The 243,793-nt window shown below is 45.8% G+C and overlaps 1 protein-coding gene across 1 annotated transcript; it reads right to left on the bottom strand.

The window, feature by feature from the left end:
* Positions 1 to 6,162: 6,162 nt before the first annotated feature.
* Positions 6,163 to 177,944, bottom strand: LOC142312211 (ovochymase-2-like). The gene is made up of 25 exons (XM_075351118.1): positions 177,771 to 177,944; positions 131,193 to 131,320; positions 130,923 to 131,016; positions 116,343 to 116,483; positions 97,206 to 97,297; positions 92,006 to 92,141; positions 89,486 to 89,647; positions 87,502 to 87,723; positions 87,051 to 87,191; positions 84,855 to 85,091; positions 79,748 to 79,933; positions 73,547 to 73,656; positions 70,241 to 70,341; positions 68,418 to 68,695; positions 68,095 to 68,258; positions 53,410 to 53,596; positions 45,380 to 45,598; positions 42,311 to 42,451; positions 38,573 to 38,806; positions 30,249 to 30,431; positions 23,832 to 23,914; positions 13,985 to 14,070; positions 12,737 to 12,987; positions 7,363 to 7,514; positions 6,163 to 6,419 (listed from the first exon to the last, which is right to left on the bottom strand). The coding sequence occupies exons 1-25, from the start codon at positions 177,886 to 177,888 to the stop codon at positions 6,228 to 6,230; spliced, it is 4,038 nt and encodes a 1,345-aa protein (XP_075207233.1). The 5' UTR covers positions 177,889 to 177,944; the 3' UTR covers positions 6,163 to 6,227.
* Between the last annotated feature and the right edge of the window lie 65,849 nt (positions 177,945 to 243,793).

The following is a 243,793-nucleotide window of genomic DNA, read 5'->3' as shown; positions in this document are numbered from 1 at the left end:
TGACTGTAAATAACAGATTCCATTATTAACTGCAATAAATAAGAGGCTACAAGAAATCCTGCGCTATCTGCAGGCACAGGACTGGGCTCTACTGCGCTATCTGCAGGCACAGGACTGGGCTCTACTGCGCTATCTGCAGGCACAGGACTGGGCTCTACTGCGCTATCTGCAGGCACAGGACTGGGCTCTACTGCGCTATCTGCAGGCACAGGACTGGGCTCTACTGCGCTATCTGCAGGCACAGGACTGGGCTCTACTGCGCTATCTGCAGGCACAGGACTGGGCTCTACTGCGCTATCTGCAGGCACAGGACTGGGCTCTACTGCGCTATCTGCAGGCACAGGACTGGGCTCTACTGCGCTATCTGCAGGCACAGGACTGGGCTCTACTGCGCTATCTGCAGGCACAGGACTGGGCTCTACTGCGCTATCTGCAGGCACAGGACTGGGCTCTACTGCGCTATCTGCAGGCACAGGATAGGGCTCTATGCGCACTGTAGAGTTTGCTAAAAGGCGCACGTTATACTGAGAGAAGCCGAAAATGATCAAGTAATAAAAACGTTTATGGTAGCCATAGTGCGGGCCCCTAGAGGCAATTTCCCTGGTAGGCCCCTCACACCCCAGTCCGACCCTGCCTGGAATGTATAAAATACCTCTGTAATTAAAATAGGCTTGATTGATGTACATAAAGATTTTTAAGCATGCTTTACAAGTAAGAGATGCCTTATGGCAATATGCACTATACAGCGTATCACATAGATTGTAATATTGCGAACAGCCCCCTCACTCCTCCTGTAACTGTTGAACTATGTGTTACTTTGCTTTGTTTTTATTGTCTGTACATGTCCTAAATATAAAGTTCTGCAGAATATGATGCGCTAGAGTTGAGCGAGGCCTAACTATTCATACTCACTATACTCATAACAAGTACTGTATAATACTCGCATATTCGTTCCGAATAGCTTGTGCAATGTAAGTCAATGGGGAAAACTCGCAAAGTAACAAATAACCCGAATGCCGTACTATTATCTACTCGCATGAATAGTACGGCATTCGGGTTACTCGTTGCTTTGTGCGTTTTTCACCATTGACTTGCATTGCACAAGCTATTTGGAACGAATATGCGAGTGTTAGACAGTACTCGTTATGAGTTAGGTACTCGCTCAACTCTAGTTGGCGCTATATAAATAATTTATTATTATTATTATTGTTATTATTATAGGAGCTGCTCCCATTAATATTTCCCCTGTCACTATGAGGTGCATCAGAACTACAAGCTATTAAACAAGCTAATAAAGCATCTTTTCCCTGTAACCAAAGTTGCTGTGGCAGTTCCAATAATGGACAGAATACATGTTTCCACAAAAACTCGACCTATCCCGAAAATAAGCCCTAGCAGGATTTTTCAGCCTTTTTGGAGCAGGCCTATAACATAAGACCTTCTCTAAAATATAAGCCCTAGTTGCTTACCATACTTCAATAGTATCAGGATATGTAACTTTTATTGGTGTATGTTGCCCCATTTTATTGCTGTTAAGCCCACTTTACACGTTGCAATTAGTTGTACAATCGCATTTGCGATGTGACACGCCCAGGTTGCATACGGGATCTTATGAGATTGCACGTTGGTCGTTCATTTGCTGTCACACGTGCGTTAGTAGTCTATGTTAAATTGGTCAATTTTGTGTGCGATCCTTTAGATCATGTGTTCTGTGACGTTGGCATTGGGCACCTTTTTTTTTTTTTTTTTCATTTATTGACTTGCCAAGCGTGTGTAATGTGTAGGGATGCGTTTTTACTATGTCATCTGCCATTCAGCTCTGCTACATGGCCGCTAACAGCAGACACAGACAGCCATGTAGCAGAGCTGAATGGCAGATGACAGCAGACACAGACAGAGCCGCACTGTCAGAATGAACTCGGGTGAACTTCACCCGACTTCACGGTCATGCTGCGGCTCTGTCTGTGTCGCGCCCTGATTAGCGGTCACCTGTGAAGGACTCACCGGTGACCGCTAATCTCCTAAGTTACTAAAGTTAGCAGCCCTCTCTCATACTCACCAATCCCCGATCCCCGGCGCTGCACGGCGTTCACACTGCTCCGGCGGCTTTTACTGTTTTGAAAAAGCCGGCCGCCCATTAAACAATCTCGTATTCCCTGCTTTCCCCGCCCACCGGCGCCTATGATTGGTTACAGTAAGACACGCCCCCACTCTGAGTGACAGGTGTCACACTGCACCCAATCACAGCAGCCGGTGGGCGTGTCTATACTGTGTAGTGAAATAAATAATTAAATAATGAAAAAAAACGGCGTGCGGTTCCCCCCAATTTTAAAACCAGCCAGATAAAGCCATACGGCTGAAGGCTGGTATTCTCAGGATGGGGAGCTCCACGTTATGGGGAGCCCCCCAGCCTAACAATATCAGCCAACAGCCGCCCAGAATTGCCGCATACAGTTGTGGGACTGTACCCGGCTCTTCCCGATTTGCCCTGGTGCGTTGGCAAATCGGGGTAATAAGGAGTTATTGGCAGCCCATAGCTGCCAATAAGTCCTAGATTAATCATGTCAGGCGTCTATGAGACACCCTCCATGATTAATCTGTAAATTACAGTAAATAAACACACACCCGAAAAATCCTTTATTAGAAATAAAAAACACAAACATATACCCTGGTTCACCACTTTAATCAGCCCCAAAAAGCCCTCCATGTCCGGCGTACTCCAGGATGCTCCAGCGTCGCTTCCAGCGCTGCTGCATGGAGGTGACCGGAGCTGCAGCACACACCGCCGCTCCGGTCACCTCCACACAGCTAATGAACACAGCCGCGCAATCAGCTGAGCTGTCACTGAGGTTACCCGCTGTCACTGGATCCAGCGGTGGCCGCGGGTAACCTCAGTGACAGCTCAGCTGATCGCGCTACTCACCGCCGCTCCTATCACCTCCACGCAGCAACTGAGGTGAGCTGTCACTGAGGTTACCCGCGGCCACCGCTGGATCCAGTGACAGCGGGTAACCTCAGTGACAGCAGCTGATCGCGCGGCTGTCTTCATTACCTGCGTGGAGGTGACCGGAGAGGCGGTGTATTCTGCAGCTCCGGTCACCTCCATGCAGCAGCGCTGGAAGCGACGCTGGAGCATCCTGGATTCCGCCGGACATGGAGGGCTTTTTGGGGCTGATTAAAGTGGTTAACCAGGGTATATGTTTGTGTTTTTTATTTCTAATAAAGGATTTTTTTCGGGTGTGTGTGTGTTTATTTACTGTAATTTACAGATTAATCATGGAGGGTGTCTCATAGACGCCTGACATGATTAATCTAGGACTTATTGGCAGCTATGGGCTGCCAATAACTCCTTATTACCCCGATTTGCCAACGCACCAGGGCAAATCGGGAAGAGCCGGGTACAGTCCCAGAACTGTCGCATATAATGTATGCGGCAATTCTGGGCGGCTGTTGGCTGATATTGTTAGGCTGGGGGGCTCCCCATAACGTGGAGCTCCCCATCCTGAGAATACCAGCCTTCAGCCGTATGGCTTTATCTGGCTGGTTTTAAAATTGGGGGGAACCGCACGCCGTTTTTTTTCATTATTTAATTATTTATTTCACTACACAGTATAGACACGCCCACCGGCAGCTGTGATTGGGTGCAGTGTGACACCTGTCACTCAGAGTGGGGGCGTGTCTCACTGTAACCAATCATAAGCGCCGGTGGGCGGGGGAAAGCAGGGAATACGAGATTGTTTAATGGGCGGCTGGCTTTTTCAAAACAGTAAAAGCCGCCGGAGCAGTGTGAACGCCGTGCAGCGCCGGGGAACGGGGATCGGTGAGTATGAGAGAGGGGGTAAGAGGGATAGACTGACATGGACAGAGAGTGAGGGACAGAGATAGTGACCGACTGACAGAGATTAGTGAATGACAGACATTGTGAGGCGCTTCAGAACGCAGCTTTTCAGCTGCGCTCTGAAGCGGACCTTTTTTAAGCTGCGGTGCAGAGCGCACACCTGCGCACATAGCATCAGACACCAAAATCGTATGAGGGATGTCACACGTTACAATTCACTAGGTTCGTGCAACAAAACGCTCAATTCTAGAGAATGATACGATGTGTTTGCGATCAACGGTTTTGCGTTCAATCCTGATCGCACGTAGCTGTCACACGCAGATACCTCACAAACGATGCCGGATGTGCGTCACTTACAACTTGACCCCAACGACGGATTGTGAGATATATTGAAGCGTGTGTAGCGGGCTTTAGCCTCAGAAGTTGGCTAGTTAGTGGAAAATGAATATTCACTCTCTTCCCTGACCACTCCTCTTCACCCGTGTCAGTGATTGGAACGTTTGTTAATGTCAAATGAATATTCACCCCCTTCCACGTCCATATTCCCGCCCACCCCTCTGAAGGGGTGAGTATTAATTGTCCATTAACAGGCGACCCAATCACTGACGCTGAAAAAAATACAAGACCTCTCCTAAAAATAAGCGCTAGCGCAGCTTTTGAAGACAAAAGTGATATAAGGCTTTGTCTTATTTTCAGGGAAATACAGATCAGCAGATTTTTGCTATGTAATCTGAGAGCACAATAACGTAGGTGCACATACTCTGATGCCAGCAATATGTCACTTACTAGGCTGTGTTTTCCTGTTTAAATACAATCAGCATTTTTTCAGCAGGAAATTATCACTACAGGACAACTGGCCTTGTGTCTCCTAGTCCAACCATGCCCTACACTGATTATACAGCTTTCTGTCAATATACATTGTACACAGAAAGCTGCCAATTAGTGGTGTGGGCGAGGATATACAGGGTTCAACATAGCAAGCTCTGCTACATCTGCAACAGAGAAAACTGTGATTCTGTCATGTGCTCAAAACAGCTTGGGACCAATTCACCTAGACTGGCATAGCACACACTCGCATTCTGCAACTCTTGCCACATTATAAGGTACTGAATTCATTAGGAGGCACACGCTGCTTTAAAGCACCACAGCAATGTTTGTTTTTATTGCACCACTGGAGTTGATCTAGGGGATATGTGACCTGCCGGCAGCTCCATAGCTTCATGGAGTGTGCTTGAGGTCACAACTCAGTACAACTCTATGAGAGCCTTGTTCTGGCATTCATAGATTTGCATTGGGGGCTTTTGATATGACTTATGACTTCTGGTCAGTCAGAAGCTATGGGCACAAGATGGTGCTGCGGAATCAGAGCAGTGCCGAAAAATTACAAAGGGTAAATATAACGCTAGGGGCAGGGAACTTACATTTATATAAAGCGCCACTTCAGTGCTGAAAACTCCCCACCTACTGGATTGTTGCTTTAATGATATTGGTGTACCCTCTGAATGGCGTGTGCCTTAATGCGCAGCTGCAAAAATACGGTTCCAGCCAGTAACTGGAGTAGTATTTCTACAGTACAAAACTGCAGCACCTTTGATGAAATAGCCAAGTGGTTGTGTGCCACATCCCATACTACCCCGGCTCCAACATTTTACCGGAGCTGATTCAAACTGATGTGAAATTGTCAAAAGTTGAACAATTTTTGCATAACTCCATCTTCTGCAATTATTTTGTGACATTTAAAAGGTTTTTCCACAATTTTTCTGTCTTAAAAGCTTTGATAAATTAGCCCCATAATAGTGTAATATCTCAATATGTTTACACTTAACCTCTGCACTAGATGTTACCTTCCTAACGGGTAATGTAAGTTTATTAGCTCTGCTGAAGATGGTGTGAAGAAATAAATGTGCTGCTGTTGCACTCCCCTCCTTAATCTGTACCAGTTATCCCCTGTAAAAGCATGATTTAGCTGTTTAAAGTTTGCGGTACCCAAATATGATCTGAAGATAAACTGCAAACATTATTACTTAGATCTTTTAGACCTGATGACACTGCTGTATTTACATTAAAAAATATATTACACAGCAGTTATGATATAAAGTGTCCCTACCTGACATTTCAAGGAGCATTTTATGTGTCAAGCTCCAGCTGGACTCAAAATGCTCATCTTAGTATCAAGATTATACAACCATGATCATGTGTACTTACTCAGAAAGTCCACCAGCCTCATCAAGCCCAAGATATCGCTTTATAAATGTATACAAATTGTAATATGAAATCTAGTGACCTATCCACTTTAAAGGTGTTATTAGCCACATACACAGAGATAATTGTGTTCTTTTATTGACCATTTAGATCTTATTCATCAGTTATCGGCGTCCAAGTAATATGTTCACGCTGTGTTCTTCTCGTAACTGTACTTTTTGATCTTGTCCTCCACCCATTCTCTGTAGGCTGACACTTTGGTGAAGACCTGGGGTTTCCTTTCAACAAGACAGTTGTTAGGTCCAAAACTAGTGATTCCTTGAATTTCCCAGACGGAGTTGGAAGTAGATTGGCACATCAGTGCTCCTTCAGCCTCGCTCTAGAAATACATGGAATAAAACTTGTTATATGAACAAAATTACCATATGAGCAGAAAGTTACCACATTCCCAGGACATCTGGAAGGCTTCCTGTTAAAGGGAACCTGTCAGCAGAATTTTCACAATTAAACTAAAAGAATCCCCTTCTGCAGCGCTTTTCTCTCTGCCTCCACCGTTAATGCGCTAGCGCTGGCCATATCATCCACGTTACCGGTTACCGCGGGCACGAGAGTATGGGCGGGTACTTGGATGACGCTGGTGATGACATTCACAGCGCCGCCCATAATCTCGCGCCTGCGCAATAACCTCACCAGTGCTCATGCTTTGCACAGTGCTCAGTCCCGCGAGAGTGCCACTGGGCATGCGCGAGACCTCTGGAGCATTGCTTTACATGAGGGCGGCGGCCTCATGTTTGTAAATGAGCAATGGGGGACGGCGAACAGCGCCAGGAGGGTGAATAACGGACGCAATACAGCCCGCCCTCGTGACCATAAAACCACATTAGCATACCAAAAGGTAAGAGTTTATAAAGTGTTTATTTAGGTCTGAAAGGTAACCTTTCTAGAATGCAGTCCAGGAGCTGCAGAAGGGGAATCTTTTATTTTTATTGTGAAAATTCTGCTGACAGGTTCCCTTTAAAAGGGAAGACTTCTGGGACTCTTAGAAAGGCTAGGAAATATCCAGGGTGCCATGGAAGTCTCTAAAGATGTAGCTACAGGAAAAAATTCAACAGTGTGCTTTGTGTGACACATTAGAGCTGGCAAGTGTCCCCTTTGGCTATGGGGATTGCCAGTCCATACTTCAGCAATATTTTTGTTATCCTTTCGTTTTTTTCAAGTTAAGTCCAATAAATTGAAATCTATATTAACTGAACCCAATACCATGTTCATGGTGGAGAATAGCTCCCTGAAGCCTTTAGCCAGCTATAAAGATTTTGACTTACCTTACAAGCCGATTTTAATTTTTCTGGAGAATCAAAGCCAGCACAAACCATGGATGGAGTAATCTGGTCCTGCCAGAAGCTGGACTGACTGCATGTTTCATAGGACATTATGGGTATCGGCACCTGAAACTCTGCTTTGGTTTTTATTCCACCTACAACAAGATATATTATATATTACCATCTGATCCATTCCTAAATCTTTTCTCCTTTTAAGACATGTGTATTTCTAAACCTACATTGGTTTAAATGCCCTAATGAAGAGCAGCCTGTCGTCTTGCAGAAATCAGTACATTTGTTTTGAGTGGCAATATCCTTTTAAATAAATGGACATCTGTTCTCCTAATTTTTTCTTAATCATAATCCACTTAAGATCCAATCATGCCACCCTGATCTTCACCAATTGCATATCTGTGACTCCATCTAATTACTGCGTTGCAGGAAACATTCGCTAAATTCTCCAATCTTATAATCTGAGAACACACATGCTGCAAAAGTGTGGCTCTGGGTTGTGGAGTCAGAGTACGCACAGTAAGATTTTTCATTTTATCTACTCTGTTTCTTACAGGGGAAGAATAGCTGGGTCTTAGTAATAATACATGCTGAAATTTGTGAAAATCCAATGTCCCCCTGTCACAATGACACAACTCTACGGAATAAGCAGTGTTTCTTCTTCTAAAACAAGAATACTAATATCCAGTATCACACACCCACTCAAATGGTTATATTCTCTAATTAACGTGCATGTATTATTTTACAAGAATCTAGCATTACACTCAGTGGCATAACAATCGTGGTCACATGGACAGGGGATGCAGGGGGCCCACTGACCCCAGCCCCTGCTTCAGCTAAATGTACGTTCGAGGTTGCACATATAGCTGAAATGCATCACTGTGCAGAGTCCCATTAGCTACCTGTTCTACGATCAGGTTCGCCATCAGGACATGACAACTATGACTGGTGTATGGGGCCCGGTGAAGAGGGAAGCCCAGCCAGGCCCAATGTAATTACTTAGCTTTATAAAGCCCTGGTCCCCCTTCTTCACCGGGCCGCAGTCACAACAGCAGCAGAGAGACTTTTCTCCTTTTTGCGGCAGACAAATATACAAGGAGAGGCCCAGGAAGTGGACATATGTACAACAAGGAGGACATATATGAAAGGGACAAAAACTAGGATAGGGACATATATACCAGAATGTGCCCAGGAGGGAGATATACATACACTTGGAGCGACCTAGGATGGGTATATATATATCAGAATGTGCCCAGGAGGGGGATGGATATATATATATATACACACACCAGGAGGGGCCCAGAAAGTGGGCATATATACCGGGATGGAGACAAATAAACCAGGATGGGGACATATATACCAAAATATGCCCAGGAGAGGGATATATATATATATAATATATATATATATATATATATATATATATATATATATATATATATATATATATAATACACCAGGAGGGGCCAAGGATGATGATATATATACCAGGAAGAGGACATATATGCTTGGAAGGCGACAAATAAACCAGAATGAAGACATATATACCAGGAGGAGGACATATAAATTAGGAAGGGACAAAAACCAGGATGAGGACAAATATACCAGAATGTGCCCAGGAGTTGGATAGATATACCAGAATAAGTGACATTTTTACCAGGATGGGGTTATATATACACCAGGACATGGGTTAGAATGGGGAACATATATACCAGGATGGGGGACATATATATCAGGATGGGAGACATATTTACCAGGAAGGAGCCCAGGATAGGGGACATTAGAACAGGATGGGGGACATTACTACATAATGGATGGGGGGACACGTATGTCTTTGTGGGATTTAGAACGCTAAATGTATACATACCACATATACATACATCCGACCAACATGAGGGCGGGGCCCAGGTCCAAATTTTGCACCAGGACTCCTCAAACTCTAGTTACGCCACTGATTATACTGTATATTGTTTGAAGTGTTTTCTTTCTCTACTCAATCTGTTTACAACTTTCCATTTATCGTTATTTTCGGTTGTATGGATTTTATTAAATAGAATATATTATACTAAAATAATGGGGTTTTGTTACATTTTATAGTAATATGAACTTACCACTTTCAATTTTCTGTTAACAATATGTTAATATGAAATTAATAACCGTTCCTTGTACACTGTTGTGTTCATAATTGGTCACAACATCGATGGGGTTTACTGGCACAATTGGAGATTTCCCCTAAGTCTTTGTGTGTGCCCACGATGAGTTTTTGTTGAGTGTTTAATGTCACAGAATTTTTGCCCCTCTTGGTTACTTGCATTCTTTTTACTTGCTTTTTAATCACTTTTTTGCCTGTGTTGGTATGTCATGTTTTTAACAAAGCTGCTTTATTTTTGATAATTCCTTGTATTTGGCTTTGACATAACATTATTCATATACTTATGTACAGAAATACTATAAAAACGCATATGCATATTTTACCTGTGATTTTTCCCATATCTAATGCAAGTCTATGGCAAAAAATCTGTACAGAAAACTCAACAACGCAAGAGAAACAGATATGTTGCAGGTTTGAAACATGCAGCGCAGGTCAGCTTACACTGAGTAAACACGAAGCCCGGTGGACACGAGTTTTCTGTAAATCCCATCCATTTTGCTGGAGCTGTATTTTTGACACAACGTAAATTCGCAACTCCAACAACTCACAAAAAAACAACCGTGGGCACACAGACCAAGACACCAATTTTGGTAAGTAGGGATGCATATTCCTTTCTAGTGTTCCCACCACAACCCATCATGACGTAAAGGCACGTCACAGTGCATCAACTGCCAGCCTTCTGGTTACATGGTAGGAACAGTGTATCAGAGACCTGAATGTGTAAAATCAATTACTTTAGCCTTATAACTCAAGCTTGGTGTTAAGGGTGCTTTACACGCTGCGACATCGCTAACGATATATCGTCGGGGGTCACGGTGTTTGTGACGCACATCCGTCGTCGTTAGCGACATCGCAGCGTGTGACAGCTTGGAACGATGATAAATGATCGCAAAAATCGTTGATCGTTGACACGTCGCTTCGAATCATAATGTTGTTGGTGTATAATTCTGCAGGTTGTTCGTCATTCCTGCGGCACCACACATCGCTGTGTGTGACACCACAGGAACGACGAACATCAGCCTACATGTGTCAATCAGAAAGGAGGAAGGAAGGAGGTGGGCGACATGTTCCCGCCGCTCATCTCCTCCCCTCCTCTTCTATTGGGCAGCCGTTTTGTGATGCCGCTGTGACGCCGAACGCACCTCCCCCTTGAAGGAGAGATTGTTCGGCAGCAAGAGCGACGTCGCTTAACAGGTATGTGCGTGTGACACTGCCGTAGCGATATTGTTCGCTACGGAAGCGATCACCACATGTCGCACACACTACGGGGGCGGGTGCTATCGCTCGCGACATCGCTAGCAATCGCTAGCGATGTCGCAGCATGTAAAGTACCCTTTAGGGTCAGAAGAAATTGGGTGGGTCAGCTTACAGCTATCCAATATGTATAGGCACCTCCGCAATAGTATTTTTTTTTTTTAAACATTGTTTTTACTAGTTTTCCAAAACAAACAAACAAACATACAGATTATACTTGAAGTATATATATATAAATGAGAGATAGCAGTAGACCTTGCCACACACAGAAAATCTTCACATGGACGGTTATATGATAAGACATATGTTCCTCAACAATAGTACAGTATATACAGAATATTGGTATTAGGGTACGATTCCACTTGCGCATAGCTTCCAACAACCAGAGCCTCGGAAGCGATATGCTAATGACCCTCTGCAGAGGGTGTCAGCCGAGAATTATGCGACTGTGATCCGATCTTGCAATCATATCACAGCTGTGGAGAAGAGGGAGGGAACACTTTCTCCCCATTTCCTCTGCTGTCTGTCTCTGCACACATCGCACTGCAGCCACATAACATGCGAGTGCAGTGTGATGTTTCACATGCTCCCATAGACTTTTATGGGGGTGTGTGAGCCGAGAATGGCTGCCAAACACAGCATGTTGCGATTCATTTCTCAGACCGATATAGCATGAGAAATCAATCGCAGATGGACACTGCCCCATAGTTTTGCACTGGTGCGAGTGCAGTGCGATGTTTTATCGGATTACACTTATCCTTGCAAAACGCAAGTCGAACCGAGGTCTGAGCTGCATAGTCACCTGCCATGTATTTTACATCACATACACTTATATTGGAGTTACACTAAAGGGGGCTTTACACGCTACGACATCGCTAATGTGAACTCGTTGGGGTCATGGAATTGGTGACGCACATCCGGCCGCATTAGCGATGCCGTTGCGTGTGACACCGATGAGCAATTTTGCATCGTTGCAAAAATGTGCAAAATCGCTCATCGGTGACATGGGGGTCCATTCTCAAAAATCGTTACTGCAGCACTAACGAGGTTGTTCCTCGTTCCTGCGGCAGCACACATCGCTCCGTGTGACACCGCAGGAACGAGGAAGCTCTCCTTATCTGCCTCCCGGCCGCTATGCGGAAGGAAGGAGGTGGGCGGGATGTTACGTCCCGCTCAGCTCCGCCCCTCCGCTGCTATTGGGCGGCCGCTTAGTGACGTCGCTGTGACACCGCACGGACCGCCCCCTTAGAAAAGAGGCGGTTTGCCGGTCACAGCGATGTCGCCACGCAGGTAAGTATGTGTGACGGGTCTGGGCAATGTTATGGGGCACGGGCAGCGATTTGACCGTGTCGCACAACAGATGGGGGCGGGTACCCACGCTGGCGATATCAGGACCGATATCGCAGCGTGTAAAGCCCGCTTAACACTTGTCCATATCTTACTGCTGTGAATGTCCTAGTTGTATTGGGGAGAAGTGAGAGATTTTCCTTTGTCGCCCCTATAAATTGCCCTTGATCATACCTTGCAGTCAGCTAATGGGCTTTCATCTAGATGTTTTCTATTATTCTTTATTAATTCAGGCTTTTTAAAATTTGCAATTCAGAAAGAAAACTTCAGGCAGAATGGATACACTAGGGCAGGGAGACATATATAAAGCAGTGAGATTCTGAGGGCCATGCTCTTTCCCATCGGACCTTACCGGAGACATAATACTGTATATGTTTTGCCCGGAATAATTGACTCTTTGAATTTTACCCAGACAATATTAATTGCATTTTCCTAGACACCAACTTCTAGAAACAAGAATTGACCATGTTACATTTTAAGCCAGTCTCCCCCTATAGGAGTAAACATGGACGCTCTGCCAGGGCAAGCATGCATTTCGTGAATGGTAACATCTATAAAGGTAGTCTTATTGAAGGTGTTTTTATATGGCTGGAAGCAATGAAAATACTTTACCTGTATTAGTATCTGCCCGGCCTGCCCAATAGCAGACCTGTCCAGGTAAAACGGGCTCTTCAGCATGAGGCAAGCAGACGGGCTGTATGTTAGACACCTTTTGTGACAGGTGCAGTAGAGCTATATCATGGAGGTAGACATTGCTCTTGGAATATTCAAAGTCCTCATGTCTGAAAATAGCGTCAGTTGCAATACAAGTCTCAGTAGAATCAGATGCAAAGCAAACCGTCCATGAACTATGCGTCCAGTCTCTGCAAAGACAACAGACATGACATTTAGACTCTGATACTGCATAGAATTACATTGGATCTGTTGGGAGACGTAGTGGGCGGTATATTTAGGGGGGCACTGTGGATGGATCGTCTATATGAGAACTGTGAATAGCTTGTTTATGGAGGTGTCGGGGCTTCACTATTCTAAAAGTAATTTAGCAGTTACTATTAATGGGGTATCATGACATATTTTAACCATGCTTTGGGATGCTGCATATACTAGATACACATTACCTCTATGTCCAAACATTGGGAATATACAGTATATAGACCTCTACCTTACTGCTTATACAATTATTCACCCACCACTAGTCTCTGGGTGCTATCTGTAGTTAGTAAGTGTCCTCTATAGGTGTTATAATATCGTGTCCCTGTAGCTACGCCATTTGTAAAAATTCCATTCGATAAGATGAGTCTAAGGAACCAGGCAATATGGGCATATCCTGAGATATAATCCTGTACGTAGTGTAAGGCTGGGGCCACACAGGGATTACTGCGATCCCCTCGTATGACACTCAGCTCATGCTGGCAGTACAGCAAAGCCAAGTGTCATGCGAGTGTCCCTTCGACTGAGGTCTGTTGGTGCGAGTGGACCTCAGCTGCGGGGGGCGGGCCGGCACTGAGGAGGGGCGTGCCAGCTCTGAGGATGGTAGGGAAGGAGTTATCTCCCTCTCTCTTCCATAGCTGGCTATTGCCATTCTCGCACTGCACTCGCGGTACACTGGTGTACCACGAGTGCAGTGTGATTTTTTCTCTCGCCCCATTGTCTTGAATGGGTGCGAGAGAAACAATGATCGCATTACAATAGCAGCATGCTACGATTGTTTTCTCGGTCCGATCAGGGCTGAGAAAATAATCGGTCATGTGCGCTGACACACAGGCTAATATTGGTCCGAGTGGAATGAGATTTTTTTATCGCACTCCACTCGCACTGTTTTTCTCGCCGTGTGGCTTAGGCCTAATTTTGATTACTCACATGTGAAGACAATGAGCAGGTAGGAGCATCCACTGTGAATGTATCAGTGTCCCTGTACATGTAGGAAGGAATGGTAGATGTGGTGCCTGCAACCAAACACAAACATGTAGGTGACTTAGTAGAAACCCCTCATAATCTAATTATTTTATATCTGCTAGTTCTTACTATATTAAAAAAAAAACACAAAATGAGGATTTAGACTTAGTTATATGACACTAATTACAAAATAAGTCCAAGAAAACATAGGGTGCCTGACACTTCACCAAATTGTTATACAACAACTCCATTTAAACCAATGAGGCAATGGACACAAGAGATTCATGCAAATATATATTTTTTTTACTACATAAATCTTGTAAAACAAAAAATTTAAAACAGAGAAATTCCTATGAGGAACATGAACATGCTGAGTATAGATATAGGAAATAGAACTAATGAGTACAAAAAATTATCCTGTTATAAGTATATAACACGCCGCCTGGAAGTAGCTAGGTGCGAAACGGTCGCTGGGGTGGTGGGGACACATATGCTGGCAGCTCCTACAATAATCTTCACAACTGAGGTATAAACTCTTTCTTTTGATTAATGAAGGCTTAAATTAGGTATTTATATATAACACTAGAAGGTGGCCCGATTCTACGCATCGGGTATTAGAATTTACGTATTGTGTAGTTAATGTATGATTTTTGTTATATATATATATATATATATATATATATATAGATGTTGTTGTGTGTAGTTACCAAGTGTTTGTGTAGGGCGCTGTACATGTTCTGGGTGTTGTCTGGGTGTGGCGGGGGGTGAGAGCGGTGTTGTATGTGTGTTGCGTGTGTTGCGTTGTTTGTGGAGCGCTGTGTGTCTGTCGCGTTGTGTGTGTGTTGCGCGGTTTGTGTGGGTGTGGTGTGTTTTGGGGGGAGGTATGTTTTGTGCAATGTGTGTGTTGTGCGGTATGTGCGTATATTTATGCCGCGGTGTTCGTGTGTTGGGTGTTGTGTGTGTGCAGCGTTGTCTGTGTGTGTGGGTGTCTGTGTATGGCGGTGTTTGTGGTTCCCAGTGTGTGTGTGGTGTGTTGTGTGTGTGTGTGTTGGGGGGAGGTGTGCACCTCCCATCATGCTCCATCCCTCATGGGGCGCACCCCCCATCGTGCCCCATCCCCCATGCTGCGCACCCCCCATCGTGCCCCATCCCCCATGCTGCGCACTCCCCATCATGCTCCATCCCCCATGCTGCGCACTCCCCATCGTGGTACATCCCCCATGCTGCGCACTCCCCATCGGGCTACATCCCCCATGCTGCGCACTCCCCATCGTGCTACATCCCCCATGCTGCGCACTCCCCATCGTGCTACATCCCCCATGCTGCGCACTCCCCATCGTGCTACATCCCCCATCGTGCTACATCCCCCATGCTATAATAGTTCTCCTATTATACTCAGAGAGGAGTATAATAGGAGGACTGTAACAGGAGTAGTCCTGGGGGGAGAGGAGTATAATACCGGCTCCCTGGACATGTGTACCGGGAGCCGGTGCACGCTGGTAACTATGATACACATCGGGTAACCAAGGGACCTTAGTTACCCGATGTGTATAATGGTTACCAGAGTTCATGGGCTCCTTCAAGATCCCAGCATCGCAAGGTTATGTCTGGCGCTGCTGGGATCGTGATGGAGCCGGTGTATACTGGTAACTATGATACACATCGGGTAACCAAGGGACCTTAGTTACCTGATGTGTATAATGGTTACCAGCGTTCACGGGCTCCTTCAAGATCCCAGCATCGCAAGGTTATGTCTGGCGCTGCTGGGATCGTGACGGAGCCGGTGTATACTGGTAACTATGATACACATCGGGTAACCAAGGGACCTTAGTTACCTGATGTGTATAATGGTTACCAGCGTTCACGGGCTCCGTCAAGATCCCAGCATCGCAAGGTTATGTCTAGCGCTGCTGGGATCGTGACGGAGCCGGTGTACACTGGTAACTATGATACACATCGGGTAACCAAGGGACCTTAGTTACCTGATGTGTATAATGGTTACCAGCGTTCACCGGCTCCGTCACGATCCCAGCATCGCAAGTTTATGTCTGGTGAGGCGTGCGGAGGGCCGGGGCGAGCAGCCAATCCATGCGGAGGGCGGGGCCAGGCCGAGGCGAGCGACCAATCCGTGGGGGGGCGGAGCCGAGGCGAGGCGAGCAGCCAATCCGTGCGGGGGGGGCGGGGCCATGGTGAGCCCAGCGGCCAATCAGCTTTGTGTCACCGTAAGGACACAATTTTGGAGCAAGACAGACAGACAGACAGACAGAATAAGGCAATTATATATATAGATGAGTATTGTTCCCCTATTACCTACATTACAATTTTGCATTGATGCATGTATTCTTATCTTGATTACCCGCATGGACTCTTTATGACCTTTAAGACCTGAGAATTCTACCTGTTTGTATTTAATACAGTGCCATTTATATACTAAACCATTTGCTGCTAATTATAAGCTAAATAGCCATAAAGTAAAAAGCCTTTTTATATCAATACTGCAATATATATTATTTATTATGACTTATTTTTTCAATTGTTTGCATAAAGAGTGCAATATATATATATATATATATATATATATATATATATATATATATATATATATATATATATATATATATATATATATATATATATATATATATATATATATATATAACAGACCAAAAGTTTGGACACACCTTCTCATTCAAAGAGTTTTCTTGAACCAGCATGACTACCACAGCATCTTGCAGCGGTGTGCTATTCCATCCGGTTTGCGTTTAGTTGGACCATCATTTATTTTTAAACAGGACAATGACCCCAAACACACCTCCAGGCTGTCTAAGGGCTATTTGACTAAGAAGGAGAGTGATGGGATGCTACGCTAGATGACCTGGCCTCCACAGTCACCAGACCTGAACCCAATCGAGATGGTTTGGGGTCAGCTGGACCACAGAGTGAAGGCAAAAGGGACAAGAATTGCTAAGCATCTCTGGGAACTCCTTCAAGACTGTTGGAAGACCATTTCCGGTGACTACCTCTTGAAGCTCATCAAGAGAATGCCAAGAGTGTGCAAAGCAGTAATCAAAGCAAAAGGTGGCTACTTTGAAGAACCTAGAATATAAGACATATTATCAGTTGTTTCACACTTTTTTGTGAAGCATTTCATTCCACATGTTATAATTCATAGTTTTGATGCCTTCAATGAGAATCTATAAAATTCAGAGTCATAAAAAAAACCTCATTGAATGAGGTGTGTCCAAACCTTTGGTCTGTACTGTAATATATATATATATATATATTTTATTCTTTTTGTGACTCTTGTTAATTATATAAAAAATATACATATTCAAATTTGTAATTATTTTTTAACATCCAATCATTATTTGCACTTTATATTTATGATTAATGGCCTGTATTTGATACTATCAGTTGTATACATTTTGATATTGTCAATTTTGTAACCATGTTATGAGATGAGATTTTGCCTTATTTATAGTGTTTTTTATATTACATCATCAGATGACATATTGTCAATTTTTATATAATATGCAAATATACTTGTAACAGGAGGATTTTTTGTACTCATTAGTTCTATTACTTATATCTATAGTCAGCATGTTCATGTTCCTCATAGGAATTTCTCGGTTTTAATTTTTTTGTTTTATGACATTTATGTAATAAAAAAATATATATTTGCGTTAATTATATGACAGTAACAACTAAATAGATCTCTTCTTTTTAGTTTTTTTTTATAGATGTTCTTTTATATATAATATTGCGTAATTGTTCTTTTATACTGTATTTTATGACTGTCAAGCTACATTAAGACTGGCTGGAGGACCGTACAGAGTAGAGAGGCTAATGTGGCGCAATCTAGTGGACATTTTGTATCATTGCAATATGTAATAAAAATTCACTGACTAAATTATGTTTTAATATAAATATATTATATATAATTCTTTATTTAACAGCCAACATAGGAACAATCCAAAATAGTAGATACAAATTTGGCCTTGACTGGCCCAGTAAACATCTTTCAGAAATATCATCACAATAGTCTTTCCATATTAGCCGAATTTTCAATATTTTAGGGGAGAGAAATAAAATTACAAGAGGAGGAAAGAGAGAAAACAGTGAACAGGGAGAGAGGGACAAAGAAAGCTGGGAAGGAGATGAGGTGTAGGAAAAATAGGAGGGGAAGGGAGGGGACACACAAGAGGGGACGTTGAACGAAGAACAACAGAGAGCAGACAACCTACAGGTCCTCCATATATATCAAGTCGTTCACACTGCCTGCCCATGTAGATAGACTTGTGGGGACTGAGGACCTCCAACCCAATGGGACACATGCCTTGGCCTCCATCACCAGAAAACTCAGGATACAGCTTTTGTAGGATCTCAAAAGGAGGACTCAGGGAGTTGGTGCAAAAACAGCTCCGGGCCCAAGGTCTGCATTGTTCCGGTCACCAGTCTGAAAACCTCCTTCACTCCCTCCCAGAACTGTTGTAAGGCTAGGCATGTCCAAAAAATATGTAGGAAGTCTCCCTTACCCACTCCACATCTCCAACATTTATGCTCTGCAGCAGGGTATATCCTATTGAGTTTAGTTGGAACCCTGTACCAACGAGATAGACACTTAAAATTCGCTTCCTGCAGTTTCGAGCTGATAGATGTCTTGTGGGCAAGGGAGAGGACATTATCCCTCTGGTCAGTAAAAAGTGAGAGGCCAAGATCTCTTTCCCAGTGCAAGATGTATCTGGGAGGGGGGGAAGTCAGTAGAGTTGACTAAAATGGAGTGCGAGATGGCCAGAGAATGCCTAAAGCTGGGTTCACACTAAGCGACAACGACGTCGCTGTTACGTCACCATTTTCGGTGACGTAACAGCGACCTTGTAAGTCGCTGTTATGATCGCTGCTTAGCTGTCAAACACAGCAGAAGCAGCGATCATAACGTCGCTGTGCTACATGTGCAGAGAGCAGGGAGCCGCGCTTAGCGCTGGCTCCTTGCTCTCCTAGGTACAGTACACATCGGGTTAATTAACCCGATGTGTGCTGCAGCTACATGTCACAGTGCAGAGAGCAGGGAGCCGCGCACACTGCTTAGCGCTGGCTCCTTGCTCTCCTTGCTACAGTATACATCGGGTTAATTACCCGATGCATACTGCAGCCACATGTCACAGTGCAGGAGCCGGCGCTGGCAGCAAGGGCGGAGGCTGGTAACGAAGGTAAATATCGGGTAACCAGGGAAAGGTCTTCCCTTGGTTACCCGATGTTTACGCTGGTTACAGCTTTCCGCAGCTGCCAGACGCCGGCTCCTGCTCCCTCTGCTCGCTTCATTTCGTCGCTCTCTTGCTGTCACACACAGCGATGTGTGTGTCACAGCGGGAGAGTGACGACCAAAAAATGAAGCTGGACATTCAGCAACGACCGGCGACCTCACAGCAGGGGCCAGGTCGTTGCTGGATGTCACACACAGCGACGGGACGTCGCTGCAACGTCACAGAAAATGGTGACGTAGCAGCGACGTCGTTGTCGTTGTCGCTGTGTGTGACACCAGCTTAAGAGTTCCCTCTTCTACGCATAGCTTCTCGAATTCAGTGAGGGGTTTAGAGAACTTACTGTAGTCGGGTAGGGTGTGGAGGAAGTGTCGCAGTTGCATAGAGCACCACAGGCCCAAAGGACATCGGACTGAACAGTTCTGGAGGTATTTCGTCGTAGGCCAGTCACCTCTAACTCCAATCTGGTGTACGCGGAATCTACCCCAAGATATCCACAGGTGGAAGACCGGTTCAGATAAGCCCATGTGGAAATCCGGAGATCTGATAATTGGGGAGATGGCGGAGGGTATGGGAATAAGGAATTTGCGTATCTCCAAGCTTGAGGGCAGGGTTAAAAGGGAGGAGTACCCAGGGGAGATCAGCCAGTGGAATATCCGAAAAGCTTAATATATCCGACACCCACGGTTTAACAGAGGAGTGCCGACACCAGTCAAACTTGAGCCATATAGGCAGCCACATAGTATGATTTGAGGTCTGGAAGGCCCAAACCCCCTCGAGCCTTGGGCCTACATAGAAGCAACAGTGTCAATCTTGCCGGCTTGTTTGACCACAAAAAACGAATTTGCATGGAGGAAACCTCCCTAATAAAGTACATGGTGAGTTTAATGGGCAACGTTGGAAGGAGGAACATCAGCTGACAAAAAACATCCATTTTAAGAATTTCACTCTTCCCAAATCACGTTAAGGTATTTTTTGACCAGGTTTTGCCATCTTCTTTTAGTTTCTAGAAGAGGGGGCATAGTTTAACTTGAATAAGGAGTTGGCATCAACGGTCAATTTGAGACCCAGGTATTGCAAAGACTGAATGGCCCGATGAAAATCAAATGAGCTTTGCAATAGTAAGATTAATCCCGGGGGGAGATTGACGCTCAACGCCTCCAACTTGGTCAAGTTGATCTTAAAGTTGGCCAAGGAGGAATATCTTTTGAATTCCAACATTAGGCATGGGAGAGAGACAAGCGGGTTGTTAATAAAAAATAATAAGTCATTCGTGTAGGCTGCTATTTTATGGGTCATATTACCGACTTTGAGACCTCTGATGTCAGGGTTCATCCAGATATGTCTCATCAGGGGTTCCAATGTGAGGATGAAAATTAATGGTGATTGTGGACAGCCCTGTCGCGTACCATTTATAATAGGGAATCTTTCCGATAACACCCCATACCCGTACACACGCGAAAAGGAGCTATAAAGAGAGACTATCCATTTTAGCATATTGCTTCCCAGACCCAGAGAGGCCAAGACCTACAAAAGAGCCAACTGACTCTATCAAATGTCTTCTCAGCATCTGTAGACAAAAGCATTAAAGGCATGCCATCTGTCTTGGCCCTATGGATGAGATTTAGAGTCTTTGTGGTGTTGTTCTGTGCCTCCCTGCCCATCATGAAACTAGCCTGGTCCGGATGCATAATCTGTTGATCGGCCAGGATCTTGGAAAACAAGTTTAGATCTACATTGAGCAGGGAGATTGGACGATAGCTGGCACAACAAGAGAGGTTCTTGCCCTCCATGTGAATGACCATTATATTGGCCGTTAGAGAATCCATAGGTATTTGAGAGGATATGCTTGATCTGATGTTGTTAAAAGCCGCAAGGAAGTGTGGAGACAAAAGGGAGCCCAGTTTTTGGTAGTAGAGTTGTGGAAAGCTGTCAGGGCCCAGAGTTTTGCCAGTGGGGGAGTTTTTAATGGCAGTGGAGAGTTCCAGCTCTGATATAGGCACCTCAAGGATCTCTATGTCTTCAGCCCTGAGTCTCAGTAATGCCAAAGTCCTGATGTATTCCTGAATCTGATCCCTAATAGTCCTCCCAGCGTCCACAGTCAGGGCACCATCAATGGAGTACAGAGCAGAATAAAAGTCTCAGAAGGCAGAGGCAATTTCACCCGGAAGAGCAGCCCTTTAAGCATTCAGCCGTAGAGCCCTGGCCATAGTCCTGCCACTTTTGTTACCAAATTCGTCATCTCCAATGAGGCCTTGGCCTTGTTGGACATGAGGGATTTTAGATTCTCTCTCTTTTGAAGGAGGAAGATGTCTCTTCCTCCTCTCAGAGCTGCAGAGGATCCTCTCCCTCTGTTCTCCCTCTGTGATGAGGGGCCCATGGATTCCCAAGAGAGCCAGTCTGGCAGGGAAAGATCAGGAGTCCCTAGTAAAGTGAACAGTCCCGGCAAGTCCGCAGGTCTTCCCAGCACAAAGTTAGATTACCCCTTCCACACTATGAGATGAAAAGGATGCCCCCAGCGGTACGAAGCATTGACCTCTTTAATCTTGACCAGGAGTGGATGGAGATGACGTCTCATATAGAGGGTGCGGCTGGAGACATGTGGGAACAGTTTCACAATGGCTCCGTCTAGCTCCACTGGCCCATGTGTCCATGCTCCCTGCAGGATCCGCTACTTGTCCCCAAAGTAGTGTAAATTGAATAAAATATCTCTTGTGGAGGTGGGGAACCTTGGGTTGGCCCTGGCAACTCTGTGTACTCTGTCAAAGAGATATGTGGCTTCCAATGGTCTGTCGTTAACAGTGTTAAATGTAGCTTGCACTTTGGAGCGAAGAAACTCTAGGGGCCAGTCTTCTGGGATACCTTTCAGCCTTACATTATTTCTTCTGTCCCTATTCTCTTGGTCATCCAAGAGTAGGACCAGGTCCTTAAGGTGTGCGTTGGACGACTCACATTCTTTTTCCAGACAAGCCACTCTGCTTTCCAAGGACACATGTGCCTGTTCAGAGGCCATGACCCTGTCATCCAGTGCACCAATCTCCTCCAGGAAAGTGGAAATAACTTGTTGGTGAGACTGCTCAATTCTTGCTACCACAGTATCCAGGTCTATCTTGCTAGGGAGGGCTAGGATAAGCTCTCTCAAGACCTGGAAATCGTGCATGTTGTATGAGGATTATACAGGAGTTGGGGAGGGAGTAGTGTTACTGAGAGTGGAGGCTGCCATAGGGAGACAGATTGCAGGTATGCCCACGTCAGGGAATCCCCCATGAGTGAAACTAATGTCCATGCTCCATGCTGGGCTGCGACTGCACTGGGACCGAGTATTCCAGCCCAGCCCACCCGCTGGATCCTGGGTCCTCGAATGTCTGGCTTGTCAGTGCTGCTGCCAGAGAGGTCTCCACGACTGCCTCTTGGGGCCCCTAACCCCTTTCCACCGACTGCGGCAGTTGTGACCCGACTGGGGCCTCGTCTGAAGGAAAACGCTGCCCACTCGTCGGCGCCATCTTGCCGCCCACCTCCAGAGCTGGACCTGTCAGTGCTGCAACCAGAGAGGACCCCGCCACCTCCCAAATCTTCTCACCTCTCGTCTCAGACTGCAGCGGTCACGGGGTATCCGGGTCTCCCCCCTCCGGAAGGTGCAGCTTGTTCGTCGATGCCATCTTGCCGCTCTCCCCAATCAGTGATCTCGAGGACAGCCCAGAGAGGAAATGTTCCAGACCTCCTGAACACCTCTGAGCCGCTGGTCTGGCGCAGGGGTGAGGGCTGCGGGTGTGTTTTTCTTGGGAAGCATTTCAGTGAGGCGAGGCCAGGTGAAATTGCTGTAATAGGCAGAGGACGAGGGAGCTCACTGGAAAAGCTTCCTCATGCCGCCATGTCCAGGACATGCCCCCCACGTTTTAATATTTTATCTATTTCTTCTGAAGAGAACAAGAGACCTAAAAGTGGCTTTATAGACTTATGTAAATATGTTATGTAACTTTCTAAAAGACTTTGGGGGGAATTTATCTGTGCCTATATGAGCAAAAATTAGCAAATTGTATAACTTTAACAACATCTTGGCCACTTTAAAAATAATAGGTATCTAGTGGGACGTACAGTATGTGACTAACAGGGGCTGATATAACTGCTATTATTTATGCCAGAATTTGACATCAATTACAGCAGATATCCATACCAACTCGTAACTGGGTAGTTTGTAATGATGAGTGAGCACTACCATGCCGGGTGCTCTGTACTCGAAATAAGCAGCTGGATGTTTGGATAGGCGATATATGAGTACCCTGAGCATAATGGAAGATAATGGGGAACTTGAGCATTTTTCCTGGAAATCTTATGGAAAAATGCTTACGTTCCCCATTGACTGCCATTATACTCGAATTGCGCCCATCCAAGCATCCAACTGCTCGTTTTGGGTACCGGGCACCCAAGCATGTTTGGATATTTATGTAGATAAACAGTCAAAAATTCTATATATTCTCTTCTATTGTATATTTTATAGTGAAACAATATCAAATCAAAATGTATTAGCCAGAACATTACTTGATGCTCACCTTTACAGAGGCCTGCCAGTACAGGTATGAGGAATCACTGGGTACTGCCGATAAGAGCTGCTGATCACAGTGTACGGGCCAGTCTAACACAATATAATAGATCAGTAAACTACAGTGTTACATTATACTTTCCAAAACTTCATAGAAAATGTGAAACTTTATGTTTAGATTAATAATGATAATATAAAAATATTTATTCTCTTATATAGCACTATTAATTCCACAGCGCATTACATACATCAGCAACAATGTTCCCATTGGGTCTTACAATCTAAATTCCCTATCAGTATGCCTTTGGAGTGTGGGAGGAACCACAGGAAACCCATGCAAACACTGGAAGAACATACAAACTCCTTGCAGATATTGTCCTTGGTCAGATTTGAACCCAGGATCCAAGAGCTGCAAGACTACAGTGCTAACCACTGAGCCACTGTGCTGCCCTATCATGACCTATCATTGTGGATCCAGTGCTCCCATATCATTACCTATCATTGTGGATCCAGTGCTGCCCCATCATTACCTATCATTGTGGATCCAGTGCTGCCCTATCATTACCTATCATTGTGGATCCAGTGCTTCCCCATCATTACCTATCATTGTGGATCCAGTGCTGCCCATCATTACCTATCATTGTGGATCCAGTGCTGCCCCATCATTACCTATCATTGTTGATCCAGTGCTGCCCCATCATTACCTATTATTGTGTATCCAGTGCTGCCCTATCATTACCTATCATTGTGGATCCAGTGCTGCCCTATCATTACCTATCATTGTGGATCCAGTGCTGCCCTATCATTACCTATCATTGTGGATCCAGTGCTGCCCTGTCATTACCTATCATTGCGGATCCAGTGCTGCCCTATCATTACCTATCATTGTGGATCCAGTGCTGCCCTATCATTACCTATCATTGTGGATCCAGTGCTGCCCTATCATTACCTATCATTGTGGATCCAGTGCTGCCCTATCATTACCTATCATTGTGGATCCAGTGCTGCCCTATCATTACCTATCATTGTGGATCCAGTGCTGCCCTATCACTACCTATCATTGTGGATCCAGTGCTGAACCCATCATTAACTATCATTGTGGATCCAGTGCTGCCCCATCATTACCTATCATTGTGGATCCAGTGCTGCCCTATCATTACCTATCATTGTGGATCCAGTGCTGCCCCATCATTACCTATCATTGTGGATCCAGTGCTGCCCCATCATTACCTATCATTGTGGATCCAGTGCTGCCCTATTATTACCTATCATTGGGGATCCAGTGCTGCCCCATCATTACCTATCATTGGGGATCCAGTGCTGCCCATCATTACCTATCATTGTGGATCCAGTGCTGCCCTATCATTACCTATCATTGTGGATCCAGTGCTACCCCATCATTACCTATCATTGTGTATCCAGTGCTGCCCTATCATTACCTATCATTGTGGATCCAGTGCTGCCCCTTCATTACCTATCATTGTGGATCCAGTGCTGCCCCATCATTACCTATCATTGTGTATCCAGTGCTGCCCTATCATTACCTATCATTGTGGATCCAGTGCTGCCCTATCATTACCTATCATTGTGGATCCAGTGCTGCCCTATCATTACCCATCATTGTGGAGCCAGTGCTGCCCTATCATTACCTATCATTGTGGATCCAGTGCTGCCCCATCGTTACCTATCATTGTGGATCCAGTGCTACCCCATCATTACCTATCATTGTGGATCCAGTGCTGCCCTATCATTACCTATCATTGTGGATCCAGTGCTGCCCCATCATTACCTATCATTGTGGATCCAGTGCTGCCCCATCATTACCTATCATTGTGGATCCAGTGGTGCCCTATCATTACCTATCATTGTGGATCCAGTGCTGCCCTATCATTACCTATCATTGTGGATCCAGTGCTGCCCTATTATTACCTATCATTGGGGATCCAGTGCTGCCCCATCATTACCTATCATTGGGGATCCAGTGCTGCCCTATCATTACCTATCATTGTGGATCCAGTGCTGCCCTATCATTACCTATCATTGTGGATCCAGTGCTGCCCCATCATTACCTATCATTGTGGATCCAGTGCTGCCCCATCATTACCTATCATTGTGGATCCAGTGCTGCCCATCATTACCTATCATTGTGGATCCAGTGCTGCCCTATCATTACCTATCATTGTGGATCCAGTGCTACCCCATCATTACCTATCATTGTGGATCCAGTGCTGCCCTATCATTACCTATCATTGTGGATCCAGTGCTGCCCTATCATTACCTATCATTGTGGATCCAGTGCTGCCCTATCATTACCTATCATTGTGGATCCAGTGCTGCCCTATCATTACCTATCATTGTGGATCCAGTGCTGCCCTATCATTACCTATCATTGTGGATCCAGTGCTGCCCTATCATTACCTTTCATTGTGGATCCAGTGCTGCCCTATCATTACCCATCATTGTGGAGCCAGTGCTGCCCTATCATTACCTATCATTGTGGATCCAGTGCTGCCCCATCGTTACCTATCATTGTGGATCCAGTGCTGCCCCATCGTTACCTATCATTGTGGATCCAGTGCTGCCCTATCATTACCTATCATTGTGGATCCAGTGCTGCCCCATCATTACCTATCATTGTGGATCCAGTGCTGCCCCATCATTACCTATCATTGTGGATCCAGTGGTGCCCTATCATTACCTATCATTGTGGATCCAGTGCTGCCCTATCATTACCTATCATTGTGGATCCAGTGCTGCCCCATCATTACCTATCATTGTGGATCCAGTGCTGCCCTATCATTACCTATCATTGTGGATCCAGTGCTGCCCCATCGTTACCTATCATTGTGGATCCAGTGCTGCCCCATCGTTACCTATCATTGTGGATCCAGTGCTGCCCTATTATTACCTATCATTGGGGATCCAGTGCTGCCCCATCATTACCTATCATTGGGGATCCAGTGCTGCCCTATCATTACCTATCATTGTGGATCCAGTGCTGCCCTATCATTACCTATCATTGTGGATCCAGTGCTGCCCCATCATTACCTATCATTGTGGATCCAGTGCTGCCCATCATTACCTATCATTGTGGATCCAGTGCTGCCCTATCATTACCTATCATTGTGGATCCAGTGCTACCCCATCATTACCTATCATTGTGGATCCAGTGCTGCCCTATCATTACCTATCATTGTGGATCCAGTGCTGCCCTATCATTACCTATCATTGTGGATCCAGTGCTGCCCTATCATTACCTATCATTGTGGATCCAGTGCTGCCCTATCATTACCTATCATTGTGGATCCAGTGCTGCCCTATCATTACCTATCATTGTGGATCCAGTGCTGCCCTATCATTACCTATCATTGTGGATCCAGTGCTGCCCTATCATTACCTATCATTGTGGATCCAGTGCTGCCCTATCATTACCTATCATTGTGGATCCAGTGCTGCCCTATCATTACCTATCATTGTGGATCCAGTGCTGCCCTATCATTGTGGATCCAGTGCTGCCCTATCATTACCTATCATTGTGGATCCAGTGCTGCCCTATCATTACCTATCATTGTGGATCCAGTGCTGCCCTATCATTACCTATCATTGTGGATCCAGTGCTGCCCTATCATTACCTATCATTGTGGATCCTGTGCTCCCATATCATTACCTATCATTGTGGATCCAGTGCTGCCCTATCATTGTGGATCCAGTGCTCCCATATCATTACCTATCATTGTGGATCCAGTGCTGCCCTATCATTGTGGATCCAGTGCTCCCATATCATTACCTATCATTGTGGATCCAGTGATGATACTGAAAGAAAACTACAAAAGTAAAAGTGAAGAGACAATTCTTCAAAGTGTTTATGTCAGAAATTCAGCATTAAACACTCTGAATATATGAAACATTTTTCTGTAATTTGAGCTTGTGCAAAAATGTTGGGTCTTCTGCCATTTTCATGCCTGTTTCTGCTATATCTGCTATGTGAGCTGGGGTAAGAAGGGGTCTGGATGTGGTGTGGGAGCCCGGCCATCTACTATATGACGGGCTGTGGTATACCTTACGTCCCAAACCTTACTTCCATCTCTGACTAGGGTAAGATTTACGGCGAGGCGCATGGAGGAGCGAACCACAAACATCAGGCACCTCTGACTCCACCACACCCTGCATCAAGACTGGTGTGAACATCGTCAGTCAGTCTTTATGGATCAGAGCCATGGTCACTAGTATGTAGCCATATTGAATTATTACTTAAGCAGATGAATAAAATATGTCATGTCGTGAGAACATCGCAACTACCAGATATTAGAGAACTGGCTACACAGCATTATTCTAATATGCATTTGGGTTCCCCCCCCCCCCCCTGAGATCCATAAATACTTTTATCATGCTTAAGACGATAAAAAATTATGTCAAATACCTGAGTAATGCTGCGTTGTTCTAGTACTTACAATCTCTTCGCCATTTATCAGCTGTATGTGATTTGACCTTATCGACTGGAACATCATGTCACATACTTGCATCAACTCGTATGTAAAGAGTTTCTGACATTAGCTGTTTGCTACTGCTTCTGAGATCAGCATGATGTAGGGGCAGAGAGCCTGATTTCAGTGATGAGTCACATACTGGGCTGCTCGCTCTAGTTTTGATAAAACCACTGATTTATTTGCAACAGATCTACCAGTTCTCTGAATGCAAAGGTCTGTGTAGCCCCACCCACATCACTGATTGACAGCTTTCTGTGTACACTGTGTATAGGCAGAAAACTACCAATTAGGATAGGGGGCAGGATTATACAGAGCTATGGAGAACTATGAATATGGAGGACTACATGGCAGCAGGTTGTTTATTAGTCATCTAATGATAATCTTTTGCTGATAAAACAGTGATTTTATAAAAAGTAAGGCAGTAAGTGACACATCACTGGAATTAGGGTCTCTGCCCCTACATTATGCTGTATGTAAATATGGTAGCAAATACATGGTGACTGTTTCCCTTTAAGCATATTACAATTTGGTTTGTTTTACATTTTTAGATGTTAACCGGGTTGCCTCAGCATGATAGATGATTAAATTTGCAAGTGCATGTAAAAACAAGCAACTGTGCAATTCACTTGTTATTAAAAATCCTCTTTGTTCCCAAGAATGAAGGGATTTTCAATTCTATAGTTTAGTGCTTGATGCCTAGCTTTCTGGTCAATGTTGAAGTCTCAGACGTGTCAAGTTCTTTAGGCAAGGAAAGCAGCAAGTTTAAAGTGAATTTGTCACCAGGTTTTTGCTACCTTATCTGAGAACAGCATAATGCAGAGACAGAGACCCTGATTGCAGCGATGTGTCACTTTCTGAGCTATTTGCTGTCATTTTGATAAAATCAATGTTTTCTCGGCTGCAGATCTACCAGTTATACAGAGCTCATGCATATGCTGGACTACCTGGCAGCACACCATGTAGTCTTCTAATGATAATCTACAGCTGATTAGTCAGTGATTTCATGACAACTTCACTAAGCAGCCCAGTAAGTGACACACCACTGGAATCAGGATATATGCCCCTACATTATGCTGCTTTCAGATTAGATGGCAAAAACCTAGTGACATATTCCATTTAAGTTGTTTCTATAGAGCTTGTAAGCTCTGTGCTGAACTTACCTGAATCACTAGATCTGTCCCGCTTCAGTTCTCCTACGATTCTCCAAGCTGTCTCAGCTTGCCGCACTGGAGACTACCCAATTTGAGCTAGCAGCTCAATCATGCTGTCAGTCTGAACTGTCAATCAAAAGTAGCACGTCCCCCCCCCCCACCCGACAGCAGGAAGTCTGGAGGCTGGGGAACAATGGGTTCCTGAAGAAACACTACATTTTTTTTTAAAATGCCCTTAGGCACAGTGGGATACTGCCAATGGAGACAGACCATATGGCCGCTTTGGGGCCCGTCACTCAGGGGAAGGGGGCATCACAGCAATCACTGGGCCTCCTTGCCTGGCATTTATGCTGTGCTCACATGTGCAGCGCTTCAGGCTATATGATGGCTAGACTTTAATCAAAAAAGGGTGTCCCTAAAAATAACAAAAGGGTGCGTGACATATTAACCAATCAAAGCTACAAAGAAAACCATATATAAGGTCATTTCTATGGGTAAATAAGAGATTCATACAAAAAGTAACTAAAATAAATATTTTATTAAATACAATTTAAAATTTGCAGTAAAACCAGGGAGAATGGTAGGGACTTTTTAATTGAAGTATATTAGAAAATAGTTTAGATTATGGCATTAAATAGATAGGGATTTAAGATGATTTTTTTCGTGTGTTTTGGATGACCCCTTTAAGTCATGCAACCCCTTCAGTAGTTTATTATAGACTAATTGGGAAAGGCATAAAAGGCTCCAAAATGTCATTACAATATATATCTAAATCATTTGTCAACTCACCTATGCTAATATCATCCCATGGTTTGGGGGGTATCAGTGCGGCAGTTGGAATATCAGTTAGATCAGTTGTCCAATATCCATTGAAACCTCTAGCATTCAGCAAGTGATTGCTGACAAATTTAATAACAGCAATATTCCCTGTTGTGGTCAGGTTGTTCGGTAAGGCGTTTCCACAGAACTGACCTACAATACAAATTAAAATAAAGATATGAATCTATTCTCTGTCATACATTTCATTAAGGCCCCTTCACACGTCGGTGTTTCCAGTACATGTGGTGTTTATATACGTACTAGAGACACGATCACACACATACTCATTAAAATCGGTGTTGATTTTCATACCTCCGTGTTTTCACACAAACCGTATATCCGTGTTAACCATACGAGCCCATGTGATCTACTCAGAGACATGTCCATTTTTTAACATCAGCACGGATGATAAGGGTCAATAGAAGTCTATGGGTCCATGAAAAACACGCACAGCACACAGATGACATCCATGTGACGTCCGTGTGAAATACATTCAAGAAATTGTAGATTTTTATGTGTTAAGCGGGCTTTACACGCTACAACAAATCTAACGATGTGTCGGTGGGGTCACGTCGTAAGTGACGCACTTCCGGCATCGTTAGTGTTGTTGTAGCGTGTGACAGCTACGGGCGATTGCAATTGAACGTAAAACCGTTCATCGCATACAAGTCGTTCATTTCCTTAAAATTGCTTGTCGGGTTGTTCAATGTTCCCGAGGTACCACACATCGCTGTGTGTGACACCCCGGGAACGAGGAATAGATCTTACCTGAGTCCCGCAGCTCCCACCGGCAATGTGGAAGGAAGGAGGTGGGCGGGAAGTTTACATCCCGCTCATCTCTGCTCCTCCACTTCTATTGGCCGGCTGCCGCATAATGTCCCTGTGACGCCGAACGTCCCTCCCACTCCAGGAAGTGGATGTTCGCCGCCCACATCGTGGTCGTATGGAATGGTAAGTACGTGTGACGGGAAATAATCGTTTGTGCGACACGGTCAACAAATTGAACGTGCTGCACATACGATGGGGGCGTGTCATATCGCATACGATATCGTATGTCATATCGTAAGGTCTAAAGCAGGCTTTAAGTATGTGCAAAGATGATAGAGAGAGATATATTTGGATAGAGAGAATGATTTTACAGCCATTAGCCAAATAATTAATTAATTAATAAAAAAAAACCAATGTGAGGTTTTGGCACTGCGCCTCGCCTGTTGCGATTGCCCCAGATGCGGTAACAATTGGGGTAATGGTTTATGGGGTTGATGTCAGCTTTGTAGTGTCAGCTGGCATCAAGCCCTAGTGTTAATAATGGAGAGTCATCTATCAGACACCCTCATTACGAACCCAGTAAAAAAAACCAAAAAAAAAAACCACACACATACAAAAATAATTTATTTTCATAAACACTCCCCAAAACTTCCCTTCATTTACCATTTTATTAAAAAAAAAAATGCCGCTTGGCCATAATCAGGTAATCCAACATATTCTGCTGAATCTGAAAAATAAAGACAAACATACAAACACAGAGAAATAAATCAATACACTTACCCACTTTACTACTTTATTGAAAAGAGAAAAAAAAATTCCCTGCTGGTCCAACGTAGTCCATGGATTTTGACTAATAAATCCTATGGAGCATCATTCCGACACGCCATACATTTGCTTACAGGCAATTCCAGGTCACGCTGTGCTGTGTGAGACCGGTGACTCACTTGAGCAGTAACGTTAATAATGTCGTGGCTCTTCAGAGTGCGCCGGGTATCACATAGCGTGTGTGACCCAGAGTGACCTAGTGACCCGGCAACCCTGATCTGTTAACATTACTAATGTCCCTACACAGTGTGACCTGGAGCTGCCTGTAAGTAAAGTCTATGGAGTGTCAGAACGATGCTCCATAGACTTTGTTAATAAAAATCCCTAGACTTTGTTGACCCAACTCTGATTTTTTTATTCTTTTTAATAAAATGGTTAATGAGAATAGGTGTCTTGTTTTATTTCTCTGTGTATATATGTGTGTTTTTTTCAGATCCTTTTTTGGACTATGGATTACGGTGGATTCCCTGGACTACAGCAGAGCTGCATGGTTTTCTGTAATTAAAATGGTAAATAAGTGAAAGTTTCGGGGAGTGTTTATTGAAATAAATAATTTTTTTGTGTATGTCTTTTTTTTGCACTACTGGGTTAGTAATGGGGTGTCTGATAGACGCCTCTCCATTACTAACACCAGGAAATCAGGAAAAGCCAAGATCTTTAATGTGATGTGCCCCTTGTGGGGTGGCTGCAGGCTGGTATTTGTAGGCCAGGAAGGGCCCAATAACCATGGACCTTCCCAGCCCGCAGCTGCCTGCTTTACCTTTGCTAATTATCAAAAATTATCATTTTTTCTTCTTTTCATTATTTATTTATTTGGTTAATAGCCGGAAAATAAATCTATCCAGCTGTGCACATCTTTAACACATAAAAATAATTTCAGTGTCATGCGTTTTCTTCCAGTACGAGTCACACAAATGACGCAAATAACCCAAGCATGACACATACGTAGGCACGGATGGCCACACGGACTATGAAAATGGAACGTACCACATGTGCTTTTTTAAACGGACATGTGAAGTGGGGCAAATGAGCAAAACATAAAGTGTTCACACGTAGAATACTTGCCGCAGATTTTACATTACACCACATTGAAAAGAAGCCGCATTTATGTACTCAGTCAGGCTTGTAAAGCAAATATTTCTATTTTGTTCACAATTCACAATTAATTCTAGAATTACTTGTAAACAAGAGACAGCTACTACCAAATTCTTACTTTTAATATCCTTTGTTGGTACACAAAATAATACAATAAAATGCATTCAAATGAAAGTGAATAATACATGAAACTTATGCCAGATGGTAATAAAAATGTTCTCTTCATCATCACCGTAGTCATTTTAGTTATACACCAGCAGCATTATTGAGCTTGTCACAAACATATTGCATAATAAACTGGATATTGCAATATCCTCAAGCACCATATGATGGCTTGATATACACACATAATAGAAAGAACCTAACCTTACAGCCGGAATCGGGTCTATAAGGGGATACTATCATTTCAAACATTGGCGACCACAGATATACTTGTGAAATAGACTGAATAATGCCATATTCAGAGATGTGGTTTACCGAACGCTGGGTTTCACATTGCTTGTTTAACATTTTTTATCTTTGTCACACCCTCTGAAAAAGCGGTGTGAAACATGTGTTCTTACCCTGTGGTCAGTAAACTATTTTTACAACCTTCTGGTGTGATTTTCATGTGCTACATTTTTTTTATTGGAATGCATTTTATTGTATTATTATTATTTATTGTATTATTATTAGTTAGTGTTCTTTGGCTTTTGTTGGTTCTACATAGTATAGTGGTTTACAAAGCCTTATTCACACATGGAAGGAATTAGCAGCGCTAATATTTGGAAATGAATCTGATTGTCAGATAAAAGTGGCAACAGGAAATATTCACTATCTGAACATAGCCAAATTGGAGGTGTTTTCTGCTTTAGTGTTTACTAACTGTAGTATCCGGCATTGCCCGAGATAGTCACTATCTCTCTGTATCTCTCCCAGTCTCTGTCTGTCTCTCTGTCTGTCTTTCTTTCTCTTTCTCTTTGTCTCTTTCCCTGTCTGTCTCTTTCCCTATCTCTTTTTCTGTCTCTTTCCCTGTCTGTCTCTTTCCCTGTCTGTCTCTTTCCCTGTTTGTCTCTTTCCCTGTCTGTCTGTGTCTGTCTGTCTCTTTCCCTGGCTGTATTGTGACATGCCGACATTCCATTCAAGGGCGTGGCTGCGCATTCTTCTGAAGTTCTGGCGGCATTGAGGCTCCCAACTCCATTTACTTTTTTGGTGAATAACTGTAAAGTGCGGGGTTAAAATTTCCCCTCAAAACATAGTTTATGATGTTCCATGAGTCAAATGGGGTGTCTGTGCAAAATTTCATGATTGTACATGCGACGGTGCGGATTCATTTAACGGACACACACACACAGACACACCTTTATATAATAGACTAGCTGTACTACCCAGCTTCGCCCGGGTTAATAAATGTTGTTAACAAAATAGAATGTATTAACATTCCCAGGATAGAATGTATAAATAGAATGTATTAATGCCCGGGATAGTAACTATCTCTCTGTTTCTCTCCCATTCTCTATCTGTCTCCCCCTCTGTATATATCTCTCTGTCTCTCTCTCTATCTCTTTGTCTGTCTGTCTCTTTCCCTGTCTGTCTCTGACTGTCTCTGTCTCTTTCTCCGTCTGTCTCAATCTCTTTCCCTGTCTGTCTATCACTTTCCCTGTCTGTCTCTTTCCCTGTCTGTCTCTTTCCCTCTCTTTCCCTGTCTGTCTCTTTCCCTCTATCTCTTTCCCTGTGTCTGTCTCTTTGTCTGTCTCTTTACCTGTCTTTGTCTGTCTCTTACCCTGTCTGTCTCTTTCCCTTGTTTCCCTGTGTCTGTCTCTGTCTCTTTGTCTGTGTCTGTCTCTTTCCCTGTCAGTCTGTCTCTTTTGTCTGTCTCTTTTTGTCTGTCTCTTACCCTGTCTATGTCTATTTTTTACCCTGTCTGTGTCTGCCTCTTTCCCTGTCTGTGTCTGTCTCTTTCCCTGGCTGCATTGTGACACACCAATATTCCATATAAGGGCGTGGCTGCGCATTTTTCTGAAGTTCTGGCTGCACTGTGGCTCCCAGCTCCATTAGCTTTAATGGAGGCAGGTTTTTTGGCGAATAACTGTAAAGCTCGGGGTTAAAATTTCCCCTCAAAACATAGCCTATGACGCTCTCGGGGTCCAGACGTGTGAGTGTGCAAAATTTTGTGGCTGAAGCTGCGACGGTGCAGATGCCAATCCCGCACATACACACACACACACACACACACACACACACACACACACACACATTCAGCTTTATATATTAGATAATATGAGCCAAACCATGGGAAGCATGTATCGGCCACTGGCTGTGTGATCACAGCCAGGTATGTTTCAGAGAAAAATATACTTTTAATAGCCGCCGTGTCCTGAGCCGCGTTGTGCACTAGTCATACAGGCGGGTTCCCGGTGGCTTCTCCCCGCTCACTGAAAGGGACTGACGGGTCTCTGCCTATACACGCATGTTGGCAAAAACCTGTCAGTCACTTTCAGTGGTCAGGGAGAAGCTGATGGGGACCCTCTTGTACGACTAGTGCACAACGCGGCTCAGTCCCCGGGGGCTATTAAAAATATGTTTTTCTCTGAAATGCCAAAGCATTTCAAACATTCCCAACTCTGATCATATAGCCAGTGGCTATAGGTTGAAAGAGAAATTAACATATTTGGCACGGTAAAATTTAGAAGGCAGTATCTCCGCAACGTAAAGGAGAAATAAAAACAAACTAGGTTTTATTCAGCTCTCCAGTCTTGTTATCATGGAGTGGTCAGTTTACCATGCCAACATTGGTGAAAGGTTCTCTTTAAATAGTTATAAAAACTATAGAAGTTTGGCATCGCCATAATTGTACTGACCTGGAAAATCAAAATGGCAGAAAAAAACAATTACGGAATTGTGTTTTACATAATTTCACCAAACTTAATATACCAAACAGAATATATTTCCGTTTTGTGGTATATTATATAGTAAAAGGAATGGTGTCATTCAAAACTCAAATCATCTAAAAACAAAACAAACTCTCATATGGCTATGTTCACAGAAAAAAACCCTTATGTTTCTTGAAAGAAGGTAAGGAATAAACAAATGAGTAAAAAAAGAAAATTGGCCTTGGCGGGAAGCTGTCAGACTTTCCTTAAGGGTGCTTTACACACTGCAACATCACTAACGATATATCGTTGGGGTGACGTCGCTAGTGACGGACATCCGGCGCCGTTAGCGACATTGCAGCGTGTGACACCAAGGAACGACGTGCAACGATCGCAAAAACGTCTAAAATCGTTGATTGTTGACACGTTGCTCCTTTTCCAAATATCGTTGGTGGTGCACGCCGCTGGTTATTCGTCGTTCCTGCGGCGTCACACATCGCTATGTGTGACGCCGCAGGAACGACGAACATCTCCTTACCTGCGTTCACCGGCAATGAGGAGGGAAGGAGGTGGGCGGCATGTTCCGGCTGCTCATCTCCTCCCCTCCTCTGCTATTGAGCGGCCGCTTAGTGACGCCGCAGTGACATCGCTATGACGCCGAACGCACCTCCCCCTTGAAGGAGGGATTGTTCGGTGGTCACAGCGACGTCGCTGATAAGGTATGTGCATGTGACGCTGCCGCAGCGATAATGTTCGCTACAGCAGCGATCACCAAATGTCGCACGAATGACGGGGGCGGGTGCTATCGCTCGCGACATCGCTATCAAACTCTAGCGATGTCGCAGCGTGTAAAGCAGCCTTTAGTGTTGTCAAAATTTCACCATTGGTTATTCAGGGGTATCGGAGATCTGCTATTAAGGAAAAAAATTAAAGAATTTGTCCCACAACAAAGTTCCTTTTAATCAATAGATCTTGAAATAATAATGTTCCACAATTGGATGTGTTTAAAAAAAATGTTCCTGTACTGAGATAATCTTATATACAGTATGTGTCTCAGATATGTATTGTATGATTGTTTTTTCTGACCGTAGAGGGACATGGTCTTTCATACCACAGCTCCTGGGTAGTGAAGGATGGAAAAAAGTGTACAAACATTGCAGCATGGGATCACAAATAATTCTGTGAGGTAAAACTTGTTTTTTTTTTTAAAAAAAAAGACAGAAAAATGTTTTACCTCACAAAAAGAATCAGCTGTAATCCCGTGCTGTAATGTCATTATACACTTTTGCATCTTCCACAGCCCAGGAGATGTAATATGATCAGACCAAGTGCCTCTATGGTCAGAAACAGTCATTACACAGTACATAGCAGGTGCACATATACGTATAAGAACATTTATTTTAAAGAAATCCAATTGTTGAACTTATTATGCTAAGACTTATTGATTAAAATTAACTTTAAAACTATCTTTGTTCTTGAGAAAACCCCTTTAGGCCACTTTCACCAGGCGGTGATTCTGGTACGTATGTGCTAGATTTTATACGTACCAGAATCATGGATATATCCAGACCCATTATAATCAATGGGTCTGCATACACATCAGTGATTTTTCACTGACTGTGTCTCTGTGCGGCGTACACGCTTGTCCGTGATTACCACATGGAGACATTTCCGTTTTTTTCTGGCATCACTGATCTCCCACGGACCACACTATGGTGTGATCCATGAAACACGTACCAGAAAACACGTACATTTAAAATAAAATGATTGTTATACTCACACGTCTCCAGCGATGCTGTCTTCAGCCTCTACTGCCTCCTCCTTTCAGCCCGGCTGTTTATTCTCATGCATATTAATTTATGCATGGAGCAGCCAACCGGGAAGTAACTGCAGCGGGCGTCAGTGGAGGCCGGATACACATCAGAGCCAAAGAGTTCAGCACCACGGACAGCAGGGACAGGTGAGTATATGTCTATGTGCTATCACGAATTATGGACTCGGATCACGGATAGCACATGTATAACCCATGTATGCTGTGAATAGCGGCACACGGAGAGACATGCGTTTTTTACACGTTAGTGAAAAACGTCTGTGTTTTTCACTGACGTGTGAAACAGGCCTTAGGCACAGAATTTTGATATTGTTTTGTTCATTGGAGAACTTCCAGTTTAAAGGGAAACAGTGATGTAAAAAATGTTATTACCTGCTGATGTGGGGTTAATCTGAAGGTTTATAGCATTCTGAAGCTGCCGAGATGAAATGAGTGAGTCAGTGTCAGGGGCGTGTTATAGCTGCCGCTGATTATGCGGAGAGCAGTGACTGAAGTTGCGCCGACACTACCCCCATAACTGAAAACTTGATGCTGCTGGGAGGAATACATTTCATTTCCTCCTGGCAGCAGTGCTCTCAGAACAGATGTTGGGCAGTTTATAATGCTTTTAACCTACATATTAAGCCCACATCTGCAGGTTAATAGCATTTTTTTACACGACAGGTTTCCTTTAAGCCAATTTCCTTGCTTTGACTTTTTAGAAGGAAGAGCAGTGGTTTGAAAAGTCATTTGTGAGGATCTAAAAGGATGAAAGTTCTAAGTAGGACAATCAATGACAATGAGCCATAAACACGATCATTATCATTGATCTTTCACACTGGCCAATTTTTTTTTTTTTTTAAAGAAAAGAACAAGCAATTGACCACTGTGAATTACCTTTTGTTCCACAGGGATCTTCTGGTTTCTGATAACTCTGTACTTACCCAGTCTGTTTGATTCAGGTTTATCCCCATCAAAAACTTCCACAAAATCCAGGCAACCGCCTATGATGACTGCAGCTTGTAGGGTAAAGTTTGTAAAGACGATGTGAATATTCTTGCTGGGTTGAACTGTTATTTTCCACGTGCAAGCTTTGCTGCTTGGATAATTGATAGGCCAGTTGGGTGACATAAACTTTCCTTTGTCGGTATTGAAATGACCGCCACAATTTGCAATGTCTAAAAAATAAAAACACAGCCATATTGTAAAGAATTCATTGCAGGAAACGATTATAGACTCACTCTGAACTTTGAGCTTAAACAAAATGCATCACCTCCACAAAATGCTATTTTCTTGCATATATGGTGGTAATCTGAAGGAAAGTCGATTTGAATAATGTTTGGATGATTTAATAAATCAGTGGTTCCAGGGAGAATACAAAGTTATATTCTCCCTGCAGCTGTTCTCTTCCAAGCACCAGGACAATGCAGGAAGATATGACAGTCATTGTTCACTACGCAGTGAGCTGTCCACAGCATGTTGGTTGACAGCCTGCTCTGCACTCACACACACACACACACACACACACACACACGCACACACGCACACATACACACACGCACACGCACACACGCACACATACACGCACACATACACACACACGCACACACGCACACATACACACACACACGCTGAACACATATGCTGCAGAACAGGCTGTCAATCAATGTGTTGGCGACTAATCACAGCCACTCTCACTGTTTAGTGATCCTTTACTGTAATAGCTCTCTACACCTAACCTAACTGGAAGTGAGTGGATGCAGGGAGAATATCACAACATTTTCTCCCTGTATACTGCTACAGTAAGGCAGCCATGCAGGATTTAAACGCTATTTGCCTGCAGGTTACCACTGTATCTGTAGGTAAATAGCATTTCTGGCAGTAACATGTTCCCTTTAGAAGGGTTTTTTGCTTTCATAATCTATGGCCCAAATGCTTGTAAAGATATAAAATAACAAACACTGTATGTACTCAGCTTCCACAGGTCCAGCTCCGATTTCTTGCACTTCTCTGGTCTATTTCTTTTGGCTGCAGTGGTGACATCACAACTATAGTGCACATCAACACTGCAGCTAATCACTGTTCAAAGCATCTACCTCAGAACAGCCACTGAGCTCAGTGATTGTCTGCAGTGGTGATGTGCACTAAACAGAAATAAGACTAGTGCAAGAGAGTCAGTGCTAGACCAGGGGGAAGCTAAGTATCTGCTGTGTTTTTTTATTTTATATGTAATTGAGCCATGATTTTTAAAGATGGAAACCCATTTACACCTTGTCTCTGAGCGCTTAACAAATCAGTCAATGGTCACACTAGTGCTCTGACAGTTATCATTGCAGTAGATCACCTGAGATAATATAGGATAGGGTTTATCTCATGCTGGTATTCTTTGTCCTTTAGGCTGCTTTCATACATCCGTTTTTTGCCGTCAGGCACAATCTGGCAAAAATCGGATAAAACGGATCTGTTGCTGGATCCGTTTTTTTTCCTCATTGAATTGTATTAGCTCCGGGTTGTGCCTGATGCCTTTGCGTTGCATCCATCATGTGCAAATTTCTGTGTCCAGCTGCTGGAAAGGACGCAGCATTCAACGTTTTTTGGCTGCGGCAAAAAAACGGACTGCGCCGGATCCGTCGAAATCCAGCGTGCATGAAAGCCCAAGGGCACCGGATCCATCGTAATGCAGCAAAAAATGCATTACAGCGACAAATTGGGTTTTTTTCTACTGAGCATGCTCAGTAGCACAACGGACCCGTCCAAAAACTGAAGGAACTGATGGAAAAAACTGGTGCAACGGATCGCATCAGTTTTTTCGCCAGATTGTGCCTGATGGCAAAAAACGGATGTGTGAAAATAGCCTTAGTTCACACTGAGCTGAATGAGTAAGTTCTCCAGAATGTCATCCAAGCAATAACGCTATTTGCTCCCTTTGACACTAGATGGCAGCAGACCCTCAATATCCTATTTTAGTGATAACAGAATTGTCTCTATAAGTAGTATCCACAGTGATAATGGAGGAAACCATTAAAAGGAACTTATCACCTCCAGAAAATTCATAATTTTGTACTTATGAGACCTCGTGCACACCTTGTGAATATTTGGTGAGTTTTTTTACCTCAGTATTTGTAGATAAAACCAGGAGTGGAACAATCAGAGGACAAGTATAATAGAAACACAAGCACCACTTCTGCATCTCTAGATGGTTTTTCTTTTACCAATGGTAATTTCCAGCTTTTGTGCACACTCATGATCCCTCGGACACTTGTGCATCTATTTTCTAATAGTGCTGTTCTTCATACTGTGAAGACCGCTAGTGTTTCCACTGTCCTCCTTGTCATATGCCTCATGCTACAATATGTGTATGAGGTCACTACTAATACGTGAAAATGTAGAAAATAATGTCCTTGGAGAATGACTTCATTTTCTGGAACAATTTCATGGGTACCAACACTTTTGGCCATGACTGTAAGGCGGGCTTTGCACGTTGCGACATCGCAAGCCGATGCTGCGATGTCGCACGCGATAGTCCCCGCCCCCGTCGCAGGTACGATATCGTGTGATAGCTGGCGTAGCGAAAATTATCGCTACGCCAGCTTCACATGCACTCACCTGCCCTGCGACCGTCGCTCTAGCCGGCGACCCGCCTCCTTCCTAAGGGGGCGGGTCATGCGGCGTCATAGCGACGTCACACGGCAGGCGGCCAATAGCGGCGGAGGGGCGGAGATGAGCAGGATGTAAACATCCCGTCCACCTCCTTCCTTCCGCATAGCCGCCGGCGGCAGGTAGGAGATGTTCCTCGCTCCTGCGGCTTCATACACAGCGATGTGTGCTGCCGCAGGAACGAGGAACAACATCGTACCTGTCGCGGCACCGGCATTATGGAAATGTCGGTGAATGCAACGATGATACAATAACGACGTTTTTGCGCTCGTTCATCATATCATCTAGCATTTACGCAGTACGATGTCGAAAGTGACGCCGGATGTGCGTCACTTTCGATTTGACCCCACCGACATCGCACGTGCGATGTCACAACGTGCAAAGCCGCCCTTAAGGCCTAAGACACACGGCATGAAAATCGGTGCGAGTGGAGTGTGATAAAAAAAATCGCATTCCACTCGGACCAATATTAGCCTGTGTGTCAGCGCACATGAGCTATTATTTTCTCAGCCCTAATCGGACCGAGAAAACAATCGCAGCATGCTGCAGGTGCAATGCGAGACTCTTTCTCTCGCACCCATTCAAGTCTATGGGGCGAGAGAAAAATCGCACTGCATTCGCGGTACACCAGTGTACCGGGAGTGCAGGGTGAGAATCACAATAGCAGGCTACGGAGGAGAGAGGGAGAGAAATCCCTCCCTCCCCTTCTCAGTGCCGGCCCGCCCCCCGAAGCTGAGGTCCGCTCGCACGGTCGGACCTCAGTTGCAGGGACACTCGCATGACACCCGGCTCTGCTGTACTGCCAGCGTGAGCCGAGTGTTATGAGAGGGGATCGCAGTAATCCCCATGTGGCCCCAGCCTAATTTGATTACTCTTTTCCAGCAGATTACCCTTTTAGCTATCTCTAGGTAAATAGTGGTTCTGGAGGTGTCAGGTTCTCTTCTTTTCATTTATAGTTTCTGATATTTAACAGAGATTCAGCTTGCTTCCTTATATTTTTCAATCAATCCTTTTCAAAAACTTACTTTCTATTGAAGATGGATCTACAAATCCCCAGGTCGCATAAAATCCATCATCCACCAACCTGCTGTTGGATCGGAATTGCACAGACAACTTGTTGCTGAAGCTAACTAGATCGGCTGGTACAAAGTTTCCACAGTGGGCCCCTGAAAAGGAAACATGACACTGTCAGAAGGGACACAAACTAATGATGTCAGCATATGTGTAGGGTGGATTCACAGTTTTCTTTACAGCAAAGGATAGAAATAAATATAAGACCTCCCTATTTTTTCTTAGGTTAATGACACACAGAGCTGCAGTGTTGAGTAGTTGTTGCTGTGGTTTTCAAATTGTTTCGCAAACATTTGATTTTGCAATGGGATGGTTGAATCCCCCGCAAAACCGCATGACTGCCCCTTATTTATTTTTCTTTTCTTCAAAACACCTATTCCACACAAAATCAAGTGATTGCTTGTTAAGCAATCCCATAAATGCAGCAGTTTCATGCCGTGCGGCTGATTCGTGGCTGTACCAATCGAATTCTGATCTGAGTCAACTTATCAGAGTCAACTTAGTGTGATCCGATTCTCTGTCAAGAGAAGATGGAGAACAACATTTCTCCATCTTCTCCATTCTGTGAGTTGGATGACATCCGAGTGCAGTCTGGTGATTTCCAGACACCCATAGACTTGAATGGATGAATGGCACAGCTTGAGGTGAAGTCACTGAGTTTAATGAAGACCCCTGAGGTCAGGTTACCTGCGGCATAGGCAGAGGACTGTGGAAACCTCCAGCTGTGGTCGCAACTAACCTGAGTGATGTCACTGCTCATTGCTGCTCTGTCTCAGCTTGAAGTCCACAGCGGGCCACCATGTTACATGATCGTGAGCTGTGACTTCAGATGTAGCAGAGCTGGAATCATCATGGCACCTTGTGTGGATTACGCCGGACCTGCAAGGTTGTTTTGGGGATTAATAACCTGGTGACAGAGGGTGTGTTTTTTGTATTTTAATTTCAAATTAAGGATTTTTTGGGTGTTTGTGTTTACTTCTTTTCACTTACAGATCAATAATGGAGGTTGTCTCATCGATGCCTCCCATTACTAATCTAGGGCATAGCGGCAGCTGTGAACTGCGATTAATCCCTTATTACCCCGATTGTCAATGCACCAGAGCAATCAGGAAGAGTCGTGTAAAGTTTTGGGATTTTTGCGTATAATGAATGCAGCAATCCCGGGTGGCTGCAAGCTGCAAATTTTTTTGCTGAGGGGACCCAATTAGCATGGGCCTCCCCAGCCTGAGAATACCAGCCCCTAGCTGTTGGGCTTTATCTTGGCTGGGTATCAAAATTGGTGGGAACGCACACCATTTTTTTAATTATTTATTTCAATAATAATAATAATAATAATAATAATACATTTTATTTAAAAACCAACATGCGATTCCTCTTATTGTGGTACACAGCCAAGAAAAGCAAATGGCTGGGGACTGCAGCCTTTAGCTGTATATCTTAACTTTGATGGGTTTCATAATATGGGGGGACCCTATGCAAATTTTTTTTTATTTATTTATTTTTACTGTATGATATAGACACACAGACAGGGTCTGTAATTAGAAGTGTTAAGCGGGCTTTACACGCTACAATATATCTTAAGATGTGTCGGCGGGGTCACGTCGTAAGTGACGCACATCCAGTATCGTAAGTTATATTGCAACGTGTGACAGCTACGTGCGATTGCGATTGAACGTTCAAAGTTCATCGCACGCACGTCGTTCAATTCCTAGAAATTGAACGTCGGATTGTTCAATGTCCCCAAGGCAGTACACATCGCAATATGTGACACCCCGGGAACGATGAACAGATCTTACCTGTGTCCCGCGGCTCCCGGCGGCAATGAGGAAGGAAGGAGGTGGGCAGGATGTTTACGTCCCACTCATCTCTGCTCCTCTGCTTCTATTAGCCGGCTGCCGCGTGACGTTGATGTGACGCCGAACGTCCCTCCCACTCCAGGAAGTGGATGTTTGCCGCCCACATCGAGGTCGTATGGAAGGGTAAGTATGTGTGACAGCAAATAATCGTTTGTGAAACAAGTTCAACAAATTGAACGTGCTGCACATACTATGAGGGCGGTTACGATCGCATATGATATCGTATACTTCATCGTAACGTGTAAAGCAGGCTTTAGACACGCTGTCACTCAGCATGCGGGTTTCTCTGACTGCAACCAATCACAGACGTCGGTGGGCTGAGAAGCAGTGCATATGCATGAAGGATAATGCGTGACCTCGGAACTAGAATGAGCAGACCTGGAAGCAGTTACAGCTGTACTTGAGACTCGATAAGTATAGCGCGCTTGCTTTTTTTTTTTCTTTATTTTTTCTTTTTTTATTACCTCAGTGCTGGATCTGGATCAATACCCGGAATTTCCTGAGAAGCCTGGGCCCAGGCCTGGCATTTGGATACCTTTCAACCCGTGTGGATGCGGACTTTTACAATCCAGGTCCGCCCTTCACTATTCATGTCATTTGTACCTTGTAACATCTTTTTTTCCAACATGCAAAGAACTGATGGAGGTTTTCTAAGCTACTGCTAGTGGTCAGTGAAAAACGGATAAGTTCACTCAAGACAAACTCATAAATGAATGAAGCTTTAGTTGTATTTTCAAAATAGATTAGATCTGCAACCATTTTAATAACCAGCAGCGCCATAGAAGGATGAATTGCTGGTTCCTAGCAAAATTTGACAACAGTCCGTAAATTTACAAACAGCAATGTGCTTATACAGGAGCAGACAGCTATAAGGTGTACACTAAGAGGTGGGCCCCGCTGCTGGGGAATGGGGATACACTGACAGGATGTAAATTGTCCCTTTCATCTTATGTACTGCCTGGCGGTGAAGGAGGACAATGTATCTGGGTCATTTATTGGGAGCGCAGCACACAATGGGGTCTTTTACACAAGGAAGCCCATGACCCTCCGGGGGGTTCACTGACTCCCTGATGGGCCTGTTCAAGCCTGCACAAAGTTACAGTAAGTGAACACAATCATAAAGAATGTACAATATATAAACAAAACTGTAATGACAGAAATACTCACCAACACTGCCAAGTTCATCAGATATCACAACCCTGTCATTGCCGCAGAGACTACTTTCCTCAAGAATGAAGTTATTAAAATGCAGATGAATGACTTTATCAGCTGGGGCGACAATATTCCAAATACAGTCTGCATCATTGCTATATGTGGAAGGATATCGCATAGACGTAAACATCCCATTTGTCTCACTCAGGTCCTTGGCACTGCCACAGCCAGATGCTGGAGAATGAAAGAATAAAATCAATAGATGCATGTAGTAACAGGTGTATTTTACTTTTATACTGTTCATTTAGTTTTTCTATATAACAGTTTATGAATGATACATTGCTTAAATCAGTATTTTGCTTATTAGATTATCAGCATTTGCAACAACTATTATATTCTATGTTTATATGGAGACTTTAGCACCCCATGACGTATCTATCCATTATGGAGCGGGCTAGGTTGTGTAAAGCAGGCTCAGGCATTGTGTCTAATGCGGGCGTCACACGATGCGATCTATCGTGCGATCGCATGTGCAATCATACCCACCCTCGTCGTTTGTGCGTCACGGGCAAATCGCTGCACGTGTCGCACAAAGTCGTTAAACCCCCGTCACACGTACTTACGTGCTGAGCGACGTCGCTGTGGGCAGCGAACATCCTCTTCCTGAAGGGGGTGGAACGTTCGGCGTCACAGCGACGTCACACAGCGGCCGCCCAATAGAAGCGGAGGGGCGGAGATGAGCGGGACGTAAACATCCCGCCTACCTTCCTACCTTCTTCCTTCAGCATTGGTGGCAGCCGCAGGTAAGCTGCAGTTCATCGTCTCCGGGGTGTCACACGGAGCGATGTGTGCTACCCCGGGTACGATGAACAACCGGCGCAAAGTAAAATAAACTATTTTTAAAAAATAAACGACGAGTACACGATACACGATTTGTCACCGATTTGCGATCGCTCGTAGGTGTCACACGGGACGACGTAGCCAACGAAGCCCGATGCGCGTCACGAAAACCGTGACCCTGACTACCTATCGCACGATAGAGCGCCTCGTGTGACGCCCACATTAGAGTTGCGGCCAGAGTTGAGCTCCATGCGCTTCTGTTAAACCTTTCAACTTTGTTGTCAATCAGAAAAATGAAACGCGTTGGAAACTCATTTGCATCGGCTTCCATCAACTCCTCGCAATACTATCATGGGATAACTGATGGCTTACTATCACAGCCTGGTCATACTGAAGACCCCTATGCTGCCATCTTGGTACTCCTATGTAGCTCAGCCATAAACTAAGGGGTACTTTGCACACTGCGACATCGCTAGCGATCTCGTTAGTGATGTGAAATGCTAGATCGCAAGTGCAATCTTTCGAGATCGCACATAGGTCATTTTACGCATGTGCGATCTCGAAAGATTGCAATTGCGATCTAGCATTTCACATCGCTAACGAGATCGCTAGCGATGTCACAGTGTGCAAAGTACCCCTAAGCCTTGAGATGAGATCAAAATAATCATTATATATTAGAATACTATAGTTTTTGAATAATGTTTACAAATATAAAAACTTGAAAACCCTACTTTTTCCACCAATAAAAAAAAGAAATTGTAAAAATAAAACATCTTTAGTATTGTTGCATCAGTAAAAGTGTGAGCTATCAAAATGTAAAATTAATAAACTTATGTATTAAACACAGAGTAGAGAAAAAACCCTCAAAATGATAGAATTTTGTTTTTTTGGGTATTAGACTTCCTAATGCAATAAAAATGAATAAAATGTTGAGTGTACCTCCAAATATTAGAATACAACCATTAGCTCACTTACACAAAATAGGCCCAAAATAGGTCAATTGATGAAAAAATAAAAATGTTACAGAAAATGATGACAGAGCTTTTATATTTTACAAACTTCTGAATTTTCACAACTTAAATAAATAAAATGCATGGAATTTTGGTATTTCTGTAACAGTGATCTGGACAATCACATTTTCAAGTCATTTTTACTGCACAATAATCACTGTAAACACAAACCTAAAAAAAAACTTTGGCAGAATTGCATTTTTTCACCATTTTATATTCCACTTAGAATTTTTTTTCATGTTTTTTTCCTGTTTTTCAATACATTATATGGTAAAATGAACGATATAATTTAAAACTCATCGTTGTATGGCTATGTGGACTATGCCTCTTGGAAGAAGGGGAGGAAAATAACGAAATTGCAAAAAATTAAAAAATCACACCAATGTTAAGGGGTTAAATCAACCTCTACTATCAGAAAGGGATATTTTGCATTATTTACCTGCTTGATTTTTATGTTATGCCTCCACGTAAATTCAGTAAAAAATAATACATATGTGCTAACATCTATAGGCCAGGCACAGTGAAACTGTATTATTCCATCTTATTATAACCTGAAGTGGGGCTTTACTGACATAAATAAAAATATACTGCATTGCCTATCCAAGATAAGCAGCTTTCACACTCAGAAAAGAAAAATGTAGAGACAGGAATAGCGGTTATATCTTGTGATGTAAAAACTCTGATCTGAAAAAAGATTTCCAAAACATTAAACATCCCAAAGAGCACTGTGCAAGCGATCATATTGAAATGGAAGGAGAATCATACCACTGCAAATCTACCAAGACCCGGCCGTCTCAAACCCATTTCATCTCAAACAAGAAGACTGATCAGAGATGCAGCCTAGAGGCCCATGATCACTCTGGATGAACTGCAGAGATCTACAGCTAGGGTTGGAGAGTCTGTCCATAGAACAACAATCAGTTGTACACTGCACAAATCTGGCCTTTATGGAAGAGTGGCAAGAAGAAAAAGTGTCATTTAAAGTTTGCCACCAGCCACCTGGGAGACACACCAAACATGTGGAAGAAGGTGCTCTGGTCAGATGAAACCAAATATCGAGCTTTTTGGGCACAATGCCAAACGATATGTTTGGTGTAAAAGCAACACATCTTATCACCCTGAACACACCATCCCCACTGTCAAACATGGTGGTGGCAGCGGAGAAGGTGGTTATAATTGATGGGAAGATGTATGGAGCCAAATACAGGACCATTCTTGAAGAAAACCTGTTGGAGTCTGCAAAAGACCTGAGACTGGGGCGGAGATTTGTCTTTCAACAAGACAATGATCCCAAACATAAAGAAAAATCTACAATGGAATGGTTCACAAATAAACATCCAGGGATGAGTATGGCGATTCAAAGTACAGACCTGAATCCAATCGAGAATCTGTGGAAAGTGCTGAAAACTGCTGTTCACAAACGCTCTCCATCCAACCTAATTTTTCCATTTTTTTTTTGGTGCACACTACTTTCGATCACACTGTTTTTACCCCCAGTGAGAGCCAATCAAACACTGCAAGTGGCTCGCACAGGGCTGAGCACCGAGCGTACCCGAGCACAGCGATGCCCATACGAGTGCTTTGCATACATAAAGCAACCGAACTCTGCACTCAAGCTCTTTTTTTGTAAAGTCTTTCAGTACGAACACTGAACCTCAGGTTCACTCATTTCTATCTATCTACTGTATGAACTGTAGCATGGTGACGGGTTAGTGTCCTAATCGCAGCCCTAGGCTCTATTTTCCTGTACATCATGTTTTCAGTGGAACCTTGATAACTATGCTCAATCTTTTTTTTTTGTTAATAAAAAATGAAAAAATCCAAAAGAACCTCATTTACTTTAATGGATTCAATCAGGGTTCTGGCATTTTTGACTTTCAATGTACCCAGAAAGGACAATGAAAACCCTGCTAGGGTCTCAGAGCGCTATTGTAAACTGAACGGCATTAATCTTTGCACATAATGCACATATTGTATTAGGTTTGTCATTTTTTTAGAAGGTGAAGTTGTTTTTCTTTCTCAGAATGTGAATTGTAGCAGGAATTCCCAGGAGGTAGTTCTCCAATGGAGCTCCTGCAGGTGAGGACAAACAGTGCTACATTCTCTCTAGAGAAAACCTTATGTTGCAAACTATGTAAAAAGCAGTAATCCTAAAAATATGTTTATTAAGCATGTTCAACGGCTGAGCAAATATAAGGACTAAAAAAACCCATTCATATACAATTGAGAAATAAAGGCATTTTAGCAAAGAACACTGACTCAACTCTTCTAATTTGATGTCAGGCTAGTGCTATTTATATCATATGTGTGAACTGGGGAAGACGTCTCCCATAGGAATCACTCAGCAAACACCCAAAGCAATGTTTCATTCGCAAAGTTAAGATTTTCTGGTTAAAACTCCCAAATGGGATATTGACCTTTACAAAACACAATACCAAACCTTTCCCAAGAAAACAAGATTTACGTGAAACTTAGAAGGTAAAATAAATTCAGATGAAAGGAGCGTTCAAAAAAATGAGTAAACATATAAATACTATACTAAAATTAGGATAAGGGTAAAACTACCAAATCTATCACAATGGCACATCTCTGGAATAAATTTGGTTAGCTCCTCCCACCAAAGTGTCTTTGTACATTGCATGTTGTATTCACTTATGCCCATTTTACTTCTGATTATTGTTCTAGGATAGTGTTGAGCGAGTAGTTAACTTTTCCTACTCACTATGCTGTTAGCGAGTACTGTCTGTAACTCACATATTTGTTTTGAGTAGCGGGCGCAAGGTAAGGCAATGGGAAATACTCGCTAAGTAGCGAGTAACCTGAAAGCCATACTTTTTGTGCGAGTAGCGAATAGTACGGCTTTTGGGTTAGTCGCTACTTAGCGAGTATTTCCTATTGAATTACATTGCACCCACTACTCGTAACGAATATGCGAGTAGCGGACAGTACTCGCTAACAGCATAGTGAGTACAAATAGTTAACTACTCGCTCCACACTATTTTAGGTTTTTGGATATTTCCTTTTAGGCCTCATGCACACCTCCATGTTTGTTCACATATGCAAAAAAAATGGTAAGAGTGTTTGGTCAGTGTGTCAGGTTTTACCATCAGTGTTTTTCATGCATGGATAAAAAAATGTTGAAGCGTCTCCTATCCTTTACAATATTAATCATGGTCAGCACATGGATTGTACACTGATGTCACTCTTGTGCTGTATGTGAGTTTCACAGACCCATTGTGATTCCAATGAAAAATGGACACAGTATGCAAAAAAAAAACCACGGACGTGTGAGCAGCTCCTAGACTATAATGGGTATGTGTTTTTACAGATAGAACATGTTAGGGAAATATGGACGTTTAAATAAGGCCTATAAAAAAGAAAAATTTAGTAACATATACCATAATATTTATATAAAGTTCTATAAAATAAGTTTATGTAAAAAAGGGTGCATGATGCTGTGTCTCAGACAGAGGATTTCCCAGCTATAGGTAAAAAGAATAAAAAAAATAAACATTACATTATAAAATCCCTCATTTTTGTGAATATATAGTTTATCTAAAAAGGAATATATAAGTAGGAATAACAACTAAAAAGTAATTATTGTCTAAAACTATCTTAGGCTGAAATCACATGTCCTGTAATCATCCATTAGAATGGATTCTGTAGAGATCCGTTGGCAAAATGATTTATGCCGGATCCGTTTTTTTTTTTTTTAACATTGGAGTCTGTGGAGGACACATCCGTTAATGAATTGCTATTTAGTTTTCATTTGTAATGGATCCAGTAAGAAAAAAACAGATCCGTTACAAATGCAAAAATAATGGATGGCTAAATAGCAATCAGTTAACGGATACATTCTCATAGCCTCCAATGTTAAAAAAACAGATCCGGTAGAAATCAGTTAATAGAAAATGGACAAAAAGTTGTGTTTGCAGAACTTTTTTCCCAACAAATCTCTACAGGATCCGTTCTAAGGCATGATTAGAGGACTTGTGAACTCAGCCTTAAAGAGTAACTAATCTTTTATTTTTTTCTAATAATTTTGTCCCGCCTGTAAAGTAATAAAACTTTGCAAACCACCTTATTAGGAGACTTGTCTTCACTCCTATACTTGTATTCTATATACAGTGGGGTAAAAAAGTATTTAGTCACCCACCAATTGTGCAAGTTCTCCCACTTAAAAATATGAGAGAGGCCTGTAATTGACATCATAGGTAGACCACAACTATGAGAGACAAAATGAGAAAACAAATCCAGAAAATCACATTGTCTGATTTGCAAGATTTGTTTTTGCAAATTATGGTGGAAAATAAGTATAAAAACATGCAGGATTTCTGGCTCTCACAGACCTGTAACTTCTTCTTTAAGAGGCTCCTCTGTCCTCCACTCATTACCTGTAGTAAAGGAACCTGTTTGAACTTGTTATCAGTATCAAAGACACCTGTCCACAACCTCAAACAGTCACACTCCAAACTCCACTATGGTGAAGACCAAAGAGCAGTCGAAGGACACCAGAAACAAAATTGTATCCCTGCACCAGGCTGGAAAGACTGAATCTGGAATAGGCAAGCATCTTGGTGTGATGAAATCAACTGTGGGAGCAATAATAAGAAAATGGAAGACATACAAGACCATGATAATCTCCCTCGATTTGGGGCTCCACGCAAGATCTCACCCCGTGGGGTCAAAATGATCACAAGAACGGTGAGCAAAAATCCCAGAACCACACGGGGTTACCTAGTGAATGACCTGCATAGAGATGGGACCACCGTAACAAAGGCTACAATCAGTAACAAAATACAGCACCAGGGACTCAGATCTTGCAGTGCCAGACGTGTTCTCCTGCTTAAGCCAGGCCCATCTGAAGTTTGCTAGAGAGCATTTGGATTATCCAGAAGAGTATTGGGAAAATGTCAAATGGTCTGATGAAACCAAAGCAGAACTGTTTGATAAAACACAACTCGTTGTGTTTGGAGGAGACAGAATGCCAAGTTGCATCCAAAGAACACCATACCTACTGTGAAGCATGGGGTGGCAACATCATGCTTTGGGGCTGTTTCTCTGCAAAGGGACCTGGACGACTGATCCGTGAAATCCGTGAATACATGAAAGAATGAATGGGGCCATGTATCGTGAGATTTTGAGTTCAAACTTCCTTCCATCAGCAAGGGCATTGAAGATGAAACATGGCTGGCTCTTCCTGCATGATAATGATCCCAAGCACACCGTCAGGGCAACGAAGGAGTGGCTTCGTAAGAAGCATATGAAAGTCCTGGAATGGCCTAGCCAGTCTCCAGATCTCAAACCCATTGAAAACCTTGGGAGGGAGTTGAAAGCCCGTCTTGCTCAGCGACAAACCCAAAACATCACTGCTCTAGAGAAGATCTGCATGGAGGAATGGGCCACTACGCCACCAACAGTGTGTGCCAACCTTATGAAGACTTACAGAAAACATTTGACCTCTGTCATTGCCAACAAAGGATATATAACAAAATACTGAGATGAACTTTTGTTATTGACGAAATACTTATTTTCCACTATAATTTGCAAAAAAAATCTTGCCAAATCAGACAAGGTGATTTTCTGGATTTGTTTTCTCCTTTTCACTCTCATAGTTGTGGTCTACCTATGATGTCAATTACGGGAGTCTCTCATCTTTTTAAGTGGGAGAACTTGCACAATTGGTGGCTGACTAAATACTTTTTTTCCCCACTGTAAGTGGCTTCCAAACCCCTGCTTTTCCCTAGGCCACTTGCCTTTAAGCTTTTAGCTGCATTGATTTCACAATGAACTCATTTGGAGTGCAGATGATGGCAGTAAAATGGTTAACAACTATGTGAGAGGAGGAGACAGATACTGATCCACTCACTGCCAGCATCAGTACTCCAGGTAAGTACCTTCTAATATCAAATCAGATGAAGGCAGGCAAATAGACTGGGAAAAAGGAAGGGTTTGGAAGCCACTTACATGCAATTGTTTCTTACAGAAATTAAGACAAATTCCTTAATGAACTGATGTGCAAAGGTCAGTACTTTTTTATGCCAAACAAAAATACAGAAAAAAAAACGTTTAGATACTCTTCAAATGTTTTAAGACTGTTTCTGCCATCATATAAAATAGCAGACTGCAAATATCATATAATTAAGAGGATTTTTAAGTTTGAATCATATGAAAATAATCTAACTGTACACCTACAGTAAGTATCGTAAATATCCTTTTTCATAATGCCAGCTATCCAATCAAGGTGAGCAGATGCACGGGTAAAGACACTGGGTTTTTTATCCATAATACAGCCAATAGGTCCAAAACTGGTGATTCCATGAACTTCCCAGATTGTGCTGTTTTTGGTAGAGGGGCAAACCAGTGGTCCTCCTGAATCTCCCTGGAGCATTAAAAGAGAGCGAGAAACATTCAATATTTTATTATTTTCTGATTTAGAAATGAACAAGGCAGAATTTAAAAATTATCTATTACAGTTTAATCAGAAGTGTATTAAAATGTGATTATTAATTTTGTCAGTACAGTTATTTTTTAGTAACATTCAGTAAAAAAAATATCAGGTTGTTACTTTACAGCTTTGTTTTATCCATAATGTGAGATGTACTGGTATATAGAGATACATTAGAGGTACAGTATCTCTATGTTCCAGTACAATATTCCTACAATAACAAACAAATAAAACAGGTAACAGTTAAATCTGTAGGTAAAGAAAATACTCTTATGTATAACAGTGCAACCTGTGGCTCACTATTAAAGAAGCACCCCCACCCATTAGCATTTTTTTAGTTAATGTGAGAATTTTTTTAATCTTTCTGCTTTGGTAAGACATGAGCGAGACCAGCTTGAATAAAAATCGATTGATTAATTAAAACATATAGAGGCAACTATTGAGCACACAGGGCCCCTGTCACGCTCCCCGGGTCCTCGGCTCCCCTCCCCGGGTCCTCAGCCCCGCTCCCCGACTCACCTGCCACGCTCCCCGCTCCCCAGCCTCCGGTGCCCGTCCTTCCCAGGTTCCCTGGCCTCCGATCCCGGCGTCTGACGGCTTCCCAGGCCCTGGCCGGCTCCCCTGCGTCCTCCCCTCAGCTTCCTTCCCTGGCTTCTGGCACCCGGGCGGCGCGCATGCGCATTAGGGCGCGCGCGCGGTCACTGACCCTTTCTTAAAGGGCCAGCGTCCATTAACAGGAAATGAAGCTAAACAGGTACAGGGTATATAAGGGTTTATTGTCCAAGGGGGCGGGGCCTGATCTTCGTGTTTTCCAAGCTAGGAGTCAGGTCTCCTTGTGTCTCCTTGCCATACTCACGTATCTCTCTTCTAGAGCTGATCCTGCCTCGGCATCCGATCCTGCTGAATCCCGAACCCCGCACGCTGTCCGTCTGCCATCTGACAGTCCGTACCATCTCGGATCCCTGCGGTGACCCGTCATCTCGCTCCAAAGGTTCCGGACCCCGCCTGACCTCATCTCGGCTTCCGAACCTGAGCTACGTCACCCGGGACTACCATCTGTGACTCCGTGGTCCCAGGGACTTCTCCGTTACACACTTGCACGGACTGTTCTGCTGCCCATAGTGCTTCAGCTACCGGACTCCTTACCACCATCTTAGAGTTCGGACCAGTGGATCCACCTCCTGGGTCTGCCCGACCGCCTGGCCCTGACAGTAAGATCAGGCCATGGATCCCGCTGCAGCACTAGCGGCCTTGCAAGAGGAACTCCAACGCCAGCGTGAAGTCCAGACCCGCATGTTGGACTTTATGACTTCCGTGGACACCCGCCTGTACACGTTACAAGCGGCAGTTACGCCTTCAACATTCCGGGCCTCCACTAGTCAATCCACGGCTCCCGCACCCGTGGCAGCCTCTTCGGATGCTTCCCGACTCCGTTTGGCTTCACCACCTCGTTATGCCGGAGATCCCAAGACCTGCAGGGGCTTCATAAATCAATGCTCCCTTCATTTCACGCAGCTGCCACATTTGTTTGCCTCCGACCAAGCCAAGGTCGCCTTCATCATGTCTCACCTAGAGGGCGAGGCACTGGCGTGGATGAATCCCTTGTGGGAGAAGGAGGACCCTATGACCAAGGACCTTCAAGAGTTCCTGCAGGCCTTTCGCAGCACCTTCGACGAGCCGGGACGCGCCTCTGCGTCTGCTTCATCCCTTCTCCGCCTGCGTCAAGGAACACTGACGGTAGGCCAATATGCCATCCGTTTCCGCACTTTGGCTTCAGAACTCGGGTGGAATAATGAGGCCCTAACAGCCGCCTTCTGGGAAGGACTCTCGAGTCGCATCAAAGACGAGTTGGCGGGTCGTGACGTGCCCTCCACCCTAGATGCCCTGATTGCCCTAGCAACTCGAGTGGACATTCGTTTTCAGGAACGCTCCAAAGAGCTATCTCGTGAGAGACGTCCGGTACGGCATTCCTCTCCTCCACGGAAGTCCTCCGTACCTCAGTCATCAACAGCGGGGATTCCCGTCCACGAGCCCATGCAGATTGACCGAGTACGGCGGTCTGAACAACGTCGAGCAGAGCGGCTCGCCAAGGGTCTCTGCTTTTACTGCGGAGAGGGCACACACCTGCTACGCTCCTGTCCAGAGAGGCCGGGAAACTCCAAAGCCTAGGGTTGGTAGGAGAGGCCACCCTAGGTGCTGGGACTCTCTCAGACCCGGTTATGTGGACCGTGCAAGTGTCAGCGGGAGAGACGCGCTTCACGGCTGAGGCATACCTCGACTCTGGAGCAGCAGGCAATTTCATCCAGCAGGCCACGGTGGACAAGTACCAGTTGCCTGTTACTCTACTCGATAAGCCCCTAGCGATTGCCTCTGTGGATGGGAGACCCCTCGCTGATACCATCTCCTGGGTCACCAGGCCGGTCGAACTGCGTATCGGTGCCCTGCACACCGAGAACATCGCTCTCTACGTCCTTCCACACATGTCCCATCAAATCCTGCTGGGACTTCCCTGGTTGCGGACACACGAACCATCAGTCAGCTGGGGTACTGGCGAAATCACCCGATGGGGCTCCGCCTGTCATGAGAGGTGCCTGAAGTCTATACAACCCATCCGACGACCTCCGGTTCCAGAGAACCTACCGGAACTGCCCTCGGCCTATTGGTCCTTCGCAGACGTTTTTGACAAGAAGGAGTCTGAGGTACTTCCGCCACACCGTCCCTACGATTGCGCCATCGACCTGCTCCCAGGAACAACACCACCTCGAGGACGGATATATCCGTTGTCTCCAGCCGAAACCAGGGCCATGTCTACCTACATCACAGAAAGCCTGGCAAAGGGATTCATCCGGAGATCCTCCTCTCCTGCGGGAGCAGGCTTCTTCTTCGTTAAGAAGAAAGAGGGTGACCTACGCCCATGCATTGACTACCGGGGTTTGAATCAGATCACCATAAAAAACAAGTACCCCCTGCCGCTCATCCCCGAATTGTTCGACCGGCTCAGAGGAGCCCGTGTGTTCACCAAACTGGATCTTCGGGGTGCCTACAACCTAGTTCGTATCCGCTCTGGGGACGAATGGAAGACCGCGTTTAATACTCGCGATGGGCACTATGAATACTGCGTAATGCCCTTCGGTCTGTGTAACGCTCCTGCCGTATTCCAAGAATTGGTGAACGACATTTTCCGGGACCTCCTCTACATCTGTGTAGTAGTTTATCTGGATGACATCCTTGTCTTCTCTCCGGACCTCCAGACCCACAGAGAGAACGTACGGCTGGTTCTACAGAGACTGAGAGAGAATCGTCTCTACGCCAAATATGAGAAGTGTGTCTTTGAGCAGTCTTCTCTCCCTTTCCTGGGATACATCATCTCGGGTACAGGGCTGCAGATGGATCCACAGAAGGTCTCCTCCATTCTCAACTGGCCTCCCCCTTCTGGACTGAAGGCAATCCAACGGTTCCTGGGATTCGCCAACTACTACCGCCAGTTTGTCCCTCACTTCTCTGCCCTGACTGCTCCTCTCTCCGCCTTGACCAAGAAGGAGGCTAATCCAAAGGACTGGTCACCTGCGGCCGATGCCGCGTTTTGCTCTCTGAAGCGAGCATTTGCCTCCTCTCCTGTACTCCACCGACCGGAGTTAAACCGCCAGTTCACCTTGGAGGTGGATGCCTCCTCCTCAGGAGCCGGAGCAGTGCTCATGCAGAAGTCCTCCTCCGGGAAGATGGTGACTTGCGGTTTCTTCTCCAAGAGCTTCTCAGCGCCTGAACGTAATTACACCATCGGTGACCGAGAACTATTGGCGGTCAAACTGGCTCTGGAGGAGTGGCGCTACCTCCTGGAAGGAGCAGTGTACCCCGTGATTATCTACACGGACCACAAGAACCTGGAATACCTTCGGTCCGCTCAGCGACTGAACCCACGGCAAGCCAGGTGGTCCTTATTCTTTGCCAGGTTTGATTTCCAGCTCCATTTCCGACCCGCGGACAAGAATGTACGCGCTGATGCCCTGTCTAGGTCTCTCATGCCCAAGGAGCAGGAGGAAGAGAGTACCCAACCTATCATCTCTCCTAGCAAGATTATTCCGGTAGCTCCTGTCACCCTGGCCCAGATACCGCCCGGGAAGACCTATGTCTCTGAGACAGACAGGCAAAAAGTGTTACACTGGGGTCATGCCTCGAAAACAGCCGGTCATGCAGGTCAGAAGAGAACATGGGGTGCGATTGTACGCCATTACTGGTGGCCATCCCTTCGCACGGACGTCGCTGCTTTTGTCTCTGCCTGCTCCTCTTGTGCCAGGAACAAGACGCCCAAGCACCTGCCATATGGCCGTCTTCTGCCTCTGCCTATACCCTCAGTTCCATGGCAACACATAGCGATGGACTTTATTACGGACTTGTCATTATCCTCCGGGCACACAGTCATATGGGTCGTGGTGGATCGGTTCTCCAAAATGGCTCACTTCGTCCCTATGGCCGGACTGCCCTCTGCTCAGGAACTCGCGGAAGCCTATATACAACACATCTTCCGCTTGCATGGCTTTCCATCCCACATCGTGTCCGACAGGGGAACTCAGTTCACCTCCCGCTTCTGGAGGGCGCTCTGCAAACATCTGGGAGTGACTCTGGACTTTTCTTCTGCTTACCATCCTCAGTCTAATGGCCAAGTGGAGAGGGTCAATCAGATCTTGACCTCCTTCTTACGTCACTATGTCAACGCCCATCACGACGACTGGTCCACGCTTCTGCCTTGGGCTGAATTCTCCCATAACCACCACATCAGTGAGTCGTCCTCCAAGTCTCCCTTCCATGTCGTTTACGGACTTCAGCCCTCCGTCCCGTTGCCTATATCCCCTTCTTCGGATGTCCCTGCTGCTGATACTGTAGCCCGTGACTTCGCTACCATTTGGGACTCTGTCAAGGCGTCCCTTGGGCGCGCTTCCCAGCGGATGAAGAAACACGCCGACAAGAGGCGCCTGGACCCTCCGTGTTTCTCTCCTGGTGACCTGGTCTGGCTTGCTTCCCAGTACATCCGATTGAAGATACCTTCCTACAAGCTGGGTCCTCGCTACATCGGGCCGTTTAAGGTCCTCAGCAAGATCAATGAGGTCTCCTACAAACTGAGGCTTCCGGCCACGATGCGGATTCCCAACTCCTTCCACGTCTCTCTGCTCAAGCCGGTTTTCCTTGGTCCCTTCTCCTCTGCTGCCAGTCCGGCTCCTCCTCCTATTGCCGAGGACGACATCTATGCGGTAAGGGATATTGTGGCCATGAAGACTGTTCGAGGCCGACAGTTCTTCCTGGTGGACTGGGAGGGGTATGGTCCTGAGGATAGGTCCTGGGAGCCCAGGGAGAACGTGGGCACTCCTCTGATCCGTGCCTTCATGTCCCGGTTGCGGGGAGGGGGGCGTGGGGGGGGGGGGGTACTGTCACGCTCCCCGGGTCCTCGGCTCCCCTCCCCGGGTCCTCAGCCCCGCTCCCCGACTCACCTGCCACGCTCCCCGCTCCCCAGCCTCCGGTGCCCGTCCTTCCCAGGTTCCCTGGCCTCCGATCCCGGCGTCTGACGGCTTCCCAGGCCCTGGCCGGCTCCCCTGCGTCCTCCCCTCAGCTTCCTTCCCTGGCTTCTGGCACCCGGGCGGCGCGCATGCGCATTAGGGCGCGCGCGCGGTCACTGACCCTTTCTTAAAGGGCCAGCGTCCATTAACAGGAAATGAAGCTAAACAGGTACAGGGTATATAAGGGTTTATTGTCCAAGGGGGCGGGGCCTGATCTTCGTGTTTTCCAAGCTAGGAGTCAGGTCTCCTTGTGTCTCCTTGCCATACTCACGTATCTCTCTTCTAGAGCTGATCCTGCCTCGGCATCCGGTCCTGCTGAATCCCGAACCCCGCACGCTGTCCGTCTGCCATCTGACAGTCCGTACCATCTCGGATCCCTGCGGTGACCCGTCATCTCGCTCCAAAGGTTCCGGACCCCGCCTGACCTCATCTCGGCTTCCGAACCTGAGCTACGTCACCCGGACTACCATCTGTGACTCCGTGGTCCCAGGGACTTCTCCGTTACACACTTGCACGGACTGTTCTGCTGCCCATAGTGCTTCAGCTACCGGACTCCTTACCACCATCTTAGAGTTCGGACCAGTGGATCCACCTCCTGGGTCTGCCCGACCGCCTGGCCCTGACAGCCCCTCATTATCCTGCATACTTTTGGGAGAAAGACGACACACTGCCCCCCCATGGATACTTTGTAATTGTATGGGCCGCACCCCTACAACTCACCTATAAGGATTACTTTATCAACAGACCTATGAGCTTATGAGGAGGGGGTATACACAAAAACACATAGGCTGCCCTAACAGTGCCAAGATCTTGGGAAGCAGGTTCCAAATCGGTGTACATTACAATCTTATAGGACATCAGGACTGTTCCCATTTAATAAAGTATAATATTTTTTAAGATACATCATGGAATACATGACGGGTCAGGTTATGTTCCACCCTATCCACCTTTATTCCATCTATATTAGCCTTGCCATTACTACTTAAGTGAGGTTATGTAGGGTTTTTTTATGTGGGTTTTCTATATCTTTGTGCTACCTAGGATTGTATAAGTGTTATTAGCATATACTGTATTGGTATACACAATAATACATTATATTTATTTGCCTTTATAACCTCTGCTTACCTTTTACTGGCTACGTCTTATACACTGCATGCAGACTTATTAGGCAAATGAGGATTTTGATCACATGATAATTTTTATACACATTGTCCTACTCCAAGCTGTATAGGCTTGAGAGCCAACTACCAATTAAGTAAATCAGGTGATGTGCATCTCTGTAATGAGGAGGGGTGTGGTGTAATGACATCAACACCCTATATAAGGTGGGCATACTTATTAGCCAACTTCCTTTCCTTTGGCAAAATGGGTCAGAAGAGAGATTTGACAGGCTCTGAAAAGTCCAAAATTGTGAGATGTCTTGCAGAGGGATGCGGCAGTCTTGAAATTGCCAAAACTTTTGAAGCGTGATCACCGAACAATCAAGCGTTTCATGGCAAATAGCCAACAGGGTCGCAAGAAACGTGTTGGGCAAACAAGGTGCAAAATAACTGCCCATGAATTGAGGAAAATCAAGCGTGAAGCTGCCAAGATGCCATTTGCCACAAGTTTGGCCATATTTCAGAGCTGCAACGTTACTGGAGTATCAAAAAGCAGAAGGTGTGCCATACTCAGAGACATGGCCAAGGTAAGGAAGGCTGAAAAACGACCACCTTTGAACAAGAAACATAAGATCAAACGTCCAGATTGGGCCAAGAAATATCTTAAGAATTATTTTTCAAAGGTTTTATGGACTGTTGAAATGAGAGTGACTTTTGATTGGCCAGATGGATGGGCCAGAGGCTGATCATTAAAGGGCAGAGAGCTCCACTCCGACTCAGACGCCAGCAAGGGGGAGGTGGGGTACTGGTAGGGGCTGGTATCATCAAAGATGAACTTGTGGGACCTTTTCGGGTTGAGGATGGAGTGAAGCTCAACTCCCAGACCTACTACCAGTTTCTGGAAGACACCTTCTTCAAGCAGTGGTACAGGAAGAAGTTGGTATCGCTAAAAAACCCCATGATTTTCATGCAGGACAATGCTCCATCACATGCATCCAACTACTCCACAGCGTGGCTGGCCAGTAAAGATCTAAAAGATGAAAAAAATGACATGGCCCTCTTGTTCACCTGATCTGAACCCCATAGAGAACCTGTGGTCCCTCATAAAATGTAAGATCTACAGGGAGGGAAAACAGTACACCTCTCGGAACAGTGTCTGGGAGGCTGTGGTGGCTGCTGCACACAAAGTTGATTGTAAACAGATCAAGCAACTGACAGAATCTATGGATGGTAGGCTGTTGCGTGTCCTCATAAAGAAAGGTGGCTATATTGGTCACTAATTTTTTGGGGTTTTGTTTTTGCATGTCAAAAATGTTTATTTATAAATGTTGTGCAGTTATATTGGTTTACCTGGTGAAAATAAACAAGTGAGATGGGAATATATTTGGTTTTAAGTTGCCTAATAATTCTGCACAGTAATAGTTACCTGCACAAACAGATATCCTCCTAAGATAGCCAAATCTAAAAAAAAAAAACCACTCCAACTTCCAAAAATATTAAGCTTTGATATTTATGAGCCTTTTGGGTTGAGAACATAGTTGTTGATCAATAATAAAAAATATCCGCTAAAATACAACTTGCCTAATAATTCTGCACATGGTCTATAAGGGTTGGGCATGGTGTTGTTTTTTAATTGCACTGGAGATGTGCCCTTTTACGGGTTGTTTTTAAGGCATTTATAATAAAATTGTATAATTTTATCTTAGTCTTGAGTGAGTGCTATTATTTATACCAAGTGTTTTCTTCTTTTGGCTCTAAGAAATGAATGGGGCTTTTAAGTCATACCTTTATTTTTAAATTTCTGTACAACACTTATCTGATCAAAAAAGTGGAGAAAAAGTAAAATCTGGTGTGACACTTCCTAATTATATAAAAAACTATAAGGCACATTATGTTTTCCTAGTACTACATGATTTGGAGAAGAACAGTGAACAGTTTATGTATTGAAACATACGTTTTCTTGTAGTGTATAAAGCAAGAAAGGAATATTTACCTTCACTCTTTCCAGCATTGTAATATTTAGGATCATACAGATGGAAACTGTCAAAAACAGTGGCATAACTTAAAGGGGTGGTTCACCCATTTTTTTTATTTTCTGTATGAGCTCTACTTACCTTTCTAGGCGTCTTCTCCATTGGCTTCTGTTTCCAGTTCTGGCACTGAGCAGCGCTATCCTGCACGCTCAGTGCCGGTCACATGACCCCCTGGAGCTGTGGCCGCCGGCATCCTCTGACGTCCCGGCATTTCCGGGCTCTCAAACAAGACGGGTACGTCACAGGATGCCGGCGCCACTCAGATTGAGTGACAGGGCTGTGGGCGGTGACTACCGCACGTCACAGCCCAGCATCAAGGGGAGGATCCGGAGGACGTTTGTGTGGAGCCGCGTCCTGCAGATGGTGAGACACGGGGCGCCAGTGTGCAGTACAGGGGGGGGGGGGTCTTCAGCTGAATCCCCCCCTGCACGTAAGTATGTGATCACACTGTCCACCCGCCCGCTCTGCTGCGATGTCAGGAGAGCGGCCGGTGTCGGGCAATGTGATCATCTGCTCCTCCCAGCAGCAAGACACTGACAGGCATGTCACCGCTGTGCTCTGCCATCTGTCCTGCTGCATGGGACCAACTGTCTGCACTCTGTCACCTGCACCACAAGTCACAGAGTGGAGACAGTTGGTGACAGAGCACCTCTGCCCCCCCCTCTTCTGTCCCCACTCTCTTCTCTCCCCCCACTCTTCTCCCCCTCCCCTCTTCCCCCTCTTCTCTGCCCCCCTCTTATCCCTCTCTCCTCTCCCCTCTCTTTTCCCTCGCTCTCTTCCCCCCTCGCTCTCTTTTCCTCCCCCCGCGCTCTCTTTTCCTCCCCCCTGCGCTCTCTTTTCCTCCCCCCTGCGCTCTCTTTTCCTCCCCCCTGCGCTCTCTTTTCCTCCCCCCTGCGCTCTCTTTTCCTCCCCCCTGCGCTCTCTTTTCCTCCCCCCTCGCTCTCTTTTCCTCCCCCCCTCGCTTTCTTTTCCTCCCCCCTAGCTCTCTTTTCCTCCCCCCCTCGCTTTCTTTCCCCCCCCCCTCGCTCTCTTTTCCTCCCCCCTCGCTCTCTTTTCCTCCCCCCTCGCTCTCTTTTCCTCCCCCCTCGCTCTCTTTTCCTCCCCCCCTCGCTTTCTTTTCCTCCCCCCTCGCTCTCTTTTCCTTCCCCCTCGCTCTCTTTTCCTCCCCCCTCGCTCTCTTTTCCTCCCCCCTCGCTCTCTTCTCCCCCCCTCGCTCTCTTTTCCTCCCCCCTCGCTCTCTTTTCCTCCCCCCTCGCTCTCTTTTCCTCCCCCCTCGCTCTCTTTTTCCTCCCCCCTCGCTTTCTTTTCCTCCCCCCTCGCTCTCTTTTCCTTCCCCCTCGCTCTCTTTTCCTCCCCCCTCGCTCTCTTTTCCTCCCCCCTCGCTCTCTTTTCCTCCCCCCTCGCTCTCTTCTCCCCCCCTCGCTCTCTTCTCCCCCCCTCGCTCTCTTCTCCCCCCCCGCTCGCTCTCTTTCCCCCCCGCTCGCTCTCTTTTCCTCCCCCCTCGCTCTCTTTTCCTCCCCCCCTCGCTTTCTTCTCCTCCCCCCTCGCTCTCTTCTCCCCCCCTCGCTCTGTTCTCTCCCCCGCTCGCTCTGTTCTCCCCCCCGCTCGCTCTCTTTCCCCCCCCGCTCGCTCTCTTTTCCTCCCCCCCTCGCTCTCTCTCTTTTCCCTCGCTCTCTCCTGGCATGGTCAGTACAGAAATCTCTCCATCGTGGAGGGGTGAGAGGGAGTAATAAACATGGAGTCCCTACCGTGTCTGTGTATTTATTTCTAATAAAGTATTTTTCTCTGTGTGGTCTTTTTTTTTTAAACCCTTTATTGGAGATTCTTAATGGCCAGGTCAACCTTGGCCTGACATTAAGAATCTCGGGCTTTATACCAGCGGGTAAAACATAGCTGGTATTAACCCCTTATTACCCAGCGTGCCACCTGCCACCAGGGCCACTGGAAGAGTTGGATACAGCGCCAGAAGATGGCGCTTCTATGAAAGCGCCATTTTCTGGGGCGGCTGTGGACTGCAATTCGCAGCGGGGGGCCCAGAAAGTTTGGGCACCCTTCACTGCGGATTCCAATCCCCAGCTGCCTAGTTGTACCTGGCTGGACTCAAAAATTCGGCGAAGCCCATGTCATTTTTTTTTTTTTAATTATTTCATGAAATTCATGAAATAAAAAAAAAAAAAAGGGCTTCTCTATATTTTTGGTTCCCAGCCGGGTACAACTAGGCAGCTGGGGGTTGGGGGCAGCCCGTAGCTGCCTGCTGTACCTGGCTAGCATACAAAAATATGGCGAAGCCCACGGCATTTTCTTAAAAACGTTTTCAGGGAAAAACCTTTATAAAAAAAAAAATGCTTCCCTGCATTTCTATTGCCAGTGAAAGTAACACCAAGCAGCGGGGGCTAGCAGCCAGTAGCTGCTTTGGTTACCCTTAGCAACAGAAAATGCAGCGGGAGCCCACAAACAATGTGATTTTTTTGGTTTTTTATTTTTAATGAATTTTTTTTAAAAAAAAATCGGCATGGGCTTCGCCCATCGAGCACCAGAGCATTTTACTGCTCAATTCATCCCAAGTAATCAGATGACTCCAGTGTCGGCCGATTACTTGTTCTGTGTCCCCCTGCATCCATCGCAGCGTGTACGGGCTGTGAGGTCAGCGGAGTGGAGACAGTGACATGCTCTGCTCTGACACATAGTGTGCTGCATGTCACTATCTTTCTCCACTCTGGCACTTGTAGTGCAGGTGACCGGATGCAACATGTCACTAACTGTCTCCACTATGGGACTTGTTGTGCAGGTGAGAGTGTATACAGTTGGTACTATGCAGCAGAAATCACAGAGTGGGGCAGTTAGTGACATGTATCATCCAGTCACCTGCACAACAAGTCCCAGAGTGGATACAGTGACATGCAGCACACTATGTGTCAGAGCAGAGCATGTCACCAACTTGCTCTGCTCTGTCACCTGCGGTGCTGCATGTCACGTTTTTGCCGCGATTTGGTGCCTTTTTTGCTGCGTTTTTGCTCACTGCGTTTTTAATCAGTGCACAATGCCATTAAAGATTGTTGATGAAAAAAATAAAAAAGGTCTGATGTCATTTCTTTATTCAAAATGTTCATTGTATGCAGGAGAGCAGACAGCAGCTGCAGAACTACAAGGCTCAGCATCCTCCATCCAGGACTGTATGCAGTTTTTTACCCAAAAAGAAAAAAAAATGACGTGGGCTTCGCCATATTTTTGTATGCTAGCCGGGTACAGCAGGCAGGTACGGGCTTCCCCCAACCCCCAGCTGCCTAGTTGTACCCGGTTGGGAACCAAAAATATAGAGAAGCCCTTTTTTTTTTTTAATTATTTCATGAATTTCATGAAATAATTTAAAAAAAAAAATGACGTGAGCTTCGCCTAATTTTGGTGTCCAGCCGGATACAACTAGGCAGCTGGGGATTGGAATCCACAGTGAAGGGTGCCCAAGCTTTCTGGGCACCCCCACTGCGAATTGCAGTCCGCAGCCACCCCAGAAAATGGCGTTTTCATAGAAGCGCCATCTTCTGGTGCTGTATCCAACTCCTCCAGCTGCCCTGATGCCGGGTGGCTAACCGGGTAATAATGGAGTTAGGACTAGCTGTATATTATCAGCTAGCCCTAAGCCCGAAATTCATGGTGTCACGCCAATATTAGACATGGCCACCATGAATTTCTAGTAATGATAAAAAAAAACAAAAAAACACAACACACAGAAAAATATTTTTATTAGAAATAAAACACAACACAATTAGTGACTCCATCTTTATTGAAATAAACCCCCCTCCGCAGTAATCCTGGGTCAGGGTCCCGCGCCGTCCAATCCGGATCCAATATCATCTGATCGGTTTGCTGGAAGGCAAAGCGATCAGATGATGTGTCAGGATCAAGTGCCTGAATCACATAACACATCGGCTGATTGTATAAAAGCCGATTATACAATCAGCTGATGCATCAGTAGAAAAAAAAAAAATAATACTCACTTATGTGCTGTGCTGATTACCGGCAGCTCCAGGAGCGATCGATTGGACAGGAGTCTGATCCCGTCCGATCGCTGCAGGAGCTGCCGGTAATCAGCTGATGAAGTCCCCTGACGACAGGATCAGCTGATAACCGGCCGGGCAAGAAAAAGCCGGCGAGACTACGATCAGCTGATGCGTCAAGTGACTGCATCAGGTGATCCACGGCCAGGTCCTGCAAGCTTCGTGCATGCACCGGGGAGACTGCACACAGCCGAAGCGGCGGTACCGGGAGGAGGTGGGAGCGGGCATGGCACCGGGACCCTGCAGACAGGTGAGTATGACATACACACACACATACACACTCACTCACACACTGTATATACGCGCACACACTGTATATACGCGCACACACACTGTATATACGCGCACACACACTGTATATACGCGCACACACACTGTATATATGCGCACACACACTTTCTTCCCCTGGCTGTGCAGAGCTGCTGTCTCTGTATGATTGATCTCAGTGCACATCCACTGGGAAGAGGCAGGGAGGAGGGTTTGGGTGGGAGCAGAGTGGGTGTATTAGACACAATGGGTGTGTTAGATAAGCCAGACACCGCCCTAGAGCCACAAAGAATTCTGGGACTTGTAGGAACTGAACACAGGAAGTCAGAGGAGAGATTAACCCCATCAGAGCTGGAGCCAGCAATGAGCATGTGCTGCTAGTGCACAATGAAAGGTAATTTTGCTGAAAAAACATAATAGATGTGTTGAGGGGCACATATTAGCAAGATTTATCAGAAAAAAAATCAGTTTTGGTAACTGGATAACTTCTTTAAGGCTACAAACTATCAATGACGTCATTGGCTACAACTTCTCCATCTAACAGTGCCCTCTTTAACCCCTTCGTGACCGGCCAATTTTCTGCTTTCGTTTTTTCTCTCCCTTCTTCAAAGAGCCATAACTTTATTATTTTTCAGCTATATATCCACATGGGAGCTTGGTTTTTTTTTGCAGTACAAGTTGTACTTCTGAATGACTTTATACATTCTACCACATAGTGTACTGGAAAACGGTAAAAAAAATTCCAAGTGCGAAATTTTGTTTTTTTTTATCTACCATTTTTACTATATGGCTACATTGATCAGACAATATGATTCCCCAGGTCAGTATGATTATGCAAATACCAAACATGGACTGGCGTTTACAGGAGAATCATTTTGACAGGCATGATGGTGATCAGTAAACCCCCGGCAGTCATGAGAACACATCGGCATCCCTTAATCATGTCACAGTAGTGCCGATGGCCACGTGGAATGACGCACCCCCTGCTGGTGCATATTAAATGCCGCTGCCCACCCGCGACTGTTAAAAGCACATGATGGCTGATTAAATCAATTGTCATGTGTGGGGAAAGGTAAGGGCTCAGTATGCAAAGTTGCATCAAAGGCAGGGACAGGACATATGACATACATGTATGTCATATGTCATGAAGGGGTAAATTAGTTTTGGTCCTCTCATATAGGCCAAAAGGAACATTAAGGCTACCTAGACCTAGACTACCTGGTCCAGGTGCACTCATAGTTATGCCCCTGGTCATAATGGTATACAATAACAATCACTCCTATTACTAGTGTTCATGGTAAATGCAGCACATCTATTTCCATTTCTGATGAAGAGTAAGTTCAGATTTCCCGGGAACCAATACCAGTACCAGGTCCTCAAAGAGGTACGTACACCCAGCTGTACAGATAATACATGAAATATACTAACCTGACACACTGACTTTAACTCATCTGGAAGAACATAGCCAGCACAGATCATTGAGTCCTTTATTTGGAACCACCAATATAGGGGTGTTTTGCAGACATCGTATGGAATAACAGGGAGTGCCACCTGATTTAACCCTTCAGCAGCTTTTGGTGCAGTTGAGTTTCCTGCATGAATTGATATTACAGAATTTTTACACATATGCTGTATATCTTTATCTACCGTACATTTTATTAGATTTATTTGATGTACTTTAGAACACACTGAATAACATGTATAATACTGACATGATTTACTCTGTATTTTTAATGCTGTGTTAATATTACCTGTCTCGTCTCCCCATCCGGTTGCATGACAGCGATAGCTATCGGGTAAAACCTGATTGTCCGGTGGCAGACAAGCAAAATCGATGACATCATTGGCTACAACTTCTTCATCTAGCTTTACCAAAGCAATGTCAAACTCTAACGCTGGTATTTCTGGATAGACAAATCCTTCATGACGGTATATACCAAGAATTTTGTAGCACTTTTCTTTAGGTTCCACCAATGTTAAGTTGTGTTTTCCAAGACACATTTGCCAGCGATGCAATTCATCTGCGTAACTTGAAATATACAATTAATAGATTAAAAAGATTTAAACTAAGTGAGAAGGAGGATCAAAATGTAATCAAAATGTCAGATTGCCTCACATCAGAGCTTCACTAATTATGTAAAGTATTACACATCGACAGACCAGCTTCCTAAAGGGAACATGACGTTCTGAAAATGGTATCGGATCTGAAGGCTGAATAATACAGAGCAGGAGGAGCTGAACAGGCTGAAATTCATTTTTATGGGAAAAGTTTCAGCAAAACTCAAATTATACTCACTGAAATCTATGGTGTTTTTATGCAGATAGTATTAGTCCAGTGGGTGGGCCTATTTAGTAACTGAGAGTCTTCCCTATATGACTGTTTATGTAAGAATGGCTGTCAATGACTGAGTAGGACCACCCACTGGACTCAGAGCAGAAACACCAGGGATTCAATGAATGAAATGCAAGTTATACTGAATTTTGGACTAGATGTTGAATGACATATTAGTATAGTCTGCTCTACTTTCATGATAGACACAGTAAGGACTGCCAGAGAATACAACAGTGGTTCAGCAGCATATTATTCATCACCAGGCCTTACAGTACTTACTATCAAGCCAAAACAAAGTATGAGGATCAGCAAGTTCATGGAGACTATGAGAGCTAGAGAGCTTTTCATGGGAATTTGGGCAGAGTAGAGGCTTGAGGAAGGAGAGAGCAGTTTAGAAAAATTTGGGTTAGCAGTGGCTCATTGCTACTTCATGGGTGCTGTAGAAAGGAGTGAGTGTTTCACTAAGGCTTGGAATAGATATACATCCATTTTGCATTCGTGACAGCAGAGAAGAGCTTTTCAGGTGGCCTAGGATAGGAGCAACGGCCTATGTGAGGGTTGAAAGATAAGGAAATCCCTAACACCTGTCTATATTTTTATTAGTATAGAGTATAATGTGCTGTTATGTACATAAATGTTAGTAAATTACAATACAAAAACTTGAAGACTGTATTTTTTTTACGATCCATGGACGTTATAATAATAGCCAAAGTGTTAATTTTGGCTACATCAAATTATGTTCCAAAATTGCCTTTTTATGCCTTACAATCATAGAATAAAATACCATCAGAGCTAATGGCATTATATCCTTTCTGCTACCGTGGGAAATTCTAATTATTATAAAATACGCATTTTTTATTTTCTATTACCTAATCTTATAGTCAGGCTCATCTTCTAGTCCAAAAATACCAAAATTCTCTTTATCTTGCCCATTGAAATAAAAAAGTCTTCCAGATCTGAGAACTCTAATTTATGTAGCTGGGATGATTTAAGAAAACATGCTTTCGCGAGGAGTTGGACCTGATGGCCTTTGAGGTCCCTTCCAACTCTACCATTCTATGATTCTATGATGTGGTTATTTCATCTAGACAATGGAGTATTTCCTGATCAATGTGGCTCCCACTGGCTCCAAAAATTGAGCTTGTCCTTTAGGCAACAAGTAATATAGAAGTGTATAAAAGTGAAAGTATCATTTATGCAATTTATGCAGGGTTAACAGTGTGAAATGAAAGATAGACTTACTTAATAAAGCAGTGGGCTGCAGTGAGGACCCATCTCTTGTGGATTAGAGTGCCTCCACATGTGTGGAAGAAAATGGTTTCATTACGAGAACTTGGCCACACCTGAAAATACAAGGTATAGGTATTGGGAAAATCCATGGCATTTCTGTCCTGTCTTAGTGTGGCATAAGTAACTTGATTGGTTATAGGGGGCACAATTTCACTAAGACATGAGTGATACATATTTCATAAAATAGCAGTTTATAGTGACTGGTCTGGCTGTTTTTCTATCAAACCTAAGTCCAGTTTGACCAAAAGTACAATGCTTTGAAGCTGGATTTTTGGTGTAGCAGGTATAGATTCAGATGGTTATAATACGACTTACACCACGGTCATTGTTATGTCCAACTGTAGGTTGACTAAAATCGGATTACTTTCTATTTCTTAGGTTCTATGGGCCCTCATGTCTGAATCTAAACAGTGACAAAACTGGAGTTGTTACCCTGTTATGAAAAGCAGTCCAACAACACCATAGCTTTTTGTGAAAACCCCTTTTCTATTCTGCACTCCTTGCCTAATTCATTATTGCATTTGCACCTTTGATTGTCTACTTTTTGGTATTTTTCGCCTATTTTTCATTTTCACTTCTTTTAATTTGCACCTTTTTACAGTCTATTTAATGTCTAGTTGTTTTTTTTATGTCCGTCACCTTTGGTGGAATTTGGGGTTCCTAGATATTTTTAGTTTTTGGCTGATTCATCAATTACGATGTTTTAAGAAGCCACAAGATTTTTGTCCAAATGTACTCCAATTCTTACCGCTGAAGCAATTTTATGTAATTCTTATGTTTTTCTGCAAATTTTGTGACATTTTACGAGAATATGTGACTCTTTGCTCTCAAAAAGTCAAAATAAAAGATTAAAGACAAAAATACAGAGCATATTTGATTTTGCACAAAATTCATGAAAGATGTGCTCCATTCTGAATAACTTGGTGCAAAAACGTCAATGAATATCACCAGACAAAAAATTGACTTAAAATATTGCAATAAATAAGTCAGACCCACAATCTTAAAATATACTGAAAGACCACCTTATAACACTTATGACACTTGCTGTAATTTGTTCATCTGCCATTTTTAATGCAAAAAAGACATTGTGGACAGTTGTCAGATAATAGCCAATAGTGAAATATAAACAATCTACAATTGTGTGGTTTCTTTATGCCAAATTTTCAGTTTCAAGTCCAGGGTGTTTTTCTTTTAATGTGGTATGGTCTAGTTCTGGCTTTTTTCTGGTATTTTCCCAAGAACTTCTGTATTTTACATAAAACAAAGGCATGTGACAAATTATGGATTTTAATTGCATAAAACAAGTGGAATTTGTGGTGTTTTTAAGAAAACAAAAAGCATAAAAAATAATTACTATATTTTTTGGATTATATGAAGCACATTTCCTCCCAAAAATTTGGGGGGAAAATGAGGGGTGCATCTTATAATGCGAATGTAGCTTACCAAGAGGTGGAGAATGGGTGCTGTGCTGGCTGAAAGGATGATGTGCTGGCTGCGGTGAGGGCTATGCTAGCTGTGGGGGGGATTGTGTGGCGCAGGGAGGTGTGGTGGGTGAGATGCTCTGTCAGCAGTGTGGGCTTCAAATAATGGTGCCCGAAGTCGGCGCATGAGCAGATGGAGCTCTCGGCTCAATATCTTATCTGCGCATGCACCACCTCTGGCCCATTGATCTCCCATCAGCGGACTTAAGGAAAATGGCACCCAGAGGCGGCACGTGTGCAGATGCGATCTCGGCTTGTAATTGAGCCAAGAGCTCAATCTGCGCATGCACTAACTCCGGGCGCCATTTCTTTGAAGCCTGGATTGCCAACAGAGCATCTGTGACACCGACTACACTGCCCTGCTCCACACAGCCAGCACGGTGCCCACAGCCAGCATAGCCCCACCGCAGGCAGCACAACCCCCACTGCAGCACTTGCAGCATTGCTCTACTCCAGCACTGCCTCTGCCTCCTGTAACCCCGCTCCACCACCGTTGCCGCCCCACCTTGGGTAAGACACCACTGGAATATAAGACATTTTTTTTTACTTTTTTTATTTCTTAATTTAGGGTGCGTCTTATAATCTGGTGCATTTTCTAAAACAAAAAATACTGTAATTTTACTGGAGTAATACTTCAGTAATTGAGTAATGGAGTCATGGAGTAATGTTCAGTACTTATATTTTTTTATATTGGACTTTACAGTTTTGTACGCATATTACCTTAACTACGGTACTTTATCATTTGGCTGTGTCTGTTTTCTATTATGTACGACAGTAGCTTTACTTCCTGGTATTTGGAATGCATTTGCGTTCCACATGTGCATTTGATGTGTGCCTCGATTGGATTGGCATTTCCGCTGGATGGAACATATATATGCACATGCGCTATATCCCTTTTTGTTATTCCGGTTTTGGAATCAGTGCATCCATCTATTTTGTTATTTCCACTATGTTGAATAAAGATGCATATGCGGGGAAGACCTTCTCCATTGCTTTACACATGTACCACATGTCTTTTTTTACTTCCGGTTTCCGGACGGCATGTGATTAAGTGCAGAAGTTATTTCTATTTGCGGTAAGCTCAGTAATTATGCTAATGCGGTTGCATTTTTTGAAACCACCAATGTTGTCACAATGTTTGCATTTATCTCTGGTATGTCTATTGGCTAAATTTTAATAGTATAATTTGTTTGGTTAATGAGTCTGCATACTGGTATTATAAAAACCCACCTATGCTTATTAGCACAGAGAAAGCCACGGTGAAACGCGTTAGGATTTCACATTGGTAAGGCTTTGCTAATATGTAGCAATGTGGCAAAATTTATTTATTGGCACTTGTTAGCTTAATTTTAATTTCACTATCAGGTTAATATACCTTGGGATTGCTAAGTGTCCCCCAGAGGTCGGATCTCAATAATCAGCAAGTTACCTTCTCTCCTATAGATGGGAAATAATCTACAAGATTGGTAGACCCCTTTAAGATTTTTAAAAGTTGATGTACTAATTTTGTTAACCCATGAAATAATGATACCTTAAATTTTTCTTGACTACGCCAACATTTTAGCTCTTTATGAATGTATAGATTTATGACGGTTTATTAGACGCTGCAGAATATAATAGATTGGAACAAGCTGAATGTTTATGCTGCCTATCATAATGTCTGAAAGTATCTTTATCTCCATAAACAAGCTTAAAGTCATTATATTTTGGTTTAGAATCCACTTTCTGCCATTAAAATGATTTTTAATCACGTGCCAATCTTGAGTTATATTTTTACCTGCATGGACACTTGCCAAGGCCAGGTGTGAGGCGCAGCGGGTTCTCCATTCACAATCCTAGACAGAATTTGGGGAGGTTTTGTCGGCTGTCCACACTTATTTGGCCAATCTGAAAACAACAATAAAATGAACACATCATTTTGCAGATTGAAGAAAAATCACTTGTCTCGTTTTATAGTTTCTTAGAGTGAAGCACATGCATACGATTTTTTTGCCGAAATTTCTGCAACTGTTTCATTCATCTGTTTAGGATTTACAGAAATCCATACACATACTTCAGAAATGGACCCAGCCAGATGTATGTTATCTCCTTTTCTGTCATAGAACCATGAAGGAAACATACATCTGGGTCACATTTTTTGTTTGCTACCATAATCATGCCTTTGTAGGTCATAAGGGCAATTTATGTGTTTTTAGTATATTATTGTAAAATATTGCTACTCGGAGTCCTCTAGTAATAATCTTGTTAAAAATGTAACTTTATAGTAACTACAGCAAGCAGCCCAGTAAGTGACACATTGCTGGAATCAGGGTCTCTGTCTCTACATTATCTTTCTCTCAGATTAAGGCTGGGGCCACACGGGGATCTACTGTGATCGTCGCATGACACTCGGCTCATGCTGGCAGCACAGCAGGAGCCGAGTGTCATGCGAGTGTTACTGTGACTGATGTCCAATCATGCGATCAGACCTCAGCTGTGGGGGGCGGGCCGGCACTGAGGAGGGGCAGGCCAGCACGAAGAAGGGGCAGGCCGGCACTGCAGAGGGGAGGGATTTATCTCTCTCTCTCCTCCGTTACCGGCTATTGCCATTCTTGCTCTGCTCTCTTGGTACACCGGTGTACTGTGAGTGCAGTGCGATTTTTCTCTCGCCCCATAGACTTCAATGGGTGTGAGAGAAACAAGACTCGCATTACAATCGCAGCATGCTGAGATTGTTTTCTCGGTTCCATTAGGATTGAGAAAATAATCGCTCATGGGTGCTGGGACATAGGCTAATATTGGTCTGAGTGGAATGCGATAAAACATTGCATTCCACTCGCTCCGATTTTCAAGCCGTGTGGCTTAGGCCTAAGAAGCAAAAACATAGTGAGCGAATTTAAAGGTTTGGTAATTATTCTATTTAATATATGTGACGCCCTGGGCAAGCCAGGGGTCACAGGTCACAACAACACACACACCCCACATTCCCTGCAGGAACACCGAAGTCAAAACACAAACCCTTGTTGCCTTCCTCCAGGGGCTGATGATCACACCAGGGGGTGGAGCCAGGTGGTTGGTCTCCACCCACCAAGGAGTTCACAGTCCTGGAGGCGGGAAAAGGAGACAGTTTTAGTTTGGAGAGTAGAAAGAGTGGAAGTGAAGTGAAGTGGTAGTGGAGGAACAAGTGGAAAACTGACTGAGAGCGTCCGGGTGTGTGCCCCGGACAGAGACAGCAAGGTTGGCAGACGGCGGTGACCGTCTGCAGGAGTGGTCAATTGGAGTTACCGAAAGGATCATGGACGGGTGGTGGCCCGGCGGTACCGGACCGGTACACGAAGAGAGACCAGCACCAGTGGTAGGGGCCTTTCGAATCCCGGCAAGGCTTGGAGTCGCTGTACATTTGCCAAATCCGTTAGTGAGGGGGACCTCCTGGGTCTCTAAACAGCAAAGTCCCGATAGAAGGCAAAGGTCCAACCGTGGGAGGGACACCGCCACCGCCAAGGCACCAGTACCTCAGGGCCAGCGCCTGCGGGCAAAGTGGGGCTCCTCCGGCCCATATCCAAGCCGGGTAGCGGGTTACCGGTGGGAACCCATCGATACCAACAACCGTACATAGGTGCAGGGAAAAGACCGTCACCGTTAACTGCAGGGAACATCAGCACCGCAGCCGTCCGAGGGACCCGTCCAACCAGCCGCTTGTTTACCGTGAACTGTGTCATCATCTGTGGGCTGAGTGAGTACCTCCATGCCGTGCGACACAGCACTGCCCCTGCGTCCCTGCACCTCCACAGGCCCCATAACCCGCCTGTCCAGCATCCCCAACCCCATCACGGGGCCCCGGGACAACCAACCCCCTGCCCACGGAGGGGAGAATCACCAACTCAGCTGCTCCCTGTCACCGCTCCCGGGATCCCCGTACAGAGCAGCGGTGGTGCTACTAAAAATCACCACAACCGTGGGTGGCGTCACGGACATTAACCAAATCCCCCACCAACAATCAACCCCCTTTCACTCACGGGCGAGGAGTGCCGCTCGAGTCCCCGGGACCCGGCCCATCGCTCGAGCCACCGAGCAGCAGCAGCCGCAGAGCAGCGGCGGCCAGGCCCGAGCTGTGGGAGAGCGCAGCGTTGCCACCCTCCTCCCCGCCCGCGACAACTTGGCGTCACGAACAGGATCCTACCGCTCTGCCGTTTGGTAGAGGTGCGCCTTGTTACCGCCGGAGGTGTCCGGCCGGAAAATTTGAAAAGCCGCCATCTTGGGCGCGAAAAAGTCCCGCTCGAGCGTCTTCTCGAGTAGTGGAGGCGCGAAGGCCAAAACCCCGCCCCGATAGAGGAAGAGCCGTAAAGAGGCTAAGGGGGACGAAATGGCGACTGCTCTCATGTAGCTGCGGCTATAAAAGCGGGGACGCCAGGACTCTGCAGCGATACTGTGTTCCTGGAAGACTTTACTACCAAAATGCACAGCCCGATCACCAACGAGGACGCCCTCACACCCGGCACGGCGACGTGGCTGAGGGACCGAACCGTCCCGCTGAGTAACCGTCTGCAGGCCCACATGCAGCTCCTCCTAGAGGAGTGGGAGACCGACATGGCGGACGTGGTAGCTGCTATGCGGAGGCGCGAGATGGTAGAGGATTCGGAGGAGCGGGTAAGGGACCCACGCCCCTGTATTCCCGAGGGATCGGCTGCTGCGGCTGAGGAGCCCGGCTTGCGACCGCTCACTCTACCTCCCTCCCCGCTACCCGCGTTAGCTGCTGCCGCCCCGCCACTAGGCCCGCTACCTGTCCAACCGGTAGTGATACCCTGCCAACCCGCCCCGGTGGATCAGCCGGCTGCAGACGCTCAGGAACCCCCTGAATCGCTCCCGTGGGAGCCGCTGGAACTGTGGCCCCTTTCGGAGGACATGCCAGAAGTCCCAGCGGTGATTGCGCCGGATCCCGAGCTCGGGACCGTAGCATGGCTGAAGGCCCGAGTAATGGAATTCCACCGACGCCAGCAAGGTCAGATCTTCCTTATGATGGAGCAGTGGACTAATGAAGTGGAAGCGCTGGTTGCAACCGCCCCGATGTATGGGAAGGGAGAAGATATGGTGGAGCCAAGGAGTAGCTCACGTCCCCATGTCCTACCAGGACCGGTCCCTGCGACTGGGGGGCCCGGCCCTGTCACGGCCCTCATATCCTCCCTACCATTGTTCTTGGAGTGCCTCAGCGTTGATCAGCCTGATTTACTACCCCACGCTACTGCAGAGGAATCTGATGTGCTGGATGCTGGAGGCCAGGAGGCTGCGGCAGCTGGCGGCCACCTACCTGACACGGAGCCAAGTGAAAGCGACTCCAGCTCTGATGCTGAACCTATCCCTGGAAGTGAGGCAACAAGTGAGTGTCTCCGCTACGTGGGAGAACCGGTGGTGTACTCCACTGCGCGAAATGGTGGAAATGGCTATCGGGCACCCCTGTCACAGTCAGCATGTCACTGCATGTTTGATATGCTGGTGACGGAGGAAGGGGCAGCCTTACCAAAGGAATCAGAGTAAGGCCAGCGGAGCACCATTGTCTCAGTCCCCATTGGGACCAGCATTGTTGTAAAGTTTGAAAAGTTTGAAAAGTTGATGAGAAAATGAAAATGATTACCGAACAGTAATCTGATTTGCCTTTTGATTGCAACTGGCCGTTGCCGGCACCGTTGTCCCCGTGGGGACCTTTTGAAAAAGTTGTTTTGCATAAGGGACTCCTTATGGACCAGCCCGAGAACTGGCAGGGCAACCACAAACGTTAGTGGCTTGTAAATAATATGTTTTGTTGCAACTGCCACCGTACCGCCTCCGGAGAGGCAGATTGGAGGGAGGGCCCGCAGCAGAGCAGGCTGGGGCCCAGCCACCACCGGAACCGGTGGCTACCCTCTGGAGGGGAAGGACAGATCCCGCTCGGGTAACTTGGTTCAGGACTGGGGTCAAGGGGTGCTGCCTGTTTCTTAGGGGCAGCATCAGGGCCAGGTTACTTGGGTGGGAGAGAGCGGCAGCAGCAACCGTTTAAAATCTTACCGTAACGTTTAAGAAAAGTGCCTCCCGTTGTGGGATGATGTTAATATATTTGTATGTCTGTCACCGTTTTTTATCTTTTCAGAAAAAAAAAAAAAAGGAAAATAAAACCGGTGTTGGACGGGCAGCCCGAGGACGGTCTGCATTTTGCTAAGGGGGAATGTGACGCCCTGGGCAAGCCAGGGGTCACAGGTCACAACAACACACACACCCCACATTCCCTGCAGGAACACCGAAGTCAAAACACAAACCCTTGTTGCCTTCCTCCAGGGGCTGATGATCACACCAGGGGGTGGAGCCAGGTGGTTGGTCTCCACCCACCAAGGAGTTCACAGTCCTGGAGGCGGGAAAAGGAGACAGTTTTAGTTTGGAGAGTAGAAAGAGTGGAAGTGAAGTGAAGTGGTAGTGGAGGAACAAGTGGAAAACTGACTGAGAGCGTCCGGGTGTGTGCCCCGGACAGAGACAGCAAGGTTGGCAGACGGCGGTGACCGTCTGCAGGAGTGGTCAATTGGAGTTACCGAAAGGACCGTGGACGGGTGGTGGCCCGGCGGTATCGGACCGGTACACGAAGAGAGACCAGCACCAGTGGCAGGGACCTTTCGAATCCCGGCAAGGCTTGGAGTCGCCGTACATTTGCCAAATCCGTTAGTGAGGGGGACCTCCTGGGTCTCTAAACAGCAAAGTCCCGATAGAAGGCAAAAGTCCAACCGTGGGAGGGACACCGCCACCGCCAAGGCACCAGTACCTCAGGGCCAGCGCCTGCGGGCAAAGTGGGGCTCCTCCGGCCAATATCCAAGCCGGGGATCGGGTTACCGGTGGGAACCCATCGATACCAACAACCGTACATAGGTGCAGGGAAAAGACCATTACCGTTAACTGCAGGGAACATCAGCACCGCAGCCGTCCGAGGGACCCGTCCAACCAGCCGCTTGTTTACCGTGAACTGTGTCATCATCTGTGGGCTGAGTGAGTACCTCCGTGCCGTGCGGCACAGCGCTGCCCCTGCGTCCCTGCACCTCCACAGGCCCCATAACCCGCCATCCCCAACCCCATCACCGGGGCCCCGGGACAACCAACCCCCTGCCCACGGAGGGGAGAATCACCAACTCAGCTGCTCCCTGTCACCGCTCCCGGGATCCCCGTACAGAGCAGCGGTGGTGCTACTAAAAATCACCACAACCGTGGGTGGCGTCACGGACATTAACCAAATCCCCCACCAACAATCAACCCCCTTTCACTCACGGGCGAGGAGTGCCGCTCGAGTCCCCGGGACCCGGCCCATCGCTCGAGCCACAGAGCAGCAGCAGCCGCAGAGCAGCGGCGGCCGGGCCCGAGCTGTGGGAGAGCGCAGCGTTGCCACCCTCCTCCCCGCCCGCGACATATACATATTTACTTAGGGGGAATTTCGGTTACAACAAGTTATCACCAATCTGACTGCTGGGACTCCTACTGATCATGAGAACAAGAGTCTTGAGTCCTCCATTTCAATGGTGCATCGAAAAAGCAGGCATACGACCACTCATTTGAAAATCTTTGTAAGTGAAAGATATAGCCAAGGACAGCTCTACTATCACCATTAATTACATAGACAATGAATGGAGTGACTGTCCCTACTTGCACCCACTCGATTCAGAGGAACTGGGGCCCCTGTTCTTATGATCAGTGGGATCCTTTCCTTGTAGTGTGATTTCCAGTAATAAGCCTCTTTTCACTTATTCTGTGGAAGGAGATAACTTTTTCTAAGCAGAATACCCCTTTTATGATATTTTTATAATAATAATTAAATTGGAATGTATACATAGACTGTATGATTGTCAAAGTTGTATAACATATTTTACGTAATTCACAATGAAATCTGCCATATACTGGTCTCGCTAATGCTCTTTTAAGTATCTGTCTGAAAAAGCAATACCAATTTCAGTCAGAAAAATTACATAATTTCACATTGAACCATATATCATACCTATTTGTATAGTGTCCCATGGTTCGGGGGCTGGAGGGGCTTCTGTTGGTGGTGCCTGCAGTAGACTAGTGGCCCAGTAGGCTCTAAAGCCTTTTGACTCTGTGAAAACGTCACTGTAGAATCGTATTGTGAGAATGTTACTGTTACTAATGATTCTATCTGGTAATTTTGTTCCACAGAAAGGACCTACAAAAGTGAAGACAGCAATAATAAGATATAAAGGATCATACAACAGATATTATGTTACACGTAGCAGTAAAAGAGATGCATAGCAGTCTTAAAGATTAACTAAACTTCCAGCAGTTTCAGCAGATCCCCGTAACCATTGAAAAAGACCCCCAAAAGTGCATAACTCAGGAGTGCACAGCTCCTGCCTGAGCTCATACACAGAGCCAAGTATGGATTCAATAGAGAGCATATGATACAAAGCTGCAAAGCTTAAAGGGGTATTTCCATTTCCAAGAGCCTGTCCTAATATATGATAGGTATAATAATAATAACAATTAATAATAATATTAGCAAATTCATCCACTTAGAAATGTAGTATAGTCCCTCTGATTCTCTGTCGCTTAACTCATGTTCAGAGCATTGCAGGACCTTAGGTATCCATGGTTACAACCACGCACATTTCCTAAAGAAATCAGGATGGATGAACAAAAAATTACATCACCTGCTTAAAAAGAAAAAGGAAACATACAACAAGTAGAAGATGGGGGTTACACCTAGGGAAGAATACATGGCAGTTTGCAGACTCTGCAAGACAAGCGTCAAAGTAACTAAGGCCGAACACGAATTGAGATTTGCAAAAGAGCACAAGAGTATGGTAAAAGGATTTTTTGGGGGTATGTTAAAAGCAAAATAAAAGTGAAGGAGACCATAGGAGTCCTGCAGAATCAAAAAGGTGAAACAGTCAACAAGGTGGAACAGCAGGTGGAGCTACTAAATTTGTATTTTGTATCTGTCTTCTCTCAAAAAACTAATGCAAGCATCAACAGTAATCATGATAGAAGTGATGGTCAGGAGGAGTCCAAGTTGACAATAAGCAAAGGATTGATGTTAGAACACTTAGCCAAGTTAAAGGAAACCAAGTCCCCTTGGCCAGACGATTTACACCCTAGAGTCCTAAAAGAGATAGCTGAGCAAATAATAGTAGCGCTTTCCATTATCTTCAATAAGTCATGGGAAACAGGAGAGGACCCTCTTGATTGGAAAAGGGAAAATGTGGTTCCTATTTACAAAAAGGGGAAGAAGGAGGATCCAGGGAATTACAGGTCAGTAAGCCTGACCTCAATTGCAGGAAAAATCTTCGAGCAAATTGTCAAAGAACATTTACTTAGGTACCAGGATGGGACGACATTAATCAACCAAAGCCAGCACAGCATTATGACCAATAAATCTTGTCAGACCAACCTTATTTCCTTCTACAACAAAGTCACTGAATGGTTGGACCAAGGGAATGCTGTGGATATAGTATACCTTGACTTCAGTAAGGCATTTGATAAAGTATCACATAACATCCTCACAGAAAAAATGATCAAGTACGGAATTGACAAAAAATCAGTTAGATGCATTCACAACTGGCTTAATGATCGTGCGCAACAAGTAATTCTAAATGGATACATATCAACCTGGAGGAAAGTCAAAAGTGGGGTGCCACAAGGCTCTTTCCTGGGGCCAGTGCTGTTTAATATCTTTATCAATGATCTGGACAACGGAATTACATGGAAACTCATAAAATTTGCAGATGATACTAAGATAGGAGGAGTAGCCAACACTAGAGAGGCAACAGAGCGTATTCAAAAGGATCTAGACACACTCGAACAATGGGCCGAGGTGAACATAATGGTTTTTAATAGGGACACATGCAAAGTCCTACATCTGAGTAAAAGAAATGTAAAAAGTGCATATATAGTATGGGAGGAATAGAACTGGGTGATAGCTCCGGGGAAAAGGACTTAGGCGGGCTTTGCACACTACGACATCGCAGGTGCAATGTCGGTGGGGTCAAATTGAAAGTGACGCACATCCGGCATCGCATGCGACATCGTAGTGTGTAAAGCCTAGATGATACGATTAACGAGCGCAAAATCGTCATAATCGTATCATCGGTGCAGCGTCGGCATAATCCATAATTACGCTGACGCGACGGTCCGATGTTGTTCCTCGCTCCTGTGGCAGCACACAGCGCTGTGTGTGAAGTTGCAGGAGCGAGGAACATCTCATACCGGCGTCACCGCGGCTTCCGTAGGATATGCGGAAGGAAGGAGGTGGGCGGGATGTTTACATCCTGCTCATCTCCGCCCCTCCGCCGCTATTGGCCGCCTGCCGTGTGACGTCGCTATGACGTCGCACGACCCGCCCTCTTAGGAAGGAGGCGGGTCGCCGGCCAGAGCGACGGTCGCAGGGCAGGTGAGTGCATGTGAAGCTGGCGTAGCGATAATGTTCGCTACGCCAGCTATCACACGATATCGTACCTGCGACGGGGGCGGGGACTATCGCGTGCGACATCGCAGCATTGGCTTGCGATGTCGCAACGTGCAAAGCCGCCCTTAGGCATAAAAGTGGATGCCAGATTCAATATGAGCCAACAATGCGGAGCTGCAGCTCAAAAGGCCAAGAAAATTCTGGGATATATCTAGACAAGCATTGAATCTAGATCAAGAGAGGTAATTATTTCCCTATACTCTGCCCTGGTCATACCCCACCTGGAATACTGTGTACGGTTCTGGGCACCCCAATTCAAGAAAGACATCAATATATTGAAGCAAGTCCAGAGAAGTGCAACCAAGATGGTAGAAGGTCTGCAAACCATCTCATATAAAGAACGGCTAAAAGAACTAGGGATGTTTAGTTTGAAAAAGAGAAGGCTGAGAGGAGACTTAATAGTAGTCCACAAATATCTGAAAGGTAGTCACAGTGCAGAGGGAACTACCCTATTCTCATTAGCACAAGGAAGTACAAGAAGCAGTGGGATGAAATGACACGTCCACGGTGTCTGGGGGGTTACTCGTCACCGAGCCAGTGTAGATTTGGATGTCACAGCGGCCTGGCCCAGTTCAGTGACCCCGGTGGCGTCAATAATAGGGGGGATAGGGTGTATTTACAGGGGAGAGAGTTTGTATTTGTGACGCCACCTGTGGTATGTGGCTAATATAGGAACCGCCGCTGTGGGAGGTATTCTCTGGGGCGGATGATAACGCAGCTCGGATGGTACAGCTCTCCACAGGCAGAGCTCAGACCCCAGGGAGGATTTTGGGAGTAGTAGGCTGGGTGGTTTAACGTTGGGGTGCAGGACTGAGGACACCGGTAATAACTGGACAACAGAGGGGCTGTAGTTTTCTTTACCTTTACTTAGCAGTTGTTATTACAGACCCGGGAGTCTGGTCCAGAAGATAATGAGTGTCTGGTCAGCCTGAAAGCAATTCGTGGATTCACCTTGCTAGGTCGGTTGGAGGCCTTCTTTGTTGCGCTGTGTGAGTTTCTGTGGCCTGGAGCTGCACAGTGACTCTCTTCCTAGTTGTTGTTGGTCCTTTCCCTTATGGCGGGCAGAGCGAGCCAATCACGGGTACCTCCTGTGTAGCTGCGGCCCCGGGCTCTATCTTGCTGCTTCACCTTTGGGTGTTCTTGTGGGCCCGGGGACTTTAAATCTCCTGCCCTCTGTGCTTCACTGATGGGGCTTTAGCACCCTACAGTCTAGGACCCCGGTGTCCTGCTTGCTGCGCCTGGTCCTGGGAGAGCCAGGTGAGACAGCTCTCTTTCTGCAACCGTCTGTCTGCTCGCCTCAGATCGTCTGAAGTGTTTCACTTTCTGTTCCTGTGTGTGTGTAAGTAACCCCTCCTCCAGGCCAGTATGCTTAGAGAAGCTTTCCTCAAAATGGGTCCTTGAGCTCCCCCTGGCCGAGAGTTAGGAAATGTTGAATGTTGGTATACCTAACATAAGAGACCCCCCTCCTTGCTTTCAGGCATAGCATCACCCACGGTAAAGAGGGCAACACTACTGTGGCTCCCGGACACTTGTGTGCCACAGAAATGTAAAGGAAAGAGATTCAGATTAGACATTGGGAAAAACTGTGAGGGGCAGTCAGGGCAGTCAGGGAGTGGAACAGGCTACCACGGGAGGTGGTGAGCTCTCCATCAATGGAAAATCTCGAGTGGAAACTGGATAAACATATAGCTCGGATGATTTAGGAAAGCCTGCACTTGCAGGTGGTTGGACCCAATGGCCATTGAGGTTCATTCCAACCCTACCATTCTATGTATTTCTATGTATATAATCACAGTTAGTTGCTAGTTGACATAATCATGGATACCTAAGGTCCTGAAATGCCCTGAACATGAGGTAAGCGACATAGTGAATCAGATACACTAAACTACATTTCTAAGTGGAGATATTTGCTAATATTATTATTAATACACCTGCTTGCTACATATTGGGATAGAATCTTTGAGATGGCAATACCCCTTTAAGCCTTCTGTTGAATCCATGCTTCGCTCTGTGTGCGTACTCAGGCAGGAGATGTGCACTACTATATCTTTCAGGTCATTTGACTGATTAGTGGCTGTCTTTAGGACCCGAATCTCCACCATATGTGCCTTCAGAACATACAAAAAAAACTACTGAAATGTAGTTATTCTTTATGTCTTAAGGTAAAAAATGAGGATCATCATAATTCCTTGTGAAAATAAAGGAAATATTTCTTGAAATGTTTGAATCCCAATATAAAGCTCCTAATACCTGCAAAGCCATGGTTCACTTTACAGGATTTTCTGAATCTGAAGTACATTGAACTCTCTCCATCTCTTTGAGAAGACCACCCTAGATTTCAGTCTGGCCATCTTTTTGAGAGGACCACCCACTAGATGGCCAATATCCAATACAATTTTCAGTGATCATCTCAAAGAGGTGGTTTGACTGTATAATAAAAAAATCTATATATCAAAGCAGGAATCCTTTACTTGATTGTACTGATTCTTGTTACACTGTAAATTAAAATTTGCAATATGCAGATAACTTCTCAAAATGAAAATGTGCCATAAAATGCTGCTAATGGATGATCAGTACAATCTTTACAAATGCACCATTAAAATCTATAACCATAACAACATACCATGTTTAGTGGCTTCTCCAGAGCTCTCTTCATATACTGCCACATAGTCATAGCACTGCCTACTTACTAGGTCCACATCTTCTAGGTCAAAATGGGTGAAATTGACAATCAGCTTTTTTCCTTCTGGCACTTGAAGATGCCATACACACAAACTGTTAGGGGCATAATTATTAGGCCAATTTGGGGACTTGATCACTCCATTCTCCTCAGTAGAGCCACCACCACATGACTGGATCTCTGTGAAACAAAACATATTAATTACTACTAGTAATTCATAAAAACAATTAAAATGGATGAGTGAAGAGTCAAGTAAGTAGTCACGTAATGTTATATTTACAAATGTACAATGGCAAATTAATAGATAAACATCTTCATAAAGATATCTAGGCTTCTTGGGTGTAATCCAGTTTCCTTTCACATTTTCAAACATACTAGCAGGTTTAATGGGTTCCTATGGGTTTGGCTCAAGTGTGAGAGATGAACATCCAATCATGGGCCTCATTGGGAAGGATTGTATAATGCTACTGAATATGATGTCTTTCTTGGTTGGACAGGACTTCAAATATTGTTGCAGAACTATACCATTTTTTTGTCTGTTATGTAAAAAAAATCACAGAATGACACAAGCCTAAGCACAATGATTTCAGTTATACATTGCTTCTTTTGAATCAGTTTGAGATTTGGCACAAATAGTAGACCGATACCTTCAGAATACGTTTTGTGGCTTTCTGTGCATATGGTATTGTATCAAATTTTGTGTGGCTCTACAATATTGGTGACCTATCATTAGGATAGATGATCAATATCAGATTAGTGGGTGATTGACACATTCACTGTTCAGTTGCTAACAGCTCCGGTAGTGGATGGATATAAACATTGAATAGAGCTGCACTGCTCTGCTCCAAGTGTAGAAGCTGCTGACGAGTGCTGAAGAGCAGCTTCTACAGTACTTAAGGGAAAAGAGCTGATATACAGTTCCTGGCAGGGACCACTATACACTGAATGATTTATCTGTAGGATAGATGATCAATATCAGATTAGTGGGCATTCGGCACCTTCACTGATCAGCTGCTATCAGCTCCTGCAGTGTATGGATGTAAACATTGAATAGAGCTGCACTGCTCTGCTCAATGTGTAGCAGCTAATGCCGAGTGCTGAAGATCAGCTTCTACGTTTATGGAAAAGGAGCTGATGTACAATTCCTGGCAGGGACTACTGCACACTGAATGACCTATCTTTAGGATAGATGATTAATATCAGATTAGTGGGCATTCAGAACCTTCATTGATCAGCTGCTATCAGCTCTGGCAGTGGATGGATGTAAATACTGAATAGAGCTGCTCTACTCAATATGTAGCAGCTGCTGCCAAATGCTGAAGATCAGCTTCTACTTTTAGGGAAAAGGATCTGATATACAGTACCTGGCAGGGGCCACAACACACTGAATATAACTGGTTTTAATGAGATAGGGGTATATATTAATAATATTAGATAGTTATGGTAATCTGATGTTCAAATATAAGAATAGATACAAAAATAAAAATCAATAGATAAGAAAATTAAAATTTATACACTTGCACTTTTACCTATATGAATGTTTCTCATTTGGTTATGGCTATTTAATGATCCACATGGTCTATCAATCCTTGGAATTTATTTATATACATTATGATTTACAATGTGCATTTTTAAGCTATTTAATAAATGATATTTTTTTATTTTTATCCAAATGTTGTGTTTTTTCTTGTACAATCTCGACAAAAATGTCTCATTTTGAACGACACTAAAAAGTGATTTTAGATCTCTAAATTCTGAGCTTGCAGGTGTAAACTGTCAGTAAGCTGTTGTGGATGCTAAAAAGGGCAGACATCCATCCAAAATATTTGGTGCAATTTTTTTTAGATCATCATGTGAGAAACATTCCACGTTCTTGTTAAAGTTGATTGATGAGAGCCTTATTGTAAAGTACGTGTCTGTGAAGTGTATCTCTCATAATTGCATTTTTCATGTGAAATGTAGCGGCTTACATGTGTTTGGGTGTGGGAAGAAATGTGAAAATACATACAATCTATATACAGATATTACCCAAAGAAAATAGAACATTTTAACATTCAGCCATGTAGCCATCATGCCATGAAACAAGCACAGAATATTAGAGAACTAAGTGTTGTATGTTCATCCTTCATCAATAATTACCTTCTATATCATCAGGCAGGACCTCTTCCCATTTTACCTCAAAGCCACGATCAGTTTTGAGTTTGTCAGTTGAGAATTTCAGGAAAAGCTTGTTGCTAGAGCTGATGATCACTGGAGGCATGACAAATCCACAGTAACTGCCTGGAATGACAAAACGGATTAAAGTGACAACCTGGATGCTCCATTATTAGCTCAATAAATAAAGACAAGTAACTGGTCAGACTAGGCAGGATGACAGTGGCCAACGATCCTGACGATGTGTCTAAAAATGTCTCAAAAACACCTAAGATAGGAAAACCCCTTAAAAGGTTATATATACCTATCCCAATCTGTCCCGTTCAGTACTGTAGAGCTAAATTGGTGGAGAAAAGCAAACCCAGTCTGACACTGCAATATTTAGGCAAGTAAGAGATTTTTTTTGAGAGATGTAACTCTCATGGTTATTTTTTACCTATTGAATCAAAGCTGTCAGATATTTCCAGCACGTCTCCAGTACATTGTCCTATTTCTCCATCCATAGCAAGATCGTTGAATGTCAGTTTTATAAGCCATCCTGGAGTCACTGAGATATTCCAGCTGCAATGGAGATCACTTGGATAGGTATCAGGGTAATTCAATGAGTAAATAAAACCCTTGCGACCTTCTTGTAGAGCATTACTACCACAGCCGGAATCTGCAGAAAACGAAATAGAGAAAACCCCCCATAATATATAGTTGATTAATCAGGCTAATATCAAGCTTGTTAAACTCTATTTGAAATGTGGTTATATTGCATTACATGTAAAGGTATGTATATTTTAATAATGACCATGTTTCCACAAAAATAAGACCGTGTATTATATTATTTTTGGCTCAAAAAACTGTGCTAGAGCTTATTTTCGGGGGATGTCATATATTTTGTATTGGTGTAAGTAATTGGGTCCCTCAATAATGAAAAATGAATATTCACCCTTTTCCCCATCCATAATATTCACCCCTCTTCCCACCCACCCCTCTGCCAACATCATTAATTGGAACTTATGTTAATGAAATAATGAATTTTCACCCCGTTCCCCACCCACCATTATGTGACAGGTGTCAGTGATTCACTCAGACTGTCATCACAGGATTGCAGCACGATGCTCGCACTGGCTGGCAGCTCTTCTGACCCAACTGTGTCATCATGTATTTCTATGCAGCTGACACGCTTAGGTGAGAAGACCAGTACCACTGACCAGTGCAATTATTGCGATGAGAACCTGTGATGACCTTAAATCACTGACACCCGGTACAGAGGGGTGATATTCATTATTTCATTAGCATATGTTCCAATCACTGACTCTGTTGGAAGAGGGGTGATAACTATCCATTTCATTAACTAGCCAGAATGTGACTATAAACTTCCAGGGCTTACAGCAACATACACCAATATAAGTTACATATACTGAAAGAACTGCCCAAACATTATTTCAGTATACTATAGCTATGATGATCCACAACTAGGGCTTATTTTTGCAGTAGGGCTTATATTATATGCATATTCCAAAAAGGGAGAAAAATCCTGCTAGAGCTTATTTTCTGGGTAGGTCTTAAGGGGACTTTACATGCAGCGATATCGCTAGCGATATCGCTAGTGAGCGTATCCGCCTCTGTCGTTTGTGCGTCAAGGGCAAATCGCTGCCGTAGCGCACAATATCGTTAGGAGCCATCACACGGACTTACCTGCCTAGCAACGTCGCTGTGGCGGGCGAACCTCCTCCTTTCTAAGGGGCGGTTCGTGCAGCATCACAGCGGCGTCACTAAGCGGCCGCCCAATAGAAGCGGAGGATTGGTGATGAGCGGCCGTAACATCCCCCCCCCCCACCTCTTTCCTTCCTCATTGCCAGCGGCTGCAGGTAAGCTGTAGTTTGTCGTTCTCTAGGTGTCACATGTAGCAATGTGTGCTGCCTCGGGAACGACGAACAAACTGCGTCCTCAACAATCAACAATTTTTTGAAAATGAACGACGTGTCAACATTGGACGATTTGGTATTTTCCATCGTTAACGGACGCTCGTTGGTGTCACATGCAACAGTTCTAACGATGCCGGATGTGCGTCACGGAATCTGTGACCCTGGCGATATATCGTTAGATACGTCGTTGCGTATAACAGGGCCTTTATTTTTGGGGAAACAGAGTACTTTAGACATTATCGTTTTGTGTCTAAAGTTCTAAACTGACTTATGTATCGTCATGGTAACAGACTAAAAACATATTCCATGTAGCTTCATTCAGTAGTGATATTTCCTTCCATCAGTTCTTATTATCCTCATGTCCCTTACTCACTATTATTATTTTTCCCTTTGCACATTATTGCTCTCCATTTGATTAATTATGGAATTTTATTTAAACTTCTGTATTATATTATTACTGTAAACATTTAATAAAAAATAATATTGAAATAAATAGATAATTACCAATGTAAGAAGGGCTTTCTGTTGGAATAACACCTCCTTCAAATGCTATGTACTTAGCATGAAATGATCCTCGTCCACCCTGCTCATTTGCTTTGAAACGAACCAACAGTGAATTTGATGTAGCAAGCACTGGATCGGGGATTTCTTTTCCACAAAAATGTCCTGTAACAAAAATGAAATCATTGTACAGAGAGAAGAATTAACGTCAGGGTGTTTTGGGGATGGTTTCTCGGCTGTATTGTTTTACTATATTGGCCAAATGTTGGTGCAGCTTCTAGAGTACCGCTCATATATTGGGACATACCAATACTAGCACACTGCTGATCGCGCACAGAGAATACCTACTGAAATGTTGTATAGTATCTTTATATTTGCCCCCTGCAATATTTCAGTGGGGCTTTGTGACTTGCCCTTTTATAACCACTCACAAAAAATTGATAGCCTCTGAAAAATATTTAGAATTTTGATAAACATGATGTTCAGCCATACAACTCCTAACCAAATTGTCCTATTACTGAAGAGCTGGAAAAAGACATATAGAAGCATAGAGATGCCACATCGGGGTCTCCTGCTTGGGCTACCCTCCAAGAGACTAAGAGGTACTCTTTACCTGGTGGACCTAGATTTCTATTGTTGGTTATAAATAATTGGACTCTCTACATTTAACTCCTCACACCAGAACTGGTACAGGTTTAAATGAAGACAATATAAGTTATACTGAATCTTTAAAAAAAAAAAAAAAAATAATAAAAATAATAATAAAAAAAAAAAATATATAAATTTTATATATAATATAAAATTCTGCTCAGCTAATGTGTCTATCTGGTCCCTACTGTAGATTGTACTGCCCATTTATTGTAAATTGATTACTTTAATTGAATCAATTCAGAAATTAAAAAAATCTATAGCAGAGGCTATATTCATATCCTATGGTTAGCATATCCTCCAAGAAAAACTCCTGATTAGAGATGAGTGAGTCTGAGGTTTGGTGTTCAGTGTTTATACCAATCACAGACTTTAAACAAAAAACAGAGTTCGGGTTTGGAGTTTCGGAGCTTTACGTATGAACACCACTCACACGAGCGTCGCAGGGCTCGGGTACGCTCGGTGCTCAGCCTAGTGTGAGCCGCCTGCAATGTTTAAACGGCTCGCACTGCGGGGTAACAACAGCAAGATCAGATGTAGTGTGCACCCAAAAAAGAATAAAAATGGATAAACCCAGCCCACTCGACCTCGGGAGTGATCTGTTTATGGCTGGCTGCATGTGAGACCCGAACTGCCCAATTAGTGATTTCTATTGGGGTTTAGGTCAAGTTTGTGTCCCAAACCAATCTTAATTTAAAATTCAGATGACTCTGCTAAACCGAACCTCCACGGGTCCATTCATCTCTACTCCTGATGAATATGACAATGAAATAGGTTGAGCTCCCTCCACATGATGAAAAACTGAGAATGTCTTTTTATTTAACTATATGAAAAACATAATCGAATTGGAATAAGTGAATTCTACTGGAAATATACTGTACTCTGCGAGATCCTCAGATGTTTGCCTCCGACAAAAGGGAAACAGTGTGAACAGAGCCTAAACAGGTCAATGTAACTGATCCATAAACAGTCTTCTGTTGCATTAAGGGAGGATTAAATTCAGTGCCTTGCAGGGCAGTGTTCCTTAAGTTCAGTCCTCAAGGCCAACAGTACGTGTTTTGAGGATTCCCTTAGCACTGCACAGGTGTTGAAATCATCACCTATGCAAGTGATTCTATTATGACCTGTGCAATGCTAAGGAAATCCAGAAAACATGCACTGTTGGTGGGCCTTGAGGACTGGAGTTTGCAGAACACTGTTCTAGGGCAATGCATGAGCATTTGTATTGGCATACTCTCAGGCAGTGTTTTATTGTGGCATTAGGATTATTAAAACCAGGAGCATACCATCTACCCTAGTTTATTATATTACTATAAATATTACTGTCATGACAATACCGATTGCAGAGTTAAAAAAGACCTATAAGTTGCTCAAAATAATTTAGTTAAATACTTTGTAAAAATCCTTGAGCTGATTCTTGCACTCTTTTTTGTTTTGTGCAATGATGCTCCATTGCAGAGATATTCACATAAATTGCTTTTGGAACGCAACATGTGAAATCTCTGCTTGTAGTGCAACTGGGCGTTTCTTTGGAGTCTTCTCTAGGAGAGTGCGCTTTCACCTCTCCTTCCCTGGCAATCACAGCTTGCCAGCATCTAAAACTGCAAGACAACCAGATTAGCTACCAAACTGTGAATGGCAACGTTTGAGAGAAATAAAAGCACACACTCTTAGAGAAGACACCCAGCTGTACTACAAGCAGAGATTTCACATAAAGTGCTCCAAAAGTCCAAAATAAACAAATGTGAATATCTCTGTAAAGGAGTAATGGAGCACAAAATTGAGAAGATCAGCAGAATCAGGGGAGCTCAGGGTATTTTTTAAAAAGTATTTCGTTCATTTTTTTTAGCAACTGATGCAATAGAAGGAACATACCCAATTTTTGAGATCCTTTTCCATCACCATCATAAATTTCAACCACTTCATTACAACCAGCAAGTCCTGGAAGTTCTAAGTCAAATTTGGTAAAGGACAGTTTTACTCTGGAGCCAGCATTAACTGAGATTTTCCACTGCAAAATAAGAAAAAAAGAAACATAAAAGGCCAACTGAGTCCGGATGTCTTTTGACTGGACAAAGTTCTCAGTACGTGACTTATTTATTACAGATTTTCAGTGTGAAACAGACATTGAAATTCTTCCACAAAATATATTTTAATTTTAATGCATGTAATCACAGCAAAATTTCTACATGGATTTCAGAGCTGAATTTTGACATGAATAGATTTTTCCTTGATTATCCACTTTGTATTGCTAATGTATAGGATATATGAAATAATTTGCTCCTGCATGAGATCTTCGCTTTGTAGCAGGTCACAGGGACGAGTGTCTGTTACACACAGGAGGCCAGCAGTGGGAGGAAAAATAGGTTGGAGAAGCCAGAGAGCTGTAAGTGCATGATAAGCCCCTGCACTTGAAAGCTCTTTTGTATAAACATTCACCAATGGATTCTTACAAAACGCAGGCATGGACCTTTAATACAATGGTATGGATGCCATCAACATTACATGGGTGTCCAACCTTTTGTTGCGACTGGGCCATATTGGAAGAAGAAGAGTTTCGTGGGAAACACAAGGACATAGGCAGCCCAGTGACAAACTATCCCTCCACACTTGATGCTGTGTAGGGCCTCAATGGGGAAGTGGGCCCTTGGCAACTAAACAGTTCTCCTACCTCACTCTCAACACAGGTCCAGCCTGAGACCACCAAGCATTTTCCAGTGAGCCAGTCCGGCACATTGTGAAATGTGGGAGCCTAGGACTGAGGTAACTGGCAAAAGGGGATGATTGGGCATTTTTGTTGTTTGTGACCTCACATGGAATGATGACCACCAGGTATCTTTCAGGTATAGAACCTCTCTCCTGACTCCTTTTGGCTTACTTTCTCTAAGCTATCTCTTTCTTGTCTTATTTCATTCGTTTTCAATCTGTTGCACCACCCTGTTCCTTTCTCCAGTACCTGGCCCCTATGCATGAACTGGCAGATGGGAACAATCAGTTGTTTGTTCCATGTCTCCATTCTTTGCTGTCTAGGGGCTCTCATCGCTCTCCTGATTCTTCCCCACAAGATACAAACTGAATAGGTAAACTGAGGGAAATACTAGTAAGAGAAGCTACACAGGTGTTCAGCTTTGTAAGTAAGGCTGCTTCCACACATCAGTTTTTTTGTATCAGGACCAATCCGGCTCAAAAACCTATGCAACGGATGCGGCGAAAAAAACGGATCCGTTGCATACATTTTTCCATGCGGCCCGTCCGTTTTTTTTTTTTGATACTCAGCATGCGCAGTTCAAAAAACCGCATCCGGCGGCCAGATGCGGTTTTTGCCGCAGGACGCCGCATCCGGTGTTCATAGGCTTGCATTGTAAATGTGCCAGGCAACGTTCCATCCGGCCGCTACATGGGTTAAATATGCCGCATCCAGCAAAAACCAGACACAACGCAAGGCCATGCGGCACAATACGGCGCTAATGCAAGTCTATGCGGAAAAAACACAACTGGCGGCAAAAAAAAGGTTGCGTTTTTCCTGCAAAGCGCCGTATTGTGCCGCTCAGCAAAAACTGGATGTGTGAAAGCAGCCTTAAGCAGCATGTGCCTGCCTGCACAATGTGCCTGAGCATTGCCCTGCATCAAGAGCTGAGAGGGCTGCGCAGTGGTGTTGCTAGTCACTTTGATTCTGCACCAGGGTCCAGAATGATGAGTCCATCAAATATGACTGTGACTCCCCTGGACTAGTAAGGGTGTCACAGGAAACTGCACTCCTTTCTCTTATGGTGCAGAACTCACCCTCCATGGTTCTGGGATCCTATACTTTGGTATTGCTCCATCAGCATTCAAATTCTAACCACACCTCACACCACGCCCTGTAAGGCACACCAGTGGGTGGTCTAGCTAGAAAAGGGCCACCCGCCTAGGGGTCAGATAGGCTGGTGGGAGGGACATAGTCAGTTGAGTGGTAGCTCTCAGAGAGTGAGGAGCTGAGGGAGTTGTAGCTCCCTTGGAGACTTTGGCTAGGTCGCAGACAGTGGTCTGGGACTGGAGGAGTTGGAGACCCGGTCGCAGGGTATTGAAAAGGGTGCCCAGACTTAGTTTTGGAGAACAGTCGGCACTGGAAAATCTAGTAACCAGACTGGTACCGAGCATGGCGGGGTACTGAACCCTAGATCAGGGAGTAGCTTCACGCAACCTGATAATTAACCTGTGGAGGATAGTCTCTTTATGAACTTTTCCCAAAAGCTCAGAGATCAAAGGCACCAACACGAGGGGGATAGGGCTTTCCAGCTTATGCGGCCTACTGTGATCCCAAGTGTCAGCCATCGAGAGCACAGCTTCTCTAACTAACTGTAGGGAGCGGGACCCCGAAAGGTTCAGGCTGGGGGGTCACTCAGAAACATCTAAATATAGTGCATGGAGGCAGGTCCAGAACTATCAGCAATACCAACGGAGACGGATTCCTGGACGAGCTCCCCTGAGCGGCAGCGGCACCCAGAGACTTTGTTTACTCCTGTGTGAGAGTCTGCTTAATGGTTGCACCAACACCCACACGACCTGAGTAAGTACGCTGATTCCCCTGAATCTCCCCGCCTAGCCGGCACCACGCTCCCCTTCATCTTCACCGTCCAGAGTCCTGAGGCATACCCTACCCGTGAACGGAACGTCATCTGGCTGCCCCGCTCCATCTACCCCGGGTACTCCCATCGGCAGCAGCGGTAGTCCCGTTACCGCGAACCACGGGTGGTGTCACGAACACTAACCCTCCTTATATTTTCGGGTGGCCGTAAGGCCCCGGGTCCGGAGACCCTCGAGCTACAGTATCCCCGGATCCGATCAGTCCGACTGCTGCAGGGGTGGTACATGACTAATGCTACCATTTACAAAAAAAGTTTAGTGTACACTGAACAAAATTATAAATATAACACTTTTGTTTTTGCTCCCATTTTTCACGAGCTGAACTCTGAGATCTTTCTCTCAAATATTTCATGGGCAACAGCTCTGGTGAACATCCCTGCAGTCAGCATGCCAGTTTCACACTCCCTCAAAACTTATGACATCTGTGTCATTGTGTGATAAGACTGCATATTTTAGGGTGGCCTCTTATTGTGGCCAGCCTAAGGCCCACCTGTGCAATAGTCATGCTGTCTAACCAGCATCTTGATGTCACACCTGTGAGGTGGATGAATTATCTCGGCAAAGGAGAAGGGCTCACTAACACCTATTTAGACAAATTTTATGAATAATATTTGAGAGAAAAAGTCTTTTTGTGTACATAGAAAAAGTCCATGGCTGGAAATGTAACACAAGTTATATGTGATGTCATGTACTAGAGGTAGAGAGTAGGTAGATGACCATGTGTTTAGAGAAAAAGCAGTCACACAGAGAGATAAGGACCAGGAGCATGGTCATAAGACTGGCTTACAGAAGTGTGTCGCCCCGTGCCGGCAGCCGGGCTGCTCGGATCCGGATCCGCAGTGTGGCTCAAGGAACTCTACTGGACTCGGGGGTCGCGCAGACACTTCAAATAAAAAGGGGACGTATTTGTACGGGATTTGCCGTAAACTTTCTGTGACGCCACCCATGGTGTGTGGTGAAATGTGGCACCACCGCTGCTGTTGTGGGGCACCCGGGGGACGATGGGATGGCAGCTGGATGTTAGCCCCCCCGTGCGTAGGGATGGATGTCCCGGGGCCCAGTGTCTCTTATGCTGAGAATGGTGACTGCAGGGGCCGGTGCGCCCGGTCAGACCGGGGGATGTTAGTTTACTCACGATTAAATGAATCAAACAAGTCTAATAGTAAACGAAGGTGCTGGTGGCCGGCCGCCGAGGTCGGGTGTATCTGGTCCCACACCCGGGCTGGTGGTCTATGTCACTTTCCTCTGCACTCTGTTCTTTGTGTGGTGGACTTCCCGATGTGAAACACGGGAGTCCGCTCCCGGTCCTTTTGTTGGGAGCCTTGCCCGCTGACGCTGACCCTTGGGATCTACCGGGCCCTGGCGGATGCCCTAACCCCCAAGGCGGGTGGTTGACTGCTTTTGGGACTTTGTTTGGGACAGGACCTATAATCCTACCCTCAATTGGTTAATTAGCTAGGCCGTTCGTTCCAATCCTGGCTTCAGGGTCCAAGTACCCCCTCTGTGCACGGTTTCTGGGTCGGTTCTCCGGTGTCGGTACCAGCGGGCTCCAACCCTGTCCCGGGTCCACCTCGGATCTCTGGCAGCCGTCTTCCCGTCTCCAGACAGACACAGACCACCATCTTCCACCTAGCCAGCACGCAGGGGCTCGAACCCCGACGCCTTTTCTTTCTGTCTCAGCCTTCACTTTTCCCTCCTCAACTACTTCACTCCACTCCACTCGAACTACAACTTAGACTACTGCTTTTCCCACCGCAGGTTCTCCAGACACCTAGTTGGGCGTTCTCCATCTGCCTGGTCCCGCCCACTGGTGTGCCTTTCCTACCCTGGGTGGGGGTGACTAGGGTTTCTGGTTGGCTGTGTGTAACCCTGTGTGGGATGGTGTTATGCGGGGGCCTATACTGTGTGACCACCTGGTTTTGCCAGGGCGTCACAGAAGTATCTAAGCTATAGACAGTACATTAGTAAGTGAATAATTATATTGCATTAAACCATTTGCACACAATTCATTTAAGATCAGAAAACGTATTTAACAGCACTAAATGACACTGTATGAACCAAGCCTAAGACAAGTTGTTACTTCCCATCGCTTTGAGAAAAACACCCCTGGCGAGCATTAGTCTATTGGTATAATTATGTGTATCTATATGAATTATTACAGGATAATAATATGTTATATTAGATTCTCTCTTCTACTTCAGTGATCGATTGACCTTATACAACTGTTTATTGCATGTTTCATCCTAAGTGATAATTACGTTAATAGACAATCATTGATGCCAGAATTGCAAGCCTTGAGTGATTAGACAGTAATTGTAGCCTTATATTCATGGGACACAATTTAAGAGTTAAAGCCACACCTGGTCTTAATTCCAAATCTAAATAAAGTAAGCCAATACTGGGCTTCAAAGAAATCCTTCATCACCCTGAAATGGAGAGAAGTAATTACCTGGTACAGGTCATAATTCTTGTTGTTGTACGTGCTTGGGGACTGGAACTCTCCTGTGTTGCCCTCTAAATATCCTCCACCTCCCACAATATCTGAAAAAAAAAATAAGATTTAGAAAATATTCTTAATCACTGTCATACAAATGTTTATGCATTTTCTTTTATTAGATTATGTATGCTACAATTTTTTAATAAATTATTAAGACAATAATTATTCTCAAGCTTCATTGTCAGCAGACCTAGGCTGTGTTCAAAGTCTAACACCCAAATTGTGTCGCTGTAGGAGATATATAGGAATATATCCAATGATGATGATGACGCACCACCAATATCCCAAAAATATCAAATGGAGAGGAGGCTATTGAAAAACCAATAACAAACTCTAAAAAGAAAATAGCCGAAACCAACAAATAAAATTTATTAGTAAAATATAAAATTGCAAGGTAAATGGAATGATTTAAGTGCACACAGCAACACAGCACCGCAAAAAACTACACAGCAGGAGGACAGAAGAGCAACAAATATTATATCACAAAAATGGTGCAAAAAATCTTAATAAAGTATATAAAAATGTGTGTGTGTGTGTGTATATATATATATATATATATAATATACATATATACTCGTGTATATATATATATATATATATATATATATATATATATATATATATATATATATATATATATATATATATATATATATATATATATATATATATATATATATATATATATATATATATATATATATATATATATATATATACACAAATATATACACAGTACAGACCAAAAGTTTGGACACACTTTCTCATCTCTAAAACAACTATTAAGAGGAGACTTTGTGCAGCAGGCCTTCATGGTAAAATAGCTGCTAGGAAACCACTGCTAAGGACAGGCAACAAACAGAAGAGACTTGTTTGGGCTAAAGAACACAAGGAATGGACATTAGTCCAGTGGAAATCTGAGCTTTGGTTTGATGAGTCCAAATTTGAGATCTTTGGATCCAATCACTGTGTCTCTGTAGAAAAGGTGAACAGATGGACTCTACATGGCTGGTTCCAACCATGACGCATGGAGGAGGAGGTGTGATGGTGGGGGGGTGCTTTGCTGGTGACACTGTTAGGGATTTATTCAAAATTGAAGGCATACAGAACCAGCATGCCTACCACAGTATCTTGCAGCGGCATGCTATTCCATCCGGTTTGCGTTTAGTTGGACCATCATTTATTTTTCAACAGGACAATGACCCCAAACACACCTCCAGGCTGTGTAAGGGCTATTTGACCAAGAAGGAGAGTGATGGGGCGCTACGCCAGATGACCTGGTCTCCACAGTCACCAGACCTGAACCCAATCGAGATAGTTTGGGGTAAGCTGGACCGCAGAGTGAAGGCAAAAGGGCCAACAAGTGCTAAGCATCTCTGGGAACTCCTTCAAGACTGTTGGAAGACCATTTCCGGTGACTACCTCTTGAAGCGCATCAAGAGAATGCCAATAGTGTGCAAAGTAGTAATCAAAACAAAAGGTGGCTACTTTGAAGAACCCAGAATACAAGACATATTTTCAGTTGTTTCACACATTTTTAAGTATTTCATTCCACATGTTTTAATTCATTGTTTTCATGCCTTCAATGTGAATCTACAAATTTTAGTCATTAAAATAAAGAAAACTCTTTGAATGAGAAGGTGTGTCCAAACTTTGGGTCTGCACTGTATATATATATATATATATATATATATATATATATATATATATATACACACACACACACATTTTTATACACTTTTTGAAGATCTTTTTCCATCATTTTTGTGATATATTTGCTGCTCTTTTGTCCTTAAGGATGCAGTGTGGTGATATATTATAGATAGTAGGCTGATCAAATATCGAAAAGTCCCACGCCCCAGTGTATAGGAGCAAGTGCCAATGTATTTGCCAAAAAGAAACCAATGTATTTTCTTAGAAAAATATATATACTGCCCATAGAGTAGACATGACAGAATAAAAGAATAAGGCAGAGCACCACAATGTATATAAGGATTACGAAGGCTACATGCCGAAACATGTGTAGGGTTCTGGTGTCGGCACAGCAGTTGTGGATCATGGCTTCAGGTATACACCTTTGATTTTGGACTTTGTTCATCCTTATATACATTGTGGACCATGTAGGACCAGTCCCTGACTGTATTGACACCTCCCTCTGGAAACGTGAGTGGATAGGGGTGCACAGTCTAGAGGGTGAATTTGGGGGCCCCTCAGTATAACAGATGTGTTGGCCTTTGTTTTTCGTTTTGCTATAAAATCTTATGAGTAGCAATTACTGTACTATCTCCTATTTCAGTAATGTAAAAATCTATCTTAACGAAAGACATAATTTGCCCGTGGATTGAGATTTTTCTAAATGATTAAGTCCAGCAGGAGGAAGAAGCAGATTTCTCCGATACATATATTACAATCTTGATTATTTTTCCGTGTATTTTTGATGTATGAAATTAAAATATATACATAGGTTACTCTTAATATTTTTTATTCCTTATTTTTTTACTAAACAGATCTAGTGCCTAAAGCATTATTCACGTCTAAGAAACATGCCAAAATGGATTATGCTTAGCATTTGCAGACAGCATGCTAAAAGTTGAGAGCCTTACCTAGTTAATATAGCTATGATTAAAGGTTTAATTTACTGTAATAAACTAGGAGTAGTTTTAAGCACAGGGTGCGGTCAGGGCTGTATTTTGCCTTCGTGCTGCCCTAGGCACTTTAAGTGGTCGCGCCCCTTAGTGACAACGTAAAACTGAGTTTTCGCACACGACATCTGTTTAAGGCAGATCTACTCTGTAGCACACTTTAAAAAGTATCAATAAGAAACGAACCCCCCCCCAATGGGAATCACCACAGGCACATCAAAACATAGCATGAGTATAAAATATTCCCACCACACCGTCCCCACTTATATACTGTGACTGTGACACTGCCCCTAATAAACACCACACTGCCCTCCCTTATAAACTACTGTATATCCACCACACCTTCCTCGATTATGAAATATGATCTGTACATTGTGAGGAGGGAGCAGCATGATGTGAGGACAATGTCCCATGCATGCTGCCCCCTCCTCACAATGTCCCATGCATGCTGCCCCCTCCTCACAATGTCCCATGCATGCTGCCCCCTCCTCACAATGTCCCATGCATGCTGCCCCCTCCTCACAATGTCCCATGCATGCTGCTCCCTCGTCACAATGTCCCATGCATGCTGCTCCCTCGTCACAATGTCCCATGCTTGCTGCCCCCTCCTCACAATGTCCCATGCATGCTGCCCCCTCCTCACAATGTCCCATGAATGCTGCCCCCTCCTCACAATGTCCCTTGCATGCTGCCCCCTCCTCACAATGTCCCATGCATGCTGCCCCCTCCTCACAATGTCCCATGCATGCTGCTCCCTCCTCACAATGTCCCTTGCATGCTGCCCCCTCCTCACAATGTCCCTTGCATGCTGCCCCCTCCTCACAATGTCCCATGCATGCTGCCCCCTCCTCACAATGTCCCATGCATGCTGCCCCCTCCTCACAATGTCCCATGCATGCTGCCCCCTCCTCACAATGTCCCATGCATGCTGCTCTCTCCTCACAATGTCCCATGCATGCTGCCCCCTCTTCACAATGTCCCATGCATGCTGCTCCCTCCTCACAATGTCCCATGCATGCTGCCCCTCCTCACAATGTCCCATGCATGCTGCTCCCTCCTCACAATGTCTCATGCATGCTGCCCCCTCCTCACAATGTCTCATGTATGCTGCTCCCTCCTCACAATGTCCCATGAATGCTGCTCCCTCCTCACAATGTCTCATGCATGCTGCCCCCTCCTCACAATGTCTCATGTATGCTGCTCCCGCCTCACAATGTCCCATGCATGCTGCTCCCTCCTCACAATGTCCCATGCATGCTGCTCCCTCCGCACAATGTCTCATGCTTGATGCTCCCTCCTCACAATGTCCCATGCATGCTGCTCCTTCCTCACAATGTCCCATGCATGCTGCTCCCTCCTCACAATGTCTCATGCATGCTGCCCCCTCCTCAGTGTCCCATGCATGCTGCCCCCTTCTCACAATGTCCCATGCATGCTGCCCCCTCCTCACAATGTCTCATGCATGCTGCCCCCTCCTCAGTGTCCCATGCATGCTGCCCCCTTCTCACAATGTCCCATGCATGCTGTCCCTCTCCATGAGCTCCTAATGCTGCCTTCCTCTTTTCCATAATGAGACCTTCATGTTGCCCCACTCATGCTAAGACCACCACACTAACGCTTATGCTGAGACCCCCCACACACACACTACCCCACTCTTGATATTGACTCCCCTACATTGCTCCACTCCATACTGATCCCACACATGCTGCCCCTTCTTCACAATGAGCTCCCAATGCTGCCCCCTCTTATTCTGAGTCCTTACACTCCCCCCACCCAATCGATTTTGTCATTGCACTATCCCTCATCCCTTGTCCTCTGTCTCTAGCATTAGCCCCTCTCTCCCACTCCCCCAGCATCAGCCTCTCTCCCCCAGCATCAGCCTCTATCTTCCCTCAGCATCAGCCTCTCTTCCCCAGTCTCAGCCTTTGCCTCCCCCCAGCCTCAGCCTGCCCCAGTCTCCGCCTCAGCCTCCCTCCAGCCTCCCTCCAGTCTCAGCCTCAGCCTCCCTCAAGTCTCAGCCTCAGCCTCCCTCCAGTCTCAGCCTCCCTCCAGCCTCCCCCCAGTCTCTGCCTCTGCCTCCCTCCAGCCTCCCCCCAGTCTCTGCCTCTGCCTCCCTCCAGCCTCCCCCCAGTCTCAGCCTCAGCCTCCCTCCAGTCTCAGCCTCCCTCCAGCCTCCCCCCAGTCTCAGCCTCAGTCTCCCTCCAGCCTCCCCCCAGTCTCAGCCTCCCTCCAGTCTCAGCCTCTGCCTCCCTCAAGTCTCAGCCTCAGCCTCCCTCCAGTCTCAGCCTCAGCCTCCCTCCAGCCTCCCCCCAGTCTCTGCCTCTGCCTCCCTCCAGCCTCCCCCCAGTCTCTGCCTCTGCCTCCCTCCAGCCTCCCCCCAGTCTCAGCCTCAGCCTCCCTCCAGTCTCAGCCTCAGCCTCCCTCCAGCCTCCCCCCAGTCTCAGCCTCAGTCTCCCTCCAGCCTCCCCCCAGTCTCAGCCTCCCTCCAGTCTCAGCCTCTGCCTCCCTCCAGCCTCCCCCAGTCTCTGCCTCTGCCTCCCTCCAGCCTCCCCCCAGTCTCTGACTCTGCCTCCCTCCAGCCTCCCCCCAGTCTCTGACTCTGCCTCCCTCCAGCCTCCCCCCCAGTCTCTGCCTCTGCCTCCCTCCAGCCTCCCCCCCAGTCTCTGCCTCTGCCTCCCTCCAGCCTCCCCCCCAGTCTCTGCCTCTGCCTCCCTCCAGCCTCCCCCCCAGTCTCTGCCTCTGCCTCCCTCCAGCCTCCCCCCCAGTCTCTGCCTCTGCCTCCCTCCAGCCTCCCCCCAGTCTCTGCCTCTGCCTCCCTCCAGCCTCCCCCCAGTCTCAGCCTCTGCCTCTCTCCAGCCTCCCCCCAGTCTCAGCCTCTGCCTCCCTCCAGCCTCCCCCCAGTCTCTGCCTCTGCCTCCCTCCAGCCTCCCCCCAGTCTCTGCCTCTGCCTCCCTCCAGCCTCCCCCAGTCTCAGCCTCTGCCTCCCTCCAGCCTCCCCACAGTCTCAGCCTCTGCCTCCCTCCAGTCTCAGCCTCTGCCTCCCTCCAACCTCCCCCCAGTCTCAGCCTCTGCCTCCCTCCAGCCTCCCCCCAGTCTCTGCCTCTGCCTCCCTCCAGCCTCCCCCCAGTCTCTGCCTCTGCCTCCCTCCAGCCTCCCCCCAGTCTCTGCCTCCCTCCAGCCTCCCCCCAGTCTCTGCCTCCCTCCAGCCTCCCTCCAGCCTCCCCCCAGTCTCAGCCTCTGCCTCTCTCCAGCCTCCCCCAGTCTCAGCCTCTGCCTCCCTCCAGCCTCTTCCCAGTCTCTGCCTCTGCCTCCCTCCAGCCTCCCCCCAGTCTCTGCCTCTGCCTTCCTCCAGCCTCCCCCAGTCTCAGCCTCTGCCTCCCTCCAGCCTCCCCACAGTCTCAGCCTCTGCCTCCCTCCAGTCTCAGCCTCTGCCTCCCTCCAACCTCCCCCCAGTCTCAGCCTCTGCCTCTCTCCAGTCTCAGCCTCTGCCTCCCTCCAGCCTCCCCACAGTCTCAGCCTCTGCCTCTCTCCAGTCTCAGCCTCTGCCTCCCTCCAGCCTCCCCACAGTCTCAGCCTCTGCCTCCCTCCAGTCTCAGCCTCTGCCTCCCTCCAACCTCCCCCCAGTCTCAGCCTCTGCCTCTCTCCAGTCTCAGCCTCTGCCTCCCTCCAGCCTCCCCCCAGTCTCAGCCTCTGCCTCCCTCCAGTCTCAGCCTCTGCCTCCCTCCAGTCTCAGCCTCAGCCTCCCTCCAGCCTCCCCCCAGTCTCAGCCTCAGTCTCCCTCCAGCCTCCCCCCAGTCTCAGCCTCCCTCCAGTCTCAGCCTCTGCCTCCCTCCAGCCTCCCCCAGTCTCTGCCTCTGCCTCCCTCCAGCCTCCCCCCAGTCTCTGACTCTGCCTCCCTCCAGCCTCCCCCCAGTCTCTGACTCTGCCTCCCTCCAGCCTCCCCCCCAGTCTCTGCCTCTGCCTCCCTCCAGCCTCCCCCCCAGTCTCTGCCTCTGCCTCCCTCCAGCCTCCCCCCCAGTCTCTGCCTCTGCCTCCCTCCAGCCTCCCCCCCAGTCTCTGCCTCTGCCTCCCTCCAGCCTCCCCCCAGTCTCTGCCTCTGCCTCCCTCCAGCCTCCCCCCAGTCTCAGCCTCTGCCTCTCTCCAGCCTCCCCCCAGTCTCAGCCTCTGCCTCCCTCCAGCCTCCCCCCAGTCTCTGCCTCTGCCTCCCTCCAGCCTCCCCCCAGTCTCTGCCTCTGCCTCCCTCCAGCCTCCCCCAGTCTCAGCCTCTGCCTCCCTCCAGCCTCCCCACAGTCTCAGCCTCTGCCTCCCTCCAGTCTCAGCCTCTGCCTCCCTCCAACCTCCCCCCAGTCTCAGCCTCTGCCTCCCTCCAGCCTCCCCCCAGTCTCTGCCTCTGCCTCCCTCCAGCCTCCCCCCAGTCTCTGCCTCCCTCCAGCCTCCCCCCAGTCTCTGCCTCCCTCCAGCCTCCCTCCAGCCTCCCCCCAGTCTCAGCCTCTGCCTCTCTCCAGCCTCCCCCAGTCTCAGCCTCTGCCTCCCTCCAGCCTCTTCCCAGTCTCTGCCTCTGCCTCCCTCCAGCCTCCCCCCAGTCTCTGCCTCTGCCTTCCTCCAGCCTCCCCCAGTCTCAGCCTCTGCCTCCCTCCAGCCTCCCCACAGTCTCAGCCTCTGCCTCCCTCCAGTCTCAGCCTCTGCCTCCCTCCAACCTCCCCCCAGTCTCAGCCTCTGCCTCTCTCCAGTCTCAGCCTCTGCCTCCCTCCAGCCTCCCCACAGTCTCAGCCTCTGCCTCTCTCCAGTCTCAGCCTCTGCCTCCCTCCAGCCTCCCCACAGTCTCAGCCTCTGCCTCCCTCCAGTCTCAGCCTCTGCCTCCCTCCAACCTCCCCCCAGTCTCAGCCTCTGCCTCTCTCCAGTCTCAGCCTCTGCCTCCCTCCAGCCTCCCCCCAGTCTCAGCCTCTGCCTCCCTCCAGTCTCAGCCTCTGCCTCCCTCCAGTCTCAGCCTCTGCCTCCCTCCAGCCTCCCCCCAGTCTCTGCCTCTGCCTCCCTCCAGCCTCCCCCCAGTCTCAGCCTCTGCCTCCCTCCAGCCTCCCCCCAGTCTCTGCCTCTGCCTCCCTCCAGCCTCCCCCCAGTCTCTGCCTCTGCCTCCCTCCAGCCTCCCCCCAGTCTCTGCCTCTGCCTCCCTCCAGCCTCCCCCCAGTCTCAGCCTCTGCCTCCCTCCAGCCTCCCCCCAGTCTCAGCCTCTGCCTCTCTCCAGCCTCCCCCCAGTCTCAGCCTCTGCCTCCCTCCAGCCTCCCCCCAGTCTCTGCCTCTGCCTCCCTCCAGCCTCCCCCCAGTCTCTGCCTTTGCCTCCCTCCAGCCTCCCCCAGTCTCAGCCTCTGCCTCCCTCCAGCCTCCCCACAGTCTCAGCCTCTGCCTCCCTCCAGTCTCAGCCTCTGCCTCCCTCCAGCCTCCCCCCAGTCTCTGCCTCTGCCTCCCTCCAGCCTCCCCCCAGTCTCAGCCTCTGCCTCTCTCCAGCCTCCCCCCAGTCTCTGCCTCTGCCTCCCTCCAGCCTCCCCCCAGTCTCTGCCTCTGCCTCCCTCCAGCCTCCCCCCAGTCTCTGCCTCTGCCTCCCTCCAGCCTCCCCCAGTCTCAGCCTCTGCCTCCCTCCAGCCTCCCCACAGTCTCAGCCTCTGCCTCCCTCCAGCCTCCCCCCAGTCTCTGCCTCTGCCTCCCTCCAACCTCCCCCCAGTCTCAGCCTCTGCCTCCCTCCAGCCTCCCCCCAGTCTCTGCCTCTGCCTCCCTCCAGCCTCCCCCCAGTCTCTGCCTCTGCCTCCCTCCAGCCTCCCCCCAGTCTCTGCCTCTGCCTCCCTCCAGCCTCCCCCCAGTCTCTGCCTCTGCCTCCCTCCAGCCTCCCCCCAGTCTCTGCCTCTGCCTCCCTCCAGCCTCCCCCCAGTCTCTGCCTCTGCCTCCCTCCAGCCTCCCCCCAGTCTCTGCCTCTGCCTCCCTCCAGCCTCCCCCCAGTCTCAGCCTCTGCCTCTCTCCAGCCTCCCCCAGTCTCAGCCTCTGCCTCCCTCCAGCCTCTTCCCAGTCTCTGCCTCTGCCTCCCTCCAGCCTCCCCCCAGTCTCTGCCTCTGCCTCCCTCCAGCCTCCCCCAGTCTCAGCCTCTGCCTCCCTCCAGCCTCCCCACAGTCTCAGCCTCTGCCTCCCTCCAGTCTCAGCCTCTGCCTCCCTCCAACCTCCCCCCAGTCTCAGCCTCTGCCTCTCTCCAGTCTCAGCCTCTGCCTCCCTCCAGCCTCCCCACAGTCTCAGCCTCTGCCTCTCTCCAGTCTCAGCCTCTGCCTCCCTCCAGCCTCCCCCCCAGTCTCTGCCTCTGCCTCCCTCCAGCCTCCCCCAGTCTCAGCCTCTGCCTCCCTCCAGCCTCCCCACAGTCTCAGCCTCTGCCTCCCTCCAGTCTCAGCCTCTGCCTCCCTCCAGCCTCCCCCCAGTCTCAGCCTCTGCCTCTCTCCAGTCTCAGCCTCTGCCTCCCTCCAGCCTCCCCCCAGTCTCAGCCACTGCCTCCCTCCAGTCTCAGCCTCTGCCTACCTCCAGCCTCCCCCCAGTCTCAGCCTCTGCCTTCCTCCAGCCTCCCCCCAGTCTCAGCCTCTGCCTCCCTCCAGCCTCCCCCCAGTCTCAGCCTCTGCCTCCCTCCAGTATCTGCCTTTGCCGCCTCACCCCCCCGCATGCGCATATCTCTGGTCTGCATTAGAGACACTCCCACGCTCCTTATGAATCCACTTACCTGCTCCAGTGCCCGCCGCCATCTTCCTGGCTCACGTGAGTATCCTCTTCTGACACCGGCTTCCATCACGGCGTCCTCCACGGCGTCCTGCTGTGAGCTCTGCATGTGACGTCCACACAGCAGTGGACGCAGCACAGAGGAAGGAGCTGATTGGCGCGCGCCTGTGACCCCGGAAGTGCAGGCGCCGGCAGTTCCGGGGTCAATCAGCTCCCTGTGCTCGGCGGCCACAAAAAAAAAAATGTAAAAAAAAAAATAAAATTTTTTTTTTTTTTTTTTTGCTGCCAGAAGGTGCCGCCCCTCACAATCTGCCGCCCTAGGCACCGGACCACGGGTGCCTAATGGTAAATACGGCCCTGGGTCCGGTTACCATTTATAACAGGCGGAGTAGTGCTAATTAATCTTCCTGTAAAGTAGGTAGCGGTAGTACACCATTTACTACATGGCGCATTTATCAGCAGCATGGGGATACAGGTATTTGACAGGAGATAAAGACAATTCACCCTTCAGTACTATTTATTTATTTGTCTTCCTGCTGCTAAATTATTTTTAGCCTCATTTGTTGCTCAGATAGGTTTATTGTTTTTTAGAGGGCACATTTTTTTCTTGCTTCTTCCTGGTTTTCTTCGCTGTGGGTAACACGCTGTATTTACACATTCAGTATTTTACACAAGTATTTGTAAGCGAAAATCAGGAGTGGAACAATCAGACGAAAAGTATAATGGAAACACGGGCACCAATTCTGTATTCTTTACCCACTCCTGATTTGGTTTACAAATACTGATATAAAATACTGACCAAAAACTCAACGTGTGAATATGGCCTTAGAGTTAAGGCCGCTTTATATGCAACAACATCGCTAACGAGATGTCGTTGGTGTCACAGAATTCGTGACGCACATCCGGCCTCGTTAGCGGCGTCGTTGCGTGTGAAACGCACGAATGACCGTTAACGATCAAAATTACTTACCTTACCGTTGATCGTTGACGCGTCGTTCCATTCCCAAATATCGTTGCTGTTCCAGGACGCTGGTTGTTTGTTGTTCCTGCGGCAGCACACATCGCTACGTGTGACACCGCAGGAACGAGGAACATCACTGTACCTGTGGCTGCCCGCAATGAGTAAGGAAGGAGGTGCGCGGGATGTTCGTCCCGCTCATCTCCGCCCCTCCGCTTCTATTGGGCGGCCGCTTACTGACGCCGCTGTGACGCCGAACGAACTGCCCCCTTAGAAAGGAGGTGGTTCGCCGGCCACAGCAACGTCGCTAGGCAGGTATGTGTGATGGGTGTTAGCGATGTTGTGCGCCACGGGCAGTGATTTGCCCGTGACGCACAACCGACGGGGGCGGGTACGCTCACTAGCGATATCGATAGCGATATCGCAGCATGTAAAGTGCCCTTTAGGCCTTCTTCACACATCCATGCTTAAACACATATGTGAAAAAATGGTACTGGTGTCATCAGGGTTTTGGATCAGTGTGTCGTTAGTGTGACATCCATGAGCCCGCTTTTACCATCAGTGTGTCATCAGTGTTTTTCATGGATGACTGAAAATATTACAACGCGTCACCTATACTTTGCAATGTTGAATATGTACCGTACATGTATGGCACATGATGCCAGTGGTGTGCTGCACACTGGAAAGACAGTCCTAGTAATTGGGCCCAATGCAGTTCTGTAGCTCCTCATTATGCACAATTATACATACTTTAGAGATGGAAATTGCTCCCCTTACCTTTTGGGCCCTTGGTTGCACCAATGATATATTTGCCCCTTTGCTATACATGTTTTTCATGGACCCATAAACTTTTTATTAGTTCTTGCCATCCAGACATGTGAAGAGTAATGATGGGCAAATAGTAATTATTCGTGTTCAAATTATTTGTAACAAATCTTAAAGTACTATTCTGGTGTTGGAGCATTTTTCTTGCCGTGACGAATACTGGAATTGTACTCGGCATTTGGTAAGTATTATCCGAACAAGAATAGTTACTATTAACCCATCACTAGTGAAGTTCAGCATAGGTTATAATGGGTTCTCCAAATAGATTATAATGGGTACGTGTGGTGTCCATGAAAAAAATGGATTCCACACATACTGGAAACACAAACATGTGAAGGAGGCCTGAGAGAGTGACTAAGTTTCCTTGCTTGTGAAGGTGGCCATACACATTAGTAGGGTTATAACTGCCGATTTCAGCAGTACATTTAGGCTATGTGCGCACACTGCGTCTTTTTGACGCTGCGTTTTTGTGCGTTTTTCGCCGCTAAAAACGCACAAAAATGCACCTGCGTCGAAAAAACGCATAAAAAAAGCATGCGTTTTTGCCGCGATTTGGTGCGTTTTTGGCTGCGTTTTGCTGCGTTTTTGATCTCTGCATTTTGCTGCGTTTTTCAAATGCATTGCATGGGCGGAAAACGCAGAAAAACGCAGGAAAGAACTGACATGTCCATTTTTTTTTTTTAACTCAAAAACGCAGGTAAAAAAAACAGATGTGTGCGGACAGCAAAAATGAAAACTCATAGACTTTGCTGGGGAAGCAAAGTCCTGCAGTTTTGAGGCCAAAAACGCACCCGAAAAACGTGCAAAAACGCCGCGAAAAATGCACTGTGCGCACATAGCCTAAATGTGTCCGTGGTTGCACTAAAAAAAACAGCAGATGTCAAGGGAAAAAAAATTATGGTGGCATGTTGGATTTCTCAGAAGAAAAACGCCATAGCTGGAGGAATTTGATAATGCCTTAAAGGACGTGTGCCATTTGAAAATGACATATTGTTTAAAGTTTTTGTCTTAAACATATTGTTATGTACATTTTTTGGTGATGTTTTCTTTACGAATTACTATCTATAGTTAAAAAATTACAGGCAGCAGAGTTTCAATGGAATAACACACACATACTGATAACACATAACACAGATCCCCATCAACCCTTCCCCCACCCCTCCTGAAATGACCTTTGTATAAAGCGGGCTTTACACGCTACAATATATCTTACGATGTGTCGGCGGGGTCTTGTCGTGACGCACATCCGGCATCGTAAGTTACATTGTAGCGTGTGAAACCTCTGTGTGATTGCGATTGAACGTTAAAACATTCATCGCATGCACGTCGTTCAATTCCTAAAAAGTATACGTGAGGTTGTTCAATGTTCCCGAGGTACCACACATCGCAGTGTGTGACACCCAGGGAACGATGAGCAGATCTTACCTGCGTCCCGCGGCTCCTGCCGGCAATGCGGAAGGAAGGAGGTAGGCGGGATGTTTATGTCCCACTCATCTCCACCCCTACGCTTCTATTGGCCGGCTGCCGTGTGACGTCGATGTGACGCCGAACGTCCCTCCCATTCCAGGAAGTGGACGTTCGATGCCCACATAGAGGTCGTATGGAAGGGTAAGTACGTGTGACGGGAAATAATCGTTTGTGCAACATATTCAACAAATTGAACGTGCCGCGAATACGATGGGGGCGGTTACGTCGTAACGTGTAAAGCAGGCTTAAAGCCTGTTTCAGACGTCAGTGATTCTGGTACGTTTGTGCTTTTTTTTTATACGTACCAGAATCACTGACATACGCAGACCCATTATAATCAATGGGTCTGCTCACACATCAGTGATTTTTCACTGACCGTGTCTCCATGCGGCGTACACGCGTGTCCGTGATTGCCGCACGGAGACATGTGCGTTTTTTTCTGGCATCACTGATTCCCACGGACCACGCAGTGGTGTGAACCGTGAAACACGTGCCAGAAAAAAACGTGCATATTATAAAAAAATGATTTTTACTCACCCGGCTCCAGCGACGCTCTCTGCAGCCCGTGCTGCCTGCTGCTTCTGAGCCGGCTCATTACTGTCGTGCATATTCATGAATGCATGAATGCACATGGGTCAGCGCCGGCCAGATGCTGCACCGCGGGAGCATTCAGCACCAAGGAGAGCGGGAGCGGGCACAGGTGAGTTGATCTCTATGTGCAATCACGGACCACGGAGAACGGAGCCCGGATTGCACTTAGACAACCCGCGTGTGCCGTGAATCACTGCACACGGTGGGACATGTGCGTGTTTTACACGTCAGTGAAGAACGTCTGTGTTTTTCACTGACGTGTGAAACAGGCTTAATGCCTCTGCCACACTCACGTGAAAATCACGCACGTGCCACTAGACACGTATTTCCCCTGCGTGTTGCGTGCAGGTAAGTACGTGTCTCTGGTACGTGCGGGCCACGTGTGTTCTACGTGTGCTATCCGCGATGGTACACGTAGAACCGGTAATTTGCATACTCACGTGGTCCTTCCTGATGTCCGCGCTGCTGTCCGTGGTGCTGATCTTCAGTCTCCAGCCCTCCCGTCTACCCGCTGCTGGGGAGGACGATGGCGAACGGGGGAGGGGGCCTTTGGTGCTGAGGCGTGGGGCGATGGTGACGGTAATAACAGGCCAAGGCAGTGACTGCGGGTCCATAACTTTTAATTACATTTCTTTAAGAAGGCTGCCCTCAGAGTACCAGTCACCGCCATGCTGGGCCCCAGCCGATCCCGGGTAAGCAAGGAGCAACCACCGGTGTCCGTGACCATGTAAGACCTTTCTCTTCTGCGCTCGTAGTGTAATGTGGATCCTCATGGCATGAAGCCACTTGGAGACTCCAGTTCCACATTGTGTCCTACCTAGTCTACCTGCGGCCCTGCAGAATTGATGAAACAACATGAAGTATGGTCCATCCTAGGGGTCTGCAACCTGTCTGTGCCGGCCTCCAAGGGAGCGGTTCAGTAAGCTTCCCCTTGGCTGCCATGTCCTCCTCGGTCTCACAGACTCACCTGACCATCTGCAGCTACTCCCGGTCCACTCGGTTCCGGTTTCCTCCAGTCTGCCAGCTTCTATGAGTCCATGATGTCCTGGTACTCTCTCTCTCCCTCTGTGTCTCTGACTGACTGTTCTGCCTGGTCAGTCCCCCCCTAGGGGGGGGGGGGAGCTGGGTTGCAGACTTCCCAGGGACCTGTTGTTAGTTCTCTGTCTCAGGCTGAAGTCAAGGGATTTTCTGTCTTCTCTTTCTCTTTACTTTTAGTGCCCCCACCCTCTGGTGACTCACTCTGCCCAGGATGTTTCCCCTCTGCGATGGTAACCACCTCTGCCCTGATTTCAGTGTAAATGCACCTGGTCTGCTGCTGGTGTAACTTGATATGAACACAGGATGTTGTGTAAAGCTCCAGACATCAGTGATTAACTCCCTCTCACCTGGATCAGCACAGAACCTCAAATCGAATGCAGTTCCCTGTGGTGACCGATATCCAAAAAACTGACCCGCACATCCAACAAATGTGAGCAGGTGCTAGCCGAAAAAACATAGTAACTATAAAATGCATACAGCTGCACAGTGAAAAGCCAAAAATATACAAGGGGAAATATGGCACTGCATTACTACAAAATACAGTTTATGTATTAGCCAATGCATGTAAGCCTGGAAACCAATGGCAAGGTATATCTCTGTAATCCGGGAACCTAAGGGTATGTGCGCACGTTGCTTTTTACCTGCTTTTTACCTGCTTTTTTGCTGCTTTTTCTTCTGCGCTGTTTAATGCCAAAATGGATGTGTTCTTCTATTCAAGCAAAGTCTATGGGAATTTGGGTTTCTTGTTCACACTATGTTGTTCAAAATGCTGCCTTTTTGTGGCAGAACTTTGGTCAAAAACTCAGCTTTGCAGTGCAAAACCCAAATGGCAAAAACAATTGACATGTTGCTTCTTTGAAAAGCTGAGTTTTTGACCAAAGTTCTGCCACAAAAAGGCAGCATTTTGAACAACATAGTGTGAACAAGAAACCCAAATTCCCATAGACTTTGCTTGAATAGAAGAACACATCCATTTTGGCATTAAACAGCGCAGAAGAAAAAGCAGCAAAAAAGCAGGTAAAAAGCAGGTAAAAAGCAACGTGCGCACATACCCTAACTTAAATGCCACTAGTTTCAGATTTATTTTGTTTTGTAAAAACTATCACTATTGTGCTGCCATGCTTTTGCTTTCTAGTGCATTAAGAATGAAGAATAATAAAATATTTATTTGTAATTCAAATGGAGCAGGACATGCCAACTACATATCACTAACTAATCACATAGAGTTTGCCACTGCTATTGGCTTTTCTGTCTCTCAGTCTTGCCCTATCAATTGAATCTCTGTATTATTCACAGACTACTACTCTCATTTTCTTCAGTGCTGCAGTTCTACAACAAACACTATCTGAAGTATTTGCCCAATGTTTTAAGGCTTTCCCTTCCTCCCTCTATTGAGATCTGTTAGCTCTCACGTTCTCTCACTATCCTAAAGGTCCAGTCACACTAAGCAACTTACCAGCGATCCCAACAACGATAGGGATCGCTGGTAAGTTGCTAGGAGGTTGCTGGTGAGATGTCACACTGCGACGCTCCAGCGATCCCACCAGCAACCTGACCTGGCAGGGATCGCTGGAGCGTGGCTACACGAGTTGCTGGTGAGCTCACCAGCAACCAGTGACAAGCCCCCAGCGCCGCGTGGAAGATGCTGTGCTTGGTAACTAAGGTAAATATCGGGTAACCAACCCGATATTTACCTTGGTTACCACCGCACGGAGCTACACGTGCAGAGAGCAGGGAGCAGCGCACACTGAGCGCTGGCTCCCTGCTCTCCTAGTTACAGCACACATCGGGTTAATTACACGATGTGTGCTGCAGCTACATGTGCACAGAGCAGGGAGCAGCGCACAATGCTTAGCGCTGGCTCCCTGCTCTCCTAGTTACAGCACACATGGGGTTAATTTCCCGATGTGTGCTGTAGCTACATGTGCAGAGAGCAGGGAGCAGCGCACACTGCTTAGCGCTGGCTCCCTGCTCTCCTAGTTACAGCACACATGGGGTTAATTTCCCGATGTGTGCTGTAGCTACATGTGCAGAGAGCAGGGAGCAGCGCACAATGCTTAGCGCTGGCTCCTTGCTCTCCTAGTTACAGCACACATCGGGTTAATTTCCCGATGTGTACTGCAGCTACATGTGCAGAGAGCAGGGAGCAGCGCACAATGCTTAGCGCTGGCTCCTTGCTCTCCTAGTTACAGCACACATCGGGTTAATTAACCCGATGTGTGCTGCAGCTAAATGTGCACACAGCAGGAGCCGGCACTGACAGTGAGAGCGGCGGAGGCTGGTATCAAAGGTAAATATCGGGTAACCAAGGACAGGGCTTCTTGGTTACCCGATGTTTACCGTGGTTACCAGCCTCCGCAGAAGCCGGCTCCTGCTGCCTGCACATTTAGTTGTTGCTGTCTCGCTGTCACACACAGCGATCTGTGCTGCACAGCGGGACAGCAACAACTAAAAAATGGCCCAGGACATTCAGCAACAACCAACGACCTCACAGCAGGGGCCAGGTTGTTGCTGGATGTCACACACAGCAACATCGCTAGCAACGTCACAAAAGTTGTTCGTTAGCAGCGATGTTGCTAGCGATGTTGCTTAGTGTGACGGGGCCTTAAGGCTATGTCCGCACGTTGCGTCGGAGTACCTGCAGTTTATTCTGCACGTTTTCCTTCCCTTGGTTTTTGACCAAATGGCTTTTGACCATTTTTTAGCGCTAAAAACGCATGCGTTTTTACCGCGTTTTTAGTGTATTTTTAGCGATTTTTACCTGCGTTTTCACCTGCGTTTCTGCAGATGCGTTTTTGAGATCAAGACACTGAGAAATAAAGTTGAATTAGTCAAAAAGAATGAAAAAAGAGAAAAAAAAGTATAAAATTAAGTTTTAATAAAATTATATGGGAAATTATCAATTTTAATGTAATAATAGTGGTTATGCACATTTTAACAGAAAAATAGCTAAAGTTTATTATTTTTTTACATTTTAATTTTCGGTTATTGTGTGTGTGTAAAGGAACATTAGAACCCATTAAATTTTGGCCAGAAAAGCATGCGTTTTTGGAGCCAAAAACGCAGTTGAAAAGCAGGTAAAAAGCATGAAAAACGCAGGAATTTTGATTTTGGTTGCTTTTTGCCATTTCTCATTGACTCCAATGTTAAGGAAACGCTGCAGAAATGGCAAAAACAACTGACATGCTGCTTCTTTTTCAGCATGGTTTTTGACCACAAATATGCAAATTAAACGCTGCAGAAAAAAAAGCAAAGTGCAGACAGGATTTCTGCTTTTCCCATAGACTTTGCTGGAAATCAAAAACGCATGCGTTTTTGCACAAAAACGCTGCTGCCAAAAACGCTGCAGAAACGCGGAAAAAAACGCAACGTGCGAACATAGCCTAAAGGCTGCTTTACAGTCACATATGCATGTTGTTACCTCTGACAGTGACACCATCAGATTGAGTCACTGTTCTGTAAAAAAAATGATCTGTTTGATCACAATAATTAAGATTGATTATTTTTCGACTCTTTTTCATTTTAAGAAACTTGAAAAATATATCAGTGTGTTGTGCTATTAAAGCTTGAAAGTGTTTGGCTACAGGCCTAAAATACCTCAGTGTAAAGTCTGTCCTTGGCTGCTCGCTCAAAATGGCTACCTCAGACAGACTTAGCTTTCAGACAGCACGACTATTGCCATCAGAGGAAACCCTGGCCTTCAGATACCAGAAGGTCATTCAAGAGAGAGGTTAGACAAGCCAAGGTCAGAATCAGGAGGAAAAACAGTACAAGACTAAAGGCTGCTTTACACGCAACGACATCACTAGCAATGTCGCTAGCGATAGCACCCTCCCCCATCATATGTGCGTCACGGGCAAATCGCTGCTCGTGGCGAACAATATCGCCGGTGCGCGTCGCACCAACTTACCTTCCTAACGTCGTGGCTGTGGCCGGTGAACAACCTCTTGGGGTCAGTTCGTTCGGCGTCACAGCAACGTCGCACAGCAGGCAACCAATAGAAGCGGAGGGGCGGAGAGCAGCCGCATGAACGACACTCCCACCTCGTTGCCGGAGGACGCAAGAATGCTGTTGTTCGTCATTCCCGGGGTGTCACACGTAGCGATGTGTGCTGCCTCAGGAACGACGAACAACCTGCGTTCAGAACGAGCAACGATATTTTGAAAATGAACGACGTGTCAACAATCAACGATTTGGTGAGTATTTGGAATCGTTAGCGGTCGCTCGTGTCACACACAACGACGTCGCCAACGAGGCCAGATGTACGTCACGATTTCCGTGACCCCAGCGACATCTCGTTAGCGATGTCGTTGCGTGTAACAGGGCCTTAAGTCACCTTAAAATGAATGCTGCATTATTAGCTATGCTTTTGTACAGGCTATAAAAGTCACTTATTATTGGCCGCATTGTACCATGTGATATGATAGCTGTAAGGTATCATGTCAGCCTTTTCTAGTTGCTACAATATTCTGCAATGTGTAAAAAGGTGACAGGCATTTTTCTGCGATTCACCCAAATAGAATTGTTGAAAATTCACTAGGACCTGCAAATTGATTAGCATTTAATCGATTTGCTCATCTCTACCTGCTAAGTTTGCAGTCCCTGATTGTTTATGCTATTCCAGTTCTACCATTATGTATTTATATGCAGCAGATAACTATAATTATTGCCTGCATGGGCTACAGTAGGATGCTAATGCCTGGAAGAACAACTGATACATGTAACTATATCTAATAAATCAATAGAAATGTTCTATGCAGTCACTTTTCTGCTTGTAATCAAAATGTACTTAAAGCAAATAAGAGAAGGAAGAAGCTGTTTACTCGCCTGCTATGTTTTTGGGATCTACGGCTTCATATTTGGCATGAAATCCTTTGTCATTGTTTTCACTATTAGTGATGAATGTCACAAAAATTCTGTTTCCGGCAGAAACTAGCGACTTAGGAACAGTGTGTCCACAGTATGTACCTGGTAAGAGCCGAAGAAGAAAGATTAATATAGCGATCCAGATTTATCAATACATACACAAGGTTCAGTGGTGAGTGTCAGCAATATTTGTAATGTATATAGTCAGGCTTACATTGGCCCACAGGTAGGCAGGTGAATCCCCAGGGGAGCTCCTGTGCAGTGCCTCTATATTTAGCAATGTAGCCAGTTTATTATGACATACAAGCATTTATAAATGAAGGTAATGTAATGTTTGCAAGTAGCTGAACACTGGGCCCCCAGTGTCGAAGTTATTGTGTGGCCCTTTGGTAGCCTAGTCTGAGACATTCTATAATACACCATTCACTAACCAGGCAACTAATGCACTAAACAGTCCATAAAGAAGATGAGCCATTCAGCTGAGAGCAATCCTCACAGCTACAATTCTCCACTTCAGGCTTGCTTACAACCAGGGAGATCATATCCTGCTTTGGGACATGACCAGTGATGTGTGTGTGTCGCCCTAGACAAGCCAGGGGCCACAGGTAACAACACCACCACACCCCACACTCCCTGTAGGCACATCGAAGTCAGAACACAAAATCCTTGTTGCCTTCCCCAGGGGCTGTTGTCCACACCAGGGGGTGGAGCCAGGCGGTTGGTCTCCACCCACCAAGGAGTTCACAGTCCTGGAGGAGGGAAAACACAGGCAGTTAGAGTGAAGCGAGGGAAGTGAGAGGAGAGATAGAGTTTGGAGGAGGAAGTGGAAGGAGGAAAGTAGTAGAGAGGAGAAAAGTGACAGCAAAAGAGCCTGAAGTTGGTCCGGGTGTGTGGCCCGGACAGAACAGCAAGGTTGGCAGACGGTGGTGACCGTCTGCAGTGGAGGCCGATTGGAGTCTGCCGTAAGGACCGTGGACGGGTGGTGACCCGGCGGTACCGGACCAGCATACAAAGAGAAGCCAGCACCATTGGCAGGGGCCTTTCGGATCCCGGCAAGGCTTGGAGTCGCCGTGAATTTGCCAAATCCGTTAGTGAAGGGGACCTCCGGGTTTCCAAACAGCCAAGTCCCGATAGAAGGCAACCGTGAAGGGGAGACACCGCCACCGCCAAAGGCAACCGTTTCCCAGGGCCAGCGCCTGCGGGCAAAAGGGACTCCTCCGGCCTACATCCAAGTCGGGGAGCGGGTTACCGGTGGGAATCCATCGCTACCAACATTACACTTAGGTGCAGGGAGAGACAGTCATCACCAACCTACAGGGAAGAAGCAACCGCAGCCGTCTGGGGGACCCATCCATCCAGCCGTGTGTTTTACCGAGAACTGTGTCATCGTCTCAGGCTGAGTGAGTACCCCCGTGCCGTACGGCACAACCCTGCCCCTGCGACCCTGCACCTCAGCAGGCCCCACAACCCACCTGCTGTCCTCCCTACCTAACCCATCATCGGGCCCCGGGACAACCAACCCCCTACCCACGGAGGGGAGAAATAACAACAAAGCTGCTCCCTGTCACCGCTCCCAGGATCCCCGTCCAGAGCAGCGGTGGTGTCCACACAATCACCACAACCGTGGGTGGCGTCACGGACAATAAATCCCCAAAACCATTCCCCTTTTCACTCACGGGCGAGGAGCACCGCTCGAGTCCCCGGGATCCGGCCCATCGCTCGAGCCACCGAGCAGCAGCGGCCGCAGCAGCAGCGGCAGCCGGACCCGAGCAGTGGGAGAGCACAGCGTCCCCTCCTCCGCCCCCGACATGTGAACTGGACGGGCTTGCTGTCACATCTCCACCAGAGTCCATTCCTGAGACTTCAGCTTTGATCACTAGGCCCACGCTGTATTCCTGCCATGGGCAATACTGGTGATAAGGGAGGAGTCAGTACTAGTGGCTCTGGTGGGTGCAGGCTCCGCTAAGCTGGGTTTCACTAGGACCTGCAGTACCACTTGCTGACTGTGGTGGTATGTGCCTTCCAGCTGAAGTTACCACCATTCAGCCACGGCCAATGGGGAGGCACCACACCCTTCTTATTCCTCTTCCTGTCTGCTGGTGTCCGACAGATATAGTCTTGTAGTGTTACTGCTGTGCCTCTGGTTCACACCCTGCTCTTGAACTTTTGATCCCTCTATTGACCTCTGCCTATTCACTGATTACTGTCTTGCCTGCCATTTTTTGTATTTTCCTGCCATCTCCGATTTGACCTTAGCCTGATTTCCTGACCACCCTTTTGCCTGCCGATTTTGTCCCTTTTTGTGCCTCCTGGTTTTGACCCTGCCTGACGACTACTCTTCTCTGCATTGCAGCCTTTCATAGGCAGCGATCTCCTGGACCTTGTAATTCTAGATCCCTGTACAGGGGTTAAAGGTTCCAGGGTTCTCGGGATCCTGCTGAGTGGGCGGCTTATGTCTAGTCTGTCCGTGACAGTCACCCTGTGTCTGTGATCCCAGGCAAACGTCACATTTATTGGCTTATTTCAGAAACTAAACTTGTAAACTAGATGTGTAGCTGCCATGGCATGGGACTGGTTTTGATATATTGAGTCAGGGGCTCCTTTCTCATTCCAGTATATTAATAAATTGCTTATAAATACATTTTAGACATGTCTAAATATATTCATTTTTCAAACTGTGCTAACTGTGGAGACATGGGAGTCAGTATGTGCTCTCGTCCGCTGGCCCGGCCACCTTTAGAAAGACAGCATGGCCCAGGGCTCATCCCCAACTGAACGCCCGACCTCCTTAACCGTTGGCGGAACACTACTCAGACAACACAGGATGAGGGAATCACAATATTAACACATTATTGGATCCCCAAACAATTAACGGCACATAACACATAACCAGCAAAACACACAAATGTAACAGGCAACAGAGTCTCACCCTTCCGCTGGCTCACCAGGGATTTAGAGTGTCCGTGCCTCAGAGCTTCCAGGGCTACTTACTCCATTCCAGCAGCACCCCGCTTTCGGCGGGCAGCCACCATGAATGGAATAACGCCAGATTTAGGAAGCTGGCTGAGGTCTGCAAAGTCTGTAGTCCAGTGACTGTATTGTCCCAAGCTGGATTCCTTCCTTAGGTAGTCCTTGATATCAAAGCCGAATCCTTGCATTCGATGATGAGGTCCATGTAGTGTTATAATCCAGGTTCAGCTTGCCAATCGGATCCACAGATCCTAAATTGGTAGCATGTAGCAAGAGTCCCCCTGGGCAATGGACAATCCTCCTTTTTATACCCCTGGGCTCTCCATTCAGACCATTGGGGTCATCACGATTTGAGGAAAAGACTGGGCTCTTATTGGCTAGATTTCAAGCCATATTCAAATATCCAGAGACAAGGGTGAGACAGGTAAGTTACATCACATCTAGCAATTCACTTAGTAATACAATGGGAAGTTCGCATAATTGATTTATCTGTGTGTCTGGCCTTCGCTAGCCAAGGCAATTACATGAGTCAACAAGAGTCTTGTAAAAACAATGAGGGCTTATCCCCCGTCTATAAACAAACTATCTTCATGTCTGGCTGAATTTTAAGAAATTTAACCCCTGCTAAGCACTGACAGAGTCCAGGTCATCACATTCCTTCCCCTTCTTAATATTAGCCAGACAGGATAGGCTTCCGATCATCCTTCTCCACCTGTGAAGGAAGCCCATACGCGTTTCCATGGTTCTTGCCATTTTATGGCTCTGAGGAGGAGGTTGAAGATTGAGGAGGAGGGTTCTCCTATGAAGGGAATGGGTTGAAGTGGGGAACGACAAGGGGCTTCTCCCATATATTGACACACTGGACAAGAGGCTCTGTATTTTTGCATTTCTTGAGTGACCTTTGGCCAGAAAAAAATGTGTAACAGGTGGGCCCTATCTTTTTGGCCCCCATGTGCCCAGCCACAGGATCATCATGAGCTAAACGCAATAGTTGGGGTCGGTATTGCTGGGATACCACAAGCTGATGTACAGTGATTTTCTGGGCAGGATGCGGGCTTTTCCCATTATAAGGGGACTTTTTCCCATCTTTACACCTCCCCCTGATTTCCTCCCTAAGGTTGGGCGGCCATACTACGGATAAGCTCTAGGGTGGGGTTTGTCAGTTGGGCTTCTCTGAATTCCTTACTATCTATCTCCCCCAAGTCAATGGCCACAGTTGGGTCTGATGTACACTACTCTCATATGATGGCTCCGAGGAGGAGGTGAAGATTGAGGAGGAGGGTTCTCCTTGGAGGGGTTGGTAGAATGACTTGCACCAGGATGGTGTTTGGCTTCGCTGCGGGTGATGGCGGTGACAAACTGGCTGGATAGTCCTTGTCCTAGGTCATTTCCCAAAATAACAGGGGTGGGGAGGCCGTCCATAAGCCCCACTTCAACCTCTCCTTGGTCAGTTCCCCAGTCCAACTGCACTCATGCCAGAGGGATGTTCAAGTGCTTGCCCCCAGCAAGGGAGATGGTCACTTGGCGGCCAGGTAAATGATGTTCGGTGGGAACAATGTCTGGGGTGACCAGGGTGATGGAAGAGCCAGTGTCTCGAAGTCCCTGAGCCTGTATATCACCAACCTTGACTGTCTGGATGTGACGATGGAGGTTGGCTGGCTTACGGTGTCCGGCCTGTTGTAGAGGGTGGACTGGGTAAACCACTTCCTCAGCTATTAGTGTTTCTCGGGAGTAGCATTCCTCAGGTCTCGTTGGTTCATCTTGGCATATGTTGACTGGTTGGACTGGCAGACAGGCTCCAGGCATGGGACCTTGACTTTGAAGACACTCTTTGGCCATGTGTCCAAGGCGCCCACACGTATAACAGCGCCGTGGGTTAGACAAGTCACCAGCCCTGTTGGTGAACCTTTGTATTGTTGGGGCTTCTGTGGGGTAATGAGTTAGTCCAGCACAGGAGTCTGGAGGTCGCTGGGCTCCATGATTGAGGGACCTCCTGGGATCGGTGGGCCTATTGGGCCTCCAACTGGGTCGGTTGGCTGTAAATTCATCAGCCAATCGCGCTGCTTGCTTCCTCTGGGGTGTCGGGCTTCCTGTCAGCTACCCATTCTCGGATTTCCGGGTCCCTCTTCTCCAGCAGCTGTTCAAGCACTATCACATCCTGGAGGGCAGCAGCAGAGTGGGCAGCCCGACCATCGAGCCAGTGATTACAGTGTCGTCGGAGTTGACTGCCAAATTCGACGTACGAGACACCCTGGCGAGACATAGTCCGGAACTTAGTGCGATGTCTCTCGGGTGTTATGGTAAAAAGGGCCCACAAAGTGTCCTTAATAATTCTGTAGCCCAGGCAGTCCTGAGGCCCAAGTGATCGGACAGCCTTCTGGGCCCGGACCGGCAAGCTTGTCCACAGGTATTTGGACCACTCATCTGTGGGCACCTGGTGCATAAGCATTAGCACCTCAAAGTTTTGCAAGTGTTCATCTATCTCAGTGCTGGAATCATTAAACACTGGCACGTCCCTGTAGCGAAGAAGACTTCCTTGGTAGTGGTCTATCCTGGAGGTAGGTGCTGATGGTAAGGAAATTGGAACTCCCAACACGAATTGCAGAACTCCAGCCCTCTCTTCTCTTGAAGCTTCAGGCCCCAATGCAGTCAACAATTTCCTGACTCGGTCTGCGTGGGCTTGGTTTGTTTCCAGACTGTCACTGGATCTGGATCTAGGATGAGACACACAGTTTACATCCTCTGGTACCACATTGGTGGTGTCCTCATCATCCTCTGCATCATTCTGGACATCCCAATGGACCAATTTCTGGATCAAGTCCGACCGAGTGTCAGTGTTCCTGTATTCAATCTTTCGCATCTGGCACAGATCTTGTAGCATCCATTTACTGCTGCGGTCGTAACTCCTCTCCGGTCCTTGTCCCATGGCTGAGCTGGTGGGCTTAGACATGGCAGTGTCCGAAACCTGAATGCCTCCCCAATGGCCTGCTAGGTATGCTTATATGCCTCCCTGGTTGTTGAGCCCTGGACAGTGTCCGCGAACATCAGTCCTTTGAAGCTCCCCTGGATAAACCAGGCTGAGTAGTATCCCACCGCTGCCACCAATTGTGGAGACACGGGAGTCACACTAGATATGTAGCTGCCATGGCATGGGACTGGTTTTGATATATTGAGTTAGGGGCTACTTTCTCATTCCAGTATATTAATAAATTGCTTATATTTACATTTTAGACATGTCTAAATATATTCATTTTTCAAATTGCTAACTGTGGAGACACGGGAGTCAGTGGGTGCTCTCGTCTGCTGGCCCGGCCACCTTTAGAAAGACAGCATGGCCCAGGGCTCATCCCCAACTGAACGCCCGACCTCCTTAACCGTGGGCGGAACACTACTCAGACAACACAGGATGAGGGAATCACAATATTAACACTTTATTGGATCCCCAAACAATTAACGGCACATAACACATAACCAGCAAAACACACAAATGTAACAGGCAACAGAGTCTCACCCTTCCGCTGGCTCACCAGGGATTTAGAATGTCCGTGCCTCAGAGCTTCCAGGGCTACTTATTCCATTCCAGCAGCACCCCGCTTTCGACGGGCACCCACCGAGATTGGAATAACGCCAGATTTAGGAAGCTGGCTGAGGTCTGCAAAGTCTGTAGTCCAGTGACTGTATTGTCCTGTGGCGCCCTGGACAAGCCAGGACGTTACAGGTACTACAACAACACACCCCACACCCCGGTTAGGAACATCAAAGTCAGACACAAATCCTTGTTGCCTCCCTCCAGGGGCTGATGTCCACACCAGGTGGGGCGGAGCCAGGCGGTTGGCTCCTCCCACTGAGGAGTTCACAGTCCTGGAGGCGGGAAAAGGAAGGCAGTTGAGTTTAGAGTGTGAGTTAGGGAAGTGGTAGTGGAGGAACTGACTGGCCGTGTCCGGGTACGTGGCCCGGGCACAGTAACAGCAAGGTTGGCAGACGGTGGTGACCGTCTGCAGGAGAGGCCGATTGACGCACAACCGTAAGGACTGGGGACGGGCGGTGGCCCGCCGGTACCGGATCGGGGAGCGAAGAGAAGCCAGCACCATCTGGCAGGGCCTACGGACCCCGACCAGACTAGGAGTCGCCGTTAAACCGGTCAAATCCGTCAGCGGCGGGAACCTCCGGGGTTTCCCAGCAATAAAGACCCGACTGAAGGCAACCGCTCAACCGTGAAGGGAAATACAGCTACTGCCACAGCTAGAGTTCCCAGGGCCAGCGCCTGCGTGCAAAAGGGGCTCCTCCGGCAAATATACCGCTGGGGAGCGGGTTACCGATGGGAAGCCATCGGGGCCGAGAACATAACACCGGTGCAGGGAGAGACAGTTACCGCCAACCTACCGGGAGTGACCGTCGCAGCAGTCTGTGGGACTCGTCCATCCAGCCGTTTGTTTTACCAGAGACTCCGTGTGCGTTACTGGCTGAGTAAGTACCACCGTGCCGTCTGGCACTGCGCTGCCCCACGACCCTGCACCTGCCCAAGCCCCGCAATCCACCAAACAGACAACAACTCCGGGCCCCAGGACTACCAAAATCCCCCTACCCATGGAGGGGAGAGAAACATCCCAGCTGCTCCCCGTCATCGCTCCCGGGAACCCCGTACAGAGCAGCGGTGGTGCTCCAACCTCACCACACACCGTGGGTGGCGTCACAAACAGACATCCCAAACACCAACAAAACACCCCTTTCACTCACGGGCAAGGAGCGCCGCTCGAGTCCCCGGATCCGGCCCACCGCTCGAGCCACCGAGCAGCAGCGCCGGACCCGAGCGTGGTGAGCGCAGCGCCCCGCCGCCCGCGACAGTCCCAAGCTGGATTCCTTCCTTAGGTAGTCCTTAATATCAAAGCCGAATCCTTGCATTCGATGATGAGGTCCATGTAGTGTTATAATCCAGGTTCAGCTTGCCAATCGGATCCGCAGATCCTAGATTGGTAGCATGTAGCAAGAGTCTCCCTGGGCAATGGACAGTCCTCCTTCTTATACCCCTGCGCTCTTCATTCAGACCATTGGGGTCTTCACGATTGGTGGAAAAGACTGGGCTCTTCTTGGCTAGATTTCAAGCCATATTCAAATATCCAGAGACAAGGGTGAGTCAGGTAAGTTACATTACATCTAGCAATTCACTTAGTAATACAATGGGAAGTTCGCATAATTGATTTGTCTGTGTGTCTGGCCTTAAGGTGGTGTCACACACAGCGACGGCGACAACGACGTCGCTGCTACGTCACCATTTTCTGTGCCGTAGCAGCGACGTCCCATCGCTGACGCTGTGTGTGACATCCAGCAACGAGCTGGCCCCTGCTGTGAGGTCTCCGCTCATTGCTGAATGTCCTGCTTCATTTTTTGCTCATTACTCTCCCGCTTTGAAGCACACAATCGCTGTGTGTGACAGCGAGAAAGCGACGAACTGAAGCGAGCAGGGAGCAGAGAGCCAGCTTCTTGCAGCCTGCGGTAAGCTGTAACCAAGGTAAACATCGGGTAACCAAGGGAAGCCCTTTCCTTGGTTACCCGATATTTACCTTCATTACCAGCGTCCGACGCTCTCACGCTGCCTGTGCTGCCGGCTCCCTGCTCCCTGCACGCCAGAGTACACATCGGGTAAATAAGCAAGGGTTTGCTTATTAACCCAATGTGTACTCTGGCGTGCAGGGAGCCAGCACTAAGCGGTGTGCGCTGGTAACCAATGTAAATATCGGGTAACCAAGCCCTTGGTTACCCGATATTTACCTTAGTTACCAAGCGCAGCACTGCTTCCACCCGTCGCTGCTGGCTGGGGGCTGGTCACTGGTTGCTGGTGAGATCTGCCTGTTTGACAGCTCACCAGCGACCATGTAACGACGCCGCAGCGATCCTGATAAGGTCAGGTCGCCCGTCGTGATCGCTGCTGCATCGCTATGTGTGAACCCATCATTAGTTAGCCAAGGCAATTACATGAGTCAACAAGAGTCTTGTAAAAATAATGAGTCCAGGTCGTCACACTAACCACTTTACTTTGTCTATATTTTTTTAAATTGAAAACCCCTTTAAAGGCAATCTGTCAGTAGGATCAACCCTCATAAGCTGTCTAAATGGACTTGTAGGTCATAGAACGTTTATTAAAATGATATCTTGATATCTGCAATCTGATGTCTTATTCTAGAGAAATCAACATTATTAATATTATTAATATTATATGTAAATAAGCTGTTCAGATCTATTGACTGGACACAGATTTGCATAAGAATCTGCCCTAAGAGCCTGTTATAAATAGAGGGGGAGTTACCAGTGTGATGTGTGATGGCTCCTCTCTGCTCTCCTGATCTCACTGATGAGCTGTATATAATTATATCTGACACATCTGCATTTGTCTTCTCACTGTTTCAGCTTCCATCTCTCAGGCACTCAGTGTTGCAGTACAACAGATCTGTGACAGCTGCAGCTGCAAATGGGTTTGTAATGAGATAAAATTCAGCTCTGCTATATTGCGTTAAGTACATGTCTTACAGTGTTAATGCTCCCTTTCATATAAAATAAGCTCTGAAGGCAGATTCTCAGTGAGATCTGTGTCCGGCCCATAGATCTTAACAGCTCATTTATATATAAAAAGTGGATTTCTCTGGAATAAGATATTCAAGGTATCATATTATTTAGCTCCCTATGACCTACACGACCATATCGACTTCTTAGGGAACCTGTTAGCAGGATCAGCTTTCCTTTGATCTGTGATTAGAAAACCCTACTGATGGCTATAGACAGAGTTAACTTTATAAGGTACTAGCTGTACTACCCGGCTTCGCCCGGGTTGATAACTGCTGTTAACAAAATAGAATATATTAACAAAAATGTATTCTGCACTCAAAAACCACAAAACAAATAGATATAAATGTAATTATAATGTCTTTCTCCCCCTCTGTATATATCTCTTTGTCTCTCTCTCTATCTCTTTGTCTGTCTGTCTCTTTCCCTGTCTGTCTCTGTCTCTTTCTCCGTCTGTCTCTCTATCTCTTTCCCTGTCTGTCTATCTATCTCTTTCCCTGTCTGTCTATCTATCTCTTTCCCTGTCTGTCTATCTATCTCTGTCACTTTCCCTGTCTGTCTCTTTCCCTCTCTTTCCCTGTCTGTCTCTTTCCCTCTTTCCTTCTGTCTCTTTCCCTGCGTCTCTGCGTCTGTCTCTTTGTCTGGCTCTTTACCTGTCTTTGTCTGTCTCTTTACCTGTCTGTGTCTGTCTTTTAACCTGTCTGTCTATCTATCTCTGTCACTTTCCCTGTCTGTCTCTTTCCCTCTCTTTCCCTGTCTGTCTGTTTCCCTGTGTCTGTCTCTGTCTATTTGTCTGTGTCTGTCTCTTTACCTGTCTGTGTCTGTCTTTTAACCTGTCTCTCTCTTTCCCTCTCTTTCCCTGTCTGTCTCTTTCCCTGTCAGTCTGTCTCTTTGTCTGTGTCTGTCTCTTTGTGTCTGTCTCTTACCCTAAATAAAAAAAGAAGAAACAACAAAAGAAGAAACAACAGAAGAAACATATTTTTTTATTTAGTTTTGAAAAAGGCATTCACCGAAACGTTAAAATAAAATTAAATAAAAATAAAAATTTCAAGTGTACAAGACTGTTTCAATTTTTGTGTGCCGGGGTTCCCTATTTCTATGTACTGGTTTTTCCCCTGAGCACCTCACTCAGTGAGCCGGACTTTCATTCAATTGTCTCTTACCCTGTCTATGTCTGTTTCTTACCCTGTCTGTGTCTGCCTCTTTCCCTGTCTGTGTCTGTCTCTTTCCCTGGCTGCATTGTGACACGCCAACATTCCATTTAAGGGCGTGGCTGCGCATTCTTCTGAAGTTCTGGCTGCACTGTGGCTCCCAGCTCCATTCGCTTTAATGGAGGCAGGTTTTTTGGTGAATAACTGTAAAGCGCGGGGTTAAAATTTTCCCTCAAAACATAGCCTATGACGCTCTCGGGGTCCAGAAGTGGGAGTATGCAAAATTTTGTGGCTGTAGCTGCGACGGTGCAGATGCCAATCCCGGACATACATACATACATACATACATACACACACACACACACACACACACACACACACACACACACACATACATACACACACATACATACACACATTCAGCTTTATATATTAGATCTTTATGTCTGTGTAAAAACAAGTAGGGGATTTAGAGCTCTAAAAAAGAAAAATGGAATGCCTCATCATTTACACTGCAGATAGATATAGAAAAAATTAAATATATATATATATTATATAAAGCTGAGTGTATGTGTGTGTGTGTATGTATGTATGTGTGTATGTATGTATGTGTGTATGTCCACTAAAGGAATCCGCACTGTCACATTTACAATCACGAAATTTTGCACAGACACCTCATGTGACCCAGGGAATGTTGTAGACTATGTTTTAACAGGAAAATTTAACCCTGCGCTTTACAGTTACTCTCCAAAAAGCTGCCTCCATTAAAGTGAATGGAGCCTGGAACTACAGGTTATTAATAGGAGCTGTGATTAGTTGCTATAGGAACAAAGGACATTGTTAGTATAAGAAGCTTATGTGTGAGGTAATATGATGTCGATGAGGAGATGGATAGATAGAGAGAGAGACAGACAGACAGACAGGGAAAAAGACAGAGAGATAGATATAGACAGAGAGACAGACAGAGACAGACGGGGAAAGAGACAGAGACAGACGGGAAAAGAGACAGAGAAGGAAAGAGACAGACGGGGAAAGAGACAGACAGAGACAGATGTGGAAAAAGACAGACCTGGAAAGAGACAAATGGGGAAAGAGACAGACAGAGACAGGCAGACAGAGACAGGCAGACAGGTAAAGACACATATAGAGAGACAAAAACAGATGGGGAAAGAGACAGACCTTGAGAGAGACAGACAGGGAAAGAGAGAAATAGTGACAGACAAGGAAATAGGCAGACAGAGATAGGCAGACAGGGAAAGAGACACACAGGAAAAGACACAGACAAAGAGATAGACAAAGACAGACAGTGAAAGAGACAGGAAAAGAGACGTGGAGACAGACCTTGGAAAGAGACAGACCAGATCTGTGGTTTTGGCGCGATATTCAAACCCGTTCTTCTTTCTACTCTGCAAACCAGACCTGGGAAAGAGACAGACCTGGAAAGAGACAGACCTGGAAAGAGACAGACCTGGAAAGAGACAGACCTGGAAAGAGACAGACCTGGAAAGAGACATACCTGGAAAGAGACAGACCTGGAAAGTGCAGATGGTGAAAAAAACAGAGATAGAGACAGACAAAGAAAGAAAGAGACAGACAGAGACAGGTAGACAGGGAAAGAGACAGACGGGGAAAGAGACAGACGGAGAAAGAGGCAGACGGAGAAAGAGACAGACGAAGATAGAGACAGATGGAGAAAGAGACAGACGGAGAAAGAGAGACGGAGAAAGAGACAGATCTGGAAAGAGAAAGACCTGGAAAGAGACAGAAAGGGAAAGAGACAGACGGGGAAAGAGACAGATCTGGAAAGAAACAGACCTGGGAAGAAACAGACTGGGAAAGAGATGGATGGGGAAAGAGAGAGACCGACAGACAAAGATGTATAGACAGATACAGAGATATAGAGACAGACAGACACAGAGATAGAGAGACAGTCAGACACAGAGACACAGAGATAGAGACGGACTGATGCAAAGACAGACACAGACAGACAAGGAAAGAGACAGACAGAGACAGATAGACAGCGACACACGGAGATTGGGAGAGAGACAGAGCAACGGCTAGTAGTACCCGGCAACGCCCAGGTACTACAGCTAGTATATATATATATATATATATATATATATATATATATATAGTACAGACCAAAAGTTTGGACGCACCTCATTCAAAGAGTTTTCTTTATTTTCATGACTCTGAAAATTGTAGATTCACATTGAAGGCGTCAAAACTATGAATTAACACATGTGGAATGAAATACTTAAAAAGTGTGAAACAACTGAAAATATGTCTTATATTCTAAGTTCTTCAAAGTAGCCACCTTTTGCTTTGATTACTGCTTTGCATACTCTTGGCATTCTCTTGATGAGCTTCAAGAAGTAGTCACCAGAAATGGTCTTCCAACAGTCGTGAGGGAGTTCCCAGAGATGCTTAGCACTTGTTGGCCCTTTTGCCTTCACTTTGCGGTCCAGCTCACCGCTCACTTAACTGTAGAGGCCAGGTCATCTGGCGTAGCACCCCATCACTCTCCTTCTTAGTCAAATTGCCCTTACACAGCCTGGAGGTGTGTTTGGGGTCATTGTGCTGTTGAAAAATAAATGATGCTCCAACTAAACGCAAACTGGACGGAATAGCATGCCGCTGCAAGATGCTGTGGTAGCTATGCTGGTTCAGTATGCCTTCAATTTTTATCAAATCCCCCACAGTGTCACCAGCAAAGCACCCCCACACCATCTCATCTCCTCCTCCATGCTTCACGGTGGGAACCAGGCATGTAGTGTCCATCTGTTCACCTTTTCTGCGTCGCACAAAGACACGGTGGTTGGATCCAAAGATCTCAAATTTGGACTCATCAGACCAAAGCAAAGATTTCCACTTGTCTAATGTCCATTCCTTGTATTCTTTAGCCCAAACAAGTCTCTTCTGCTTGTTGCCTGTCCTTAGCAGTGGTTTCCTAGCAGCTATTTTACCATGAAGGCCTGCTGCACAAAGTCTCCTCTTAACAGTTGTTCTAGAGATGTGTCTGCTGCTAGAACTCTGTGTGACATTGACCTGGTCTCTAATCTGAGCTGCTGTTACCCTGCGATGTTTGAAGCTGATGACTCAGATAAACTTATCCTCCGCAGCAGAGGTGACTCTTGGTCTTCCTTTCCTGCCGCGGTCCTCATGCGAGCCAGTTTCTTTGTAGCATTTGATGGTTTTTGCCACTGCACTTGGGGACGCTTTCAAAGTTTTCCCAATTTTTCGGACTGACTGACCTTCATTTTTTAAAGTAATGATGGCCACTCATTTTTCTTTACTTAGCTGCTTTTTTCTTGCCATAATACAAATTCTAACAGTCTATTCAGTAGGACTATCAGCTGTGTATCCAACAGACTTCTGCACAACACAACTGATGGTCCCAACCCCATTTATAAGGCAAGAAATCCCACTTATTAAACCTGACAGGGCACACCTGTGAAGTGAAAACCATTTCCGGTGACTACCTCTTGAAGCTCATCAAGAGAGAATGCCAAGAGTGTGTAAAGCAGTAATCAAAGCAAAAGGTGGCTACTTTGAAGAACCTAGAATATAAGACATATTTTCAGTTGTTTCACACTTTTTGTTAAGTATTTCACTCCACATGTGTTAATTCATAGTTTTGACGCCTTCAATGTGAATCTACAATTTTCACAGTCATGAAAATAAAAAAAACTCTTTGAACAAGAAGGTGTGTCCAAACTTTTGGTCTGTACTGTTGTACTATATATATATATATATATATATATATATATATATATATAGCAGGACTTTTTAAAAATAAATTTAACTCATGTAACTTGCATAGAAGACATTTTTTTTTTAAATATTTGATCATTCTACTTACCCAAAACTCCAACATTATCTTCTATAGTGACGTGATCTTCTCTACAAAGTGTGCTGGTCTCTACATGGAACACCTCAAACCAGAAATGGACAACCTGAAAAGTGGTGTTTGTATAACAAGTTATTTAATATCAGTTAAGGCTGTGCTTGCCTTTACATCATGGTGGCGTTACTCTAATGACTGATTTAATTATGTACAATAAAATATTGGGGTCAATAAAAAGGATGATTTACAGTGAAACGAGTGTCAATTAGGCCTGGGACCACTTACCTTATTATCTGGAACTGTGATCTCCCATGCACATGATTTACTGTTCTCATAATTTGATGGATAGTTTAAACTGGAAACAGATCCTGAAGATCCAGAGAGATGGTATATGGAGCTGCAACCTGGGGAAACTTTAGAGAAAATAGCATTATTTTAATTTATTTCTATAGATAAAACCTGCAGAAATATTGCACAAGTAACTACCATGTATCATTGACAAATTACACAAGTAACCCCTGTTACACAAAATTTTTTGTAAGGGAAAATAACATGAATATGGTTAATATATAGGAAATTACAAATAATGAAAAGTTTGAGTTTGTATGTCCATATGTATTATGTCTCCTCTGAAACCCCCCAACATGCCAGTAGGTTAACCCAACAGGTATGGGTAAATATGTTTTTTTTGGGATGTTCTTTTTGTATTTATGTCCTTTTGCTATGATTTGCTTTTTAGTGTTGGTACTCACAAGACAATGAGGACTATTGACATGCGTTGCGAGCTTGAATATTTTGACGAAATATCAACCTTGTCTATTTTTTCATGGTTGCAGGATGCAGCCAGAACTTAGAGTTTTGTTGTGTGGAATTGGCGTATCTGTCCTTTAGGTGTTCCCTTATATAATAATGGACAACCCACCTAATTGAATACTATGGGTGTGATCCATAATCTGTAAGCTGGCGTGGTCCACTACACGTGCCACTGTGACGGGTAACCTGTACAAGCCGTGTCCGTGTGTATTTGTAATATTACATAATCACGTCCCCATGGCTAATAGGTGTGTGAGTGGTTCTTTCATCAGTTTTTTCTTCCTGCGCTGTTTGGTTTGTGCCTTTTATCATCTCTATATTATTCAGTCTTCTGACATAATTTCTTTATTAGTTTATTTTCATTGAATCTTTTAACATTTTTTTTATTTTCTTTAGTTATTTTTTTAAACATACATACGCATGGCAGTACTGTAGTCATGTTTGAGCATAATTAATATGTTCACTAGTAGAAGTTCTGGCTAGACGGCCATGGAGTTTCTTTAGTGCTGTAGCCCAGAGGATGCCACGATTTCCTAGTCAGTCGTAGAAATTGCATTATCCGGCCGATAGGCACAAGAGAAAGTCTTCTTTTGTCATCATCACAATATATTAATCGTAGATCAAAAGAGGATTAAATGTCTGTGATCAGAGAATTCGCTAAACCCGGCATTGTGCTGAAAGATGGCTGTCGATCAGAGTTGAGTACTAGCAGTGAGAAGTGGGTCTATTAGGGTTTGGGCACTTGTTAAGTATTTAGTGCAGACATTTTTTAACCATTTCTTCATCTCTTGTCAGGAAAAACGCAGCAGTATTTTAATGCATTTTTTACTGTGAGTTTTTGGTGCAGATTTTTCCTCACTCATCAGTATGGGTGAAAACTGCAGCAAAACCATTGAAAGAACTGACACATTCAGATCTAAATCTGAAAAGAGAAAATATTCAACGTGTGCATGAGACTTCAAAATTCATATTCACTTAGGAAACCCAATAAGGTTTTGTGACAAATCTGCACTGAAAAATGCATAAAAAACGCATTGTGTGCACTCAGCTGATGGTCTCTAAAGGTACCGTCACACTAAGCAACATCGCTAGCAACATTGCTGCTGAGGCACGACTTTTGTGACGTAGCAGTGATGTTGCTAGCGATGTTGCTTAGGGTATGTGCACACGTTGCTTTTTTTTCAGCGCGAAAAAAAACGCACCCTCTGGCAGAGGGGAGAATTGTAAACAATGCTTTTTTGAGAAAAAGGCATCGAAAACGCATGCGTTTTTCATGCGTTTTTCATGCGTTTTTTTTAGGTGCGTTTTTTAAGACTTGTCAGTGTTAATAAAGTTGGTTGAACACAGACCTTTGGAAAAAAAAACCTGTGATGTCATTTCCTTCTCCACATTCTGTTTGGATAAATGGGAGGGCTTGGAATGGAAGGAGCACCATTTGAATTTTGGAAAAGTTGCAATAAACGTAGCGCACCATGTCACATTAGCAGAGCCCCTTGGGTACCTATACGTCAGAAAACCCCCACAAATGACCCCATTTTGGAATCTGCACCCCTCAAGGATTTTATTCAGGAGTATATTAAGCATTTTGAATCTACAGCTACTTCCCCCAAAATGTTGCTGTAGCAACAATATTCTCACTTTTAGGCCCGTTTCACACGTCAGTGAAAAACAGTGACGTTTTTCACTGGCGTGTAAAACATGCACATGTCCCTCCGTGTGCCGTGAATCACGGCACACATGGGTTGTCTAAGTGCAATCCGGGCTCCGTTCTCCGTGGCCCGTGATTGCACTTAGAGATTCACTCACCTGCGCCCGCTCCTGCTCTCCATGGTGCTGAACGCTCCCGCGGTGCAGCATCCGGCTGGCGCTGACCCCCGCAGCAGCTGCTTCCGGGTCGGCTGTGTCGCACATCATGAATATGCGCGACAATAATGAGCCGGCTCAGAAGCAGCCGGCAGAACGGGCTGCAGAGGACATCGCTGGACGCCGGGAGAGTAAAAATGATTTTTATTTTAAAAGCACTTTTTTTCTGGCACGTGTTTCACGGACCACACCACTGCGTGGTCCGTGGAACATCAGTGATGCCAGAAAAAAATGGACATGTCTCCGTGCGGCAATCACGCACACGCGGGTACGCTGCACGGAGACACGTGCAGTGAAAAATCACTGATGTGTGAGCAGACCCATTCATCATAATGGGTCTGCGTAAGTAAGTGATTCTGGTACGTTTAAAAAAAAGCACAAACGTCCCAGAATCACTGACGTGTGAAACAGGCCTAAGGCTATGTGGCCATGATCCAGCGACACGGCGTCCAGTACACAGTGTCAGCCTCCTGCAGAGATGTGAGTGTTGTCCACGGAGAACGCAGCTGGCCATGCCCACGATTTGGGTTCAGGCTGCTGTGGAGCTCTATGCTACCTGCAGAGAACACTCTCGTCTCCGCAGCATAAATTGACATGCTGAGGCTCGGGAAGCTGCGCCACCGGTCGGTTTATGCTGCGGAGAAAAGAAGCACAGTGGGCATGAGATTTCTAAAAATCCTTCCACTGTGCTTCTACTGCACAACGCAGCGTCATGGACGCAGGGAAAACAATCTGCGCCCAAAATGCTGCAAACCCCGATTGTGGGCATCCAGCCTAAAAAGCGTCAATGGAGGTCAAATATATATACAACGTCCCACCCCCCCCTGCATATTCTAAGCTGGCACCTTTAGTACCTTTCATGTGGCACTAAAGGGTGCCTAGCCTAGTTTTTATCACAAAAACAAAAAAAAAATGGCGTGGGGTCCACCCTATTTTTGATAGCCAGTCAGGGTAAAGCAGACAGCTGTAGCCTGCAAACCACAGCTGGCAGCTTCATCTTGTCTGGTGATCAATTTGGAGGGCTCCCCAGGTTTTTTTTTTTATTTATAAATAAAAATAATAAAAAAAAAATAACATGGGGTCCCCCCAAATTAGATCACCAGCCAAGGTGAAGCTGACAGCTGAGGTCTGGTATTCTCAGGGTGGGAAGAGCCATGGTTATTGGACTCTTCCCAGCCTAAAAATAGCAGGCCACAGCCGCCCCAGAAGTGGCGCATCCATTAGATGCTCCAATCCTGGCGCTTCGCCCCAACTCATCCCGCGCCCTGGTGTGTTGGCTAACGGGGTAATAAATGGGGTTGATACCAGATGTGTAATGTCACCTGGCATCAAGCCCAGCAATTAGTGATGTCACGGCGTCTATCAGACACCCGACATAACTAATTGACAGTAAACAAAAGCAAAAAAAGACAACAAAAAATTTTTTATTAGAAAAAACACTCCCCAAATCATTCCCTTGTTCTCCAATTTAATAAAAAAAATGGGTCCGCAGAAATCCATTTGGATGTCCCACGTCGGCTCTGGACCTTCTAGAATATGGGGGCACGTTCAGGGAACGTATCCCCCATTTTCTAGAAGGGCAGACCCTCCATTTGAGGAGAGTGGGTGCCAAAAATCTGCACTCACTCTCCCCGGGTCACAGCTGCAGAGTGCCGAGCAGCCAGCACAGCTCTCTGAACACAGTGCTGGCTGTCAGCTGCTCGGCACATGTGACCGGCCGGCGTCTGCTGTGAAGGAGGAGGGAGCCGCGGGGGATCAGCGCTGCGACCGGACAGGTATGTATGACACCGGGGGGAATTGGGGTGAACGGGCAGGGCCTGGGTGCATTTTTCTGTCGCATGTCTCAAGGCACATGCGACAGATAACATAGGAGCAGGGCGGCTGGTGCGCTACTGTGCGCGCGGCCATGTTGGATTTTCGGGAGGGCGGTCGGGGCGGGCACTTTGGCGACACCGGGGGCTTTGCCAGGAAGTGAGGTCAACAGGAAACCTCTTGACCTCACTTCCAGGTAAATGCCTGCATTCTGGCGTGCCGACAAAGGCCGCGGACCGCAACAAAAAAGCAGGTCCATGCGGTGTAGCTGCGTTCTGACCCCACATCATTGATTTCAATGGGGGAGAGAACGCAGCCACAACGCACAAAAGAAGTGACATGCTGCTTTTCTTTCCGCACCGATTTTTGGCATCCAAAACGCTGCGGAAAGAAACGCAGCGTGTGCACTGATTTTTAAGCTTTCCCATACACTTTGCTGGGAAAGCTGAACGCATGCAATTTGCCACTGAAACGCTGCGGTTCAAAACGCAGCGTAAGGGTATGTGCACACGTTGCTTTTTTTTCAGCGCGGAAAAAAACGCACCCTCTGGCAGAGGGGAGAATTGTAAACAATGCTTTTTTGAGAAAAAGGCATCGAAAACGCATGCGTTTTTCATGCGTTTTTCATGCGTTTTTTTAGGTGCGTTTTTTAAGACTTGTCAGTGTTAATAAAGTTGGTTGAACACAGACCTTTGGAAAAAAAAACCTGTGATGTCATTTCCTTCTCCACATTCTGTTTGGATAAATGGGAGGGCTTGGAATGGAAGGAGCACCATTTGAATTTTGGAAAAGTTGAAATAAACGTAGCGCACCATGTCACATTAGCAGAGCCCCTTGGGTACCTATACGTCAGAAAACCCCCACAAGTGACCCCATTTTGGAATCTGCACCCCTCAAGGATTTTATTCAGGAGTATATTAAGCATTTTGAATCTACAGCTACTTCACCCAAAATGTTGCTGTAGCAACAATATTCTCACTTTTAGGCCCGTTTCACACGTCAGTGAAAAACAGTGACGTTTTTCACTGGCGTGTAAAACATGCACATGTCCCTCCATGTGCCGTGAATCACGGCACACATGGGTTGTCTAAGTGCAATCCGGGCTCCGTTCTCCGTGGGCCGTGATTGCACTTAGAGATTAACTCGCCTGTGCCCGCTCCCGCTCTCCATGGTGCTGATCGCTCACGCGGTGCAGCATCCGGCTGGCGCTGACCCCCGCAGCAGCTGCTTCCGGGTCGGCTGTGTCGCACATCATGAATATGCGCGACAATAATGAGCCGGCTCAGAAGCAGCCGGCAGAACGGGCTGCAGAGGACATCGCTGGACGCCGGGAGAGTAAAAATGATTTTTATTTTAAAAGCACTTTTTTTCTGGCACGTGTTTCACGGACCACACCACTGCGTGGTCCGTGGAACATCAGTGATGCCAGAAAAAAATGGACATGTCTCCGTGCGGCAATCACGCACACGCGGGTACGCTGCACGGAGACACGTGCAGTGAAAAATCACTGATGTGTGAGCAGACCCATTCATTATAATGGGTCTGCGTAAGTAAGTGATTCTGGTACGTTTAAAAAAAAGCACAAACGTCCCAGAATCACTGACGTGTGAAACAGGCCTAAGGCTATGTGGCCATGATCCAGCGACACGGCGTCCAGTACACAGTGTCAGCCTTCCTGCAGAGATGTGAGTGTTGTCCACGGGAGAACGCAGCTGGCCATGCCCACGATTTGGGTTCAGGCTGCTGTGGAGCTCTATGCTACCTGCAGAGAACACTCTCGTCTCCGCAGCATAAATTGACATGCTGAGGCTCGGGAAGCTGCACCACCGGTCGGTTTATGCTGCGGAGAAAAGAAGCACAGTGGGCATGAGATTTCTAAAAATCCTTCCACTGTGCTTCTACTGCACAACGCAGCGTCATGGACGCAGGGAAAACAATCTGCGCCCAAAACGCTGCAAACCCCGATTGTGGGCACATAGCCTAAAAAGCGTCAATGGAGGTCAAATATATATACAACGTCCCACCCCCCCCTGCATATTCTAAGCTGGCACCTTTAGTACCTTTCATGTGGCACTAAAGGGTGCCTAGCCTAGTTTTTATCACAAAAACAAAAATGGCGTGGGGTCCCCCCTATTTTTGATAGCCAGTCAGGGTAAAGCAGACAGCTGTAGCCTGCAAACCACAGCTGGCAGCTTCATCTTGTCTGGTGATCAATTTGGAGGGCTCCCCAGGTTTTTTTTTTTATTTATAAATAAAAATAATAAAAAAAAAATAACATGGGGTCCCCCCAAATTAGATCACCAGCCAAGGTGAAGCTGACAGCTGAGGTCTGGTATTCTCAGGGTGGGAAGAGCCATGGTTATTGGACTCTTCCCAGCCTAAAAATAGCAGGCCACAGCCGCCCCAGAAGTGGCGCATCCATTAGATGCGCCAATCCTGGCGCTTCGCCCCAACTCATCCCGCGCCCTGGTGCGTTGGCCAACGGGGTAATAAATGGGGTTGATACCAGATGTGTAATGTCACCTGGCATCAAGCCCAGCAATTAGTGATGTCACGGCGTCTATCAGACACCCGACATAACTAATTGACAGTAAACAAAAGCAAAAAAAGACAACAAAAAATTTTTTATTAGAAAAAACACTCCCCAAATCATTCCCTTGTTCTCCAATTTAATAAAAAATAATGGGTCCGCAGAAATCCATTTGGATGTCCCACGTCGGCTCTGGACCTTCTAGAATATGGGGGCACGTTCAGGGAACGTATCCCCCATTTTCTAGGAGGGCAGACCCTCCATTTGAGGAGAGTGGGTGCCAAAAATCTGCACCCACTCTCCCCGGGTCACAGCTGCAGAGTGCCGAGCAGCCAGCACAGCTCTCTGAACACAGTGCTGGCTGTCAGCTGCTCTGCTCATGTGACCGGCCGGCGTCTGCTGTGAAGGAGGAGGGAGCCGCGGGGGATCAGCGCTGCGACCGGACAGGTATGTATGACACCGGGGGGAATTGGGGTGAACGGGCAGGGCCTGGGTGCATTTTTCTGTCGCCTGTCTCAAGGCACATGCGACAGATAACATAGGAGCAGGGCGGCCGGTGCGCTACTGTGCGCACGGCCATGTTGGATTTTCGGGAGGGGGGTCGGGGGTCGGGGCGGGCACTTTGGCGACACCGGGGGCTTTGCCAGGAAGTGAGGTCAACAGGAAACCTCTTGACCTCACTTCCAGGTAAATGCCTGCGTTCTGGCGTGCCGACAAAGCCCGCGGACCGCAACAAAAAAGCAGGTCCATGCAGTGTAGCTGCGTTCTGACCCCACATCATTGATTTCAATGGGGGAGAGAACGCAGCCACACCGCACAAAAGAAGTGACATGCTGCTTTTCTTTCCGCACCGATTTTTGGCATCCAAAACGCTGCGGAAAGAAACGCAGCGTGTGCACTGATTTTTCAGCTTTCCCATACACTTTGCTGGGAAAGCTGAACGCATGCAATTTGCCACTGAAACGCTGCGGTTCAAAACGCATCGTTTCCGCGGTAAAAAACGCAACGTGTGCACACAGCCTAAGTGTGACATCCAGCAACAACCCGGCCCCTGCTGTGAGGTCGTTGGTTGTTGCTGAATGTCCTGGACCATTTTTCAGTTGTTGCTCTCCCGCTGTGAAGCGCACATCGCTGTGTGTGACAGCGAGAGAGCAACAACTGAATGTGCAGGGAGCAGGGAGCCGGCTTCTGCGGACGCTGGTAACCAATGTAAATATCGGGTAACCAAGAAGCCCTTACCTTGGTTACCTGATATTTACCTTCGTTACCAGCATCCACCGCTCTCACGCTGCCAGTGCCGGCTCCCTGCTCTCTGCACACGTAGCTGGAGTACACATTGGGTAACTAACCCGAGGTGTACTGTGGCTAGGAGTGCAGGGAGCAGGAGCCGGCACTGGTAGTGTGAGAGCGGCGGACGCTGGTAACGAAGGTAAATATCGGGTAACCAAGGGAAGGGCTTCTTGGTTACCCGATGTTTACCGTGGTTACCAGCGTCCGCAGAAGTCGGCTCCCTGCTGCCTGCACACGTAGCAGAGTACACATCGGGTAATTAACCCGATGTGTACTGTGGCTAGGTGTGCAGAGAGCCAGCGCGGTGTGCGCTGGTAACCAAGGTAAATATCGGGTTGGTTACCCGATATTTACCTTAGTTACCAAGCGCAGCATGCTTCCACGTGTAGCGACGCTCCGCGATCCCTGCCAGGTCAGGTTGCTGGTGGGATCGCTGGAGCGTCGCTTAGTGTGACATCTCACCAGCGACCTCTTAGCAACTTACCAGGGTTCCCTATCAGGTTGTATCATTGTTGGGATCGCTGGTAAGTTGTTTAGTGTGACTGGGCCTTTAGTCTATGTTCCCACAATGAGCTTTTGGTGAGGGTTTGATGTTGCAGAAATGCTGCACCTCTTATGTAAATTAGGTTGTGTTTTTATATACTTTTTTTAAATGCGTTTTTTATGCATACTTGGCACCAAATGTTTGTCTCTTGTTGATATGTGATGTTTTAAATAAAGCTAATCTAGTTTTAGTACTTCCTGGTATTTGGCTTTGACAAAACTTTATTGATATACTTATGTGTGGATTACATGCGCTTTTTAAATAAATAAATCTTTATTTTTATATAACGCTAGCATATTCTGCAGTGCTTTACATAGATTCAGGAACACTGTCCCCATTGGGACTTCCAATCTATATTGCTTATCTGTATGTCTTTGGAGTGTGGGAGGAAACTGAAGATCTGGAGGAAACCCACGCAAACACAGGGAGAACATACACACTCCTTGCAGATGGTGTCCTTGGTGGGATTTGATCCCAGCACCCCAGCGCTGCAAGACTACAGTGCTAACCAATGAGCCACCGTGCCACCCCGCTTTTTAGAAGTTTCTGCAGGGAAAACACACTAAAATCGCATATGCATTTTTTTTATCTGTGTTTTATCCACATCTAATGCAAGTCTACAGGAAAAATCTGCAGAAAACTCTGCTTACTCGAAAGAGAAATTGACATGGTGTGGATTTGAAACACACACCGCAAATCAGTCTACACTAAGCAAAAAAGAAGCACGGTGGGCATGAGATCTCTATATATCCAATCCACTTTTCTGGAACTATAAGATGCTGCGTTTATGACGCAGCAAAAAATATGCAGCAGTAAAAGATCACCTAAAACTCATTGTGGGCACACAGCCTTACACATACATGTACTCCTCAGTGCTGTCCTTTCTTACATACATATTAGTAATAATGTGGGAATAAGTTTCATTGGCTCCCTATAAAAATGAGATCTAGTCAGTATATGTTACCACTGAAGATGGATTCAATTCGGTGCTGACGATCGCCGCTCAGCACTGCAGACTATGTTGATGCTATATAAGCTTTAGGAAATATATTATGTTCTTAACACTAATGTGCTGAAAATATTTTTGAAAACTTGAATATGAAAGTTTTCAAGCAAGCTGTGTACGTGTACTTTTCCTAACTCTCATGGTCACGGACTTTAAAGGGGTTGTCCGCTTTTCCGATAATTCCTTCTCAATTTCTGAATTCCCCCATTTGAAATATAAAATGCCTGTACTGGTCTCTGATGCTGGCACTATTCCAGTGACATCAGTGCCATGGCCTCCCAAGGTTTGCGTGATGTAGCTAATCACTGGCCGCTTGTGCTCTGCTTCACTCCCATATCCTTCAGATATTCATAGGAAGCCAAAGACAAGGATGCAGCAGCTCGTACTTCTTCCAAATGTCAGTTTTGTCCAGAGGAAGTGAGAGTGAAGTGACTGATTAGTGGTCACTGATTGGCTACAGGGCTCATACGACATAAAAACGTCAGCGTCACTGTATACCGCATTGGCCTGCCTGATAGTGACATGATGTGCCAACTTCTAGAGTTCACAGTAATCTGTTATTGTTTCTACCCTTCCTTTTTTATCAGAACATCACTGTAGGTTCAAAGTAGTTTAATTCAGGCATTTTAAGATAAAAAAAGAGTTGAAACATTGGAAGGAGAAATGCAACGTCATAAAAGTCTCTTTCAAGATAGGCATTATCTATTAACCTTTGAAATTCTGTTACTAGGTAATGCTGTATCAGTGTCCCCGGAATGTTGGAACGTGACAGTTACGTGGTATTATTTTTTTTTATTTTACTAAATAGATGAGCCAAATTAACTTTAAGATACTAATTTCAATTTCATACGGATTCATCAATTTGTAGTAGATACTGATAGTGTCAACAATATCATAAAATATGACAGGCTATGAAATATGACAATAAGATGAATCTGACAGTTGAAACATTTACTGCAGTATTCTACTTTACTAAATATGTCTTTCAGCTGCATATAACAAGAAACACCTACGGCAATGTCCATCAATTTAGTAAGGTAAAGTAATGACATGCCATAATGGCGCTGTAGTACTGATCAAATTGATACCTTAGGTGAAGAAAGCCACTGTGAGATTCTTGTTTGATCAGCATTTGAAGTTTTCGTCTAATTAGAATTTAGTGTATAAGAGCTGGACTGTACACTGGGTCTTCTCCTCCTGTCCTGGCCCCTCCATCTGTTCTCACTGTTTGGATGACAGTTCGTTGATTTTTCAGTGATCTTCCCCTTATTTGAAATTTTGCGCCTCCACAATCAGTGGCATGGGTGACATGTGACAAGTTTGATTTCTTACCTAGTCTTCAATGAAATGAGCCAACATCTCAATCTGCGCATGCGCCATCCCTGGCTTAATTATATTGACAACCTGTCATGAAATCAAACTGTGCAGGCACCACCCAAGCCAATGACCGTGGCGGCGTAAAATTTTAAGCAGAAGGCAGGCCACTGAAAAATAAGTGACCTGTCATTCAAACACTGGAGGAAGATGAAGGGGCCGGAAGGAGAAGACCCTATGCACAGCACAGCCCTTGTCACCGAAATCTCATTAGAAGAAAACTTCAAATGCTGATAAAACAAGAACCACAAAGCAGATTTCTTCACCAAATATATCAAATTAATTAATATAACAGCTCTATTATGGCCATGACTTTATTTCACATTGCAAAATAATATTGCAGGTTCTCTTTAAGGCTACGTTCCCATGATGAGTATTTTGATGTTGCAGATTTTCTGCAGCCTAATTTATTAGATAAATTAGCTTAATTGTGTAGCCTAACTTATTAGATAAATTACTTCTGCAGCCGAATTTATTAGATAAATTAACTTACTTGTGTTTTTTTCATTGCGTTTTAGTGTGTTTTTTTGCACGCTTTTTATCACTTTTTTATACTTTGGATTTTGACTCTTGTTGGTATGTTATGTTTTAGATTAAGCTGCTTTCCTTTTGATACTTCCTGGTATTTTGCTTTGACAAAAAGATTGAAATGCATTTTTTTTGGCTACAGATTTTATGTATCTAATGCAATTTTATGGGAAATATTCACACAAAGTCAGTGTACCCCAAGAGAAAGGTTACAAATTTCAAAAACACACTGCACTTCAGTTTACTGAGCATAAAAAGAAGTACTGTGGGAATTAGTCCCATCAACTTCGCAGGAACTGGAAGAAGCTGTGTTTTTTTAGGCACAAATTCACCAAAACCTCATGGGGTACTTAACCTGATAGTGGTATATGATATTTTTTTGAGATAAGCTTAAAGTACAAATTTCATCAGCTGCCATAGATTGGCTGAGAAGATCCTCAGCATAGAAAGTAAGAGACCCTACTTTTGGGATGCTGACAAAGCAAAGGTTTGGATATAAAATTTCACCATTCTATTAGTACAGATTAAAAAATTCCAGATACAACAAAATATGGCATCAAGGCAGAAACTGACGCGTTTCAGAGATAGAACTGTCCTTATTCACGGTATGTATACTGTGTTACAAACAAAGTCAACAGTTCACACTCGGGACATTTGTATATAAAAATAATAACAAACATATCGCCAAGTGAGATTGCCAAGTCATACGGAAATAATACATCCTCTTGAGATTCATCCCCTTTGGGAAACTTGTTAATTATAGGTGTCCCTAGTTAGTTAGAAGTGGTTTTAATTGCCTCCTTCTATTTTTTTTGTTTAATTTTTCATCCCTTGTAACTTGCAATAAACTAGTACTGTCGTTATGCAAAATATAATGTCTGGCAGCATTGGATGTGTCACATTTAAAAGGTTTCTTTATGTCATTTAGGTGCTCCAAAATACTTTTTTTTGTGATGATATGTTATACAAATAATGTGGATCATGTTACAAAGTGGACAAGTAATGGCAGAAACAGTGGAATCAGAATCACAATTAATACACGCTGAACAAAAATTTTAACACAACACTTTTGTTCTCGGTCCTATTTCTCATGAGATGAACTCAAAGATCTAAGACTTTTTCTATGTACACAAAAGGCCTTTTTCTCTCAAATATTATTCACAAATTTGTCTAAATCTGTGTTAGTGAGCACTTCTCCTTTGCTTTGAATCGGCATATATGACTGCATGTCCAAGTTCCTGCCAATACCCAGGAACTTCGCACAGCTGTTGAGTTGGAGTGGACCAACATTACACAGGTCACAATCAACAACCTGATCGACTCTGTGAAGGAAATGTGCTGCAACGTGTGAGGCAAATTGTGTCACACCAGATACTGACTAGTTTTCTGACCCCCCCCCCCGATAACCCCAATACTGTAAAACTGCACATTTTGAGTGATCTTTTATTGTGGCCAGCCTAAAGGGGCTTTACACGCTGCGACATCGCTCAAGTGATCTCGTTAGGGTCACGGAACTTGTGATACACTTCCGGACGCTTTAGCGATGCCGTTGCGTGTGACACCTATGAGCGATTTTGCATCGTTGCAAAAACGTGCAAAATCGCTCATTGGTGACATGGGGGTCCATTCTCTAATATTGTTGCTGCAGCAGTAACGAAGTTGTTCCTGCGGCAGCACACATCGGTACGTGTGACACCGCAAGAACGAGGAAACTCTCCTTACCTGCCTCACGCCCGCAATGCGGAAGGAAGAAGGTGGGCGGGATGTTCGTCCCGCTCATCTCCGCCCCTCCGCTTCTATTGGGTGGCGGATTAGTGACGCAGCTGTGACGTCGCTGTGACGCTGAACGAACCGCCCCCTTAGAAAGGAGGCGTTTTGACAGTCACAGCGACGTCGCAGGGCAGATAAGTAGTGTGACGGTCTGGGCGATGTTGTGCGCCACGGGCAGCGATTTGCCCATGTCGCACAACTGATGGGGGCGGGTACCAACGCTAGCAATATCGGTACCGATATTGCAGCGCGTAAAGTGGCCTTAAGGCACACCTGTGCAATAATCATGCTATCTAATTAGCATCTTGATGTCGCACCTGTGAGGTAGATGAATTATCTCAGCAAAGGAGAAATGCTCACTTTACAGATTTAGACAAATTTATGAACTATATTTGAAATAAAAAGGCCTTTTGTGTACATAGAAAAAGTCTTAGATCTTAGAGGTCAGATCATGAAAAATGGGAGAAAAAAACAAGTGTTCTGTTTATATTTCTGTTCATATATTGTTTATATGTTGTCAGTGTTATAGATAGTTTGTCTAAGGCCCCCTTCACACGTCCATAAAAATCACGCACGTGTTTCACGGACGTGTCAGAGGTGCGTTTTCCCCTCAGTGCCCTGTGTTTATTGCCTACGTGTGTTCTCTGTGTGTTATCCGTGATAACAGATGGAGAACGGGGACTTTCAACTCACCTGTCCCTGGCGTCGCTGTCCGTGATGCTGATCTTCGGTCCTGCTGACTTCCCGCTGCTGCAGCTTCCGGCTGCAGTGAAGTGAATATTAAATGAGCATAATGAGCGGCGGTCGGAAGCAAGTGACAGCAGCGGCAGAGACGGGAGGGCAGGAGAAGGTGAGTAAAGATTTGTTATTTTTTTCTTTGACACATGAGTTTTCTCCGGTGCGTGTCACACGGGACCGCATCCACACTACATCCGTGTGGTCCGTATGCGGGCCTTGTGACACCCGTGCTGCCAGAGAAAAATGGACATGCATCCGTGTGGAGCACACGGGCTCACATCTGCTCCACACGCAGGCACGGGCCATTGGCTGCGCACGTGCGTGCACATAAACCCATTGATTTTAATGGGTTTACGTGTGCCCGTGTCTCCGGTACATGCGGGCACGGACCTAGCACGTACCGGAGACACGTGCGTATGAAGGGGGCCTAAAACTAACAAATTTTTACATTTGACAAAGTATGTGCCCATAGCGAAAATAATCCTTTCTTGTTAACCAGATTTTTGCGATTAAGGGCCCAAATAGAAATTATGAAAGAGAGTACTTCCCAAGTTAAGTGTTTTGTGTGCTACTACACAGTGCTACTGCCAAATTGATTCAGAGACGAAAGCATATGAACTCAACTAATTTTGTGGTGCTGAAAATGAATATGATGCTTTAATTTGCTGATTGATTTTAATTTTCAAGACCCATTGGAGCTTGTAATTACTTACATCTTTCATGCAGGCTTATATAAAAATTGCATCTTTATTATTTCATCATAATTATTGCATTATTAGTAACTAGTCTATTACATCAACTACTTTGTCTATTGAGCCTTCAGTATATATCATCTTAGGTGACCAATCAAAAAACGCAAACTTAGCCTCGATGACAAAATCATAATTCCAGTTGCATTATTGACTTTAATTAATGCTCTCTGTGTAAGGTATCCATTTTTAGGATGTATTAGGTTTGTTTCTTAGTACAGTGACATGTTTCTATGTTTTTTCAGCTATGCCTCGTTCTTGTATTAACAAAGTGAATAGTTTTTGGAACATATAAGGAGAAGTCACTTTTACGTGACAAAGGCAAAACTTTCTGGGAGCAACAAGAAAAAAATGGGAATGCACAGCAAATATATTGTAATATCACACTGAGGGTGCTAGTTACCTACTAAACATCAGATAAGCAAAAAAGGAAAACATAGGCAAAAAGAGAGCACTCAACTCATTAATATACAAAAGTAAATAAAATTTTATATAAACCAAGTTAAAAACATGTAAAAACCTCAACCATGTCTACAAAAAGCATATAAGTGTGCCCATTCAAATAACCTTCAAAATCGTGCAGAAATACCGAAACAATGGCACATAAGAGCAATATACGAAACAACCATGAATAGCAATTGATAGTACCTTAAACTGCTGATATAAATCTAGCCATAATATGGTAGAAGCTCACCACACACTAGTAAATAAGTGCATAAATAGTAAATCCTAAGCCACCGAAATACTTTCAAGGAGCAGAATTCCTGAGGATAAAATAAGCTATACTGAAGAAAGGACGCCTATATAGGCAGCGATTTTGGCAGCAAGGTTGAGCATGCTAGCATGGTATACACTGTGTGCAGAATTATTAGGCAAATGAGTATTTTGATCACATGATACTTTTTGTACATGTTGTCCTACTCCAAGCTGTATAGGCTTGAGAGCCAACTACCAATTATGTAAATCAGGTGATGTGCATCTCTGTAATGAGGAGGGGTGTGGTGTAATGACATCTACACCCTATATAAGGTGTGCTTAATTATTAGGCAACTTGTTGATGAGCTCTGAAAAGTCCTAAATTGTGAGATGTCTTTCAGAGGGATGCAGCAGTCTTGAAATTACCAAACTTTTGAAGTGTGATCACCGAACAATCGAGCGTTTCATGGCACATAGCCAACAGGTTGGCAAGAAGCATGTTGGGCAAAAAAGGCGCAAAATAACTGCCCATGAATTGAGGAAAATCAAGCGTGAATCTGCCAAGATGCCATTTGCCACCAGATTGGCCATATTTCAGAGCTGCAACATTACTGGAGTATCAAAAAGCACAAAGTGTGCCATACTCAGGGACATGGCTAAGGTAAGAAAAACTGAAAAACGACCACCTTTGAACAAGAAACATAAGATAAAACGTCAAGAGTGGGCCAAGAAATATCTTAAGACTGATATTTTAAAGGTTTTATGGACTGATGAAATGAGAGTGACTCTGGATGGGCTAGATGGATGGGCCAGAGGCTGGATCAGTAAAGGGCAGAGAGCTCCACTCCGACTCAGACGCCAGCAAGGGGGAGGTGGGGTACTGGTATGGGCTGGTATCATCAAAGATGAACTTGTGGGACTTTTTCGGGTTGAGGATGGAGTGAAGCTCAACTCCCAGACCTGCTGCCAGTTTCTGGAAGACAACTTCTTCAAGCAGTGGCACAGAATGAAGTCGGTATCGTTGAAGAAAAACATGATTTTCATGCAGGACAATGCTCCATCACATGCATCCATCTACTCCACAGCGGAGCTGGCCAGTAAAGGTCTAAAAGAGGAAAAAATAATGACATGGCACCCTTGTTCACCTGATCTGAACCCCATAGAGAACCTGTTGTCCCTCATAAAATGTAAGATCTAAAGGGAGGGAAAACAGTACACCTCTCGGAACAGTGTCTGGGAAGCTGTGGTGGCTGCTGCATGCAATGTTGATCGTAAATAGATCAAGCAACTGACAGACTCTATGGATGGTAAGCTGTTGTGTGTCATCCTAAAGAAAGGTGGCTATATTGGTCACTAATTTTTTTGGGTTTTGTTTTTGCATGTCAGAAATGTTTATTTCTAAATTTTGTGCAGTTATATTGGTTTACCTGGTGAAAATAAACAAGTGAGATGGGAATATATTTGGTTTTTATTAAGTTGCCTAATAATTCTGCACAGTAATAGTTACCTGCACAAACAGATATCCTCCTAAGATAGCCAAATCTAAAAAAAAAAACACTCCAACTTCCAAAAATATTAAGCTTTGATATTTATGTGTCTTTTGGGTTGATTGAGAACATAGTTATTGATCAATAATAAAAAAAATCCTCTAAAATACAACTTGTCTAACAAATCTGCACACAGTGTAAGTAAAAAGAGACATGGAAGAGAAAAATATCACCCGGGTGATATTTGTCTCTTCCATGTCTCTTCTTACTTATACCATGCTAGCATGATCAACCTTGCTGCCAAAATCGCTGCCTATATAGGCGTCCTTTCTTCAGTATAGATTATTTTATGCTGAGGAATTCTGCTCCTTTAAAGTATTTCGGTGGCTTACGATTTGCTATTTACGCACCTATTTACTAGTGTGTGGTGAGCTTCTACCATATTATGGCTAGATTTATATCAGCAGTTTAAGGTACTATCAATTGCTTTTCATGGTTGTTTCGAATATTGCTCTTATGTGCCATTGTTGCAGTATTGCTGCACGATTTTGAAGGTTATTTGAATGGGCACACTTATATGCTTTTTGTAGACATGGTTGAGGTTTTTACATGTTTTTAACTTGGTTTAAATAAAATTGTGTTTACTTTTGTATATTAATGAGTTGAGTGCTCTTTTTTGTCTATGCTTTTCCTTTTTTGCTTAACAAAGGCATTAGGGGCACTTTGCACGCTGCGACATCGCAGGCCGATGCTGCGATGCCGAGCGCGATAGTCCCCGCCCCCGTCGCAGCGGCGATATCCTTGTGATAGCTGCCATAGCGAACATTATCGCTGCGGCAGCTTCACATGGACTTACCTGTCCTGCGACCGTCGCTCTGGCCGGAGACCCGCCTCCTTGTTAAGGGGGCGGGTCATGCGGCGTCACTGCGATGTCACACGGCAGGCGGCCAATAGGAGCCGAGGGGCGGAGATGAGCAGGATGTAAACATCCCGCCCACCTCCTTCCTTCCGCATATCCTACGGAAGCCGCAGTGACGCCGGTAGGAGATGTTCCTCGCTCCTGCGGCTTCACACACAGCGATGTGTGCTGCCACAGGAGCGAGGAACAACATCGGACTGTCGCATCAGCGTAATTATGGATTGCGCCGACGCTGCACCGATGATACGATTACGATGCTTTTGCGCTCGTTAATCGCATCATCGAGCCTTTACACACTACGATGTCGCATGCGATGCCGGAAGTGTGTCATTTTCAATTTGACCCCACCGACATCGCACCTGCGATGTCGTAGTGTGCGAAGCCCGCCTAAGGGGTACTTTACACTCTGCAACATCGCTGCCGATATAACGTCGGGGTCACGTCGTTAGTGACGCACATCTGGCGCCGGTAGCAACATCGTAGCGTGTAACACAAATGTGCGACGATCAACGAGCGCAAAAACGTGCAAAATTATTGCTCATTGACACGTCATTCATTTCCATAATATCGGTGCTGCTGCAGGTATGATGTTGTTTGTCGTTCCTGCGGCAGCACAATCACTATGTGTGACGCTGCTGGAATGACAAACATCTCCTTACCTCCGTCCATTGAAAAAGGAGGAAGGAAGGAGGTGGGCGGCATGTTCTGGCCACTCATCTCCTCCCTCCTTTTCTATTGGGCGGCGGTTCAGTGACACTGCTTTTACGTCACTGTGATGCTGAAAGAACCGCCCCCTTAGAAAGGATGTGGTTCCCCGGTCACAGCGACGTTGCAGAGCAGGCACGTGCATGTGACGCTGCCGTAGCGATAATGTTTGCTACGGCATCGATCACCACATATCGGCTGTGCGACGGGGGCAGGTGCAATCGCGCTCGACATAGCTAGCAAATGCTAGCGATGTCACAGCGTGTAAAGTACCCCTAAGGCTGAGCTCTTAGGTTCCAGGCTACAGTAGTGACACGAAAATAGCTTGGAAGTCATTAGTTCAAAAGTCATTTTGGGAATTCCCATGTTACTGGTAGGGCAAAGACTCTGTAAATGTGACTTTACTGCCACACCTCAAATTAAAGCCAGTAAAATCTGCGCTCCCAAATCCAAATTTCCCCTCCTTCTGAGCGCCACTGTGCCTAAATCACTGTAAGCGGCCACATGCATGGCAATACTGTAGTGGGGAGAGCCCAATTAACAAATTACAGGGTGCATGTCTCTAGAATCTCATCCTGGGCACAGTGTAAGGGCACCATACTGGAATATTTGAAATTCTACACGCAATGACGTCGCTAACAATGCCGGATGTGCTTCACGGAATCCATGACCTTGGCAATATATCGTTAGATACGTCGTTGCGTGTAAAGGGGCCTTTACTTTCTCAGGTCTGCAATAGGTTCACTTTACGTATGGGGCTTCACCGCATTTGGGCAAAATTACACAACAAATTGTGGGGTTCTGTTTCACCTATTAACCTCGTGTAATTGAAAAATGTGCAGCTAATAAAAAAAGGTAATTTTTCATTTTTTCAATACACTTTGCCTTAAGTCCTGTGTAGCACCTGAAGGGTTAACAAATTTTTTTTAGCTTATAATAATGTGATTGTTTCAGTTTTTTAAAAGAATATCACTTCTGGGGTTTTCCGATATATAGGCCACTCAAAGTCCTTTGAAAATTTAATATGTCTGCAAAAAATTAGATGTGTAAATTTCATTGAAAAATTGCTGCAAAATTTTAACCCTTGTAATTGTAGCGCCCCTGAAGCTATCAGGGAGCTACAAGGTACTGTATCCCTACCAGGATGCAGGGTCTAACCCCTAGGGACTCATAAAACCAGTGCCAGTAACAACCAAACACTTCAGATAATCCCTGTTTTCCCCAAAATCCCCCATAGACTGGTACCAGGCTAGGGTTGGACCAATGGATGGCTGCCTAGAGGTGGAGCCAACCCAGTCCACTAGATGACCAGGTGGGAGGGGCAGACAGTGGACAGAGAGTGTGGAAGTCAGTCTGTAGTTGCAGTGAAAGAGAGCAGATGCACTGACAGAAGTGTGAACAGTGACCTGAGGGCCCAGGCGGTTAGTTGCCGGTGAAGTACGGTGGAGTACTCCTGGAACTAAGCACCAACGGGGTAAAGAATCCTAGTTCAGGCAAACTCTCTAGGCAGACCTGATAAAATCTGCACAGTGAGGGAACCATCAAGGACCTTACTGACCTTGAAGTTCGGGACACAGTAGCAACGTGAGAACCGGGGACAGTACCAGAGACTCCAACCTCACAGGGTTCACGCTACCTTCATACGGACTGCTGTAAAAGACAACCAGGAGGGGACCCTTAGCCCTTCCAAGCCACGGGGACCCATCAACTAAAGACAGGTGTAGGGGAAAGAAGCCACCATGTCACTAAACCGGCACTGGGACAAAGAGGACCTACAGTTGAGATCAGCCAGCCTCGGGTAAACAGTACCAGCTTGCAGTGAGTAAAAGAACCAGTTACACTGAAAGCCCTTGTGTGGCCTGCTTTCTTTCAGCATCTGCATCACCTATCTTCTGGGGCCTGGACCTGCTTGCAGAGGGCCTAACATCCAGGCTGCCACTAACACCAGCCCCAGTAGTGAAAACTGTTCAGCGGCGGCTCCATCCACATAGCCGCAAAACCGCATGTGGCGTCACGTATAAACTTTATTCAACAATCCCCTGTAAATATTCCCCTTTTAAAAAACACCCAGGGCACGGAATCGGGCAACGGCCATCAAAGTGACATTCCCCAGTTATACACCGCCCGGGACCGAGTACCCCATAACCCTGGGCGACACATAATATCATAACGAAATTAAAGGGAATTTGAAAAACGATGCTGATGTAATGTAGACAAATAGAAAATATTATTTATTAACTATTTTGTGTGGTTTGATTATCTAGTTTAATGATATAAGTATTGAAAGTTTGAAAATGGCTAATATTTCAAGATTTTTAGCAAATTTCAGATATTTTTGCAAAAAAACCCAATAAGCTTATTTACCAATAACATAAAGTAAAATGTCACACTAAAACAATCTCAGAATTATTGGAGAAATAAAGACGCATTCCAGAGTTATTATCATATAAAGTGACTCTGGTCAGAAAGGTTAAGTTATACAAATGGTTAGAGGGAACCTGTTTTTGGCCTAGAAGCTGCGGCCACCACCACCAGGCTCTTATATACAGAATTCTAACATTCTGTATATAAGAGCCCAGGCCGGGGGTATAACATAAAAACACTTTATAATACTTACCTAACTGTCGTGCTGTGGACATTATGGGCGTCTCCGTTGTCCAGTGTCAGCGCCTCCTCTTTCGGCCATCCGGTCCTGTGCAGGCGCATTACAATACTTTGATATGCCGTGCTCAGGACCTGAATGCCGGCGAGAGTGTATGACGTCGGACCCATCATGCACCGCGGAAAGAGAAGAAGGAGACCAAAGATGGCAAAAACAGGCAGCGCCGGCAACGGACAACGGAGATGCCCATAAGGCGCACAGCGCGACCGTTAGGTAAGTATTATAAAGTGTTTTTTATGTTATACCGCCGGCCTGGGCTCTTATATACAGCATGTTAGAATGCTGTATATGAGAGCCTGGTGGTGGTGGCCGCAGCTTATAGGCCGAAAAAGTGGTGACAGGTTGCCTTTAATAATATAGTCAAGGAAATGCAGCATGGCAGATACAACTCCGACCTATTTTTGTAAGACACTCTTGATGTACTGAGGGATTTTAATAAAGTGACATGGGATCACTCATATAGATGGTTGAGCTGTGATGTAATTTTGCTTTATACCTCAGTCCCTGAGTCCGTTGCTATTAAAGCACTAGAACTCCATCTGAATTCCTTTAGTGATTACTCACCTGATCTTATACAGTATGTTTTGCAAGTTATCTCTTATGGTATATTGATGACTTGTTGATTAAATGGGACGGAGTTGTTTTTGATAATATTAATAATAATTCTTATTTAAAGTTCACGTTTTTATTACATCCCACTAATATTACTTTTTTAGGTTTAACACTAAGCGGTACTGGTGGTGCTGTCATCAATACATTCACTAAAAACAAACTGCAGGTGACACCATATCGAGAGCTAACAGTGCCCTTCGCTGACATGTTATTAGGGGAATACAAGTAGGTGAATTAATGAGACTCCAACATATGTGCAGCTATAAAGATGACTGTGAGGCAGAGGCTGCCAAGCTGCATCCACGTCTCAGACATCATGGGTATCCAGATTGGATAGTGCTTTGTGCTAAAAGCCTCAATGACAATAAAACTAGACACAATTTGCTTTTTCAAAATAAATCCAAACTCAAAACAAAAAAAAACCCAACAACATTGATTTTGGAATTTAACAACCAGTTTCTGGCTATTAAACACATTGTTCAAATATATTTACCAGTTCTCTTTGAAGATAATAAGTTACATCAGATTGTAAAGAACGGCTGCCAGATAGTAATCTACAAAACATATACTTTGGGAATTGTCTCTACCATAGTCTCTGTTTGTCTGCCCCAAACACAAATGACCTGGTTAAGCAAGAAAACGAGAAAAGATTTTTTTTCCCTGTGTGCAGTACATACATCTTTTAAAATTAAAATGTGCATACTGCCCATTCCTTTATGTTATTATTTATGTATTGCACACTCTTCTAATATTTATGTTGTTATTATTTACACACTGGCCGGATTTTTTATGCACTTTTTGGAGCTACCGTATTTTTTCGGACTATAAGACGCACCCTTGTTTTAGAGGTATATATAAGCTGTTACAGTAGTCTGGCAGTTCTTTTAATCTCAGCTTTTTGTGCACTCATATAATATTTTTTCAATACATTTTTGCTATTTTAACTACCCCTATATATTTTACATCAAAATTTCTGAGCTATTTCTCTGCTTCAGACTCCTGGTTATTATAGTCTTGCATTGAGTTACCTGTTATTTGTTATTTATGCTTTTGTCAGCCCAATTTTTTGTCTGTACTTATTTATTAATGTTAGTGGCGGCAACACTGAAATGCGTTGTTTCACACTATATCGTATATATTATACTTATTTATTTAATCATATTATATGTCTGTATGCACAGGCGATGCATCGCTCAAAGGGACACTGTTAGCAGCTTTTTGCTATGTAAGCTGATGACAGCATGATGTAGGGGTTAACAAACAAAAAGCAACTATGCCTCTTATCTGTGAGTGAGCTATTGTTTACTTAAACTAGAGGGTTTATTACTCTGTCATTAATATTACAGGGCTAGAAAGGCATGTGCAGAGATGTCTGACATGCCCCCTGCTGTGATTGATACCTCATAGTCAATGCACAATTTCTATTGAGAGCCTGGTGTGGGGGTGAGACAGCTCTCCCAGTTCAGGTACATGCTTAAAACTCAATTCTTTGATTATGTGAGAGTGGCTTCAGTAATCTATGTGATACACCATTGGATTCAGAATCTCCTTGCCTACATTATGCTGCTGTCAGATGAGGTTGCAAAAACCTTATGACAGATTCCTTTTATGAATAATTTTAGTTAGTTGGTTTATGACCTATTTTATATTTAGTCAATATTTTTAATGTACTTGGAAACTTAAGTGTACTAAAAAAAGAGGTGAAGTTTAATATCCAAGCGACTAGACACCTTCATTTACTTCATATACATTTTTAGGACCCTCTTTCCCAGATATCTCATGTGACATCTAAGAAGTCTGCCTCATGATTAGAGATGAGCAAACCTGTTTGGTGCACGTTTGCCAATTTCAGATTCGGTACAAGCCTTGACCAATTCATTTGGGCTTGGCTTACCAAACACTTTGCTCAAAAGTCAGCAAACACTGGAAACGTCCTTTATTTGAAATAAAATCCAAAAATCCCCACCCTTTTTCACCACTTTATTAACCTTCAAAAGTCCCAGGTCTGACATAATTCACACAAGGTCCCACAACAATTCCAGCTCTGCTACATATGAAGGCACAGTGCTCGGCCATAGAACAATGACTGCCTGCTGTAACTTCAGGCAGAGACTGAGCCACAACAATCAGCGGTGACGTCACTCGGGTTAGTTGCAGCTACAGCTGGAGATTTCCACGATTCTCCACCTGTGACTGCAGATAACTTTACCTCAGGGGACCTCAATGAACTTTCACTGAATTCACAGACCTGCATCTCCTGGCAGAAAATGGCATATTTTTGCCAATAGATGCAGATTTGGTTCTGAAATTTCTAATCCCTTATTACCCCAATTGTCACTGGACCAGGGCAATCGGGAAGAGCCTGGTAAGGTGTCGGGACTGTCATATCTAATATGTGACGCCCTGGGCAAGCCAGGGGTCACAGGTCACAACACCACACGCACCCCACATTCCCTGCAGGTACACCTAAGTCAAACAAAAATCCTTGTTGCCTTCCTCCAGGAGCTGGTGTCCACACCAGGGGGTGGGCCAGGCAGTTGGCTCCACCCACCGAGGAGTTCTCAGCTCTGGAGGCGGGAAAACCAAGCAGATGAGTGTTAGAGTTGAAAGTGAAAGGAAGTGAAGTGAAGTGGAAAAGTAGAGAAAGTGAAGAAAGTGACAGCAAGCAGCCTGAAGTTAGTCCGGGTGTGTGCCCCGGACTGAGACAGCAAGGTTGGCAGACGGCGGTGACCGTCTGCAGGCGAGACTGATTGGAGGTTGCCGAAAGGACCGTGGACGGGTGGTGACCCGGCGGTACCGGAGCGGTATACGAAGATTAGTCAGCACCAGGGCAGGGGCCTTTCGGATCCCGGCAAGGCTAGGAGTCACCATAATTTGCCAAATCCGTCAGTGAAGGGGACGACTGTCTCTCAACAGCTAAGTCCCGATTGAAGGCAACAGTCCGACCGTAGAGGGGAGACACCGCCACCGCCAGGGCACCAGTTTCCCAGGGCCAGCGCCTGCGGGCAAGAGTGGAGCTCCTCCGGCTCATATCCAAGCTGGGGAGCGGGTTACCGGTGGGAACCCATCGCAACCAAACAACAACACATAGGTGCAGGAAACAGACCATCATCGTCGCCTGCAGGGGATATCAACAGTGCAACCGTCTGAGGGACCCGTCCAACCAGCCGTTTGTTTACCGAGAACTGTGTCGTGTTGACTGGCTGAGTGAGTACCTCCGTGCCGTGCGGCACAGCGCTGCCCCTGCGCCCCTGCACCTCCACACGCCCATAGCCCGCCTGTCCACCATCCCAACCCCATCACTGGGCCCCGGGATCACCAACCCCTACCCACGGAGGGGCAACACAACAACTGGCTGCTCCACACCATCACTCCCAGGATCCCCAGCCAGAGCAGCGGTGGTGTACACTCAATCACCACAACCGTGGGTGGCGTCACGGACAATAAACAATCCCCACACCCAAAAACCCCCTTTCACTCACGGGCGAGGAGCGCCGCTAGAGTCCCCGGGATCCGGCCCATCGCTCGAGCCACCGAGCAGCATGCCGCGGCAGCCGCGGCAGCCGGACCCGAGCAGTGGGAGAGCGCGGCGTCCCCTCCTCCGCCCGCGACAAATAGATGCAACAATCCTGGGGGGATGCAGGCTGCTATTTTTAGCCTGGCGGCTCCAATAACCATGGGTCTCCCCAGCCTAATACCAGCCATTATCTGTCAGGTTTTATCTTGGCTGGATGCCAAAATTGGGGGACACCACACTTTTTTAAAATTATTAATTTAAATAATTTAAGAAAAGACGGATGTAGTTCCTCTTATTTTGATACACAGCCAAGATAAGTGCATGGCTTGGGTTTGCAGCCTGTAGCTGTGGGCTTTTATCTGTGCTGGCATCAATAAATGGGGGACCCTATGCCAATTTTATTTATTTATTTTATACCATGATAGACCAGCAGACAGGGTCTGTGATTCCAACATCACAGACGTTGTCTAGGGACAGAGTCTGACTGCAGTTAATCACAGTCGCCGGTGGGCAGGGAAAGCAGTGAATATGGATGAGGGATAATCAGCGGCCTTGAAAGTACAGCTACAGGAGCCGTTACAGCCGTGGAGGCAGATTGAGCTGCGTCAGAGATTCGAAAAGTATGTCCTGCTTTATTGTCTTTCTTTTACAGCCCCCCTACGCATACGTTTGGCCTCCTATTGAATTCAATTGGCTCGGTATGTTGACTGAACTGCTCGGTGAACAGCAGGAGGCTTGGTAGAGATCGGTGAACCAAACTTTGAAAGGTTCGCTCATCTCTACTCATAATGAGTATTGTGCAGTCTCCCATTTATCATCTAAGCTTCTTTTTTATTACTAGTCTATTCTACACTAGTCATTATCTGGTGTGTAAAATATATGTAAAATAAGAATGTATTGTTAGGAGACTTCAGTGTATTACTTTTGAAATATAAAGTATTTTCCATTCAAAAGACAGTGACCTAACCTTTCTTACCAGAACTGGAGGGCTGAGTAGAGATCTGACCTCTATTTCTTGGTGACTGCCTCCTGCACAGAGTTTTTAATTTCCATCAGTCATTCTTAATGAAGTCCCAATTGGTTCTCCTCTATACATAATTATTCTCTCCCACCTCTCATTGTATTCAGGTCACTGGTAAAGGAGAGATCATTTAACATCTTATGACTAAGGTAGAACAATTTTAGATGCTGGAGGATGAACTGATGTGTCACCTGCTCTTCTAAGACATAATGAGCAGTGACATGAATATTTGTATATAGACTGAAACAGAATAATGTACAAAAGATGTAGACTGTAGCAGAAAACTAAGTTTTTTTAACAAGATTTTTTTTCTTGATTATTTGTAAAATTAAAGTGGATATCAAATTTTCAACCTCAATGGGAGACAGTGCAGGCAGCAGTTACGGCAACATCCATTTTGTACATCTGTGGGCTTTTTCCGGCTTGTTAGATGTACTTTGCTGTGCAAATCACCACTGCCATGGATGCTGTTTGCACAATCTCCTATTGATCTGGCATTATGTTCTGGATACAGTAAAACTGACGATCTACAAATGATAATTGCTGCTCCATTTTCTTTTCTATTTTGCTTGTGAATAATTCTGTAGGCTCTGATCAGTGGGGTTGTGCACATCATTGAAGTCAGATATATAGGTCTTGAAATCTCTAACTAGCTAAATGACATAGAGCTCACATTGCGTGTACTATGTGTAATTTTCTTAGTTTAGTTTCTTGTTGTTGGAGCCATTTTACAGATAAATTAAAAAAATGAATGATTAAAAAGCACCTTTAATTTACTAAAAAATAATCTATTTTTTGCTAATGTAGGCTGTAAGATTTATAGGTTTCAAAAATTAACCTCTTACCAGCTTTGGACGTACTGGGTAAGTCCTGCCTCATGTCAACATAATCACCGCCAGCTGCTGCGGTGAGCCGGGGGTGAATCCCACACATATCAACTGATTTGAACAGCTGACATGTGCGGCTATCAACCTCTGTTAACCTTGCCATTGTGAGGAAAGAGTTAACTAAAATTGAATAGATGGACATTAATACTACTCTGCCAGGTGTTTCAAACAAGCCCAGCTACGTTCAGACGCTGAGAGCGGATTCAAGGACTCTGAATGTTATGTCTTGCCAAAAGAACAGAGAGATAAGACTTGCGCCTACTTAAGAACAATGAGAGAGTTATGTAGTTTTTTTAGAAATATAGTTTATGCTTTTACTGAGAATTGGAAAGTTATGCTTACGCCAAGAATCGAAACTCATTTATGCTTTGCTGAGAAACAGAAACTTATTCTTTGTATACGTCACAGCTATGCCCCTATTAGGTTAATAAACCCTGTATGTGATAATAAATTAGCAGTCTTCGGAGCGCACATCTCTTGCTTATGTGCAGGTACCAGCCTCTTGTCTGTATCTCATTAAGGCTGAGAGGAGCTGAGGGGGGGGCCCGGGACTCCCTCCGCATTTGGTCATCGCTGGCAACTGTTGTGACCTATTGGTCAACTTAACACCATCAACGTCTTAGATAGCGCTGTCAAAATGTGACAGCACGATGTAAATGGCCACGGCTTGGAAAGCGCCTTTCCCCACTGCCATCATAGGCCCTGTAATGTGATCACGAGGAGCTGATTGTTGCCATTGTAGCACAGGGTCATGTTATGACTCCTGTCGCTATCATGACTCATTTCCTCTTACTGCTAACAGAGCGCTGCCTGTAAGAGGAGAGCAGCATTTCTCCTATGATCAGGAGAAATGAAAAACCTTATAGCCCCCTAAGGCTATGTGCCCACGCTGTGGAAAATGCGCAGATTTTGCCGTGGATTTCTCGCGGAAATGCCGCGGATTTTTCAAAAATCTGCAGCACAGCTACTCCCCAGCCATTTCTATGGCATTTGGGAAATGCTGTGCCCACGCTGCGGATTTTTCCGCAGTGGAAATCATGCAGATTTCCGTGCAGAAAAATCTGCAGCATGTCAATTATTGTTGCGGATTTACCTGCGGATTTTGCCTATTCAATTGAATGTCAAAAAATCGCAAAATCCGCAACGAAATCCGCGTCAAATCCGCAACAAATCCGGAACAAATCCGCACAAAATCAGCACCTATGAAAAGGTGTGGATTCCGGGGGAATGCTGCGGATTTAGCTGCAGAAAAATCCGCAGATACAGAGTCCCGTGGGAACATAGCCTTAGGGGACTAAAAAATAGAAAAAGTAACAAAAAAAGTTTTAAAACATTAAAAAATAAAAAAAAATAAAAGTTCAACCTCACACACATTCGACCAACTGAAAATTAAAGGGTTAAAAAAATAAAAAATATGCACACATTTGGTATCACCAGAAATGCTCAGTCTATCAAAATATAAAATCAATTAACCTGATCGGTAAATGGCGTAGTGGCAAAAAAATTCCAAATGTCAAAATTATGTTTTTTGGTTGCCGCAAATCTTGCACAAAGTGCAATAACAGGTGATCAAAACGTAGCATCTGCGCAAAAATAGTAACGTTAAAAATGTCAGCTCGAGACGCAAAAAATAAGCCATCACTGAGCCCCATATCAGAGAATGCCACGAGTTTTGGAAAATGACGCAAAAAGTGCACCACTTTTTTAGACAAACCTCTGATTTTTTTAACCTCTTACATAAAAGTAAACCTATACGTGTTTGGTGTCTGCAAACTCATACCAACCTGGGGCATCACACCTACACATCAGTTTTACCATATAGGGAATACGGTGAATAAAATACCCCAGAAACAATTGTCCAATTGCACTTTTTTCGCACTTGGAATTTTTTTGCCGTTTCTCAGTACACTATATGGTACCATTCGTGGTTTAATTTAAAAGTTCTACTCATCCCGCAAAAAAAATAAGCCCTTATATGGCAAGAGTAAAATAAAAATAGAAAAGTTACGGCTATCAAAAGAAGGGGAGCAAAAAAACAAAATCGAATAAACAGAAAATCACCCGGGGCTGAAGGGGTAAATGACCACTTCCCATTTTGATATTATATTATGGGTTAATCTCGTATATCTAATCATTCATCTGTCCACAAGACATTTTCCCAGAAGAATTTTGGCATACACACATTTTGGCAAACTGCAATCTAGCTTTACAGTATCTCTGTGTCATCAGTGGGATTCTCCTGGGTCTCCTGCTATAGCATTTAATTTCATTCAAATGTCGATGGATCGTTCATGCTGAGATTGATGCACCCAGAGCCTGCAGGATAGCTTGAATTTCTTAGGAACTTGATTGGGGCTACTTATCCATCATTCGGACTATCCAGCATTGCAATCTTTAATCAGTTTTTCTCTGCCACCCACATCCAGGGAGATTAGCTACAGGGCCATGGGTTATACACTTCTTGATTATGATGCGTACCATGGACAAAGGAACATCAAGATCTCTGGATATGGACTTCTAACATTGAAATCGTTGATATTTTTCAACAAATTTGGTTCTCAAGTCCTCAGACAATCCTCTTCTCTTTCTGTTCTTCATGTTTAGTTTGGCACACTGACACACAATGCAAATATTGAGTCAACTTCTCCCCTGCCAATAATTTTGGTTATCAAGTCCTCAGACAGTTCTTTTCTCCTTTTTCTGCTCTCATGCTTAGTGTGGCACACACACACACACACACACACACACACACACAAAATGCACAGATTGACTAAACATCTCCCCTTTCAGAAAGGTGCCAAAAATTTTGTCCAGACCATTTTTGGAGTTTTGTGCGAAATTATGTACAATTTGCTTTTTTTTCCCTCATTTTTTTGTGTTACTCCAATACACACAAAGGACATAATTATGTGTATGGCAAAACATATGTAATTCCAATCATTTTCTGGTAGAGTTCATTTTCTGGAACAATTTCAATGGTGTCAACACTTTCAGCCATGACTGTATATCTACAATGTATAGACCACTAAGAAATAGTTTCTAAAAGCTAAATTCAAAGAGTTTGTTTAAAACCTGAGAATGCATAAGCTCCGGATATTACAGATGTAATTCTAGTAGTGGTCTGTGCTAGTGTGTGGAAAAACATCTTGAATGAAAGATGGAGAGGGATGTTTTTGAAACTAATGCATATTTATCTCTAGTGCCAATATACCAGCATCCTCAAGCATTCACCAAAAAATAGTAAAATGTCCCAAATGCAAAACCTTTAACATACGAGTATCTGTGACACAGTTTGGGACTACATACAGTAGCTTCTAAGGAGTATTCGGCACGGGTCATGTCATAATACATGTATATTAAGGTCAATTAGGATCCTCTGAAGAGTAGAAATTCAAGACCGTACCATATATTATACATGTTTTTCTAATTGTAGCACTTTAGTGTCTCTTTAACCAATGGTTAGTGGAGGAAACGAAAATTCACTGTGAAAATAGAATAAACGATATAATGGTATCCACACATCTTAGAGGTAACACACGCTCCTCATCTGGCGTCTCGCTGCATTTTCTTCTATACTGTAGGACTGAAGATGTACCTCCTGGCCTCCTGGTGAACCTCATATCTCACGGGAGGATTTGCGTTGGAGGATTTGCCTCCAAGCGGTAACATGATTGTATAAAAATGTATTTTCTTTACATGATTATATATTTTGTTGACATGGTTGTTATTTCCAGAGCATTATCAATAGGCTATTATTATTTATTACTATTTTGCTTTGTTAGCCTTTAGTTAGGTGCTTCATTAGGGAATACAAGGACTTAACCCATGTTGAGTAGGCGCGCCATTACCCAATTTTAGCGTGCAAACCTTCATGGTTCAGATAGGGGCAACTAAGAGTTAGGATCTTACAGTGATACTAGGTTCCCTTTCTCCTTCCTACCATATTGTTTTTTTTGAGGGGATGCTCTTGTTCTCATTTATTTATTACAGTATGTATAAGTTTGTGGTCTTATTTGGGTGTTTTTAATGAATGTAACAAAGATTTACAAATTTTAAAAGTTGTAATTTTTCTGTTGTTATTTATATTAGTGAAGGAAACCCCTGAAATAACCCGGAGTTTGGGTGATGCACACTATGAAGCTGGGTGTACACGTCCTGGCTTGAAACTGAAGTAGTGCTTATGACCCAAACTCTGGGGTCATGCGCACTGAGCCGAAATTCCCCGTTGGACGCGATGGCGGCGGAGAGGTGATTGAGATCATACTGTGATGCTGCGTATTCATTAGCATGTTAGCACGCCCATAGGGACGTATTAACATGCTAATAGAGCCAACTAGCCAGGGGAACTAATGCCCAGGGGACTAGTGCCCTCGCTCATTAGCATACGATAAAAGATCTTTAGAAATACTTTTTCCAAAGATCCCTTTATCTATGCTAGTGTATACAGGGACGATTAGGCAGGGATTAGCAATATGCACCCAGAACTGCTCCTGTTCTGGGAGCATATTGGACCTGACAGGTTCCCTTTAAGGGCTCGCTCATACAGGTGTATAACACGGCCGAGTGCTATCCAATGTTTTATCTGCTATGTGGCACTACAGAGCTGCAATATTTTTTTCATCGAATGCTGTATGCCAGTGTGACCCCGGCCTAATCTGAAGGCTGAGTATCAAATTATGGGTATCTGAGTTGTAACTAATGCCTGCTAGTTAGCTCTCACAGTCATTCTTTTATTCATTTCTTTATGTGTTCACATTTATTTAGTTGTCTTTTATTATATGTGCTTGATTTATGTTCTTTTTCCCCTACAGATTTAATGCATTAATAAGTTTCTGCATTACAATCATTGCAACAGATATGGCTCATATAGTAATACTATTCTGTCTTATTGTGACCATGACTGGCAGCAATGAGTGATCTGAACATCTCTTGTATCATATATGTTGACTTAAGTTGGAAATCAAGCTAAAAGTGTGTATCAATTAAAAAAGACCAAGGTATGAATGTGAATGGCTTTGCTTTAACTCCATGAGTTTGTGATGAAATATTACACATAAGGGCGAATAAAGAAAGCAAAAAAGAAATCCTTTCTTTTTTTTTCCAAATTAAATAGCTAGAAGTTTTAGCTGTGTTTTATTCTTACCGTGTTTTTCCAAAAATAAGACACTGTCTTATATTTTTTTTGCCCCCCAAAAAAGCACTAGGGCTTTTTTTGGAGGAGGTCTTATTCTTGGAGAAACACGGTTGGGGGTAAGTTTACCCCCCAAAAAAGCAGACCCCCCCCAACTTCCCAGGAGACATATACTCACCAGACCAGGACGTCTGCATGGTTCCAAGGTCCTCCTGTGATCTCCGGTTGGTGCTGCACGCCGTCCTACCCTGCTGCTAGCTGACACGCTGACACACACAGCAGATCACACACCCAGCAGATCACACACACAGCAGATCACACACACAGCAGATCACACACACACACACACACACACACACACAGCAGATCGCAGATATACACAGCAGATCGCAGATATACACAGCAGATCACACACAGCAGATCTCAGGCACACACAGCAGATCTCAGGCACACACAGCCAATCACAGATACACACAGCCGATCACAGATACACACAGCCGATCACAGGCACACACACACACACAGCAGATCGCAGATATACACAGCAGATCACACACAGCCGATCGCAGGGACACACAGCCATCACAGATACACACATCCGATCACAGACACACACAGACAATCAGAGATACACACAGCCGATCAGAGATACACACAGCCGATCGCAGGCACACACAGCGTATCACAGGTGCACACAGCCGATCGCAGGCACACACAGCCGATCACAGATACACACATCCGATCGCAGGCACACACAGCCAATCACAGATGCACACACAGCCGATCACAGATACACACAGCCGAACGCAGACACACACAGCCGATCGCAGAAAAACACAGCCGATCGCAGACACACACACAGCCGATTGCAGACACACACAGCAGATCACACATACATACACACACACACATCACATCACATCCAGCACTTACGGCAGCAGGGAATGAGAGCAAGTCACGTGTCCGGCCGCAGGTCCTGTTCATTGCGCTGCACCGCACAGCCTCTCAAGATTCTCCCGGCGAGAAGAGATCGGTGTCGCTGGATGAGGTGAGTGTGTATGCAATCCGATGTGTGTGCGATACGATGTTTGTGTGTGTGTGTGTGTGTGATTTGATGTTTGCGTGTGATCCGATGTTTGTGTGTGCGATCTGACTGTGTGTGCGATCCGATGTTTGTGTGTGCGATCTGATGTGTGTGTGTGTGTGTGTGTGAGAGCTGATGTGTGCGGGTGTGTGATCACTGCAGATCCTGCTGCTCAGCATCGGGTGAGTGTAATTGCCGGGTGCCGCTTTCTATAATGAAGTGTCCTGCAGTATATGTATCCTTTTTAGCTGCAGGGACACTTCATTATTGATCTGCGACTAGGGCTTATTTTCGGGGGAGGGCTTATATTTAAGCCTTTCTCCGAAAATGCTGAAAATCCCTGCTAGGGCTTATTTTTGGGGGAGGTCTTATTTTTGGAAAAACACAATATCATTTATTATTAAAGGGGATCTGTCAGCAGGTTTTTGCTATGTAATTTGACAGCAGCATGATTTAGGGACAGAGAGCCTCATTCCAGCAATGTATCAATTAGTTTACTGGGTTCAGTTAGACTCATATTTTTCTCTGCTGGAGTTGTAGCAGAGCTTGGAATGTTGAGCCCTGTATAATCACACCCACAGCACTGATTGGTAGCTTTTTGTGTACAATGAATAGTGACAGAAAGCTGCTAATCAGCAGTGTGGGTGCAGTTGGCCTACTAAGCAGCTTGTCTTGTAGAGATAATCAATTACCTGCTGACAAAATACTGTATTGAAACAGCAAGACACAGCTAGTAAGTGACGCATTGCTGGGGGAGTGATTAGATTGCGCTCAATGTGTTGGAAATGCTGACTATTCATAGATCCAGGGTTGCCCATAAGACTGAAACCAAGCGACTATGTGGAGAACATAACACTATCTTACAATGTCATATTATTGGAAAACATTATCTACCTGCAGATTACCAGTAGGCCTGCAGGTAAATACTGTTTTTATCTGTTGACAGGTTCCCTTTAAAGGAACTCTGTCAGCAGATTTCTACAATGTAACCTGAAGACATCTCTTTTTTTTTTTTTTGGTTTTCCTGCAATGTTAGCTTAAGCTTGTTATCTTTATAATTAGTGGGTCTCAGCAGAAGTGAGTTGTAGTCGGACTCTGCCCCCCTCTGTGATTAGCAGCTTCTGTCTATGGAAATGTGCACTGAAAGCCTGGTGTGGGCGGGGGCAGCGCCCAGCGCTCTGCTACATGCAAAATCTAAAATCTTTCACTGTGTAAGAACAGCCACTAATCTACGTGATGTATCATTGAACCCAGGGCCTTTTCTGCCAACATCTTGCTGCTCTCAGATGAGGTAGAAAAAACCTGCTGACCAATTCCCTTTAAATACCCTGTATAGTATAATCTTACAAATATTTTGCAATAGTTTATAACCATTTTACTCTAGAACTTAATAAAACTAGGTTCCCGTCACTTTGCAACACTTTATATTTTATTTTGATCTGTTTTCCATAATTCCAGAATAATCTGTAGTAAATGAATTTGACATGTAATACACAAGAAAATCTAGGCCATCCTTACTAAAATACAAGGATCCTTATTTATCAGCAGCACTTGCATCATTCGTTAAATGTCAAGATAACACATGGACTGTGAACTAGAATATTTTGTCCTGATAATTTACAGTGCTGTAACATAGATAGTGAAGTTGATACTGGACATAAATACATTTGGTGTAATCTATTCTGTAGCAGTATAATCCTGAAGAAGCTACAATCTGGTAGAATGAAGAATCCAATTTCTACATTATTTCTGACTTCAAATCTGACTTCAATCAGAATAAATCTCTTGATCACTGTCCCATTTTCAGTGACCTATTACATATACTGGATGTGTCATGGGTGTCTCACGGGTGACAGTCATGTGGTTTCCGGCCATAGAAGGTCACAGCGTTTGGCTGCGCAGAATGCTCCCTGACTTTCCATTATTCCTGCTGTCAGTATTCATTGGAATATATAGCTTTACTGATGGATTAATCTCTCTGCCTTTTGGACCCAGCAGGAGCTCGCCTTCCTCCCAGCTGCTGATCATCAGTATTCTCTTGATGCTTAAATACCCCTTCCTCCCTTGGACTGGTGCTGGTGATATTTTGCAGTTCATTCAAGCCTTGGTTGAAAGCAGGTGGCTTGTACTCCTCTGTGATGTTGTTGCTGAAAACTTTGCTGAACTTCTACCTGTGTCATCTGTGCATAAGTAGTTCATGCATTTTGCCCCTGTGTGTCCTTCTTGTGCCTTCTATAGAGTTTAGTGGGGTTGATGAACAGCTCATCCCATCCGTTCCCTATTTAGGGTCCTGCACTAGGGATACCTAGGGTCAGGTTTCCGGCTCGGCGCATAGGTGCGGAACCTATCCAGCTTGATGAGGGACCCCAGAGACCACCAGTAGGTTTGGTCAGGGGTCACCATCTTCCCCTTCCTTAGACACAGGGTTTTCCTTTCCTTCTCTTTCGCAGTTTGCTTGGTACTTCCTCGTACTTAGCTTGACAATATATTATGAAGACTAAGGCAAAGTGCAGTCCATGTGCCACATCTGGCCCTCTGGCTGTACTTGTCTGTCCCATGAACTAAGACAGCTGAAGGGCTGAAAACAGCGGCCCAAGGTCTGCAACCTATTGTGCCCTCCTCTTCCTGGAGTCCCAGGTTCACCACTATGTTCATCTACAGGACAAGGACACTGGTGAAAATAATGGTTTCAGAGGGAGCTACTGGCTACTTCTTCCATCATTCATTCAAGACAGCATATGTGAAGACATCACTACAACGTTCCTGCTGTGGGGAGCCTCAGTGCAAACAGCAAAGACTGGAGCAGAGTGCTAGGGAAATGGGAGTAAGGTAAATATTTGTTTGTTTAATTTTTAAAAAAATATCTGTGAATGTGTGTGGAGGGCTGTGTTTGGGCCCATACTGCATAAAGAGGGGTTGTGTGTGGGCTCATACTGTAATGGCTGTGTGCTTTGGCTCCTACTGTATATGGGTGGCTGTGTGTGGGATCATACTGTATATGGGGATTGCTGACTGGGATCATTCTGTAAAAAGGTGGCTGTGTTATCTCATACTGTATATAGGGAGGTTGAGTGTGGGATTATACTGTATATGGGGGTGCTGAGTGTGGGATTATATTGTATATATAGGAGGTGATGTGTATGGACTCATTCTGTATGTAGGGGCCTGTGTGTGGGCTCATATTGTATATAGAGATTCTGTGTATGAGATCATACTGTATATATTGAAGGCTGTGTGTGGCTTTATACTGTATATAGGGGGGCTGTGTGTGGGCTCATACTGTATATAGAGGGCTATGTGTCAGCTCATACTGTATATAAGGGGCTATATGTGGGCTCATACTAAATATGGGGAGCTGTATGTGGCTCAAACTGTACATAGCAAGGTTGTGAGGACCCTCATATTGAATATAGGAGGCTAAGGACATCATCATACTTTGTGGAAAGCTGTGTTGAATCATAATGTGCATAAGGGGCCTATGGGAACCTCATATCTTGTTTGAGGAGCTATGAAGATCATCATGTAATGATGAGCCAGGGGAGCCTCCGGCCTTGTAGTCATGGCTGTAGTTTTCAGGCTTGCCCCTGGCTCCACCACTACCTCAAGGTCGGGAGCTGACTTGGTGGGGCAGAGTGTGGTGGTGCAATCGTCGGTCGTTGTACAAACAGTCTTCAGGCAGGATGTGGTGAAAACAAAAGACATCTTTTATTACACTCGCCTTCACAATCCGGCTGCTTGCAGAAAACACTTCTTGGAGCTGGGGGACAACCTGCTCTAACGTACCCTCACGTGGGGATGTGCCCTGGTTAATCCGCTTCGCCGGGCTCCCACTAACGGTTACACACACACCGGACCCACACCGGTTGCTTCACTCTCCGAGGTTACGTACACTCCCGTTCTCTCCGGCGTCCCCTATGGATTCAGCTCCCACACTCTGCCCCTTGGTGTTCACTCTCTCACGTCCCGGATCCAACAACCTCTCACACACACACACTTCTCCTCCCCCCTTGGTTACTGCCGGCTCCTCCTTCCACTGTGGTGACAGCCGTCCCACCCGGCCACTAGGGGGTGCCCTAACACAATACACATAAAAAGTAAAACATTTTTATTAATAGCATTTCCGGGCTAACTATGCTCCCTTTGTAGGGGGTCTGCACACCCACTACATACCTCCCCTCTTAAAACCCGAGCCTCCCGGCGAGGCTCCAATCTAAAATCACAACTTTTAAAACCACACAAACATGTTCAATCAACTGCGAACCTGTCCAGCGCCCGGAGGCTTTGCAGCGCTCCCGGTCTTTGGTGTGCCCGGAGGCTTGGCAGCGCTCCCGGTCTTTGGTGGTCAACGCTGGAACACGGAAACTTCTCTTTCTCAATGACGCGGAGGAGCCCCTGGCTCAGTCCAGCAAGCAGGCTCTCTCCGGAATCAGCAACTTGAACGTAAAACTTTCTCCGGCTTAAACACGCCAGCATCAAACAAAACAGGCCCGCCATCTTCCGGTCTTGATGCTTATTCCGGGTGGTAGGCCCGTTGCCACTCAGCTCTCTGAGCTTGGATATATTCCGACAGGGACTGCCCGGGTAATCGGCGCAGCCTCCGGAAAGGCTCATGACGGATGAGCTGCTCCGCTGTTTCAGCCTCCGGCTTGGGCTCCTCAGCCTCCGACGGAGGTGAGGGGGTCGCTGCGCGGGACGGTGGCGGGCTGCCCATAACAATCATCGGATGGGTAGTAATGTTCTGGTTAATCGCCAGCACCGGCGAGGTTCCCTTCTCCGGGTCGGTACTCTGCCCGGGCATGACTGCCGGAGCCACAGCTAAGGTATGTCGGGGACGGGAGGCTTCAGCCAGCACCGGTCTTCGTTGCGCTTGTCGCCGGGCCTGGTGTTCTTCCCATTCTACCTCCTGCTGCCATTGGGCAGCCTCCTGTTCGGTGGGCGTACGATGCACCCCCACCGCAAACAAGCCCCGGCAGCCCACTTCCCTCAGAAATCGTACCTTTTCCCCTGGGTACAGGGTATGTAACCGCTGCGGGAGGCCTTCTGTATCCAGGTTGACGCGATTGTAAAAATAATCGTCACCGGTTTCTCCATCCCGGATAAAGCCATACCCCTCTTTCTGATTGAATTTGACGACCACTCCGGTGGTATACTGGCCCTCAAACTCTTCGCCGTGGGGACCCGCCATGATCTCCCGAGCGACGGTTTCAGCGAGCAGCCGCTCTTGCACTGGGTCCGGCTCAGGTGACGGGGATCTTCGGGTCGGTAGGGGAGACGGCAGCACCGGATCCCAGTAGAAACCCCAGTCGTCTCTCTCCAATTTCCGTGCGTATATTTCCGCCGGAGCCCGAGTTTGACTAGGTGTTTCAGACCCCACCGCGGCTGGCGGGGGTCTCTCTGGGCAGGGATATGGGGCTCCCAGCATCCGGCTCCCCGACGGTAGTTGGGTGGCATAGGTCGCCCGGACCTCTGTTGTGGTCGCACCGGTCTCCGCGTCCCACGTTGTGAGCCAAGTCACCCTTGTGGCTCGTCCCGGTCCTCCCGGTACAGCCGGCAAGTAGGCAGGGAATCCCTCCGCGGACACCACCTGCTTCTGACGGCTCTCGTCCAGATTCTCCATTTTTTCTGCAGCACAAGTCCTCAGTAAGGGCGTCAGGGTCAGTGGCGAGACTAGAGGAAGTGGAGGCGGGTCTATTTTTCCCGCTCTTGAGCATACTCCACCCCCAGTCTCACACAACATATCGACCCCTCCGCGGCGGTTCTTTTTTTTCTTCAAAACACCGCCCACTTCGCATGTTTCTCTGCGTGCCCTGGGACCGGCAACTCCCCTCTTTGGGCGGAGTACTCCGAACTTCTTCTTCGGCACCGGCCAGCCCCAGGCTCTTCTTTTGGCGCCAACTTTTCGCGCGCTTTCTTCATCTTCACAGACGACGGCCATCTTGCCGCCATCTTGTGCCCGGTCCAACGCTGCAGGCACTGTATCTTCTTCCCACCATGGGACTGGAAATCTTCTCTCATAGTCCGGATCCTGTGCCCTAGGCACCACTTGATCTCCGGCTTCTTGGGTCCCTGGCAGGGAATTCGCATCCTGCCGACTACGCCACATGTAATGATGAGCCAGGGGAGCCTCCGGCCTTGTAGTCGTGGCTGTAGTTTTCAGGCTTGCCCCTGGCTCCACCACTACCTCAAGGTCGGGAGCTGACTTGGTGGGGCAGAGTGTGGTGGTGCAATCGTCGTTCGTTGTACAAACAGTCTTCAGGCAGGATGTGGTGAAAACAAAAGACATCTTTTATTACACTCGCCTTCACAATCCGGCTGCTTGCAGAAAACACTTCTTGGAGCTGGGGGACAACCTGCTCTAACGTACCCTCACGTGGGGATGTGCCCTGGTTAATCCGCTTCGCCGGGCTCCCACTAACGGTTACACACACACCGGACCCACACCGCTTCATTGCTTCACTCTCCGAGGTTACGTACACTCCCGTTCTCTCCGGCGTCCCCTATGGATTCAGCTCCCACACTCTGCCCCTTGGTGTTCACTCTCTCACGTCCCGGATCCAACAACCTCTCACACACACACACTTCTCCTCCCCCCTTGGTTACTGCCGGCTCCTCCTTCCACTGTGGTGACAGCCGTCCCACCCGGCCACTAGGGGGTGCCCTAACACAATACACATAAAAAGTAAAACATTTTTATTAATAGCATTTCCGGGCTAACTATGCTCCCTTTGTAGGGGGTCTGCACACCCACTACAATCATACTGTGTGTAGGGTGCTGTGAGGACTGTACATGTATGGGGCACTGTAAAGCCCATCTTGACGTGTGGCAGACTGCATGGACTGTCATACTGTTTGTTGTCAGGGGTGTGAGAACAGTAATAGTGTTTGTGGGGGGGGGCTGTAGGGACCATTATACTGTTTCTGTAGGTGGTAATGGGGGCCATAATTCTGCCTGGGAGGCTGTGGGGAGATGGCTGTGTGTGGGATTTTTGGGAATCATACAGGGTGCGTGTGAAGACCATCATACCATCATACCATGTGTACGGAGGTGTAAGGAACATCATACTGAGTGTTAGGAGCTGTGGGGCATTCATACTAGGTGTGTGAGCCACATCATACTATGCTGGGGAGATGTGAGGGCATAATACTGTATAGGCAGCACGATGACTGAACAGATAGTTTAAATCCCACCAAGGACAACATCTGCAAGGAATTCATACATTCTTGGGTTTCCTCCGCCTACTCCAGTGTTCTCCCCCACTCCAAAGATATACGATAGGGAATTTAGATTGTGAGCCCCAATGGGGACAGTAATGATAATGGCTATAAAGTTATTAAATTAAATTAATGGCACTATATAAGTAAATAAATATAGTTAGCATCATACTTTGTTGTGAGGCTATGGAGGCATTGTATTGTTTGTGAGAGGACGATATATATAGGAGGGCTGTGAGGACATCATACTGTGTGTGAGGACTTAGGACATTATACTAATTTTGGGGCTGTGGAGACATAATATTGTTTGGGGGGCAGTAGGAACATCATATATTTATAGGGCTGTGGAGACATCATACTGTGGGCTGTACAAGTGCTTAATAACAGAAGCAAAGGATTTATAAACGTTTTTAAAATCAGACAATTAGGCCCGTTTCACACGTCAGTGAAAAACACTGATGTTTTTCACTGGCGTGTAAAACACGCACATGTCCCTGCGTGTGCCGTGAATCACGGCACACGTGGGTTGTCTAAGTGCAATCCGGGCTCCGTTCTCCGTGGCCCGTGATTGCACTTAGAAAACAACTCACCTGCGCCCGCTCCCGCTGTCCATGGTGCTGATCGCTCCCGCGGTGCAGCATTCGGCCGGCGGTGACCCCCGCAGCAGCTGCTTCCGGGTCGGCTGTGTCGCGCATAATGAATATGCGCGACAGTAATGAGCCGGCTCAGAAGCAGCAGGGAAAACAGGCTGCAGAGGACATCGCTGGACGCCGGGTGAGTAAAAATGATTTTTATTTTAAAAGCACGTTTTTTTCTGGCACGTGTTTCACGGACCACACCACTGCGTGGTCCGTGGAACATCAGTGATGCCAGAAAAAAATGGACATGTCTCCGTGCGGCAATCACGCACACGCGGGTACGCCGCACGGAGACACGTGCAGTGAAAAATCACTGACGTGTGAGCAGACCCATTCATTATAATGGGTCTGCGTATGTCAGTGATTCTGGTACGTTTAAAAAAAAGCACAAATGTACCAGAATCACTGACGTGTGAAAGGGGCCTTATATGGTTTGATTAGATGCTACTGCTAAAAATTCATGTTAGGCCTGCAACACACATCCATTTAAAACGTGCGTGTTTGGTCCGTTTCCGTACATACCGGAGATACGACCAAACGTGCACATATGTTTTTTTATGTTTAAAGGCACACGTGCGTGTTATTTGATCTTCCGTGTGTCCGTGTGCGTCCCATGTTTTTTGCTCCATTTGGCACGGAAGCATGTTCGTTTTTGGGACGGAGCACGCACACACGGACATAATGCTAGCCTATGGGAGTCCAAATAAAACGTTCCTTGCACGGATGTGTGGTTATGCTGTCCGTGTGTGATGCAAAATGTCATTACTACATGTCGGGAGACAGAGTAGCGGGATGAGAATGAACTCAAGTGAACTTCACCCGACTTCATTGTCATGCCGCGGCTCTGTCTGTGTGCCGTGTGCTGATTAGCGGTCACCTGTGAAAGATTCACCGGTGACCGCTAATCCCCCGAGTGACTGAAGTGTCCCCCCCTCTCTCATACTCACCGATCCCCGATCACCGGCGCTGCACGGCTCATTAAACAATCTCGTATTCCCTGGTTTCCCCGCCCACTGGCGCCTATGATTGGTTGCAGTGAGACACGCCCCCACGCTGAGTGACAGGTGTCTCACTGCACCCAATCACAGCAGTCGGTGGGCGTGTCAATATGGAGTATAGAAATAAATAAATAAATAATTAAAAAAAACGGCGTGCGGTCCCCCCAATTTTAATACCAGCCAGATAAAGCCATACGGCTGAAGGCTGGTATTCTCAGGATGGGGAGCCCCACGTTATGGGGAGCGCCCCAGCCTAACAATATCAGCCAGCAGCTGCCCAGAATGGCCGCATACATTAGATGCGACTGTTCTGGGACAGTATCCGGCTCTTCCCGATTTGCCCTGGTGCGTTGGCAAATCGGGGTAATAAGGAGTTAATGGCAGCCCATAGCTGCCACTAAATCCTAGATTTAGGAGCAGCAGCAGAAGACACCGCCGCTCCGGTCAGCTCCACGCAGCAACTGAGGTGAGTAGCGCGATCAGCTGAGCTGTCACTGAGGTTACCCGCGGCCACCGCTGGATGCAGCGGTGGCCACGAGTAACCTCAGTGACAACTCAGCTGATCACGCGGCTCACTTCATTTGCTGCGTGGAGCTGACCGGAGTGGCGGTGTCTTCTGCAGCTCTGGTCACCTCCATGCAGCAAAGCTGGAAGCGACGCTGGACCATCCTGGATTACGCCAGACATGGAGGGCTTTTTGGGGCTGATTAAATTGGTGAACCAGGGAATGTGTTTTGTGTTTTTTATTTCTAATAAAGGATTTTTCGGGTGTGTGTGTTTATTTACTGTAATTTACAGATCAATCATGGAAGGTATCTCGGGGAGACGCATGACATGATTAATCTAGGATTTAGTGGCAGCTATGGGCTGCCATTAACTCATTATTACCCCGATTTGCCAACACACCAGGGCAAATCGGGAAGAGCCGGGTACTGTCCCAGAACAGTCGCATCTAATGTATGTGGCCATTCTGGGCGGCTGCTGACTGATATTGTTAGGCTGGGGGGCTCCCCATAACGTGGGGCTCCCCATCCTGAGAATACCAGCCTTCAGCCGTATGGCTTTATCTGGCTGGTATTAAAATTGGGGGGACCGCACGTTTTTTTTAATTATTTATTTATTTATTTTACTGCACAGTATAGACACGCCCACCGGCTGCTGTGATTGGGTGCAGTGACACAGCTGTCACTCAGTGTGTGGGCGTGTCTCATTGCAACCAATCATATTTGCTGATGGGCGGGGAAAGCAGGGAATACGAGATTGATTAATGAGCGGCCGGCTTTTTCAAAAGAGGAAAAGCCGCCGGAGTTTAGAGAACAGCCGTGCAGCACCGCGCCGGTGATCGGGGAACGGTGAGTATGCGAGAGGGGTACTCCATTCAGTCACTCTGGTGATTAGCGGTCACCGGTGAGTCCTTCACGGGTGACCGCTAATCAGGACGCGACACAGACAGAGCCGCGGTATGAGGATGAAGTCGGGTGAAGTTCACCCAAGTTCATTCTCAGCACGCGACTCTGTCTACTGTCAGCCGGCATGTATCAACGACATTTAACATCACACACGGACATTTCACACACACAACACACACACACACACACGTCAGTTAAGTTTCACACGCACACACGGCCATTCCACACGCACACGTGGTTACCATATGCCGGACACACAGCCACTACACGTGCGTTACTTACGGACCAAAAAACGGATTACGGACATGAAAAACGGCCCGTATTACACGTGCGTGGTTATCAAAGATGTGTGTTTTAGGCCTTACAAAAAGCTGTATCGTAGCATGTATTAACAGTAGCAGCAAGTCAGCAGAATTATCTTCAATATTAAATGATACAATATTAATAGAAATTAATAATAATTATACTGAATATAATTATGAGCAGAATTAAAGAGAACATGTCACTTGAAAAAATACTATTAACCTGCAGATATGGGTTTGATCTGCAGGTTAAAAGCATTTGGATCGTGCCTGGCGCCAGCATCCTGAAACTCGCTACCAGGAGGAAACTAACTTTATTCCCCCTGGCAGCATTCAGGTTTCATTCATGAGGGTACCGGTGCAGATTCAGTCCCCGCTCTGTGTATGGAGAACTCCAGCTGTAATCGTGCCCACCACTTAACATTAGACGCGGCTGTCAGACAGTGCGGGAGGCACAGTTACAGCCACCGCTCTTCATGCACAGGGTGGTGACTAAACCTGCGCCGCCGACACCTCCATGACTAAAACCCAAACACTGTCAGGAAAAAGTTAACTTGTACCTGGCAGCAGGGCTGTAAGTGGGGGGTGCTGGGCAGATTCCAAACGCCATTAACCTGCAGATTAACCGCATATATGCAGATTAATGGTGTTTTTTCATGTGAAACGTTCTTTTTAATAATTTCAACCTATTGGTTCAGCTTTCCACAGCAGTCATGGTCTCTCATGTAGTCCCCCAAGAAAACTAATTGCCCACTCTTCATCGTATTCTTACACTTAGGGTATGCTCACACGAGCATGAAAATCGGACGAGTCCAATGCGAGAAAATCTTGCATTGCACTTGGACCTATATTAGTCAATGAGGGAGAGCAGTTAGTCACCTTTTCTCGCATCCAGATTTTGGATGTGAGAAAAGCGGCAGCATGCTGCGAATTTTGGCTAGAGCCGTATCCCTTGAGCCCATTCAAGTGAATGGGTGCGAGAGATACATCGGATGTTATCTCAGTGCAGTGCGATATACGCACAGGCGGAGATGGGGGGAATAACCCCTCCCTCTCCTCTGCAGCGCCCACCCTCAGCTTCACAGCTGTGACCTGATTGCATGATCGGGTCACAGTCGCATGACACTCGGCTCACGCATGCAGCAGAGCCTGAGCCAGGAGTCATTAGCATATCGCATCCGATGCTGTCCCATACGCTCGTCTGAGTCCAGCCTTAAGCAAGTTGTGGCAAGTTGTATTTTTCAAAGGATGTAGTTTGTATTTGCTCCTTATCTTGTCTTTCTAAGGCTGGAGTCACACTAGCATATGAATCAGATGCGTGCAATGCAAGAAAATCTTGCATTGCACTCAGACTAATGTTAATCAATGGAGGCAGAGTAGATCTGTGAGTATTTCTTCAGCTCTAATCAGACTGCAAAAGAAAAAGTGGAGGCATGCTGAGATTACACGCATATATTGAATGAGACTCCCCAATGCAGGTCTATGGGTGCAAGAAAAAAAAACGGATAGCACACGGACCAACCGTGTGCCGTCCGTTTTTTATAGATACATTACTATTCTGTAGCATAGTAACTATGTAAATGGTTTTGTAAGTGGTTGTAGGATAATAGCTGCTGAGAAAAAAAACACATTACATGCGAATGTCATATGGATGATAGGCAAGAAAAACTCACACACTCAAATTGAACTTGTATCGCACACTAATTACCATACGGACAACACTTGTCCTACTCTCCTGGTTGAAAATCAGTCCAATTCTGCATACGCTAGTGTGACTCCAGCCTTACACATTGTACAGATACTGTCTTTGATATCAAAATATTTTTTATTTGACTTTTCTATTTGAATAAGTATGTTTGATAATGTCGCCATAAAACCTAAGGCAGGGGTTATTCAGGACACAATAGATCCTATAGTCTAACAGTAAATGTGTTCCACAATTTTCCTAACTCTTCCTAATGTAAGGAAAGCAAAAGACAAAATGGTAACATTTCAAGTTCTAGAATACACGTTGACATAATTGCTACTTTTCTATGTTAGATTAGTATATGAAAAGAATAGATTGACTTCTATTATCCTTTCAGCTTTTATTTGGCAATTGATGGGTTAATGTGGGATAATTACTAGCTCTTTTGTGAATGTACTGTATCTTAGGAGACAACTGACATCTTCTCTATCCCAATTGTAATGCCATACTAACTTTTAACTACTATACTTTTAATAATTCTCAACTATCGCTAAATCTTTAAGGGAGCCTTAACAATTAAATATATATGTATTGCGTAAAGCATTTTGTATCTACAATATTTATCATGCCGCTACTAAATTGCATTTTGAGATATATACGGTATATATATTTATTTATTAACAGTATATATCAAAATGTAATTTAGTAACGGCATAATAAATATTGTAGATGCAAAATGCTTTACACAATCAAATCTTATTAGTTACAGTGATGGTAAAATTAGAAGTCAAAAGAAAATGTACTGAAAACTGATTTTATAGTTTAACAAACAACCTTTGTCTTTTTAAATAAAAATATAAAGATGTTTGCAAAACTTACCTTCCTTTTCCTGGGGATTTACAAAATGAAGCACTATTAAGGCGACGCATGCCCCAGTCATCAACACAAAGAGGACAATCAAGAATATCTCCAAGGTTGTTAATTTTTTTGACTTCATCCTTCCCGCACTTGGAGCCCACCGTGCAAGGACAACATCTGATGGAAATGTGGATCAGGTGAGGTCCAGCTGAATAGTCACCTGTATAATATACTTTATCAATTTATCTATATTACTCTGGACTTTGGTCAGTTATCTGTAAAGATTCTGCAGTGCAAAAGGCTACAGCTTTGAGCCATGTAATATGCATTTCTTTTTATTTATTTTATTGTGTAGTTAGAGTACATCTTTTTTTTTTTACTTTATAGCTTTTCTAAAAAATGTAAAATGTTTGTAGAAAAACTCAATGACTAAAGTTTATAGAAGCTTCTGTCAATATATTAAAGACTAGAGATGAGTGAATTAATTCAATGCAAATCAGATTGTGATCAAAATGTGTCACAGCAGCCAGATGTTTACTCGAAACCATATCGGTTGAGGTCCCTTTGACATTATTAAGTCTGAATTTGCATTAGAGCTTGAAAGTGATAGGAATCAATAATAGGAGACGTCAGAGTCATCACAACTTTTAAGGGCATTGTAAGTATTTGTGATTTACCATAAATCTATTCATTGCATTTTTGGGAAAAAAAAAAAAATTGTAAAGCTGGCAAATTGTGAAGTTTCAAAGAGTCACTCATCTATAATTAAGACCCTTTTTTAGTTTGTTTTTTTTAAGCTATTACAGCCGTGAGTAGAGGTAGGAGACTACAATGAGTAAAACAGTAAAGGGGGCTTTACACGCTACGATATCGTTAATGTTTGGTCGCCGGGGTCAAGTTGTTAGTGACGCACATCCGGCGTCATTAACGATATTGCAGCGTGTAATACTTACCAGCGACCTCAAAAATGGTGAAAATCGTTCACCATGGAGAGGTCGTCCCAAAGTCAAAAATCGGTAAGGGTTGTTTAGCGTTGTGGTTCATCGCTCATGCGGCAGCACACATCGCTATGTGTGACACCGCATGAGCGAGGAACGTCTCCTTACCTGCCGCCGGCCGCAATGAGGAAGGAAGGAGGTGGGCGGGATGTTACGTCCTGCTCATCTCCGCCCCTCCGCTTTGATTGGCCGGCCGCTTAGTGACGTTGCGGTGACGTCGCTGTGATGCCGAACGTCCCTCCACCTTGAAGGAGGGATTGTTCGGCAGTCACAGCGACGCCGCCGACCAGGTAAGTATGTGTGACGCTGCATAGCGATAATGTTTGCTACGGCAGCGATCACAAACAATCGCATGCGCGACGGGGGCGGGTACTTACACGGTCGCTATCGCTAGAAATTGCTAGCGATATCGCTACCGTGTAAAGCCCCCTAAAGGTCCAGCTCAAATGAACAATTTCTTCTTTATTGTTTGGAAAATTCAGGTACATGGGACATCAAACATTCACAAGAAAACCGCTATAGTAGCGTATGCATCAACACGTTTCTGGTGTGCTTCCACCCTTAATCACACCAGAAATGCATTTATGCATACGCTACTATAGCGGTTTTCTTGTGAATGTTTGATGTCCCATGTACCTGAATTTTCCAAACAATAAAGAAGAAATTGTTCATTTGAACTGGACCTTCAATAATCAGGATGTGGCAGAGCCTCTGTCCGGGCTCTGAACAAGAAGTGGATAACAATAACGGTGAGTTGGATTTATTGCCACAACTATATAGGAGACTACAATCTTGAAATAGTTTTGCTTTCCAATTCTTCTCATTTGTTATCAGGTTAAATGTTGCTGTATCAGATTTGTTGCTGATATCAGATCAGCACTTCCGGCGTCGCACTCAACATCGTAGTGTGTAAATCCTAGATGATATGATTAACGAGCGCAAAATCGTCGTAATCGTATCATCGGTGTAGCGTCTGGGAATTCCATAATTACGCGACTGCGACAGGTACGATGTTGTTCCTCGTTCCAGGGGCAGCACACATCGCTGTGTGTGAAGTCGCAGGAGCGAGGAACATCTCCTACCTGCGTCCTGCAGCTCACGCCGGCTATGCGGAAGGATGGAGGTGGGCGGGATGTTTACGTCTCGCTCATCTCCGCCCCTCTGCATCTATTGGCCGCCTGCCGTGTGATGTCGCTATGACGCCGCACGACCCGCCCCCTTAATAAGGAGGCGGGTCTCCGGCAAGATCGACGTCGCAAGGCAGGTGAGTCCATGTGAAGCTGCCGTAGCGATAATGTTCGCTACAGCAGCTATCACAAGATATCGCTGCTGCGACGGGGGCGGGGAAAATCGTGCTTGGCATCGCAAGCATTGGCTTGCGATGTCGTTGTATGCAAAGTGCCCTTAGAATTATCAAATTTATCTTAAAGCTGATTTTCCAGGAGAATCTTATTCGTGTCTAAATACCAGAGTTGGCGAGATCAAATCTTCAGCAAAAATCTCTCTGCACTTTGCACCTTTATCTTTACCTCAATTCCAAATAGTCTCCTGATTCCTGCAGCTGAGAAATATGTCCACAGAATGATGCTGTCACCACAATTATTTTACATTAAGGACACTATTGTGTATTTAATCAATGAAGTCTAGCAGATATGGTGCCTAATAGTTAGGCCAATCTTGATATCATCAGATAAACATCTGTGTAAGAAACAAGATTTTCTTATGTGGCTTTTGGTAAACGTCAAATGAGATGTCTTCTGTTGAGGATTTAGTTCTGGCTCACCATAACGTTCTGATTGGGGAACTAATGGAGATACGGTTGTCCTTCAGGAAGCTTGTAAAATGTTTACATTTGACATTAGTAACTCTGGAAGCAAGAATATCAAGTAGTCCTTCTATTCCAAGACTGTTTTTTCTCGTTTGCCAGACAACCAACTCTAGAAAGAATAATGGATTAATGTTTCTATGAAAATGAACAAATGAAAGTCAGACATTGCTTTTCAAGAATGCTTCCACAGAATTTAAAAAAAAAGAAAACTCATAAAATAGGCCTGGACAGAAATAATGGTACCCTTAACTTAATATTTTGTTGCACAACCTTTTTAGGCAATCACTGCAATCAATCGATTCCTGTAACTGTGAATGAGACTTCTACACTTCTCGACAGGTATTTTGGCTAATCCTCAAGAGCAAACTGCTCCAGTTGTCTCGGGTTTGAAGGTTGCCTTTTCCAGATGGCATGTTTCAGCTCTTTCCAAAGATGCTCAATAGGATTTACAGTGGATATGGAAAGTATTCAGACCCATTTAAATTTTTTGCTTTTTGTTTCATTGAAGCCATTTGGTAAATTCAAAAAAGTTCACTTTTTGTCTCATTAATGTACACTCTGCACCCCATCGTGCCAGAAAAAAAATCAGAAATGTAGAAATTTTTGGAAATTTTTTAAACAAGAAAAACTGAAATGTCACATCATCATAAGAATTGAGACCCTTTGCTCAGACACTCATATTTAAATCACATGCAGTCCATTTCCTTGTGATTCTCCTTAAGATGGTTCTACTTCTTCGTTGGAGTCCAGCTGTGTTTAATTAAACTGTTAGGACTTGATTTGGAAAGGCACACACCTGTCTATATAAGATCTCACAGCTCACAGTGCAGGTCAGATCAAATGAGAATCAAGAGGTCAAAAGAACTGCCCAAGAAGCTCAGAGACAGATTTGTGACAAGGCACAGATCTGGCCAAGGTTACAAAAGAATTTCTGCAGTACTCAAGGTTCTAAGAGCACAGTGGGGTTTTCTTTCATTAAATGAGGGGTAACAACAATTTTGACCATGTGTGTATTCCCTCATGACAGCACTATTATGGTATTCATTAATTATAACCCTTAATTATGCTAGAAGTCTGTAGAAGAAAAAATATTGTAAAAAAATGGGTCTAAATTCTTTACAAATTCAATGTTTAGAAGTCAATAGTATTGTATGAAGCAGTCCGTGATTATTAGAATTTGTCATTTATAAATTGACTAAACACTTAAAACAAATACCAACCATCAATTTAGTTTTCATTATTTTTATATATTGCAGATAATAAAAAGGATTTATAAAATTTTTAAAGTGCTGAAATGGAAGAGAGTTTCAATCTTTAATCTCATGTGGAAATAGTTTACATGCAGTAAGATGTATCACTTACTAATGTACTTTCTCTAGCTGAAATCCTTTTGTAAGTTAGTCTTATACGCAGTCACATGTCCTTGCTTCTAGTGTGTATGTCCTACTTATTTACGTTCCATACTATAAACTTATAGTCCTTGCCTTTTCCCTTGGGATATCATATTATATACCTTTAATCACTAAGCTCCCTGACTTGTCTATCTTCCTTTCTGTCTGAGTATTGTGTTTCGCATGCTGGGTAGCAGATTGTGCACTGCCCAGAGAGTTAAACATCATAGCAATATAGTTGTATGCAGGTAACTGTGATTAGAGACAATATGGGAGAGGAATCATATGATCTGTAATGCTTTACATTATATGAATTCCTACAGCAAAATCTATCACTTAGAAAAATGGTCTTACACAAATTTAAGCAAAGTAAAAAATTGATTACCGTACTTTTGTGCTTAAGTTGAATTACCTGTTGAGCGTTCTGAAGCATATAAGAGCTTTTCTGTATTTATTATTCCTTGCAAAAATCCTTTTAAGATGAAAAAAAAAATTTCTGAAATGTTCACACGTTATTGTTAAGAAAAAACATATATTTTATCTGTTGAAGCAGATATTTTATCTGTGATGGACATCAACCTTTGGTCTGATAAAGAAGTGTACACTTCAGCTCTACAGATTGCTGTTGAAATACTATTGTATGAACTGAGGATTTCAATAGCGTTAGGGCAATGACAACCAGAGACAGGGTCTTGGTGCAAACAAGTTTTATAATATGCAACCAATAAATATGTACACAGAAAAGAACATAAACACGGTATATACCTGCCAGGTTCAGAGCAAGGGGAACTCCCGGGACCGCGCACTGGACTCCCCCAGGGAGGCCACCAGGAGCGAACCCCTATACAGGGGCTGTCTGACGATCACCCCAGAAGGCCTAAATGCGCAGCAGCCGGGACACGAAAGGGCAACAGGTTATAGTCCAAAAATGTCCGTATGTGATGTGGAACGTGAGTCCTAGAGCGGATATGAACCGGAAGGGACCGGGCAGAAGCGCCGACCAGTGACTGCAGGCGGAGTACGGGACCAGCGAGGGCACAGCTTGATGAGACCAGGTGGAGTCCAGAGCCGGTGTCGGGTATTTTCAACAGGATCCAAATACAATCAGGAACCAAGAGCAGCAGGGCAGGAGTAGACAGGAAGCAGTATACTCAAGCAACTAGACTAAGCTTAGGGGCGGGCTTTTAAACAGATGAACAGGAAGTAGGGCAACAGAACAGAAAACTCCATGTTAACAAAGGGCAAGATCCTTCAAAAGCAAACTGGAAATCCCGGAACACTGACAGCTGTATTTTACACATATGAAGCTTAAACAGTTCTACTACATCAAAATACAAAATGTGGACCAGGTTTAAGCTATCTGTGTTGAGTTGCTCTCTCAGGCTTCATGGCTACTAGGTGTCTAGAATTATCGATGTAGTTCCAAATTGATATTCACAGTACACTGGGTACAAATGACTAACAGATAGTAGGGTTTGTCTCTAGTTCATAACTAAGGACAGTTCGATTCTCAGAATTAAACTAACACTAAAGGTCTTTGTAATAAATGCAAGTTGGCGTCGTGGTGGCATACCCTGGAAGCCAAGTTGCGGGACATTATCAAAACAGGGTTTTTAATTTTCTGAGAACCACAATTTCTATAAAACTAAAAATATCTTGGTGCATTCTCACAAGACACTACTGCAGCACCCTCGAAATATTTTCATCAGCTGTAAGAAGGGATTAAACATTAATTAATTTAGTGTCTTTAATCATTCTGACAAGCTGTCATGTGAAATCATGTATTTCTCTTTTAGCTACTGAAAATTCATACATGCTTAGCTTGGAAATTCTAGCAACTGATCACAACAAACAGACTTTGAAACTTTGAAGGAAACATATTGATTAGCAATAAAACTAATGCAATGTAAATTGCATATAGTGGACTGTACTGCCCCTTGAGAAATGAGCGTGTGCTCAACCCTGTTGAAAGACGCAGAGCCAACATTATTATTTGTTGAAGGTGGTACTTGCTCTCTGCTCTCATGTGCACATGAACATGGTCCACTCTTTTGACTTGGCATTGAGCTTGAAAGTGCACTGTAAAGTAGACATGTGGAGCAGCAATTATGAAAAGGGACAATATGTGTGTCACACGGAATTTTGAACAAACTTCGTCGACTGTCATGGCGGCATTGGACGCTGTTCGGATTGCAGATTCTGACACTCTGCCCGATGGTTTCTCTGGTGTCTGGGATGAACACAGGCAGAATTGGGCGTCGACCTACTGTGTGCTGATTCATAAGCAGGCTAGCAAGAGTTAATCTCTGCTGTTTCGCTTTCTACTTTGATCACATGTTATGGGGAGGCTAATCACATCTGTTCCCCTGCTGTTTATGCTGGTTGAATCCTTCCACTCATGCAAGCTATAGTTTGTTCATTGTTGGTCTGTGAGGTGTGGTGTCGCAGACTTCCTGGAGATAGTTGTGCTTATTGCTTTTTGTGGTTGTTGTGTTTAACCCTGTTGTTTTGTAGCTTCCCTCCTGCTTTTGTGTTTCCTCCCGAATCTCTTATTGTCTTAACATTTGTGTGTGTGTGTGCATTATGACCAAGTTTTGGTTTTCCCTTGTCTGTCTTTATCTGTGGGTTTCATCATACTCTTGTCCCCTCCCTCCCTGGGGGGAGGGGAAATTAGATTAGGTCTGGTCAGGAGCAAGGCCAGGAAGTAAACTCCAGCATCTCCACCTTCAGAATACCTAAGATTAAGGACAGCATAGGGCCCCCTAGCATGAGGGACAGCCTAGGAGCCCCGGTTCCTCGCTATCCCATAGTTGTGACAATATATCTTTCCCAGCCCACTGGGTGAAAGTTTTGTGTCTGGTTCTACCACCAGGTGACAGTTATCCACCTCCTCCTACCCTTTCTCCTCATCTTACTTAATGAACATCATCCTATCCCCAACAGCAATACAGCACAGCATTGCATTCAATTCCCCATCCTCATTTATTTAGTTCTTGTTAAGCACTGCTTAACAGATTCTGCACATGGGCGACAAACGTCATACAGTGGATGTGTTGCTACTCAATCAAGGAGCAAATATCCAGCTCGATGGCTGCCCATCTACTGCAACTGGGTATTGTAATCATCAATGCCTGGAACAGTCTGGCTGTAGTGTGTTGTGATAAAGTAACTTATGCTTCATGTATGATGCACATCCTCAATTTAATTATGTGACATTTCTTAAAGAGATACACCTGCTTGAAGAAACTGTTTGCTATGGAGACTGTTGGGTATTTCAACCATTCTTACATGGCAAAGCACACCATTCAGGCTTTTTAAAATCAGAATGGTCTGTTCCCCACAAAGCTAGCACAACTGTTTCTCTGACAGTGCGACATCTACAACAAGTAGACAAGGCCACAGCTGCAATTACAGAATATATAACATCATGCTCCAGATGCTTTATCTGTCAACCTGATACACATAATCAGAGCTACACTGACAGAACAGCCAGTCTCATTCACACATGAACTGTGTAGTGTCTCTGGCAGACACCAAACAGATACATTTTGTACCACCAACTGCCAAAAAGTCATGGCTTTATCTATGTTACAGTAGTTCTATGTAAACATGTGCACTAAACACATTAGACCCTAATCTTAGAATCTTTTATGAATAATTTTTACATTTTAAAAACCGTTAAAGCTCTATCAGTGCAATGTTATACAGACTTTTGTGCAGCAAACAGATTAGCGGCACTCACCAACGATAAAAAAATTCTTTATTGAAGACAATTCATTAAAACAGTATTCACAGTGTTAGCAATGTGAGGGAGCGAGCTGGAGTACTCGCTCTCCCCCTTGACGCCGCTAACACTGTGTGTTACGGTTTGGGGTTCTCTGGAGCTTTGAGCCGCTGCTGCCCCGGCATCATCCCCTGCGCCACCTGTCTGCCGCTCTAGGTGCTTGGCTGCTAGGTGTCAGGTGTCCAGGGTCTTTGTTCGTTCTGAGGCTAAGTCCCTGTTTTGCCCAACCGCGCATGTGCGGATCCCGCTGCCTTTCCTTGCTCTAAGTGTGGGATTCCGGCTACTGCGCATGCGTGTGATGACACCAGTGATGCGGCGGCTCCTGATTGGCCGTCGCTGACGATACCAATTGCACAGCAGCTGCTGATTGGCTATCGATGATGTCATTGGTGATGTGGCGGTCCCTGAGTGGCCACTGCCGACACCATTGCCATCTGGTGCTTGGCTCGGTGTAGGGCTTAGTCTTTAAAAGACCCTGGATGACGCACATGGCTGCGCATGCGTCATTTGTGCTTGGTGACACTAGCTGAACATAGCAGTCATATAGCGGCCATAGCGCCAATACAGCCCCATAGAGTCTATAACAGGGTTGCATGTTATTCTGGAAGCAGTAAGCAGGGTTAGGCGTCTGGTACCCATCACACCAAAATTTGTGGCGAGGTACACACTGTGCCAGTAATCCCGATACTGCGCTACCACTCTAGTCCTACTGTGGCAGTCCAGTTTAGCTAACTGGGCTTCGCCTACTGTCCCCGTGTGCCCTCTACTTACACGGACAGTTTCCCTCAGGACTACCTGTGAGGTGAACAGGAGAGGTCCAGTACTTGGTGGGTGTACTGCCAACACCACTGACTGTGTTTTTTTATTTTCTTGTTCCTCTGAAGCTGTGCCTTCTGGCCGCTTGTCCATCTGTGGCTTTACCATCTGCCCAGAGGACCTTGGGAGATGTTAGAGCTGTTATTAGTTTAAGAAATAAGTATAAAAGAAGTGAAGGCACTCACCGATCTTTGCTGTGCATTGAAAGCTTTTAATCGCGGGTGTATGTTACATACTGTGGCAGTGGGGAGGGGGTGAGACGGGACAACGCGTCAGACAACGGCCGTTTTGCACTCTTTCACAGTGCTTCAACTAGGTTAGACCCGTCGAAGCACTGTGAAAGAGTGCAAAACGGCCGTTGTCTGACGCGTTGTCCCGTCTCACCCCCCATTTCTTTTTCCCACACCTGAGAGTTCATGCCTGAGCACCACCAAACACATCAGAGTCTTGAACATAATGGACAGTCAGCAGTAAGTGGCTTACTTTTATTTACAACGGCAGTGACGAGATAACATGCTTTTTTCTTCTAGAATTTGCACACTTATAAAGACTTTTGGTTACACCAATTCCCATCTGTTTATCCGTAGCCATATAAGTTGAGGTCACTTTCACATTACTAAGTCTGTGTTTGCATTAAAGGGAATCTGTGAGCATCTTTTCCTATGTAATCTGACAGCTGCATAATGTTGGGACAGAAGCCCTGATAACAGCGATGTATCACTTAGGTTACTGGGTGCAGCAGTTATGATAAAATCACAGTTTTCTCTGCTACAGAGCTAACAGTGCTTAGAATATTTACCCCTGTATAACCCTGCCCACACTACTTATTGCCAGCTTACTGAGTACATTGCATATTGACAGAAAACTGCTAATCAGTGGTGGTATTGTGGTTAAGGCCGCTTTACATGCAACAACATCGCTAACGAGATATCGCTGGGGTCACGGAATTCGTGACGTACATCCGGCCTTGTTAGCGACGTTGTTGCGCAAGACACCTATGAGCGACTGCTAATGATCTGAAAAACGGCAAAAATCGTTGATTATTGACACGTCGTTCCTTTCCCAAATATCGTTGCTCATTTTGGACGCAGGTTGTTCATCGTTCCTGAGGCAGCACACATCGCTATGTGTGACATCCCGGGAATGCCGAACAACAGCGTACCTGCGTCCTCGAGCAACGACGTTGGAGTGGCGTTAATGCGGCTGCTCTCCGCCCGTCCGCTTTTATTGGTGGCCCGCTGTGTGACGTCGCTGTGACGCCGCACGAACATCCTCCTTAAAAAAGAGTTTGTTCGCCGGCCACAGCGACGTAGTTAGGAAGGTATGTGCATGTGACGCATACTAGCGATATTGTTCGCCACGGGCAGCGATTTGCCCATGACGAACGCACGACGGGGGCGGGTGCGATCGCTGGCGATGTTGCAGCGTGTAAAGCGGCCTTTAAACTAGGTTGAAAACATTGAATATCTATGTGATCAGGGCCACTACTTCTACATTATGGTGCTCTCAGATTACATAGTGGAAAACCTGCTCTCAGATTCCCTTTAACCCCTTCACCCCCCTGCAGCCTGTTTTCACCGTCCTGACCAGGCCAATTTTTTCAATTCTGACCAGTGTCATTTTATGAGGTAATAACTTTGGAACACTTCAACGAAGCTCAGTGATTCTGAGATTGTTTTTTGGCGATATATTTTATTATTTCTTGTTAGTGGTAAATTTAGGATGACATTTTTTGCATTTATTTTTGAAAATATCGGAAATTTGGCCAAAAGTTAGAAAATTTAGCAATTTTTAAACTTTGAAGTTTTATGCCTTATTTATGTCACACAAAATAGTTAATATATAACATTTCCCACATGTCTACTTTACATCAGCACAGTTTTTGATACATCGTTTTTTTGTTAGGAAGTTAGAAGGGTTCAAAGTTTATCAGTAATTTCTCATTTTTCCAACACAATTTACAAAACCATTTTTTAAGGGACCACACCACATTTGAAGTGACTCTGAGAAACCTGTATGACACAAAATACCCCAAAATGAATCCAACCATTCTAAAACCTGCAACTGCTCAAAAAGACATCCTAAAAGTTTAACCCTTCAGGTGCTCCACAGGAATTAAACCCACAGGAATTAAACAAAATTAAAATTTTACTTTTTTCTCACAAAAATGATACTTTAGCTCTAAATTTAGCATTTTCATGAGTGTAATATGAATAAATGCACCATACAATTTGTTTTGAAATTTCCCCAGAGTATGGCAATACCTCATATATTTACTGTTTGTGCGCACAATAGGGCTCAGAATGGATGGAGTGCTATTTGACTTTTTGAACACAAAATTGGCTGGAATCATTAGCGGATACCATGTTGTGTTTGCAGAGCTCCTCAGGTGCCTACACAGTGGAACCTCCCATGAAAATGACCCCAATTTGGAAAGTAGACTGCTCAAGGAATTTATCTAGATGTTTGGTGAGCACTTTGAACCCCCAATTGCTTCACAGAATTTTATAATAATGAGCCATGAAAATGAAAACATACATTTTTCCCACAAAATGTTAGTTTAACCCCAAATCTTTCATTTTCATAAGGGTAACAGGAGAACAAACACCATACAATTTGTTTTTCAAATTCTCCTGAGTACGTCAATACCACATATATTGTTGAAAACCACTGTCTGTGCACACAATAAGGCTCGAAAGAGAGCAAGAGCCATTTGACTTTTTGAACGCAAAACTGTCTAGAATCCTTAACGCATACCATGTCACAATTGGAAAGCCCCTGATATGCCTAAAAAGTGAAACCTCCAATAAGTGACCCTATTTTTGATACACAACCAAGGCTGTGCTTTATCTGCACTGGGTATCAAAATACAAGGTGCCAAAAGTCATTTTTTCCAATTATTTATTTATTTTTGCAGTCCACTTCGGAGACCCAAACTGCTAGTGTGAGGGCAACAAATCTCTGACACCGGCACATAGGGTGGGGGGGGCATCTGACTGCAACCAATCACCTTCGCCCATCTCTATTCAGAAATTCTTGGACAGTCTGTAAAAAAAAAAATTGCTGTGAATTTTAGGATGCGGAGAAACTTTTACAGATTATTATGACTCTAATTATCATAATTTATAGTTCACAATGAATGCACTTATTGTCTTTATAGCAGTATTATGGACTGTAAACACATCTAGCACCCCTGAGGTATCAGGTGCCACAAAATATGTAACATGTAGACAACCCAAACCCTGGAATACCAGTGACAGTGACAACACAACACACAAAGACAAAACCCCTTTTCCCTGCCTGAAGACAGCTTAGAGACGGGCCTGATGGAATCCGCTTATTGGAAGGGGACTCATCCAATCAATAAGCTAGAATCTCGGGAGGGGCTGAACTTGAACAGAGAGCGGGATCTGAAGTCAGTTAAGAGGAAGGAGAATGTCAGCTAGGAGTGACGAGGACGTGAGAGAAAGTGAGGAGAAAGGTTTTAAAACCTGAAGAAAGAACTGGAGCTGAAAAGGAGGAGAATTGCTGTGCAGTAAGGAACCAGTGCTTAAGGAACCAAGGGTTGCCAAAGGAGTGCGGGACCAGGACTCACAGCTTCCAGCACAGGCGTGGTGCAAAATCTTTGAATGGGAGTACGCTTCAAGCTACCTGTTAAATCTGCCAGGTGAGGGGATCATCAGGGTCTCCCACCAATCTGATTATCCGGAGCAAAGCAGCAAGGAGGGGACCTGGGGACAGGGACAGGAGTCCAGCCCAATAATTTGTCCAGGCTGCCTACTATACAGTTAAAGACTGTGAAATGGAGGGGATCCCAGGAAGCTTTAGGCCACGGGGACCCACTAAAAACCAAAGTGTGCATGGAGGGCAGCTCACCAGGTCACTAACTGGCACTGGGAACAAAGGGTGAGGGAACACCTGAAAACCAGCACCACCCGAGTGGCGGTACCAGAACTGTGAGTAGAAACCAGTTTAAAGTGCAGTTATTGTGTGGCTTGAATCCTTTCTACATTGGTGCATCATCACCTCACACTGCACACTACTACCACCATCATCCTCTTCCGGGGCCTAGCCCTACTTGCGGAGGGCCAGAACACTTGAGCTGCATTATACTACCCGCCCCAGGAAGATCATGCAGCGGCGGCTCCTACAAAATAGCCGCAACCCGCAAGTGGCGTAAGTCAAAAACTCTTTTATTTATTTTACTTTTAGTTTTCCACTTTTTCACCCTTTGTCGGATCGACCCCCGGGGTCACGGAACCGGGTAACTTATTATTGATTTCTAGTTTAGTTTTCTGTGATTTTTATTACAAGCTGTCCAGAAAATATAAAAAAATCTTTTGAGGAGAGCCATAAGATGAAATACTTAATTAACTTCTGGACATAGGGCATTGTGAGAAGTGTGTTCAATTAAATCAATTCTCTATACATAAGCCAGTCACTTTTCAGAGGAACCCAAAATGGCCCCCGATGACATCACAGACTCTACCATCGGCATGGATCCACCAGATGACGTCCCTCCCATCTCCATCACCATGGATCCATCCAATGATGTCATAGACCCTCCCACAATGACGCCCACCAATCAGCTCATGGACTAACACATTGTTCGATCCACTGACCAATGAACACATCCGGACATGCCCCTTTGCAAGGTTATATCAGAGCAATCTCAGTTGTAATAAAGGCAGAGCCCAGGCTGACTTTTGTTGAGGAAAGATGAATATCCGACTGTGTCTGATTTCATTTTTTAAGCATGCACTCGATCCACACCAATTAGACCAGGCAGTAGGCAACTAGTGATCTCTGATTAAGATTTCACCCTAACATTAATGGTGCCCAACGTGGGGCCAGCATAGGAGAAACTCTACAATCTTGAGGACCGGCGATTGGAATGGCAGGACGTGCTAAATACCCTGAGCCAAGAGTCTGATCAACTCTATATACGACAACAGGGTAAGTCTTTTTTTTATTTTTATAATCTGAAGTCTTACTTGTGTGTCTCAGGGTGTGTGGCACTGATTGCCTGACCGTGTCCGGTTTTTGTGATCTCTGTGGCGGCAGAAGAGCTTCTCCGCCGCTGGCCATATTTAACTGCGGAAGAACCGTCACATATTCAGTTGCCTGCTGACTCTTATGTATTTGTCTTGAGGGGAGATTGACTGGTAGTTAGGATAGCAAGTGGGTTTTTGAGCAGTGTTTGGAAACGTGGAGGACGCTCCATGTGGTACGGTTTTTGGTTGTTGCCTGTCATATGTTTTGCGGTTCTGGTGGAGATTTAAATAGAGTTGTGGCTCGAGGCCTAGAGTGAATGACTCGGCAAGAGGCCTAGAGATAAAGCGCAGGTTTTAATTGGTCAAGTTAGGCACGTGTTTTTCACGGGCTCTCAAATTTGTTGATATGATGAAGGATATTGTCTGTGGTATAGTATACGGTTGTCGCCTGTGGTACAGTTTATGGCTCTGTAAGAAAATACGTGGAACTGCTGGTACGTGGTAATCTTGGGGCCTAGTGCAGTGTAGCGTGGAATGGCTGGTATGGATACCATTGGGGAATAGCGTTTAAGTTGCGCATTGTGGCTGGTACGTGGTAGTCTTGGGGCCTAACGCTGGACGTGAAATGGCTGGTACGGATACCATTGGGGCTTAGCGCAAGCTTGGGTGATATAATTGGTATGAGGTGTCTTGGGCTCTAGAAAGAGCGCTGGACGTGAATCGGCTGGTACGGGCACCTTGTAGACAGGGGTGACACCATTCGTGTCTTTATTAATTACGGACCATGTAGAAACTGGGCAGGGACACTGTGACGAGGCGCCTGCTGCAGACTTAGCAAAACTTTACTTAGTGTTTCAGTTGTGTGTCAGTTGTGAGTAATCTCCCCTTGTCTTTTTGCTTGTTTGGTGTTGTTTATCTTGAGAGAAAGATGGAGTAATTGATGAAGCTGTGTCTAGTTGTGCCGGAAAGATCCGGATGAGAGTGGACTTTGTTGAGATGTGGGGACTCTAGGCCGCAATCCTGTGATAAACCATGTGTTATTCCTGGTGTCAGCCATTTTAGGTCAGATTTTAAAATGGTGGACGAAGCACATGGCTGAGGCATGATTGAGACAAAGACAGAGAGTGAGTAGGGGGATGTGCAATGGATTGGATGGAGTACTATATACTTAGACAGAAACATGAGTGTTTTTAACTGTAGTTGGACCAGGACTGTGGATGTGTAAATCTGTGTGTATATGTATAAAATATGGAATATAGGCAGGAAAGATAATTAGTTAAACTTGTAAGTTTAGCAGAAGTAAAATCAGTTTCTCCCTTCTCCCTCTCACTTGGTTAAGCCGCCCTTACACAAAGAAGCCATGTGCTATTCTGGCAATAGCCATTTTGTTAGTAAATCTGTGTGGAGCCCTCCAGTGAAGTTGACAAAACTGCTCTCACCAAATAACATATGAAGTGTTAGTAAATGTTTATAGTACTAAAAGATGGAATATTGAATGATTGGGTAGTTGTGGAAGACACTTAATATAGATCCAGTGTGCAGGTTGGATTGAGTCAGGACAGTCACAAGGAGCAATATCTTATTAATTAGTAAGCAATAAAAGAATACGAGAAAAAACTTAAAATAAACGTACCTTAAAACAGATCTGATGAAAATAAATAAATATTCCAGTTATGGATCTGATTGATCCTGAGAGTTGCATGTTTTGAAAATAAATAAAATAAATAAATTAAAATAAAATAAATAATAATAATATATCCAAGGAAAGAGATGGACCCCAACTTGCATCTTGCAGAGAGAGAGAAAAAAAAAAAGGCTTGCTTATGGCTTCAGAGGGATCAGAGGGAGGAGGTAAATACAGGTTTCTCCACTAGAGTTTCATGTTACAAGGGGGGTTCGTACTATTTATTGTTTTGTGATAAAAAGGCCAAAAGAAGAAGAAAATTATAGTGGAAAAAGTAATTGCAAATAGTTTATTTTACTAATTTAATCTCAAATGAATAAAAATTAACTGCGGACATGTTTAGGTTTATTGATAGATATTCGAACATAGAAGTCTGTTATCCAGAGGTTGTGTTACGTTATTATTGTTGTTAATAATAATAATAATAATAATAATAATAATAATAATCTTTATTAATAATATATTTATTAATAATTACAATAATTTGGTTTAAAGGTATGTGGATGATTTATGGCATTCTGTGTTTTATATGTAATGTCTTGAATCATCTGTTTTCTTTTTATAGAAAGAAAGATTGTAATGCAGATTTCTGTGGTTGAAGCGAAGGTTGAATAGTCATTGAAATGGATTTCCATTATGAAATTATACATAACATAATATTTATGGTGTTCCTGGTTATGTACAATCTATACAATGGGACTTTTATGCCTAAATGTAGAGCTCCGGGCCACACACTTTTTGAATCTAATTATGTTTTGGATAATAGATTCAAAAGGGGGGGAAGGTGATGTGGAAAGTCACACCTATTTTTAAGTTTGTTCATCGATTGAGTTTTTCTATTAAGTTGTCTTTATATTTTTATCTGTAAGGAGGATACAGCAGACAGACATATATCTCATGATTGCTCTGATGTAACAAGAATTGTCAGGTTTTGAATATGTCTCAGATAAGCCCATTGCTAATGCAGATTTTGAGGGTTTTTTTCGTAGATAGATCCAGATAGCAAGATGCTGGTTGATTCTGCACTGGATATGCTGAGGTTACACAACATGAGGTAATAAAAATCAAACCACTCGCTCCTCTCCCATCGGAATACGAGAACGAGATGAAGATTTGCAATCGCTGTGGTTCATAGAGCGGAGGGGGGTAGGATAGAAAAATGTGCATATAGGCAGCGGATCTTTTCTAGTGTGACGTGATAAATCTATGAAGACCGTAGAGAGTGTGTATGAGCCCAGATGGAGGCGCTCTCCTGTTATCAAACGAGCCGGTGACTGATGGAGCAGACAACAAAGAAGCAGTGAATGGGCCTAGAGTTGAGAGTCTTTTACCAATGCAGACCAGCACCAGACCGGCTCCTGTCAGGTCGTCCGTGACATCTGTCACACCTTGTGTTCTTAAATCCTTACAGGAAAAAGCGATTCAGCAAGGAACGGAGTGTGAGACGCAGGGAGCCAGTGACTGAGGAAGGTCTGTGGATAAAGGGCGGTAAGCTTTCTCTGCCATGAGCGCTCTACTCAATAATGGCTCAGGTAACCAATGAACACGTGACAAAGAGTGTGGTGGTGGACACGATATGGGTGGCACCACTGCTTCAGTACCCAGGTGGCCAGACACATCCAGTCTTGTAAGACGTGTGTCTATTAAGGTAGAAAAACTGTAAAGACCTCGTAGAAACACCCCCCTCATCCGCTCTACTGCTCCGGTGATTGCAGATTAGTCATATACATCTACAATGAGTAGGTTTATATGAGTTTTGTGCATGTTGAGTGAATTTCTTTTCAGGCCTGCTCTGAAACATATCCAGTATGGAAAACGTTACTGCTGAAAAACTCATCATGTTGGTTGTATGTAAAAGTGGAGTTCCTAAAAGTGGTAAAAGTACATGTTCTATAGCAGAGGTGATTATATAGATCTTACAGTACCTGGGGATGCCCCTGATAAACCCGTCTGCCATTGTGAAGAAGGGAGAAACGCGTTGGGCTTCTTTCATGCTGTGTGACAAATGTGTGTTTATTTTTATTAGCCTGATTGTGAATTGGACAGGGGAGGGTCTGTGATTGGACGAGATCTCCTCATGACTTTACCTGGCATTATTATTATTATATTTATACAGTGGGTACATGTTCTTTTAGGGTTTGGTCCTTGAATTTGCTATATCATATTGATTTAAGCTACCAAAGAGCTATGTAAAATACAGAGTTTGAATATTTAATCTTTGGGAATGAATTGTATATATATAATTGCATATTGACGCCTCTTTATCCTCTGTATCTCATGGTTTCTATATTCCCTCACTGACATTAGCAGCACGTATTAGCTTAGCAGTGTAGGGATAGGGAGGGTGAGCCGTGGCACCAATTCGCCTTATAGGGTGCCGACCTCCGCTGCGAGGTAGGGAGAGTTTAGGGCCATTGCCCCAATCCCTGCCCCCTCCTTTATTGGAATATTTAGTTGTGTCTATAGTTACTCACATGTATGTTGTTTGGAATTTTAATGATTATAACAGAAAAATGTAACGATCCACAAGATAATGGTGAACGCTGGCAAATCATGTAACAAATATTTGTTTTCCTTTTCCTTAATAATTAGATCTTTATATAAGATATTTTTGGTTCAGTACCTAGAACGTGATTATATTTCTCACAGATACTGCAGATATAGTGTGATATCCTGACCAGTGATGTACGAGCCTTATACAACTGCCTATATAGTGTGTTAAACATGTGTATCCTCCAATTCCAGATGCTAAATCAGTGTCAGGAGCACGTGGTCTCAAGCCAGGAGACTGGGTGATCCTAAAAAGACAAGTCAGAATGAGCCATGAGTCAGAATCATATGGACCGATCCAACTTTTCCCAACCACAGCAACTTCCCTGAAGCAGATGATGTCCCTCCCATCACCATCACCATGTATCCATCCAATGATGTCATAGACCCGCCTACAATGACGCCCACCAATCAGCTCATGGACTAACACATTGTTCGATCCACTGACCAATGAACACATCCAGACATGCCCCTTTGCAAGGTTATATCAGAGCAAGCTCAGTTGTAATAAAGGCAGAGCCCAGGCTGACTTTTGTTGAGGAAAGATGAATATCCGACTGTGTCTAATTTCATTTTTCAAGCATGCACTCGATCCACACCAATTAGACCAGGCAGTAGGCAACTAGTGATCTCTGATTTAAGATTTCACCCTAACAAATCAAGTTGGCAACCCTGGGCATTTATCTAAGATAGCTGTCATAGAAATGCTCATTAGGTGACAGACAACTGTGGCAGTGGCTGATCTCCAATCAATGACGTCACATAAGCATGTTGAAATCCATTCTATCCAAGCTCTTTTCCCTGATACTTGACATGTTCCTATTGGTGGAGATGAGAGGTCTCAGAGTCCATATGTATATCAGAAATATAAAAAACAGTCATATGACTCTTTTTCTTATATAGTTCCCCGTTTATTAGAGAATCAGCATGTTTCTTGTTTAGTGAAATTCAGGGTTCATACCGGACACCTAGTGTCCCTTCATAAAACCCGAACACAGACTTCTCAGGGAAGTCCCTGTTACTGTTCAGGTTTGTCCGCCCTGATAAATATACAAAAAAAAAGAAAAAAAGAAGCAAAATGGCAATTTAAATAGGATAATTATACTTACCGAGTATCAGCGTGGCTGTCACACTGCTACCAGGTCTGCCCATTAAATCTTATGAATATTCACTGCTTCCCCCACCCACCCTCTGTGTCAGCGTCTGTGATTGGTTGCAGTTAGACTACCAGCATGCCGGCATCTGTGCTTAGTTGCCCTCATACCACTCTGTAATATAATTTTCCTGCTTTAATCCCCATTTTACTTCCTTTTCCAGCCCCCTAGCCCTTACACCATTTTATAACACTTAAGTTCCAGTCCCTTAGATTTATAAGGGGTCTGGGACAAGTTCGGCCCTAAACTGGACTATTTGTTTAAGTCTGACTGGAACCACCAAACCTGAACATCTGCGGGTTCGCCCATCGCCCATCGCGGATCCACCTGCGTCTGTGAGGCACACATGTCTGCTGTACAAATCAGAAGACATGTTTGGGAATCACCACCGGCTCTCACCAGCAGCCGGTGGTGATCCCCTCTTCATGATTTAGGATGTATTGTTACGTCCTTGGTCGTGAAGGGGTTAAGCATGTGGCATTTTTGTGAAATTTTCCAATCGATTTACAATGTTTTATCTAGTCTGCAGTGGACTTTATCCTTTCTAAATGCTAGAGAACACATCAACATTTTATTTTCTCTAGGTTAACTAATAACTTTTCTACAATTATTAAATAAAATTTAGATCTATATTATGCACTGTATGTGTGCCGCATCTTCAAAATGCAGCTAAAAATGCAATGCATAAATTTCAACCAAAAAATTCCCGTTTATTAAAAATGACAATTTTTACGCTTTGGTAAAAAACGTGACACATAAACAATGCAATGATGCAATTGAATAGCAAAAGAAGGCCATATTTACTGGAAAGGAAAAAAATGAAATAAAAGCTCTATAGGACAGCCTAGCTCCAGTAAAGCTGTATATTCTAATTTAAAGGAAATCTGTCACCAGGTTTATTCTGCAGTAGCAGTGATTGACAACTTTCTGCCTATACGAGTAGGCAGCAGAAGTAAATGGATCAATCTGCAGAGGATTGAGCTCAAGTCAAATTTTCTTAAATCTGCAGATTCATGTGCAGGAGAGAGAATTTTAAACCAAAAATTGCTTGCTTTGGTCCAAAATGTATGCTAAACCCAAACATGGCACAGCTGACTGATATGGCAGGGCAATAGAAAAAAATCTAATATCATGGATAATAATGTGGTTGTCGCTAGCAGCAGCTCTAGCACCATTGGTAGTTCTTGCAGCAACCGTTCTGGCAATAGTAGTCATATTTGGCCTGTTTTGCAAATTTTCCCAAGCGCATTAGTGAGGAGGAAGCAAAGGGCGCAGTGATGTATATGTTCCATTGCTCATCTCAATCATATTAGGATGATAAAGCCTCTTACAATGACACCATCAGTTTGAGTCAACATTCTGCTGCGTCCTCCTCCACTGTCACTATAACATTTAATGTTATACAGAGCAATATTTCCAATTTGACAATGACACCTGTTTCTATTCTGCCCCAAAGTCCCTTAAGCCACAGCACCCTGCTAGCAAAGGATCATACTAACCCTCTTCAAGTTGATATTTTAGAAAACATGAACAGTCATACTTTGTTCTCAGAAGACATGGAGATGGATAGCATGATTATAATGCCAGCCTGTGTTGCAGTCTCTGCGAGCCGAGATGGTAGGGACATTATTCGTGGTAGTAGCATTCCCTGCCGCGGTAAACCTCGGGGTGGGAATTAGGTGGAGGTCAAGGTGTGGGGGCAAGGAGCACTGTCCATTTGACACACAGAGACACCTTTCAACCGAATCATGGATGATGAAGATGATGATGATTCTGTATTGAAGCCACGAGAACGAGGTTGAAGTCATCAGAGCAGGAGGTTGCTGGCACTGGCGATACACAGTGCAGGTGATGTACATTAAAAACATCCTCTGTGATTAAAAAAGAACTGGAGGACAAAGAGTAAAGTGCAAATATATTTTTAATATAGAGCAACTGGCACATAGGGATCAGCAGCAGAGGAGGCCGGCAATGTATAATAGTAAAGGTACAAAATACAAATTAGTGTAAGGCACAGATAGAAAATCTGACAGATTGGGTCAGAAAATAGTACATATTAAGATGAACACAGGCACCCTACATACATGACGCATGATATAAAGTTTTGACAATTGTTACACATAGACGAGTCATGAAAACCAGCAATAGATAAGAACAATGGTAAAATGGTATGCTCTGACGTAACAGGGAAACGCTAGGTATATAAAAGTATGATAAAATCCAAATGTCTCGAGTAAACATTGCTTAGTACAAGTGCTGGTAAGAAACAGACTCTACAATAACAGAGTGACATAGTCAAATAAAGTTAAAGCTGTATTAGAATATACAGATTAGCCACAAGGTAGTGCTGAGTGGATGCCAGTGAACACTGGAATAAGTATAAAGACACCAGTAAAGGGCAATAGCCCAGCCAGTTAGGTAAACATACCCATAAAAGTGCACAATACAAGCCTGAACAACAGCAGAGAGGACCCCCTGGAGAGAGAGCCCCGACGTATACGTTTCACTATCACAAATGTGGGATAATTTCATCAGGGGGAGGTCCCCAGAAGCAGCAAGATCCAGAAAAGCAACTTTAAAGGGAACCTGTCAGGTGCAATATGCACACAGAACCACGAACAGTTCTGGGTGCGTATTGCTAATCCCTGCCTAACAGTCCCAGCCTATAGTAGTATAGATAAAGGGATCTTTAGAAAAAGTATTTCTAAAGATCTTTTATCATATGCTAATGAGCACAGCGACTGGTTGCAAGGGTGTGACTTCCCCTTGCTAGTTGGCTCTCTTAGCATGTTAGTACGCCCCTGTGGGGGTGCTAACATGCTAATAAATGTGCAGCGTCAGAGGATGGTCGCGCTCAACTCTCTGCTGCCATCGTGTCCGAGTCCTGGATTTCGGCTCAGTGTGCATGATCCCGGACTTTTGGTCATGCGCTCTACGTGGGTTTGAAGCCAGGACTCGTACTATGCGCGTAATGCACACTATGAAGACGGGTGTACGAGTCCTGGCTTCAAACCCAACAAGCAATCAAAACATCATATCTATCACAAAATGATATCAATAAAAAATGTCTCACGTCACAAAAATAAGCCATCACACCGCTCCATCCATCTAAAAATGAAAATGTTGCGAGTCTTAGAAAATGGCGATACAACCCCCAAATATATTTTTGCAAAAATTCAGATTTTTTTTTTACCATTAAAATAATAAAACACTGGACATGTTTGGTATCACCTTAATCGTAATGATAATGACAATGTTATCATGAGGTAATTTTTACCACAAAATTTGAGCCATAAAAATAATTCCCAAAAAAATGTCAGAATTGTGTTTCTTTTTACACAATTTTTCCCCAATTTGAATTTTTTCATGTTCTCCACTACACTATGAAGTAAAATGAATGTTTTTTTTTTTATTAAAGTGAATCAACAAAAAACAAGCCCTCATATGTCTATGTGGACAGAAAAATAAAAGAAGTTATGGGAAGAAGGGGTGAAAAAAACAAAAATGCAAAAATAGAAATTGGCCCTGTTAGTGAAAGGGTCAAGAGATTCACACATAGAGATGGCTTTCACTGATGACGCTTTACATGAAAGCCATGATGCTATTAATTTGGTGCTCACAGATTTTGTGGCTACAAATAAAACGCAAAGTAGTTGAAGGACCACCTGGATTATTGAAACGGTGTGCGAAATATGGTTTCATATCCATTCTATAATTACTCAGGGATTTATGTGAAGTAATAAATAGAGTGAGGACAGTATTTAACTCAAAAGATATTGTTTCAGTTTTTCTTAGTGAACTGAGGTCTGTAAATGTTTTACTAGAAAAAATAAGAGGTCCAAGGAAACCTAATTGCAGCATTCTTATCCCAAATGTCTGTAGGTGAATGTTATTAACATTAAAATTAATGTTCGCAGTACAACAGCACTTTCAAAATGTGAAAGAAAAATGCCTTAACAATTTATTACATCATTTCAGTCAACACTTTCATTTAACAGTTTTATCCATTTACTGTATCTTACCTGGATCAAGTTTTAAACCCATAGGAGCCAAATTCTTCTTGATGGGGGGGGCACTTTGGAGCAGACGCTCCTGATTCATTCAGAGACTCAAGCCTCTTAATGGATTAGCCGAAGTGCGGCACAACACTTAGGGGTACTTTGCACGCTGCGACATCGCTAGCCGATAATAGCGATGCCGAGCGCGATAGTACCCACCCCCGTCGCACATGCGATATCTTGTGATAGCTGCCGTAGCAAACATTATCGCTACGACAGCTTCACATGCACTTACCTGCCCTGCGACTTCGCTCTGGCCGGCGATCCGGCTCCTTCCTAAGGGGGCGTGTCGTGCGGCGTCACAGCGACCAATAGAAGCGGAGGGACAGAGATGAGCGGGACGTAAACATCCCGCCCACCTCCTTCCTTCTGAATAGCCGGTGGAGGCAGGAAAGGAGAAGTTCCTCGCTCCTGCGGCTTCATACACAGCGATGTGTGTTGCCACAGGAATGAGGAACAACATCGTACCTGTCGCTGCAGCCAAATTATGAAAATGACCGACACTACACAGATCACCGATTTACGACGCTTTTGCAATCGTTTATTGGTGCATCTAGGCTTTACATGTTGCGACGTCGTTACTGGCGCCGGATGTGCGTCACTTTCGATTTGACCCCGACGACATCGCAGTAGCGATGTCGCAACGTGCAAAGTACCCCTTACTCCAGTGAGCAAGGTTTACAGAATGAATGAAGTATCAAACCACCTTAAAAGGTACAAATTCATAAAAATGGCCGACTTTTGTCAACTTCTTTCTCCTACAAAATTGATGGTGTGCCAATTTATCCAAAATTATCTACTTAGGCTTCAATAGCCCTTACTCTCCAATTTTGACTGCAAGCTGTGAACATGTATTCCTCCCCCCACAAAACAGGATAAAGTCGAGCAAGCAATCAAAATTAACAGATCAAGATCTTGAAGATACAGTGAAGGAAATAATTATTTGATCCCTTGTTGATTTTGTAAGTTTGCCCACTGACAAAGATATGACCAGTCTATAATTTTAAGGGTAGGTTAATTGTAACAGTGAGAGAGAGAGAGTATCTAAAATAATATCCGGAAAATCTCATTGTATACATTATATAAATTTATTTGCAATTTGCAAAGAAAAAAGTATTTGATCCCCTTACGATCCCCCTTAAGAGTTCTGGCTTCTACAGACCACTTAGAGGCTCCTAATCAACTTATTACCTGCATTAAAGACAGCTGTCTTAAATTGTCACCTGTATAAAAGACTCCTGTCCACAGACTCAATTAATCAGTCAGACTCTAGCCTCTACAACATGGGCAAGACCAAAGAGCTTTCTAAGGATGTCAGGGACAAGATCATAGACTAGCACAAGGCCTGAATGGGCTGCAAAACCATAAGTAAGACAATGGGTGAGAAGTAGAGTTGAGCGCGGTTCGCGGTTCGAGGTTCTCCAGTTCTAGGCTCGAGTGATTTTGGGGCCTGTTCTAGATCGAACTAGAACTCGAGCTTTTTGCAAAAGCTCGATAGTTCTAGAAACGTTCGAGAACGGTTCTAGCAGCAAAAAAACAGCTAATTCCTAGCTGGCTTTCCGCTGTAATAGTGTAAGTCACTTCCTTGTCTTCCTTCCCTAAGCGCGCGCGTCTTGTGGGGCGGGCCAGCATGTCAGCCAATCCCAGACACACACACAGCTAAGTGGACTTTTAGCCAGAGAAGCAACGGCATGTGTGATAGGATGTCCATGTCACATGTCCCTGCATTATAAAACCGGACATTTTCCTCCAGGACGCCATTATCTCTTCTGCGTCTTTGGTGTCAGACATCACTGTCGCAGCTCCGTCCTTTGTCCTATCGCTGATACAGCTGTATGCGCTCCATACACAGCGCTGGACAGCTTAGGGAGAGCACTTTCTATCAGTCCTTTTAAGGGCTCAAACCGGCAGGGTCAGAGCCATAGGTGACAGGTCCTGAAAACAGCGACAGCCTCTGTGTAGCCAAGGTCATGGATTTCGTCGCTGCATTTCACCATTAGGAGGGAATAGAAAGGCAGACTTCCATTCCTCTACCCAGAGCCCCACAATCCTGGCACTGTACCCTCCTGTCCTCTGCACACTCCAACTCTTTTTAACTAAGCCATTATGCTAGCAAACAGTCAGTGTACCTAGTGGCATCCTAAACGTGGCTATTGGACTTTTGTGTAGTCACAGTAGTGCAAAGATATTTGCAGCACGTCTGCCTGCATTGCACACTCCAACTCTTTTTAACTAAGCCATTATACTAGCAAACAGTCAGTGTACCTAGTGGCATCCTAAACGTGGCTATTGTACTTTTGTGTAGTCAAACTAGTGGAAAGATATTTGCAGCATGTCTGCCTGCATTGCACACTCCAACTCTTTTTAACTAAGCCATTATACTAGCAAACAGTCAGTGTACCTAGTGGCATCCTAAACGTGGCTATTGTACTTTTGTGTAGTCAAACTAGTGGAAAGATATTTGCAGCATGTCTGCCTGCATTGCACACTCCAACTCTTTTTAACTAAGCCATTATACTAGCAAACAGTCAGTGTACCTAGTGGCATCCTAAACGTGGCTATTGTACTTTTGTGTAGTCAAACTAGTGGAAAGATATTTGCAGCACGTCTGCCTGCATTGCACACTCCAACTCTTTTTAACTAAGCCATTATACTAGCAAACAGTCAGTGTACCTAGTGGCATCCTAAACGTGGCTATTGTACTTTTGTCTAGTCACACTATTGCAAAGATATTTGCAGCACCTCTGCCTGCATTGCACACTCAAACTCATTGTTACTAAGCCATTATACTAGCAAACACTCAGTGTACCTAGTGGCATACAAGAAGTGGCTGTTGTACTCCATTAGTGCCCCACTGGTGCAAATCTATGTGCAGCACCTCTGCATGACACCCTCCTGCTCTGTTTTTAATGAGCTATAATGATAGCAAAAAATACTGCCATTTAGTGGCATCATAGAACTGGCTGTTGTATTCCATTAGTGCCCCACTGGTGCCAAGCTATTTATAGCACCTCTACATGACACCCTCATGCACATTTTGCTACGCTAATGTTATAGCAAACTCAGGGAATTCATTGCTGCATTTGATAATTCGGAGGGATAGAAAGTCAGGCTTCCTTTAGCTTTTCCTTCTGTTCATAGACAGCATCTCCAAGAGCAATTTCTCCTCCACGTCTAAGTGTGGAGAGGCAGCTAGTGCGCATGCGTGTGCCGATTTACCCCAGCTGCAGCCTAATTACAGTGTTTCGCCTAGTGAGTATGCTCAGCCTGACTGTGCCATTCCTGACGCTAAGTCTTCATTTCGGGATACAGCGCATGCTCCCACACTAAGTGTGAAAAGCCTCTTTGCACAGGTACTTGCATTCCGTGCCGGGTCTAAGTCCTGTTTTGTGCCTAGACACCATACTAAAGCTGATAGTCTTTTTTTCAGAGACTGTATTTCATGCTACTGAGCATGCTCAGGCACTTACTGCATCAGAGACTAGGTCCGGTAATGAACTCTTTGGCCCTGCCCCTGATGTGGGGGTCCCATATAGACCACAGGGCATCAGGTGTCCTCCCAAATGGCTTGCAGAGGCCCACCCCTATGACTTGTCACCGCATTATTGATGGTCAGACGATGACTGGTGAGGTGTTTGGGTCATGGCAGCCATGAGGTCATCATTGAAGTTGCGGTTCCAAATAGGACGCTAGTTATGCCACTCATGACGTGTCACTCTACTTTTGTCTCCAGGAGGTGCATTGTGGTTCACCCTGGTTTGGGGCGGACCCAGGTTATAAAAGGGGCTGGAGCCAACAAGGAGGTGCGCAGTCTTCTATTATGCTCCGAAAGAGCACACCTACATGTGTTGAACCCATTGCTTTAGGCCAGAGGTAGGCAGGGATAGGGTGTCGATGCAGGCCACCACCACAGTTGGTAACGCAGAACGGTTAAGACCAGCTCCTGTCCTACCAGTCCTGCTTGTGCAGCCCAGTGGCATTAACAGGCCTGCTTCTGCTGATGCGCCTGCTGTCCACAGGTGTGCCCCTATGCACACGGTCAGCGTACTCAATGGCCCCTGTGTTGTTAACAGGGAGTTCCTTGGCTGGGTGGGCATGTGGACCCTGTGACGCTAACAGGGCTCCCAGTCTCCAGATCCGAATGGCGTCTAACTCGGTTCAGGCTACTATTAGTTTCATAGCCACACAGCTCTGTATCCTCCACCAAACCTTCCAGTTGCCAACCTCTCCTTTTCCAACTGGGAGCACGGTGGACAGTGACTGCTGATGGGGATATATACCTTTCTCTTTCTTTTCTTATTAATTTTCGTTATATAGCGGTAACATAGTATATACCACTTTATCCAAATCTGCCAGTCCCACTGTAACAGATGGTGTTTCTTCAGCAAATGACTGTTGCTTAACCACCAAATCCACGGACCAAAACTTTTTTCCCCTTTCCAACACACCTGTTCCCCTTTCCACCAGCATCTGTCCTTTTTCAACTCATTTTGGTATATGACCAAAAGTGCAACTCTGCAGGGACACCGTACTCAACGCCATCTCAGCACAGCAGCCAGCCCTCGGTCCCTCAGATGTGGACAAGTAAAAGACCATTTCCTCCTATCCATGACAAAGCGTTGAGATTCACTCTGTGCAGCACTGGTGTTTAGTGGAAAAGCAGATCTAAGATTGCGTACCACATTCTGCAGATACTCCTGTATACGTGCGTCCATTTCTATGGCAGGAATTATTTCGCCAAATTTTGTCTTGTACCGGGGATCTAACAGTGTGGCAACCCAGTATTCTGGATTACTTTGAATTCGTACAATCCGAGGGTCATGTTGTAGGTAGTGCAGCAAGAAGGCGCTCATGTGTCTTGTGCATCCAGGAGGACCAAGTCCTTGGTGTGTTGGTGGCAGAGAGGTGAGAATCGTGCATCCTTCCTCTGCCCTCTCCCCACAACCTCGCACAACCGAAATGTGAGCAAGCTCTCACTCATCTGCTGAGTCTTCCATGCCCATTGCCAGTTCGTCCTCCATTTCTTCATGGGCTCCTGCACCTTCCTCAACACTTTTTGCTGATACTATGCGCCCTTGTTAATCCCTCTCCCTCACCATGACTGCCGCATAGGTGCCGCTGACCATCTGGACCTCGTAGATCTTGTTATCCCTTCCGCATATGACTCCTCCTGTACTTCCTCCACTTCCTCTTGTCCCAACACCTGACTCCGAATAATAATTACAGTGTGCTCCATCATGTAGATGACCAGAATTGTCACGCTGAGAATGACATTGCCAGTGCTAAACATCTTCGTCGACATTTGTAAACTGTGTAGCAGGGTGCATAGGTCCTTGATCTGACACAACTCCAGCAGCGTGATCTGCACCACCTCTGGATCAAGTTATCCCAGGCTATATGTCATAACGTATTGCAGCAGGGTTCGGCGGTGCTGCCACAAACGCTGCAACATTTGCAGATTCAAATTCCTGTGTGTGGGCACATCGCATTTCAGGCGTTTAACCACCAGACCTAAAGACTTCTGTAGCGACGAAAGTTGTTGAGCTGCTGTGTGCGCACGATGGAAGTGAGCACATAGCGAGCGTGCCCGCTGCACAAGGCCATGTAGGCCGTGATGGTGTTTTAAAAATTGCTGGAGAATTAGGTTCAACACGTGAGCCATACAAGGCACGTGTGTCACATTGCCCTGACGATGGCCCGCAGCCAGGTTTGCATCATTGCCGCACACGGCTGTTAAGTCACCAACGGAGTCCGCTCCGTCAATTTGTACTCCGGTCGCCAGGTGACAACGTGTTCCTTTCATGCATAGTGCTGATGATGGGAGAGGAGTCGATGCCAGCGGCGCAGGTGGACGCAGGTTATGCTCACCCACTGGGCTGCATTACCTTGACAGATGCAGAATCTCTGGCTGAATGTAGCTGGTGGGTATCTCACAGATGAAATACCATCATTCAGCTACAACCAATGGGAAGACACCACACCCTTTTTTATGCCCATCCTGTCTGCAGACCACTGCCAGACATAGCTCTGCTTTTACCCCCAGTTCAGTTTTATGATTTTGTGTGCTTGTTACCTGACTACTTTTCCTGCTTGCTGTTTATGTACCTTGTTGGCCTATCCGCATTTCACCTCTGCTTGTTTTCTGATTAAGTCCTGGCCGTCCCATTCTGTTCCTGTTCCTCAATTAATGTTTTGACCCTGCCTGACTACTATTCTCTGGAACTGCAGCCTTCCACAGGTATTAATCACCTTGGGCCCTGTGTAATTCCTAATCCCTGTATAGGGGTTAAAGGGTTTCAGGGTTCTAGGGGTCCTGCTTGGTGAGTGGCTTCCCTCTAGCCTATCATTTACAGCCCATCTGAGTGTGTGGATCAAGGAAAGCGTTACACCGTGCTCTCTGCAGAAGGCCATGTGGGCCAGGATAGTGCTTTAAAAATTGCTGGACAACCAGGTTCAACACGTGAACCACACAAGGCACGTGTGTCACATTGTCACAGCGAAGGGCCGCACCCATGTTTGCATCATTGTCGCACCCGGCCTTCCCTGGCTGCTGGTTGAGTAGAGACAACCATTGATGAAACTCGGTCTCCAGAGCTAACCGTCCACAACTTCTCAGCGGTGTGACTCACATTTCCCATACATTTCAAAGTAAACCTTTGACCGCCTGATGGCATTGAACTCTGCTGCTAGCATAGTAAGGAGGTGTGTGGTAGTCCTTGTGCGCAGTTACGAGGAAGGGTGGCCTGACCACACAGGGTTTGTGCCAAGGTGGAGGACCCACACGAGGTTGAAGAGGCAGAAGCAGGGTATTAACTTCTACATACAGAAGAAGGATTGAAACAACTCGTGGGGACAGCAAGACTTGTACAGCAGACCCTTCTCCATCTCTCCCCACAGTAACCCATTGCCCAGTCAGCGATATGTAACGCCCCTGTCCATGCTTACTGGGCCAATTATCTGTGGTGAAATGCACCCTGTCACACAGAGTTTCTCAAGGAATCAGTGATGTTTAGTGCGACATGCTGGTGTAGCGCGTGCACGCCTTTGTTGGAGAAGGAGTGGCGCCTGGGCATCGGCTCTTGGGGCACTGCGATGGGCATAAGGTCTCGAAAATCCTCGATTAAAAAGGTTGGAAAGGCAGCATTTTGGTAGCCAACAGTTTCCAGATGCTGAAAATCAACCTCTAAGCCATGTCATGCCCTTCTAAAAGCATTTAAAACACAGTAAGGGGACTCCAACCACAGTCTCCCTCGTTTCCACTAACTGGGCCACACACACCCCACTTGACTGGCATCGGTTGAGCCCCCTTTTGAAAAAGAAAAAGATGCTTTGCATGAAGCACTCTCAAAAATACGCGTGCCTTTCCCGTCCCCTGGCTGACCCAGGGAAAGAAAAGTCCTCTGAGAGCCATGACTTGTTCATCTTGGTTCTTTTAGAAACACAGCGAGGGGACTCCAACCACAGTCTCCCTCGTTTGCACTAACTGGGCCACACACACCCCACTTGACTGGCATCGGTTGAGCCCCCTTTTGAAAAAGAAAAAGATGCTTTGCATGAAGCACTCTCAAAAATACGCGTGCCTTTCCCGTCCCCTGGCTGACCCAGGGGAAGAAAAGTCCTCTGAGAGCCATGACTTGTTCATCTTGGTTCTTTTAGAAACACAGCGAGGGGACTCCAACCACAGTCTCCCTCGTTTCCACTAACTGGGCCACACACAGGCCACACACACCCCACTTGACTGGCATCGGTTGAGCCCCCTTTTGAAAAAGAAAAAGATGCTTTGCATGAAGCACTCTCAAAAATACGCGTGCCTTTCCCGTCCCCTGGCTGACCCAGGGGAAGAAAAGTCCTCTGAGAGCCATGACTTGTTCATCTTGGTTCTTTTAGAAACACAGCGAGGGGACTCCAACCACAGTCTCCCTCGTTTCCACTAACTGGGCCACACACACCCCACTTGACTGGCATCGGTTGAGCCCCTTTTTGAAAAAGAAAAAGATGCTTTGCATGAAGCACTCTCAAAAATACGCGTGCCTTTCCCGTCCCCTGGCTGACCCAGGGGAAGAAAAGTCCTCTGAGAGCCATGACTTGTTCATCTTGGTTCTTTTAGAAACACAGCGAGGGGACTCCAACCACAGTCTCCCTCGTTTCCACTAACTGGGCCACACACACCCCACTTGACTGGCATCGGTTGAGCCCCCTTTTGAAAAAGAAAAAGATGCTTTGCATGAAGCACTCTCAAAAATACGCGTGCCTTTCCCGTCCCCTGGCTGACCCAGGGGAAGAAAAGTCCTCTGAGAGCCATGACTTTTTCATCTTGGTTCTTTTAGAAACACAGCGAGGGGACTCCAACCACAGTCTCCCTCGTTTCCACTAACTGGGCCACACACACCCCACTTGACTAGCATCGGTTGAGCCCCCTTTTGAAAAGAAAAAGATGCTTTGCATGAAGCACTCTCAAAAATACGCGTGCCTTTCCCGTCCCCTGGCTGACCCAGGGGAAGAAAAGTCCTCTGAGAGCCATGACTTGTTCATCTTGGTTCTTTTAGAAACACAGCGAGGGGACTCCAACCACAGTCTCCCTTGTTTCCACTAACTGGGCCACACACACCCCACTTGACGGGCATCGGTTGAGCCCCCTTTTGAAAAAGAAAAAGATGCTTTGCATGAAGCACTCTCAAAAATATGCGTGCCTTTCCCGTCCCCTGGCTGACCCAGGGGAAGAAAAGTCCTCTGAGAGCCATGACTTGTTCATCTTGGTTCTTTTAGAAACACAGCGAGGGGACTCCAACCACAGTCTCCCTCGTTTCCACTAACTGGGCCACACACACCCCACTTGACTGGCATCGGTTGAGCCCCCTTTTGAAAAAGAAAAAGATGCTTTGCATGAAGCACTCTCAAAAATACGCGTGCCTTTCCCGTCCCCTGGCTGACCCAGGGGAAGAAAAGTCCTCTGAGAGCCATGTCTACATTGTCAGTGGACAGACACGTGTGCTTATCTGCCAGCAGACCCCCAGCAGCCCTGAAGACAGGTTCCGAGAGAACGCTGGCTGCAGGACACGACAAGATCCCCAAGGCGTACGTGGCGAGCTCAGGCAATTTATCAAGATTGGAAGCATAAAATGAGCAGGGCTCAAGTTGCACAATAATGGAATCGATGTTTCCTTGCATATACTCATATATCTGTGTGTCCTCCTCTTTTTCCTTGTCCAGCTGTTTTGTTTTCGCATGAGTATATGTCCTTGTCACTTTCCCATGTGTTTGTGTTGTGTTGTGAGTTGTTTGTCACCTTTTGGACACCTTTGAGGGTGTTTTCTAGGTGTTTTTATGTGTTTGTGATTGCCTGCCATTGTTTCCTATGCAGTTCGAGTTCGGTTCGCCGAATGTTCGACGAGCCGAACTCGAACGGGACCTCCGTTCGGCGAACCGACCTCGAGCCGAACCGGGACCGGTTCGCTCATCTCTAGTGAGAAGGAGACAACTGTTACTGCAATAGTCAGAAAATGGAAGAAATACAAAATAAGTGTCAATCCACATCGATCTGAGGCACCATGCAAAATCTCACCTCGTGGTTTATCCAGGATAATAAGGAAGGTGAGAGATCAGCCTAAAACTATACAGGGGGAACTTGTTAATGATCTCAAGGCAGATGGGACCACTGTCACCAAGAAAACTATTGGTAACACATTACGCTGTAATGGCTTAAGATCCTGCAGTGCCCTCAAAGTCCCACTGCTCAAGACCGCACATGTGCAGGCCCCTCTTAAGTTCACTGATAAACACCTGGATGATTCTGAGAGTGCTTGAGAGAAGGTGCTGTGTTCAGATGAGACAAAAATTTAGCTCTTTTGCATTAACTCAAATCGCCATGTTTGGAGGAAGAGAAATGCTGCCTATGATCCAAAGAACACCATCCCCACTGTCAAGCATGGAAGTGGAAACATTATGTTTTAAGGGTGTTTCTTTGCTAAGGGCACAGGACTACTTCACCGCATCAATTGGACAATGAATGGAGCCATGTACCATAAAATCTTGAGTGACAACCTCCTTCCCTTCACCAGGACATTAAAAATGGGTCGCGGCTGGGTCTTCCAGCATGACAATGACCCAAAACATACAGCCAAGGCAACATAGAAATGGCTCAATAAGAATCCCATTAAGGTCGTGGAGCGGCCTAGCCAGTCTCCAGACCTTAATCCCCTAGAAAACGTATGGAGGGAGCTGAAGCTCCAAGTTGCCAAGTGACAGCCTCAAAATCTTAATGAGTTAGAGATGATCTGCAAAAAGGAGTGGACCAAAATTCCTCGTGACATGTGCGCAAACCTCATCATCAACTACAAAAAAAGTGTGCTTGCCAACAAGGGCTTTGCCACCAAGTATTAAGTCTTGTTTGCCAGAGGGATCAAATACTTATTTCTCTCTGCAAAATGCAAATGTATATAATTTATACAATGTGATTTTCTGGATTTTACTTTTGATAATATATCTCTCACTGTTAAAATTAACTTACCCTTAAAATTATAGACTGTTCATGTCTTTGTCAGTGGGCAAACTTTCAAAATCAACAAGGGATCAAATAATTATTTCCTTCACTGTATGTCAAGAATCTCTGAGGAAAGATCTTCATTTGCCTTAATGATGTAATTCAGTGCCATTTTGATTTTGAGGAGTAGCTGCATTCTGGAAGAAAATAAAATACAGGCAAAACCAGTAAATTTTGCCCAATCCAGGGAAATCAGAAGACAATAATAAATACTTAGTTCAAGTGTTCATCTATTTCAAAGTTCAAATAATTTATCCTTGGACTGTTCTTATCACATGGTCTTTGGCTCTAGTTCCTGAGTGGAAGATTTTGAGCTTTAAGAAAGCTAGAAATGTAATTCCCTCTTATTTTTTAGAGTATCGTGTAAGATTTGTTTGGAATTACTTCTAGAAGTTCATGGAGTCATTGTTATCAGATATTATAATGTCCCTTGCATAAATAGTGAGCTCTTATCATTAGATATGTCTATGTAGCAGAAATGTCAGTTTATGTAAACAATGTAACCCTCTGTGGCCAAAAATCCTCTTCTGAATTATTCAGAAGAGTACTTTTACCGTTCTGAAAAAATATAGTGTGCAAACTCCATATTTTGCACCTGTTCCAGGTATCCCGTGCTCCACCTCTTTTGCCATGGCTCCACTGCCCTGTGTTGTGGTCCACATCAGGGTTTGCAAGTTGCCTGGTCTGGCTTGATAACATTGACACGCCCACGGGGTCTTGGGGAGAGTTACTCGTCACCGGGCCTGTGTCAGTTTGGGATGTCACAGTGGCCTGGCCCGATTCTGTGATCCAGTCATTTTCAATAAAAAGGGGAGATGGGGATGATGGGAGTAGTTATTTGTGACACCACCTTTGGTATGCGGCTATAGTATGGGAGTCGCCGTTGCAAGGGGTTTCCTCTGAGGGCGGGCGGTAGTGCAGCTAAGTTGGTACAGCTCTCCACAGAAATAGAGGGAGCCAGCACTGCTTGAGAATGGCATGCAGACAATTAAAGTGTAAATTCACAAATTATTCCAACTGTACTATAATGCAAAATGAGATTTTTAGCAAACAATTGATCACTTTTTTGAGCCACCCCTGCCACGTCACGTCAAATCTCAATAGGGGTGTCCTACTCTATCTAATATATAAAGCTCAGTGTATGTGTATGTATGTGTGTATGTGTGTGTATGTGTGTATGTCCGCTAAAGGAATCCGCACCGTCGCATTTACAATCATGAAATTTTGCACAGACTCTCCATGTGACTCAGGGCACGTCATAGACTATGTTTGGGCAGGAAAATTTAACCCCGTCCTTTCCAGTTACTCTACAAAAATCCTGCAGCCATTACACTGAATGGAGCTTTGTAAAGCTGTAGGGGAAAAAAGCGCAATAGGGTCTTACCTGGTACGAGGGTAGAGAGACAGAAAGATACACACTCACCTGGTAGGGTTGTGCCAGTCACAACACCCTATGGTCGCATGTGAGTGATTATAGTGGTTTAGCAGCGGCCCCGGGGAGCAGTTAATAAATAAATCAAATGGAATGAAACCGGTTTAAATGCCGCGCTAGAAACCACAGATGCTGTAGATAAAAACATTTTCTTTATTTCATAATTCTACGCGTTTCAAAGGCATCTCCGCCTCCTTCTTCAGGAACAAAAATCATGCCTTTGAAACGCATAGAATTGTGAAATAAAGAAAATCTTTTTATCTACAGCATCTGTGGTTTCTAGCGCGGCATTTAGGCTGTGTTCACACACTGCGTTTTTTACCTGCGTTTTGGGTCCGTTTTTGCTGCAGAAATTTCTTGAGAAATTCTTGTAACCTTTCTGCAGACATTCCCCAGCAAAACCTATGGCAAAAAAAATTAGCTGTGCACACACTGCGTTTTTTTCTTAAGAAAATTCTTTCAGTAGATTTTCTTAAGAAAAAGAATGAGCATGTCACTTCTTTTCTGCAGCTAACTGCGTTTTTTGCCATAGATAATTGGCACAATAACGCAGGGAGCAACCAGCGGTAAAAACGCACCAAAAACGGACCTAAAACGCACCAAAAACGGACCTAAAACGCACCAAAAACGCAGGTGCGTTTTTGGTGCGTTTTTTTAACACAGGTGCACTCTTAAGAAATTTCTTAAGAAATTTCTTAAGAAAAATCATTTTTCTAGTGTGAACATAGCCTTAAACTGGTTTCATTCCATTTGATTTATTTATTAACTGAATGGAGCTGGGAGCTCCAGGCTATAAATAGCAACTGTCAGTGGTTGCTATAGAAACAAAATTAACTGTTAGTATACAAAGCTTATGTGTGAGGTAAAAAGATGTCGGTGGTGAGACGGATAGACAGAGACAGATGGGGAAAGAGACTGACGGGGAAAAAGACTGTCGGGGAAAGAGACTGACGGGGAAAGAGACAGATGCCCAAAGAGACAGATGCCCAAAGAGACAGACGCCCAAAGAGACAGACCTGGAAAGAGACAGAGCGGGAAAGAGACAGCCCTGGAAAGAGTCAGCCGGGCAAAGAGACAGACCGGGCAAAGAGACAGCCGGGCAAAGAGACAGCCCTGGAAAGAAACAGCCCTGGAAAGAGACAGCCCTGGAAAAAGACAGTCCTAGAAAGAGACAGCCCTGGAAAGAGACAGCCCTGGAAAGAGACAGCCCTGGAAAGAGACAGACCATCAAAGAGACAGACCGGGAAAGAGACAGACCGGGAAAGAGACAGCTGGGCAAAAAGACAGACGGGCAAAGAGACAGAGAGAGAGCGAGAGACAGACAGATACAGAGATTGAGATAAATAGACATAGAGATAGAAACAGACAGACAAGGAAAGAGACAGACAACGAGACAGACAGACAGCGACACACATACAGAGACTGGGAGAGAGACATAGAAACAGTTACTATCCCGGGCAACGCCCAGGTGCTACAGCTAGTATTTTATATTTCCATTGTGCCATGCAGCCTCCTAATTAAAAGCAGAACCATATTAGAGCAACACATTTACCTGTAACATTTGAGAACCGCTTCTATGTTGGTAGGAAAGGCAGCTGCAAATAAAGGCAGTCCAGGTCCCAGCATATGCCGCAAACGCCACACACACCAGGACAATATGAGAACTGGCCCTCAGTGCCCGACCAGCAACCATGAATGAAGACGGAGCAGGCCCAAGCAAATGGTGCTTAATTAACACTGCCTGTGGAAAAGGGTGAGGTGACTGAGTGTGAACAGTCACCAATATTAGTTTTGATAGAAACAGAAGGAAGGTGCAAGGAATGTGCAAACTTGGACCTGCTCTGCCTTTATTCATGGACCATGGTCTGGCACTGACATTGTCCTGGATTGTCTTCATTCACAGTTGCCTTTCCTTGAAAACATGGAAGCAGTTTCTGAAATGTTACAGGTATATGTGTTGCTTCAATATGGTTCTGCTTTTAATGAATTTAGTCAAAAAGATATAGAAGTGCGGCACTCCTGCCCGGATGGGGTCCAACCCCATTATCCAAAAATAGTCCAAAAAATCCGGCACTCAATATAATTCGGAATAATGATGGGTTGCCTCACATATTGAATTACACTTTATTTGAAGCGGTTTTCAATGTCCACCGTTGTATTAGATATTGTTTCTGTTTGGACATTCTGATTTCATCAGAGTCCTTTTTTCTTTTGTACCACGTTATACTAATTGTAACAAAATATTTGTTAGTGTTTTTTCATATCATGCATATAGCATATCATGCATAAGTGAGCTTTTTGTATTTTATTGTTTCTTTATTCTTGTTTATGTTATAGTGTAAACCTGACGAAGGTCAAATGACCGAAACGTTATTTTGAATTACATCATACACTATTTGCTTGTTTAAATAAAATTCATTATTCTGAATTATATTGAGTGCCGGATTTTTTGGACTAATGTTTTAATGAATTTAGGAGGCCGCATGGCACAATGTAAATATTAAATATAGAGTAGGACCCCCCTATTGAGATGTGCCATGACGTGGCAGGGAAGGCTCAAAAAATTGATCAATTATTTGCTAAAAATCTCATTTTGCATGTGTGAATTTTCACTATTAATTGTTTGCATGCCATTCTCAAGCAATGCTGGCTCCCCCCCTTTTCTGTTGTTTACCAGTCCGGTGGCTGACTCCCATCACGCCGTGCATGCCTGGTTTGGTTTTATAAATTCCTTCTGCTTCTATCAAAATTATATATTAGTGGTTGCTCACAATCAACCACCTCCCCCTTGTCCACATGCTTTGTTAATTAAGCACCTAATACTTGGACCTGTTCCGCCTTCATTCATGGGCCCTGGTCAGGCACTGTGAGGGCCAGTTTTGACATTGTCCTGGCGTGTGTGGCGTTCGCTGCACATGCTGGGACTGGATTGCCTTCATTCGCAGTTGCCTTTCCTTGAAAACATGGAAGCGGTTTCTGAAATGTTACAGGTATATGTGTCGCTTCAATATGGTTCTGCTTTTACTTAATTTAGGAGGCCACATGGCACAATGTAAATATTAACGATAGAGTAGGACCCACCTATTAAGATTTGCGATGACGTGGCAGGTGTGGCTCAAAAAATTGATCAATTATTTGCTAAAAATATCATTTTGCATTATAGTACAGTTGGAATAATATGTGAATTTTCACTTTTAATTGTTTTCATGCCATTCTCAAGCAGTGCTGGTTCCCCCCTTTGCAGCTCTCCACAGCCAGAGATCGGACCCACAGGGAGGTTGGGAGTAGTAGTCCACTGCGGCTGCTGCGCAGCTAGGGAAGGTAGGGATGACACAGGGATTGCAGTTAAAGTTCTTTACTCACTGAGATGTCACCACCTTTGGACTGCCACACTCTGCTCTCATATGCTCCAGCAGATCCGGGATAGTTTGGAGGTCAGAACTGGTGTTTCTTTCAGTGAGTCCTTCTTCCCTGCAACGTGTTGTGTTGAAGCTACGCTGGGACTCGAGTCCTGGGAATGGTTTCTTCCCGTCCAGCATAGCAGGCAGCGCGAGTCCGTAGATGGGGCCGCCTTATGGTCATGACTCCTGGCTATATATGCTGCTGTGCTCCATATGGTCAGAAGACTTGAAATCCTCTGTCTGGCGGATTCTGCTGGTGAGTCTTGCAGTGCCCAACAGACTAGGGCTCCGCACCCTGTTCCATGGGCGCTCGGTCCTGAGGGAGCTATGGCGCAGCTCTCCCCTCAGCGACCGTGTCCTCCTATGGGGTACTTTGCACGCTGCGACATCGCAGGCCGATGCTGCGATGCCGAGCGCAATAGTACCCTCCCCCGTCGCAGCAGCGATTTCCTTGTGATAGCTGCCGTAGCGAACATTATCGCTACGGCAGCTTCACATGGACTCACCTGTCCTGCGACCGTCGCTCTGGCCGGCGACCCGCCTCCTTGTTAAGGGGGCGGGTCGTGCGGCGTCATAGTGACGTCACACGCCAGGCGGCCAATTGGAGCGGAGGGGCGGAGATGAGTGGGATGTAAACATCCCGCCCATCTCCTTCCTTCCGCATATCCTACGGAAGCCGCAGTGACGCCGGTAGGAGATGTTCCTCGCTCCTGCGGCTTCACACACAGCGATGTGTGCTGTCGCAGGAGCGAGGAACAACATCGGACTGTCGCGTCAGCGTAATCATGGATTACGCCGACGCTGCACCGATGATACGATTACGATGCTTTTGCGCTCATTAATCGTATCATCGAGCCTTTACACACTACGATGTCGCATGCGATGCCGGAAGTGCGTCATTTTCAATTTGACCCCACCGACATCGCACCTGCGATGTTGTAGTGTGCAAAGCCCGCCTATGTCTCACTTGTTTCCTGGTTGCTGCCTAACTGATTGTGTGAGTGTGTGTCACCTTGCTCCCCTGTGTCAAGTTCCTCCCCCCGAGTTCCTGAACTAGTGAGCAGAAGGTCCACTACATCAGTGATGACCACCCCCCAAGTCTCTACCCTAGCCAAGTCAAGGTGAGAGGGCAACTAACTGTATGTTTTGGTGAATTGTGGTGTTTTTCCGGCAATGACCTCCTTCTAACCCGGGATGAATACTGCACCTCTGGTGAGGTGCAGTACCCTGTGGCGACTGACGCCTAAAAGGGCACCACAACATCATCTCCCTATGTCTATTTAAGACCCAGTAACACCAGGGCCGGATTAAGGTTGGTGGGGGCCCCTGGGCAGAAAATCTGGTGGGGGCCCCATAACGTTAACATTTTTAGCCATAACAGTAGAGCGCGAACCGTAGCATTTAGATATAAATCCAATGAACATTTATCTTATCCTGTTCTGCCACATTCAGATTTACAGTACTACAATACAGACACAGTCCAGGATCACTCACATCCGTCACTTATACACAGATAGCCTAACTCTACTATGTGCGCACGTTGCGTTTGTCTCTGCAGAAATTTCTGCAGCAATTTGAACAGCACACATGCGCTTCAAATCGCTACAGAAAGAGTCCGTAATGAAAAGCCAATTTCATGCGCTCTGAGTGCAGCCCCTCCCATAGACAGAGCAGGGGCTGCATCCAAAGCACATGAAAGAAGTGACATGTCCCTTCTTAGAGCGCAGCACTTCAGGCAGCAGCCGAATCGCTGCGCTCTAATACACCACGTGCACACGGCTCCTGCATAATCTTCATAGATTGTGCTGGGGACGCAGGACGCATGCAGTTACGCTGAGGTGCAGATCGCAGCGTAACTGCATGCAAATACGCAACGTGCGTACAGAACCTTACTCACATACTTTTTATTGATCCCAATGTTAAGGCAGCCAGGGCCGGCTCCAGGTTTTTGTGGCCTCCGGGTGAAAGAGTCTCAGTGAACCCCATCCACACACAGACACGCACATACATACACAGACACGCACATACACACACAGACACGCACATACACGCACATACACACACAGACACACACATACACATGCAGGCATACGTATATTTACATATTTGAAGACAAATTCAGAAAAATACACATAAACAGACAAATATATGCACAGTCATATACACTGACACACATGCAGACACAGACGCATTAGGGCTCGTGCGCACGTTGCGTCATTCCATGCATTTACACTGCGTATAGCACTACAGTGTAAATGCATGCGTCCTGCGTCCCCAGCACGATCTATGTAGATTGTGCATGCCACGTGCGCACGTTGCTTTTATGAACGCAGCGATTTGGGTGCTAAAATGTTGACCCAAATCTGTGAGTTCATAAAATGAGCATGTCAATTATTCCGTGTGCTATGGATGCAGCTCCCGCGCTGTCTATGGTGCGGGCAGCAGCCAGAGCGCATGAAATCGGCATTTTTTGTAAAGAAAAACTGCATCCATTCTGCAGTGTTTCTGCAGCGATTTGACGCGCACATGTGCTGTCAAATCGCTGCAGAATATTCAGCAGTTACGTGTGCATGAGCCTTTACAGGTATTAATATGGGGAAATCGCCAGCAGCCTCACTCACCTCTCCCGCTTGTTTCTGTCTAGCTCCTTTAGGACATGTGGCTGTGTTTCACGATGGCTGTCACCAACAGACTTGACTGCACACTGACACTGCTGTATATACATCACAGGAGGGGCTGGGGGCTACAATATATACATTACAGGAGGGGCAGGGGGCATAGACGTTACTGGAGTGGCAAACAGCTCTGGTGGTGTACTCATTACTGGGATAGGTGACATAGCGCTCTGGGGGACCCATATAGTTCTGGGGTGCTGCACAGACTGATTCTTACACACACAGCTCTGACACACACACACACACACACACACACAGCTCTGACACACACACACACACACAGCTCTGACACACACACACAGCTCTGACACACACACACACACACAGCTCTGACACACACACACACAGCTCTGACACACACACACAGCTCTGACACACACACACAGCTCTGACACACACACATCTCTGACACACATACACACACACAGCTCTGACACACATACACACACACAGCTCTGACACACATACACAGCTCTGACACACACAGCTCTGACACACACACAGCTCTGACACACACACACACACACACACAGCTCTGACACACACACAGCTCTGACACACACACAGCTCTGACACACATACACACACAGCTCTGACACACATACACAGCTCTGACACACACACAGCTCTGATACACACACACACACACACACACAGCTCTGACACACACACAGCTCTGACACACACACAGCTCTGACACACACAGCTCTGACACACACAGCTCTGACACACACACAGCTCTGACACACACACAGCTGACACACACACACAGCTCTGACACACACACAGCTCTGACACACACACAGCTGACACACACACAGCTGACACACACACAGCTCTGACACACATACACACACACAGCTCTGACACACACACACACAGCTCTGACACACACACACACACACACACAGCTCTGACACACACACACACAGCTCTGACACACACACACAGCTCTGACACACACACATCTCTGACACACACACATCTCTGACACACATACACACACACAGCTCTGACACACATACACACACACAGCTCTGACACACATACACAGCTCTGACACACACAGCTCTGACACACACACAGCTCTGACACACACACACAGCTCTGACACACACACAGCTCTGACACACACACAGCTCTGACACACATACACACACACACAGCTCTGACACACATACACAGCTCTGACACACACACAGCTCTGATACACACACACACACAGCTCTGACACACACACAGCTCTGACACACACACAGCTCTGACACACATACACACACACACAGCTCTGACACACATACACAGCTCTGACACACACGCAGCTCTGATACACACACACACACAGCTCTGACACACACACAGCTCTGACACACACACACACACAGCTCTGACACACACACAGCTCTGACACACACACAGCTGACACACACACAGCTGACACACACACAGCTCTGACACACACATCTCTGACACACATACACACACACAGCTCTGACACACATACACAGCTCTGACACACACAGCTCTGACACACACAGCTCTGACACACACACACACAGCTCTGACACACACACAGCTCTGACACACACACAGCTCTGACACACACACACACACAGCTCTGACACACACAATGCACCCCCCATCACCTCTACACACACACACACACAATGCACCCCCCCATTACCCCTCCCCCCACACACAATACAATGCAACCCTCATCACCCCCTACACACACAAATTACACTGCCCCATCCCTACACACTCCTGCCTCCCCCCCCCCCCTCGGAATACAGTACTCCTCCTCTGCCTGCCACAAAGCTGTGTTCCACTTCCTTCACAGATGTTCCCCGTTATGTGTCCTCAGCCCCTCCCCACTCATCATCATTAATTAAACCTGTCTCTTCGGCTCCTTCATGGAGCGCTTACCATCTGATGTCCCGTGTGCCGATGCCCGCAGCACTGTGATGACGTCAGCAAGGTGCTGATCTCATCACGTTGCTGCACGTCGGGGGCGGGGCCCAGTCCCGGCGCGCTGTTCAAATGTATTTACGTCTGAAAGACGCAAATACATATGAACAGGAAGAAGGAGGAAGCTGCGAGCACCGGCTCCGGCTCCGCTGCGCTCCTCTGCATTGTGTGCATGCCGGACACGCAGCACACAGCAGAGCCGGCACAGCACAGCGCTGCCTCCTGCTCCTGCTGCAGCTAGTGTGTCGGGCCTGCATGCACACACTGCGGAGGAGCGTGGCTGCACATACAGCGGCCCATTACACCATGTCCCTGCTTCTGGGGGGGGCAGGGCAGGTGCCCCCCGCCCCTCGCTGGGTACGCCCATGACGGCCGCAGCACATAGGGAGCTCATTGGCACACCTCTGACCCCGGAAGTGCAAGCACTGGTACTTCCGGGGTCATTCAGCGTCCTGTGCCCGCAGTTTGTTTTTGCGTCTTAAAGACGCAGATACAAATAAATGCCGGTGCACCGCCCCACTCCCCCCCCCTCTGAAAACAGCTGATTTATTAGACTGTCTTTACGGAGGGGGAGAGGGTGTGAAGAAAAAAAAAAATGCTGACAAGTATGGCCCTGGTGGTGGGGGCCCCCTTAGAAGCTGTTTTGATGGGGGCCCCTGGGCTGGAGCCCCGCCTGCCCCGCCTATAATCCGGCCCTGAGTAACAAACACCTGAGTCTTAGGATTGAGATTCTAAAATCCTATGGTTTATGTGCATCACCATCTGTGCATACTGTGCTTCAACTTGCAAACCCTCTGTCATCCTGCAGATCTTCTGTCCTACTGGTTAACCCTCCATTTATCTTCTTCTGAAACAAATCATTGGTTGCAGTAAGCTCACATACTATTACTGTACTTTATTCCTATTGCTTTCATCCCTGATGGGTTCCACTTCATCTGTCCTACTGCTCCTGTGATTCCTGATTGTTCAAGTCCTCATGATTCCACATGTCCTCTAGGAAGTTGATCCAATGCAAGGAGTCTTTATGCCCACCTGGATCTGAGGCTTTGTGGATCCGCCTCACCAGCTGAGCCTAACTGGATCCTATGACCATCGATTCCAAAGTGCAGCAGCCACAACGTTGTTGCTGTGGGATAAGAACAATATGTCTATACTGGTAGTGGAAGTTGTTAGTCAACCAATGTGAACTTGTCCAGGCTGTGCAGAACCTCTTATTCCATATGGTTGTACTGCCTCAAACTCCTGCAGTTACACAACCAGCTCCTCATTACCTGACTAATACTCAACTGCCAATAAATTGTATTCACTGCACTCTCTTGGATGGATGCAAATAATTTTTTTTAATTGTGATGCACTGTTTCAGTAAGAGGGTGCCAAGCCTGTGTGCCCCTCACTGAAAACCCACAATCGACATAGCGAATAATAATGTATATATGTTGATGTGAATAATATGTTGATGCTTATGTTTTTATTGTGGCCATCAAGAGGCCAGTTTTAATTTCTACTCCTTCCAAAGTATTGGAGATGCTTAGCAGCAGGAGTGAGATAGTGTATAGTTAGGGACAATGGGAGGGGTTAGAAATAAGATATAAACGCAGAAACAAGATCTACAGCAGTTAAGGAGGAAGTTGTGTTTGAGTTTAGTTGTACAAATCGAGTGCAAGCCAGGTGAACAGAGGCCAAGACAGCGGGTGTGGTGGCAACTGCAAGGCCTCAGAATAGAATTAGAAACTGCAACGTAGGATGGGATGGTGAAGTACTCCACCCCAACATAGTGAACACCAGACTCTTACCTAGGCAACTTTGTCCAGCGGTACTAGTCCTATAACGGAGACCTGGCATAAATTTGGACAAAGTGATCGGTACAGAGAAGTGGATGAGCTTTGTCTGATGGCACTGCAGGTCGGTAGACCGTTAACAGCATAGGGACCCTAAGGGGTAGACTATGGCCATGCGGAACTCTATGACTTTACTGGGTAGACCTGTGGTGTCAGAAAGTGAAGGAGAGGACAGTGTAACAAGAACAGTACTGCCAGTAACTAAGGAGCAGTCTGCAGTAAAAGTGTACTTTGAAGAAAAGTGTACCATTCCTACAAAGTTCCAGTATTGTGCCAACAGAAATGATGTGACTGAAGTGCTATCTGTAACAATTAGTAAAAGACTGTTGAATGGGAATAATGCATGTGTCCATTAATTCTCAGCGGGAGACTCGAATACACAAAGTCCACACACCCCACCAGGAACCCTGCCAACCGACCTCTTCCCCTTGCTTTGTGGAGAGGACTGGGCATGGGTCAAAATGAAGGCAGGGCCGATCCACAGCAGAAGGGCCGGGTCCTGCCTGCTGTCCCTGCCGCCCCTCTACATTTCAACATTAGGATATTTGTTGCCATGCCAGACGACACTGTATAGGATATGTGCACACATCTCCTGCTGTTGCTCTTTCCACAGCTGTATCAACGTTTATCCGCGCTCACCATCTTGTGCAGCAACACCATGAAAAAGAATCTGAAGAGTTGAAACATTGCAAAATTTTGGTTGCCTGAATAAAGAAATATGCTTAATAAATAATTTAAAAAAACGGTACATGGTCCACCCATTTTTGATAGCCAGCCAAGGTAAAGCAGACAGCTGGGAACTGGTATTATCGTGCTTTGAAGTCCCATGCTAATTTGGCCTCTTCCCAGCCTAAAAGTAGCAGCTAACAGCCATCCTAGAATGGTACATCCATTTCTGGCACTTTGACCTGGCAATTCCCAATTGCACTTGTGCAGTGGCAATCAAGGTAATATTGTTGGGGGTTGATGTCAGATGTGAATTGTCAACTGGCATCAAGCCCAGGTATTAGTAATGGAGAGGGGTTTATCAGACACTCTCTCTTATGTCACTATACACCTGACCTATGCTGCTAATTACTCGGAAAGGGATTTTGTATCTATTGTGTTATATTTCTTGACCCGATTGTTTCTTCCTCAATTCTATATATGCTGCATTGGGATATATTTACACCAGACTCTGCCCATACAATTGCATTTCTTTAGTGCCATATTTTTAATGCACGTCTATATATTTTTTAAGTGGTATTTTTTGTCTTGGTTGTTCTAGATGCCTATAGCATCATATTGATGTACTGTTGTCTAGTGTTTTGACCATTAGATTACACAAGATTGTGCACAAAATGAATTTCAATTAATTTCATTTCATTGATTTTAATTAATTTTATAATTGCTTTTACTAGTGATGAGCGAGCAGTACCATGCTCGGGTGCTTGGTACTCGTAACAAGCAGTCTGACGCTAGGATCGGTGTGACTCGAGCAGTGAGTACAATGGAAAGCAATGGGGAACTGGAGCATCTTATGGAAAAATGCTTGAGTTTCCCATTGACTTCCATTAAAAGAGTCGCATCCGACTGAGCGTACGACTGCTCTTTACGAATATCGAGCACCCGAGCATGGCAGTGGTCACTCATCACTACTATTTACAAATTGGATTTGTAAATTAATTTCCCTTTCTTTAAACAGCAAGAATATATCTACCTTAGTATATAAACAACTCATAGGGAGTGATCTTGCAGTGTATGCTGTGGGAATACACAGGAGCAGTTTTCTGAAAGTTCACAAATGCCTGAGAATTTTGTAGAACCAGAAATAACCAATATCCTGCTGCTCTATTTAACAGGACTTTCAAATCAATGCCTTGTGTACACAGCTACAGCTGCCTCACTTTAATTAATCCCAGTCTCCTCCATACCTCTGACACACTAGCACAGATTTCTACCATCAGATTCTCGATCAGCCTACATATTGGATATGAGCTTTATACAGTATTTCATTGCATTCTTATGTGTATTAAATGTATGTGTAAGTGCTCATTCAGACGACCGTTCCGTCTGTCCTGTTCAGTTCCTGTTTTTTTGCGGACCTACTGACAGGACCATTTTTTCAATGTCTTTTGTGTAGGATTGGATGGCATACGGAAGCACTGCCATGTGAATCAGTTCCTACAAAAAAACACATCGGATACCGTATTTCTGTTCTGTTATTATGGAACATGTCCTATTCTGTTCTATATTAATGGACCATGACTTAATACAAGTCAATGGGTCTGCAAAATCCCCAGAAGCCACACGGAAGAACTTCCGTTTGACTTCCATCGGGTGCCCCTGCAGTCTGTGTCCCGCTCCTGCGCCAGCCCCGCAGCTGGCCGTACTGCAGTGTGGATGATGAGCGCCGACATTTGGAGGTTAGCAAAGTTCATTACCTGCGGTGATGAAGTCCGCTGCACTCCTGACGTCAGTGCTCATCACTGTCTTCCATGCCTGCCATGTTCTCACGTTAAGCCTTGAGCGGCCCGAGACTGTGACTAGCAGTGACGCCACAGGACGCATGCGATACTTTGCTTGTGAACGCAGCGGACAATGGAAGTCAGTAACGAGCGCTGATTTTAGGAGTGCAGCAGCGTTCATCACCCAGGTAATGTACCTAGCTAACCTCTTGACAGCAGCACTCATCATCCCCTGCAGTGACCTGGCCTGACCTATTGATGTTAGCTCAGGTCTGTGCACTGCTCTTCCAGCCAATGGGGAACATTCTGTTCTTCATTGACTGGGACAGTGAGTATGGATCATCGAGGGATCCCCTTATTGGATTACACTGGACCCGGATTTGTTTTTCCTTTTCAATAAATTGGTGAAAGAGGGAATTTTTTGGGAGTGTTTTTCAAATAAAAATTTGTTTGTCTTCTGTTTTTTTATTACTGACTGGGTTAGTAATGTCAGGTATCTGATCGACGCCATGACATCACTAACCTCTGGGCTTGATGCACAGCTGGTATCAACCCCATATATTACCCCATTTTCTACCACACCAGGGCATTCAGGATGAGCCGGGTAAAGTCCCAGGACTGTCGCATCTAATAGATGCGGCAATTCCGGCTGGCTTGTAGCTGATATTTTTAGGCTGGGGGGCTCCTAATAATGTGGGTCTCCCCAGCCTGAGAATACCAGCTAGCAGCTGTGAAGCTTTATCTTGGGTTCTATCAAAATTGGGGCACACCACATGCCATTTTTTTTGCTTAATTATTTATTTACTGTATGATATAGACCCGCACACTGGCGGCTGTAATTGGTTGCAGTCAGACAGCTGTCACTCAGCGTAGGGGCGCATCTGACTGCAACCAATCACAGACGCCGATGAGCAGGGAAGCAGTGTATATGAAATGAGCTTAATGAGCGGTCAGCTTGGGAAGAGCAAAGAGCTGCCGCGAAAGCAGTGTGACAGCGGCACCGGTGATCAGTGAGTATGTAGCGCTTGCTCTTACCCCTTTGCACCGGATTCTGTTCTCCATAGATTTTACACTACAGTTCAAACATTTAGGATCACTTAGATATTTCCTTATTTTTGAAAGGAAAGCACATATTTTCAATAAAGCTAACATTAAATTAAACAGAAGTACACTCTATACATTGTTAATGTGGTAAATGACTATTCTAGCTTCAAACATATGGTTTTTAATGCAATAACTACATAGGTGTATAGAGGCCCATTTCCAACAACCACCACTCCAGTGTTCTAATGGTACATTGTGTTTGCTAACTGTGTTAGAAGGCTAATCGATGTTTAGAAATCCCTTGAAAAGCCTTGTGCAAGTATGTCAGCACAGCTGAAAACAGTTTTGTTGATTAGAGAAGCTATAAACCTGACCTTCCTTTGAGCTAGTTGAGAATCTGGAGCATTACATTTGTTGGTTCCATTAAACTCTCAAAATGGCCAGAAAAGAGAACTTTCATGTGAAACTCGACAGTCTATTCTTGTTCTTAGAAATGAAGGATATTCCATGCGAGAAATTGCCAAGAAACTGAAGAATTCCTACAAAGGTGTGTACTACTCCCTTAAGAGGAGAGCACAAACAAGCTCAAACCAGTGTACAAAAAGAGAAGTGTGAGGCCCCGCTGCACAACTAAGCAACAGGACAAGTACATTAGAGTCTCTAGTTTGAGAAATCAGCGCCTCACAGGCATATTAAATAGTACCTGCAAAACGCCAGTGTCAACTTCTACAGTGAAGAGGCAACTCTGGGATGCTGGCCTTCAGGGCAGAGTGGCAAAGAAAAAGATATCTGAGACTGGCTAATAAAAGGAAAAGATTAATATGGGCAAAAGAACACAGACATTGGACAAAGGAAGATTGGAGAAACGTGTTTTGGACAGACAAATCAAAGTTTGAGGTGTTTGGATCACACAGAAGAACATTTGTGAGATGCAGAACAACTGAAAAGATGCTAGAAGAGTGCCTGACGCTATCTGTCAAGCATGTTGGAGGTAATGTGATGGTCTGGGGTTGCTTTGGGACTTGTAAAGTGGGAGATTTGTACAAGGTAAAAGAGATTTTGAATAAGGAAGGCTATCACTCCATTTTGCAATGCCAGACCATACCCTGTGGACAGCGCTTGATTGGAGCCAATGTCATCCTACAACAGGACAATGACCCAAAGCAGTCCGCAAAAAAAACCCAGAAGTCACACGGATATCACACGGACTGTATACTGAATGTAACGGGACGGATGCGGTTGTCACACGGATGCCAACCAGATGCATCTGTGGAAAAACAGGACTGTTTTTTGCGGTCTGCAAAAACGGAACGGTCGTGTGAATGTAGGCTAAAAGTAATATATTCAATCAAAAATTTCTATGAGTCACAGTGTTGGAAAAAAAATAGAGATTTAATAAGTAAATTTGTATTTGCATTTTATGGATGAAATGTTTCTGGCATTAGAAAAATCATGTCTCATTATCATATTTAGAGATATTTTATATGTATTTTATGTAGCTTTTTAGTTTTGCCGGAAGGATTCCTGATCTCACCCAGGAAGGACACTAAAGGGGCTGTCTATATAAAATTAACATTTTACCAGTGGCTTGATGTATTAAAAAGCAACAAATGAGGCGACATTCACCTACCGCCACTTATCTAGATCCAGCATAGGCCTCTCCATGATCTGGGTTTACACTGGAAGTGAGACAGCATCATTCAAGTAGCAGCATGACAGCTATGGCCTGTCAATGGCTGGAATGGTCAGGTGACTTTAGCAGCGCATTGTCGGTGATGTCAGCGATGTTGCATTCTTGAAGTCACCTGACTGTGGCATTCAATGACAGACTGCTATGGTTTTGCTTTGGATGGACAAAGAAGTTTCACTGTCACGCTTACAAGTGGCGGGCATGTTCAGACAGACAGACTTCTGAGGCATGACATAAATACAGCACACAAGAAAGGGGGAACACTGGGGACACAATAACAACGGTGGTCCTAGCTATAGTGAGAAGGGTAGATGGGACGCTCCATCCACTCCTAGCCAGGCCCCATACAGTCTCCGCAACTGTTGCCAAACAGAAACCTGAGACCCTGAGAAAAACCCTGTAGTTGCCGTGGCTACTGCATTGGCAGGTGGGAGACACTAGCCCCACTGCTGCACTAATATAACACAAGGAAAGGTAAAGACAAACAGGGGAAAACAGGAACAAAAAAGGAGAAAGTCCGGCTTCTGGAACACTCCTCAGTTCCTTCCACCAAGGGGACCAATATACAAATTAATTAGTATCTTCAGCAAACATTGCTAGGAAACACCTCTATTTAAACCTGAATGGGTGTGGATACAAAGCAGCTGCAGCTGAAACACTCAGCCAGGATTTCCTGGAAAAGCTTCTAGCAGCAAAACTGACATTAACAATTTCAGTATTGAAGCTGGTTTCACATCAGCGTTTTTCTGCCGGTCGGCAGAAAAACGCAAAACGCATGTTGCTGGATCCATTGTCAGCTCAATGCAATGTCAATGGACTTGCGGCAACATGCTTTTGCATGCGGCTTTGTCAGGATCCGGTGAGTTACAGTTTTTTACCATGTTGCAGAAACGCAACATGTTGCGTTTTTTGCCTCCGTCCAAAAACTGCAGCTCACCGGATCCTGTACATTGCAGCAGTAGCTGCAATGTATTTCAATTGGCGCCGCATCCTGTTTTATCACTTGCGGTTGTATGCGGCTGGATGGATGCTTTTTGCCGTACAAAACATGGCCTGAAACACATAGTTATCTTTTTTAATCTTCTAATTCTTTAGTTATACAAAAATTCTATAATATATAATATATATTTCTATATTTATTAATACATATATATTTAAAAATATATATTTAAAAATCTAAAGATAAAGATAAAGGTATATATATATATATATATAAAACAATATCTATATATCTATATTCATATTTTATATCTATCAATATTCATCTATTTATCTATCTATAGCAATCTATCAAACATTCATTATTTTTTTTTCTTTCTTTTTTTTAAATTAAAAATCAACCTATCTATCCACCTATTGATCTATATATATTTATTTCCATAATCTTGCTTACTTCCTATATATATATATATATACATATATATATATATATATATAATATATATATTGTTTTTCAATGCATCTATCTCTCTATCTATCTATCTAGATTTATCTCTTTATCGATCTATATATCTATGTATCTCTTCATTAGCTAACTATTGGTTTAGCTAACTATCTTTTTTTGATTTTATTTTTTAAAGGACCCCCTTAAAAATAATAGCATATACAGATGAGTAGATTGTGTGAATGTTTGAACGATAGTGAGTCCAAAAAATGAGATGAGGGAGGTTTAGTTTGTTTGATTTATTTATTTAAAATTATATTTATATATATAAATATAATTTTAAATAAATATATATATATAAATAAATATATATATATATATATATATATATATATATATATATATATACATAGATAGACAGCTAAATAGAATGATAGTTAGATAGATAATTAGATTATTTAATTTGATTCTTTAAAAATTAGATCGAAAAATACAAAGAAAGATATCTAAATACATAGATATAGAGATTGATATATTGATTGATATATTCTTTCAACAAAATAGACAGAAAAATCAAAACTTTTATAGAGAGAGTTAAGGCTACTTTACACACTGCGATATCGGTCCCGATATCGCTAGTGTGCGTACCCGCCCCCATCTGTTGCACGACATGGGCATATCGCTGCCCGTGCCGCACAACATCGCCCAGAGCCGTCACACATACTTACCTGTCCGGCGACGTCGCTGTGACCGGCGAACCGCCTCCTTTCTAAGGGGGCGGTCCGTGCGGCGTCACAGCGACGTCACTGAACCGCCGCCCAATCGCAGCGGAGGGGCGGAGATGAGCGGGACGTAACATCCCGCCCACCTCCTTCCTTCCGCATAGCGGCCGGGAGGCAGGTAGGGAGACGTTCCTCGCTCCTGCGGCGTCACACGCAGCGATGTGTGATGCCGCAGGAACGAGGAACAACCTCGTTACTGCTGAAGTAACGATTTTTGGGAATTAGGACCCGTGTAGCCGATTAGCGATAAATCACGCTTTTGCGACGATTTTACATCGCTGAACGCTGTTACACAAAGCTATATCGCTAACGATTGCGGAAGTGCATCACCAAAACCGTGACCCCAATGACAAAATTCGGGCGATATCGCAGTGTGTAAAGCCCGCTTTAGTTTATCTATATAGCTAGATAGATAGATAGAAAGATAGATTCAAATTTAGATAGAAAGAAAGATAGATTAATAGAGATAGAAAGATGAATGGATAGATAGATAGATTGTAAGGCCGGCTTCTCACTTGCGATTAACTCGCACGAGTGCAATGCGAGAAAATCTCGCATTGCACTCGGACCCATGTTAATCAATGATGCAGGTCCGATCTGCTATTTTTTTCTCAGTCCAAATCGGACTGAGAAAAAAATCGCAGCATGCTGCGTTTGGGTGAGTTTCTCGCGCGAGGCACTCCAATGCAAGTCTATGGGTGCACGAAAATAAACAGATGTCACATGCACGGCACACACACCATCCTAGTGACATCCGTTTATATAAATACATTTATCGCATGTTGCAGAAAACACTGCAAATGAGTGAGGTCTGTTGATGTCGGTCAATCTCTATCTCTGTCAGTCAGTCTCTCTCTCTCTGTCTGTCGGTCTCTCTCTCTGTCGGTCTATCCCTCTCCCCCCTCTCTCATACTCACCGATCCCCGATCACCGGCGCGGAGCTGCACGGCTGTCTCAGAGCTCCAGCGGCTTTTTCTCTTTTGAAAAAGCCGGACGCTCATTATTCCATCTCGTATTCACTGCTTTCCCTGCCCACCGGCGCCTATGATTGGTTAGAGTGAGACACGCCCCCACGTTGACTGACAGCTGTCTCACTGCAACCAATCTCAGCTGCTGGTGGGCGGGTCTATATCATGCAGTAAATTAAATAAATAAATAATTAAACAAAAACGGCGTGCGGTTCCCCCCAATTTTCATACCAGTCAGGGTAAAGCCATATGGCTGGAGCCTGGTATTGTCAGGATGGGGAGCCCCACGTTATAGGGAGCCCCCCAGCCTAAGAATATCAGCCAGCAGCTGTCCGGAATAGCCGCATCCATTAGATGCGACAGTCTCGGGACTGTACCCGGCTCATCCCGAATTGCCCTGGTGCGGTGGCAATCGAGGTAATAAGGAGTTAATGGTAGCAGCCCGTAGCTGCCAATAAGTCCTTGATTTATCATGGCAGGCGTCTCCCCGACATACCTTCCATGATGAATCTGTAAGATAAAGAAAAAGAAGACACACCAAAAAAATCTTTATTTGAAATTAAAAACAAAAAAAACCCCACCCTCTTTCACCACTTTATTCAAGTTTCCAAATACCCTTCCATTTTCGACGTAATCCACAGAGGTCCCACGACGCTTTCAGCTCTGCTACATCAGAAGCTGACAGAGAGCGGACACAGACCACGACCGCTCTCTGTGAGCTCCCCGCAGCGACTGAAGTGAGTCGCGCTATCAGGGATGATGTCACTCAGGTTACCCGCGGCCACAGATCTCAGCGGGAGGACTCCAGCTGTGGCCGCGGGTAACCTCAGTGACGGCACCGCTGATAGCGCAAATCACTAAAGTCACTCGGTATTTACGGTCACCGGTGAGACCTTCACCGTTGACCCAAAATCAGGCCATGGCACACAGACAGAGCTGCGTGATGACAATGAAGTCGGGTGACGTTCATCCGACTTCATTCTGATCGTGCGGCTCTGTCTGTGTCTGCTGTCAGCGGGCATTCAGCTCTGCTACATGGCTCTGTCTGTGTCTGCTGTCAGTGGGCATTCAGCTCTGCTACATGGCTCTGACTGTTTCTGCTGTCAGCGGCCATGTAGCAGAGATGAATGGCAGATGACATAGCTGCTGAGAATAAAAACCGATCCGTCGCTGATGTGAAACCAGCCTAAGAGAAACAAAAGCACAATGTAGAGAGCCAGATGAAGATGAGAGGCTTCAGTTTTAGAGCTGTCACTAGTTTCGAAAAACAGGGAGACGTTCGTGACACTCACTAAACTTGGAACATGGAGCTGCTGGTGTTGGATCCATGTAAATGCCAGTAGATAAAGATTTGTTTGCTATTTATTTAAATATTAGCTGTAGCACCTGGCGTTGCCCGGGATAGTAACTGTCTCTCTGTTTCTCTCGCAGTCTCTGTCTGTATCTCTCTCTCAGTCTCTCTGTATCTCTTTGTCTGTCTCTTTCCTTGTCTGTCTCTTTCCCTGTCTGTCTCTGTCTCTTTCCCTGTCTTTCTCTCAGTCTCTTTCCCTTTCTGTCTCTCTGTCTCTTTTGCTGTCTGTCTCTGTCTGTCTCTTTCCCTGTCTATCTCTTTCCCTGTGTCTGTCTCTTTCTCTGTGCATGTCTCTTTGTTTCTGTCTCTTTGTCTGTCTCTTTCCCTGTCTGTCTCTTTCCCTGTCTGCCTCTTTCCCTGTCTGTCTCTTTTCCTGTCTGTCTCTTTCCCTGTCTGTTTCTTTCCCTGTCTATCTCTTTCCCTGTGTCTGTCTCTTTCTCTGTCTATCTCTTTCCCTGTGTCTGTCTCTTTCTCTGTGCATGTCTCTTTGTGTCTGTCTCTTTGTCTGTCTCTTTCACTGTCTCTGTCTCTTTTCCTGTCTGTCTCTTTCACTGTCTCTGTCTCTTTCCCTGGCTTCATTGTAACACGCCAACTTTCCATTTAAGGGCGTGGCTGCGCATTCTTCTGAAGTTCTGGCTGCACTGTGGCTCCCAGCTCCATTGACTTTAGTGGAGGCAGTTTTTTTTGGCAAATAACTGTAAAGCGCAGGGTTAAAATTTCCCCTCAAAACATAGTCTATGATGTTCCTTGAGTCAAATGGGGTGTCTGTGCAAATTTGTGACTATACATGCGATGGTGCAAATTCTTTTAGCGGACATGCACACATACATACATACATACGCCCATTTTTTATAATAGATATCGAGCTAATGGTAAAATTTAATTTTGGTATGACACCCACTTTAAACAGTATGAGCCTTCTATTTTGTAATTATCCATGCATGCTTTCAGCTCAGGTTTCAGCCCTAATTTCTCTTCGCCCCTCACTTATATCTCAAACTTTCATGCTCTCTCTATTTATGTTTGGGAATAGTCTTTGAAATCCGCAAAACTGGAGAGGCAATTACTATAAAAATGTTCAGGATCAGAGCTAGCATCTAAATCAAGTATTAGGCATGGAAAATGATCAAGGGGTTTTAGCCAAATGTAGAAAAATGTCCCTTAGCCACTTACGGTATCCAACTTAGCTACAAACAGCATAAAGCATAGTATATTGTGGCATTGGATGCATTGAAACAGTTATTCTTAGAACCTACTCACTTCACAAGTAAATTAGATACCAGATATAAATCATTTCTGCACTAGATCTGTCAATGCTGTTTTCAGAATACACTCTTAAATGTTGAAAATGACAGCAGAATACACTGAACCTTTGCATTTTTGTAATTATATTTCTTATAATTTTAAACAACAAGACAGTGACTAATTACTGAGTAATATCTGGCCCCAGATAAGGCACGTTGTATGTCACAACAACTAAAATAATAAGGAGAAAATGAGATGGCAAATAACACACCATTACATGTAATGGACCATATATTGTGGGATAAAAGTCATTTCCACACCAGTGGACCTAGACATTTTCAGTTATATTGATTATCTATTAAAGGTAATCTGTCAGCAGGATTTTAATATGTAATCTGAGGACAGCACCGTGTAGGGGGTCAAAAACAAAAATCAACAATCCGTCTTTTATCCAGCTGTGTGCTGTTGTTTACTTAAACTAAAGGCTTTAAGGCCACTTTACACGCAACAACATCGCTAGCGAGATGTCGTTGGGGGTCACGGAATTCGTGACGCACATCTGGCCTCTTTAGCGACGTTGTTGCGTGTGAAACGTACGAACGACCGCTAATGATCAAAAATACTCACCATATCGTTGATCGTTGACACGTCATTCTAATCTCAAATATCGTTGCTGCTGCAGGACGCAGGTTGTTCGTCGTTCCTGTGGCAGCACACATCGCTATGTGTGACACCGCAGGAACGAGGAACAACATCGTACCTGCGGCCGCCGGCAATGAGGAAGGACGGAGGTGGGCGGGATATTCTGGCCACTCATCTCCGCCCCTCCGCTTTGATTGGGCGGCCGCTTAGTGACGTCGCTGAGAAAGGAGGCGGTTCGCCGGTCACATCGACGTCGCAGAGCAGGTAAATAGTGTGACGGGTCCGGACGATGTTGTGCGCCACGGGCAGCGATTTGCCCGAGTCGCACAACCGATGGGGGGCGGGTACCTACGCTAGCGATATCGGTACCGATATCGCAGCGTGTAAAGTGGCCTTAATAGTAACAAGATGAAGGCAAATAGAGCCTTAATCCAATGATTTCTCACTTTACAGGGTTTACAGGGTGCAGCGGTTCTTACACATTCAGAGATTTTAGATTTAGCAATGCAGCAGAGCTGAGAAAGCTAACCCCACCCTCACCATACTCTGTATCTACTGAGTGTTTATAGACAGTGAGGTGCTGCTCACAGCAGGGAGCGTGTCAGACTACCAAGCATGAAACAATATACTCTGAGCAATGATAAGGTCCTTGTGCTAAAACAAACATTGCAGGTAAACAACAGCACAAATCTTGATAAGAGAGACATAGTTGAAATGTTGTAATCCTTACAGCATGCTGTCTTCAGATTCCATAGCAAACACTGGCTGACAGATTTCCTTTAAGTGTTGATGGTATTCCAGAGGTCTGACACCTACTGACCAGAAAGTAAGGCATACTCTAGCCATATAACTTTATGTAAGAATGTACAGAGTTTATTAAAGCACTAGAATGTGGCCCGATTCTACGCATCGGGTATTCTAGAATTTACGTATTGTGTAATGTATGATTTTTGTTATATATATATATATATATATATATAGATGTTGTTGTGTGTAGTTGCCAAGTGTTTGTGTAGGGCGCTGTAAATGTTCTGGGTGTTGTCTGGGTGTGGCGGGGGGTGAGAGCGGTGTTGTTTGTGTGTTGCGTTGTTTGTGGAGCGCTGTGTGTCTAGCGTTGTGTGTGTGTGGTGCTGTGTGTGTTGCGTGGTTTGTGTGGGTGTGGAGTGCGTGTGTGTGTTTTGGGGGGAGATATGTTTTGTGCAGTGTGTGTGTTGTGTGGTATGTGCGTGTATTTGTGTGTGCCGCGGTGTTTGTGTGTTGGGTGTTGTGTGAGTGCGGCGTTGTCTGTGTGTGGGTGTCTGTGTAGGGCGGTGTTTGTGGTTCCCAGTGTGTGTGTGGTGTGTTGTGCGGTGTGTGCGTGGCGGTGTGTGTGTGTTTTCGGGGGAGGTGTGCACCCCCCATCATGCTCCATCCCCCATGCTGCGCACCCCCCATCGTGCTCCATCCCCCATGCTGCGCACCCCCCATCCTGCTCCATCCCCCATGCTGCGCACCCCCCATCGTGTTTCATCCCCCCATTCTGGGCACCCCCATCGTGCTCCATCCCCCACGCTGTACCCCCCCATCGTGCTCCATCCCCCATGCTGCACTCCCCATCGTGCTCCATCCCCCATGCTATGCACCCCTCATCGTGCTCCATCCCCCATGCTACGCACTCCCCATCGTGCTCCATCCCCCATGCAATGCACACCCCATGTTGCTCCATCCCCCATTCTGCGCACCCCCTATCGTGCTCTATCCCCCATGCTGCACCCCCCATTGTGCTCCATCCCCCATGCTGCGCACCCCCCATCGTGTTTCATCCCCCCATTCTGGGCACCCCCATCGTGCTCCATCCCCCACGCTGTACCCCCCCATCGTGCTCCATCCCCCATGCTGCACTCCCCATCGTGCTCCATCCCCCATGCTATGCACCCCTCATCGTGCTCCATCCCCCATGCTACGCACTCCCCATCGTGCTCCATCCCCCATGCAATGCACACCCCATGTTGCTCCATCCCCCATTCTGCGCACCCCCTATCGTGCTCTATCCCCCATGCTGCACCCCCCATTGTGCTCCATCCCCCATTCTGCGCACCCCCTATCGTGCTCTATCCCCCATGCTGCACCCCCCATTGTGCTCCATCCCCCATGCTGCGCACCCCCCATCGTGTTTCATCCCCCCATTCTGGGCACCCCCCATCGTGCTCCATCCCCCATGCTGCGCACCCCCCATCGTGTTTCATCCCCCCATTCTGGGCACCCCCCATCGTGTTTCATCCCCCCATTCTGGGCACCCCCCATAATGCTCCATCCCCCATGCTGCACCCCCCCCATCGTGCTCCACCCCCCATGCTGCACTCCCCATCGTGCTCCATCCCCCATGCTATGCACCCCCCATCGTGCTCCATCCCCTATGCTACGCACCCCCCATCGTGCTCCATCCCCCATTCTGTGCACCCCCTATTGTGCTCTATCCCCCATGCTGCACCCCCCATCGTGTTTCATCCCCCCATTCTGGGCACCCCCCCATCGGGGTCCACCCCCCATGCTGCACCCCCCATCGTGGTCCACCCCCCATGCTGCACACCCCCCATCGTCTTTCATCCCCCCATTCTGGGCACCCCCCCATCGTGGTCCACCCCCCATGCTGCACCCCCCATCGTGGTCCACCCCCCATGCTGCACACCCCCCATTGTGTTTCATCCCCCCATTCTGGGCACCCCCCCATCGTGGTCCACCCACCATGCTGCACCCCCCATCGTGGTCCACCCCCCCATGCTGCACACCCCTCATCATCTTTCATCCCCCCACCCCCATTCTGGGCACCCCCCCATCGTGCTCCATCCCCCATACTGCGAACCCCTCAGAGAAGAGTATAATAGGAGGAGTAGTCCTGGGGAAAGAGTATAATGGTAGGAGTAGTCCTGGGGGGTGGTGTAAGGTTCCCAACGTGTGTGGGGGGAGTGGCCTCGCGGGCATCGCGTGCGGGGGCTTGGCCTCGCGGGCATCGCGTGCGGGGGGCGTGGCCTCAGGTCATCGCGTGCGGGGCGTGGCCTAGCGGGCATTGCGTGCGGGGGGCGTTGCCTAGCGGGCATCGCGTGCGGGGCGTGGCCTAGCGGGCATCGCGTGCGGGGGCGTGGCCTGGCCAAACGGTTAATCCATGCGGGGGGCGGGGCCAGCGGGCATTGCGTGCGGGGGGCGTGGCCAAGTGGGCATCGCGTGCGGGTGGCGGGCCTGGCCAAACGGTTAATTCATGCGGGGGGCAGGGCCAGCGGGCATCGCGTGCGGAGGGCGTGGCCTAGCGGGCATCGCGTGCAGGGGGCGGCCCTGGCCAAACAGTTAATCCATGTGTCGCGGGCGGAGGAGGGATCGCCGCGCTCTCCCACTGCTCGGGCCCGGCTGCCGCGGCTGCTGCAGCCCGCTGCTGCTCGGTGGCTCGAGCGATGGGCCGGATCCCGGGGACTCGAGCGGCGCTCCTCGCCCGTGAGTGAAAGGGGATTGGGTTTTGGGATAGTTTATTGTCCGTGACGCCACCCACGGCTCTGGTGATTGAGTGGACACCACCGCTGCTCTGTTTGGGGAGCCCGGGAGTGATGGTACGGAGCAGCCAGTTGTTGATTTGCCCCTCCGTGTGTAGGGGTCTTGGTGCTCCCGGGGCCCGGTGATGGGATTGGGATGGTGGACAGGCGGGGATGGGGCCTGTGGAGGTGCAGGGGCGCAGGGACAGCGCTGTGCTGCACGGCACGGAGGTACTCACTCAGCCAGTAAACACGACATAGTTCTCGGTAAACAAACGGCTGGTTGGACGGGTCCCTCGGACGGTTCACGGTGCTGATGTTCCCTGCAGTTAGCGGTGACGGTCTCTTCCCTGCACCTATGTAAAGTCTCTTGGTAGCGATGAGTCCCCACCGGTTACCCACTCCTCGACTTCAATCTGGGCCGAAGGAGCCCTACTTTGCCCGCAGGCGCTGGCCCTGGGAAACTGGTGCCCTGGCGGTGGCGGTGTCTCCCCTTCACGGTTGGGCTGTTGCCTTCAATCGGGACTTGGTTGTTAGGAGACAGAGGTCCCCTTCACTGACGGATTTGGCAAATTATGGCGACTCCAAGCCTTGCCGGGATCCGAAAGGCCCCTGCCCTGGTGCTGACTGTTCTTCGTATATGCGGAGTATGTTCTGCTCCGGTACCGCCGGGTCACCACCCGTCCGCGGTCCTTCCAGCAACCTCCGAGCAGTCCCCCTGCAGACTATCACCGCCGTCTGCTGACCTTGCTGTCACTGTCCGGGGCACACACCCGGACCAACTTCAGGCTTTACAAACTGTTTCTTTTCACGTTACTTCAGCTTCTCTCCTAAGCTCCTCTACCACTTCACTTCCTTCTACTTTCACTTCCTAAACTGATCTGCCTGGTTCTCCCCGCCTTCAGGGCTGTGAACTCCTCGGTGGGCGGAGCCAACCGCCTGGCCCACCCCCTGGTGTGGACATCAGCCCCTGGAGGAAGGCAACAAGGATTTTGGGTTAGCTTGGTGTACCTGCAGGGAATGTGGGGTGCATGTGATGTTGTGACCTGTGACCCCTGGCTTGCCCAGGGCGTCACATTCCCCCTTAGCAAAACGCAGACCGTCCTCGGGCTGCCCGTCCAACACCGGTTTTATTTTCCTTTTGCTTTTCTGAAAAGATAGAAAACGGTAACATATTTACAATTTATGACATTATCCCACATCGGGAGGCACATTTCTTAAACGGTTTCAAACGGTGTACGGTTACGGTTTCCGCTCTCTCCCACCCAAGTAACCTGGCCCTGATGCTGCCCCTAAAACCCAGGCAGCACCCCTTAACCCCAGTCCTGAACCAGTTACCCGAGCGGGATCTGTCCTTCCCCTCCAGAGGGTAGCCACCGGTTCCTGTGGTGGCTGGGCCCCAGCCTGCTCTGCTGTGGGCCCTCCCTCCAACCTGCCTCTCCGGAGGCGGCAATTGCAGAAACGGTAACGGTAACACAACTTATTTACAAGCCACTAACGTCTGTGGTTGCCCTGCAAGTTCACGGGCTTGTCCATGAGCAGTTCCTCATGCAAAACAACTTGTCAAACGGTCCCCACAGGGACAGTGGTGCCGGCAACGGCCGGTTTCCAATCACGGTAGAATCAGATGACTTTTCGGTAATCATTTTGCTTATCATCATTTTTCAAACTTTTAAACAAACACACACAGACTTCCTGACCCCCTCTTTAAAGGACGGTCTCCCTGTACCTAAGTGGGGGTCTACCTAGGTTGGGATGGGTGGACCTCCGGGGTCCGGTGTCAGTGGGGCTGGGCAGTGGGGTAGAGGGAACAATCGGTTCCTTCTCCCTGCTATCGTGTGGGGCAGGCGGAGGCATAGGGGAGCTGGGCACAGGTTCATCCCTGGGCACTGGCACTGGTTCTGGCTCACGGTTAACCGCTTCCACCACTTCTTCATCCACAGGTTGTGGGAACAGTATCACTGGAAGAATCACCGCGCCGTTCTGCGTAGGCCAGTCTGCTGGGAAGTCACCCATCACAGTGTGGATCACCTCTTTTACCTTCTCTGCTGGTGGAGGAACTGGTACTTCAGCCATCGCCCTCAATGCTGGTGGGCACCTTTTCAGATGGTCCCGGGAAACCGTGGCCAAGGTGCCCCCTTGGTCACGACTGATCTGGTAGGCCTTTCCATCTTCCCATCCTGTGGGTTGGACGACGTACGGGATTTGTTCCCATTGATCATCCAGCTTGTGGGTTTTCCTCTTCCGCTTTAACACCACATCTCCAGGCTGGAAAGGGCCCACAGACGCTTTCTGATTGAAGCGCTGCTCCTGTTGTTCTCGACTCCGACTTAGGTTCTTCTCCACATACTCCTGAATCTGTCGGTACTGCACCCTCCGCTGGGTGTCCCATTCAGCCGTTGAGGGGAGTGTCTCTGGGGCTTCCAGTCCCATTTCCAGGTCCACCGGCAGTCGGCCAGGCCGAGCCCTCATCAGATACGCTGGGGTGCACTTCGTTGAGCTAGACGGGATATTGGTGTACATATCGACCAAGTCAGGCAGCTTCTCCGGCCACAGGTTCCGCTCCTCCAACGGCAACGTTTTGAGGAGGCCAAGGACCAGATGGTTCATCTTCTCACACATACCGTTGGTCTGGGCATGGTAAGGGGTGGTCCGGATCTTCTTGCAGCCGTACAGCTGACAGAACTCATGGAACACCTCCGCCTCAAAGGCTGGACCTTGGTCGATAAGCACCTTCTCAGGGTATCCATGGGGTCGACAGAAGTAAGCTTGGAACGCTCTAGCGGCGGTAGGGCTGGTTAAGTCCTTGACCGGGACAACCACCATGAACCGGGAGTAATGATCTACTATGGTCAGAGCGTAAGTGTACCCACTTCGGCTGGGGGTGAGCTTTACATGGTCCAAGGCGACCAGCTCCAGCGGTTGGTGTGTAACGATCGGGCGTAGGGGAGCCTTCTGGCTGGCTTCATCCTTCCTCCTCAACGTACAAGGACCGCACTCTCGACACCAGGCCTCCACAGACTCCCGCATCCCACTCCAATAGAACCGCTCCCTCAACAGCATCTCCAGCTTCTTCCACCCGAAGTGGCCGGCACCATCATGGTACGCCTGCAGAACAGTGGGTACATCAGCTTGGGGAATAACCAACTGGCGGATTTTCTCATGGGTCTTCGGGTTGATCAGCTCACGGTACAACCTCCCCTGGTGTAGACACAGCCAGGTCCGTTCCTTCCACAAGCGTTGGGCTTCAGCTGGGGCGGCAGGGTCCATCCCAGCAGCGCCTCGCTCCATCAGGGTCTTGACTAGGCGGACAGCGGGCGCCTGATTTTGAGCTTCCTGCCACTCCTGACTGGGCAGCGGATCCAGGTTCACCCGTTGTTGGTGGACATGTACCTTCTCAGTTGGTGGCCGGTGGAATGCAGGCAACTCGATCTCCTCGAGGTCATCATCCTCACACCCACCTTCTGACAAGTGGGGCATCCGAGAGAGGGCATCAGCATTAATGTTGACACGACCGGCCCTGTATTTGATGGTGAAGTCATAGTTGGCTAGTCTGGCCACCCACCGCTGCTCCAACGCGCCCAGTTTGGCCGTGTCCAGGTGAGTCAATGGATTGTTATCCGTGAAAGCGGTGAATTTTGCTGCGGCCAAGTAGTGGCGGAACCGCTCGGTGATAGCCCACACCAGTGCCAGGAGCTCAAGCTTGAAGGAGCTGTAGTTCTCAGGGTTCCTTTCAGTCGGCCGGAGTTTTCGACTAGCATAGGCAATCACCTTCTCCTTTCCTTCCTGGACCTGGGACAGGACTGCCCCCAAACCCACATTGCTGGCGTCTGTGTAGAGGATGAATGGGCAGCCGTAGTCAGGGTACGCTAGGACCTCTTCTCCAGTCAAGGCCGCTTTCAGCTGACGGAAGGATTCCTCATGCCTGTCCTCCCACACCAGTGGGGCTCCGATGGGTCTACCACCTTTGGTCTGTCCCACGAGGAGGTCTTGCATGGTAGCAGCCATCTTCGTGTACCCCTTGATGAAGCTCCGGTAGTACCCCACCAGACCCAAAAACTGCCTTACTTCCCTCACGGTGGTTGGTCTTGGCCAGTCCTGGATGGCAGTGATCTTCTCAGGGTCGGGGGCAACACCTTTCGCACTCACCACATGCCCCAGGTACTGCACTCTGGGTTTCAGCAGGTGGCACTTGGAGGGCTTCAACTTCATCCCGTATTTGGCAAGGGACGCGAACACCTCGGCTAGGTGCTCCAGATGGGCTTCATACGTCTGAGAGTACACAATCACATCATCCAGGTATAACAGGACGGTCTCGAAGTTCAGATGTCCCAGGCAGCACTCCATCAGCCGTTGGAAGGTTCCAGGGGCATTGCACAGCCCAAACGGCATACTATTGAATTCACAGAGCCCCATTGGGGTGGTGAAGGCGGTTTTCTCCCGGTCTTCCGGGGCCACTGCCACTTGCCAGTACCCACTGGTGAGGTCAAGGGTAGAGAAGTAATTTGCGGTTCTCAGTGCGGCCAAAGACTCTTCAATACGGGGCAGAGGGTAGGCGTCTTTATGTGTTATCTGATTGATCTTCCGGTAGTCCACACACATCCGCATGGTACCATCCTTCTTCTTGACCAGTACCAACGGAGCGGCCCAGGGACTACAGCTGTCCCGAATAACCCCTGCCTCCTTCATATTCCTCAACATTTCTTTGGCACACTGGTAATGTGCAGGGGGAATAGGCCTGTACCTCTCTTTGACAGGGGGGTGTTCACCGGTGGGGATGTGGTGTTGGACCCCTTTGATCTGCCCAAAGTCTAGTGGATGTTTGCTGAAAACCTGTTCATACTCCAGCACCACCCTGTATACCCCTGCTTTGTGATGTGTAGGGGTATCATCAGTGCCCACGTGTAGCTGTTGGTGCCACTCATTTACCTCCCCTGGAGGCGGGGAAGTGCTGGTGGTAGGTGGGGAGACTGAGGGAATGGCTTTGTGGATGGTGTGGGGATCCAGGGTGAGCAGCTTGGCAATGGCGGCATACCGGGTAAGCCTGACTTCTTCCTCCCCACAGTTCAGCACCCTCACGGGCACTCTCCCCTTCTTTACGTCCACCACCCCTCGGGCGGCCATTACAGTGGGCCAGTGCTCGGAGGGTATGGGCTCCATCATGGCAGGGTAGTCACGCCCCTGAGGCCCTACTGCTGCCCTACACCAAATCATCATCTCACTCCTAGGGGGCACAATCAACGGAGCAACATCCATCACTCTCACTCCACCAATCTCTCCTCCTGTTGAGTTTACATGCTGGCCGTACATCAAGGCTCGGATCTCACGCTGCACAGCTCTCTGTCGGCTCCCCGCCGCCGTGGCGGCCAGCTGTTGCAGTAGGGCCAACACATCACCCATACAGTGCTCCATCACATTGGTTCCTAGCACTATCTTCGGGTTATGATCACTGGGTTCATTCATGATCACAATCATACCCTGGTGTTGCAGTTCAGCTTGCCCCACTGTCATAGCCACCTGTTTATACCCTACTTGGGTCAATGGGAGTCCATTAGCAGCAATTAGCGTTATACTAGTATCTGAGGGTGCCAGCTCGTCTATCCCCCAATACCGCTGGTACAATGTGTATGGTATGGTTGTTACCTGTGATCCAGTGTCCAAGAGAGCCATCACCGGTATGCCGTCCACAGCCACGGGGATGATGGGCCGGGCCCCGATATACCGGTCCCGCCAGTCTGGGGGGCCACGGGGTTCTACTGCTGAGGATTGGCCCGGGGCCCCAGGGGTTGCTCGTTTAACGGGCACTGTCGGAAGTAATGCCCAGGCTTACGACACTTGTAGCAGGTTGGAGGTCTGCTCCGCGGGTTGTTAGCACTTCTC

The sequence above is a fragment of the Anomaloglossus baeobatrachus genome, chromosome 1 (assembly GCF_048569485.1).
Source record: "Anomaloglossus baeobatrachus isolate aAnoBae1 chromosome 1, aAnoBae1.hap1, whole genome shotgun sequence".
NCBI classification, from domain to species: domain Eukaryota; kingdom Metazoa; phylum Chordata; class Amphibia; order Anura; family Aromobatidae; genus Anomaloglossus; species Anomaloglossus baeobatrachus.
This window is presented reverse-complemented; position numbering and strand designations above follow the sequence as displayed.

Excerpts from the sequence above, each read along its gene's own strand:
- LOC142312211 (XM_075351118.1), bottom strand. The coding sequence starts at position 177,888 with ATGAAGTCAAAAAAATTAACAACCTTGGAGATATTCTTGATTGTCCTC. Across the intron at positions 45,599-53,409 it reads GGATATTTACGATACTTACT|CATCTGGCTGTGGCAGTGCC; the intron begins GTAGGTGTACAG and ends TTCATTCTCCAG. Across the intron at positions 38,807-42,310 it reads AGATCCATCTTCAATAGAAA|ACATTGCAAATTGTGGCGGT; the intron begins GTAAGTTTTTGA and ends TTTATTTTTTAG.